General features: G+C 42.5%; 1 non-coding gene across 1 annotated transcript; it reads right to left on the reverse strand.

Moving 5' to 3' along the window:
* Positions 1–174,787: 174,787 nt before the first annotated feature.
* On the reverse strand, positions 174,788–174,862 carry Trnat-ugu (transfer RNA threonine (anticodon UGU)). Its single transcript has one exon. It is a non-coding gene; the product is annotated as a tRNA-Thr (tRNA).
* Positions 174,863–288,358: the final 113,496 nt, after the last annotated feature.

Consider the following 288,358-nt stretch of genomic DNA (forward strand, 5'->3'; position numbering starts at 1 on the left):
CAGCAAAACAATGGAAGGATGAGACCTCTCTCCAGGTCGTCGCCATCCACGCCGACGATGGTCGACCCAGGTACTGCAGAAACGCAATTCATCTCCGAACAAAATTTGACACAATTCGTCAGCAGTGAGTGCTTTCCGCTCATGGCATCGCTACAAACGCAGCCGGTTGTGTTGTGCTGGGATGATCCAAATGTTGCAAGGAGTCCATCACTTGTTTTCGGATGGTAGGCATAGAGGTAAATGGAAATGAGCGTTTGGTATCATTTAGCCCTTGAGGCCCCTTACGGGGCAGGTCCGACCGCCTTTGTGCGGGTCTTATTACATTCGGCGTCACATCGGGCGACCTGCGCGCCGTATGGGGATGGAATGATGATGAAGACAACACAACACCCAGTCCCTGAGCGGAGAAAATCCCCGACCCAGCCGGGAATGGAACCCGGGCCGGTAGGACGGCAACTCTTCACGCTGACCAGTCAGCTATCGGGGCGGACGGCATAGAGGTGAAATCCTTATAATGTGCCTCGTGGTGGTTAGACGTGCCGACCGGAACCTTCACGGTCAGTATCCACATCTACATCTACATCTATACTCAGCAAACCGCAGTGCACGGCAGAGGGTACGTTACCAGAGGTTAAGTACCAGTTATTAGGGTCTCTTCCCGTTCCATCCGCTTCTGGAGCGCGGAAAGAACGATAGTTTGAATGCTTCTGCGGGTGCAGTAATTATTCTAATCCTGTTCTCACAATCCGTATGTGATAGAGACGTAGGGAGGTGTAGTATATTCCTAGAATCATCATTTAAACCTTGTTTTTGAAACTTTACTGATAGACTTTCTCGGGATAGTTGACGTCTATCTTCAAGAGCGCTCTAGTGCAGTTCCTTCAGATCTCTGTGACGCTCTGCCACGAATGAAACAAATCTGTGATCTTTAGTGCTGCCCATCTACACTCCTGGAAATTGAAATAAGAACACCGTGAATTCATTGTCCCAGGAAGGGGAAACTTTATTGACACATTCCTGGGGTCAGATACATCACATGATCACACTGACAGAACCACAGGCACATAGACACAGGCAACAGAGCATGCACAATGTCGGCACTAGTACAGTGTATATCCACCTTTCGCAGCAATGCAGGCTGCTATTCTCCCATGGAGACGATCGTAGAGATGCTGGATGTAGTCCTGTGGAACGGCTTGCCATGCCATTTCCACCTGGCGCCTCAGTTGGACCAGCGTTCGTGCTGGACGTGCAGACCGCGTGAGACGACGCTTCATCCAGTCCCAAACATGCTCAATGGGGGACAGATCCGGAGATCTTGCTGGCCAGGGTAGTTGACTTACACCTTCTAGAGCACGTTGGGTGGCACGGGATACATGCGGACGTGCATTGTCCTGTTGGAACAGCAAGTTCCCTTGCCGGTCTAGGAATGGTAGAACGATGGGTTCGATGACGGTTTGGATGTACCGTGCACTATTCAGTGTCCCCTCGACGATCACCATGATGCCGGGTGTTGGCCCTGTGTGCCTCGGTCGTATGCAGTCCTGATTGTGGCGCTCACCTGCACGGCGCCAAACACGCATACGACCATCATTGGCACCAAGGCAGAAGCGACTCTCATCGCTGAAGACGACACGTCTCCATTCGTCCCTCCATTCACGCCTGTCGCGACACCACTGGAGGCGGGCTGCACAATGTTGGGGCGTGAGCGGAAGACGGCCTAACGGTGTGCGGGACCGTAGCCCAGCTTCATGGAGACGGTTGCGAATGGTCCTCGCCGATACCCCAGGAGCAACAGTGTCCCTAATTTGCTGGGAAGTGGCGGTGCGGTCCCCTACGGCACTGCGTAGGATCCTACGGTCTAGGCGTGCATCCGTGCGTCGCTGCGGTCCGGTCCCAGGTCGACGGGCACGTGCACCTTCCGCCGACCACTGGCGACAACATCGATGTACTGCGGAGACCTCACGCCCCACGTGTTGAGCAATTCGGCGGGACGTCCACCCGGCCTCCCGCATGCCCACTATACGCCCTCGCTCAAAGTCCGTCAACTGCACATACGGTTCACGTCCACGCTGTCGCGGCATGCTACCAGTGTTAAAGACTGCGATGGAGCTCCGTATGCCACGGCAAACTGGCTGACACTGACGGCGGCGGTGCACAAATGCTGCGCAGCTAGCGCCATTCGACGGCCAACACCGCGGTTCCTGGTGTGTCCGCTGTGCCGTGCGTGTGATCATTGCTTGTACAGCCCTCTCGCAGTGTCCGGAGCAAGTATGGTGGGTCTGACACACCGGTGTCAATGTGTTCTTTTTTCCATTTCCAGGAGTGTATGTATACGTCCAATATCCAGTGTTAGTCCTATTTGGTAGGGGTCCCAGACACTTGAGCAATAATCTAGAACCGGTTGCACGAGTGATATGTAAGCAATCTCCTTTGTAGACTGCCTGCACTTCCCCTGTATTCTACCAATAAAATGAAATCTACCACTTGCTTTAACCACGACTGAGCCAATTTGATCATTCCATTTCATATCGCTACAAAGTCTTACAACATCCAGATATCTGTATGAGTTGGCCGATTCTAACAGTGATTCATTGATATTATAGTCATAGGACATTACTTTTTCGTTTTTTGAAGTGCACGATTTTACATTTCTGAACATTTAAAGCAAGTTGCCCATCTTTGCACCACTTTGAAATCTTATCAGCATCTTATAATATTACGTAGCTTCTTTCAGAAGCTATATAAATAACTGCATCATCCGTAAAAAGTCTGAGATTACAATTGATATTGTCAGCAAGGACACTAATATACAACATGAACAGCAAGGGTCCCAACACACTTCCCTGGGGCCCACCTGAAGTTACTTCCACATCTGGCGATTGTCAGCAAGGACACTAATATACAACATGAACAGCAAGGGTCCCAACACACTTCCCTGGGGCCCACCTGAAGTTACTTCCACATCTGGCGATGACTCTCCATCCAAGATAACATACTGCGTCCTCCCTACCAAAAAGTCCTCAATCCAATCAATCACAAAATTCACTTAGACCCCATATGATCGTACTTTTGACAATAAACGTAGGTGTGGTACTGAGTCAAATGCTGTTTGGAAATCAAGAAATACTACATCCATCTGACTGCCTTCATCCAAAGCTTTCTATATTTTATATGAGAGAAGTGCGAGTTGGTTTTCACATGATCGATGTGTCCGGGATCCTTGCCGGTTGGCGTGGAGAAGGTGATTCTGTTCAAGATATCTCATTATATTTAAGCTCAAAATATGTTTTAAGATCCTAAAACTAATCTGTCAAGGATATTGGACGATAGTTTGATGATCACTTCTACTACCGTTCTTGTATACGGGTGTAACCTGTTAATTTTTCCAAGAACTGGGCACGGTATTTTGTTCGAGGGACCACTGCCACATCTGAATGTCACACAAACCTGCATATTCCACTGTTGGACCAGCTGATCGAATGGTGCCTCCTATTACGCTGCTTTCAAATTCCGTCATTTGCTGCTAACGCTAACACGAGTACGCGACGTCTGCGTGATCTCTACAGTGACCGCTCAACATCTGACTCTGTTCACCCCCCTTAAACACCCTACCAGTCCTCGTTACAACATTAAAGACGAACATCACTAATGCATTCTTGTGTCCGTACTATCTGTCGCAGACAACCGCGATTCTAATCATTTACATACTCGCAGGTAGTGTTTAAGTGCATGAAATCACACTGACAGCCTCCCACGTCATCTGGGTGCTTCACTTATTTCGTCAGGCAGCTTAGTGCTTGGTTCCTCCTGATGGAAAACCTCAGTCTCATTTCCATCAATACTGTTCCCCCGCTTCCCATGGTTGAAGCTGTGGGGGGATGAGTAGCGAGCAGATTTGCGAGAAGTCGGCCGCTGTGGCCGAGCGGTTCTAGGCACTTCAGTCTGGAACCGCGCTGCTGCTAGAGTCACAGGTTCGAATCCTGCCTCGGGCATGGCTGTGTGTGATGTCATTAGGTTAGTTAGGTTTATGTAGTTCTAAGTCTAGGGGACTGATGACCTCAGATGTTAAGTCCCACAGTGCTTAGAGTCATTTGAATCATTTGCGAGGTAATCCGATATAAGTGAGTTCGTTCCTATTTTCCTCTTGAAAGCCCTATTAAGCCTTGTCGGGATACTTAAAATTCACTCAAAACCAGATAAATACTTCACTTAACGTAGTTTGTTATGCTAGTGGGGAAACGAGCAGGCAGTATTGTAAACGGAGCTGAAATTAAAAATTCACCTTTCAGTGCGAAGAAAGCTAAGCTGGCACATCTGCACTCAACAGCTATTCCGTGGTAGTTACCCTCACTTGACAGTGAGTCGGAAGTGGTCGTTGTTGCTGTGCATTTTACTGTTTGTAAAGCATTCTTCGAAATGGATTCGTCTTGATACAGTAATGCTAATGAAGCGCCACTGTCGAAAAGAAAGTCAGAACTTGAACGTGAAAACCAAGTTTTACTATAATGGATGGTTGCGTGATGTTTATAACCAACAAAGGTGCCCCCAACCTTCATCATAATTTTGCTGAAAATACATCATGTTGCGCAGTCAAGTGTACAACAAATAACTACTGTGAACTTTAGTTATGGAATTCTTACTGTTGGTATAGAGCAGTATTAGGGTAATTTGAGCTTAACGTTTGGTTCGTTGATTTGAGGAAGGGACCAAACAGTGAGTTCATCGGTCCCATCGGGTTAGGAAAGGATGGGGAAGGAAGTCGGCGTGCCCTTTCAAAGGAACCGTTCCGGTATTTGCCTGAAGCGATTTAGGGAAATCATGGAAAACCTAAATCAGGAAGTCTAACTTAACCGCTGAGAGAGATTGAAAGTTTTTCTAACATACGGAGTATACAGAAACTTATTCAACATTACTTTAACAAGAGCAGACTGACTGTGGATATTTTAATTTTATCAGGCAATAAGAAAAGTTTTTATCTACAGTGATAATTATTGAAGGTTTTATACACCGTGTACAAACTCTAAGGATTGATTGTTGTGAGGATACGGAACAAAAAAGGTCTGATGTGCTTATGTCTGGGAATGCATGGTTTCCATGCTAGATACCATTTATCAATAATACTTTGTTACAGAGTCTGCGGTTTATACGCGCTGTACCATGCAGCCCGTTACAGTATGCAAGTTTTCCTCCTAGACTGCGGTGCTATTCCTCTTACATCATGCCCTAGGACCCTCTCCTGACATAGTAATTGGTAGTGTTGTGTCCGATTCACTTCTCTTGTTGATTCACCTTAGCGTTGTACACAGTGGTCCCGTATTCGAATCGAGACCTTGCCATTGTGATGTTAACTCACGAAAAGGCAAATAGCAACAGGCAGGCGGCAGAAAGGTTGCATCAGGAGACCTATCCCTGCCGACAACAACCATAACACTCAATGTTTGCAACAGTGTTTCGCCGTTTGTCTGAGACAGGGTCGTTTAAGGAAGCATGATATCATGAAAGACGTACCCGAAACCTTCGGACTCCAGATCAGGAGGAAAATGTGTTTAACACTGTGGGAGGCGACCACCGTGTCAATACCAGGCAGTTTTATTGCCAGCACATAGTAAGCCGGACGACAGTGTGGAACATTATCCACGACAATTGTCACTACCCTTATCACTTCCAGCGTCAGACTTTCCACACAAGGAGCAGTGTTGTCACTGGTTTCTTCACAAGGCAACCACGATTCCGGGATTTGTGTCGTTCTATCCTATTCACAGATGAGGCCACCTTTATACGGAGTGGTATCCCCAAATTTCAAAACAGTCATCTGTATGCAGATAATATGCAGAACCCCCAGGGGCGCCGACTTATAAAAAATATTGGGGGGGGTTCCATACTGGGGGTCTTGTCCCGGGAAGTTTCCTAAATTTTAGATGAAAAATAGTGAGTTTTAAAGTTTTTTAAAGCATTTTAGAGTCATATGACCAACATTAGAACCCTGAAAACTGGACTCTCGATAACTCGACACCCCGGGAAACTCGAAGAGCCTGACATATTTTTTGGCTTTGAAAAAAGAAACAAAACATAAACATGCACGGTATTTTCGTAAAAAGCTAATTTAATTTACAGTAATAATCTTGCTTATAGACTATTACACAGCAGTGAGTATATAGCTCTGAAAAGACTGAAATTATATTTAAATAAATCTTAAACCATCATTAAAAGAATAAAACATAAAATATTGCTGTCGCACAGTAGTAGCAGTTCGATTAATAAGTGAAATAGCTAAGTTAAGCTTACTTTGAATAAGGCTCAGGATTCATTAAATAAAAACAATATCTCAAAGTTAATGCTTTAATAGAGTTAATAAAATTAATACAGTATGCCTAATTACTTTCAGTCAAAAAGTATGTAAATATCGGGTTTTAATTTGGTCTTACACCCTAAAAATATTTAAGTATTTGAAAACAAATAATACAGTACTATAGTAATATAGTAATACAGTACTAAACTAGCACTGATATTTCCAAATTGAAAATTTAGCATTATGTATGTGTGTATTTAATTCTCTGTTTTATGAAGATTTTTAATATTGCTGTAAATACTATTATTAGGGCTAGAGTGTTTTTAGAAAGGTGCAAATGCCGACAGTCTGACTGGATTACTGAATATGAAGTAGTTGATGACACTTCGGATATCCAATTCATCCAAAACATCTCGACGGGCTGTTGTTCAACCGCTTCTGTCCCATTGTTGATCGGAGATACGTATGACTTCAGACGTCTAAAGGCGCTAAATGGCCGTTCTGCTGTTGCTGTCGTGATTGGAACTACTTGGAGAATCTTAATGCACTTCACTAGTTCACATTAACATTTCTCCAACTGCAGCCTCTTCTATAGTGTACTTTCTTACATCACGCATGTTTGTTTAAGACTAGTTATTTTTCATTAGCGATATCGGCTAACATATTCAAGTCTAAGCGCAGTCTCTCAATGTCTAGGTCATTTTTGAAAAACTCAGTTGATTTTTCCAAATTTTTTTCACCTCTGTTTACTAAAAGCTAGCACTCTTGTTCAGCTGCAATGGCCTGTGTGAGTCCAGCTGAAGCAAACCGCTCAGTAATGCAACATTGAACCGTTTCACAAACTTCAATGTAAACAGCTTTGTAGTATTCGTTTGGGGTTTTGAAAGTGTGCGGTGAGCTGGATTCGTTGTTTTGATACTTCTTTGGTATACTTCGATTCCGAGATAGTGATGTATCATCAACTTGTGAAGGTTTTTTCTTTTAAACACAATTCCTAAAAGTGTTAAAAACTATCACACCTTTCATTCAATATACAAATCAAGCCCTCATATATTTTTTTCTAGATCAGCAACACTTAGATGAGGGCATTGAATTTTTTCATTGACGTCCTCTACTGCGTTCATTGCATGGCAATAAAGACGTAAAAAGAAATAAGTCTTGAATTGTAACATTGACTCAAGGTAGCCTGCACATTTGTAAGCTGCCTCTGTTTTGTCTTCTGCAGAAAATGTTTCAATATTCTCAAGATACTAGAAGCTCACATAGTCCATCGAGTCGGGCAAAGGGGTCGTAGACGAGCTTGGTCGTTGGTGCTCTCATAGCGTATGCTTCTGAAAAGTCCCATCCTTTTGTTGGATTCCCTCACGGTGTTTATTAAATCCTTGGGTAAAGCCATAATATCCTTCATAGACGTAAGACGGCGGAGACTGTCTACAACTGCCAAGTCTAAATCGTGAGCAGCGCAGTGACATAACGTGCCTTTGGTTGTATATCCAAAACTAACTTTTTTAGCCCTTTGAACTTACCTCTCGTATTCGAGGCATCATCATAGCACTTTCCTCGTAAGTTATCCATTGACAAATCAAGACGAGCAAAAACGTCTTTTAAAATACTAAACAGAGTTTGTGATTCAGTGCTGGAGGTCTCGTATAAGCCAATAAAATCTTCGTTGATCATTGAGGAATTATCGACAGTACGAATATAAAATGACACTTGTACATGAATCGAAGAATCGCTTGTTTCGTCAACCATACTAGAAAAATCTTCAGTCTTCTTGATTGAAGCCAATACCTTTCTCAACACATAATTTCCTAGTAGATCAATGATCTCGTTTTGAATATCGTGGGACGTCCACTTATACCCCGAATGGGCAACCAATCTTTAAACTCAGGTATGTCATTCTTTCGGAGTTCCAACAATTGAAAAAAAATTGAGTTTACATCTTCGTACCCTCTAATCGCTAGTCGTTGTCGGCATAGAAATTGCATGGTAGTAAAAAATGTCTCAAGAGCTAAATGGCCTTCCTTCATATCACTATCTAACTGTTCATTCAATTGGGAGGCCACACTTCGGTTAGTGATAGAATTTGGTTTCGGAAGACCTTCTTTATACGCAAACATGTTTTCATGAAGACAGAATTTTTCCAAAGCCTTTTTCCAGTTAGAAAACCGTACGGAAGTAGATGTATCTTCTTTTTTTTTAAGAAAATTGTAATAGATTCTTAGCATCTGCCTCTTTGCAGGTTTGCAAAAAACTTTTACCGCAGATGCTTCATATTCTAGCCATGTATTTTTGATCAACGAAGACTTCTGAAGTGATCTTCTCTTACTGGATTGTCCAGGTTTCAGTTGTGTACGATTCTCGCCTGAAGACGACGAAGCAATTGACGACACAATAACTATTGGAGGTTGACTTGCAGTATCATCAACTTCCAAGCGCGCCTTTTTGGTAACAAATTTATGCATTGCAAACTTAATCCACAATACACTAAGAGACTAAAGTAAACGAATAAAATATAGTCATATAATATAGTCCAGTGGACACTAAAGTCGAAACACTAACCACGCCTGCAGCATGCACTGAACGAAACCATCCACACTGAATGACTGCGACAGCAGTGTGGGCTTTATGTAGCCACGGCGTCGTAATGTCTCGAAGCGTCAAGGCGACGAGAGGCGGAGGGTTCCAGGCGCTTCTGCTCCAGTCCTTTTGATGTCTCCTCTGCCGCAGCGCTGGCCCGTCGGCGCCAGAATTTACTCGAAGGTTCGCACACCAGGTGCCCGCAGCACCGTAACACTATCATGATTCACACCACTCGTTTTCAGTTAACCTGCATACTACCGTAATAATTAAATGTTTTACTCATTGCTGAATGTATTTTAAAAGGTAACTATCATCAAACAAGAAAAATAAAAAACTCAAACATATTTTTGTGATTTTACAAAGCATAATACATCTAATAACTTTCTTAAATTATTGGGGGGCTCCACCCTCCCCCCCCCCCCCCCCAACGAATTTTTTAGGGTAGTCGGGCTCCCTCAGGCTCCATGGAGTCGGCGCCTGTGAGAATCCCTGTGGTATGATGAGAGCGAATCGTCACCATCGGTGCTACCAGGCGTTTCTTGCGGGTGGCTTCGCCTCCCCTGCTCGAAGATGTCCCATTGATGATTCGAGGGTTATGTGCTGCTACATGATGGTGCTCCAGCCTACTTCGCCGTTAACGTCCGGACGCATCTCAGTCGTGTCTTCCCTGGTCGATGGATCGGACGAGAGGATCCAGCTGCATGATCTGCTCGTTCACCACATCTCAACCCGTACGGTTTCTGGTTATGGGATCATCTCAAAACTGTTGTGTATACAGCGCCCATTCCAGTATTGAAGACATTGGAGCAGCATATTCATGCTCTTTTTGACACTATTCAGATGATGCGTGGCCGATGTGAACATGGAAAACACAACATGCTAAGGAGCGTACACGCATGTGTTGAACCACATGGAAACCATTTTCAACATATATTGTAACTGTGGCTACATGGTACAGCACGTATTAGACAGTAGTCTCTGTAACAATGTGCGACTGAATAAATGGTCTCTAGCATGGAAACAATGCATTTCCGGACATAAGTTCATTAGGCCTTTTTTGTTCCATATCCTCTCATCTATCAATACCTAGAGTTTGTACACGGTGAAAAAATCACCCTGCATATATATACCGCTGGGCTGCGCCCCTTATATATGAACTCAGGCTCGTCTTCCGAATCTTGCCAGGGGCGCATTCACGCGTTTTTTCCCCCAAAGTGTCGAATGAAAAGACAACTAAGAATCGAACGCGTACCAGAGTTTTGGTAGCCGAAAACCTGAACTGTTCTTTTTTTTTTTTTTTTAGTTAAACAAACAAGACCTACAAGGCCACAAAAATGAAATGAACCGCGAAACAGTATACCCGAAAAGGGGCAATGAGTAGAAACCCACAAGGGCCGGTTGACTCAATCGATACCTTGACCACGACATACAAGATTCAACATACTGGCGGATCATTCTCTGTACCGTGTCAGGCGCACACACTTCCAGTGTGCAGTGGCGATATACTGGCGGAAGCGAGTGGGTCCCTATCTTCAGTGTAATGAGGATAGTGCCCCAGCATGCAGTTGTATTTGGACTTTGCCCTCGAAAGGTAAGAGGAGTCGGAACGCAACAGGATATCGGCCAAAAGGCAATCTCAGTCAACCGAGTCAGAAATGCTAATTGTGTTTTATGCCAGGGCCAGTTCGCCTCGTGACCATGATGGAGAAATCTATGTTGTAACCTGTCTCTGGCGGGACGCGACTGCACTGTTACGAAATAGGCGTTCGTTGGTGGATAACTGATTGTGGCCTACTTGATACCACGAGGATGCACTGGTAGGGCAGGAAGACTAAGATGAAACCACGCCGTCTTCCAATAAGTTTGCGGCGCTCTTTCTCAACAGACGCCGCGCAGTGAATTTTTCCCAATCTCATTAACAAAAAATTGGTAGGGAGATGCTGCCCACGTAGAATATTAGCCCCAAGTAACTGACAGCAATATAAAATTCACAGACATGTTCTAACTGAAAATTAAGTCGACCGACATCGACAGGCGGATCAAGACAGTGAAACAACCAATAGGTGAAAGTGCGAACTGCATGAGAAATAGTCAACACGGTAAGCCGAACAAATAACACAGACGCTTTCCTCTGAGTCCACCCCGATAGCTGAGTGGTCAGCGCGGCGGTCTGTCACTCCAAGGGGCCCGGTTTCGATTCCCGGCTAGGTCGGAGATTTTCTCCACTCAGGGACTGGGTGTTGTGTTGTCCTCATTATCATTTCGTCATGATCAGTGGAAGGCATCAGTAAACCACCACTGTAATCACTTCCCTAGACGATCGAGCGGTGGACCCCTCTGACGAGGCTTCCCCGATGACATGACCTGCCGTAACGCAGGACACAACGTTAAAGTTTTCCTATGAATATCGGAAAGCAGCGAGCCCCCGAGGGGACTCGCGCGCGCAGCCACGCCGTGTCGTGCTCGAAATATGTAATGCTTCCATAAAAAACGACTAGGCACTTATTTCAGTTTCCTAGCCATCATCGCGGGAAGGGGAAAGACTTGAGCGGTGTAGTATGTACGCTACGCAAAATACGATACGAATTTTCTGAATCAGGTTAAGCGGATGCCGTTTATGTTCCACGGTTGCACCCTGTATCTTCCCCGTAACCGACTTCCAGTTAAGTGCAGCCTATTTACTTGGAGAACGATCAATTATGACTGCCAAAGTCTTACGTCGATCGACAACCGTTGCCCGCGAAATGACAGCATTACCCCTAGACCACCAGGTGATACATGTATGTGGATAGCTCATTTATAGGTTTTGATAAACGAGTTTGTCAGCATCAAAATATGTGACATATATGGACGCATCTTTTGACTGTATTGACTCAGAAGCTTAAATTATTCACATCACTAAGGGGCCGTAGACCTTATTATTTGACAAATTTCAACTTGATACCTCTACTCATTCCTGAGGACAAGGTGCCTTAAGAGAGAAATAGACAGACGGACAACAAATGGCGAAAAAATATGTTTCATGTGGTATAGTTACAAATTAAAAATTTCGGATTTTTTCCTTTACTTGAGCTGCTAAACCTTGTTTCTTGCCAAATTCTATGATTCAAGGTCAACGGAAAGTATCCTTCAGCTTTTGATGAGTGAGCTTGCGAGTGACAAAATACGTGAGATAAAGGGCCGTATCTTTTTATGACAATGACTTTGAAGCTTGAATTTTTTACATCGCAGAGGGCCGTATACCTTAGTCAGTGACATAAATTTTTATCTTCATACACGTACCTCTTTCCGTTACTGAGAGAAAGGGGTCTTAGGAGTCAGACGGACAGACGAAGGGGCAACAAAGTGATCCTACTGGGGTTCCGGTGTTACCGATTAACTTGGAGAACACTAAAAACAGAGTAGAAATGTGATGACTAGGGCAGATGGCGGAGGAGGTGGGGTGTAGGAGCCCCAGGGATACACCACAAGCCTAAGCACCCCGCCCCCACCCGTAGGAAGCTTAGAACGTTACAACTGAGGAAAAAAAACACTTTCTCAGAGGAATAGTGCAACTACTTCAACAGACCGTACGTCATCTGCCAACATTAGAGGCAAATAATAAGTAGGGCCGTGCTTGCTGTTGAGAGCAAGGGGGAGGACATATTCTACCAGAATCTGAGATACAATATATACAGGGTGTTACAAAAAGGTACGGGCAAACTTTCAGGAAACATTCCTCACACACAAAGAAAGAAAATATGTTATGTGGACATGTGTCCGGAAACGCTTAATTTCCATGTTAGAACTCATTTTTGTTTCGTCAGTATGTACTGTACTTCCTCAATTCACCGCCAGTTAGCCCAATTGAAGGAAGGTAATGTTGACTTCGGTGCTTGTGTTGACATGCGACTCATTGCTCTACAGTAGTAGCATCAAGCACATCAGTACGTAGCATCAACAGGTTAGTGTTCATCACGAACGTGGTTTTGCAGTCAGTGCAATGTTTACAAATGCGGAGTTGCCAGATGCCTATTTGATGTATGGATTAGCGCGGGGCAATAGCCGTGACGCAGTACGTTTGTATCGAGACAGATTTCCAGAACGAAGGTGTCCCGACAGGAAGAAGTTCGAAGCAATTGATCGGCGTCTTAGGGAGCACGGAACATTCCAGCCTATGACTCGCGACTGGGGAAGACCTAGAACGACGAGGACACCAGCAATGGACGAGGCAATTCTTCGTGCAGTTGACGATAACCCTAATGTCAGCGTCAGAGAAGTTGCTGCTGTACAAGGCAACGTTGACCACGTCACTATATGGAGAGTGCTACGGGAGAACCAGTTGTTTCCGTACCATGTACAGCGTGTGCAGGCACTATCAGCAGCAGATTAGCCTCCACGGGTACACTTCTGCGAATGGTTCATCCGACAATGTGTCAATCCTCATTTCAGTGCAAATGTTCTCTTTACGGATGAGGCTTCATTCCAACGTGATCAAATTGTAAATTTTGATAATCAAATGGTGTGGGCTGACGAGAATCCGCACGCAATTGCGCAATCACGTCATCAACACAGATTTTCTGCGAACGTTTGGGCAGGCATTGTTGGTGATGTCTTGATTGGGCCCCATGTTCTTCCACCTACGTTCAATGGAGCACATTATCATTATATCATACAGGATACTCTACCTGTGCTGCTAGAACATGTGCCTTTACAAGTACGACACAACGTGTGATTCATGCACGATGGAGCTCATGCACATTTCAGTCGAAGTGTTCGTACGATTCTCAACAACAGATTCGGTGACCGATGGATTGGTAGAGGCGGACCAATTCCATGGCCTCCACGCTCTCCTGACCTCAACTCTCTTGACTTTCATTTATGGGGGCATTTTAAAGCTCTTGTATACGCAAGCCCGGTACCAAATGTAGAGACTCTTCTTGCTCGTATTGTGGACGGCTGTGATACAATACGCCATTCTCCAGGGCTGCATCAGCGCATCAGGGATTCCATGCGACGGAGGGTGGATGCATGTATCCTCGCTAACGGAGGACATTTTGAACATTTCCTGTGACAAAGTGTTTGAAGTCACGCTGGTACGTTCTGTTGCTGTGTGTTTCCATTCCATGATTAATGTGATTTGAAGAGAAGTGATAAAATGAGCTCTAACATGGAAAGTAAGCGTTTCCGGACACGTGTCCACGTAACATATTTTCTTTCTTTGTGTGTGAGGAATGTTTCCTGAAAGTTTGGCCGTACCTTTTTGTAACACCCTGTATAAGGTTCCACAGTCATAATGCTGGGGGTGGGGGGTGGCTCATTACATTAGACAAAACCAAGAATTTATCCGATGTGACCGATGTGAAGGCGACATAGGACGATATATGTCTTCCGGAAGGAGCGGAATTTGGAGTGCCGTGCATCCACAGTCTCCTTAATATCGCGGAATTCATTAGAGAAGACTGTGGCCTTCCAGATGTTGAATCATCCGTGAATAAGTACGGGCCGTACCTACACCCGCAGATATCTCCCTGGGATTGTCAAAGAGAATGTTGGTCGAGTCGTCGCTTCTGTAGCAAACGGTCATTCAGTTCATTGCCTAGTACACCTACATGGCTTGAGACTCAGAAAAAGACAGCTAAGCAGACAGTGCGACTAGGATTCCGTTAATGGTTATCAGTAAGGCTATGAAAACACTACATGTTCCCGGTAACGATTGCTGTCTCTGATCAGCGATAGATGTAAAAGCCATGTCCCGTCCTATCCATGTCTGTAGACAAGTCATTGTAAATGACGGTACTCCCTAATACTCCTGAAGATTTGAGGGGAACAGAAGCCCAGAGGACATGAAGGTGACTAAATGTTTAAGTCCTTGAAATAAATCAGCGCTGATTCGTGTTCTGGATATTAACCAAGGATGAATTCACGGCAATACGTGGGTACGGTCCCGACCGAGGCTCTGAAGATGCATTCCAGCTGGAAAACCCTTCCGAGGACGAGCGACACGGCCTGTATGAGTAAAGAATTCGATAATTCGGATGATTAGGAAATTGCATCACTTTGTAGAGGAGACTATGGGACTAGTACGGAAGGCGTCAGTGGGCAGTCTTATGCCACAATGATGTACTAGGTACAATAATCTCAAAGTCGATGGAGCCGCTTAGCCGTAAACATGACAACCATTCCAAAATCGTGACGAGACCAGGATCCAGCATATATATAGTATAGCAGCGCTATCCGCACCCCAAGAAATGTGGGCGAAGAGGCAGAGAAGCATTATGCCTTCACATGTACCTCGTCGTAAGCTGATGACTATGGGAAAGTCATAGCTTCTTACCAAAGAGGAATCCCAAAAATTGGGACTGCGTCCAAGTGGTGGATATTCAAGATATTTATGTAGCTCCTTGAAGCTGGCATTCAGCTAAGGTTATAGATTGGTAGTTACATCAAATACAGAAGTCGTCAACACACAGCTTATCGGTAACCACTGGTCCTACGAAGATCACTAGCCCATGGCAATAGGGCAGTAAAGATGATTGTAATACTCAGCACGAAGTCCTTCACGATACTGCTCTCGTGGTCCCGTGTGGAGCTGGTTAACTCAAAATGAATGGAGGGATAAAAATATGGCAGGGAGCCTCTAAAGTGATGGGAGTGAGTAAAATGTGATGGCGCCATGTCGTATGACTTATGCATGAAAAATGGTAATGAGATGCTGGTGTCTGGAAAAAGTCTGTCAGATGGCGAGGGGAACTGGCGTCTTTGTTTTGACCAGCATTGCCTTCACCTATATCTGCACCTACATGATTACTCTGCAGTTCACACTTAAGTGCCTGAGATATTTCCTTTTTCTCCTTAGTTACTTTGGACGAGGGATTATCTGCCATGAGGAACTGGAGAAGTGCGGACAACCCTTGGAACTCGCAGTCCGTGGCTACTTCATCACCTGACAGGTGTCGAGTCACTGGTATGTACATTTCCGGGGAGAGGGTTCCCTATAGCCAACCCTGTCACCCCTAGACGCCAGGAGGATGCAGCTTCTCTCATGTGAGTACGGTGAACCAACACGGTGCTTTAGGAACCACGAGAGGGGGTGGAGGGCTGTCACCCCAATGAGCGAATTTAGTTCCACGACTAACAGTGGTCAGAGTCGATGGAACAGCCGGCCGAGTGATTCTAGGCGCTTCAGTCCGGAACCGAGCGACTGCTACGGTCGCACGTTCGAATCCCGTCACGGGCATGGATGTGTGTGATGTCCTTAGATTAGTTAGGTTCAAGTAGTTCTAAGTTCTAGGGGACTGATGACCTCAGATGTTAAGTCCCATACTGCTCTGAGCCATTTTAACCACTTTTTGGAGTCGATGGAATGGAGGAAGTAAGTGCTTGAAGAACAGCCAATGACTTGGCCATGGCAGCAGCAAATACCGATACCAGTGAGACGTACTTTTTCCAGGCTTCATAATGATGATGATGATGAGGTCCCACACTCCGAGGAGCGCAGGGGACGATGCGGGAGACCCGTACTAGGCAAGCTCCTAGCGGAGGTGGTTTGCCATAGCCTTCCTCCGACCGTAATGGGGATGAATGATGGTGATGAAGACGACACCCAGTTATCTCGAGGCAGGAAAAATCCCTGACCCCACCGGGAATTGAACCTGGGACCCCGTGCGCGGGAAGCAAGAACGCTACCGCAAGACCACGAGCTGCGAACGGCTTTATGATAAGAGAGGCAATTGGAGACGTGAAGATCCTGGATTTGACGTTCCTTAATTAAGGTAGTACACTTCGGGAATTGCGGAGGAAGTGAGGCCGGCCGGAATGGCCAAGCGGTTCTAGGCGCTACAGTCTGGAACCGCGCGACCGCTACGGTCGCAGGTTCGAATACTGCCTCGGGCATGGATGTGTGTGATGTCCTTAGGTTACTTAGGTTTAAGTAGTTCTAAGTTCTAGGGGACTGATGACCTCAGAAGTTAAGTCCCATACTGCTCTGAGCCATTTGAACCATTTTTGAGGAAGTGAGCTGTGATTGCTTCCACAAGTTACACAGGGCGGTGGTTGCTCATGTAGGGTGTTTTCATGAAGCAGTCTCTATAAAATGGAATGTTCATGCTGTGGGAAGACGTATGATCGAAGTAGTGGCATTTGAAGCATTTCACTTTGGACGCGACACACAGCTTCGCACCGCAACGACAGACAATTATTTTAATTTTGTCAGGAAGCGAATGCTCTTCAAAAGCGAAATTGAATGCTACAGTGTCTATCTTGTTGCTTGGCAGGGTCTGACATACACGAAATACGAAATGGCACTGTTGCTTCTACACGTTTTGGTGTAAATCCTCACCAGTGCACAGCGTTACCTCGCTAAGCCTTCATTTATGTTCAAGCTCTCATGGGTTTCTTTCAAGTGATTAATGCTCGGCACTGAGCAGTACACTGCCGGAAAATAAAACTAGTAAACCCTTTTAGAATTTTCCAATCCACTCTAGATTTATTGTTGCAACAGTGCATATGGAGTACATGAAATAGTTACTTTTGCATATCAATAACACAAGCGATTCAGATGTGCGAGATATCGACCCATGCTGAAACACATCCAGTCGATCGTACTGTTGGTGAGTAGTGTCCAGGTGTACATTTGTAAGGTGTCAGAATAAATGAAGGTCAGATTCGCATCTTACATGAGAGCTTTATACATCGGACAGGAAAGGAAGCTTTTAAAAACTGTGTTTCGGAATTCCAAAGGGATATAAACAAAACCAGTGACACATTTTCGATCACGTGTCCAGCGAGTGCTACACACGTGAGAAAGTCAATGTACGCATTTAGGCGTCTGGAACGGGCACAAAATGTCCGATTAGCGGACACGCGCTAGGAAGGAGGAAAGAGCCAAATTTTCGACGCAATTTAATGGTAACGACCTTACGATTGGTAGACAGAGTGTCCACGAAATAAGAGGAACGCTCCTATTGGCCTAAAAAAAGTCATGACTTGAAGAACGAAAGAACCCAGGTGGGGAGACAGTTCGGCTGTGAGTAAGACAAGACGAAAATTTAGGGGGACTCTTCTCTGAATTGGTGTCAAGTGCAGAACGGAGCGCATAACGCTCCGTACGACACAGAGAGGAAATTTGGGTGAACACTGTGTTCACAGTGGCTGACATACAGCTAGAAATTAGCTGTAACATCGTTTAGCTCCAACTGAGGAGAAACGAACCAGCGAAATAGTTAATTGTTCTTGTGAGAACTGAGAGGGCATCATAATATGCATACTGCTCCAACCGTCCGCGTATATATCACCACATTCCAAGACTAGGGATGAGTACATGTTCTCTCGCATAACGAGAAACATAGACAAAGATTCTGCTGGAAAATTCAACAAAGGTGTAATTAGTTTTATAGGAATTTCAGCGGAAGAGAGCAGCCTAGCAGACGACAGCCCATCATAGCTTAAGGTAAATACTGCTTGCAAAGGCGTAAACGTGTTGGTTCACCAGCTTGCGTCCACTGTAAACTCGAGCGACCTTGACTAATCTTTTGCTCAATTTGTCACATAACTAACCATCCACCATAGCCTTGATTGTCATCCTAGAAATAGTACCGAACTTTGAACCGGAATCGGACGATTTTCGTAGTATTAACCAACATCATAATGTAAGCACAGGAACAATTTTGCAAAGAAACTTCTAGTTAAACTTTAAAATTGTTGTGTTTAGGATTATTTCACTTTTTGATGTTGACGAGATGCATTATCCTGACAACTGATTTTTGTTGTCACATTGAAAACTGTGTAAAAGAGTGTATTTTTGTGCTAATATTGCGACATTAAACATGTAATTTCAACTTACAATCGTAGAATAAGTAAACCACAAAAAATATAGCACCTTACACATTATGCAACGCCTGCTCGACCTGATCATGTAGTTCTATAAGAGTTGTTAGTTGATGAGTCACACGGGTCACTACTCGTCCCATCATGTCACACACTGTAGGGAAGCAGCCTACTCACGCTGTAGTAAATTGACATCAGTCTTTCCATTGTGTGCCAGCCAGTCTGCTGTAACTAGCTCTGACGTCATAAATGTTGCGCAATACTTTAAAAATGAAACAAATAACCTAAAACTTATCTGGCATGTCAGAAGTAATACTAAATTAATATGTGTTAAATATCAGTTCGATAACTTCAGCCATTTTTGAAATTTGGACGTTTTTCTGTAAAAATCATTGGCGCAACAGAAAAGAGCTAGAGACTTCAAAATTTATATTTAGATTCATCTTTCATAATGATTTAATAAAAACAGTACTTTGGATTTCACAAATTAAGATTTTAGTGGAAATTCATGATTTTGTGGTTTTCGTCTCAAAACTGAAGGAAGCAAGATAGATTAAGTAGGCTAATAAATAAGGCTAGGATGTTTAGATTTAAATAGGTTGGAGGTCCGCTATGACTATGAAGATGTGAAAAGTTTCTTTTGAATACCTATAAAATTATAGCGATAGCGGATCTCAAAAGGGCTAGTTCAGAGCTCATCTACTGCGTGCAGTGTAATTAAATTAATTCTCTCGCCCAAAATATTTAACCTAGCCACGTCAAAAATTTATTATCAATACTTACCTGCGTGCTGAATGCACATTTAAATTAAGAGCTTCGTCGGCCATCAGCCAGAGAAGCTATGATTTATTCGGTAACTTAATGTGGTGCATAACTAGCCCAGCAGCTAGTCGGGAGAGCCGATTTGATCAGGCGTTCCCTTAGCCGTCCGCACCGCGGCTTTATATATAAGAACGCTGCGCGAGGAAGCAAGGCCCCAGTTCTCTCCAGACGCTGAATAACACGCCATCTGTGTCGGGAGTCGCGTCGCGTCGGTATCACTGCTACGAACAGCCTCGGATGCCGTATTCAGTTACTCGAGATGCGCGTAACCAGGAAATCATTTGCGAGTGAAGTGTTAATTCTGGGTTGACTTTCACTATCTAGCTTCAGTTTGCGTATTGTCGTATTTTCACGTGCCGTCGCGGGACAGACATTCTACCAATTATTTAGCGTGGCGTTTGATGAAATATTCTCATCAAATGATGGCGAGCATTCTTTTTAACATTTAATTCGGACATTTATAGTTGTATCAGCGCATTAGACTCTGAACTGCTCTGTTAGTTAGGTTGTAGGGATACTTGTGTTTTTTATCTGTGACTTTGAGAATATACTCAACTATTTTGGAAAATCGTTTTTGATTAGAAATCCCGGACAATCTCCTAATTCCTCAGAGCTATAAGCTGCAGCTATAATTGTATTCTCAGATGAAGTGGGCACTAGGAACTCTAATTACAGGCTTCATGTTTTGTTAAATCACTTTCTGGGTGCTAAAAAGTAAATAGAGAGCCAGTGTTGAGAACGGCGAAAGACATCATTAACAACATTCTAAAAGTCAGAAACTGATTCAACATTCAAACATTTGTACAGCAATTATAATAATTCCCACCACACCGCCGCCCCACATATGGTGCATCGGCCGGGAATTATACTAAGTGAAAGTGATTTTTAACTATTCGGATTCGCGAGTGGAATGCGACACGCAGCTGAGTAATAGAACAGTGAAAGTGTTACGTGTGCATGTGGACGACGTAATTGGATTAACAACGCATCTGGATTGACGGAGCTGGCACCGAGTCTAGCGGTGCTGCCGGCATCGCGAGAAGCCAGTTTCGCCTCACCGCAGTCGTCCGCTGGAGCAGCCAGAGCCGCGCCTGCATTTGCAGGCCACGCAAACACACAACAGCCGTTGGCGTGCCGTCTGCAGTTCAACGTGCCACGTCGCATCAGTAATCCTGGTACCCCGCGCCGGCAACGCCATACGTCGTGCAGAAGGAACTAAGTTAAGTGAAAAGCTGTTAAAAATTTTACTAACCTGCACTAAAAGACTGTCGGCGATGGAACCGCCAAAAGAAACTTTTTGGCGCCCCAACAGTTTAAACTTAAATTAGAACCTATGTCTGTTGAGGGAACTGTAAATTCAGACAACGATTCAAGTGTAAATATGCAGGAAAGTAGTAATGTTAAAGTGAAATATGAAGTATTGTCTCCTGATAGTAGTGTGGGAAGGGGCAATGATTCCATAATAGAAAACCCTGCAGTAAAGCAGAAATTAGAAATTGTAAATTTATTGGATGATAGTTTCTCTGATGAATTAAAAATGAAACAGTCATCAGAGATAGTAGAGTTTAAACAGGAGAAGTTAGACATGACTAATCAATCAGAAGTTTCATTTAGTTTTGATGATTCTGGTGTTGGAGCTAGTTTTTCGTCACCTGAGTGTGATAAAAAGCCAGCTAGTGAGCAACCCAAAGATGCTGGGGCTGTTGATTTGAATGTTATATTACAAGCAATAGCTGCCAGTAATGCAAAAATAGCTGCCAGTAATGCAAAAATGACAGCTGAATTAAAGTCTGAAATAACTGAGGTCAAAAGCAGTAATGCTGAATTAAAGTATGAGATTGTGGCCTGCCAAACTAATTTTAATAAACGATTGGAGGTAATGGACGATACGTTCAAGGCTGGTTGCAATAAGTTGAAAGAGGATCTAGACAGTTTGAATTATAAAATTGATTACAATCATGAGGATATTAAGAAAAAGGTTGCTCAACAGTTTTCTGAAATGTATAAAACAGTAAAATCCGAAGTTGCTGAGGTTCGCAAAGACTTCCAAATGGAAGATGCGAAGCTGGAGCACAAGTTAACAGAAAAGATCGAGGCGGAGTCTGAACGGTGCTCAGATAGGTTTAAAAATGTTAATATAAAAGTAAATATATGTCAAGCAGAAGTAGATGCAATCAATACTGACATTACTCATATTGTGCAAAGAGTAGATAATGTTGAAATGGAAGTAGAAAATATTAGTACTAACATTGCTAACATTGAGAGTAAAGTAGCTTCAGTAACTTCTGGTAATGGTAGTATACAACAGGTTGTAGCTGCAAACGCCGCTTTTATTGGGTGTCGGCAGTTCTTGCGGTTTGATCCAGATAAAAATATCCACCCGCTAGATTTCTGGAACGATTTTGAAGATGTGATTCCACCAACTTGGTCTGAACGAGAGAAAATCTCCTTTATTAAAAGTTGACGCCATGCGTTGATCCGCTAATGTTATGTTGAAGTGTAAAACATTAGCGGAGTTTAAAACAGCTTTCATTAATGAGTATTGGTCTAGTAACAAGCAAAATGAAGTATTGAGAGAATTTTGGAGTGGAAAACGCTTCAATGCAGGCAAGGAATCAATTAAAGAGTTTTCTAGGTCATGGATTTCACTTTTGTCACATTTGGACGAAAAGCTGAAACCTGAAATGATAATACTAGGTCTTGAAGCCAAACTGCCATGGTATTGGCGAACTAGAATTATATCTGCCCCTAGAGACAATCTGGATCGTTTCATTGAATATCTGGAACGTGTAGAACGTGTTGCTGCCAATGAGGAGCAAGCTCGTAATAACAGAAATGCTAATAACAATGGTAGTAATTTTAGGAACGAGCAAAATGGCAATGTAAACATCAGAACAGTAGGTGTTCGCCATCCTAAGAGAGGTAGGAATTGGGGAAATAATTATCAGAACTAGCAATGGCATCCAAATGACAGTAATGTTGTTCCAAACAAAATTATGCAGGTAAACAACAGTGCGGAAGGCAATGCTGTGCCAGTTAATTATAATGGAAATAAAGCAAACAGTAGTAGGCCGAGGCAGGAAAACTAGTTCCCGTCTATGAGGACACTGGCGCTCACCAGGCGGTTACTTTTCCTAAGCCAGTAGTTAAGGGAATTGGTAAGACAGATCAGAATACTCAAACTGAACATGTGGATGAAGAGTCGGTAGCACCTAAGGATACAACAGAAATATTAGATCACTCACAGTATTTGATAGATACCTTGTTAGAGACGCTTTCTAAGTGGGAAGAGAAAGAGAAGGCGCAGCAGTGTAATGGTAGGGAAGAGCTACAAAATACTGAATTGTCAGGTGAAGAAGCAGAAGAAATTCATGCTTATATTTACGATGAAGATGATGTGCTCTTATCTAAAGTGCCTGTGCAGGATGTTGATAATGTACTAATAGATTTAGGACAGGAGATAAGTGAGAATGTAGAGGGTAGGCTGTTGGGGGTCGATGAACCCAGTAGCTGTAACCAGTTGTCACTTGAGAAGGAAACCGACGATAATGGTGAAAGTGGTTTAGTTGTAACTAGTGTTATGCCCGGTCTGGAGGCGCAGAATCGCTCAGACTACAGTAATTTGGGTCATGTTCAGCAAACTAAATGTAATGAAGTCGTGCGGTGTTTCGATTTAAAATTAATAGACCGACTGGAAAAGGCAGCTGAAAATGTAATTCAGGAAACCCCTACACACTGTGACCTAAATGTAATGAAGACAGATGTCGATCACTTTAGTTGGAGACAAATCCAAAAGGAACTATTAGATGAATTTGAGAAACCACCTGTACAACCTAGAATAAGCCACCCTATAATAATAGTGAATATGTTGGGTATCAATGTACGTTGTCTCTTAGACAGTGGAAGTGAGGTGAGTGCAATATCTCAGTCCTTCTTTGATGCATTACCTGGTAAAGACAAGCTTACAATAATGAGGGTATCAGGACTAAGAATAATTGGTGCTACTGGCAAGGTGTCAAAAACGGTAAAGCAAGAAGCTTTGCTGCCCTTTAACATTAATGGTAATTTAATTGATCATCCATGTTTAATTGTAAACAATCTCAGTATTGAGGTTTTAATTGGCATAGATTTCTTGTCAAAATATCAGAGTGTTGTTGACTTTGAAAGAAGCCAGTTAAAAATGGTCTTGCCAATAACTGGAGTAATTATAGTACCTTTTAGTGATAAACATGTAGTAACTAATTATGAAACTTGGGAGCTGCCTATACGAGTTCTGAAAAATAGGAGGTATTGGGACGAGGATGTTAATCTTAGTACAAGTAAGCTAAACACAGAAGAAGAAGAAGAAGCAATTATTTTGGACAAAATAGAAGCTAAATTGCAGGAAATCGATAAGATTTCAGCCAATCAGAAGGAAGAACTGAGACAGGTTCTAAAAAGGCATCATAAGGTATTTTCAGATCGACGTGGCGTGGTCAAAGGTTATGAATGAATGCTGTAGGGAGGAGGTTGTTCTGTAACCTCTACACAGTGTGGCAGCTGTGCAGTCCCAGCTGTGTGAGATCTTCTTTCCATTTCAGGTCTCACTCATTCTTCACCTTTCCTGTCCCCAAAAATTTCGACCTCTTCTTTCCAACAAATTAAATTTTCCGGTATGACTATTAAGCCAGCATTCAACTAATGAATGCTGTAGGGAGGAGGTTGTTCTGTAACCTCTACACAGTGTGGCAGCTGTGCAGTCCCAGCTGTGTGAGATCTTCTTTCCCATTTCAGATCTCACTCATTCTTCATCTTTCCTGTCCCCAAAAATTTCGACCTCTTCTTTCCAACAAATTAAATTTTCCGGTATGACTATTAAGCCAGCATTCAACTAATGAATGCTGTAGGGAGGAGGTTGTTCTGTAACCTCTACACAGTGTGGCAGCTGTGCAGTCCCAGCTGTGTGAGATCTTCTTTCCTTTTCAGGTCTCACTCATTCTTCATCTTTCCTGTCCCCAAAAATTTCGACCTCTTCTTTCAAACACAAAATTTTCCGGTATGGTTATCAAACCAACAATAAGCTAATGAATGCTGTAGGGAGGAGGTTGTTCTGTAACCTCTACACAGTGTGGCAGCTGTGCAGTCCCAGCTGTGTGAGATCCTCTTTCCCATTTCAGGTCTCACTCATTCTTCATCTTTCCTGTCCACAAAAATTTCGATCTCTTCTTTCCAACACAAAAATTTTCCGTTATGGCTATCAAGCCATTAGTTCTGGAACCATTCTATCCACCGATTAGTGAAGAAAAATACCGAATGTGACAAACCTAACAGTGACGTAAACAACAGAGAAGTATGACGTAATTTAGATACAATGTATTTGAGTAACAAGTATGTATAGTACCCTGGTAATATAGTAAGTACAAAGTGTTGTTTTATTGGAAACGGTCCCACAATAATATTTTAAAAAGATATACAAATTCATGTACAAGCAGGATCTGAAGTGGTAGTGAAACCTAGTGTATGCATTAGAGCTAACTAATTAATAGTAAGAGAGAGTGCTTAGTGTTATGAAAAATATGCAGATAATTTGTAAAAATAAACTCACCTTGTGTAGCAAAGAATAGCAGTGTAATAGAATTGAGCAGTGTTTGTGGTTGAGACGTGAAGGACACGTCCCTGAAGTATTTATAAGGTTGGAGCTGGCCGTTATTTGGTGTAGTGTGTGACAGGATACACCTACACGTATTGAGGTTATGAGTTGGAGGCGTGAATGCGACCATAGATACCCTTATGTTAGATGAGACAGAGCAGCTCATGGTGTCCTATAGGTTTAAGGAATTTAGCATTACGTTCGTCCATAATTACTTGATGCACTTTAGTGGTAGGTCGAGAGAGACTACCTGTGGTTTCAGCGTCCAATCGAGTGGAAATGGATTGCCACGTGAGCAAACTGATCAGCTGCAATACACTATGGATATGAAATAAATATGCTATCCTGTGCTTTAAATTTTAATAGAGTGAGTGTTAAATAAGTACATACACTAGCAACAGACGTGAAACATAATTTTTAGATCAGCATAAATACACTTCAATGAAAGTAAGTAAGTACATAATTGCAGATGTGGAACTGACACAACAGCAGAGGACCAATAAGTGGAGTTAGTAGACAACTGAACGTAGTGTGTTTTGAACACTCAGAACTGTACTATTACCACAAGTTACTCACATGTACAAAGAAGCTGAGAATACAACTACTAATCAAATATACTCATACTATCTCTAAAAATAAGGTAATCAAAGATGAGTCAGCGAAGTGAATGAAATACAAATGTATCAGGAATGTACCGAGCATTGGTTCAGTGTTCCGGCCCAGAAATAATAAATTCAGATTAAATAGGATTTATGATTGTATGCCTTGAGCATAAATTTTCTCTAGTACGTGACTAATGGCGTTTTGAGCCATTTGTTTACCGATTTTATGACAATTGAGTAACCACGAGAGCAAAATTAAAAAGGTTCTGTTAACTATGTTCCAGCAAAATATTGAAGGATTAAATGTATATATCCCCATTTCATTGTGACCCACCCATAGATATTAAGTGAACAGAGTCTGAGGCACTCTTTTTGTTTGTTCTACAGGACAAACCAGATAATGGCAGCCTGGTAGCTGCGTGAAAGCGTGGAGTGACTTGGACACAACTCACAGTGACCCCTCCCCTTTCCCCATGTAATTTAGAGTGAACGAGAAGGACGCACACCATAGCAACTTCCCTCCTCTACCCTTGTGACTGGAAGTGTAGGACGCCAGCCAAAGCGGCTACAACCACGTGTGTAAAAAGTATTTGTGAAAATTTTCTTTCAGGTTTAGAAAAGACTGCTAAGAGATAATCATCTGTTTATGTATCATGTTATTTTCTTTGAATTTGTGTATGTAAAAATGTATTTAATGGATTTAAGAGTTTCATAATTTTCATATTGTAAGTGTTTGTTGTCTAAGGCAATATGTATGCCAAAGTGTTTCATTGACTTTGCTTAAAAATTTTTAATAATAATGTTGCTTAAGAGGCAGTGAACATGCCTGCGATTTAAATAATTAATGTAGGTAATCAGTTTTCTTTTAGTGTTTCTACACGTTTACTTTTCAATTTTAAATTTTCATAGGAAGTTAAGCTGTACTCTTGCTTCCCTTTTTGTAATTAAATTTTTTTTCCATTCATTAACATTCAAAAACAAAAAATTTAAGTAGAGGCTGATGTAGGGAAGCAGCCTACTCATGCTGTAGTAAATTGACATCAGTCTTTCCATTGTGTGCCAGCCAGTCTGCTGTAACTAGCTCTGACGTCATAAATGTTGCGCAATACTTTAAAAATCAAACAAATAACCTAAAACTTTTCTGGCATGTCAGAAGTAATACTAAATTAATATGTGTTAAATATCAGTTCGATAACTTCAGCCATTTTTGAAATTTGGACGTTTTTCTGTAAAAATCATTGGCGCAACAGAAAAGAGCTAGAGACTTCAAAATTTATATTTAGATTCATCTTTCATAATGATTTAATAAAAACAGTACTTTGGATTTCACAAATTAAGATTTTAGTGGAAATTCATGATTTTGTGGTTTTCGTCTCAAAACTGAAGGAAGCAAGATAGATTAAGTAGGCTAATAAATAAGGCTAGGATGTTTAGATTTAAATAGGTTGGAGGTCCGCTATGACTATGAAGATGTGAAAAGTTTCTTTTGAATACCTATAAAATTATAGCGATAGCGGATCTCAAAAGGGCTAGTTCAGAGCTCATCTACTGCGTGCAGTGTAATTAAATTAATTCTCTCGCCCAAAATATTTAACTTAGCCACGTCAAAAATTTATTATCAATACTTACCTGCGTGCTGAATGCACATTTAAATTAAGAGCTTCGTCGGCCATCAGCCAGAGAAGCTGTGATTTATTCGGTAACTTAATGTGGTGCATAACTAGCCCAGCGGCTAGTCGGGAGAGCCGATTTGATCAGGCGTTCCCTTAGCCGTCCGCACCGCGGCTTTATATATAAGAACGCTGCGCGAGGAAGCAAGGCCCCAGTTCTCTCCAGACGCTGAATAACACGCCATCTGTGTCGGGAGTCGCGTCGCGTCGGTATCACTGCTACGAACAGCCTCGGATGCCGTATTCAGTTACTCGAGATGCGCGTAACCAGGAAATCATTTGCGAGTGAAGTGTTAATTCTGGGTTGACTTTCACTATCTAGCTTCAGTTTGCGTATTGTCGTATTTTCACGTGCCGTCGCGGGACAGACATTCTACCAATTATTTAGCGTGGCGTTTGATGAAATATTCTCATCAAATGATGGCGAGCATTCTTTTTAACATTTAATTCGGACATTTATAGTTGCATCAGCGCATTAGACTCTGAACTGCTCTGTTAGTTAGGTTGTAGGGATACTTGTGTTTTTTATCTGTGACTTTGAGAATATACTCAACTATTTTGGAAAATCGTTTTTGATTAGAAATCCCGGACAATCTCCTAATTCCTCAGAGCTATAAGCTGCAGCTATAATTGTATTCTCAGATGAAGTGGGCACTAGGAACTCTAATTACAGGCTTCATGTTTTGTTAAATCACTTTCTGGGTGCTAAAAAGTAAATAGAGAGCCAGTGTTGAGAACGGCGAAAGACAGCATTAACAACATTCTAAAAGTCAGAAACTGATTCAACATTCAAACATTTGTACAGCAATTATAATAATTCCCACCACACCGCCTCCCCACAACACGTGTCCGATTGGAGAGAAATCTGGAGACTTTGCTAGCCAGAGAAGTTGCTGCGTGTCTTGCAGAGCACTTTAAGTTTCACGGGCTGTGTGTGGGCGAGCATTATCCTGTTGGAACAACACATCACCTTCTTACCGCAAAATCGGCAAAAGAATGGCTCTAACAACATTCTGCACGTACCGAGCGCTGGTTAGTGATCCTTCCAGGAACACCAAAGGTGAACGAGAATTGTCGCTTATCTCATCTCACACCACACTCTATGAGACAGCACTCACTATCTCCACGTTGTCACTTGCCTGCAGGCAGAATCTGCTTTCATCGCCGAAGACCTAGGCGTGCCATTCCGTCTTCCAAGTGATTCTCTGACAGCACCTGTCGAACCTCGCACGTCAATGCTGTGGCATGAGTGGAGGACTAGTTAGTGATGTTTCACAACTAATAACCGATTCGTAACAAGCCCTCTTATCTGTACGATGTATCACTGGTGTCCTTAATACTACAATCCTGGCGAGCGTCTGTACTGCGTGCATTTCCAGAAACTCGTGCACGGATGTGAGAATGTCCACGCGACCTCTGATACCAGCGTCGTTTCACAACCGACGCAGCACGTCAGACTTACGTGGCAAATCTCCGGAAGGACCATCCCGCTACTCGGAAGGACCACAATTTGACTGCTCTCTAACTCGCCCAACTGGCGGTAGGAAGCACGAGTGCGTCTCTGTGGCATGGTTGCATGCTTGCTTCACACATTTGCAGCACACTGAGCCTTGGCTGCGAGCATTCCTTGTTGAATGGTAAACACAGATGGCACCCTGATAGCTATGCCACTAAGCTATCTGTTGCTGGACGACGTTGAAATCATTGCCAGTACATCTACTATCTCCAATGTGGCTTATACCGTGCAACCTTTCAGTAATAGAAAAATGAAATGATGGTGGTGGCCCTCAACTACCTACCCTTTGAGTTGAAATACACTACTGGCCATTAAAATTGCTACACCACGGAGATGACGTACTACAGGCGAGAAATTTAACCGACAGGAAGAAGATGCTGTGATATGCAAAACATTAGCTTTTCAGAGCATTCACACAAGGTTGGCACCGGTGGCGACACCTACAACGTGCTGACATGAGGAAAGTTCCCAACCGATTTCTCACACACAATCAGCAGTTGACCGGCGTTGCCTGGTGAAACGTTGTTGTGACGCCTCGTGTAAGGAAGAGAAATGCGTACCATCACGTTTTCGACTTTGAAAGACGTCGGATTGTTGCCTATCGCGATTGCGGTTTATCGTATCGCGACATTGCTACTCGCATTGGTCAAGATAAAATGACTGTTAGCAGAATATGGAATCGGTGGGTTCAGGAGGGTAATACGGAACGCCGTACTGGAGCCCAACGGCCTCTTATCACTAGCAGTCGAGACGACAGGCATCTTATCCGCATGGCTGTAACGGATCGTGCAGCCACGTCTCGATCCCTGGGTCAACAGATGGGGACGTTTGCAAGACAACAACCATCTTCACGAACAGTTCGACGACGTTTGCAGCAGCATGGACTATCAGCTCGGAGAGCAAGGCTGCGGTTACCCTTGACGCTGAGTCACAGGCAGGAGCGCCTGCGATGGTGTACTCAACGACGAACCTCGGTACACGAATGGCAAAACGTCATTTTTTCGGATGAATCCAGGTTCTGTTTATAGCATCATGATGGTCGCTTCCGTGTTTGGCAACATATCGGTGAACGCACATTGGAAGCGTGTATTCATCATCGCCGTACTGGCGAATCACCCAGCGTGGTGGTATGGGGTGCCATTGGTTACACGTCTCGGTCACCTCTTGTTCGGATTGACGGCACTTTAAACAGTGGACGTTACATTTCAGATGTGTTACGACCCGTAGCTCTACCCTTCATTCGATCCCTGCGAAACCCTACATTTCAGTAGTATAACGCACGACCGCATATTGCAGGTCCTGTACGGGCCTTTCTGGATACAGAAAATGTTCGACTGCTGCCCTGGCCAGCACATTCTCCAGATCTCTCACCAATTGATAACCTCTGGTCAATGATGGCCAAGCAAATTTCTCGTCACAATACGGCAGTCATTACTCTTGATTTACTGTGGTATCGTATTGAAGCTGCATGGGCAGCTGTACCTGTACACGCCATCCAAGCTCTGTTTGACTAAATGCCCAGGCGTATCAAGGCCGTTATTGCGGCCAGAGGTGGTTGTTCTGGGTACTGATTTCTCGGGATCTATGCACCCAAAATGCGTGATGTCAGGTCCAGTTCTAGTATAATATATTTGTCCAATGAATAACCGTTTATCATTTGCATTTCTTCTTGGTGTAGCGATTTTAATGGCCAGTAGTGTATTAAAAGTTTTGTCTGGTTTCGTTGTCTAGGGGCTCGGATATGTAGTTTCCGCATTACAGGCCAAATACTGCTGAGTCTGCAGTATACGATAAGAGTACACACATGCATCGAACGATCGAAGGTTTCTATCACTCGGCAATTGCGAATTATGAAAGTAACTTATAAATTTACAAATGAAAGATTGCAGTTAAATAAAATCTGCTGGTACTATCTTAACGACTTTAAATGATGAGTACGATAGTAGAAGTACTTTTGAGAATGCGGTATATTTCCGCGAAACTCTTATTGCTGTCGATGGTCCAGCAGTTAAATAAATATAAGTGGAATAACAGGGAAACAATAGATTCCTATTGCACGTAATTAGTTATGAACGACAACATAGCTCGCGAGGTATTCACTTATAAACGCACACTACGTCTTCACTGCAGAAGCCACGGAAATCTCACAAGCGCACAAGTCGGCACTCCGAAGTATTTCTATCTGTCGCGACCACGCGCAAACCGCTCCACAATCTCCAAGTCTCTCGGCGACTCTCTGTGTTCTGCACGACCGTCCCTCGCGCCACACTGTTCGAAACTCCCTCGTATCCTCTCCGGAAACGATGCTCCTCCCCAACCTCCAACCGTCTTTCTTAGTAACGAGCGCTGTGATTGGCTAGAGCGCTCCCTACATGTCTCCAAGCCAACATGCACTCACAAACATATTGAAACACATACAAAATACTGGATTTACATTTAAATAACTTGAAATTAACAAAATATTCCTACGGCAGGATCATAAACACACTCTAACACACATTATTAAATACACTCCTGGAAATTGAAATAAGAACACCGTGAATTCATTGTCCCAGGAAGGGGAAACTTTATTGACACATTCCTGGGGTCAGATACATCACATGATCACACTGACAGAACCACAGGCACATAGACACAGGCAACAGAGCATGCACAATGTCGGCACTAGTACAATGTATATTCACCATTCGCAGCAATGCAGGCTGCTATTCTCCCATGGAGACGATCGTAGAGATGCTGGATGTAGTCCTGTGGAACGGCTTGCCATGCCATTTCCACCTGGCGCCTCAGTTGGACCAGCGTTCGTGCTGGACGTGCAGACCACGTGAGACGACGCTTCATCCAGTCCCAAACATGCTCAATGGGGGACAGATCCGGAGATCTTGCTGGCCAGGGTAGTTGACTTACACCTTCTGGAGCACGTTGGGTGGCACGGGATACATGCGGACGTGCATTGTCCTGTTGGAACAGCAAGTTCCCTTGCCGGTCTAGGAATGGTAGAACGATGGGTTCGATGACGGTTTGGATGTACCGTGCACTATTCAGTGTCCCCTCGACGATCACCAGTGGTGTACGGCCAGTGTAGGAGATCGCTCCCCACACCATGATGCCGGGTGTTGGCCCTGTGTGCCTCGGTCGTATGCAGTCCTGATTGTGGCGCTCACCTGCACGGCGCCAAACACGCATACGACCATCATTGGCACCAAGGCAGAAGCGACTCTCATCGCTGAAGACGACACGTCTCCATTCGTCCCTCCATTCGCGCCTGTCGCGACACCACTGGAGGCGGGCTGCACGATGTTGAGGCGTGAGCGGAAGACGGCCTAACGGTGTGCGGGACCGTAGCCCAGCTTCATGGAGACGGTTGCGAATGGTCCTCGCCGATACCCCAGGAGCAACAGTGTCCCTAATTTGCTGGGAAGTGGCGGTGCGGTCCCCTACGGCACTGCGTAGGATCCTTCGGTCTTGGCGTTCATCCGTGCGTCGCTGCGGTCCGGTCCCAGGTCGACGGGCACGTGCACCTTCCGTCGACCACTGGCGACAACATCGATGTACTGTGGAGACCTCACGCCCCACGTGTTGAGCAATTCGGCGGTACGTCCACCCGGCCTCCCGCATGCCCACTATACGCCCTCGCTCGAAGTCCGTCAACTGCACATACGGTTCACGTCCACGCTGTCGCGGCATGCTACCAGTGTTAAAGACTGCGCTGGAGCTCCGTATGCCACAGCAAACTGGCTGACACTGACGGCGGCGGTGCACAAATGCTGCGCAGCTAGCGCCATTCGACGGCCAACACCGCGGTTCCTGGTGTGTCCGCTGTGCCGTGCGTGTGATCATTGCTTGTACAGCCCTCTCGCAGTGTCCGGAGAAGTATGGTGGGTCTGACACACCGGTGTCAATGTGTTCTCTTTTCCATTTCCAGGAGTGTACATAAACAAATTAAATAAACATATATCAAAGGAATAGCAACAAAAGGTAGGCCAGTAGCCTGTCTCTGTGCTTGTGCTGAATAATATATATCGGATATAAACGAAGACATAGATGAATAAACAAATTTATAAGCATGCTGCTACCGTTTTTTCGTGTAACTGTGGAGTACTTTCGGCCTGACGCGATCGATAGTAATCGGCGACTTTGACCTCCACTAACTCATGAACTATTTCAGTTACATGCCTGTAATTCATACCAATTCAGGTTTGCGCTAACAGCTTCCTAAAGACATGTAGATCGACGAAATCGGATGAACCGTTTAGATTTTAGAAATTCATTAATGGGTGTTACTTGTATAATTTATCGTCAGATACTAAACTTTAAACTCATAAATATATTGAAAATCTGTTTGCACCATCAGAATCGTCGTGCAAATAATGGTAATGTACATGTTTCTTTTTGAGGTATCATGGTTCATCTGACTACTATTAATTTCTATACGAACTGTGAAACGCCTGCCATTAAGGTTTCACAAAGTCCGCCATCTTTGGCATTCGCAGCGTGTCTCCTTCATCGACGCAGTGTCACAACGGAATTGGCAGCCACGCGGCTGGATCATGCTCTGGGGCCACCCCTCTCGTCCGGCTAATGTTCGCCACCACGTGTTTGCTGCCGGGCCCCGGCTGGCCGAGCAGCCCGTGCGACCATGCCAACTCCGAGCTTAGAATATTCTCAGAGCGCCACAACTCGCCCGTTACCTCACAACCACCATCGGATCAAAATCTACATTGTAATTCCAAGTGTACTAATATTCTTTTCTGCCAGTATAGTTGCTATTTTAATTAAAACAGAACCACTTCATAGCCTACTGAGACAAGATATTTCTCTGCATACATTTCCAATATTAGGCATTGTGGTGTCACCGCTAGACACCACACTTGCTAGGTGGTAACTTAAATCGGCCGCGGTCCTGTAGTACATGTCGGACCCGCGTGTCGCCACTGTGGGATCGCAAACCTAGCGCCACCACAAGGCAGGTCTCAAGAGACTGAGGAGACCTCGTCCCCAGTTGTACGGACAACATAGCTAGCGATTGGACGTGCTAAGCCTTGCTCTCATTTGCCGAGAGATAGACAGTAGAATAGCCCTCTGCTAAGTTAAATGGCGACCACCTAGAAAGGCGCCATTTGTATCAGTGCCAATAGCTTACGAGTATGCAGGAGAGATGTATTCCAACAAGAGAATAAAGTTAAGTATTAAAAAAGCTACGTATTTTTCTTTAGTGCATTTATAAGTCTCATGTTCCAGACTTCACGCCCGTCTGCGTTAGCCTTGCGTGCCCTATCGGCTACAGCATTGTGTCTGGGCTGTATGGTCTAGACACAACAGGCATAATAAGTAGAATGCATCCTTCATCAGTCCTGGGGCACACCAGGCATTGTGAGGAAGTAAGTTTCTGGACTTGGCTTGATTTTGATATCCATCTATGCTGTGGGGCCATTGGGGTCATAATTATTTCTGTTGACAGATTTAGATCTGTCTGGAGATACTTTCAGAACCTCGCGGCCACCAGCTGATAGCTTTGGTCTTTTATTAGTGCGATATGTCCTCCACGATGCTGCCTAGTTGCGTCGAGAGCCCTTCCCAGGGGCGCCTCCCAGCCAGAGCAATGACCACTTGTCCATTGCACAGGGCCCTTATGCTCCCAAAACAACAGCCACAGCATGCGCAGGATCGAGCTTTAGAGCACCTTCCCCGGACGACTACCTGACGGCACTCCACACGCAGTGGCTATCACGCTGGGTATTTGCTGACTTTCTCCACATGACCACCACTTCTGTAAAATTTTGAAACAGCAGGGACCAAATCCGATTGTGTGGACCAAACTTGAGTTGACTGAAATGAATGTTTTAAAATAAAATATTGAAAAATGTTGGAACGTCAGCAAGAGGGATGAATGTACGAAACACAATAATCTGTGTCTTGCAGATAATCTACGTTGTCATCAAGCAACCCGTCCTACAAAGTCAGCGAAAAGGTGTAGTCAGAGAGTAAGAGGGTAGCACAGGAAAGGGACAAGTATGATTACGCCTCGTGGCCTCGTTTTCGTTAGGCACGTGCTCAAAAAAAGAGTTGAGAGAACCTCTTGGGGCAGTTTAACAACGAATGGTGTAAGGTTTACTCAGGTCTTAACAAAGGTAAAGATAATTCTTTTGGTCTATAAACTGTGTGCCCATTAAATTTTAGTGACTAGTGGAAGGTATAACAGTAATGGAAATCAATATAAGAGCAAAGGCATGGATTTTTGTAGGAAAATTAACATTGTCGCTTCGAATAGTTGTTCAAAAAATGGTTCAAATGGCTCTGAGCACTATGGGACTTAACTTCTGAGGTCATCAGTCCCCTAGAACTTAGAACTACTTAAACCTAACTAACCTAAGGACACCACACACATCCACGCCCGAGGCAGGATTCGAACCTGCGACCGTAGCGGTCGCGCGATTCCAGACTGTAGCGCCTAGAAGCGCTCGGCCACCCCGGCTAGCTGGAATAGTTGTGCACAGTATATATGTAATAGTATGAAATCTAGTATACAAATGGTCTCGCATTTGATGTCAGTAGTACAATAGATAACTTCAACGTTTCAGGTGGTAGAGGGCGGAACAAGGTATAATGCCAGTCGGCTCAGTGTGTGGTTAGTGTGTTCCTACGTTACCTTTCCTGCAGATAGGAAACAGACACCGTCAGTGACAGTTCGTATTTGGTACATAAACCACGACTGTGACTTTGCCACGTGAAAATAGTTAGCTTGTGATGAAGACGCAAAAATGGTTGCGTAGAAGGAAATGATACTGAATGGTCAAATCGCCAAGAAGTTGAACCGTTCAAGAACAGCTACTCATAATTTCGTTAGATGGGCGCACGACATGGACAGAATGCAAAATATGGGCAAAATAGAAAATTGCCTGTGGCATCGACATGGTTGCTTTTGCGCAAAGCAAGGGCCATTAACCGTTATTCTTCTCAACTTGTTGCTGATTTACGGTTTCCAGCAGCTTCCAGACATGTACGACAAAATTTTGTCATATGAAAACACCTTGCATTCAAAAAACGACTGCAGAAACCTGCTCTGACACTCACACATCAACGGGCTAGACTTTAGTTTGCTGGAAAACGTATCTCGTGGACTTGAAAATAGGAAAAATTTATCTTCAATGATGAGAAGAAATTCAATTTAGATGGTCCTGATGGATTTCAACATGATTGGCATAATCTGAGAACATAGCAGCACGCAAGAACGATTAGAATTTTTGGTGATGGAAGCATTGTGAAATGCGCAGCGTTCTGATCTAGTAACAGAATGGATTAAAACGTATGAGCACCTAAGGGATGAAAGTATAAAGTTTCAACAAGATGATGCATCTGTGCATGTTTCTTCTGCAACAGAGAAATGGTTTGAAGATAAAGATATCGATGTCTTGTCCTTGTCTGTTCGTAACCTTTGGGGAATACCAGCGAGATGTGTCTGCGCAATGGAAGGCAATTTGAGACCATATCTGAGCTCAGAACAGCGATATGAGATGAGTTGTCGAGAAATTCACTGCAGAAACTTCAAACCCTAATAAGCTTAATGCCGAAGAGAACTTTTGAGGCAATTACGAAAATGGTTGGAAAAACTACTACAATGCAATAGCACAACAGGACAGTGAATGCCTATATATGGATTTCCATCCAGGAAATGCAAACGGCTCGTGTTATGAAAGAAATTATGGAATTTCGTCGTGATTGTTTATGTCTTATATGTAGCTACTACTTTCATAATAAGTTCATGTTTATTTCAGACATTGTATATTAATTTTCGTATGGACCCTGCGTTTAAACTGATTTCCACCACTGTATGATGTTAAAAATGCGCTATCATTGCAGTGTACTGAACTTAAGTTCACTAATTGGGCTCGACAATGAAAATCGAAAGTAGTTCTTATTTCATCTCGCATTGGAGTGCAGAGCAATAAAAAAATGGTAGCTGTGGAAGCTTCTTTTGTGTTTCACTCCATTCGACTTGGTTTTCTGTTTCTTTCTGTGTACTGCTGCAGAAATTTATTCTCAGAGTTGATTCCTCACTTATAAACCTCCGAAAGATGCTGAAGATAAACTACTCATTCACGTGCTTTCAGTTTCGCTGCTTTCTCGACAAGGAAGAAAGGGATGTTCAACTATGGAAGTTGAAAAGCGGTCAGAAATGTCAATAAAATAAAATAACGTGGTTCACTACTATTCATACACTGAAGAGCAAAAGAAACTGGTACAGTGCAGATCTCTTCTGAACAGCACGTTGGGAGGCATCCTAGATATGCTCAATAATGTTCATGTCTGGGAAGTTTGGTGACCAGCGGAAGTGTTTAACTCATAAGAATGTTCCTGGAGCCCCTCTGTAGCAATTCCGGACGTCTGGGGTGTCGCATTGTCCTACTGGGATCGCCCAAGTCCGTCAGAATGCACAATGGACATGAATGGATGCAGGTGATCAGACAGGATGCTTACGTAAGTGTCACCTGTCAGAGTCTTATCTAGGCGTATCACTCCAATTGCACACGCCCCACATCATCACAGAGCCTTCACCAGCTTGAACAGTCCCCTGCTGACATGCAGGGTCAATGGTTTCATGTGGTTGTCTCCATACCCGTACACATCCATCCACTCGATATAATTTGAAACGAGACTCGTCCGACCAGGCAACATTTTCCAGTCATCAACAGTCCAATGTCGGTGTTGAAGGGCCCAAGCGAGGCGTAAAGCTTTGTGTCGTGCAGTCATAAAGGGTACACGAGTAGGTTTTCGGCTCGGAACGCCCATACCGATAATGTTTCATTCAATGGCTCGCACGCTGACACTTGTTGATAGCCCAGCATTGAAATCTGCATCAATTTGCGGAAGATTTGCACTTCTGTCACGTCGAACGGACGTTCGTCCCGTTCTTGCAAGATCTTGTTCCGACCGCTACGATTCGGAGATTTGCTGTTTTGCCAGATTCCTGATATTCACGTTAAACTCGTGAAATGGTTGTTCGGGAAATTCTCCACTTCATTGCTGCCTCGGAGATGCTGTGTCTCATCGCTCGAGCGCCGACTATGACACCACGATCAAACTCACTTAAATCTTGATAGCCTGCAATTGTAGCAGTAACCGATCTAACAATCGCACCCGACATTCTGTGTATTTAAATATGTATGTATTTGAATACGCATGCCTATACTATTTCTCTGACGCTTCAGTGTACTTGTTTCTGCCGGCCGGGGTAGCCGATCGGTTCTAGGCGTTACAGTCTGGAACCGCGCGAGCGTTACGGTCGCAGGTTCGAATCCTGCCTCGGGCATGGGTGTGTGTGATGTCCTTAGGTTAGTTAGGTTTAAGTAGTTCTAAGTTTTAGGGGACTGATGACCTCAGAAGTTAAGAGCCATTTGAACCAACTTGTTTCTGTTTGTGCTCTGTGTCGTTGTAAGAATTCAAGGACAGAGAATAATAAACCAGTAATTGCAGGATGTACGTCTGAATTGTGGATCTGTATGTATTAATGGAGCGCCGTTTTAACAAAACTCAGAAAACGTCATTTTTTTCAAAATGTGTTTTTTAGCGGATTTTAGTACTTAAATACGAGCCTCACCCAATGGCTAAAAGAAAAAGAAACTACAAAACCCAATATTCGCAACTGTAAAATTAGCCTGAATACAGAAAATTTTCACAAACTAGACATTCATTTTTCAAGATTCCACAAAACTCAGCTAATACTTCTTTTATACTGCATGGTTGAAACTTAGATCACAAAATTTTAAAGTTAAATTTAATAGCCTTTACCGTCGCATGTGTTTATTGCAAGGCCGTCGCTCAACATCCTACAAGATAAACTAAATATTTGCTAAGCATTTTTTGGACTACAACGCATATTGTCCCGCTTAATGCTCTTTCATATTATGCCATTGTTTTGCTGCTAGATTAGTAGCTGTTGTAGTACGTTCTTGTTGCAACAGCATTATTCAGATCATAGAAGACTCAGAACATTCTGATACAGTTGAGCAGGTGACGAGTGCAAGATACAGCAGGAGTCGTCAACGACAAACAAGGGAGAAGGGCGCGATTCCATCCTCAAATGAAGATCTCAATTGAGATTGTAACCAAACTGAAATAACAAAGTAAACAACATGCAAAGCAGAATGTTTGTGTTTCACTGATATTATTCATTTTAGGGATAACCTGTGTAGTAGTGAAATAGAAGTTGAACAGAATAATTTCTTACTACGATTAGTGTAGCAAATTACACTTTCACTGGCCAGTAAATACGAGGGTCGTTCAATAATAATGACCCACATTTTTTTTCTCAGAACATACTTATTGTTAAGAGTGAGAATTTGGTGACAATACACATCAACATGTCTTGTTCATATCCTATTTTTCTATGTAGTCTCCTTCACGTTCTATGGCTGTACGCCAAGGTTGTAGAACAGCATGTATTCCCTGCTGGTAAAAGCTCTTGTCCTGTAGGTGTAGCCATGTTTTCACTGCATGACTGACACTCTCGTCATCTTCAAAGTGTGTTCCCCGTAGAGAATCTTGAAGCAGCCCAAAGAGATGGAAGTCCGAGGGTGCCGGGTCTGGAGTCTAGGGTGGATGAGGCAATGATGTCCAACCGAATTTGCATTATCGTGTTGGAGCACGATTTCTGCTGGACTCTTATTCGATCGGACACATCGTAAACAGTTCTTGAGTTTATTCAGCGTCTTCACGTATGCCTCCGAATTGATGGTGACCCTCTTGGCAGCACATACACGAAAATGACGCCATTACAATTCCAGAAGACTGTTTTCCGGCAGAGGGGGTTATTGTGAATTTCTTCTTTTTTGCTGAATAAGGATGATGCCACTCCATTCCCTGTCTTTTTGTTTCCGGCGCCAAGTGGTACACGCAGCTTCGTCCCCCGTAACAATCCGTGACAGATAGGCCTCTCCGTCGGTCTCAAAACGCTCAGCAGTTCAGATGAAATGGCCTTCCTTTGAATCTTGTGGTCGGCTGCGAGCATTCGTGGAACTCATCGTGAGTGCCTCTTTGAATATCCGAGAGTCTCGATCATTGAAGACGCACTTCCAATGCTGACCGAAAATTGTGGAGGCAATTGTCGAGTCGTGATGCGCCAGTCGGCAGAAATAATGGCAACCGCACGATTCAGCATGTCTGGAGCAGTGGGTGTGACAAGACGTCCCGAGCGTGGCTGATCATGGAGCTCTGTTTCTGCATTTCCTGAGGCTGTAGCTTTCTTTACCCATTGCCCAATTGTACTCCTATCAAGTGCAGCATCTCCATACACTGCACACAAATGTTTATGGATGTTCACCTCGGTTTCTTTTTCTGCACACAAGAACTCAATAACAGAACGCTGCTTGTAACGTGAGTCGCGTGTAGACGCCATTTTGACGCTGTACTATAGCTCTGCCACCTGCCAGAACGGTTCGAAACTTTACCAGCGCACAGAGTAAACATCAAATGTGAAGCACCAACGAGGACGTTTGTCTATATATTATTAATGGCTTTTTTTTAAAAAAAAAGTGGGGCATTACTTACTGAACGACCCTCGTGTGCACAAGTGGAAATAATTTTAATCGACGTTCGGCATCCCAAATAAAAAAATTTCTGGCCTGTGATACACTTTCGAGGGCTGAAAAACTAAGAAATGTTTGGACTTTTTTCAGTTTTTCGCTCACGACTCGAAAACGATACATCCTGCAGAAAGTTTCCAAAACACCAGAATGAAAGAGCATAAAATTTCGAGTAGAATGAGCCCAGTCGTTTAACCACGCTCGATTGTCGTAGATCGGCAATTTTTACCAGTTTAATGGGAAAGTGACTAATGTTCATTTTCCAACACCTGTAACTCAAAAGCGCTTATTCCAAACAAAAAGTCCTAGGCATGAAAGTTGTGGAGCATTAATTTCTGCGTTAAAAGAGCTCCTAAATTTTAAAAGTCACTCTCTCCTTTGCAAAGATACAAATAAAAATGAGAAAGTATTCGTAGTGCCAAAGAAGAAACACACGTGAAAACTGCTCGAATAGTTATTTCGACCAGTCTGATTTTCCATTGCTCGGTGATTTCAAACTGTGAAAGATGCAGAACGTAATATGAAGCCGTATGCAGTTCAGTGCCGCCTCTTTTAAAAGCTTTACGGAGGCGACAAGGTTCCACACGTTTATTGTGTGTGTGTGTTTGAGGTTTACGGGCGCTAAACAGCGAGGTCATCAGCGCCCAAACGCATAAAAACAGGAACACATGCAGTGAAGGGACTAAGACGGACAGCGAACAAGGAGAACGGCTAAAAGACACAGATCTGACGCAGTTTCAAATCCTCACATACAGAGGCAAAACAAGAGGAGAAGCAACACACTAAAAAGGAAGGGAAACAAGGAAAAGAGAACAGAAACCGAAGGGAAACAATGAGGTAATCGTGACTGGCTGACCTCTTACCTAAAACCTGTGTGAGCCAGTCACCTAGCAGCACATTAAAACCCTCTCCCTAAAATCCGAGGCAACAAATTGGACAGGACACAAAACCGTAAGACCTTAACTACAGTCGTTGCGTCATCTTGTAAAATAGAGGGCAAATCCGGTGGCAAAGAAACCGCCGCCCTCTGGTCAGACAATAAAAGATAGTCAAGTAAAATGTGGCGGACAGTAATCTGGACGCCACAAGCGCTGCAGATTGGGGGGTCCTCCCGCCGGAGTAAAAAACCATGCGTGAAGGGACTGTGCCCGATGCGGAGGCGAGTGAGGAGAACCTCATCCCGCCTGCATGACTGGTAGGACGTACGCCATGGTCGCGTGGTGGCCTTGACCAGACGCAGCTTATTTTCACCGACTGCCAGCCACTCCTCTTCCCACTGACGCAGAACGCGAAAACGCAGGAGGGAGGTAACAGCATGGAGGGGGACGGCACATGCAACAACGTGAGGGAGGGAACACGCATCTTTGGCAGCCACATCCGCCAGTTCGTTTCCCCTAATACCCACGTGCTCCGGCACCCAGCAGAAAGAAACCTCCTTCCCCTGCCGTTGCAGGTGGAGTAGGGCATCATGGCTGTTCTGGACGACCGTATTCGCTGGGTACAAGTGTTGCATGGTCTGAAGGGCACTCAGGGAGTCAGAACAGATGAGGAACTTAAGACTGGGAACACATCTCATCTGCTCCAATGCCCGCAAGATCGCAAACAATTCGGCATCAAAGATGGTAAACGCCGCAGGAAGCCGTAACTTGACGACTCGATCAGGGAAAACAACAGCACAACCAACAGAGTCCCCCTGTTTAGAGCCATCCGTAAATACTGGTACATGATCGGGATGCTGGGTTAAAATATCGTAAAATAAGGAGGTAAAAACAAACGCAGGAGTGCAGCTCCTCCGGTACTCCGACAAGTCTAAAAGGACGCTGGGCCTCTGGAGCAACCAGGGAGGCAGGCGAGTAAAACCTTGTCGTTGGGGGGCCACACGCTCTACACCAAGGGACTCAAGCAAATGCTTGGCACGAATCCCAAATGGTCTCGTTGCCCTGGGACGACTGGAAAAGAGACGTTCCATAGGCGGTCGGGCAACGGTAGGGTACGCAGGGGAGGTAGGACAGGCAAGGAAGTGACACACCCGTCGCACCATGAGGAGTTTCCGCCGGATGGCGAGCGGCGGTTCCCCTGCCTCAGCACACAGGCTGGGGATGGGACTGGTACGGAAGGCACCAGTGGCCAGCCTGATACCCTCATGGTGTACTGCGTCAAGAATCTTCAGATACGAAGGCCTTGCTGACCCATACACGGTGCAACCATAGTCAAGACGCGATCGGACGAAAGCCCTATAAAACTGCAGCAGACGCGCCCGATCTGCTCCCCAGGAACGATGGCTCAGACACTTCAGAATATTCAGTGCCTTCAGGGCCCGCACCTTGAGGTCTTTAAGGTGAGGGCCAGACGGCCGTCCCCAAGTCGCCTGCTTTGCTCCTCGGCTTTCCAAGTATCGTTTATGACAGATGGCGAAACTTCCATGGGTCTCCCCCAATCGCTTACGACTTTTTGTGCGGACAGCGCATTGGAAAAACACTTGCATTCTATCTTCTGGAAGAAGAATGCATAAGGGAGAGAGATAACCTTCCCGAAACAGACATGACGTCTGCGGTTTTTTCTGTTTCAGTAAGAAAGTTATTGTGGTAGTTCTCGGTAGAGGTGGTCTATGTTTCGACTATACTTGATGTTGTACACCTTTTCTTTCTTCACTCAACTGCTAGTAATTCATTTAGAATGACTTGACGATGTTATTGTCTGTACATTAAGTAAGTTGTGAAGGAAACAACGTAGATTTTTGGCAAGAAAATTAAAGTACAGAGAGATGAAGTAAAAACTTTGAGGTCTGCCGATGACGTAATTCAGTCAGTGACTTCGTAGAGCAGTTGAACGGAATGGATCGTGTCTTAAAATAGATTATAAAATGAAAGCAACAGAAGTGGCAGTGAGAAGTTATCGAATTAAATCAGGCGATGCTGAGTTTAGGAAATGAGACACTAAATGTAGCAGTCAAGGTTTGCTATTTAGGCAGCTAAATTACTGATGATGGCCGAACTAGGAAGGTTTTGAAATGCAGACTAGCAGTAGCGAGAGAAAAATTTCTAGAAAAGCGAAGTTTCTTAACACTGAAGATAAATTTAAATGTAGGACATTTTCTCTGAAGGTATTTGTCTGATGAGTAACCTTGTAGGGATGCAAAACTTGGAGATAAATAGTCCAGACAAGAACAGAATAAGAACTGCAGAAGAATGGTGAAGATTAGCTAGGTACGTTGAATGAGTAACGAGGAGGCATTTAATCTAATTGAAGGAAAAAGAAATTTATATCACAATCTCATTAAAACAAGGGATTGGTTGACATATAGGACAAATCCTGAAACGTCAAGGAATCGTCAATTTGGTGATGGAGGAGAGTTACAATTGCAGAGGAAGAAGAAGGCTCCAACACGGTAACGAGGTTCAGATGGATGTAGGTTACAATAATGGAGAGATGAAGAAGCTTTCACAGATAAATTAGCGTGGAAAGCTCATCAAACCAATCTTCAGACTGGAGACGAGAAGAACATCATCAACAACAAAGATTTTACGCACGAGGATGGAGAAAATATTATAAATGCTGTGCCAAAAACTCTTTGTTTACGATCCATGTTTCTAAAAACTAAACTCCGCCCGAACAGGCAGTGAAGGACAAACGGCACCGACCGGCCGTCGTGTCATCCTTAGCCCACAGACGTCACTGGATGCGAATACGGAGGCGCATGTGGTCAACACACCGGTCTCCAGGCCGTATGCCAGTTTACGAGACCGGAGCCGCTACTTCTCAATCAAGTAGTTCCTCAGTTTGCCTCACAATTGCTGAGTGCACCTCGCTCGCCAACAGCGTTCGGAAGACCGGATGGTCACCCATCCAGGTGCTAGCCCAGCCCGACAGCGCTTAACTTCGGTTATCTGACGGGAGCCGTTGTTACCACTACGGCAAGGCCGTTGGCCTATCCACGATTCGTCGCCTACCTATATAGTGACGGTCTCGTTTTCCTGTTATATAGTGCATGGCAGTGTACAGTACTAAAAAAAACGCGTGCGAAATGCGATTTTTCCAAGGGTCATTTCTCGAGTTCTGTTTCTTACAAACACAATTGTTTTGGATAGCCCTTGCCCTAACGACCATTTGTTCGCCCTTCGGAAGAACTGGCATACTGTAGTTATCCTACACCACAGGGTAAAAATTTAAACATTACACAATTTCCAGAATGAGATTTTCACTCTGCAGCGGAGTGTGCGCTGATATGAAACTTCCTGGCAGATTAAAACTGTGTGCCCGACCGAGACTCGAACTCGGGACCTTTGCCTTTCGCGGGCAAGTGCTCTACCGTCTGAGCTACCGAAGCACGACTCACGGCCGGTACTCAACGCTTTACTTCTGCCAGTATCTCGTCTCCTACCTTCCAAACTTTACAGAAGCTCTCCTGCGAACCTTGCAGAACTAGCACTCCTGAAAGAAAGGATATAGCGGAGACATGGCTTAGCCACAGCCTGGGGGATGTTTCCAGAATGAGATTTTCACTCTGCAGCGGAGTGTGCGCTGATATGAAACTTCCTGGCAGATTAAAACTGTGTGCCCGACCGAGACTCGAACTCGGGACCTTTGCCTTTCGCGGGCAAGTGCTGAACTTCCCCGCGAAAGGCAAAGGTCCCGAGTTCGAGTCTCGGTCGGGCACACAGTTTTAATCTGCCAGGAAGTTTCATTACACACTTTCTCCAGTCCAGAAAAATTGAACAGATCAGTTGGTTCCAGAATGAAGTTTCACTATACAGCGGAGTGTGCACTGATATGAAACTTCCTATCAGATTAAAACTGTGTGCCAGACCGAGATTCGAACTCGGGACCTTTGCCTTTCTGGGCAAGTTCAAAAATGGTTCAAATGGCTCTGAGCACTATGGGACTTAACATCTGAGGTCATCAGTCCCCTAGAACTTAGAACTACTTAAACCTAACTAACCTAAGGACATCACACACATCCATGCCCGAGGCAGGATTCGAACCTGCGACCATAGCGGTCGCGCTGTTCCAGACTGAAGCGCCTAGAACGGCTCGGCCAAACCAGCCGGCTTTCTGGGCAAGTGCTCTACCATCTGAATTCCCCAAGTACTATTCACGACCAGTCCTCACAGCTTTAATTCCGTCAGTAACTCGTCTCCTACCTTCCAAACTTCACAGAAGCTCTCCTGTAGATCTTGCAGAACTAGGACTCCTGGAAGAAAGGATACGGCGGAGACATGGCTTAGCCACAGGCTGGGGGATGTTTCCAGAATAATGTTTTCACTCTGCAGCGGAGTTTGCGCTGATATGAAACTTCCTGGCAGATTAAAACTGTGTGCCGGACCGAGACTCGAACTTTCGCGGGCAAGTGCTCCACCTTGAAACGTCCCCTTTGAACAATTATACATGACTGTCCTTAAACTGACACACAATATTTTTAGCGCAACGCAATCTGACTTTCAATAATCCCTACAAAAGAATGGCCCTGACTAACATTAACCTATACCTTTCACAAATCACTTACCTCACAAAAATCTTCGTTACTCGAACTACTGCAATACAGCGAGCGCCACTACTGCCAGCTAAATAAAAGATTCAAACTACGGAAGGCACTAACTACTGATAGGCATAGTTCGCAAATGAAAGATTTTAATAGAGAACAAACAATGTATTTACCTTAATAGTGTTGAAAAATCATAATATACATAGCAGTTCATGACATCCAGTCTTACAAATTTCAAAACTCCGCCATTTCTCTCCCCACATCCACAACTGCTGGCGGCTCACCTCCAACTGCGCAACGCTACGCGCTGTTCACATCCAGCTACCCAACACTACAATAGCAGACAACAATGCAAACTAGTCACAGACCGCACACAGCACAGCCAGTGATTTTCATACAGAGCGCTACGTAACGTTGCCAATAAGAAAACATAAACATCCTACTTACATAGCCCCCTTGCTCCCCACAAAAAATTTTACAAATTGTTTTGTGCACTGGCCAATACATATTTGTTAAAAATTTTTAACAATTACAATAACAAAGAAATCAAAGGTACACACTTATCGATACAATGTTGGTCAAAAGCTAAAATTTTCTCACAGTCCATAAAGACAGTCCTGATCATTCATCACAGTAAAACTGCAGTGTTCTTTTTTTCTCAAAGTCTGAGCAGTAAAAGAAAATGCACACGGAAGTATTGGATTTCCATGCAGTCTTGAAGAAGTAGTGTTGTCCTTCCAACGGAAAGACAGTGGTGACTCTCGACATGCAGACAGGTAATGGGCCACAACAGAGGAAATCCACAGCAGAGTCATTCGACGTTTTGAAGAATATTGGTAGGTAGGTCATCACAGAGCAGACCCACTATAGTCTTGGTAGAGATTATGGTATTGGTTGGCCACCAGAGGTGCAGACTCACTGCAGTCCTTCTAGAAATAAGGGTATTGATGGATCATCAAAGGTGTAGACCCACTGTAGTCCTTGTAGAGATGGCCAGCAGCCATCTGCTGCGACTGTGCAGGTGCACAATCACCATTGAAGAGTCTTGCGGACAATATAGCAAGTCCATAACCACCACTTGTGCACTCACAAAGTTTTTGGAATTGTCCTTAGAACCAGCAATGTTGTTATCCAGTCCCTTGCTGAATTATTAACACACGTGCAAACACTAACAGTCCCTACTTCTCACATATTGTCCATATACTATGACCAACAGAAACGTGTGCAGTGAAATGGAACTTACAAGTTAATAATATGATGAACTGGTGTCAATTACCATTTTATAACATAAGAATACAATTACAAAGGTACAAAATACATCATTAATGAACATAACAATACAGATAACATTTGTAGTACAGGCTTTACAAAAGAATCAAAATCACATATACATCAGTGTTACAAGAATTATGACATGAGTACATACATAAAAGATCAGAATAACTTTCGAAACATCAACTTCGCACATGAGCATTAAAACAGAACAGAATAAATAATGTCTAAACATATTTACAAAGAAAATAACATATTATCAGAAAAATTCTACAACATAACTCTTATTAGCCAAACACATTAAAACAGGAAAAACACAAATTCACATAGTGTAATAACACAAAAATACAGGACAGGGTTTGTTTTCAGTGTGACATTTGGTACTGCAGTCCACCCCAAAACTTCATTCCATATATCTTTCCTCTTATTTCAACATTTGTTTCCACCAAAAAAATTCTATCCAAGCATGCTTTCTGTATTCATATGTTCACACATTTCTTACCTCATTATTTATTTACCATTATCTTACCTCATCATTTATTTCCAAGAAAATCCTACATAAACCTGTTGACCCTAAACCCTACTTTTTTTGTTCATATCCTCTTTCAAAATACTTTTTTGGCCAAGCCATTTTCTTATAGCTTCTCAATTCATTTCTTCCAATTCATCACAACTTGTTCTCTTATATGGCCTACCCCATCTTAAGCTAACTTAAATCTACTGAGCTCAGATGCTAAACTAAGGGACAAGGCAATGGAGCAGCACAAAACAATTAACACAAACAGCAATGACAAAAAATGGAAGTTGGCAAAGCAATCTACAGCAAATCTAAATTACCAAGCAAATGCAACATTACAACTAATATGAGCCAATGTGCAGCAACAAGAAAAATAAATCAGTAGTAAAACTAGCTTAACAGAGTAATACAAAGTGAAATTTAGTAGCACTATGCCTGGCAAACAGCAGCAGCAAATGCAATAACTTATATCTAAACATGACATAGCTCAAGCAGAAAAAAATATTACAGTAAAAATGGCCATGTTTAATACTTATGTCACATCTTAACACTAGAGTGATGCATCACAAAAACTTACTCTGCAAGAAAATTACCAAGTCATTAAAAAATTATTTATGCAGTTCCTGTGAAGGGAAATGTCTATTTGTGCTCTCTTTTCTAAGAAAGTACATCATAAACGTATTCTTTACTGGGTCTGTAGACAGAAAATAGTGATATTAGTACATCTATTACATTTTATAATAACTAATGCTGCAGTGCAGCTAGAAATTAGATATTAAAGAAAATGAGCAAATATGTACAAAGGAAGGCATGAAACATTATTCATTAGCCCTATGGCATCTCATAAGGTAGCAAAAAAAGTCCCTCAACCAGAAAGACAGTAGCCATAATCAGGTGTATAGACATAAAAATATTTCTCGTCATTTCATTAGGCATTTCAGTAAATATCATAAATTAAGAGCTCCACAGTGTTATCATATGTTTTCAAGTTTGACCGTGTCGTATTTGCAATGCTTTCTACTAAGGAATGTCAATAGTGAGGATAATGGCCTCTTTTTTTTCCACTTGTGCCTCTGAAAGGCACACACTAATGGCTTTTTTCCAGGCAACTGTCGCGCAGCTGGGTGCCCACAACTCATTACGTGAAGGTGGTCACTTAACTTTCTTACTGAAATATTTACGACACCAGTTTGCATTACAGTGACAGTCTAATGTAAAAAATTTCACAGGTCGAGAATTTGCATTGCAAATGTGTAGAAACAAAATCCTATGAATATAAGTGTGTCCAAAATATTTTCGTCGGCATTGTGATACATTCACGCATTTACACACATTTCATAACTGTTAAAGTACGATTCTTGGTTTCCAACATCCTTTTCCACAAATCAGAGTCCCTAACCACTACTCATTATTCATATACATATTCGTTGACACTTCTTCAATATTTCATCATAATAAATACGTAGCATAATCAAATTCCTCCTATACGGTAGCATCATCTTATTGATCATAAACATACCTCATCAGCATAATACACATAGTCGTCGTAAAAATAACATCATAACACCTCAGTCAAATCTCAAAATCGTCGTAGCTTCCTCCAATAATATCAAAACCTAAAAAAATTCTCTGCGCATTTCAATAGTGTCATTTACCTCAAACGTACTTTAAAAATCATGATCCCATACCAAATAAATCATTCAAAACTCTCATAGTATCACAATGGTTCCGAAAAAATATGAACAGTTCACTAAGTACAGACAAAAATACAATTCCATAAGTATGAAGTTATCCAACTGTGTAATTGCATAAACATTTGTCACTGACGTAGCAAAAAAAAATGTTTATCTCTCAGTTAAATGATCAGATAGCTGTGTAATTTGTGTGTTAGAGAAATTTGGTACCGATGTGTAAAGTTGTATAAGCAAATACCATATTAGCTAGGGCTCCTTGTGCTTGCCAAACACATGGTACACAAAGTAAGCGTGTACCCCCCTGAGGATTAATGTAATTATACCCTCAGGTGTTACAGATTACAGCAATGGAATGAAATGTATCACGGAAAACTTTCGTTGTAATTCAAAAATCTTGAAAAATAAATGGTTCAAGTACAAAATTAATCACTCAAATGCGTGTCCTGTAGCGCTAAATGTGTGTCTTGCTGTAAGATAATCTCTATGGAAGTGTCGTAGTTATTGTCCTCCGATTACCTCATGATAAACAAAAGTGAAAAGCTTTGCGTATAGATATCTTAGTTATTACACTTATTGCCGTGATGAAGAAAGTACTGTGCTGTAACGTATTGTTGTGCTACAGAAAAGGCAGTCTCATTGTAGCTATACCACAAAAGTTACTACTAAAACATGTTTTACTTTCCAGAATAATACAGAAAAAACTGTGCAGATATAAAACAGAACCAATGCAAAAGCAACATTGTAAATTGTCACTCATTAGTAGTGTCGTGATAAAATCGTGTAGCTGTCAAAGAAACCAAATGCTAAGTCATTTTTAATCCCACAGAAAGTACTTCAAATAAAGAATGTATTTTCAAGTAAACCAAAATGTTGCATTAAAATCTCATTAGCAGTACCTGTATATGTTCTAAGTATGTAAGCCTCATAGTCGTCACGTAATCGTGCAACTAACAAGCAAGAATGTACACATAACAACACTGTGTCGTCTGTTCACTATAACAATGCATTCGTAATTTCTGTTTAAGTAAGTTCTCTTGGTTCTTGACTGGATATTTAACTTCAAACATTGTTGCATGTTAACAGTTTCTAAGTCTGACATAGCATACTAGTAACGTGAAGTGAAAATTTTTGTGACAAAGGCAAAGTTAAAAAGCAGATTATCTTTCAATAAACGATTTTACATGTGAAATGTGGTGCAATCCATTACTCTTTCTACTATGCAGAGCTCCAGCTTCAACGGAATTATCATGTGGTATATGGTACATTGGCAAAGAATGCTCAAATTTTTCTCAATGTTAGTGTCTATGTTATTTTTCTCTGACCCAGCCGGCGCACATGACTGCCTGCGGTGTGAGTCATTGTCTGCTATCCCTCTGTTGGCATGTGTCGTTATTGGGATTAAGAGACCTAACTTCTACAAATTAACCTTGTCAAGAGGGCCCTGCTCTGTTTGAATCCCGCCAGTTCTGATGAAATTCAGCTCTGTCGTTACGATCATATCGTCTGTCGTCATGGGCCGGCCACAGTGGCTGTGCGGTTCTAGGCGCTACAGTCTGGAAGCGCGAGACCGCTACGGTCGCAGGTTCGAATCCTGCCTCGGGCATGGATGTGTGTGATGTCCTTAGGTTAGTTAGGTTTAAGTAGTTCTAAGTTCTAGGGGACTGATGACCTCAGAAGTTGAGTCCCATAGTGCTCAGAGCCATTTGAACCATTTTCTGTCGTCATGTCGGTAGATTCCATAGTTTCTTTCTTGTCGGTCACGTGGTGGAGAATTCTCCCTGAATCGTAACTGCGCGATGGACCGTTGTGTCTACAGTTATTCTGTCTCCCTTGATAATAATTATTTTGGTTCCCAAATTGCCTGTTTCTCTGATTGCCTCTGTGATAGTCACTACCGCGGAGAGGTGATCTTTCCCTGTAATTATTACTACTCTGCCAACGGTTTTTATGCGAGGTGCCGGGGCTAGCAGTGTATTTAACTCTAAATTCTTCTAGAATCTACATATGTAAATGATGCTCTAAGTCCCCCTATTCTAACTCGGACTTTTGCTGCTGCACATGGATTAAAAAGATATGCAAACTGACTGTAATCAACCCTGCAAGTGGAGTAGAAAAGAGTTTGGCACCTGCAATAATTTAATTTGATAAATAAGTTAAATAAGGGAAGGTTTCATTAACGTAATGAGAAATGATAGGGTTGCTCTACCGATTAACAGAATGAAAGTTCTGTCCAAAATAACAATATGATTTATTAAGACTAAACACAAAATAATAAACAAAAACACATGAAACATTTACCATACATCAAATTGGCTCAAATTGGATACTCAAACAAACGCTGTGAAGGTGAAGTTGTCCCTAAACTAGATTGTGACTTTTATGACGAAGTGGTATGTGGAGCCAATTCCTTGCCACTCAAATCCTAAGAGAGACACACCGCTAACCCAACATTAATTGCTGCTACATTAGTGAGAACTCAGACAATGAACACCAAAGATAGAACAAGGTTAGAAAAGACGAACAGGCGCGCTCTGCTGAGCTCTGATTATCTCCTAGCAAAAATGCCTGCTTTGCCGATACTGCGGACGTACATTACCAAGCTGTCTTCTTAGCTGCAAGGACACGATCTGGCGTACCGGAAGCGATGGCTGGTTGCTTCGACATCCCATTGTGGTGGTGACAATGTCGCGAGTATAGCCCGAAACAAATTATCCTGGCCTGGTTGTTCCAGACTAAAGACTTCCTAGCAATACAAATGCGCCTCTGAGGGAGATGAAGAAGGCTCGCCACACAATCACTGACGGTACAGTGATTGATTTTAACAAGCGAAGTCACCCAGTAGCTCCGATACAGTCAACATTAGCCAAAACTGTTCAAGACAGACAACATAGGCCTCTTGTACACAGAACGCTCAATTGCCAACTGTACTCGGAAAGTTACGTTGAAGTCAAAACTTCAGCAACTTCGTCAAACAGTTACAATTAAATAAAAGTATATTAGACAGCCAACGTAAGGCAGGCAGACCTGCGCAGCGAGAGCTCAGTCTTGTAACCTACTTCGACCAAAAGGCTCTAGAGCACCCGTACAGGCCACCCCCACGACAGTGGCCGTGGTTAAACGTTCCAATCAGCAACTCGAAAACCAGCGGAAAATTCCACTCTATTGCCGGAGCACTACCATTCCACCAATGGAGCCAATTTCTGGCGCCAATTTCTGCGCCGATTTTTGCTACGTCACGGAGTTATGCCCTGAGCAAGGCAATCACAGTTACTATACGGCAGAAAACGCGGGAATTTGCGCGCCAAGGCTGCTTGGGAACACAAGTCATTCCCACGCCTCGCTGGTAGCCCGCCAGAAAGTGTTTTCGCTAAGTTTCTTCGAAGTAACGGAACCTCTAGCCCAGCCGCTACTTCAGGCCCCTCCGGGCGTGTCTTTTGACAATGTCGGCGTCTGGAAAGCATTCACTCTACTCCCTCACACTCGTCGGCTTACCCTTTCAAGATCGGCAGGGCCCGCCTGTCACCGGACCACCTGGATGACGAGAGACGCTGCGTGGGAAGTCCGCGTGTGAAGGAATAGCAACTTTTCATCGCATGCAATTAGAGACTAAAATCGTAAGATAGAAATATGAGAGGGGCCTCATGCCACCTCTCAGTCATACGGGTGGTGTCTGTTTTGGTCACGATTTGTGCTGCGAGAATAGTCTTGTCGTGTCCAGTTATTATTTCTTTCATCGCGGGATTGCGACGGATGTGACCGGTAATTGTTGTGTTCCTGTTTTCGCGTTCCGCGATTATCAGTGTCATTTCCAATTCTTGTAACAGTACCTGAAAAGCTTCTATGTCGTCTTTGCAACGTCCTGCCAAAATAATATGTCGTAAATGTTCAGGTAATTTGATTAAGCAAATGCGGATGAGTTCTGAGGGGCTGTATGGGTTTGACAGGTACTGATTCTTGTGCAACATGTCTTCAAAATATTTAACAAGACTGGAAAATTCAGATTGTTCGAAATGTTTCATCATTATGATGCTATGTTTTACTCGGTCTTGTGTAGCTTGAGACCAATATGCCGAGAGGAAGGCATGATAAAATTCTCCTTCACTGTGGCAATCGTGAATGACCGATCGCATTCTTACAGCTGGTTCATTCTCTAAATAGTCACACATAAATTCTAATCTGTGCTCTAATGACCAGTTGGGAGGAAAACAATGAGAGAATTGATGAAGCCACGCTTGTGGATGAATGTCGTTGCCGGAATCCTTAAATGTTTTGAATTTACGTGTAATAATGAACAGCTTATAGTCAAAATCATCACATCAGCGAGTCGCATGTCGGTCATTGTTACGTCGTTTCGGCGATTCCATCTCAAAATTCGGTGTACTTTGCCAATTCCTTTCATAATTTCTGAAGTGCCCTGTGTTATTATTTTGTGGCTGTTCCGTATTTCTATGTCCCTCTTCCAGTGTTGGAGCGCGAGTGTCAGCTGATCTTGTACTTCCCGGATTTCTCTTTGGTGTTGCGTATTAATTTGATTCTGATTTTGTTTGAATTTCCTAATTTGTTCACACTCTTCTGTGTCATTAATGACTACCGGCTTTGTGTCATTCAGATTATCATCTACCTTCGTAGATAAATTATTTAGCTGATCCGAAAGTTCAACTACTTTCTCTGATAATGAACTAATTTCCTCCATGTGTCTTTCTGAACCGATTTTCAGAGTATCTACTGTGTCCTTTAAGTTTTCCTGAGTTTTTGCAAGTTGCGTAACCGAATCGGTAGATGCTACTGAGTCAATTTTAGCTTGCAAGGTCTCATTATTTTCATGAACAATAGCTTGCAGTTCTTTTATGGCTGCTTCGTGATTCTGTAATGCATTTTCATGCCGCGAAAAAATAGGTTGAAAATGCTCACAAATTTGTGTTTTTACGTCATTACAGACGTTTTGACATTTCGATTCAATGTTATGTAACTCAGTAGTTAAATCTTCACGTGTTTGTTCAAGCGTGGTGTCTAACTTCCGAAGATTTTCTTCTATTGTGTCTAACTTTTGAAGCTTTTGCTGTGTTTGTCCCATTTGTTGTATTAATTGTAATAACAATGCACTGGTGTCTGAAACATGTTCCTTAGTGCTTTTCGGCAGTGAATTTGCACCGGCAACATTCACATTTTGACAAGCAGAAAATGTGTCTTGACCTATTTGAGAAAACGGTGAGGACCCAAAACCTGAATCTACAGTATTTGCGAGATTGTGTCCTGTCATTTCGGATTCCTGAGGCGAGCTATTGCCGACCGATCGATCGATAATGCTTCCCTGTTCACTAATTGTTTCACTGTCTACGCCATTATTTTCCGCCCGCTACATTTCCCTATGCATAATTACCAAATCACTAGTTTGAACATTAGTTAATTCATTACACGGTGGCGCTAACACACTGCTTTCGTCTTCACTGTCATTTCTCAGTTTACTTTGGAGCCTAGTATCACGTTTTTCACACGCCATTATTGTCACAATATTTCACACGACACACAGAAAAGCACAATTTGAAGAGCAAAATAAGAAAACACATTAACATAGCACTGAAAATAATATCTAGTTAATTGCAAGCGCAGCTGCGAAATACTTGGTGCAAATCTACATGCATGCCACAACAACAATGAAAGACTGCAACTACAAAGGAGATTCTCTCTACAATTACGCGCTAGCAATAAACAATAGCTACACTAATTACACAAACTACAAGAAAAAAATCACAAGATTCCAGTGAGGTATCCTCGGCTAAGGGTCGACATATGAAACGTCCCCTTAGAAAAATTATTGAATTACTGTGCTGATAAATCTCTTACATTATTTGATTTTCAAACAGCTGAGCAAACCTGAACGTACTGAGACATTTCGCTCTTTACCTATTCTGATCAACACTACACTGACACACAATATATTTTAGCGCAACGCAATCTGACTTTCAATAATCCCTACAAAAGAATGGCCCTGACTAACATTAACCTGTACCTTTCACAAATCACTTACCTCACAAAAATCTTCGTTACTCGAACTACTGCAATACAGCGAGCGCCACTACTGCCAGCTAAATAAAAGATTCAAACTACGGAAGGCATTAACTACTGATAGGCCTAGTTAGCAAATGAAAGATTTTAATGGAGAACAAACAATGTATTTACCTTAATAGTGTTGAAAAATCATAATATACATAGCAGTTCATGACATCCAGTCTTACAAATTTCAAAACTCCGCCATTTCTCTCCCCACATCCACAACTGCTGGCGGCTCACCTCCAACTGCGCATCGCTACGCGCTGTTCACATCCAGCCACCCAACATTACAATAGCAGACAACAATGCAAACTAGTCACAGACCGCACACAGCACAGCCAGTGATTTTCATACAGAGCGCTACGTAACGTTGCCAATAAGAAAACATAAACGGCCTACTTACAACCTGCACTAGAGCACTTGCTCGCGAAAGGCAAAGGTCCCGAGTTCGAGTCTTGGTTCGGGACACATTTTTAATCTTCCAGCAACTTTCAAATCGATTGGTTCTATTTTATTACGTGTAATATAGTGTGGACCTTGAGCGGCTTATACCAGTTGTACCGGTATGAAATGAGCGTTAAGATACAAATGTGTCGATAGGGAACATTTGTTGGGAACGAGCCTTAATTTTTTGTTTTGTTTGGTTGGTATGACATCTGTCAAAGATATTTAGTATACATGAAGTCATGGAACAAACAACATCATATGTTTTCATCGTGTTAACAATGTCGAATTTTGTACCAGAAAGTGAGGATTTGCGGAAAGCATTAATTTTTTGTTTTCATTAAAAAAAATGCTGCAGAGTCGTATCGAATGCTTGTCGAGGCATACGGTGATCATGCCCTATCAGAAGCAACACGCAAAAGATGGCTTCAACGGTTCAGAAATAACGATTTTGATGTAATAAATGAAGAATGTGGAAGACCACCAAAAAAGTTCGAAGACGCCGAATTGCAAGCAATATTGGATGAAGATGATACTTTGAGTCAGAAGCAAATGGCAGCAATGCTAAATGTTGCACAACAAACAATTTCTGATCGTTTGAAAGCTATGTGAAACCTCCATAAGTGTGTAAAATGGGTGCCACATGAATTGAATGAAAGACAGATGGAAAACCAAAAAACCATTTGTCAAATTTTGTTTCAAAGACATGAAAGAAAATCAATTTTGCATCGAATTGTTACTGGCGATGAAAAATGGATTTATTTTAAGAATCCTAAACGGGAAAAATCATGGGTTAATCCTGGACAACCATCAACATCGACTGCAAAACCAGATCGATTCGGCAAGAAGACAACGTTCTGTGTTTGGTGGGATCAGGAAGGTGTGGTGTATCATGAGCTTCTAAAACCTGGTGAAACTATAAATACTAATTGCAACAGACAACAAATGATCAATTTGAACTATGCATTGATCGAAAAAAGACCAGAATGGGCCGGAAGACATGGCAAAGTAATTTTTTTACACGACAATGCACCTGCACACAAAGCAAAACTGGTTCAGGATACAATCAAAACACTTGGCTGGGAGCTACTACCCCACCCGGCGTATTCGCCAGACTTGCCCCCTTCCGACTACCATTTGTTTTCATCAATGGGACACGCATTGGCTGAGGAACACTTCGATTCCTACGAAGAAGTCGAAAATTAGGTGTCTGATTGGTTTGCTTCAAAAGACGAACATTTCTATTGGCGTGGTGTCCACAAATTGCCAGAAAGGTGGTCAAAATGTGTAGAAAGCAATGGTCAGTACTTTGAATAAATTTTTTTACTTTTCAATTCAAAATTAGTGTTTCATTTTCACAAAAAAAACGCTCATTTCATATCGGTACACCTGGTAAAAGCGTCTTTTCTTGATGGACAGTTCCTGAGAAACCCGAAGCACCATGATTTTTGTGTACCATAAATAACAATTGTGAGGATGGTCATTCTATAATTTCTATTCACGGAAAATGGTCGAAACGTTTACCATACGTTCTTTAGAGGACCTTCTCGTGGAACCTTGCAGCTTTTTTCAATATCATAATCCGTTACCAAAACCCAGTAGTTCAAGATTACCGTACTCATGCACGCAATATCAGGTCTAAGACGTAAATTTAGTGTTAAGTGACGTAGTGAACTCATGACAAGGGTTCTGGGCTCAACGAAAGGGATCTGACGTTACCAAAACATGTTTTTAGTCAGCATTTTTTCACAAATAAAAAAGAACTTAAAATTATAGTAAAAAGTAATTTGAAACTGGAAAGGCTGCAAATTTAGTGTAATACTATTTTAAATAACATCTTTACTCGTTTTAAGAAAGAGATCGTTTCCGATAAGTCGCTACCGATGAGCAAACTATCCAGAAAAAAATGAAAAACAGACGGTTTTGTGTTAACCTTATATTATATGTAATTATTTATTATTTATATGTGCCAAAGTATGTAAATAAACTGTCAAAACTTTACTGACCTTTAGAGTTCGTTCCATAAAGCAGCACATCCGGTGTAGTAGAGAAAGGAACTGAACCAGCCGGAAAATCCTACTGCTCAGCACAAACAGGGCGAATATGTTTCCTTTTAAAAGACTTTGACAGAAGAGTGGGGCACCAGCTGCCATTATCTTCATTCCGCCTTCGTCACCAACAATTTTGGAATGTGAACATAATCGTGCTTTATTGTGCTGAAAGAGAGTAGCAGAGAAACAGTGACGATGGATGAGAGAATAGACAGTGCCAGTAGGAGAGAAAGAGAGAGGGGACAGTAACGGTGGGAGTGAAGAAGAGGCAGTAAAAGAAAAAGAGGTGGATGAACAGAATAGCAGTGGGATCTAAAGAGAGAGGAGATGTTGATGGTCAGTGAGAGACAATGGCCAGAAAAGAGAGAGAAAGAGAGAGAGAGAGAGAGAGAGAGAGAGGGAGAGAGAGATGGGTAGAAATAGAAGAAGTGAGAACAAAGAGATAGGAGGCACTGGAAATTGAAAGCACGTGTGAGTGGGGACCATACATCGGCTTGGGTGGGGGACGTGGGGGGGTCATACCGGTGAACTTTAACATATAAGTATAGGGGTGGGAGGATTTTGGACCGAAATTTTAAACACTTGGGTGAAGGGGAAAACATAAGTTAGATCCCCTAGAATATCTGAGCTGCCGAGGTATGGTTGAGACAGTGGAAGTGGGAAGAAAGATGAAAGGAGACAATTTAATTGAGAGAGCTGAGTCGAATACTTTGAGACGTGGTAGTACTCATCGAAACAAGAAAAATAAACCCAACAAACCTGTATCTGGAAACGCATACTTTCCGACACAAACGGTGGTCTGCAGTAAGTTGTGTGGTTCTAGCCGTGTTGTACGCTACGTCAATTTCCGACGTGTTTGTGTGCCTTATTGTACAGTACTGTCGATCTTGTATACATATCATGGTGTTTTACTTTCTTCCAAACGAGGACTCACATATGTGTATACTGTTATTGCTCTGCTTGCACTTACAGATGGTGTATTACATTTACATTTTCTCTCTTCCACCACTTGTTGGCAATGGAAGCCTAGTACTCGACAAGTGAAATGGCGGCTGTGGTATTCTGCCATGGTTCAGCAAATGGATGTAGCCTGCCAGACCGTGCCCTCTACGCTGAATAATATCGAGAGCATCAAGTGCCCTGTGATAAGCTTCTGAGGGACACAGGTACCCTTGCAACTCGGTGGAAGTCCCCCTTCCCCGCACAGTCCACACTTCTGACATGGACGAGTGTGTGCTAAGTTCGGTGGAAGAAACCCCGGGAGCCAGTGTGCGACGATCAGCAGCAGAAGGTGTGTCAAACTCTCTTACCTCCCAGGCATTTCATAAACAATTGTTGTACACATATCATTTACAGTGCGTTTGGGCAATATGGGCACAGGATCATCATGGCAGATGGAGTTCTGTCTATAGCTGTTGCAGAAGTGTGCAACAGATCCACTGTCACCACCCAAGATTTTATTTTACGATAAGGCAGGGCACACAAGAGATGGTGTTGTGAATCTGCATAACCGGCATGTATGGGCAGATGTAAATCCCCAAGCAATTCAAGGAAGAGGGCACCAACACCGATTCCCAAACATCGTATGGGCGTGAGTACTTGGCGATAATTGAATAAGGCTGTAGGTGCTACCAAAAAAGGTTAACTGTGGCGCCACATCTGGACTTTCTCATTATTCTATTGCCTACCTTTCCGGAGACTGTGCCATTCCAGCAACGAATGCAGATGTGGTTCATGCATGTGGCGCATCAGCACAGTTTCGTCACAACGTGCGCGAACATCTGAAGCAGACATTTCAGGCCCATTGGATTGGTCGATGGAGAGGGGAGAGAGAGAGAGAGGGGGGGGGGGGAGTAGCACACCTTGGCTTGCTCGTCCCCTAGACCTCACAGACCTCAATCCCCTAGACTTTTGGATATGACGACACTTGAAGGAATTAGTCTACGCCACTCCAATCAACGATGTGTGTCGCGTCTTCAATGCATGTCAGCAGGCACAACAACAACAACCGGGTATACCCTAAAGGGTGCGTCATTCCTTACGCCGAAGGGCAGAGAGGTGCATTGTCATGAATGGACGCCGCAATGAACACTTCCTGTAAACACATGTTTATCACAGAAGGTATGCATTACCGGGCCCATATTTATTGGACTTACCTCACAAAGTACGCATTTCCGGACCTATGTTTGCTGGACTTATTTTTCTTGTTTCTACGAGTACTACCACCTCTCAAACTATTCGACACTTTTTTTTGGACACCCTGTACAGACAGTTGCAGTGAGAGGGAGATGCTGAGTATGAAGGCTCAGCTGCAGGAGAGACTGGATAAAAGGATGTTCTGTTTAAAGGAGTGCGAAATGTTCTCATGTCAAAATTTTTGGTGAGTAAGGAGGAATGAGGATTGAGGCAGCTGGTTCTCCACTTGTATGTCAGTCTTGTAAAAAGAAAGAACATATTCACCTTCTTTTGTGCCCCAATAGATATTTCCGCTTGTTAACCTTTGCCCCATCTCGATTAGTAGCAGCGGAGAAACAAGAGGTAGAGGTACGTCATTAATATGGAAGTGGTACTAAAATATGTCGTATGCTTTAACGTCCCCTTGACAGCGATGTTGTTAGAGATGTAGCAATAAGACACGAAGCTGCAAATGAGAGGAGAGTCGGCCTTGGTTTCATTAAGGGAACTTATCACCTGCAGGTGGCTAGTTTCAAATCCTTGGCCATCTGATAGACACTCTTCAGCAGGACTTCATAATGTGTTGATTATCTATGAGACGACCAAGAAGTTAAAGCTAACGCAGATCATCATAAATTTTCTCCTAAACCATAACTTCCATGTAAAATTTCAAGGAAAACGTTGTAGGTGGTGGAAATAGAAAGATATGGTATGTCACAACCAAGAAAGCAGAATAACGTATGATGAGGTACGATACTAGTGCACAGTGCTAAATACATGGGAGCTGCCCTGGATTAAGTTCTGTCTTTCGAAAAGCATTGTTCCAACACTAATTTGAAGATAAATGATAGCAATAACATACTTCGGAAATTAGCCAGTATAGCTTTGGGAGCCGAAGAAGCAGTTGCGAAGACTACCGTTTTAGTGGTTTCCTTCTACGAGGCTTAGCGAATTTACTGGGTGTATCGTCCTTTATAGCATGAGATCCAGTATTGTTAAACACGTTTAACTAAGTTGCATGTCAGCTGGCAAATCTGAAATATGATAAAAATCCGGATATGTCCGAGCAGGACTCACGTACGGAGGGTCCAGTACAAATTTAATTATGTGTATAAATAGCTCATCCATCCCGGGTACCGAGAATTTCGACGATTTTTGCCTGCTATCGATATCGATGCTGACGAGATATGGGTGCAGGGAATTCCAAGACCTTTTCTTATGCAAATTAACAATTTCTAGATAACAGGCAGACGATGAAATAAAAAATTAGAAAAAAATATTTTTGTAGTGTGTTACTTAGATATTGATTGCATGTACTCTATGAGACGGATTACCTCAGGGCTCTGTTCTTGCTCCAGTGTTATTCAACCTCTACACAGCTGACCTGCCGAATTTGACCTGCCGAAAATTTCCATATGCAGATGACCTGGCAATTTAATATCAGAGTGAAGACCTTTCTGAATGTGAAGAATACCTAACGAACAGCCTTAGTAAACTTTATGAGTATTTTGAGACATGGCGACTGGGACCAAATGTTTCTAAAACCGAGGTAAGCCTGTTCCACCTCTCTAATTGCCTTTCATCAGCAAAGGTCAGTCCACAGTTCGACCCTCTTGGCACAGTCAAATACAACGAAAGCCCAAAACACCTGGGAGTCACTCTGGACAGAACTTTAACGAACAAAAAACACCTTTTCAACTTGGTCAAGAAGATACGAACACGAGTGAACCTTGTGAGAAAGCTGGCAGGCAGTACATGGGGAGCAAACACATCAGTCCTCTGAGGAGCATCCCTTGCACTGGTATACTCTGCAGCAGAATACTGTGCACCAGTTTGGCTCTGAAGCGCCCATGTAGTGAAAGCAGAAGTCCAACTGAACTCAGTTATGAGAGTAATTAGTGGTACAGTCCGGTCTACACCTACTTGCTGGCAACCAGTGCTTTCAAACACCTGTCCACCAGACCTCCGTCGAAAGGCTGCTCTTTACAACCTCTGTCAGCAAGTTTCTGAAAACAACTCGATCCTTGTTCATGAAGATTTGCTATCACCGCCCAGGAAACGCCTCAAATCTAGAAGATCAGCATATGAAATGGGAGTCCAAATGCTATCCTCAGGATTCGACCAGGACGCAGAGTGGAAACGTCAATGGCTAACTACAAGAACCCGAAACCACAAATTTGTAGACAATCCAACAGTTCCAGTTCCAGGCTACCACCAACCAAGGGAGGTGTGGGTGCAGTTAAACAGATATCGGACTGAAGAGGGTAGGTACAAATACAACATGCACAAGTGGGGCTTTTCAAGTGATAGTGTGTGTGACTGTTGTGACACCCAAACAATGAGCCACATTGTGAATGAATGTCCAATCAGACCCTTCCCTGGTGGCATTGAGAAGTTCTATCAAGCATCCCACGAGGCACTCCGATGGATCGAGTCCATCAACATCCGAGTGTAGTCTGGGCCATTATAAAACTTGTGTACTGTATATAATTTCACATGTTTATTTTTATACATATTTCTTTGTTTTGCTAAAAGTGTATTACTGTAATTGATGCATACGATAATCATAATAACAATTGATAACTTCAGGATTTTTTCCTTATTGTGCTGTGTAACGATGCTTCTTGAGAAATTTCGTGATTCTAGGTCAGCGGGAAGTAACCTATAAGTTGTGTGAGTTTGCGAGTATCAAAATATGTGACATAAATGACCCTGTCTCTTGATGGCATTGACTTAGGTGCTTAAATTTTTTTACACTGCCAAAGGACAATAGACCTTAGTATGGGATATAAATTTTAACTTGATACGTTTACCCGTTCCTGCGAAAAAGGGGTCTTAACAGATGGACAGATAGACAGTTGGGCAACAAATGATAAAATTTTTTTTCTTATGATATAATTAGAAATTTACACTTTTCACATTTTTATCTTTACTTTTACTGTAAAACTTGCTTCTTACCAGATTTCATGACTGTAAACCAGCAGGAAGTACCCCATAGGTTTTGATGAGTGAGTGTGCAAGTATCAAAATTATATGATATAAATGGCCGTATCTTTCACTTGCTCTGACTTAAAAGTTTCAATTTCTTACATCGCCAAGGCGCCGTAGATGTGGGTTTTTAACACTCGGAAATGGGACAGACAAGCTTACACAAAGTAATCCTATAACAGTTTCGTTTTTATCTATTGGCGTATGGAACCCAAAAAATTAATTAAGTGTAGGGAAACAGGCTTCAATACAGACAAAGAAACAAGTAATTTCTGCTGCTCTTCATGTCTACATTACAGCAGTCGAGTTTCCGAACTATATACTATGGACTGACGTAACTTACATGTTAGGATGACACTTCCATATCAAGAGGCGCAGTAAACATTTATTGATATTTAATTTAAATATATTTGTTGCAGTATACCGACAAAGAAGAAATATCTTACAAATAATACAAAAGGTAAATAAATAAACAGCAAACTGTCAACTCAGCTAATCCTAGAAGGAAGGAATGTACTATGTACAGGATGATTCTCAGAGACAAGATTACAGCCACTTTTCATAAAAACAGCGCCGTTACCGGTTTAGAACCAATAGATTCATCATCAACCGACTTGTACAAGTTAAGATATATTTTTTTTGCAGTTTGAATTAGTTTTCAGTTTTTAATCCCCCATACACCGAAAATTCCTTGAGCTGTCGTGTTCTACAACCAAAACATGACGTGAGAAACTGTCCATTTAACTATAGTTGTGCTTCATAACGATTTCAAATAATGTAAAAAATTATTAAAGTGAAAAAGTTTTAGTTTGTTACGTTGAAAATTTCGCGCAATTACATAGCATTACACTTTTCTGATTTATATGTTCACACATAACGTAAAGCACCACTCAACACACACCAGAACGTTTTGGCATGGGGAAGGAGGTATACAAAGATGGCGATACCATGACCATAACAATGCCACAGAATTTCTCTTTCAGAGATATTTCGATATGTACATTGATATGAAGGTAGAAGTGTACAAACTACAAAGGTTCCATTACTTACAATTTATATTAAATGAGAACTGATTACAATTAAGGTAAACAAATAAAGAAACCAATTTAAGAGTGTTGCTGTGATGATATTGTGTAAATATTATGGTATGCACTGGAAGCAAAGTAAATAATGAGGATGGATATACATAAATAAATATTACAACAGCGGACATTATATTAAAATATGATAGCTAGCCGACTAAGCAAGTTGTTATATTTTATGCCCCATTTAATGTTGGTTCAGTGTCTGTATGTTGTTATTGTCAAAGGGAATTGTGCTTATTTTAAAGTGTAAAGTAGGTGAATGAAGCTGAAGAAAGGCTGAATTGGTTAACTCGGTCTCTTCATTGAAGACATTGTGAAACGTCCCCTTTTAACAATTTTTTACAACTGTGCTTAACCTGACACACAATATTTTTTAGCGTAACGCAATCTGACTTTCCACACACAATATTTTGTTAACGCAACGCAATCTGACTTTCAAAATTCTCTACAAGAGAATGGCCCTGACTAACATTAACCTGTACTTTTCAGAAATCACTTACCTCACAAAAATCTTGGTTACTCCCACTACTGCAATACAGCAAGCGCCACTACTGCCAGCTAAATAAAAGATTCAAACTATGGAAGGCACTAACTACTGATAGGGATAGTTAGCAAATGAAAGATATTAATAGAGAACAAACAATGTATTTACCTTGATATCATGACAAATTACAAAACTCCGCCATCTCTCTCCCCACATCCACCACTGCTGGCGGCTCACCTCCAACTGCCCAACGCTACGCGCTGTTCACAGCCAGCTGCCTAACACTACAATGGTTGAGTATTACAACAATGCAAAGCAGCCACAGACTGCACACGGCACAGCTGGTGATTTTCATACAGAGGTGGCGTTACTAATAAAAAAACCTAAACAGCCTACTTACATAGCCCCCATGCTCCCCACAAAAAATTTTACAAAATTTTTTTGGGCACTGGCCAATACATATTTGTTAAAATTTTTTTCAGAATTACAATAACAAAGAAATCAAATGCACACACTTATTGATACAATGTTGGTCAAAAGCTCAAATTTTCTCACAGTCCATAAAGACAGTCCTGATCGTTCATGACGGTAAAATAGCAGTGTTTTTCTCAAAGTCTGAGCAGTAAAAGAAAATGCACACGGAAGTAGTGGATTTCCATGCAGTCTTGAAGAAGTATCGTTGTCCTTCCAGCGGAAAGACAGTGCTGACTCTCGACATGCTGACAGGTAATGGGCCACAAGAGAGCAAACCCACAGCGGAGTCAGTCGAAGTTTTGAAGAGTATTGGTGGGTAGGTCATCACAGAGCAGACCCACTGTAGTCCTGGTAGAGATTACGGTATTGGTGGGCCACCAGAGGTGCAGACCCACTGCAGTCCTTGTAGAAATAATGGTATTGGTGAGTCATCAAAGGTGCAGACCCACTGCAGTCCTTGTAGAGATAATGGTACTGGTGAGTCAGCAAAGACGCAGACCCACTGTAGTCCTTGTAGAGACGGCCAGCAGCCATCTGTTGCGACTGTGCAGGTGCACAATCACCATCGAAGAGTCTTGCGGATAATGTAGCAAGTCCATAACCACCACTTGTGCACTCACAAAGTTTTTGGAATTGTCCTCAGAACCAGCAATGCTGTTATCCAGTCCCTTGCTGAATTATTAACACACGTGCAAACACTAACAGTCCCTACTTCTCACATATTGTCCATATACTATGACCAATAGAAACGAGTGCAGTCAAAATATACTTAATTTGACGACCTGGTGTCAATTACAATATTATAACATGAGAATACAATTACAAAGGTACAAAATACATTAGTAAAGAACATAACAATAGAGATAACATTTGTAGTAAAACAGGCTTTACAAAAGAATAGAAATAAACATATACATTAGTGTTACAAAAATAATGACATAAGTATATACATAAAAGATCAGAATAGCTTTTGAAACATCAACTTTACACATGAGCATTAAAATAGAACAGAATTACTAATGTCTAACATCTTTACAAAGTAAATAACATATTATCAATGCAAATTATATTTGAGGATCACAGTATTCCTCATCATAGTGAACGTAGCTTAGTATTAGAAGAAGAAGAAATTCTATGAAACTACACAAAGACAGGAAGAAAACAAATACACAAGGGTACACAAACACATAGTGGGATAACACAATGGAAAGGACAGGGTTCGTTTTCAGTGTAACTTTTGGTACTGCAGTATTTTGTGAACAAAACCTTTTTTGTTCTTGGAGATCTCCCTTCGTTCATCATTATTCCCAAATGGTCCTATCTGTACCTCTTTTCTGTATTCTAACCATCTTTCTTTCAAAATAATTATTTCTCATTGTACAATACTCATTTTGGCCCTATCTGTTTCTTGTGGCTTCTCAATGCATTTCTTCCAATTCATCATAGTTAGTTTCTTATATAGTCTACCCCCTCTTAAGCTAACTTAAATCTACTGAGCTCAGATGCTAAACTAAGGGACGAGGCAATGCAGCAGCACATAACAAATTAACACAAACAGCAATGACAAAAAAAACGCAGATTTGCGAAGCAAGCAGCATTAAGAAATTAGCAAAGCAATTGTAATATTACAACTAATCTAAGGCAATGTGCAACAAATAATAACAAGAAATCATTAGTAAAACTGGCTTAACAGAATAATACAAAGTCAAATTCAATAACACTATGCCTGGCAAACAGCAGCAACTTATACCTAAACATGACATAGCTCAAGCAGAAAAATATTACAGTAAAGACAACAATACAGATAAGGGAAATGTATATTCACATCTTAATGTCTAAGTAATTAAAGTGGTGCACCACAACAACTTATTGTAAAAAAAATATTACCATTCACTCCCTTTTTTCCTTTTTTTTTTTGACAAAAATTATTATTAACTCGATCTGTAGACAGAAAATATTTATATTAGTACATCTATAAAATTATATTTGAACCAATGCAGCAGTGCAGCTAGAAACTAGATATCAAATGAAATAAGCAACTATGTACAAAGCAAAGCATAAGAACATCGTTCAATAGTCATGTGGCATTTCATAAGTTAGTAGAAAAATCTCTCAACTAGAGAGACAGTAGTCATAATCAGGTGTATAGACATGAAAATATTTCTCGTCATTTCATTAGGCATCCAGTGTAATCATATGTTTTCAAGTTCGACCGTGTCGTTTTTTGCGATGCTTTCTACAAAAGAATGTCAGAAGCGAGGTTAATGGCCTCCCTTTTTTTTTCTACCTGTGCCGCTGGAAAAGGGCTCGCTCGCAATAATGGCTTTTTTTTTTTTTTTCTTTCCAGGCGTCTGACACAGCTGTGTGCCCGCGACGCATTACGTGCAGGTGGTCACTTAACTTTCGTATGGAAATATTTACGACAACAGTTTTCGCTACAATGGCAGTCTCACATAAAAATATTTCACAGGTAAAGAATTAGCGTTGCAAATCTGTAGAAACAAAATCTTATTGATATAACAGTGTCCAAAAAAATTTTCGTTGGCATTGTGATACATTCACGCATATACACACATTTCATAACTCTTAAAGTACTATTCTTGGTTTCCAACATCCTTTTTCATTAACCAGAGTCCCTAACATCTATTCATTACTCCTTACCTTATTACACATATACATATCGTCGACACATAATCAAACTCCTCATATAGCATCAGCTTATTGATCATAAATATACTGCAACAGCATAATACACATAGTCATCGTAATAATAACATCATAACACCTCAGTCAACTCTCAAAATCGTCGTAGCTTTCTAATTTCAAAACCTAAAAAAATTCTCTGCTCATGTCAAAAGTGTCATCTGCCTCAAACGTACTTCAAAAATCATGATCCCATATCAAACACATCATTCAAAGCTCACATAGTATCACAATGGTTCCAAAAAATATGAACAATTTACAAAGTACAGACAAAATACAATTTCATAAGTGTGAAGGTATCCAACTGTGTAATTGCGTAAACATGTGTCACTGATGTATTAAAAAAAACTTATCTCTCAGTTAAATGATCAGATAGCTGTGTAATACTGTGTTGGAGAAATATGGTACCGATGTGTAAAGTTGTATAAGCAAATACCATATTAGCTAGGGCTCCTTGTGCTTGCCAAACACATGGTACACAAAGTAAGTGTGTACCCCCCTGAGGATTAATGTAATTATACCCTCAGGTGTTACAGATTACAGCAATGGAATGAAATGTATCACGGAAAACCTTCTTTGTAATTAAAAAATCTTTAAAAGTAAGTGTTTTAAGTATAAGATTAATCACTCAAATGCGTGTACTGTAGCGCTAAACTGTGCGTCTTGTCGCAACATAATCTCTGTGGAAGTGTCGTAGTTATCGTCCTCCGAAAGCTAAGTTCTGCAGAAGTCAATGTACTTACCTCATGCTAAACAAAAGTGAAATGCTTTGCGTATAGATATCTTAGTTATTACGCTTATTGTTGTGATGAAGAAAGTACTGTACTGTAACGTATTGTTGTGCCACGAAAAAGGCTGTCTCATTGTTGCCATACCACAAAAGTTACTACTAAAACATGTTTTTCTTTCCTGAAGAATTCAGAAAACTGTGCAGATATAAAACAGATACACCGCAAAAGCAACAAGATGAATTGTGTCACACATTAGTAGCGTCGTGATAAAATCGTGTAGCTGTCACATAAACTAACCACTGTGTCATCTGGTATCTCACAGAAAGTACTTTAAACCCAGAATGTATTTTCAAGTAAACCAAAATGTTGCATTAAAAAAAAAAGCAGATTATCTTTCAATAAACGGTTTTACGTGTGAAATGTGGTGTAAACCTTTACTCTTCCTAGTACGCAGAGTTTCAACTTCAACGCAATTATCATGTGGTATACGTCGGATTCTGTAAGGTCCATTGTAAACTAGAAAGAATTTGTGACTCAAGTGTTTCTTCTTATGTGACAATGAATGAGCTTTAATGAGAACTTTCTGACCAATATACAATTTCTTTGCATTTGCTTCACCGTGTAGTTTTCTCCTTTTATCTGCTGCAGATTTTATATTTTTAAGAGCCAAATCAATTATGTCTTTGTGTCGAAGTTTACGTGTATTCGGGAAAGGTACAAGCTCTCTGATTCTGTTCGGTGGTTTTTCATTCTTCAGTACAAGAGTAGGTGGTAAAGCAGTGGAGTCATGAGGCATTTCATTCAGCACGTTTTGAAATAAGTGTAAATATCTGTCCCAATGCTGATGCTTTCTGTGACAATAAAGTCTGCAAAGCTTATTGATTTCTTTCATAATCCGTTCGGAGGGGTTACAATGTGGTGAGTACAATGAAATAAAAACAGGTTTGATTTTGATTTTGTTTGAATTTTCTAATTTGTTCATACTCTTCTGTGTCAGTGAAGGCTACAGGTCTTGTGCCATTCAGATCATCATCTACCTTTGTAGATAAGTTAGTGACCTGATCCGAAAGTTCGCCTACTTTCTCCGATAGTGAACACATTTCCTCAGTGTGTTTTTCTGAACCAAGTTTCAGAGTGTCCATTTGTGTTGAAATCGAATCTACTGTGTCCTTCAAGTTTTCCTGAGTTTTTGCAAGTTGCATAACCGAATCGGTAGATGCAACTGAGTCAAATTTAGCTTGCAAGGTCTCATGATTTTCATGAACAGTAGTTTGCAGTTCTTTTATGGCTGCTTCGTGATTCTGTAGTGCATTTTCATGACGCGAAAAAATAGGTTGGAAATGCTCACAAATTTGTGTTTTTACGTCATTACAGACTTTTTGACATTTCGATTCAATGTGATGTAACTCATTAGTTAAATCCTCACGTGTTTGTTCAAGTGTGGTGTCTAACTTCTTGAGATTTTGTTCCACTGTGTCTAACTTTCGAAGATTTTGTTCCATTGTGTCTAACTTTTGAAGCTTTTGTTGTGTTTGTCCCATTTGTTGTATTAATTGTAATAACAATGCACTGGTGTCTGGAACATGTTCCTCAGTGCTTTTCGGCAGTGAATTTGCACCGGAAACATTCACATTTTGACAAGCAGAAAATGTGTCTTGACTTATTTGAGAAAACGGTGAGGATCCAAAACCTGAATCTACAGTATTTGCGAGATCGTGTCGCGTCATTTCGGATTCCTGAGCCGAGCTATTGCCGACCGATCGATCGATAATGCTTCCCTCTTCACTAATTGTTTCACTGTCCACGCCATTGTTTGAAACCCGCTCCATTTCCCTATGCGCAATTACCAAATTACTACTATTAACATTAGTTAATTCATTATTCTGCGGCGCTAACATATTGCTTTCGTCTTCACTGTCATTTCTCAATTTACTTTGGAGCCTAGTGTTACGTTTTTCACACGCCATTATTGTCACAGTATTTCACACGACAACACAGAAAAACTCAATTTGAAGAGCAAAAATAAGAGAACACATTAACATAACACTGAAAATAATATCTAGTTAATTGCAGCTGCGAAATACTTGGTGCAAATCTACATGCATACCACAACTGTTTTACTGTACAACAATGAAAAACTACAACTACAATGGAAATTCTCTCTACAATTACGCGCTAGCAATAAACAAAAGCTACACTAATTACACAAACTATAAGAAAAAATCAGAAGATTCCAGTGAGGTATCCTCGGCTAAGGGTCGACATATGAAACGTCCCCTTTTAACAATTTTTTACAACTGTGCTTAACCTGACACACAATATTTTTTAGCGTAACGCAATCTGACTTTCCACACACAATATTTTGTTAACGCAACGCAATCTGACTTTCAAAATTCTCTACAAGAGAATGGCCCTGACTAACATTAACCTGTACTTTTCAGAAATCACTTACCTCACAAAAATCTTGGTTACTCCCACTACTGCAATACAGCAAGCGCCACTACTGCCAGCTAAATAAAAGATTCAAACTATGGAAGGCACTAACTACTGATAGGGATAGTTAGCAAATGAAAGATATTAATAGAGAACAAACAATGTATTTACCTTGATATCATGACAAATTACAAAACTCCGCCATCTCTCTCCCCACATCCACCACTGCTGGCGGCTCACCTCCAACTGCCCAACGCTACGCGCTGTTCACAGCCAGCTGCCTAACACTACAATGGTTGAGTATTACAACAATGCAAAGCAGCCACAGACTGCACACGGCACAGCCGGTGATTTTCATACAGAGGTGGCGTTACTAATAAAAAAACCTAAACAGCCTACTTACAATTGTGTGGAGATTACCTTTTATGTTCATTTATTTCAATATCTTCAAATAAATTCATAAAGCTACCTCTCTCAGCGTGATGCAGTACCTGGATGTGGGCCCCAATACCTTTTATTCCACGACTGTTGGTAGTTGTGTGCACTGCAAATGTGGATTTCGATACGTTGTTCAAACCTGTGGCATCTATATTCTCTTTGAAACGAATCTCAAAACTTCCACAGTTCGTCCTGTGTAGTAGGAGCGGCAACTTTGGCAGCTGAGTATGTTTATGTCTGATTTTTTATGGTGGGAGGAGGAGTTATTGGTCTTTGTGAATTACTATCTTCTGAAGTTTGTTGTTTCCATGGCTGCTTCCTACTGCATCTTGTGTTAACTGCATGGTTGTGTGGCGCGAAGCTTTGTTGTCTGACACTTTTTTTTCGATAGTTTGTCTATCGTGAGCGGGCTGTATCCATCATATCCATTGTTTGAGGATATGGTTTTAATGATATTGATTTCTTTTTCTTGTTTGAACTGCTTCTAGTGGAATTTTATGTAGGCAATTCAATGTGCACCTAAGGAATTTTATGTAGGCAATTCAATGTGGACCTAAAATGTGCCATCTTATGCTGGTTTCGATGACGAGATGAACTGTTAATACGCACATCAGTGGATGGTAGATTTCCATAAATCTCAAAATGACGTTTCCAGTTCTTGTTTGTGTTTTTTAAGTCTAAGAAATTCATGTTATGTGTTGATCTCATGCTCAACGCTGTATTCCTGCATGCTGCTGAGACTCGTTGCTTTTGTGTCATTTTCCTCCTTTCAGCAATAATAACTGTATCATCAACATACCTTTTGTAGAAGACGATTGATGAATGTTTCATGGGTAGAAAGAAAAGCGGCTGTATCCTTTCAGTGGAAGCATCTCGGCATTTACTTGGAGTGATTTAGGGAAATGACGGAAGGCCTCAACCTGGATGGCCGGATGCGGGTTTGAGCCATCGTCCTCCCCAAAACACGACTCGAAAGTGCTAGACACTGCGCCAACTCACCCAGTCTTAATCCTCGAGTCTCATCCGCAAGTATTGCCACACTTCCATAAAACCCAGCCAGTCGCATGAAACATCTTTCCTCCGTCAGGTGGTCTGCCAAAGGGGAGCTCGTGCACAGCCACTTTAGTTGAAATGAGGCAATCGATGTTCGCCAGATTCCCCATCACAAGTCGGGCCTTATCCCCTTGTTGCAAATACTGATTTATTCTGTAAAGTTTGTGTATATAGCTGTCCCTTCAATAGGAGTCTTTCTATTTTAGAAACTTTTAGTTACTTCACCTCACTCACTGTTGATTCGTTACTTCGCATAGCCCCTCCAATAGGAGGAAAGAGGCAAACAACAAGGAGAAAACCAAACTGTCTCCTTCCACACCGCATACCGTTCCACGACTGAGGTCCAGTCATAATTTTATCAGACCTACTGCAGAGGTCAAGGAACAAGCTACTCCCTAAACAGAGGTGCATAAAATGTAAGGAATTTTCACAGTAAATGATAACAGCCAAACAGTTGCAGGATAAAGATTTATTGAAATCCTTGACCATGGTTGCGGTGTATATAAATATACCTCCACCAGACGCAAAAATACACCTGTTGAGGGAGACACCTTCATTAACAAAAAAAATTTCGCACCATAAATGAGAAAAAAACTCTTATAGCTTTAAGTAACCGTGAAAATTACCAAAGTATTACAAGCACAAAAACTTTTACTGACTTACTAAGCCGGTCGTTATGGCAGAGCGGTTCTAGACGCTTCAGTCCGGAACCGTGCTGCTGCTACGGTCGCAGGTTCGAGTCCTGTCTCGGGCATGGATGTGTATGATGTCCTTAGGTTACTTAGGTTTAAATAGTTCTAAGTCTAGGGGACTCATGACCTCAGATGTTAAGTTCCATAGTGCTTAGAGCCACTTGTACTTGACTTACTAAAAATCACATCCTGCAGTGGAGATACATAAAACAATCGTGCCAAAGGCGTCGTCAGTAGTTAAAATATCACCTCCATCTGTACTGTATGATTATTAAGAGAAGGTCGATGCGAACACGGCATATTATCAGCACTTAGCCTGTGAACTAGCGTGAAGAGGGTGTGGAAGCCCTAGGGCAGATAGTTTCACCGAGAGAGGGCACTTGTACACGCAAGACACTCGCGCACATTAAAACGCAGAGATGCATACTCATGCGTGTCAAAATTTGTCTGTTGATGCTGGTGAGATGCTCCTTTCCTATCTTGTTGGGATTCTACGTATTTTTTATGTTTGTTGTTCGCAGTTTTCGATGAGTATGTTTGGTTTAAATGATTCTGTTATGTTTTTTATTCACGACAACAGATGGTTTCGATTTACTACAACATTTTGTTCGTTTTCGCTGGTATGTATCGTAGTCTTTAATTTGCGCGTGATTCTCGTGCATAACACTAGTGCCCTCTCTCGTTAGATGTGTTCCTTAGCGCTAGTTGTTGGTTGCTTGACACTAGGAGACAGGCAAATTGGCTTCATATTTTTAATTGTATGCAGGTGTTGAACCGTCCGCTTAGAAAAATTATAGATGACTGTGGTTAAACTGACACACAATATTATTTAGCGCAACGCAGCCTGACTTTCTATAATCCCTACAAGAGAATGGCCCTGACTAAATTAACCTATACGTTTCACAAATCACTTACCTCACAAAAATCTTCGTTACTCGAACTACTCAATACAGCGAGCGCCACTACTGCCAGCTAAATAAAAGATTCAAACTACTGAAAGCACTAACAACTGATAGACATAGTTAGCAAAAGAAAGATTTTGATAGAGATATCAGTCCATGATATCCAATATTAGAAATTTACTATTTCTGATGGACACACGTCCAGATCGTCCTCTCTCAAAATTCCGCCATCTCTCTCCCCACATCCACCACTGCTGGCGGCTCACCTCCAACCGCGCAACGCTACGCGCTGTTAACAGCCAACTGCCCAACACTACAATAGCAAATTCCAACAATCCCACCCAGCCACAGACTGCACACAGCACAGCCAGTGATTTTCATACAGAGCGCTACGTGGCGGTGGCGTTACCAATATAAGAACCTAAACAGCCTACTTACAGTGTTTTAAATGGTTCTGATATGTTTTATTTCATTGAATTAGCACAACCTTTAAAGTTTTGATGCTCATCAGTATGTATCCCGGGGTTTTGATGGGCGCGAGTGTCTTGCGCATACCACAAGTGCCCTCTCTCGGTGAAACTATCTGCCCTAGGGCTTCCACACCCTCTTCACGCTAGTTCACAGGCTAAGTACTGATAATATGCCGTGTTCGCATCGACCTTCTCTTCATAATTATACAGTACAGATGAAGGTGATATTTTAACTACTGACGACGCCTTTGGCACGATTGTTTTATGTATCTCCACTGCAGGATGTGATTTTTAGTAAGTCACTAAAAGTTTTTGTCCTTGTAATACTTTGGTAATTTTCACGGTTACTTAAAGCTATAAGAGTTTTTTTTCTGCATTGATGGTGCTAAGTTTTTTTTTTGTTAATGAAGATGTCTTCCTGTTCAAGTGTATTTATATATATCGAAACTGTGGTCAAGGACTTCAATAAATCTTTATCCTGCAACTGTTTGGCTGTTTATCACTTACCGTGAAGATTTTCAACAGTTGGTGCTTCAGCTATATTTAAAATTTTGAAATGTAAGGAACACCACTGGATTCCAGCACGAGCAGAGCTCGCAGCTGGATACGAGGAGAGTAGGGCGATGTGCGAATCTCGGAATCGACTTCCGACTCATGTCGCTAGATGCGTGGTAACCCTGTATAGCTGTAATTACCTTTAAGTTTCAAGAACCAGTGACTGCAGTGCAAAACAGACGGTTTATATGTACAGTAAGTGATCAAAAATATCCCGGCACCAATTAGTGGACATTAATATGGAGCGTATCCACCCGTCGCCTTTATGCTGCGTTGAAATCTGCTGGCGACGTTTTCAGTGAGGTGTATGAATTGTCTGTGGAGGAATGGCAGCCCATTCTTCGTCAAGAGCCGAAACTACAGCAGACAGTGCTGTTAGACGCTGGGGTGTGGAGGGAAGTCGACGTTCTAACTCATCCCAAAGCTGTTCAGTTGGGTTCAGGTCGGGACTTTGGGCAGGACAGTACATTTCAGGAATATTATTGTCCGTAAACCGTTCCTTCACAGACGCTGCTTTATGACATGTGGCACTGTCATGCTGAAACAAACGATCGTCTCCAACCTGTTCCAGTACTCCACGCAACGCACAGTGCCATAAAATGTATTCATAAAGATCTGCATTTAGCAGTTTCTTAAGCGCGATAAGGGACCAGACCATAAATACGAAAAACGCCTCACTACTGTAGCACCAGCAACTGCATACTTCACTGTTGGCCCTACATACAGGGTGTTTCAAAAATGACCGGTATATTTGAAACGGCAATAAAAACTAAACGAGCAGCGATAGAAATACACCGTTTGTTGCAATATGCTTGGGACAACAGTACATTTTCAGGCGGACAAACATTCGAAATTACAGTAGTTACAATTTTCAACAACAGATGGCGCTGCAAGTGATGTGAAAGATATAGAAGACAACGCAGTCTGTGGGTGCGCCATTCTGTACGTCGTCTTTCTGCTGTAAGCGTGTGCTGTTCACAACGTGCAAGTGTGCTGTAGACAACATGGTTTATTCCTTAGAACAGAGGATTTTTCTGGTGTTGGAATTCCACCGCATAGAACACAGTGTTGTTGCAACAAGACGAAGTTTTCAACGGAGGTTTAATGTAACCAAAGGACCGAAAAGCGATACAATAAAGGATCTGTTTGAAAAATTTCAACGGACTGGGAACGTGACGGATGAACGTGCTGGAAAGGTAGGGCGACCGCGTACGGCAACCACAGAGGGCAACGCGCAGCTAGTGCAGTAGGTGATCCAACAGCGGCCTCGGGTTTCCGTTCGCCGTGTTGCAGCTGCGGTCCAAATGACGCCAACGTCCACGTATCGTCTCATGCGCCAGAGTTTACACCTCTATCCATACAAAATTCAAACGCGGCAACCCCTCAGCGCCGCTACCATAGCTGCACGAGAGACATTCGCTAACGATATAGTGCACAGGATTGATGACGGCGATATGCATGTGAGCAGCATTTGGTTTACTGACGAAGCTTATTTTTACCTGGACGGCTTCGTCAATAAACAGAACTGGCGCATATGGGGAACCGAAAAGCCCCATGTTGCAGTCCCATCGTCCCTGCATCCTCAAAAAGTACTGGTCTGGGCCGCCATGTCTTCCAAAGGAATCATTGGCCCATTTTTCCGATCCGAAACGATTACTGCATCACGCTATCTGGATATTCTTCGTGAATTTGTGGCGGTACAAACTGCCTTAGACGACACTGCGAACACCTCGTGGTTTATGCAAAATGGTGCCCGGCCACATCGCACGGCCGACGTCTTTAATTTCCTGAATGAATATTTCGATGATCGTGTGATTGCTTTGGGCTATCCGAAACATACAGGAGGCGGCGTGGATTGGCCTCCCTATTCGCCAGACATGAACCCCTGTGACTTCTTTCTGTGGGGACACTTGAAAGACCAGGTGTACCGCCAGAATCCAGAAACAATTGAACAGCTGAAGCAGTACATCTCATCTGCATGTGAAGCCATTCCGCCAGACACGTTGTCAAAGGTTTCGGGTAATTTCATTCAGAGACTACGCCATATTATTGCTACGCATGGTGGATATGTGGAAAATATCGTACTATATAGTTTCCCAGACCGCAGCGCCATCTGTTGTTGAAAATTGTAACTACTGTAATTTCGAAAGTTTGTCTGCCTGAAAATGCACTGTTGTCCCAAGCATATTGCAACAAACGGTGTATTTCTATCGCTGCTCGTTTAGTTTTTATTGCCGTTTCAAATATACCGGTCATTTTTGAAACACCCTGTATGATGGCAAGTAACGTTCTTTAACCAAACCCCTCCGTAGGGTTGAAGCAGGGTACAGAGCGATTCATCACTCCAAACTATCGCGTTTGCAGTCATTTGCTGTCTAATGACGTCTGTCTTTAGACCGCGTCAGACCTAAAAATCGTTCAAATGGCTCTGAGCACTATGTGACTTAACATCTGAGGTCACCAGTCCCCTAGAACGTAGAACTACTTAAACCTAACTAACCTAAGGACATCACACACATCCATGCCCGAGGCAGGATTCGAACCTGCGACCGTAGCGGTCGCGCGGTTAAAGACTGAAGCGCCTAGAACCGCTCGGCCAGACCGGCCGGCCGTCAGACCCCGCTTAGCACTGACTGCAGAAATGTACGGCTTTCGAGGAGGTGCTCCAACATCGTATTCGGCCCTTTTCAATTCCTTACGCAATGTGAGTCAGATGGACTGCTGGTAGTACTGTGGAACTTCCGAGGTATTCCTTCCGCTTTTTTCATGCGATTTGTTACTGTCACTTTCCGTAATTGTCGACGGTCCCTGTCCATCGGAACATGAGATCTGCCAGGTCTTGTTTCAGCTGTGGTTAGTCCTTCACGTTTACACTCCACAGTCACTTCAAGGACAGTCGATCTGGGTGGATTTACACTCATACTCATAAATTAAGGATAATGCTGATACACGGTGAAGCAATGCTCTGGTGGGCAGTTTGCGGGTTTAAATCACCTCGGGGTATGACCGTGCGGTGCATTTGACCTGCGGTCGTCGCACGGTGGCGCTGGCAGCAGTCCACACACGCAGAGGTGTGTTGGTGCATGTCAGATTACGGTGTAGCGAGTAAGTCTGTAGACGTTTTCAGACGTGCTACTGGTGGCTGTGTGTTGAAAATGGGCCAAAGAACACATATTGATGCCGTTATGAGGGGTAGAATACTAGGGCGACTGGAGGCTGGTCAAACACAGCCGGTCGTAGCAAGGCCCCTCCGTGTGCCACAAACTGTGACCTCAACATTATGGCAACGATTCCAGCAAACAGGACACGTATCCAGGCGCTACAGTGCACAACACCACAAGAAGAACCATATCTTACCATCAGTACCCGCAGATGGCCACGAAGTACTGCAGGTAGCCTTCCTCTGGACCTTACTGCAGCCACTGGAACAGTTGTCTTCAGACACACAGTCTACAGACGACTGAACAGACACGGATTATTCGCCTGGAGATCTGCAAGGTGCATTGCACTGTCCCCTGGTCCCAGGAGAGCCCGTAAAGTTTGGTGTCGAGAACACAGTACATGGTCACTGGAACAGTGTTCCCAGGTTATGTTACGGACGAGTCCTGGTATAGTCTGAACAGTGATTCTCGCCGGGTTTTCATCTGTCGTGAACCAGGAACAGATACCAACCCCTTAAAGTCCTTGAAAGGGACCTGTATGGAGGTCGCGGGTTGATGGTGTGGGGTCGGATTATGATTGGTGCATGTACACCCCTGCATGTCTTTTACAGAGAAACTGTAACAGGTCGTGTGTATTGGGACGTCATTTTGCAAAAGTATGTTCGCCTTCTCAGGGGTGTAGTGGGTCCCACCTTCCTCCTGGTGGACGATAATACACGGCCCCACCGAGCTGCCATCGTGGAGGAGTACCTTGAAACAGAAGATATCAGGCGATTGCAGTGGCCTGCCTGTCCTCCAGACCTAAACCCCATTGAGCACGTCTGGGATGCTCTCGGTTCTAGGCGCTCAGTCCGGAACCGCGCGACTGCTACGGTCGCAGGTTCGAATCCTGCCTCGGGCATGGATGTGTGTGATGTCCTTAGGTTAGTTAGGTTTAAGTAGTTCTAAGTTCTAGGGGACTGATGACCACAGATGTTAAGTCCCACAGTGCTCAGAGCCTTTTGAACCATTTTTTTGATGCTCTCGGTCGACGTATCGCTGCACGTCTTCAAACCCCTATGACACTTCAGGAGCTCCGACAGGCAACGGTGCAAGAATGGGAGGCTATGCCGGCCATTGTGGCCGAACGTCTCTAGGCGCTTCAGTCCGGAACCGCGCTGCTGCTACGGTCACAGGTTCGAATGCTGCCTCGGGCATGGATGTGTGTGATGTCCTTAGGTTAGTTAGGTTTAAGGAATTCTAAGTCTACGGGACCGATGACCTCAGATGTTAAGTCCCATGCTGCTTAGAGCCCATTTGGGAGGCTATCCGCAGCAGCTGCTCGACCACCTGATCCAGAGTATGCTAACCCGTTGTGCGGCCTGTGTAAGTGTGCATGGTGATCATATCCCATATCGATGTCGGAGTACATGCGGAAACAGTGGTGTTTTGTAGCACATGTGTTTCGGGACGGTTTTCTCAACTTATAACCAATACCGTGGACTTACAGATCTGTGTCGTGTGTGTTCCCTATGTGCCTATGCTATTAGCGCCAGTCTTGCGTAGTGCCACGTTGTGTGGCACCACACTCTGCAATTATCCTTAATTTATGAGCATGAGTGTACAATGGCTGAAACACCTCTGACGGATTTTTTACTCATACGACACCTAATGACTAGTGCTCGTTCGAAGTCACTGATCTGTTGCTGTCAACACAGTATTCCTCGCCTCATTTTAGTCTCGTGGGTCCGCTTATCGTCTCATATAGTGGCTCATTCCGCATTACGCAGTGGTGTCGGGATCCTTTTAATCAGCTGACGTTGTTCTTAAAACAGTTGCATGACGCGAGCACTTCTCAAAATTCTGTGGGAGTGGTTTTCAGATGTTGTATTTGTCTGAATTGTAATTTTTAGATGTTATGCGAAGTGATGCAGTAAATGGCTCTGAGCACTATGGGACTTAACATCTGTGGTCATCAGTCCCCTAGAACTTAGAACTACTTAAACCTAACTAACCTAAGGACATCACACACATGCATGCCCGAGGCAGGATTCGAACCTGCGACCGTAGCAGTCGCGCAGTTCCGGACTGAGCGCCTAGAACCGCTAGACCACCGCGGCCGGCCAGTAAACGGTACGGAATACAAATTATGTAGCATTATTTAAATATAATAACAATAACATATTGTCCGTAGTTTTAAAAAGTTAGGCACTCACAGAGTAAAAGTGAAGATGACGGCAAGTTCTATTGGTGGTTTGCGGACGGGTGGCGGGGGGGGGGGGGGGGGGGGGCAGGAAGTGTTGGGAGGGGGGAGGGGAGCAGTAACAAACTGTGAAACCCGTAGAACCGTCCCTAATATTCGCGTCTGATAAGAAAGAAAGTTTTAAAATTCTGTGTCTGTGTCTATACTTACTTAATTCCTTAAACTGAGATATTTAGTAGAGAATAAATGTTGCCAAACATTGGGTAAATAAAATGTAGTTGAAGTCACTGACTCTGTCATTCTGTTATCCTCGCAAAGCCCGTCGAAGAGCTTCTTTATCCTTTCTATTAGTTTGTAAGTGGATTTAAACTTTGTGTCCTTCATTTACAAATGCAAGCAATTTGCTAAATGATCCTTGGTGGCAGCGGCATTTCTAAATAGACATACGCAGCTGTAACAGCCAAACCCATTGATTTCAATGCGTTAGGTACTAAGCTGGTTTCTTCTAATACTCTACATCCAAAAACAAAGCTGTAGGACTCAATATTGCTAAACATCGAAAGTTACATTTATTACTCGTAAGAATTAGTTTTGTCAGAGCCTTAAAAACGGCGGTCTCTATGCGCATAGATGGCGACGTACCTTCCGTCCTAACACGTTGGGTTTAAGCACCTTTAACTTTATCTTGAATGTGCTAACGGAACAAGTTTTTAAATGCTATCACCGTATCTGCAGTGGCCCAAAAATGTGTAGATGTTGTTGACTGTTCCGAAATACAAGACTGTTGCGTGATTAGACACAAAAATTGGAAAAAATTTAAATTTGAACTAGATTCCTTTTTGCACACTCATAACGGATGCTCGGCCATAGCCTCCGGCATAGCATTTACTTGGCGTTTTCGTTCTATAAGTTGAATTAACTAATTTTCATGTCCTAATACAGCCAAATACAAAACAAGTAAATAATTGATTCATCTACTTTTACTCCCGGAGAAATACTATAACCATCTCTGATCATATTAACATAGCGAAAGACTACACATGACTGATCGCTTTTAAAGGTTTTACAATTTTCCTTGCCATTTAAACTTTTGTTGTTCGTTTCTCCTTTCTCTTCTTCGAGCTCCGTGACTCCCTTGTCCTCGGAGATTTTAGGGTAAAGCGTCGATGGTCTCAGACTCACTACGCCCTTCTACGGCTGGATGGTTTCCTTAATTACGCGGAGATTATTTTCGGCGTGTCGTCCAAGAGGAAACGCCAAACGGCTACGTGACGGAGTTCTCAACAATACAAGTGCCCTGCAGCAGACTAAGCCGTTGCTGAGAAACAGTCTGAGACGAAGCGACTGGCGAGAACATGAACGTGTCCGTCCCCAGCCGGCAACAACGCAAGAATACGGTGAAACACATTGACGGCACGGAGCAACGATAGCTACTAGAAGGTAAGACATCAACAAATTTCTGATTTCCATGAATGCCCTGCGGATGGGCATGAAATCGACTGTCTTTCTGCGGACGCACGACCTAAATACTCACAGCAAACCAGTCAGCCAGATTGTTTACCACGGTTTGTCTGGAGGAGCCTGTGTTGGAGAAGCCTGAACTTTATAAATCTTCTAATTACAATAAAACCAGAATATTATAGATTATAATTCTCTTATGAAGTTACCGTGTCTAGCGCTCTTCCGAATTCGAACGTTTAGATAATGCACGATAAGTCGAATGTATTACCATAGTGTTTTGAAACACACGTTTTCTATGCACGTATCAAAAGAAATAACATATATGTAATAGGATTTGTTACGCAGTAAACGACTTTTGTACGTTACGCTGTTTGCCTTCTCGGTAATTTCCAAGAATGATTGCCTATCGAAGTCGCGGGGTCCAAACGATACATACCGAGTGGGCGATCCTAAATCAGTCATGCGACTCTGGTGGCGGGCGTTATGATCAGTTATTTGTGGTCGTCATTTTTATCTGTTTTCTGTCGTTACCTTAGTTGCTCTAAATGACATACCTCCGCGAATTATTTGTGACTTGGTAGGGAAACGCAGACGATTTATGTCGGTAGTGAGTGGGATATCCGGTGTTCCTGACGTATCTTCGGCGGATTCTCTCACATGGAAAAATATAATTCCATGCTTATCCAGCGTAGAAAATTGATTTTTTGTCGCAAATATGGAGTACTACCGGACGAGGAAAGTAGGGACTGTGTAGACTGTGGTGGTGCGAAGTGTGCAAAACTTCGTAAGAAGGGTTTCAATGCTGAAATAACGTTACAATTTCATTGCGGACAGTGCTGAAAACGAACGAGCATCAGGAAGAATAAATGTTTCGACTCTTCCAAATTATCTATCCAGACCAGCGTAACTCTTCTATCTTGCTGGATTCGAAACCACACCCTGCAACCAACAGCATCGGAAACTGACTTATCTGCTTATACCGTGTGCGACTCTTTCTGGTTTTGCAGAGAAGTGTGTTATGTGGTAGTGCCGAACGACGGTGTACCGATTGGTGGACCGAGTAAAGTTGTGGAAGTGGACGAATCTCACATAGCAAGAAGGAAGAGCCAGAGAGGACGACCTTCAAAGAGTGAAATCGATCACATTTGGGTATTCGGTGGAATAGAACGAGAGTCCCGGAAGTGTTTCATTGTCAGAGTATTGTCCAGAGACAAGGTCACTTTAGTGCGTCTACCCATATTCTTGTATGATATTCGCAGAGTTTAGTCAGGCTATGACAAAGAGGGAGTTGTTCCTCGTAGTGTACACATCACGTGGACTTTCACATGACGACAACACCTTCGATGAGTAAGGTTAAGTCATCTCCTTTGTAATAACAAGTAATTTTGTAATGCTCTTCTTTGGTCATTGCTGTAGTGGCCACCGTAAACATACTCATAACGCCCACCACCTAAGTCGCATGACCGATTTAGGATCGCACGTCGATATGTATCGTTTGGACCCCGCGACTTCGATAGGCCATCATCCTTGGTCATTACCGCCTTCTCAACCAGAGCCGGTTTTAAATGTTTGGAAATTAACGGAATTAAATGTGATTCGAAATTTTTTTCTTCTGACTTGTAATCCGATTCTTCGTCTTTGTACTAGTCCATTTCGTACCGTTAATCTCAGAGCAGTGCGGCCATATTCTTTCGACTTCTTGTCTCATTATAATTGGCGTCACAGACGAAGGCGATCGAGTTTAGGCTTCTTCTGCCCACCTACGTCACGCATTTTCCGGCAGTCATTGAGCATTCGGTAGTATTCTGTGCAACCTGCTCTCAATGTGGTAGCAAATCCGAGCATTAAACGTGATCGTAGCGTGATATTTGGTCTCAATTTATTCCATACTTTGCAAGTTGTCATGGGTGATGGTAGTGGTAAGCTAAAAATTCTTAACAAGCGAGTGAGAGACATAGTTTGCACGATACATGCTTTCACCAAGCGCTACGCATGCGTATGTGCGTAGCGCGACTGTCGCTTGGAACCGGCAACAATGCAGACTCCGTCTGTTTCCCGACCTGCGTGCACCACCATCGTGGTTCAGACTATAGAACCAAATCGGCAGAGGAAGCTGGAATTCCGGCTGCTAACATGCTGAGTCCTCTCATTGCTAACTTTGGTGATCAGTCAGTAGGGTGCGCAACAGACGTGGCAGTATACTTGTAACTTTTATTTTTTTCTTAATGATCACACGACCATTTGACAGTATTGTTGTTTATTTAATTACGCCCCCGGTTTCGTCCTTTTATGCCATTTTCAAGTGACTGAGTTTATGTCATTAACATATAATGCAGCTCAAAACTGGCCATAAATTAGCAAAAATATTCGCTCCCCACGAAATGCCAAATATAAAATCGTCATCTTGTTAAAAGATCAGTAAATAATTGTGGGAGCACGTGATATTTACGAGTGTAATCCCAAAAGTATGGTCTTCTATTTTTTATAAGTACATAGACCTGTTTATTTCTACAATGGTTTACATCAGTTTACAGCTTGAACATTTAGCTATTTTTCGACATAATCACCATTTCTGTCGATGCATTTTTGTAGACGCTGTGGCCGGCCGGTGTGGTCGAGCAGTTCTAGGCGCTACAGTCTGGAACCGCGCGACCACTACGGTCGCAGGTTCGAATCCTGCCTCGGGCATGGATGTGTGTGATGTCCTTAGATTAGTTAGGTTTAAGTAGTTCTAAGTTCTAGGGGACTGATGACCTCAGAAATGAAGTCCCACAGTGCTCAGAGCCATTTGAACCATTTGTAGACGCTGTGGCAGTTTTTGTATGCCCGTTTCATACCAGGTCGCCGCCATGCTGTTCAGAAAGTTATGAACCTCTTCTTTCACCTCGTCGTCGGAGCTGAATCGCTTTCCGACCAATGTTCTTGTAACCTAGGGAACAGGTGACAGTCACTGGGCACCAATTCAGGATTATAGGGTGGGTGGGTGATTATGTTCCACTGAAACTGTTGCAGGAGAGCAGCGGTTTGCCGAGCGATGTGTGGGCGAGCGTTGTCATGAAGAATGTGTACGCCCTTGCTCAACATTCCTCTTCTCCGGTTCTGAATTGCCCGTTTGAGTTTTTTTCAGTCTCACAGTATCCGTCAGCGTTAATTGTGGTCCCAGCCATTCAGCTCCGACGACGAAGTGAAAGAAGAGGTTCATAATTTTCTGAACAGCTTGGCGGCGAGCTGGTATTACACGGGCATACAAAATCTGCCACAGCGCCTACAAAAATGCATCGACAGAAATGGTGACTATGTCGAAAAATAGCTAAATGTTCAAGCTATAAACTGATGTAAGCCATTGTAGAAATAAACGAGTCTACATACTTATAAAAAAAAGGAGACCTTACTTTTGGGATTACCCTTGTTAAAAAAATAGGTTTACTTTTTTATATTGTTGTCTACTTATTGGTGTGTTTCGTATCAGTGATAAATAGTTTATAGTTGTATCATTCTTACACGCCCTCTTACGTCATTCCCTTACTCTGTGGTGTGACACAAGTAGGCACAGCCGCTAGGAGTTCACTTAAGGACACACAAGCGATATATCGCTGGAAAGCTCGGCTGCGATATCGTCTGCAGTCTGTGGCTGTCATCGACCCTGCCACTCCAAACATGTACCTGCAAACAAGCAAGAACTCAATTATCTAGCGTCACTTTTTGAGGTGATAATTAAAACTTGATGACTACCTATCGCACTCTTAAACGTCCCTTAAGGTCAATACTCAGAAAGCTGTAGCTGGGTTTGCTGGAAGAATGAAACAGTTTCGGATGTCCGCAAACTGGTTGGTGATGGCTCCTTTTTAAGCTAAAGGCAAGCATGTCTTCCTTTCGTCGAACAATCTCTTGCAACATGACCACGATTAAGGCTGAGGGAACACAGACAGCTCCATTGTAATGTCTTGAAGTGCTCCGGAACTTCCTTAACTAGCGTGGGGCTTTACTGTTTATTTAATGAAAAACGCGGCTACTAGTTGTAAGGTTGCAAGACAATAAAATTAAATCACTGCATGAGTCCACGATCATTATCACTAGTCAATATAATTACCCTCTTGATCGTTATTTGGCCGGCCGCTTTGGCCGAGAGGTTCTAGGCGCTTCAGTCCGGAACCGCTCTGCTGCTATGGTCGCAGGTTCGAATTCTGCCTTGGGCATGGATGTTAGTTAGGTTTAAGTAGTTCTAAGTCTAGAAGACTGATGACCTCAGATGTTAAGTCCCATAGTGCTTAGAGCCATTTTTTATCGTTATTTACATTTATATCTTTTTTATAGATGCGCCTAAACGTGGATCGACACTGGTATCATTAGAATCAGTTAGATAAACAGATGAAATGAGAAGTAATATTTCTTTCAGATATACAGTAGTACATTGTATAGAACAAAACGAAGACATACCACATTTATAACCTCGATACACTGTACCTCATCAATTCACCTGTACGCTTCTACCATGACTGTGCACGGTGAACATTAATAAAACCAACAAATTGCATCGACGGATTCCTGATTGGAAATGGAGGAAGAAAGGTCCTACGAACATGTGTGCGGAAATGCCTCCTTGCCGTGGTAGATGGCACTGACAAAATGGAAGTTCCTCTGACCACGTTCCGTGGGCTCCTAGTGTGTTGCAGCCTGCGCGATTGACGGAACGTATGTAAGCAGGAGAATGGTCCTGTATTCATGTCACGAGCAAGCCAAGATGGTGTTGGTGTCCGGCCAAGCACATGTAAACGGTCGACTCGCAACACGGCTATATCAAAACAAGTACCCTCACAGACACCAACAACATGACACAACATTTCAAGCCCTTTTTGGGCGTTTGTGTGATCATGGGTCCTTTCAGACAGACGAACGTGCAGGGAGACAGCGGACTGTGCGTACGCCAAATTTGGAGGACTGGGATCTACAGGATATTGAGAAAGACCCAGTTCAAGCTCCAAGCAAGTGGCCTGCCAACATGGTGTAAGCCAAAGTATCTACATCCATACTCCGCAAGCCACCTGACGGGGTGTGGCGGAGGGTACCGTGAGCACCTCTATCGGTTCTCCCTTCTATTCCAGTCTCGTAATGTTCGTGGAAAGAAAGATTGTCGGCATGCCTCTGTGTGGGCTCTAATCTCTCTGATTTTATCCTCATGGTCTCTTCGCGAGATATACGTAGGAGGGAGCAATATACTGCATGACTCCTCGGTGAAGTTATGTTCTCTAAACTTCAACAAAAGCCCGTACCGAGCTACTGAGCGTCTCTCTTGCAGAGTCTTCCACTGGAGTTTATCATCTCCGTAACGCTTTCGCGATTACTGAATGATTCTGTAACGAAGCGGTATGATTATGTGTATCTTGCATGAGAACCGCTACGAACCATATCACCTGCAAGGAGTGCAATGATAATCACCAGCAGATTTCCCTCTGCAGGAAGGACTGTGTCGATGGTTTTTGCACCAGACCATCACAATTGTCGTATTTTCTGTCATCAGTCCCCTTTACTGACGAAGCAACCTTTACGAGAACTGGCATCATCAGTCTGCATAATCGTCACCTGAGGGCTGTAGACAATCCGCAGGGAATTGTTGAGGCATTTCATCAGCATCAGTTCAGCATCAATGTGTGGGCAGGGATTCTTGGCGACCACATCCTTGGATTGGATATTATTCCACAACTCCTCGACAGAGGAATGTACCTGGACTTCCCGTGGAGCCGGCCGGGGTGGCCGAGCGGTTCTAGGCGCTTCAGTCTGGAACCGCGCGACCGCTACGGTCGCAGGTTCGAATCCTGCCTTGGGCATGGATGTGTGTGATGTCCTTAGGTTAGTTAGGTTTAAGTAGTTCTAAGTACTAGGGGGCTGATGACCTTAGTTGTTAAGTCCCATAGTGCTCAGAGCCATTTGAACTTCCCGTGGAATACTGTGCCTGGTCTGCTTGAGAATGTGCCTTTGAGAATACGACAGTTTATGTAGTTTCTGCATGATGGAGCACCAACCCCTTCTGCATCACAGTTCACCGACACCTCAAAAACATCTTGCTTGGGCGGTGGATGGGACAAGGAGGCTCTATAGCATGGCCTGCTAGATCGCTTGACTTAAACCCCTGGATTTTTATCTCTGGGGGCATTTGAAATACAATGTGTTCGCTGAACCAGTTCCTGATGTGCAGACTCTTCAACAAGCGAGTTCACGACATCTCTGACGCTATTCGGAGAGAAGCCGGAACGTGCGAAAGAGTGCGACGACTGAACGATTACGTTGCATCCCATGGAGGCCACCTTTAACTTCTGTTGTGACGTGGATGGGATGCAGTTCCTTACTGTGTTCTGGAAGATTTGTTTTCGTTGCACGTACACCGTCCATTTCCGAACACTAGTTCATAGGACGTTTTTCCTTTCATTTCCAGTCAGGAATCCGTTCCTGCAGTTTGTCGTTTTTAGTAATGTTAGCCCCGTATAGTGATGTTTATTAACAATCTGTGGCCATTACGTTGCGTTTCATGCTACTAGACTTGTCAACTAAAACTAAGCATTTTGTCATTTCAAATTGATCTATGAAAATAGTGAACTGGATGGGTCACATTAAAATGCTAAGTACCGTCTGCAAATTGATTGTTTGCAGTTGCAACACGACAAGTAAACACAACAGCAACGAGATGACGATGATCCTAAAGTCGACAGTACTTTGTATGATAATATTTTAAAACCTATGCCATGCCTTTTAATAATAAAGATATTATGATTTTACATCCCCAACAGAGGTAGCAGAATAACTTTACATAACTTACAGTATAGATAAAGTTATGTTAAACTCTGCCTCGTATAATTTTAAAGCCATGTGTTAACAGGATTGCCACAAGTTTCACCAAATAAAATTCCCTGATATTTCCCTGATTTCCAGACAAGTTGTAGCATTTTTCCCTGACAAATTTTGAGATCCCAAGGGCAAGTAAAGAGATTAGTTGACAAAAAAAAAATGCCGGCCAGTGTGGCCGAGCGGTTCTAGGCGCTTCAGTCTGTAACCGCGAGACCGCTACAGTCGCAAGTTCGAATCCTGCCTCGGGGCCGGCCGCGGTGGTCTCGCGGTTCTAGGCGCGCAGTCAGGAACCGTGCGACTGCTACGGCCGCAGGTTCGAATCCTGCCTCGGGCATGGATGTGTGTGATGTCCTTAGGTTAGGTAGGTTTCAGTAGTTCTAAGTTCTAGGGGACTGATGACCACAGCAGTTGAGTCCCATAGTGGTCAGAGCCATTTGAACCAACCTGCCTCGGGCATGGATGTGCGTGATGTCCTTAGGTTAGTTAGACTTAAGTAGTTCTAAGTTCTAGGGGACTGATGACCTCAGATGTTAAGTTCCATAGTGCTCAGAGCCATTTGAACGATTTTGACAAAAAAAAAATGTAAGGACTTCCGTATTTCTAAACGTGTGAGCAAAAATCTTAAGTTCTAACATCAACATGTTTTGTAATGAACTGGTTTTAGATGGAGAAAGCAAGCAAATATGCATTTTTTTGGAGTCGCAAGACAGATTTAACATACCTTCACAGCTTTCAGAAATAACCTCAGAAAGAAGCAGGCCTCTTGAAAGAATGTGTAAGTTGGGGAAGAGTTGTGTAACTGTAGGTGACCGCCAGTAAAATGTTGGTTCTACTACGTTCGTTATTGTCAGGCATTGTGTCATTTTTCTTTCAAGAAATACCTGAGTACATAGCGTACAAACAGCCAGCGACAGCCACAATTTTCTTCTTCTTATCGTCCATACTTCCTAATATATAAACTGTGGTGTCACCGCTAGACACCACACTTGCTAGGTGGTAACTTAAATCGGCCGCGGTCCTGTAGTACATGTCGGACCCGCGTGTCGCCACTGTGTAATCGCAACCTAGCGCCACCACATGGCAGGTCACAAGACACGGACTAGACCTCGCCCCAGTTGTACGGACGACATTGCTTGCGACTAGACCTACCAAGTCTTCCTCTCATTTGCCGAGAGACAGATAGAATAGCCTTCAGTATAGTCCATAGCTACTACCTAGCAAGGCGCCAATTGTATCAGTGCTAATAGCGTACTAATATTCAAGAGAGATGTATTCCAACAAGAGAATAAAGATAAGTATTAAACGCATCTACGTACTTTTCCTCTTATTCATTAATAAGTCTCATGTTCCAGAACTTCAAGCCCGTCTGCGTTAGTTTAGCGTGCACCTAGCTACCTCATTGTGTCTATGCTGTATGAAATAGACACAACATAAACCACTTTCGAAGTGCCAAAATGCACTAGAATAAATAAAATATCTATAAACCACCACACTGTACAATGTACTTGCTGTGAGACAGTCATAATTGCTGATATCCTTCGCCTGTGGCCTCTAGCCTGCTGAGGAGCACCACTGTCTTGGGTCCACGGATAAACCATGAAAATCCGCCGAATTACGCCACACACGGACAGGCCTGGCCTGCGGGCGGATCGGTGAGACTAGATCCGACAGGCAGGGCCCACACATTATTAAGAAACTATAGGCTTCAGACCGGCAGGCCCGATCCGATCCGTTAGAGATACCCACAGAAATGGCCTGCGGTTTTGACCCATCACGGAAGTCCACTCGTGTGGCCAGCTATTCACGTGCCACAGACACCATTTTGATGAAATGAGACCGCGGTGGTCACCCACGCAACAGATAACTTGCACAACTGCTCCGAGAATCAATGAGGATAGGTAGCAGTTCACCGTAAAGATGATCGCTGAGCTACAGACAGGCGTAATCACACTCTCACAACTAGATTTTTGGCCATAGCCTTTATCAGAAAACGAGAACGCTCACACTCTCACACAATCACTCAGACACAACTCATGCACACATGACCGTTGTCTCTGGCTGCTGCGCTAACTATCTCTGAGAATCAGATCCCAGTGTTGCTAACTGTAAAAAACCCGAGTCGCTAGATTCAATATCAAAAGTCGCTAGAAAGTCGCTAAAACTGATTTTACTAGGGGTGTACTGAAAATTTCATGCTGTGAATGGTGCAATAAGCCAGTGGGGGGTAGGGGGGGGGGGGGGGGCAATAAAATATTAATAAAAATTGTCTCATATGTAATTGCTATATTTTCTTAATTAAATGACGCTTGCAACAACATACATATAAAATACGCTAACGTTTAACTAAACATGTTACCATAATTGACACAACACATAAATTGTTGTTTCAATCACAGTAGTCAAATATACTAGAAATATACAACTATATTCGTAACAAAAGAAAGCAAGAACTCAAATTAGGTTACAAAATATATACATACCGGTATGTGAGCTATTCATCGTCGTCACTCAGAAGATCGAATAACTCTTCTGTTTTATGCTCTGACAGAACTGTAGTAGATGTAGAGGATTGAACGTCGCTCAAAAGATGATGTTGCAGTTCGACTGGTTTTGTCGCAAAAGAGTAACTTTTGTTCGTTCCAATAAGCTCCAATACGTCTGACGGTACATCAAAAGATGCACAATCTTTACTTTTGTTTCTTCAGCTGGTCTCTCAATATGGTCAAAGCATTCACTGTCTTTAACGATAACCTGTTACGTTGTTTAGTTTTTATAATGTTCATAGAACTGAATATCCTTTCCACTTCTGCATTTGAATGCGGTAGGCATAGAACAGTCATTGTTAGCTGTGAAATCAAAGAAAAAGGATTCTCCCCTGCGGCATTTTTATACTGCAAAACCTCACTCCAAAATCGAACGGTGTTAGTAGTGTTATTCCACCTAATGGTGTTGATATTATGCCATTCTTGCAGCATACCGTCTATGAAATCGACACTAAAACCCAGTTCTTTGGCTACATCCGCTACAGCATTATTTTTATTCAATTTTAGCGTTTCTTCAACATTCAGCATTGACGTTACTTGGCAGTCTTGGTTGAATTTCTTTTAGGATTGTCAGACTAAACTGAATGCATCTCTTCTTCAAATAAACTTTATTTTCTTCAGACAAACTTGACTCAGACAATTTCTGTTCGAACAAAAGCCAAGGTTCGGATTTGCGTACATACATTCGCTTGGAACTGGTGTTGTCAACAAATCAACAGTTGGAAAAACTATGTTTTGTCCGAGTGACTGCATGAGAGATACAACTGTATCTAGTAATTTAGTGGGGTCATTGTCGTCTCCTTCAAAACTTTTATTGCTATTTGTACGTCTTTTAAAGCATGTTTAAGGTAAAACATGTAAAGATGATTTGAGTCGTCACAATACATCTTGTACAGAAGATCGGCATTGTAACAATTGTCTTGTAACATGGCAAGTGAAAAATGTAGCTTTAGTTCTTCCCACTGCTCCAGAACTCTTCGTATTGCTGTTTCAATTGAAATCCAACGTGTTGCACAGACCTTCAAAATTTTTACTGGCTGTTTTTCACAATTTATGGTCTCATAAACCTTGTTATATTCCTCTTGTCTTTTGGGTGAAATGGAGAACCAATTGAAGGTTTCCCGTACAAATGCTCTATGTTTCTAGGTATGGTATTCACTGAGGCGTGCGAAACTGCAAGCTCAAGAGTGTGACAAATGAAACGGATCAATACCAAATGCTTCAAACCATATTCTCTCTTGAGCTGTTCGAAAAGCCCTTTGTTTATTCCAACCATTGCAGAAGCATTATCTGTGTCAATTCCTACCATATTAGCGATTGGAAGGTTGAGATCTTTCAAAGAATTCACAAGAACAGCAGCCAGATTTCTTGCCTCTGCAGTTTCTACTACAGCGAGTTTGAGAAATGCTGATCTAATGGTTTGGTTGTTTACATTATAGTACCGTATAACGATACCTAGCATTTTAGATATTGATACATCTGTGGATTCATCTATTAGTACACTGTATTTTTGGTTACCTATATCTTCAACCAATGATTGTGTAAAATATGGAACCAAAACTTCAGTTATAATGTTAGTGCACTTTGTACGATGTAATTGCATGTTTTTAGCGCCCTCGTCACCGGAAAACATCTTCTTGCACAGTATTCCTAAATTATCTACAGCTAAAATAGAACAATGTTCAGCGATAAATAAAGAAAGGGCGCCTTCCGCTCTGCTTGCTATTCTAACTGTAGTTTTCGGAGCAATTTTCACAGGTAAGGTGGTTGTGGTTTTTTTTAAATCATTTTTTTGTTTATGCTTAGTAGTTTTCAAATGCTTTCTAGTATCACACAATTTAGCATAAAACTCTATTGCACATACTTGACGTCTTGCCTTGGATAAGTCTCCAACGACTGGTTTCAGCCACCCATTGAATTCAGGTTCTGCTTCCCATGCATCCCGATATTTTTGAGCGTACTGCTTCTTCTTCTGCGGTAAATCCATTATGTAAGCCACCACAACATAAGTTTCACCAATTTATAATCACTGAAAATACATTAAAACTCAAGCGAACTAGAGGTCATGAAACAATCTACTCACTCGGTAATTCGATATTCGTCCTATTGTTCATTGATTAAAACATAATAATGTCTGAGATACCCCCACCGAATTGTTCTTGCGTTACCACTGTGCATGTGGTAATAATTTGACTGCGAGTTAACATTTCGAAAAATTAGAGGTTGCTGGACAGAAATGTATTTTATTATACTTAATATTACATATGTTTTTTGTCAATTCGAAAAATAAAGGGAGTTCAAAAGTTGAAGAATTATAGATCGATACGCTATCGATGATAACAGGCTAGTGGGTAATGAATAATGAATTGTTCTTTAGTCAAGGTTTTCTCACTATGTAGGCAATTCCCACACTCAGGTTTACTAAATGCTGAACAATGCTACATGATCTGCTAAGAACTTAATTTAACTTAGTAAATCTAGAACAAAGTCAGTGTAGTACCCATTCTATAGTTAAAATCTTAGTTTTGTTAATGAAAATACTGGCCCAAAATAGTTTTGATTTTTACTTAAAAAGTCGTCAGTACTCCAAAAGTCGCCAGATAAGTCGCTAAATAATTTTTCTCACTAAAAAGTTTTTTTTTTTTTTTTTTTTTTTTTTTGTCGCTAAGACGAAGGCAAAAGTCGCCATTTCTAGCGACAAAGTCGCTTAATTGGCAACACTGTCAGATCCGAACAAACCAGTTCTCACACCTCCCTGCCCCTCGTCAGCAGCTGCCAGGCTAGCAGCAAGTAGTGGTGGCAGCACTGGCTGCTAGCTGCCGGGAGAGGTGGGAACGGGGAGGGGGAGGGGGATGGGTGGGTAGGAGAGAAGCAGTAAGAATAAGAGAGTAGGGAAGCGACGCAGTTACACAGCTGCGCCCAGCCAGCGACGAATCGTCACATCTCAGTAAACAAACAATTCCACGCTACTGAGAAAAAACGAGATTTTCCAGTGTTTTCTTTTTTTTCAAATTTCCCTGATACGTTTGAAATTCCCTGATACTGCCTAATTTCCTTGATTTCCAGAACTGGTGGCAACCCTGGTGTAACTGTTTAACAGTATAATGTAGTCGGCCAGCCTATTTTTATAGTTTACTAGTACGAAATTACAATGCCTTTTTTTACGAAATGCCTGCATGCTGTTTTGTATGAATTGAGTGTATATTCAATATGTAGACGTTACTTTGAATTTTAGTGTGAAAATTCCAATCTTTTTTTTTATAGATTATTTTTGAAACGATTTTAGGAAGCTATATGCCATTTATGTAATTTCAAAATTTTTTGTCAAAACAGATTTACTCTTCACTTCTCTTCTTGGAAATCATCCTTAGCTCTACACACCAGTGTGGTAAACATAATTGCTTATCGTTGATTTCAATCAGAATTCCGTACCGCGCAGTTTTACAAAACTTGTACATGCTGTTTCATGGACAACAGTAAAGTTTGAGACGATAGCAGAGCGGAGAATTTCAAGTAAAAAATCGTCTTCAGTGAAATATATTTCGCTCTCTTGGGTCGTGAAAATTTACAGATCATGAAAGCAGAAGTTTGTTTCCTCCGTCCTAGGCATCCGGATAGCACTCCACGCCACCATTGGTAAAACAGGAACTTTCATGTTTTTCTACATATGTGACTGACTAGCAGAATTTTCGACTGGCGGGCCCCCACGAGAAATCCTGAACACCGACTTTTAATTTAAGAACAGTATATTCCAAGACAGATGGGCTCGTTCATATTTTTGCTATACAAGGGAGACAGCAGCGTTCTCTAAATATTCGCCAGTTATACTGTTGCCAGCAAGAGTATTTCATAGCTGAATTATTGCGGGGGTACTTAGTTAAAATCGTGGGTAGCTGTTTCCTTAAGGGGTAGCTCTATTTAAACACATGAAAAATAGACGATTTACGTGATTTTTTTCAAGCAAAATAAAAAGTAATGTTAAACCTGATGATGTAGTTTTATTACTTTTACTTCTGTCTTGAAGAAATCCCCATTTTTCCACATTGGACACTCCGTGTTACCGCTGCACCAAGTAGAATGACTCCTTGCAGCCGGAATTTCGGTCATCGGCAGGAGTTTCCGAAGCCGTCCTATTGGACGTGTAACAAATCAGTTTTGTAGAAGTCATTTTTAATATATTTTTCATCAGTAGACGTATGATAAAAGAGTATTTCATAGCTGAATTATTGCGGGGGTACTTAGTTAAAATCGTGGGTAGCTGTTTCCTTAAGGGGTAGCTCTATTTAAACACATGAAAAATAGACGATTTACGTGATTTTTTTCAAGCAAAATAAAAAGTAATGTTAAACCTGATGATGTAGTTTTATTCCTTTTACTTCTGTCTTGAAGAAATCCCCATTTTTCCACATTGGACACTCCGTGTTACCGCTGCACCAAGTAGAATGACTCCTTGCAGCCGGAATTTCGGTCATCGGCAGGAGTTTCCGAAGCCGTCCTATTGGACGTGTAACAAATCAGTTTTGTAGAAGTCATTTTTAATATATTTTTCATCAGTAGACGTATGATAAAAGAGAACTATTAAGTTCTGACAAAATGGTGACGTGTTGAAACAAATATCGTTTTCTTCGCCCGTAAAATGGAGACAAAAGCGTGCACCGAAAGTAGACTTTTGAAGAAATCGCGGTAGAGAATTCGATTTCGAATGCCGGCGTCAAATTCCGATCAAAATCGTATGTATCGTTCTGAAACTATGTTTCCAACCAAAATTACGGATTTGAGAAATTACGCTTTTGAGAAAAATGCGTTTAAAATTTTGGGTTACATCTTTTGTAGTCAAGTTAAACACACCTCTAGTCAGCGATCACTTGACCTTACAGCAATCCTTCCACAGCGAAAAGGTCATCCTCCACTTTCTCAGTGGCCATGGTGTTCCTGCGGGCCTCTTTTGTCATCCGCTGCTCAGCTCGCTCGATAAGCTTTTCGTCCGCTTTCGTGCTGCAGCTGGTTCAGCCTCAAGTTCTAACACGTTCATAATTTCACAATGCACGTTGCGCCATAGTTGAAATTACATATCGTCTATTTTGTTCTCGCTGTGGATGGTTTCCGGAGACAATTTCTCACAAATGGCCTTGTGACTCGATAACGGAGTATCTTGCGAACTTGGATGAACACTACACTAAAGTAGACATCTCAAGGAACGTTTTAAGCCAAGAAAATCGAATGTTTGAATTGTTCAAATAGGATTATCCCTGAAGTGTGCTTACATGGAAGACAGCTCACGTGAAATGGAGAAAAACATTGTAGAATCATATTACAACATAGCTGATCAAATTAAGGGGTTTTTAGAGCTCATGAATAAAGAGTAACGGTAATATAAAATGGAACTATCATACAACATCAGTTGGGGTAGAGGTGAATGCAGAACTTACATTTGTTAGGAGAATTCTACGGACGCGATGTGTCAATAAAGAAGATAGCATACAAAATTCAAGCGTGAAGTATTCTTAAACAATGCCTACGTGTTCGTGGTCTTCACTGAGTCACCCTGAAGATGGAAGAAGATAGAATAGTAGCGGTTTCTAGGTTTGCGATCAGCCGGTCAAGATCATATAACAACATTTCAAATCTTCCTAGAAAACTTGAAATTGGATCGGAATAAGAAGGCGTGTTTCTTCACGCTAAATATACACTACTGCGCATTAAAATTGCTACAACACGAAGATGACGTGCTACAGACACGAAACTTAGCCGACAGGAAGAAGATGCTGTGATATGCAAATGATTAGGTTTTCAGGTTGGCGCCGGTGGCGACACCTACAACGTGCTAACATGAGGAAAGTTTCAAACCGATTTCTCATACACAAACAGCAGTTGACCGGCGTTTCCTGGTGAAACGTTGTTGTGATGCCTCGTGTAAAGAGGAAAAATGCGTACCATTACGTTTCCGACTTTCATAAAGGTCGAATTGTAGCCTATCGCGATTGCGGTTTATCGTATCGCGACATTGATGCTCGCATTAGTCGAGATCCAATGACTGTTAGCAGAATATGGAATCGGTGGATTCAGGAGGGTAATACGGAACGCCGTGCTGCATCCCAACGGCCTCGTATCACTAGCAGTTGAGATGACAGGCATCTTATCCGCATGGCTGTAACGGATCGTACAGCCACGTCTCGATCCCTGAATCAACAGATGGGGACGTTTGCAAGACAACAACCATTTGCGCGAACAGTTCGACGACGTTTGCAGCAGCATGGACTATCATCTCGGAGACCACGGCTGCGGTTACCCTTGACGCTGCATCACAGACAGGAGCGCCTGCGATGCTGTACTCAACGACGAACCTGGGAGCACGAATGGCAAAATGTCATTTTTTCGGATGAATCCAGGTTCTGTTTACAGCATCATGATGGTCGCATCCGTATTTGGCGACATCGCGGTGAACGCACATTGGAAGCGTGTATTCGTCATCGCCATACTGGCGTATCACCCAGCGTGATGTTATGGGGTGCCATTGGTTACACGTCCCGGTCACATTTTTTTCGCATTGACGCCACTTTGAACAGTAGACTTTACATTTCAGATGTGTTACGACCCGTGGCTCCATCCTTCATTCGATCCCTGCGAAACCCTACATTTCAGCAGGATAATGCACGACCGCATGTTGCAGGTCCTGTACGGGCCTTTCTGGATACAGAAAATGTTCGACTGCTGCCATGGCCAGCACATCCTCCAGATTTCTCATCAACTGAAAACGTCTAGTCAATGGTGGCCGAGCAACTGGCTCGTCACAATACGCCAGTCACTACTCTTGATGAACTGTGGTATAGTGTTGAAGCTGCATGGGCAGCTGTACCTGTAAGCGCCATCCAAGCTTTGTTTGACTCAATGCCCAGGAGTATCAAGGCCGTTATTACGGTCAGAGGTGGTTGTTCTGGGTACTCATTTCTCATGATCTATGCACCCAAATGGCGTGAAAATGTAATCACATGTCAGTTCTAGTATATTTGTCCAATGAATACCCGTTTATCATCTGCATTTCTTCTTGGTGTAGCAATTTTAATGGCCAGTAGTGTACTTGGCAAAATTCCAGTCTAGTATCTTGTGATCCGCTTTAAGGTGGTGAATGCAAGGTACGTGAGACCAAATTACGAAGGGAACAGGTAGTACTTTTCTGTAAGCTCTGCAGAGCGGGGTAGCGCAATGGTTAGCACAGTCGACTCGCATTCGGGAGGATGACGGTTCAAATCCGCGTCCGGACATCCAAATTCAGGTCTTCTGTGATTTTCCTAAACCGCTTAACGCAAATGCCGGGATGGCTCTCGGAAAGGGCGCGGCCGCTTTCCTTTTCTATTCTTCCCTAATCCGAGCTTGCGCTCCGTCTATAATGACCTTGTTGTCGATGGGACGTTAAACACTAACCTTGTGCTCCCGAAGCTTTTTTCTCGACTTCAATAGAAGCCAAAGAATAAAGCAAATCGTTTCCGCCGTGCATAGACTAGAGCTAGACTCTAAAGACTTCAGAGGCTCAATGTTCCAGTGCGGATGTGCTGAAATACAGGCTGCAAGTGGTCGGCACAGGTCGATGAACGCACAGGTGTAGCGCGGATTACCGACACACACGGCGCTCTTACGTATTCCTGATTGCAATTTAAACCTGCTGCTTGCTGGTAACATGAATATTTATAACAGTCTCGCGCAGCTTGATACGCGTCAGTATCATGTTCGTTTATTCGCTTTGAGGTGGTAGCGCCGTAGTAGCTCGTGAAAAATAGCGCGGGTCGTTTCGCATCTGCAGAGTACGGGATTTTAAAGTTTACTGTTTCGTTTTTGGGTAACAGAGATGGGATTTGCGGAAGACAGATTTTTTTTTCTGATTCCACCAGTGTCTGCATGCTAATGAAGTTGTGGACATGTTCCAGAGAGAACATTCACGTACAGAATTTCTGAATGCACTGGCGTGCAATATGCAAAAATGCTGGGAAAACAGCAACAGCATATCTTTTATCTTTTACGTAGGAGAGCGGCTTTCAGAGTGGTAGTGTAGATGCTATAAATTCTACGTGTATCAAAATTTGCTGCTCTGTGCCTTCTAAAACACAATGCCTGACAAAGACATGTTCGGATGTCAAAGTAACTGGGTACATACACCATCGGCGAGTGTGTAAATTACGAAAGTTTCAGAACTGCAATGCTCTCTCTGACACGTAGAAGGGCAATCAGAGTGCATTATAGTTGTTCATGTTTACCGTTGTGATCGGGGTTGGTAGGCTATATGAGAGTTTCCGCCCATTCGACTGCGAGGGCGTTCTCAGAACCTGACATACAGGGTGTTTATAAGTTAGTTATACAAATCTGAACTTTAATTTACAGAAACGTTTGATAAAGCACTGTGAAACGTGGAACATAGGGAAGACAGGATTCGCTGTGGACAGGGCCTTATTCAGTTACCGTTGGTTGCTCAGTGTTCTTTTTTTTTTTATCACGTACACTTTATTTGGAACCAGTTGCAAATGAGGTTGACAATAAGGAACAATTATCAAATTTGACTGTTAAGACACAATGTTAATAAAAAAAATTCTTAAGCAAGTTGCACTCAAGGCTGAAGACCTTATTGACCAGAAATTCAAATTATTTGTCATCTGAAGGCCAAAAACAATTTGGCGACTGAAGGCCTGGATAGCAAATTCTTGAAAACAGTTAAACCTCTGCAAGAGATAGTAAAATATTTTAAAAAATTCGTTATTAAGATACAATATCTAATTAAAAATTCTTAAGACAAATTGCATTCACGGCTGAAGGCCTTATTGACAAGAAATTCAAACTACTTGTCGTGTGAAGGGCCCAATAGTAATACCTCAAAATTAAAATTTAAAAAAAAAGTCATCACAATCTGATCAAACCAAGAGAGAAGTGGGCCTCAGACAGTGCTCCAAGGATCGCCCTTTGAAAGTTGCTCAGCTTCATAACCATTGAGACAGGCAGTCAAGAGTTGTATTCACTTTACCGGATGTCAACTCAAACTAGTGACAGCTTAAACGCAGACCAACACTACTGCAAAATCTACCTAACGTCTGGTCACCAACACAACAATGGAATGACCCAGGCAAGGTGAACCGGCGGACAGTAGTGCATCTTCAGAATCCGGTGTTTAGAACATCCAGAAGCAGAAGGAACCACTACGACCGAGGTAGCCCAAAAGAGTAAAATATCCGAACCACAATCAAGGAGGCTGTCGAACTACATGCCTTACCGGACAGCAGTGGCAAGGTGAGGAAAAGTACACTGCCGCGAAAATACGCTAACCTCCAGGGCAGGTAACTGGGGCGTCAGTGGCCATCAGGCAGAAAAGTACCGCTGGTTGAACTTCATCAGTAAACACAAGGAATTCAATGATTAATAACAAAAGGTGGAGAACGGCAAATTAATTTTGCCAACTCCAAACAGTCCACAAGTTGCCCTTCAGCTCAGCGACCCTGCAAGTAGCAACGAGCGAACGAACTGCGTGATCTCAAAATTGTGGAGGTTTCACTGCTGGGTTAACGTGCACTCAACTCAAACGTCGTGGGTCCGGTGGACAACGAGGTTGTGGCCCTCGCGACTGCGGGCCCTCGATCTGGCCGTGCCCGTGTGCTGCCAGCCGTCCCGGTGTGTCGTGTCCTCGCGCTGCCCAACCTCACTGCTGCTCCGCCCCAGCCGACCTCCACACACCTGACCCAGAAAAAAACTTGACGTCCTTCCAGAGATAGTACCACGGTACTAAATATCGATAAACGCTGCTGCTGCCACTCGCGGACAGACAACACTAGCAAACGTAGTGCTGCCAGTAAACACAAGAAGAAAACGAGATGCCACTATCCCTACTACACGATGCCAACGACACCAACGCGAGCCGCAACACGGCTCACACTGAATGAATTACACCTGTAAGTAGGCTGTTTAGGTTTTTATATTGGTAACGCCATGTAACGCTCTATATGAAAATCACTGGCTGTGCTGTGTGCAGTCTGTGGCTGGTGGGCATTGTTGAAATAGTCGCTATTGTAGTGTTGGGCAGTTGGCTGTTAACAGCTCGTAGCATTGCGCAGTTGGAGGTGAGCCGCCAGCAGTGGTGGATGTGGGGAGAGAGATGGCGGAGTTTTGGGAACGGATCATCTGGACGTGTGTCCAGCAAAGAGAGTAAATTTGTAAGACTGGATGTCATGAACTGATATATATATATATATATCGACTTTTGCACACTATTAAGGTAAATACATTGCTTGTTCTCTATCAAAATCTTTCATTTGCTAACTATGCCTATCAGTAGTTAGTGCCTTCAGTAGTTAGAATCTTTTATTTAGCTGGCTGTATTGGCGCTCGCTGTATTGCAGTATTCGAGCAATGAAGATTTTTGTTAGGTGATTCATGAAAGGTATAGGTTATTGTTACTCAGGGCCATTCTTCTGTTCAAATGGTTCAAATGGCTCTGAGCGCTATGGGACTCAACTGCTGAGGTCATTAGTCCCCTAGAACTTAGAACTAGTTAAACCTAACTAACCTAAGGACATCACAAACATCCATGCCCGAGGCAGGATTCGAACCTGCGACCATAGCGGTCTTGCGGTTCCAGGCTGCAGCGCCTTTAACCGCACGGCCACTTCGGCCGACCCATTCTTCTGTAGGGATTATTAAAAGTCAGATTGCGTTGCGCTAAAAATATTGTGTGTCAGTTTAGTGATGATAAGAATAAGTAAAGAGAGAAATGTCGGAGTACGTCCAGTTTTGCTCAGCTGTTTGAAACTCAAATAACGTAAGGGGTTTACCAGCACATTAATTCACTAATTTTTCTAAGGGGACCTTTCACACCCTCAAGTTTTATTCCCCCTAACACTTAGTTTGCGATGTTCTTACTAGGTGGCAAGCAAAAAAGAGTTTCTGTATTCCAGCAGTCTTCATGGAGTCGTATAACGGTGCAGAGATTGCGAAATGTTGTTTATGGTTTCATGAATCCAAATCCGGTACTGCAGTTCAGAGACCACTTTCAAAGACGAACTGACAATGAGGGCTCATAAGTATACATACCGGGTGTCACAGATTTTTAAATTCAGGTAAATACCAGAGTGTGAAATTAATAGCATCCGCTGTGTAGCAGTTATGCTTATCAATACATTTATACAACTTCAGCTGCACAACATTAAGTCTGCAAATTTGCTTCCGCCGTTTTGCAATAGACGGCAGTAGCGGTTGGTCATAGGTGTAATACAATCAGCTTAGGCATCCGTAAACATAATGCCATAAAAATATTAGTCGGCTTGTGATTTCATCAAAAGGTTATTCTCGATTAAGTACGTCAACTTACGTACCCATTTCTCACCATTTGCGGGAAGTTTTAATTTTCTGCTTTAACATGAAGAAATCTGCGGCTGTGGCTCTTAAAATGCTGGGTAAGACCAAAAGTAAGGGAACTGTTAGTGGAAGAACATGCAGAGAATGTTTTCAGTGCCTGAAGAACGGAGAGTTTGATGTTGAAGACCGGCATGGCAGGGGAAGACAGAACGTTTTCGTAGCTACTGAAATAGACGAAGACAGTCACAGGATATCATTATCGAAAGCAGGTGATGCGTTCGAGCCCAGCACTGAAACAGAAACGGCCACAATACAGCTATAGACACGGAAAGAAGTCCTAGCCCTCCCGCCGTATTCTCCATACGTTGCTCTCCTTGGCTACCACTTTATTCGATCAGTGGCATACAGTCTGGCTGACCAGCACTTCCGATCATATGGACAAGTGAAAAACTGAATCGATTCATTGATCCCCACAAAAGACGCCCAGTTCTTCCGCCACGGGATTCTTATGCTATCCGAAAGATGGGAGAATGTAGTGGCCAGCGATGGGCAATACTATGAAACATAATTTTTTGTAAGTTTTTCATAATAAAGCCACGAACTTCGAGAAAAACGGCGAAAGCAAAGTTTTGGGTCTAGTAATAATAATAATAGTAGTAATAATAATAATATGGATAATTTGTCTCAAAAATGCAAGAACTGTTTTTGTCGAATTTCGTTGTTTTGTACATAATTAAGTACAGTTCATGGCAAGAACAATATAATATTCGAGCGTTCACAAGTCTCCGTTTCGTATTTTTTTTAGTGGGAGTTTCTGTGCTTTTTTGTTTTTTCGGACATATGTACAACATCACTAATAAACGTATTAGTTAAAGAATTACCTTCCAAGTTGAAAATCAGACATTCTTACGTTGCACCCACACAACAACTTACCGCTTATTATATACTTATTTGTTAAATGTTCGCTTCTATCGCGCTTATTTGATTTCGTCCTTTTCTCAGACAACAGATCTGGTCTGGTAGGCCCTAGCACATTTGCGGCTAACTTTTGCTGGTACTCGAAATTTTCTTTTATGTTAGCCCTTAAAACAGGTTCAACAGAGTTCACGTTCTCAATGCACAGGAAAGCTGATTCCTGCACAGTAAATAACCAACTCCCGATACAAACTGCAGTTTGTGGAAATGATCTAATTTAAGCAGTACTACCTACCAACAAGGCCACTAGACTAGAATACAAATGAGGCGTTGAAAACTACAAGGGCTAAACACACACCGTCTTCGACCCCGCTTTTAAGTGAATATCAGAGAAACCAGTGGGACACCCTTTCGTGAATGTTCATATACAGCGTGGTCCATTGATAGTGACGGGGCCAAATATCTCACGAAATAAGCATCAAACGAAAAAAACTACAAAGAACGAAACTCGTCTAGCTTGAAGGGGATACCAGATGGCGCTATGGCTGGCCCGCTAGATGGCGCTCCCATAGGTCAAACGGATATCAACTGCGTTTTTTTAATAGGGACCCCCTTTTTTATTACATATTCATGTAGTACGTAAAGAAATATGGATGTTTTAGTTGGACCACTTTTTTCGCTTTGTGATGGCGCTGTAATGGTTACAAACGTATAAGTACGTGGTATCACGTAACATTCCGCCAGTGCGGACGGTGTTTGCTTCGTGATACATTATCCGTGTTAAAATGGACCGTTTACCAATTGCGGAAAAGGTCGATATAGTGTTGATGTATGGCTATTGTGATCAAAATGCCCAACGGGCGTGTGCTATGTATGCTGCTCGGTATCCTGGTTGACATCATCCAAGTGTCCGGACCGTTCGCCGGATAGTTACGTTATTTAAGGAAACTGGAAGTGTTCAGCAACATGTGAAACGTCAACCATGACCTGCAACAGATGATGATGCCCTAATAGGTGTTTTAGCTGCTGTCGCGACTAATCCGCACATCAGCAGCAGACAAATTGCGCGAGAATAGGGAATCTCAAAAACGTCGGTGTTGAGAATTCTACATCAACATCGATTGCACCCGTACCATATTTCTATGCACCAGGAATTAAATGGCGACGACTTTGAACGTCGTGTACAGTTCTGCCGCTGGGCACAAGAGAAATTACGGGACGATGACAGATTTTTTGCACGCGTTCTATTTAGCGACTAAGTGTCATTCACCAACAGCGGTAACGTAAACCGGCATAATATGCACTATTGGGCAACGGAAAATCCACGATGGCTGCGACAAGTGGAACATCAGCGACCTTGGCGGGTTAATGTATGGTGCGGCATTATGCGAGGAAGGATAATTGGCCCCAATTTTATCGATGGCAATCGAAATGGTGCAATGTATGCTGATTTACTACGTAATATTCTACCGATGTTACTACAAGATGTTTCACTGCATGACAAAATGGTGATGTATTCCCAACATGACGGATGTCCGGCACATAGCTCGCGTGCGGTTGAAGCGGTATTGAATAGCATATTTCATGACAGGTGTATTGGTCGTCGAAGCACAATACCATGGCCCGTATGTTCACCGGATCTGACGACCCCGGATTTCTTTCTGTGGGGAAAGTTGAAGGATATTTGCTATCGTGATCCACCGACAACGCCTGACAACACGCGTCAGCGCATTGTCAATGCATGTGCGAACATTACGGAAGGCGAACTACTCGCTGTTGAGAGGAATGTCGTTACACGTATTGCCAAATGCTTTGATGTTGACGGACATAATTTTGAGCATTTATTGCATTAATGTGGTATTTACAGGTAATCACGCTGTAACAGCATGCGTTCTCAGAAATGATAAGTTCACAAAGGTACATGTATCACATTGGAACAACAGAAATAAAATATTCAAACGTACCTACGTTCTGTATTTTAATTTAAACAACCTACCTGTTACCAACTGTTCGTCTAAAATTGTGAGCAATATGTTTGTGACTATTACAGTGCCATCTATCACAAAGCGAAAAAAGTGGTGCAACAAAATATTCAGTTTCTTTACGTACTACACGAATATGTAATAAAAAAATGGGGGTTCCTATGTTAAAAAACGCAATTGATATCCGTTTGAGCCATGGCAGCGCCATCTAGTGGGCCAACCATAGCGCCATCTGGTTTCTCCCTTCAAGGTAGACAAGTTTCGTCCTTTGTAGTTTTTTCGTTTGACGTTTATTTCGTGAGATATTTGGCCTGGTTACGATCAGTGGACCACCCTATATATGTACAATGTGGGCCTATGGTAGAGAGAAACCTGACCCAGCGTACGATCAACAGATGTCAGAAGCATGAATAAATGCTACAGTCTCAGAATCGAGAATGATGTGCTTTATGGTCCTTGGCACCTAAAATGGATTAGTGTATTATAAGATTCAAAACATGATATACTGCATCCCTCAAAATATAAACATATACTGATGTCCGATCTAAATTTACTATACAGTAAGTGAATCAGCATACTTGACTGTGCTACCATCTAGCGGGATTTATGCTAAGTGAAGTCTACTGCAGAGTGCTACCACCTGGTGGCATTGGCGTAACCTTGTAGTAGAGCAGTAAGGGCTAGCTGTGCACAGCGTGAACCGTCCATGTTGTGTATCAAATCCGTATGAACTTGTATTCAAAGAAAAATAACCAATAAACTTACAACGTGTCAAAAGTTACGGTGTTCACGTGCTCTTGTCGTCACACCACAGCCGCCACTGTTATTAATTAATATACCTGTTTCACTAAAAATGGCTGTGTATCACATAGCCTACATCGGCATGTCAGGGTTGGCCAGCAGTCTCTGATGCAACAATTGAACAAGTTCGGCAGCCTTACATTCGTAGTCGGAGTAAATCAACGAGATGTGCCACATCAGAATTTAAGATTCCTAGTGTTACAGTATGGAAGGTATTATGGAAACGCTTGTCAGTGGAATGCTACAAACTGGAACTATTGGAAGCTTTAAGAGAAAGTGATAAAGAAAAACGAGCTGTGTTTTGTGTAGAAATGTTTAACAAAACGCAGACTGGAAACTATTTCCTTCATAAAATTGTGTTCAGTATCGAAGCCACCTTCCATATCAGTGGTAAAATGGATCGGCATAGTGTTCGGAGATGGGATGAGCAGAAACCACATCACATAATTGAACAGGTATGGGACTCACCTAAGGTAAATGTTTTTTGCCGTTTAATCTGTAACAGGATTTGTGCTCCTTTCTTTCTTGCCGAGCCAATGTAATTGGACATCAAACCTGGGCATACTTGAACATTATCTAATGCCTCAATTACAACAGGAACGGGCACAGAATTTATTTTCCAGCAAGATGGCGTGCCATCATATTATCATAGTGAAGTTTTCGTCTATCTCTGTAGGAATGTGCTAACTTGGATTGGACATGGTGGAGCTTCTGTGTCTTCTGCTTCTGGTAAACGTCGATGAGCTGCGACAATGAATAACAAAAACAGTTGCCACCATACGTTAAGATTTGCTCTGTACCATTTGGGAGGAAATTGATTACAGATGGGACATTTGTTGTGTTGCTAAAGATAGACATATGAAACATTTGTAAATACAACTTTAAGATGTACTGCATTCAGTGCTGTATCAATGTATTCTGCAAGTTATTTATCTTTTTTTTACAATTGGGGAGTGTTATGGACTATGGGCATAACTGGATTTACGCCCTTTTTCCGTCGAAGTGCTAAATCGATACCTCCATATTTGAATTAACCACCCTGAAAATTTCAGCTCGATGTCTTTGGTGGAGACTAAGCAATCATCTTAAGAAGGCAGTGAATGACCGGCAGTTGTCATCTTGTTTACTGCATATAGGTTATTGTATCGACTCTGAGCTGCGTTGTGTGTTAACTTGTGTGATATAATGAGTGAAGTGAGTGGTAATGAGTCAGAAAATGACTTTACAGACAAAACGAAGTCAGTGTGACCGGAATTTTGGCATTTATGGAAGAACGTTGAAGAAGATGGAAACTTTATATTCAAAAGAAGAGTATGTCACAAACCTTAAATAATGCAGGGAGAAACCAGAGCCATTTAAAGTCATTGTCGTAAGTAAGATTGGAAGGAAAGTTTAATGGGCCTCTTCTCATCAAAGCCACAGGGGAAATTTCCTTTCCAGACCCCAGACGTCGCTACTAATATAGTGTGGCGCGCGAAAACCCGGCCCCGAATACAGATTCCTCGCCAGTTACACACAAATTGTTGCCCGCCACGAGCAGATACGACAGCAATTAGATAAGCATGTAATAATAAGATAATAAAGAAATAACGGATAAACTAATGCGAAAGTCTATATTTACTGGAGTAAATGGTTCAAATGGCTCTGAGCACTATGGGACTTAACATCTGAGGTCATCAGTCACCTAGAACTTAGAACTACTTAAACCTAACTAACCTAAGGACAGCAGACACAGCCATGCCCGAGGCAGGATTCGAACCTTAGACTGTAGCGGTCGTGCGGTTCCAGACTGAAGCGCCTATAACCGCTCGGCCACAGCGGCCGGCTTTACTGGACTGACGTTGTCTTTTACATTACATTACATTAGATGGTGAAAATTATCTACCACATCAGTTCTCAGAATCTCATTGCGAATATTGTCCTCCAAGCCTTCTAACCTTATTTTGGGCATTTGCGTACACTTTTCCGTTGAGACCGCCCCGCAGATATAAGACACGAGTGGGTAGGGTTGGCGAACGCGGCAGCCACAATCCTTTGCTGACAGTCCCTTCTTCTATGAATCTTTCATGAATTCGTGAGATTGAATCGCGTGAACGTTCATGGAGGCAGACGGGCGGGTGTGGGGGGAGGGGAAATGGGGGAAGAAGATTGGCATTTGCAGAGCAGTGTTTACTCTTGTTTCAAGAAGTATGGGACCTTCAATCCGACTTGACGACACGCCACATCACTCCCATTTTTTTCACCGTGGAGAGATTTCTCATTAATCGCATAGGGATTGTTTTCGACCGGTATCTGGTGTCCTGGGAGTTCATATGTCCTTTCAGATGGACCCCTACTTCATCACTCACGAAACACAGCAGCAGATCCAACACTGCATTCGCGACTGTTTGACATAGCCACGTACAGTAATTCACACGCTTTGTCTTATCTTCCTTCTTCAGTTCTTGACACATGCCATTTTGTAGGGCTTCATCCCCACACGGCATTAAACGTTCACTTGTTGCGACAACTTCTTTGGACTCTGGATCAGTCGTGCTTGAATATCTGCAATCACAATAGGTGTAGGAGGCTCGATTCTTTTTTTGCGTTTGCAATTGACCCTTTAGCACGCCACTTTGCCTCAAATTCCTGTGTAGCGCTCTTTACTGGCCTGGAAACGCCAGGAAACTTCTTTGCAGAAAAGCCGCACGTTTCCTTAGATGAGCCGCTGGAAACGTACACCTCCGTTACTGCGACTATTTTTTGAAGACGATACATCGCGCTGAGATATTTACTTCTCGTATGTCAACCAAGTCGCAACGGCTTCCGTACTGACAATACAAAACGTAGCCCCAAGCTTTTCGAACTAATGGATGACAACTGGAGGCGACATCGACAGCGAACAGTCTAGTACTCTTGGCCTGTTTTTCGTGTGCCACGCTACACTTCGTATATAGATATCTAGATATCTTACAGTTGTGTGCCCTCTGGCGCCCTTCCCAGCTTGTCGTCCCAAGAGACGGTCTGTGTCGCTTGTGTCTTAAGCCGGCCCCTGGTTGTCGGCGAGCAACTGCTTTTTGACTCGTGCATCTACAGCTTCATCTACATAGATCAGTGGTTCCCAACCTTTCTTAGACCACTACCCCTGAGTGCAATTGGTTGGTTGGTTGGTTGGTTTGGGGAACGAGACCAGACAGCGAGGTCATCGGTCTCATCGGATTAGGGAAGGACGGGGAGGGAAGTCGGTCGTGCCCTTTGAAAGGAACCATCCCGGCATTTGCCTGGAGCGATTTAGGGAAATCACGGAAAACTTAAATCAGGATGGCCGGACGCGGGATTGATCCGTCGTCCTCCCGAATGCGAGTCCAGTGTCTAACCACTGCGCCACCTCGCTCGGTTTTGAGTGCAATTGGATGTTAGCTAGTGCCCCAGGCCTCCCCCCACCTGTTGCCCACCTCCTCCCCCTCCCTCACCCCGCCCACTATCACCAACTTTATCACCTAACTACACTACTGGCCACTAAAATTCCTACACCACAAAGATGACGTGCTACAGACGCGAAATTTAATCGACAGGAAGAAGATGCTGTGATATGCAAATGATTAGCTTTTCAGAGCATTCACACAAGGTTGGCACCGGTGGCGACACCTACAACGTTCTGACACGAGGAAAGTTACCAACCGATTTCTCATACACAAACAGCACTTGACCGGCGTTGCCTGGTGAAACGTTGTTTTGATGCCTCGTGTAAGGAAGAGAAATGCGTACCATCACGTTTCCGACTTTGATAAAGGTCGGATTGTAGCCTATTGCGATTGCGGTTTATCGTATCGCGACTTTGCTGCTCGCGTTGGTCGAGATCCAATGACTGTTAGCAGAATATGGAATCGGTGGGTTCAGGACGGTAACACGGAACGCCGTGCTGGATCCCAACGGCCTCGTATCACTAGCAGTCGACATGACAGGCATCCTATCCGCATGGATGTAACGGATCGTGCAGCCACGTCTCGATCCCTGAGTCAACAGATGGGGACGTTTGCAAGACGACAACCATCTGCACGAACAGTTCGACGACGTTTGCAGCATCATGGACTATCAGCTCGGAGACCATAGCTGCGGTTACCCTTGTTGCTGCATCACAGACAGGAGTGCCTGCGATGGTGTACTCAACGACGAACCTGGGTGCACGAATGGCAAAATGGCATTGTTTCGGATGAATCCAGGTTCTGTTTACTGCATCATGATGGTCGCATCCGTGTTTGGCGACATCGCGGTGAACGCACATTGGAAGCGTGTATTCGTCATCGCCATACTGGCGTATCACCCGGCGAGATGGTATGGGGTGCCATTGGTTACACGTCTCGGTCACCTCTTGTTCCGATTGACGGCACTTTAAACAGTGGACGTTACATTTAAGATGTGTTACGACCCGTGGCTCTACCCTTCATTCGATCCCCGCGAAACCCTACATTTCAGCAGGATAATGGACGACCGCATGTTGCAGGGCCTGTACGGGCCTTTCTGGATACAGAAAATGTTCGACTGCTGCCCTGGACAGGACATTCTCCAGATCTCTCACCAGTTGAAAACGTCTGGTCAATGGTGGCCGAGCAACTGGCTCGTCACAATACGCCAGTCACTACTCTTGATGAATTGTGGTATCGTGTTGAAGTTGCATGGACAGCTGTACCTGTACACGGCATCCAAGCTCTGTTTGATTCAATGCCCAGGAGTATCAAGGCCGTTATTACGGCCAGAGGTGGTTGTTCTGGGTACTGATTTCTCAGGATCTATGCACCCTATGTAATCACATGTCAGTTCTAGTATAATATATTTGTCCAATGAATACCCGTTTATAATCTGCATTTCATCTTGGTGAAGCAATTTTAATGGCCAGTAGTGTAACTATACTGTAGAATCAAAGACTTTTCTTGGAACACTTTCATTTTTAGAATGATAGGTGAATTATATTTAGTTTGTGTGTGTGTGTGTGTGTGTATGTGTGTGTGTGTTCGAGTTTGTGTTTATGTGTTACAATGAATGAGGAAGGAGTTCGTGGTGCATCGCAAGTGCTACTCACAACTCCTTCTCAGAAAAGAAAGCTAATTATCCATTGTGGGGTAGATACTTGTTACAAAACATACTTCGCCTGCATTTCTCTTCTCCATTGTGGCACTTGCTTCGTCACGCACTATAGCCTTATTTAAAATCAACCAAATTAAAATTTGTGCACAATACTTACAGTTCGTAAATCACTTGATTGCTGCGCTCATTACTTCTGAACTGGCAGACATTGGAGGACTTGAGGCTGTTGATGCTTTGTGTGTGTTCACAGCCACTAATAGTAATAGTAATACTGTGTACAGCACTATAGTAGCCCTTATATAGTTATTGTTGTGTCGTGCTGTCAATTAATTCATTTACCTGTTTCGAAGCAGGTAGTGAAGCAATTTCTGGACTACTGTAGGTCCTATCTACAATTTCGAGAAGACATTTCCTTGAGATATTTAGCATTTGTTACTTACATGTCTCACTTTTATCATCAGCGATGTACGGGACGAAGCAAAACACATGTGATAGTGGGTGGACTGTGTGAGGAACCTGTAATCTCGATCGAATTAATGCTAATAATTAAGAACAAATCAATATTAGAGTCTAATACAATTGTGATAGAAATTATCTTTCGACAATAATTTAGTTTCGTGACTGAAAAAGAATCGAATCTTTTAGTTTTTACCCCTCAGAAAATTTCATTTTACCCCTCAGGGGGTAATTACTTCCAAGTTGCGAACCACTGACATACACTCATGCTCATAAATTAAGGATAATGCTGATACATGGTGAAACAACGCTCTGGTGGGCGATTTGTGGGTTTAAATCACCTCGGGTTATGACTATACGGTGGCGCCGGCAGCAGTCCACATACGCAGAGGTGTGTTGGTGCATGTCAGAGTACGGTGCTGCGAGTAAGCTTGCAGACGTTTTCAGACGTGCTAATGGTGACTGTGTGTTGAAAATGGCTCAAAGAACACATATTGATGACGTTATGAGGGGTAGAATACTAGGGCGACTGGAGGCTGGACAAACATAGCAGGTCGTAGGACGGGCCCTCTGTGTGCCACCAAGTGTGATCTCAAGATTATGGTAAAGATTCCAGCAGACAGGAAACGTGTCCAGGCGCTACAATACAGGACGTCCACAGTGTACAACACCACTAAAAGACCTGTATGCCACCATCAGTGCCCGCACACGGCCACGGAGTACTGCAGGTAGCCTTGCTCGGGACCTTACCGCAGTCACTGGAACAGTTGTCTCCAGACACACAGTCTACAGACGACTGAACAGACATGGTTTATTCGCCCGGAGACCTGCAAGGTGCATTCCATTGACCCCTGGTCACAGGAGATCCCATAAAGCCTGGTGTCAAGAACACAGTACATGGTCATTGGAACAGTGGTCCCAGGTTATGTTCACGGACGAGTCCAGGCATAGTCTCAACAGTGATTCTCGCCGTGTTTTCATCTGGCGTGAACCAGAAACCAGATACCAACCCCTTGATGTTCTTGAAAGGGACCTGTGTGGAGGTCGCGGTTTGATGGTGTGGGGTGGGATTATGATTGGTGCACGTACACCCCTGGATGTCTTTGACAGAGGAACTGTGACAGGTCAGGTGTACCGGGACGTCATTTTGCATCCGCCTTTTCAGGGGTGCAGTGGGTCCCACCTCCCTCCTGATGGATGATAACGCACGGCCCCACCGAGCTGCCATCGTGGAGGAGTACCTTGAAACAAAGGATACAGGCGAATGGAGTGGCCTGCCTGTTCTCCAGACCTAAACCCCATCCAGCACGTCTTTGATGCTCTCGGTCGACGTATCGGTGCTCGCCTCACACCACTAGGACACTTCAGGAGCTCCGACAGCCACTGGTGCAAGAATTGGAGGCTACACCCCAGCAGCTGCTCGACCACCTGACCCAGAGTATGACAACCCGTTGTGTGGCCTGTGTACGTAGGCATGGTAAGCATATTCGATATTGATGTCGGGGTACATGCACAGGATACAGGTGTTTCGGGAAGGATTTCTCAACTTATCGTCAATACCGTGGACATACAGATCCGTGTCGTGTGTATTCCCTATGTGCCTATGCCAGTAACGCCAGTTTTGTGTAGTGCCACGTTGTGTGGCACCACATTCTGCAATTATCAGCATGAGTGTAAATACTCCGCAACTCATCCTACGGGTGTGGGGTGAAGAGTACCCTGTACCACTACCAGTAACTTCCCTTCCAGTTCCTCCCGCAAATAGAACGAGGCAAAAACGACTCTCCATATGCCTTCGTATGAGCCCTAATTTCTCGTATCTTATCTTCGTGGTCCTTACGTGTAACGTATGTCGGCGGCAGTACAATCGTTCGGCAGTCAGCCTCAAATGCCGGCTCTGTAAATTTTCTCAATAGTGTTTCTCGAAAAAAACTTGCGTTCCTTCCAGGGATTCCATTTTAAGTTTCCGAGGAATCTCCGTAAAACTTACGTGTTGTTCGAACATATCGGTAACAAATCTAGTAACCCGTCTGTATTACTTCCCTTTCCAAACGAATCAGTATATGCATCCAGGCAGAGGCGACAACGTCGTAATGATATGTGAGCACATACTGTCACGTGCTTTGTGATTTTGACTCGGTTTAGTAATGACTGCAATAACATCACATACCGTCTCAACGTGTGGAGTTTCATTTCGTTTCTTCCTTCCCTTCTGAGTGCTTCAGTTTTTTGGTCACGTTGTGTATTTTCATGACGATAAAGAAAGTGGAAGTAAGAAAAGAATAAAAAAGCAAATTCATGTTGGAAAGGGTGTAAGGCACGGTAGGACCAACGTCCATTGTTATTTAGTGTGTAAATCATCTAATCAGCAAAGGAAATTGAACTTTTACTTAACAGGAATGAAAGTGCTCTGGGGGAAAACGCGCATGGTACGGTTTGTGGACGACGCAGTTTCTCCTGACTAAAAGCGATCAAGAGTTAAAAACAATGTTAAAGGGGATAAGCTGGGTGCATAGCATTGAATTTGTGTTAAGAATTACGATGAAAAGAAAAAAAAGCTGAAAATCCGAAAATGATGAGGTGAAGTGGAGACAGAGAGTAGTTAGTCGCTAAACATCGAAAGGGTGGAAGATATCTCAGAAGTGACAAAAAATAAAAACACCTACAGCCGTTCTTATGATTTTATTTTGTCGCTACCAGTTTCAACGCTTCAATCTGTTTTGATGCCGTACAGGTTGATATGATCCCCATCCATAACCCATCAGTTGCCAGCATTACTGGATACGCAGATAATGTTTCAGCGCTCCGACCATCCAACCATGGTTGGGTTATGCATGGGTATCATATCAACCTGTACCGCATCAAAACAGCCTGAAGATGTAATGAAGCGTTGAAACTGGTAGCGACAAAATAAAATAAAATCATAAGGACGGCTGTAGGAGTTTCTATTTTTTGTCACGATAGTAAACGGCCGTCGTACCAGAGACCTCCTTCTAAAAGGATGGACATACAAAAGTATCTCTGAAGTGTTTCAAGAATCCGATTGTACAGCCCTACACAGTGTAGATGAACTTAGGAAATTCGTAGAAAGATAGCTGTCACTCAACAAAAAAGGTCTGCCTGTACGAATTGCTGGCACAGAACTGAAGGATGCAGTTTTAATGTACGGTAATGTAAGGATATAAAATTCGAGCGATCTGAAATGTTTTTCTGAGTTTCAATTTAGAAATTACGTATTAAATAAAAATATTAGTTAAAACAAGAATAGTTTATGGAAAAGCCTCTCCTGAAGAGATGACAAATTCGGTGGGCGTGTTATACGGCAGTCGAAGTTCCAGATGAAAGAAACATGTGTGATTAAAAAAAATGGACCAGACGCTACTAGGTTCCACCCATATGAAATCTTGAGTGTAATACCGACACCTAATATTGGCTTCCAGGTGAGCAAAATCATCCGATACGGATGTATTGAACGCTGACCTCGGCTTTCCTCGGGAACTGAGAGAGGAAAAGCCAGAATTACTTGCCTTCAGCTATCTCTCTGTCCTTGTTGTTTTGCTTCTTCAAAAAATGGTGCAAATCGCTCTAAGCACTATGGGACTTAACAACTGAGGTCATCAGACCCCTAGACTTGGAACTACTTAAACCTAAGGACATCTCACACATCCGTATCCGAGGCAGGATTCGAACCTGCGACCGTAGCAGCAGCGCGGTTCCGTACTGAAGCTTCTAGAACCGCTAGGCCACAGTGGCTGGCTTGCTTCTTCCGTTCCACCACAATGAATATTGCCGCACTGCCGTTAACGTTTCTTTGAAGACCACGCGGAGACGCTACAACACAAGGATATTCGCCAGCTGATAAGCGCCTAGTCGATGGCTGTGCCGTAAAGCTGCATATGCGAAGAAGTGTGGTTGATGACGTCAAGGAAGGCAGTTGGCCTGTCACTGCAAGTCGTATGCTATCTTTCGCTAACGTTTGAAACATTTAGCAACGAACTAGAATAAGTGCATGCTTTGGCTGAACGTCTAGCTTCCATTCATTCACGGACTGGAGATACACGGTCCAGTCACATTAATGTGGCCATCTGTCAGAAGCCTGAATAACCACCTTTTGCAGCGTGGACGTGCTGGAAGAGACTCAGGTTCTGGATGGTACTGACTGGAATATAGAGCCATGCTGCGCTAGTTTTCTCGGTTGAGAATCCATGGTGCGAGCAGCCCGATCGAAGTGGTCCAACGGATACCCGATTTAGTTTAAATGTGAAGAGTTTCGTGGCTATGGGAATACTGAAAATTCATGCTGGTGCTCTTACAACTACGCAGGTACACTGTGAGCTGTGTGACACATTGCATTGTCCTCCTGGTAGATCCTATTGTCCTGAGGAGAAACAAACTGCGTCTAGGGGTGGACGTGGTGCCCAAGGTTAGATGCGAGGGTAATCCCAAAAGTAAGATGTCCTATTTTTTTATAAGTAGAGAACTCTGTTTGTGTGGCAGTTGGTCACACTGTTATGAAGAGTGCTTCACGCGCTGTGTGTAAACATGCGCACGCCGCGCTGAGGCGCTTATTCTTGGCTTGGCAGCCGTTGAGAATGGAACTTCCGTTGGATGTTACCGCCAAGTGCGAACTGCAAACAGTTATTCGGTTTTGAACGCAAAGGGCACTGCGCTGATTGAAATCCATCGCCAATTGGCGGAAGTCGTGCATGGATGTCAAAAATATTCAGAAGTGGTGTCGAGAGTTTGCAGCTGGTCGGACCGAAATTCACGACGAACAAAGGAGCGGGAGACCGTCAATTTCTGAGGAGACAGTGTTGAAGGCTGAGCAAAGCATGCGTGAAGATCGGCGGATCACCCTGGATGGTCTCTGCACGCTGCTTCCTGAGATTTGCCGAAGCACCGCTCACAGAATTTTAACAGAAACACTGAACTACCGGAAGGTGTGCGCATGCACTGAGGACCACATGTGGCAAGGGGTTGACGCTTTCCGCGCATTTCTTCACCGCCTTGCAGTCGAACAGGACAACTTTCTGGACTCAATTGTCACGGGTGACAAAACCTGGGCATACCACTTTACACCTGAGACCAAGCAACAATCACGCCAGTGGCGGTATCCTTCTTCGCCAAAGCCGCGGAAATTCAAACAAACACAGTCTGCCGATAAAGTCATGACAACCTTTCTTGGGATCGGAAAAGCGTATTGTTAGTCGACTTTATGCCCACTGGGACCACAATTAACGCTGACAAGTACTGTGAGACTCTCAAAAAACACAAACAGGCAATTGAGAACCGGAGAAGAGGAATGTCGAGCAAGGGCGTACACATTCTCCATGACAACGCTCGCCCGCGCATCGCTCGGCAAACCGTTGCTCTCCTGCAACAGTTTCAGTGGAATATAATCTCCCACCTGCCCTATAGTCCTGACTTGGCGCCCAGTGACTAAACGAGGTGAAAGAAGAGGTTCGTAACTTTCTGAACAGCATGGCGGCGAGCTGGTATGACATGGGCACACAAAACCTGTCACAGCGTCTACAAAGATGCATCGACAGAAATGGTGATTATGTCGAAAAATAGCTAAATGTTCAAGCTGTAAACTGATGCAAACCATTGTAGAAATAAACAGGTCTATGTAGTTATAAAAAATAGGTGACCTTACTGTCGGGATTACCCTCGTACATACTTGTGTTGACCCGCTGTGCCTTCCAGAATGACGAGGTCACCCAGGGAACGCCACGAAGACATTACCCAGATCATAACGCTCCCTCCTGCGGCCTGTACCCTTTGCTTTCAGACGTTTCATGCTGCACACTCCAACGGCCATCTTTCCGATGGAACGTAAAACATGATTCATCTCAAAAGGCCACCATGTGGCCGAGCGGTTCTAGGCGCTTCAATCGGGAACCACGCTGCTGCTACGGTCGCAGGTTCGAATCATGCCTCGGGCATTGTGTGTGTGATGTCCTTAGGTTGGTTAGGTTTAAGTAGTTCTAAGTTCTAGGGGACTGATGACCTTCGAAGTTAAGTCCCATAGTGCTCGGAGCCATTTGACCCTTTTTGAACCATTTTTTGAAAAGGCCATCAGTCACCACTCAGTGGACGTCCTGTTGGCATGTGTGCATGGACCAGACGCTTGCTATGGAGACCCATACTATACTTCGTTCATCATAAGAATAAACCTGATGTAAACAAACAAACGCGATGATTGGTCAGCAGCCGTAGCTCTCGTACACTGGTGTTGCTCTGCTGTCACTGTGAATGAAACTTTAAAGACATTCTGATGTATTAACAGCCATCAACGTTTTTCTTAATCATACTTTAGCTACGTTAATTTATTTCAAAAACTGTGTACAGTCACAGTCTCTGTAAGCACCACTTGTGCTCTGAGTGTCTCACTGTTCATACGTACCGCGAAAATGGATGACAGGGCTTCCTGTTTGCTAGTGAAACACGCGAGCGGAACACCATTAATGTCTAGAAACAAGTTGTTCTTAATGTTTTCACAACGTTACAGAGAAAACTGATCTTTGCCGTTTGTTGAGAAACACTATATAGTAAACATAAACATCACGATTGCGAACTGTGATAGGCAGCGTCGTTGTTAGATACTCAATTGGCCAAGTGGGCGGTCGTTTGAAACTCCTTGTAACCAACAATTTTTTTCTGTTCGTTTCAATACCCTAATCATTTAAATACGAATTTTATCAATGTTGTAACCTCCCCACAAAAATATTCGAAATTTATATTTATTAGAAATGGCGCCACAGCTAAGTGTAAGCTCCCCAGAGAAATTTAATGACAAAGACAATTAATAAAAATTTAGCAATCTGACTCAAGTATAAGTTCCCATAAAATAATGAAGGATAATCCCATGACAATCAAACTACAGTGATAATCAAAAATCAATTTAACCGAAATGTCGGTCTTTGGCCCTGTGCAAAAATCAGAATTAATTTCTTACCTTAGTATAACTGCATGTGAAATATCTGCTCTTAATCTGCGCGACAGCTTGCAGCAGATGCATCGCAATAACTAATTTTTTTTGAAGTTAATTGAAATTTTTTGTTTAAAGGAAATGGAAGGAAATCGAATGATTCTTTGTTAAAAAATTGCTTTGAAATCAGATTATTATTGGGGCGATTTGAAAATTAATTACAACGAATATAGATTAGATTATGTGATGAGCGCAAAGCTACATGAATACTTATTTAATAAAATTATACCTCATCCTGAATCTCGACCATTGCTGTGCCGACGCCCGCCGACTGCTCTGGGCTACCACTACTCACAGACTCCTAGCACTACTGAGGACTGACTACTGCACACTGACTGACTGCTCGCTACTGCGAGTCGAGCGCAACTGCTCTGGTCAGAGATTCTACAATGTCTCAGCATCGCTGCCGCACAACATACGTGTTTCATAACCCTCCACTGGGGGGGCAAAAATTTGGCAGCGATGGTGAGTCATTTGGACTTGCCATCGTAACAAATTTTTCCTTTAATTAATTAACATTTACAAAATATTTGGATGTAATACATGAATTAAATGTTGTGCGCATGCACCAATTACAAAACATTACAGACAAGACAAAATATAAGTACAAAACAAATCAGGAAAAATGTATATACAAATTATTTAACAGATAATAAAATGCACACACACTGAAAAATTCTTTAGCAGTTTCATAACAGGCAAAAAAAAATCATGTTGACAAGTGTCATGAGTGCACATGCACTGAAAATTTTTGAACATTTTCATAAGAAATAAACGCAAGTGTACAAAAAAATCATCAAATCACAAAAGTATATACAATATAAATGACAAGAGTGCACACATACTGCACTTCAGAACAAATCAAAAAATGTCTTTAGTATTTTCACAATAAATAAACATAATAGCAAAAAATCGTGTCGACAGGTGACATAAGTGTACTCGCACTGGAGTTCAACAAATCGAGAAAAAATGTATAGGCCATGAACATAAATGATGTTAGCTAAAAATGTTTTTCACTATTAGGATAGGAAAGGAAAGGATTGCATCATGGTTGTAGCACTTTAGTTTGCACATAGCTGCACTGAAAGTCCATCTCTTTCCACAGAATCACAACTAAGTGATACAATCTGCAGTTCCGTTCCCAGAAGTATTTATCAGCGTATCAAGACAGTGAAACGTCGTAGTATTATTCCATGCTATCATTTGGCAGTACATCAGGTACACCAAACAGTGGGACCATAATAACGTCTTCTTCGCTTACGGTGGTGGACAGCATGTCGTGTCAACACCACGCTCTTAAGAGGCACACCAACGTAGAATTAGTGCAAAACCAAATATAGTGCTCCATGATTAGGAGGATGTATAGGACAAATGGATATTACAGTAATTCAGGGTAGTTAGCTCAGAAGTTGAAGGACATTAACTAACAGACAAGCCTTAATAGGTGATTACATAAGTAGTATGCGGCACACATAGCTCAGTTATTGAACATTTCTGTACCATGAATGTAATATTACAGAAAAATGTTCATTAATTAATTTACAGACAAGAGTGGCAATCAATGGCCATCAAGTATTGAGTATTACAAAACATTTTTCCTCATTCAAATGACATATTTACAAATAATTATTGGCACTCAGTGGCTAGCAATTATTGATTAGTACAAAACATTTATCATCATTCAGTATTATCGTGCGAAGTCATCATTGAAAAATAGGAGCTCATTAATGGCATAATTACTAACAAAACATTTAGTTACATTAATTATTGGCACTCAGTGGCCTAGCAACTTTTATCATCATTCAGTATTAATAGGAGAAGTCATCATTGAAAACAGTAGTTAATTAATGGCATAATTACTAACAAAACATTTAGTTACATTAATTATTGGCACTCAGTGGCCTAGCAACTTTTATCATCATTCAGTATTAATAGGAGAAGTCATCATTGAAAACAGTAGTTAATTAATGGCATAATTACTAACAAAACATTTAGTTACATTAATTATTGGCACTCAGTGGCCTAGCAACTTTTATCATCATTCAGTATTAATAGGAGAAGTCATCATTGAAAACAGTAGTTAATTAATGGCATAATTACTAACAAAACATTTAGTTACATTAATTATTGGCACTCAGTGGCCTATTATTAAAAACATGAAGTCAGAATTGAATACAGTAGCTAATTAATGACAATTAATACATAATTCATTAAGTGACACTAATTATTGGCACTCAGTGGCCATCAATTATCGAATTAACAAGTCATTATTAAAAATCAGTTAATTACAATCATAGCATTAAGAATCATGGGCATAATAAGTAGTCTCATTACAATAAGAAGTCATTATTCAAGTGACATACTATTCAGAGCTAATTAGTATTATGCAGAATTATCATAAACTAGTGACATTATATGGGACTGGTAATACATTTTGTTTTTTTGTGCTAGCAATGCATTGCTTGCGTAATTATAAGGGAAAACAAAAAAAAAGAGAAAAAATTGCTTCTAGGTTGTTCCTATAAATGAAAAATGTGTAACGTCATTCGTCATGAGTCAGCTGTAGCAAGGTTGTGACACAAGGTATTATATGTGATCACGTTTGTAAATTATATACAAATGGGTAAAAAAAATAAATTGCAAGTACTAGAACAGGTATAATAAGTAACAAGTTTAGTAAGTATCATAAAAAGCTTCTCCTCGAAAAAATACAAAATGGATTATTGAGCTGAAAGAAGAAACGCAGACTATGCTGAAAAGTAGTGAACTTCGAATTAACAGGTAGTGAAATGTGTATAAAAAATATGTGTTCCATGGCTGTCCTTTCCAAAACCTTCAGTCATCCTACTACGCAATATAACACCTGCTGTCAAAGTAAACTGCAACAAATACTTAAATAACTACATAGCATAAATACATAACTTCAACATTATCCTCATCTGTAAAGAAAAAACTTCATTATTCATATCATCATAACTTCATCATTATCATCACCTGTAAACAAAAACTTCATTATTCATTGTACCATATTCTTCATCATTATTCATTATCAGCATTCATTATCATCTGCAAAAATCATTTCATTATTCATCACACAACTATTCCTAATCCCTAGCATATTTCATCACTTAAAACTAAAATGTGTAGTTCTGTCTGACAGCTTGCATCAATCGCCTTGTATTCTGAAAGAAAAAATTAGTTAAGACTGCTATTCTGCGATGTGTATAATATATTCTGGTTAATGCTTGTTAATTCTGATCCATTTACTCGTCCTCATTAGCTTATTGCATCTTCTTTCGTTTATTCCGTAGGTGAAATTCCCACTTCTGTTTAATTCATTTCCTTTACGCATCATTTATTTCTGAAATTGATGAACAAAGATTAATGTCTTGCATTTAAATCATATACCCATTAAATAATGACTGGTTAATGGTGACACAATTAAGCATACAGCATAACATGACAGAAAAACGTAATATGTCAAAAGCATAGACAGTGTTCAAAGGCAAAAAATGTACAGAGAATATCACAATGCAGCAGCAAAAAAAAAAAAATGTAAAACAGTCACGATGTTGAGATATCATAGGGCAAAAAGTCAAAGTCAAATGGTGTGTGTTATACCTTAACTAGTTCACAGTGCATACAAACAAAACATGAAAACAATCGTACATACATAAGAAAGACAAAATGTGATATTCGTTGTGCTCAGCTTGTTAATTAAAGACTTCAATGGAGAGAGAATTTGATAAAATTAATGCGTCATTACAGAGGATTACATAATTATTCATAAAATGCGTAAGTTCATCTGAAAAAATGCACGGTCTAGTGTGTAACGACAAGAAGAGCGACCTGCTAACCTTACCTTGCCGGGCACTTGCCAAGAAAAAATACGATAATCATCAATAGGTAGTCACATAAATGTAATTGCATAAGTGGTCACAAAATGTGTAAGTTCATCTGGAAAATATGCACGGTCTGATGTATAACGACAAGAAGAGCGACCTGCTAACCTTACCTTGCCGGGCACTTGCCAAGAAAAAAAATACGATATCATCAATAGGTAGTCACATAAATGTAATTGCATAAGTGGTCACAAAATGTGTAAGTTCATCTGGAAAATATGCACGGTCTGATGTGTAACGACAAGAAGAGCGACCTGGTAACCTTACCTTGCCGGGCACTTGCCAAGAAAAAATACGATAATCATCAGTAATTAGTCATGTGAATATAATTGCATAAGTGGTCATAAAATGTGTAAACGGCCTTATAGCATGTTACATCGTAAAGTGGTTTCATTCGATAAAGGGTTTAATGTTCGACACATGATGGTTCCCCTTACTTTTCCTGGTTCTCAAAGTTTCGACGTGTACAACATTAGGGTGAGGAATGCTGCGAATCCGATATGGACCTGCGTATAGAAGTTCAAATTTACTGCACTTACCTTTTAATTTGCTGGATAAATAGTGTGTACGTACTAATATCTTCTGTCCAACGTGAAAGTCTCGGCGTCTACAAACCTGTTTTTGCTGTCTTCTCCGGCGCTCTGCGGCACGTTTGATGTTGTTCAGCGCAATGTCAATTATTTCGTGGTGTCGTAATCGACGAGATGTAGGAAATGTTACTAATTCTTTGATTTTGTTTGGTGGTTCAACATTTTTCAGTATAACAGACGGAGATAGCATAGTGGATTCATTTGGAATGGAATTAATTACATCTTGGAATGAGAATATGTGTATGTCCCAATTAACATGTCTTTTGTGGCAGTATATTCTACACAGTTTACCAATTTCTTTCATTAGTCGTTCACAAGGGTTCGAAGAAGCGTGGTACCTGGATATATAGATCGGAGAAATGTTTCTAGCTCGTAACATGCGTGTCCATATAGCAGAACGAAATTGTGATCCATTGTCAGAAATTACTTTCATCACATGCCCTACATGAAATAGAAAATGCTTTACAAATGCTTTCGAAACAGTTTTAGCAGTAGCTTTGCGTAACGGAGTGAAGGTAACAAATTTTGAAGTGAGTTCAACAGCGATAAAGATGTAGCAAAAACCTCTATTAGTTCTCGGAATTGGACCAAAAATGTCTACTGCAGCCATATGTCTTAATTTAACAGGTATAATGGGATATAATGGAGGAATGTGTGAAGTGGTGTCTGATTTAGCTTTCTGGCAAATTTTACATGACGCTAAAACTCGTCGTATACGTTTTTCCATGTTTGTAAAATAACAGTTCTGTCTCAATATAAGAAAACATTTTCTTGCTCCGTAATGTGCGTAACTTAAATGAGTATACCAGATTAATTTGTTAACAAGTTCGTCAGGAATGCATAATAACCAATTGTTGCTGTCAGGATGAGAGCGGCGAAACAGAATGTCATTGCGTACAGTGTAGTGGTTCCTAATCGTAACATTTTTCTTATCTTGCCAAAGGTGTTTAATTTGTTTCCACACATTGTCTTTATTCTGCTCTCGTGCTATGTCTTGTAATGACGATGAAATAAAATTTTCAAATGCAACTTGTTGAATGTACATAACGCTGAAATTTGCTTTGCAGAAGTTGGTTGCTACGTCTTGCTGATTGTTGTTGAGAGAACGAGAAAGTGCGTCTGCTATAACATTTTGTGTGCCGGGAATGTGAACAATCGTAAAATTAAATTCCTGTAAATACAGTTTCCATCTGCTTAATCTATCATGAGTAAATTTAGCCGAAAGTAAGAATTGTATAGCTCTGTGATCTGTGTATACAGTGGTATGTCTGCCATAAAGAAAGTGCCGAAATCTCGTAAAAGCCCATACAACACATAATGTTTCTAGTTCAGTAACGGAATAATTTCGTTCAGCAGGTGACAAAATGCGGCTTGCAAATGCGATGTTTTTAATTACTGTAAAACCATTTTCTTCAATTTCCTGAAAAATGTGTACGCCTAATGCTGTGTTGGAACTGTCGGTAGCAATGGAAAAATTTCTAGTAAGATCTGGGTGCGATAAAAGTGGAGCATTCAACAAAGCATGTTTCAGGTTCATAAATTCAGAATGTGCTTGCTTATCCCATGACCAAATAGTATTTTTACCTGTTAATTGGCATAATCTAGGCGTGTCTAAAGCAGAGTGATGAATAAATTTACGAAAAAAGTTAATTAACCCCAAACAACTGCGTAATTGTTTCTTTGTCGTAGGAACAGTAATGTCACGTAGAGCTTGTAGTTTTTCCGGATCAGGCGCAATGCCTTCTGCTGAAATTACGTGTCCAAGAAATTTTATAGAAGTTTTACCAAAATGCGATTTACTGAGGTTAACTGTGAGTCCTTGTGCATGGAAAGTTTGCAATAGTCGTTCTAAAATCAGATTATGTTCAGACCAGTTAGCTTCTGCAATAAGAATGTCGTCTACGTACGTCGTAATTCTGTCTTTAAGTTCTGTCGGAAGTATTGTGTTCAAACCGCGAATAAAAGCTGCAGAGGAAATAGTTAAGCCGAACGGTAATTTGCAAAATTGATAACAGTCGCCAAAACAGAGAAAAGCTGTATATTTTCTGCAATTTGGATGAAGTTGAATTTGCCAAAATCCCGATTTTAAATCTAGTGTAGAATAAATAGCTGTACCGTGAAATTTCTGTAGAAGTTCCTCTAATGTCTGTGGTCGATCGGTTTCATTAATAATTATGTCATTAATGTGACGTGAATCAAGTACGAGGCGAAGTGAGCCATCTTTTTTCTTAACAATATGTAGCGGGTTTATGTACGGACTAACTGCCGGTTCTATAATTCCTTGGTCGAGCATATCCTGCAATTCTTTTTTAACTTGTTCTCTGTGGATATATGGAATGGGATAATGCTTTGCTTTAAATGTATCGTGCTGTTTGACTTGAAATTCGTACATAAAGCCGGACATAGTACCAGGAATGTTATCGAAAACTGGAGCTTGCTGTAAAAGAATTTTGTGTAATTGCGTTCGTTCGTCGTCTGTATTTGCACTGCTCTGTTTAACTTTGTCAGTAATCATCTGCATTACGTCGTAGTCAGTTTCGTCTGGAGTATTATAGTTGTGTACGTACGTATCCGTGAACAATGTGGGATTACAGTCTATGTTACGTGTTGCGGAAATGACCTCTGTGCGGTTAATTGTTTGTTCTTCCGCAGATAAAGAATGCTGAAACTCTAAAGCTAATTGTACATTTTCGTCCTTCAACATTAAATAAGAATTTTGAAAATCAACCACTGCGTCGTGTTGTACGAGAAAATTAGTACCTAAAATTACATCTGTTGTCAACAAGGGAACAATCCAAAAATTTGAGTGAAAAGTATGACCTCCAATACAAAATGATAAATGCGTCTGTAATTTCACATCCACTCCTTTACTCGATACCGCTCCTTTCACTTTCGTTTTGCCTAAAGGTAATGTGGGATAGGTGTTCTCTTTGTTACACTCGTTAAAAGTTTCCTCATTTATAACTGACATAGGTGATCCGGAATCAATTACTGCTGAAAATTTCGATGAACCAATTTTAATTTCGATGACAGGATGTGAAATAGTTTTCTGAACAACTGGTCTTTCCTGTAAAAGAGTGTCTCGGATGTCGTCGAAAGTAATAACATTTTCGTGAACAACATTTTGCGTGTCTAAAGTAGTGCTTGTGTTATTGGAAGATGCGTCCTGTACAGTATCTAGTCAGATTCTATCTGACGTGTTATTATTATCAGGAGAATGTTGTGGCATTTCTACAATTTGAACAGTTCTATTACTTCTTCCAGACGTATTACGCTCTGGATGATACCTACTGTCGGGTTCATTCATGAGAATAGGTTCTTGTGGATAATTTTGCTGTTGGTATGACCGACTGTTGTTATACGTACGCTGATAATTGTGTTCATTGTTTTTACGTCTGTCGTGATAGTCATTCCTATACGGTGCATTGCGATAGGAATTGAAATACTGTCTTCTCTGTACGTAGTTATTTTCTTGCTCCCGTGCGTTACTATTTGTTGTATCTGGGACTATACGTTCACGCGGCGAAACATTAAAGTTTGGTTGACCTTGTGCATTACATTGTTGGTTAGGTATTCTAACCGCTTGACTTTCATGCTGTTGTGGTGGAAAACGTCTATTGTTAATAAAAGGTGGTTCCTGTTGCTGAAAATTTTGACGATATTGATAATCAGAATTTTGTCTGTTACCAAAGTTCTGGTAATTGTCGTTCCTAAAGCGTCTGTTACTTTTCCTATTGAAATTACGTGGCTGATCATAATTGCTGTAAGTTTGTTGGCTTTGGTTATTATACGAAAAATTTTTGTTTACAAAAGAATAATCAGATTGTTGTACTTCCAAGAGCTGTAACAGATCCCTGAATGCCGAAATGTTTTCTTTTTGTTGACCCGTTAGAAGTGACACTCTTAATGACCGCGGTAATTTAGAGATACATAATTGTATAAGTGCAGATTCACTGTACGGTTCACTTAAATACTGATTTTGCTGTACCATATGCTCAAAAAATTGCGTCACACTGGGAAAATTGGAGTTTTCATAATTTGGTAAGCTAATTAACTGATCTTTAATTCCGCGCTGTGTCGTCTTCGACCAGTACGCTGACAGAAAAGCATTCTGAAATTCCTCTACTGAATAACATTGTCTCGCGATCGGCCTCATACGAGTTGCCGGTTCGCCTTCCAAAAAGCTGCAAATAAATTCCAGTTTGTGCGTAACGGGCCAAGTCGGTGGAAAAGCAAAGCTAAACTGTTGTATCCAATCTAGTGGGTGAATCTGTGTTCTGTCGTTTTTAAACACTTTAAACTTTCTCACTGACAGAAAATGTTTGTAATCGAAATTATCGTCTCTGTGTGATGGAACAGGTTCATGGTTGTAAGAGAATCTGTTGAACTGTGATTGTTCGGAATCAAAGTCGTGTGCTCTTTGTAGATTACCCAAATTACACGCGTTGCGCGAATCTGACAAATGTTCGCAAAGTGGCGTCTGCTGTGATGCGTTATTAACCGAAATACTTTTCATCTCTGTGACTTCCTGTTGTAAACTAGACAATTTTCTACGTAAAGTGTTATTAGATGAATCAATCTCATTAATTGTCTGCTGTAAATTTTGAAATTCAGGTGTTTGGTTAAATGAGACCGGTGAAATGTCGTCTGATTTGCTGTCATTAGTACTTTCAATAGCATCAATACGACTGGCCAATTCGTCATATTTTTCAGTCAGTATTTTTGCCTGATCATCGTTTTTAGAATCGGACGCGTTAATCTGTTTTTGCAACTTACGTGTAATTTCGTTCAGATTTTTAACGTCAGCTTTGACGACATCGGAATCCTGTGTTATTTCTAATTCTTCAAATCTGTCTGTCACTGTCTGAATATCTGCTGTGTGTGTATCCGTTTTTGATTTAAGATCAGAAATTTCATCACGTAATTCCGCGTTCAACCGTTCGATGGTATTAATTTTGTCGGACATTGTAACAATATTGTTGTCTACGTATGTTTTTGCTTTCGCAAACATCTTACGTTTGTCTTCTTGCCTCTGAGCAGTGATTGTTTCCATTACTTGACGTTTTACTTTATTTTGATCATCAATAAATTTGCGGAAACGCGTATCACTGTTTTGTATGTGAAGACTAAGACGTTCGTTAATCTGTGTATTCTGTTGTTCGAATTTCGCATCAATCTTTTCATCCATTGTGCGCGAAAGTTCTACCGTCATAACTTTAAACTCGTCGCGTAATTGTGTAGCTTTTTCAGAGCATTGTTTAGCGACTCCGCTAATTTCGTCTCTGAGTGTTTCTGTTGCAGCTGTTTGCAATTCCCTTAATTCCTGAGCAACAGACTTAATTTCTTCGCTACTTTTTCGCGAACAAGCCTCGATTTCCTCGCGTAACTGTTCCTTAGTGTCATGGCACTGCGCGGCAACGGCACTAATTTGTTCACTTAACTGTCTATTCTGTTCACTAAGTTGTTGTTTGAGATCTTCTTTAAGATTGTCTTGTTTTTCGCTCTGTTGTTTGACCTGTTCACTAAGCTGTTTGAGATTTTCACTACTGTTGTCTAATTTTTCATTTAAGTGTTGTTTGAGATTTTCACTCTGTTGTTTGGACTCTTCTTTATTTTGTTTGGAATCGTTATCTAGTTTTTCTATACGTTCATTAATTCGTAGCAACAATGCCATGATTGGATCCTCAGTAACATTACCTACTCTATTATCTGTACTGTTTGATGGTGGATCTGGAATTGTCGCGCTTTGTGTGACCATTTGGCCATTCTGCAATTTACAAAAAGAATTATCAGTCGGACGTACACTGTCACTCACTATTTCGGAATTAAATAAATCCGTCGAACTTTGTGTATCCTGTTCATTTTCATTAGACAAATTTGTCTGTACGTTACTTGAATTTTCCAAACCGGGTGTGTTAAGCTGGGCAGCGCTCATTCCAACAGAACGCCCCGCGTCATCAATTGTCGTCAAATTAACAGAGGAGACAATTGAGTTCTCTTGTTCATCATTAGGGTAAAAGTCGTCATTCGCGATTGGAACGCACTGACTGTTAGTGAACACAGCATTGTCATCATTACACTGCGTGTCACTAGTACTATTGGTCACGTTGTTTAAGTCGGTAATTTCGTTCATAATGCCTCGCGATACACTATTCACTGTCTTTCGCGGCATTTTCACAATAGACACAAATATTCATAAAAGAAATAAGCACAATACAAAAGCAACACACAAATACAACAGAGCAACGAATTGCCGATGATCTGAGGAAAGAAAGTCACAAGATTAGTAAAAGCGTTGCGCCAAATTATAATTATATTTAAGCAAATAAGAGCAGATATCTGACTGTTTTACAAAAGATTCTCACGAAATACGATCCTGGACTGGGTGTCGCCAAGTGTAACCTCCCCACAAAAATATTCGAAATTTATATTTATTAGAAATGGCGCCACAGCTAAGTGTAAGCTCCCCAGAGAAATTTAATGACAAAGACAATTAATAAAAATTTAGCAATCTGACTCAAGTATAAGTTCCCATAAAATAATGAAGGATAATCCCATGACAATCAAACTACAGTGATAATCAAAAATCAATTTAACCGAAATGTCGGTCTTTGGCCCTGTGCAAAAATCAGAATTAATTTCTTACCTTAGTATAACTGCATGTGAAATATCTGCTCTTAATCTGCGCGACAGCTTGCAGCAGATGCATCGCAATAACTAATTTTTTTTGAAGTTAATTGAAATTTTTTGTTTAAAGGAAATGGAAGGAAATCGAATGATTCTTTGTTAAAAAATTGCTTTGAAATCAGATTATTATTGGGGCGATTTGAAAATTAATTACAACGAATATAGATTAGATTATGTGATGAGCGCAAAGCTACATGAATACTTATTTAATAAAATTATACCTCATCCTGAATCTCGACCATTGCTGTGCCGACGCCCGCCGACTGCTCTGGGCTACCACTACTCACAGACTCCTAGCACTACTGAGGACTGACTACTGCACACTGACTGACTGCTCGCTACTGCGAGTCGAGCGCAACTGCTCTGGTCAGAGATTCTACAATGTCTCAGCATCGCTGCCGCACAACATACGTGTTTCAATGTGTGGTAATTAACTCATACTTAACCATCATTTTTTTCAAGAAGAATGCATATCTTCTGGTTTCTAATTAGATATCACACGCAGGATTCTGGTTTTCTTTCCAAATACACATTCTGAATTATCGTATATTGTAAAAGGTTGTTACAGATTTTGAAGTTAACAAAACGATGCACATTTAAATTTTTTGGAGAAAAACGAAAGGTCAAATAGTCTTTGTTTGAAAGTGCCCACTGTTTTGTAGGACAGACGTGGTCTCACACGAGCCAGGGTGATAAGCGTCGTAGAAACACGGAAAACAGTTTTCCCGGCGTTGAGCACGTCGTACAAATGCTGCATTTTACAGTTGTCGCCGTACACTGCTACCTGAACCCAATAGAATTGATCTGGAGCCAAGTTAAGGGATTTGTCGCGAGAAGTAACATGATATTTTAAACTGCCAAACTTACTGGAACTGGTGAACGAAACTTCGTGAAGCGCCACTGCCGAACGATGGCGAAATGCAGAACAGCACGTCAAAAATGAGGAGGAGGAAATGAGGACTTTTTTGTGGCTTGGGATTCTGTGTTCGATCGCCTCGTTCTGAGCGTAGCTGTACTGAAATGTACCGCTTTACTTGGAGTCCGATGTGGAATCTTTATTACCACGACGTCTTTAGATTACGTCCCCTCAGCCCCCCCCCCCCCCCCCCCCCCCCCCCCCACCCCCCCCCCCCCCAGGCTAACTACTGGCTTTAGGTATAATTTTTAAGAGTTCCTCCTGTTGTCATAGGTAGTTTCGTATATAAGTTTCTTTACTAGCATAAGCAACCGTGTGCGGTTATTTTTAGGTTTCATCTCCTATTTAGCTCGTCTCTTGTTCTATCCATTCATTTTTTGATATACGTTGATCCACGGTTGGGAATATATGGACTATTTAGCCCCGACCCATGTATAAACTTTCTCGTATTCGTATGCGCATGTGTATTCAAGTAACTTCCCTTGTCTTGCGCATGTGCATGCATAGCGGGTCAGGCTTGTAAGTGAGCGACCGTTTGTAGCTGCAGTTTATGGCGGGTCATGGCCCATCGAATATGGGCCGTGTGAGGTGGAGCGTACACCATTAAGTCAAGTCGTGGTTTTGACTTTGTACATATGTACTGTTTGTGTTTTCCTTTCCTTTTTCGTTTATAAATGTATAGCTGTGGTGTTCTTTTCATCATTGACAAAGGTCTTCTTAGGCACTTGTGGGTTTTATTGTTGTTCTGAAGAAGGTGTAGTTATCTACGCCGAAACCTGGGTTAACACTTAACACTAGGTGCTTTTTTCGCAATCGAGGTGGGTTTTTAGTTTTTTAATATATTAACCAACGATTGCTGATGCGCTGCGATGTTGAAGGTTCATATATTTAAGTATTGATTTATTATTATATATTCTGTTCATCTACAAGCTAGCAGCCTGCCTATCCTCGTTAGAGCAAGAATTCAAAGAAAAACACTTAATTTGAAAATTTGTAGGTTAACAGTGGGACTTCCTGCATATGAAAAGCTTGTATTACAATACTTTTTTGGTCGACTGTTGTGTTGTTAACCAACAACTGTGTTCATGGTACATTGTCATACAATATTTCACTCCAGATAACCTCTCATACCTTATTTTCTTAATTTGTCATACGTTACATGTAGAAAGAAACCTTTTTCACGTTGATGTAGGAAAATTGCATGGTGAAGCTAAACGTTGCAGTTTCCGTTGGTAGCGCCGACGGCCGATTACGTCATGATTTCCCCTCACACGTCTCTAAAAATGGTTCAAATGGCTCTGAGCACTATGGGACTTAACTTCTGAGGTCATCAGTCCCCTAGAACTTAGAACTACTTAAACCTAACTAACCTAAGGACATCACACACATCCATGCCCGAGGCAGGATTCGAACCTGCGACTGTAGCGGTCGCGCGGTTCCAGACTGTAGCGCCTAGAACCGCTCGGCCACCCCGGCCGGCACACGTCTCCACCCGCCACAAAGACCAGTCTTGTCATTTAGATTTTTGTTCATAATTTTCAGCACTTGTTTTAGAAGAACACCGATGTGAAGACATAGCGCACTAGTTGCGTCAAAAACTGTTTTTTAATGCAGCTGCTGCGTTACTTCCTCACATCGACAATCTTGTTATTCCATTCACACCACCATCCCGCAGTACAATGTTTTTTTTTGTTTTGTGCCATGTACACTGCTTCACACAGTCAAAGAGAAACATTGGACGTGATGAAAGCTCAAAAACCGGTAAGACTTCTTCACAGGGAAAGTAAAATTATGTTCTGCCACAATTTCAAAAGAAAATTTCATATATTTACCGATAACTGCGAAAAAAATATAGTATAAAATAAAAATATTATTACTGGATACTACCATTTTAGCCGGCCGAGGTAGCCGTGCGGTTCTAGGCACTGCAGTCTGGAACCGCGAGACCGCTACGGTCGCAGGTTCGAATCCCGCTTCGGGCATGGATGTGTGTGATGTCCTTAGGTTAGTTAGGTTTAACTAGTTCTAAGTTCTAGGGGACTAATGACCTCAGAAGTCGAGTCCCATAGTGCTCAGAGCCATTTGAACCACTACCATTTTAACATCGATATATCGGGGAAGAACATTTTATTCTTCTGGGGAACTAGTTTTTCTAGCGGGAAATACTGATATTTTATCAACAGCCCTCGCCCACACACACGAACGTTCTCTGAACGGTCGTTGAGGAGACACTGTTGTTCGCCCCTTGGTTCACCTGGGCGCTCACTTACTCAACAGTTGCACTTCTTTTCGCCCGTACACTTCGTGCAGGTCAGTCGTCGATCACCCCTGCCATCCATGGCCTGTAGTGCAAGACAATTGCCTTGGCGCCGGTTTTGAATAGCGCCTACCCACGATAAACTTTAACCACGGCTGCGCGCGAAAATTTTCCAGACTTGGCCGTTTCGGAAATGCTTCCATCTTCGGTCCGAAAGCCAGTGATCATGCCCTTCGGGCGTAATATAAATAGCTACGCTTCCGGATTTGCGATAACGACTGCATTGTTGCCCTCATCGCCTCGACACACTTTATGTACCCTAACGTCTGTAAGTGGTTGTTGGACGCTGACGCCGAATATAGGCGGTGCTCACATTAATATGATTCGACGCGTACAAATGTAATGTTGAACGACTGTTTTAAAAAGACGTATTTCTGTTAACACTTCACAATGTACACGTCAGACCGCGTTAATTGTTTACGTGTATGACTCCAAAGTCAGATCCAGGTTTCAAACTGCTATCTACCTGTAATTTACGCTAATTTCGGCTAACGATGGAAAGGAGGATCGGTTTTACTATGACAGTGCAGATAGTATTCTTCGCCTGTGGAAAGAGTGCAACAGTAGTCAACAACAGATCGCTCAGTGCTTACTAGTAAAAGCCATTAGTATTAATGTTAAGGCTCTACAGATTGTGTGCTACAGAGAGATTTAACTGGGAAGATCAAGAAGTACAGTGAACCCAAATTTGAAATAATACTAGTGAAAGATTGGTGTGCGACAGCACATCCTCTCTGTCTGCGGCTTACATACACTTTTCATTAAACTTCGGCTGTTGTTCAGTATTAGACCTATTCGGCTACTTTTATCGTATTCGGCCAAATACCGAACGTCTAGGTACTATTCGGCCAAATACAGAATACTTAAGAAATATCGTTGTTGTCAAATAATTGATAAAATGAAAATATTGATTTATTTTATAATAATAATTTACTTTTCTCGTAACCATTAGTCTCAGGTACATAATCAATATCTGTATTATATAAATTAACAAAAAACTAGGTATCAAATAAAATAAATTTACATACTCTGCGGGCACATTTTTTGAAAAAATAAATGGCTATACACTTGAATGCTCTATGATTGCAATTTAGAAGTCGAAGATTACGTTGCAAAAAGACTAATTCTTCTGCATTTTTAGGCAGTAGTTAATTCCGTTTCTTCTCGTGTGCATTCCCAGCTTCAGAGAAAATACGCTCTGAATAAATACTACTTCCTGGCGCCGACAGACACGCAAATTTATGTTTTCTTGCTTTCCACCATGTACATGCATTTTCGTGATGTAATACGTTTTTCATACTTAAATAAAGGTCTATTTCAGTTACATCTGTATTTCTTTTTTTCGATTCCCGGTATAAGCGTGATTTTTTTCTGCAACCAACTCTTCGAAGAAATCCGTAAAAGATGAGTCAATAGTCTGGCTTAGACTTTGCTCTTCGGTTCCCATGCTCTTGGCCCGAATTGTGGACGAATTCGCGGTATCGTCGATGCTCGTTTCATTGTTCATCTTTAGGCTATCGATCTAAAAATACTGTCTTACTTTTACTCTTTGCAGATGACTCGTCAAAACATTCATTTTAAAGCGTGGATCTAAAGCGGTAGCCAGCAAATAATATTTACTTGTTGTGATGCATTTAAATCGTTCTTGCAGCCCTTGTTGTACGACAAGCCTCACTTGCCTTAATTTGTGTGTTAGCTCTGATGTGCTCGTTTTATCGCAATAATGTAACAACATATTTAATAATTTCAGAAATGCAAACGTATCCAGAACTTGTAATTTTTATTATTTCCTCAAGTGGTTATAACAATTTCAAAAGTTGCTGTAGAAGCTCCCATCGTGCAGCATTCAGGCTGGCAATATCACAGAGTGATTCAAATGGTTCTGAGCACTATGGGACTTAGCACCTGAGGTCATCAGTCCCCTAGAACTTAGAACTACTTAAACCTAACTAACCTAAGGACATCACACACAATCATACCCGAGGCAGGATTCAAACCTGCGACCGTAGCGGTCGCGCGATTCCAGACTGAAGAGCCTAGAACAGCTCGGTCACAGCGGCCGGCTCACAGAGTGAAATAGCCCGTTTATGTTCATTAGCCTTGCAAGCATATAGTGGTGGAATTCCATCGCTTACTGACATTTTGCGCAAATTCCAATTTTTTTGGATAGAATGCAGTTTCTCCTGTGCAGTGTCGGAATGATTAAAATGAGTTACGATTCCCGTGCCCGTTGCTATCATTTGAGGCTAAGATATATTTCTGGGACTATTTTATCTAAAATGTAAGGTTGGCTTGGTATTTTATAGCGCAGCAAAGCGTTATTAATCAGTCTTGTAAAACCAGCCATTATAGGTATATTAACTTCCTTATTGTCAAGTGTAATCATTTGAGACGGTATTTTTCAGCCTTATGATCTTTAGTATCCCATAGTTTACCTATTTGAGCACATTCTTCAAGACTCAGTTGCTTTTTTGATGTCGAAGGTTTACTTAAATCTGTATCTTGATCCTTACTTTCTTGCCCTTAGGCGTAGGCTGCAACTTACGATGTTCGTCGTTGTGTTTATTTTTCAAATGATTTATCATTTCTGATGTAGTCGCCTTCTTTCCAGCGCCACCACGAGAAATTTTTGTGTAGCACAATTTGCACACGGATTATTTTCATCGACCTCGAAGTATGTCCATGCGACTTTTTTAGAAGCCATAATCGATTATTGTTAGTTAGACTTTTAAACCAGTTGAAAAGTAGGGAGTACGATAAACTGTGCTTACGTATTGACGATGTGTATCAAACTAACAACTTATCAACAAAACACACAGCGCAGTAACAACCGAGCGCTTGGGACGGCGCGCCGTCGGGGGAAGGTAAGTATATCCGTTCAGTTTGCAATTGCCGTTTTAGCTGGGCGCGTTTCGAACTGTTGACGTGTGCCGCTACTGGTTGTTTGCGACGACGCACGCACGGTATAACTGCGCTCAATGAAACTGTTACACGGTTCGTACACTGTGCTTGGTATACGTGCAGCAGATACAGTAAATATACCTCCTATTAGCACATTCTTGTACAGAAAAGCAATTGAAATGAACAATAATAATACAAAATTTTTGTTTTATGGTCGAGCAATCTAGCTGTGCGTGCGTTTAGGAGATACTGATACATTCGCTTTTAATATTTTCTTCTACAGGAAAGCGTAGGAAATGAAAAAAGACTGTTATTTTACGATCTAACACCTGAAGCAAACGCTTAATACATTTGCTATTAACATATTCTTCTACAGAGCATCATGCGAAATTAAAATAAAACTGTTGATTTTGGATCTAATAACTTGAGTTGGGCGTGCAGCAGCTAAATGTATATATTCGTTGTTTGTATCTTATTCTACAATAAAGCATAAGAAATGAGAATGAAATAGAAATTTTGGTGTACAAACCAATAACTGACAAAGAGAGGTCCCCACTGGGAGGGATCGAGTTTTGACACCTTATATACCGTGGTGCAGGTTTGGGTCCCAGGTATCACATCCTAGAGCGATCCACCCTGGTAGGCCCTCGTTTGCAAGTAATGGACGAAAAAAAAAAAAAAAAATCGGAATTTCGCACGAGAATCTATATCATCAAAATAGGGACGACATTCTGTCAGCTGAAGTAGTGCAGAGGACAACACGTCTGCTTACTATGCAAGAGATTGTGTGTTCAACTATTATCAGGTGCTGTAACTTTTTTGCATTTTCAAATACGAGGGTGACTCCAAAAGAAATGCACACTATTTTTTTAAAATCCATCTTTTATTCTACATGTTTCAAAGTTTTACAGTGTGTAGATACATCCTTTAGGAATAATATTTTCATTTCTCCACATAATTTCCATCCCTCTCAACTGCCTTACACAATCTTGGAACCAGCGCCTGTATACCCGCACGGTAAATTTCTGGACCAACCTGTTGGAGCCACTGTTTGGCAGCGTACACAAGGGAGTCATCATCTTCAAACCTTGTTCCACGAAGAGAGTCTTTCAGTTTCCCAAAGAGATGATAGTCACATGGAGCCAGGTCAGGAATGTAAGGCGGGTGTTTCAGTGTTGTCCATCCGAGTTCTGTGATCGCTTCCATGGTTTTTTGACTGACATGTGGCCGTGCATTGTCGTGCAACAGCAAAACATCCCGCTTTTGCCGATGTGGTCGAACACGACTCAGTCGAGCTTGAAGTTTCTTCAGTGTAGTCGCATCTGCATCAGAATTTATGGTGGTTCCACTTAGCATGATGTCCACAAGCAAGAGTCCTTTGGAATCGAAAAACACCGTAGCCATAACTTTTCCAGCAGAAGGTGCGGTTTTGAATTTTTTTCTAGGGTGAATTTGCATGATGCCACTCTATTGATTGCCTCTTCGTCTCTGGTGAAAAATGATGGAGCCATGTTTCATCACCTGTCACAGTTCTTCCAAGAAATTCATCTCCACCATTCTCGTACTGTTCCAAAAGTTCGCTGCATACCGTTTTTCTTGTTTCTTTGTGAGCCACTGTTAACATCCTGGGAACCCACCTGGCACAAAGCTTTTTCAACACCAACACTTTTAGTTTTCTGCAAACACTTCCTTCTCATATCCCAACGTAGCGTGACAATTCGTTCACTGTGATGCGTCTGTCAGCAGTCACCAGTGCGTTAACTCTCTGCACATTGTCTGGAGTGTGTGCAGTACGAGACCTGCCGCTGCGAGGACAATCCTTAATATTGCTATGCCCGCTTTCATCACGTAACCCGCTTGCTTACCGACTAACTGAACTGCGATCTACAACAGCATCTCCATACACCTGTTTCAACCTCTTGTGGATGTTTCCCATTGTCTCGTTTTCACAGCACAGGAATTCTATGACAGCACGTTGCATCTGACAAACGTCAAGTGTAGCAGGTATCTTGAAGACATGTTGTGATGGCGCCACTCACGGGAACAGGTTGAACTAAGTTTAAAAATAAAGGTGAAGGATGTATATACACATTGTAAGACATTCACACATGCAGAATGAAAACTGTATTTTTACATAAATAGTGTGCATTTCTTTTGTAGTGACCCTCGTATTTATCGAAATGACTTTGATCGCTATATTATTAAATCTTAAAGCAAAAAATACATTTTTTACCGCATTGCACAACCAATAGAAACAGATTACTCTACTTTTATTTTTAATCGGTACATCAGCATTATCAAACTTTTAAATATTATAATGGGTAAATATACATAATGAAAATCACATACACAAGGATTCCAAATGAAAGACGAAAGACAGGTACAAAAAATGTGACCTAGTGAGAAAGTTAATACAATGTTTTCAATCCATATGTAAGAGCTGAACACACAGCTCTTATGCACATAGTTCTGCCTCGTCTGCTGACTCGGTAGAGCTGTTGCTGAAGTCCGCAGCAGCTGTATTCTGTCGAGTCTGAATCTGCCTCGTCCGATATACAGGCTGGTTCATTGATACTGACCGGGCCAAATATCTCACGAAATAAGCATCAAACGAAGAAAACTACAAAGAACGAAACTCGTCTAACTTGAAGGGGGAAACTAGATGGCGCTGCCATAGGTCAAACGGATATCAACTGCGTTTTTTTTTAAATAGGAACCCCCCTTTTAATTATATATTCGTGTAGTAAGTAAAGAAATATGAATGTTTTAGTTGGACAACTTTTTTCGCTTTGTGATAGATGGCGCTGTAATAGTCACAAACGTATAAGTACGTGGTATCACGTAACATTCCGCCAGTGCAGACGGTATTTGCTTCGTGATACATTACCCGTGTTAAAATGGACCGTTTACCAATTTCGGAAAAGGTCGATATCGTGTTGATGTATGGCTATTGTGGTCAAAATGCCCAACGGGCGTGTGCTGTGTATGCTGCTCGGTATCCTGGATGACATCATCCAAGTGTCCGGATCGTTCGCCGGATAGTTACGTTATTTAAGGAAACAGGAAGTGTTCAGCTACATGTGAAACGTCAACCACGACCTGCAACAAATGATGATGCCTAAGTAGGTGTTTTAGCTGCTGTCGCGGCTAATGAGCACATCAGTAGCAGACAAATTGCGCAAGAATCGGGAACCTCAAAAACGTCGGTGCTGAGAATGCTACATCAACATCGATTGGACCCGTACCATATTTCTATGCGCCAGGAATTGCATGTTGACGACTTTGAACGTCGTGCACAGTTCTGCCACTGGGCACAAGAGAAATTGGGGCGACGACAGATTTTTTGCACGCCTTCTATTTAGCGACGAAGCGTCATTCACCAACAGCGGTAACGTAAACCGGCGTAATATGCACTATTGGGCAACGGGAAGTCCACGATGGCTGCGACAAGTGGAACATCGGCGACCTTGGCGGGGTAATTTATGGTGCGGCATTATGCAAGGAAGGATAATTGGCCCCGCCGGCCGCGGTATTCTCGCGGTTCTAGGCGCGCAGTCCGGAACCGCGCGACTGCTACGGTCGCAGGTTCGAATCCTGCCTCGGGCATGGATGTGTGTGATGTCCTTAGGTTAGTTAGGTTTAAGTAGTTCTAAGTTCTAGGGGACTGATGACCACAGCTGTTAAGTCCCATAGTGCTCAGAGCCATTTGAACCATAATTGGCCCCAATTTTATCGATGGCAATCGAAATGGTGCAATGTATGCTGATTTCCTACGTAATGCCCTACCGATGTTACTATAAGATGTTTCACTGCATGACAGAATGGCGATGTACTTCGACATGATGGATGTCCATCACATAGGTCGCGTGCGGTTGAAACGGTATTGAATAGCATATTTCATGACAGGTGGATTGGTCGTCGAAGCACCATACCATGGCCCGCACGTTCACCGGATCTGACGTCCCCGGATTTCTTTCTGTGGGGGAAGTTGAAGGATATTTGCTATCGTGATCCACCGACAACGCCTGACAACATGCGTCAGAGCACTGTCAATGCATATGCGAACATTACGGAAGGCGAACTACTCACTGTTGAGAGGAATGTCGTTATACGTATTGCCAAATGCGTTGAGGTTGACGGACATCATTTTGAGCATTTATTGCATTTATGTGGTATTTACAGGTAATCACGCTGTAACAGCATGAGTTCTCAGAAATGATTAGTTCACAAAGGTATATGTATCACAGTGGAACAACCGAAATAAAATGTTCAAACGTACCTACGTTCTGTATTTTAATTTTAAAAAAAACCTACCTGTTACCAACTGTTCGTCTAAAATTGTGAGCCATATGTTTGTGACTATTACCGCGCCATCTATCACAAAGCGAAAAAACTGGTCCAACTAAACCATTGATATTTCCTTACGAACTACACGAATATAGAATAAAAATAAGTATTCCTTTTTTTTAAAAAAAACGCAGTTGATATCCGTTTGACCTATGGCAGCGCTATCTAGCGGGCGAACCATAGCGCCATCTGGTTTCCCCCTTCAAGCTAGACAAGTTTCGTTCTTTGTAGTTTTTCCGTTTGACGCTTATTTCGTGAGATGTTTGGCCCGGTCACGATCAATGGACCACCCCGTATTCTCAGAACCGCGCGACGTAACTTCATTGTTGGTGCCTGGTTGAAACTGAATAATTACGCTCTCAATAGCTTCGTCCATCAGTGCATCTCTGAGCTAGTATTTGTCCGTAATGGTTTTCACTTTATCACTCGCATCCCTCCAGTACATTCGTAATGCTCTATATTTCAGCTGTAGTCAGTTGTTTAAGTTGGGAAAGGGTAACGCTGCTGACGTTCGATGGAACTTGCTGTTTCATTAAACTCCAGATAAATTCGATGGGGCTCAGTTCACAGTTGTAGGATGGAAGGCGTAAAACTGTAACTCCTTTCTTGGATACCCTTAGTACTCTATCTGTTGCATATTCTGGCACGGGTTTGTAACGTTTCACAATTTCCAAGTGCTCGTTGCGTGTTAAATCCGCACCGAACGGAATTTTATGCTGTCAGCCATGATTGTATATCTGCTTTACGAGAAGATGTGTTAAGCACTTTATTTTTGTGAACACAATGGTACGGTGCATTGTCTAATACTGCAATACTTCCACCTGGCATTTTTGGTATTAGGTGCTCTTGCAACCAATTTATATAACTTTGACTGTTTATTTCGTTGCGATAAGCTTCCGATGTTGATCTCGAATCACAGATGAGCTCTGCAACCATAATGACCCCATGTCTCTTTACGCATGAAACACTATTTCTCTTTGTCTAGAACTTTCATTTTTCCGCAGTCCTGATGCGTCACTATGCTGCCAACATTTACTGACAGTATTGTGTGTGTGCACTCATGTTTCATCAGTATACACTGCGGGTTTCTTCGCATCTTCCTCGTTTTGTCTCAAAGTTCTAAGAAAGCCTGCTCGTCATGCTAGAATGTTCTCCCTCTCAACCATAAATATTCGTCTATTTTTATATTTTTTTAAAACGAAATCCCATATCTTTCATAATTTTCTATAAAGTGTTTCGTTTCCCCGTGAAATTAATGTCTGTATTCTCCTTCACCCAAACTTAAAGCCTTCGCAGAGTGGATATTTCTCTTTAACGTCGTAATATTGGAAGAACTTTCTTTTCAGTAAATTCTTATCAGAGTCGCAAGGACATTTCTTCGTTTTCTTCCTCAGTCTCTTCTTCCTTGGTGTCAAATTTTCTGACCACTCCGTCTGACTCTCTTAACATCGTTCGCAACATTACGCACTGTCCTTACACTCTTTCCTACTGCGGCTGCTCTGACAGAATTAGCAAACCTTGACGTTTTTCTTCTCGACCGAACTGAACTACGTTTTTTAATCAAGACTTTTCCGTCTGAGCGTACTCTCCGATAACGTATATTCGCACAATCACTGTCCATTTGAGCAGCCGCTATTGATACACAGCAGTAGTGACGCAGTATGACAATAACGTGACTGTACAACGCCGAACCACGTGCGTCATTCGTGCACTGTCGAGTAGTGTCGGAGGCCTTCGGCCTCGTCAGTATGTAAACAAAGCTTAGTTCCGTGTTCTGCCGTCGGCAGTTGTAAAATGAACAGGCAATACATTTGATCAAACGAGCAAGAAACACACGCATCGACTCTGGCTTTCCTGCAACACGCTGGAGGATAGTTTTGCTAGAAAGCCAGCAGAATAATCGGTATTCACTGCAAGTCTGCTTTATATATCGGTACCATTGACAGACAGTGCAAATTCGATAACTCTCTCACACACAGCGATACGAAACATATAGAGTAGCGAGGCTGCTGTGAAATTTGCTACCGTCTGACGAAGAGATATTAGAGCCCTTAACGGCAAGGAAACCATTCGGCTCGCGAGGTCACATGTGTCATTAAATTAATGTTTGTTTCTTTCTTTTTCCACTTCTTTTATGAAATAGTTATTATATTCTTGCGTCTCAAGCATTCGTAAAATATCAAGAGTCCTGAATAATCGTAAAATAAACAGACCCAAAATCCATTAATGAAATAACGTAAGCTGCACTACTGGCCATCAAAATTGCTACACCACGAAGATGACGTGCTACAGACGCGAAATTTAACCGACAGGAAAAAGATGCTGTGATATGCAAATGATTAGCTTTTCACAACATTCACACAAGGTTGACGCCCGTGGCGACACCTACAACGTGCTGACATGAGGAAAGTTTCCAACCGATTTCTCATACACAAACAGCAGTTGACCGGCGTTGCCTGGTGAAACGTTGTTGTGATGCCTCGTGTAAGGAGGAGAAATTCGTACCACCACGTTTCCGACTTTGATAAAGGTCGGATTGTAGCCTACCGCGAATGCGGTTTATCGAATCGCGACATTGCTGCTCGCGTTGGTCGAGATCCAATGACTGATAGCAGAATATGGAATCGGTGGGTTCAGGAGGGTAATACGGAACGCCGTGCTGGATCCCAACGGCCTCGTATCACTAGCAGTCGAGATGACAGGCATCTTATCCGCATGGCTGTTACGGATCGTGCAGCTACGTCTCGATCTCTGAGTTAACAGATGGGTCCTTTTGCAAGACAACAACCATCTGCACGAACAGTTCGACGTTTGCAGCAGCATGGATTACCAGCTCGGAGACCGTGGCTGTGGTTACCCTTGACTGGGCATCACAGACAGGTGCGCCTGCGATGGTGTATTCAACGACGAACCTGGGTGCACGATGGCAAAACGTCATTTTTTCGGATAAATCCAGGTTCTGTTTACTGCATCATGGTGGTCGCATCCGTGTTTGGCGACATCGCGGTGAACGCACATTGGAAGTGTGTATTCGTCATCGTCATACTGGCGTATCACCCGGCGTCATGGTATGGGGTTCCATTTGTTACACGTCTCGGTCACCTCTTGTTCGCATTGACGGCACTTTCAACAGTGGATGTTACATTTCAGATGTGTTACGACCCGTGGCTCCACCCTTCATTCGATCCCTGCGAAACCCTACATTTCAGCAGGATAATGCACGACCGCATGTTTCAGGTCCTTTACCGGCCTTTCTGGATACAGAAAATGTTCGACTGCTGCCCTGGGCAGCACATTCTCCATATCCTTCACCAATTGAAAACGTCTGGTCAATGGTGGCCGAGCAACTGGCTCGTCACAATACGCCAGTCACTACTCTTGATGAACTGTGGTATCGTGTTGAAGTTGCATGGGCAGCTGTACTTGTACACGCCATCCAAGCTGTGTTTGAATCTATGCCCAGGCGTATCGAGGCCGTTATTACGGCCAGAGGTGGTTGTTCTGGGTAGTGATTTCTCATGATCTATGCACCCAAATTGCGTGAAAATTTAATCACATGTTAGTTCTAGTATAATATATTTTCCCAATGAATATCCGTTTATCATCTGCATTTTTTCTTGGTGTAGCAATTTTAATGGCCAGTCGTGTACTATGCCTTCATGAAGAAATATAACTGTAGCTTATCCTGCTAAAACAAGAGAATAAAAAGACAGTATTTCATCCATAAGAAAAATTGCTGACTCTTATGATTGGAACTGTCTTTGACACGCAACAGTTCTGCACAAAGTCTAAAGTTGTGCTCATTGTTGCACTTCTCTCGACTTTCCAACTCACGAAATATTTTTTTAATATATTGAATTCTTCCTCAAAAGATGAGCCTGGTGAAAATTTCTAACGTGATGTAGCAACGGTTGCGGAACGGGTTTCCTTTGAGTCGTGAAACGGTCCTGTTGTTTTTCCGTTTTATTCTCTAGCTCGGGTGAAGTTTTCTTTTCAGTTACTGTGTTGGTGGCGTATTTTGATCTTTATATAACGTAGGTAATTTCGAAGTCTAGTGGAAAAAACGTTACGTTATTGTGTCGTCTTTCTGCAAGTTATTTTGTCTTGTTCAAAAAATGGTTCAAATGGCTCTGAGCACTATGCGACTTAACATCTGAGGTCATCAGTCCCCTAGAACTTAGAACTACTTAAACCTAACTAACCTAAGGACATCACACACATCCATGCCCGAGGCAGGACTCGAACCTGCGAGCGTAGCGGTCGCGCAGTTCCAGACTGAAGTGCCTAGAACCGCTCGGACTCTCAGGCCGGCTATTTTGTATTTATTTCTTCCCCTGAAAAATAAATTTAATTTTTCGGTAAATGTCTGTAGGTTACAAATACATTGAAACTAACGTCGTCTGATGTGCTGTTCTGTATCTCTTGTGGTCCTTAGGAAAACTAAAGAATGACAACTATTGTGCCTTCTTTTTCTTATTGCTACAATTTATACGTACTCTCCCTTTACTACAAATCATATTACAAATTAATATCAACGATACGATCCACGTTGATGGATATCACATCCAACAATCAACAGAGCTATCCGCTTGGCGCGCTGCTGTCGTAATGTACGACAAAAATAAGCAGGAGTGTCATGTCTGCGAGTTGTGATCCTAGTGTCTGCTGCTGAGAAGGTGGCGCGTGACAGGAATGACGCTGCGAGTCCGCTACGCAGTGTCACATTCTCTGAAGCAAACAGAACACGTCACGCCGTTCTAAGAACTTTTTTAATGAATGCAGTTATGCGCCGGCGCCTGACTTGACGTTCGACCGACGAAAATCTATTAATACTTCAGCGTACTGATTCTTCCCGGATAATATCGCTCAAATCCATTCATTTGTGTTTATAATGCTGTAGGCTGCTGCTGCATAAGTAGCGTATTAATCTGGTTCCGCGTTTGCAGCTACTGAAAAGAGTTTTTTCGTCGCGATACACGTTTAATTTTATTCTGTTAAAACATAGGTGTTGGGTTGGCAGAAGAGCCAACACCGTGTTACTAGATGAGGCCGAAATGCACGCGTTTTAGCTTATGCAGGCTGGTGTGAGGAGGGAAGAACTATACTGACCTGAGGTCTGGAACATGACAAGGAATTAGAATTCAGAAAGCGAACGTAATTAGTTTGATACTTAACTTTAATCCATTAATGATGAACGTCGCTCTTGACGGTACATGATTCACAATATTATCTGTTCAGAATAGTAACTGAATATGGCACCTTGCTAGGTCGTAGCAAATGCCGTAGCTGAAGGCTATGCCAAACTGTCTTCTCGGCAAATGAGAGCGTATGTAGTCAGTGAACCATCGCTAGCAAAGTCGGCTGTACAACTGGGGCGAGTGCTAGGGAGTCTCTCTATACTAGACCTGCCGTGTGGCGGCGCTCGGTCTGCAATCACTGATAGTGGCGACACGCTGGTCCGACGTATACTAACGGACCGCGGCCGATTTAAAGGCTACCACCTAGCAAGTGTGGTGTCTGGCGGTGACACCACAATAGGCAATACTATAGTTTTTTTCATCTATTACTTGTTTAAAAACGGAATTTGATGCCTGCATGCACGTTCGACTAGAAATTACCCCTTCGACTCTGGTGCTGTACACAAAAATAAAATAATATGGAAGATCATAGGCCGGCCGGTGTGGCTGAGCGGTTCTAGGCGCTTCAGTCTGGAACCGCGCGACCGCTACGTTCGCAGATTCGAATCCTGCCTCGGGCATGGATGTGTGTGATGTCCTTAGGTTAGTTAGGTTTAAGTAGTTCTAAGTTCTAGGGGACTGATGACCTCAGATGTTATGTCCCATAGTGCTCAGAGCCATCTGAACCATTTTTTGGAAGTTCATAAACGTGAACAATAAGACGCAACGTGGGTGACAATGAAGTCTGATAGTCACGTGCCGTCACAGTGGCACCGACAACGATCACCAGACGCTGTCGCCAGAAGTCGCCCGATAAATCGGTCAACAGCTTGGTCGCATTGCTTCCGATCTCCTTCGTCAGTTTTTGGTGGGATCAAGGTGGCTGTAATCTACTTTAACGTGGCGATTACTGTACAATCTTTCCTCTGTTATTGTTTACGAATATATTACATCAAGAGAGAAATGTCCTATTATACAGGGTTTAACAGGTATAAGTACAGATATTTCTGTTGGTGACAGAGTACGATGTACTGAACAACATTACATCAAAACTTACGTTGAAACTTCCTGGCAGATTAAAACTGTGTGCCCGACCGAGACTCGAACTCGGGACCTTTGCCTTTCGCGGGCAAGTGCTCTACCAACTGAGCTACCGAAGCACGACTCACGCCCGGTACTCACAGCTTTACTTCTGCCAGTATCTCGTCTCCTACCTTCCAAACTTTACAGAAGCTCTCCTGCGAACCTTGCAGAACTAAGGTTCGCAGGAGAGCTTCTGTAAAGTTTGGAAGGTAGGAGACGAGATACTGGCAGAAGTAAAGCTGTGAGGACCGGGCGTGAGTCGTGCTTCGGTAGCTCAGTTGGTAGAGCACTTGCCCGCGAAAGGCAAAGGTCCCGAGTTCGAGTCTCGGTCGGGCACACAGTTTTAATCTGCCAGGAAGTTTCATATCAGCGCGCACTCCGCTGTAGAGTGAAAATCTCATTCTGAAAACTTACGTTATCTGCAGACTAATAATTACAGCCATTACAAGTCGTATGTTTTTAGGTTGGTTAGCAGCTACAAGTACAGGCGACAAGAGCAAGCCATTAATGCTTATTTTCTCTTCGGCCACATGTCAGGTGTTGAAATGTGGATGCATGGATGCAGAATGGGTAGTCTATACTGACAGACGTAGTCCGCTTAGTGGTGTAATATGACTGTGTAAAACACGCCAGGTCGTAAAAAATGGTTCAAATGGCCCTAAGCACTTTGGGACTTAACATCTGAGGTCATTAGTCCCATCACTTAGAACTACCTAAACCTAACTAACATAAGGACATCACACACATCCACGTCCGAGACAGGATTCGAACCTGCGACCGTAGCAGCAACGCAGTTCCGGACTGAAGTGCCTACAATTGCTCCGCTACAGCGGCCGGCTCAGTTCGTAAAGATCATGACATGTTTGTGGGAAGATGGTTCTAGGCATTTTTTTTTTTTTTTACCATGACCTGTGAAATTTGGAAGGTTTACGAGCGACATCCTTATCCGGCTGCTGCAGAGTGCGATTCGTTCCTGATGAGCAGCTATCCTTAGCCAAACCGCCAGCACTGGACTTGGTTATTGTCTGCTGGCCAGGCATTACCAGACTTCGCCGTTAACTTCTCGCTCTGCTGGATCTCCATCTAGACTTTTATTTGATCAGCAGTGCTCGTCGCCAGTTGACAGACTTCGAACACTCCCTAGGACTGTTAAGAAGCGTCCCTTGCCTGATAGACTATGAACATTAGCCACATTAAGCAATCCATTCATTTATTGCTATAGTGCAACGATTCGGGTGTTCAGCCGAATTGTTGTTTCCATTTTAAGCACAACATTTTATCGATCGTCCGAATCATCTTACTAAGGGGCTACGAAGTGTGGAATTTTGTGTACTCGTTGCCTGGACTCCAGTCTGTGAACTATCGTTGGTACAGCGCCACTATTTACAGCTGTGTTCGACGCCCCTACACCCTTTGATGCACTTTGGTTTTTTAGAGCTCGCACTGATACACCGTGAAAGTACACTACCGGCCATTAAAATTGCTACAACACGGAGATGACGTGCTACAGACGCGGAATTAACCGACAGGTAAAAGATGCTGTGATATGCAAATGATTTGCTTTTCAGAGCATTCACACAAGGTTGGCGCCGGTAGCGACACCAACAACTTGCTGTCATGAGGAAAGATTCCAACCGATTTCTCATGCACAAACAGCAGTTGACCGGCGTTGCCTGGTGAAACGTTGTTATGATGCCTCGTGTAAGGAGGAGAAATGCGTACTATGACGTTTCCGACTTTAATAAAGGTCGGATTGTAGCCTATCGCGATTGCGGTTTATTGTATCGCGACATTGCTGCTCGCGTTGGTCGAGATCCAATGACTGTTAGCAGAATATGGAAACGGTGGGTTCAGGAGGGTAATACGGAACGCCGTGCTGGATCCCAACGACCTCATATCACTAGCAGTCGAGATGGCAGGCATCTTATCCGCATGGCTGTTACGGATCGTGCAGCAACGTCTCGATCGCTGAGTCATCACATGGGGACGTTCGCAAGACAACAACCATCTGCACGAACAGTTCGACGACGTTTGCAGCAGCATGGACTACCAGCTCGGAGACCATGGCTGCGATTACCCTTGACGCTGCATCACAGACAGGAGCGCCTGCGATGGTGTACTCAACGACGAACCTCGGTGCAAGAATGGCAAAACGTCAGTTATTCGGATGAATCCAGTTTCTGTTTACTGCATCATGATGGCCGCATCCGTGTTTGGCGACATCGCGGTGGACGCACATTGGAAGCGTGTATTCGTCATCGCCATACTGGCGTATCTCCCGGCGTGATGGTATGGGGTGCCATTGGTTACACGTCTCGGTCACCTCTTGTTCGCATTGACGGCACTTTGAACAGTGGACGTTATATTTCAGATGTGTTACGACCCGTGGCTCTACCCTTCATTCGATCCCTGCGAAAACCTACATTTCAGCAGTATAATGCACGACCGCACGTTGCAGGTCCTGTACGGGCCTTTCTGGATACAAAAAATGTTCGACTGCTGCCCTAGCCAGCACATTCTCCAGATCTCTCACCAATTGAAAACGTCTGCTCAATGGTGGCCGAGTAACTGGCTCGTCACAATACGCCAATCACTACTCTTTATGAACTGTGGTATCGTGTTGGAGCTGCATGGGCGGCTGTACCTGTACACGCCATCGAAGCTCTATTTGACTCGACGCCCAGGCGTATCGAGGCCATTATTACGGCCAGAGGTGGTTGTTCTGGGTAGTTATTTCTCAGGATCTATGCACCCAAATTGCGTGAAAGTGTAATCACATGTCAGTTCTAGTATAATACACTCCTGGAAATTGAAATAAGAACACCGTGAATTCATTGTCCCAGGAAGGGGAAACTTTATTGACACATTCCTGGGGTCAGATACATCACATGATCACACTGACAGAACCACAGGCACATAGACACAGGCAACAGAGCATGCACAATGTCGGCACTAGTACAGTGTATATCCACCTTTCGCAGCAATGCAGGCTGCTATTCTCCCATGGAGACGATCGTAGAGATGCTGGATGTAGTCCTGTGGAACGGCTTGCCATGCCATTTCCACCTGGCGCCTCAGTTGGACCAGCATTCGTGCTGGACGTGCAGACCGCGTGAGACGACGCTTCATCCAGTCCCAAACATGCTCAATGGGGGACACATCCGGAGATCTTGCTGGCCACGGTAGTTGACTTACACCTTCTAGAGCACGTTGGGTGGCACGGGATACATGCGGACGTGCATTGTCCTGTTGGAACAGCAAGTTCCCTTGCCGGTCTAGGAATGGTAGAGCGATGGGTTCGATGACGGGTTGGATGTACCGTGCACTATTCAGTGTCCCCTCGACGATCACCAGTGGTGTACGGCCAGTGTAGGAGATCGCTCCCCACACCATGATGCCGGGTGTTGGCCCTGTGTGCCTCGGTCGTATGCAGTCCTGATTGTGGCGCTCACCTGCACGGCGCCAAACACGCATACGACTATCAATGGCACCAAGGCAGAAGCGACTCCCATCGCTGAAGACGACACGTCTCCATTCGTCCCTCCATTCACGCCTGTCGCGACACCACTGGAGGCGGGCTGCACGATGTTGGGGCGTGAGCGGAAGACGGCCTAACGGTCTGCGGGACCGTAGCCCAGCTTCATGGAGACGGTTGCGAATGGTCCTCGCCGATACCCCAGGAGCAACAGTGTCCCTAATTTGCTGGGAAGTGGCGGTGCGGTCCCCTACGGCACTGCGTAGGATCCTACGGTCTTGGCGTGCATCCGTGCGTCGCTGCGGTCCGGTCCCAGGTCGACGGGCACGTGCACCTTCCGCCGACCACTGGCGACAACATCGATGTACTGTGGAGACCTCACGCCCCACGTGTTGAGCAATTCGGCGGTACGTCCACCCGGCCTCCTGCATGCCCACTATACGCCCTCGCTCAAAGTCCGTCAACTGCACATACTGTGGTGTCACCGCCAGACACCACACTTGCTAGGTGGTAGCTTAAATCGGCCGCGGTCCATTAGTACATGTCGGACCCGCGTGTCGCCACTGTCAGGATCGCAGACCGAGCGCCACCACAAGGCAGGTCTCGAGAGACGTACTAGCACTCGCCGCAGTTGTACGACGACGTTGCTAGCGACTACACTGACGAAGCCTTTCTCTCATTTGCCGAGAGACAGTTAGAATAGCCTTCAGCTAAGCTAATGGCTACGACCTAGCAAGGCGCCATTTGTACCATTGCATGTACCTCAAGATAGAGTCTCACTTGTATCATCCAGAATGTTGTATACCAAAGGACAATATAAAAGTTAAGTGTTCTAGTAGCTACGTTCTTTTCTTTATCACATTCATTACGAATCCTGTTCCAGACTTAACGCCAGACGGCGTGAGTTGACGCGTGCCCTTTCGGCTACTTCACTGTGGACTGGCTGCCTTAACAGTCCACTACACATACGGTTCACGTCCACGCTGTCGCGGCATGCTACCAGTGTTAAAGACAGCGATGGAGCTCCGTATGCCACGGCAAACTGGCTGACACTGACGGCGGCGGTGCACAAATGCTGCGCAGCTAGCGCCATTCGACGGCCAACACCGCGGTTGCTGGTGTGTCCGCTGTGCCGTGCGTGTGATCATTGCTTGTACAGCCCTCTCACAGTGTCCGGAGCAAGTATGGTGGGTCTGACACACCGGTGTCAATGTGTTCTTTTTTCCATTTCCAGGAGTGTATATTTGTCCAATGAATACCCGTTTATCATCTGTATTTCTTCTTGGCGTAGCAATTTTAATGACCAGTAGTGTATATTCTCTGAGGGTTTCGCAGCTCGATCGGATGTGGTAACTGACGAGTTTTTTTAAAAAAAAAAACTGTGTGCCGTATCCCAAACCGTTTTTAAATATAAATCTTCACCCTACTGATTAGATTTTCTGGCATCTACAGTGTCCCTAATTATGCTGTTCCAGAAAATTGGTTTTGCAGCGTGATTCTTTCGTATTTTAATCCACGATTTTTTTCGAGGAGGTGCTCGGCAGCAGCTGATTTGCTCAGTTGTTTTAATCGAGTGCATTGGTGGTGATAGTTACGTATCTGCTCGACTGTTCTAGTAGCCTGCCTCACGCAGTATATCCGACATTCCCATGAAATGCGGCAAACGACTGGCTTTCTGAGGTCTAGTTCGTCTTTAACAGTAGTCTCCGTCCGAAGAGGGTTTGTAGGCCCGACGGTACCAATCGACCAACGTGTCTCCCTCAGACCATACAATGCACATTCAGATGCAGATATGGAAAGGTTTGTGATTAACACATTGCTATCCTGGCCGTTGTCAGCTTTCGTGAGCGGAGGCGATACTTCTGCGTCAAGTAGCTCCTCGATTGGCCGCACGAGGGCTGAGTGCACCCCTCTTGTCAACAATGCTCGACAGCCTCGGACTGTCACCCGTCCAAGAGCTGGTCGTTCCCAACAATGCTGAACTTCAGCATCTGATGGGAACTGGCAAGGCTGTTCATCTTTAGCAATACTGAGGTAAACTTCCTTGCAGATGAAAATTGTATGCCGGGCCGTGACTCGAAATCGGAACCTTAACCGACTGAGCTATCCAAGCACGACTCACGACCCGACCTTACATTTTTACTTCTGCCGGTACCTCATCTCCTACTTTCATTCTGAAGTACTGAGATTGTTTAATTAAAGAGTCCATCGAAATAAAAATGTTTGGAAATCTAAGAAACCGTTAAATTTCAGCTTAAATCCGACCCAGTTTATTAAGATCTGGCTGGCTATCATATGCACCAGAGCTGGAAAACGCGGAGAGAACGTGCATTTCACAGAATATCAGAGCACAATACTCTACAGTCAACGCCCGCACGTCACCTTGGGCATGTGCAAAGCCTGTTCATCCTTTTTCTCAAACAACTAAATATTCATGACATCGAAACATATACAGGGCTATTACAAAAGATTGAAGCGATTTCATAAATTCACTGTAGCTCCATTCATTGACATATGGTCACGACACACTACAGATACGTAGAAAAACTCATAAAGTTTTGTTCGGCTGAAGCCGCACTTCAGGTTTCTGCCGCCAGACCGCTCGAGAGCGCAGTGAGACAAAATGGCGACAGGAGCCGAGAAAGCGTATGTCGTGCTTGAAATGCACTCACATCAGTCAGTCACAACAGTGCAACGACACTTCAGGACGAAGTTGAACAAAGATCCACCAACTGCTAACTCCATTCGGCGATGGTATGCGCAGTTTAAACCTTCTGGATGCCTCTGTAAGGGGAAATCAACGGGTCGGCCTGCAGTGAGCGAAGAAACTGTTGAACGCGTGCGTGCAAGTTTCACGCGTAGCCCGCGGACATGCTGGAAAATTGGCTCATGCCACAACTGGAGACCGACAGCGCCGACTTCATCTTTCAACAGGATGGTGCTCCACCGTACTTCCATCATGATGTTCGGCATTTCTTAAACAGGAGATTGGAAAACCGATGGATCGGTCGTGGTGGAGATCATGATCAGCAATTCGTGTCATGGCCTCCACGCTCTCCCGACTTAACCCCATGCGATTTCTTTCTGTGGGGTTATGTGAAAGATTCAGTGTTTAAACCTCCTCTACCAAGAAACGTGCCAGAACTGCGAGCTCGCATCAACGATGCTTTCGAACTCATTGATGGGGACATGCTGCGCCGAGTGTGGGAGGAACTTGATTATCGGCTTGATGTCTGCCGAATCACTAAAGGGGCACATATCGAACATTTGTGAATGCCTAAAAAAACTTTTTGAGTTTTTGTATGTGTGTGCAAAGCATTGTGAAAATATCTCAAATATAAAAGTTATTGTAGAGCTGTGAAATCGCTTCAATCATTTGTAATAACCCTGTACATGTCACTGCTGCCCGTTTCGCTCGCAGCAGTTTGAGCTGCACCCTTAGGTTCCTGTCTATCCATACTATCGGAAATCGTGACAAAAAATGGTTCAAATGGCTCTGAGCACCATGGGACTTAACATCTGAGATCATCAATCCCCTAGAACTTAGAACTACTTAAACCTAACTAACCTAAAGACATCACACAGATCCATGCCCGAGGCATGATTCGAACCTGCGACTGTAGCGGTCGCGCGTTTCCAGACAAGCGCCTAGAACCGACATGCCACTCCGGCCGGCAAAATCGTGACATATTCTGAAAAAATAGCCCTTGTCCCAGGATTTGTTACAAAAAGGAAAAAAGTAGCATACAGCAGGATACGAATCCACCTCCATCTGCTCCATGACAGAACGTCTTAACGGCGTGACCACAATGAACATAGACAGTTTCCAATTATGAAGGCTTTTACCGGTAATGCGTCATTAACTGACGTTTAATTATAAGAAATCCTACGAAAGGTGACATGTTTGTGATAAACCTTCGATTCGTTAAAAACAACGGTGAGGTGAGCGTGCTGGCTACGTAGAGGCTTTGTGCATGTGCAAGGCGGAGTGCGCTTGCTGCTTACAGAGTCTTGTACGGGAGTTGGAACTTAAATAATAGCAACTATTTATTAGCAACCGATACAAAAGAGATACATGTTTGCACCTGTTACTATATTCAAAGTAGTCACCAGCGTTGTGTAGAACCCGTTGCCAGCGATGTGGAAGGCGTAGTATACCGTTAGCGGAGCCTGTTCTGTTGACGGTGTGATGGAGCGGTATAAGGTTATGGAGATGCTCGTGTACGACTGTGTTGGTGTTATCCTAACGCATTACGTTCCTCCACGGCAGACCGTCAATGCACAGTATTACTCTTCGTTTTTGGAGCATCACCTGCGACCAGCTTTGCGAAAGAAGCGGCGACACTTCCGGCGCGGCGCAATCTCCCCCCCCCCCCCCTCCCTCCCATCATTTTGCACGACAATGCGCGGGCGCATACAGCGCAAGCTGTGGCTGCTCTGTTCGGTCGATGGGTCTGGGAAGTACTGTACCATCCACCATACTCCCAGCACTTGAGTCCTTGTGACTTTGATTTGATTCCGAAGATGGAGGAACCACTTCGTGGCATTCGCTTCAGAACTGTTCCAGAGATTCGACAGGCAGTAGACCGCTCCATTCGCACCATCAACAGAAAGGCTCTGCTAACTGTATACTAAGCCTTCCACATCGCTGGCAACGGGTTCTACACAACGCTGGTGACTACTTTGAAGGACAGTAACAGGTGCAAACATGTAACTCTTTTGTATCGGTTGTGAAAAAATAGTTGCCACTATTTAAGTTCCAACCCTCGTATACCAGTGCGCGCTCTGAGAAACAAACTGGCATCAAAGGTCGTAGTGGACGCCGGGAGTTGAGTTCGGCTATGGATAGCGGCGCGGTATCAACGATGATTCACAGTCTGGTTGGAGTAAGGGCATGGAATACATACCATAAGAGCACAATTAACAGCAGCCGAAGAAGACGACTAGGTAGGTCGTCGAAAAATTGTTCTTCAAACGGCAACAACGCTCAGATGACCACTCGGAAGAATGTCAGTAACCAATCACCCCAAGAAAGCCTCAGAGATCATATGAAGCGTTGCTATTTGTTTCAGTAATAGACTTGAACATTTGTCAGAAACGTTGTGGAGGGTCTTTGCTTGTCTTGTAATACATAAACGCTGAATTTCCTCTGCAAATTGCGAAGTTCATTATCTGGATAGTGGGATCCAATCGGTCTGAGTTGGAATTATGGAATTACGTATGGAAAATAAGAAAGAAAGAAAGAAATAGTCATATAGCATTGTTGACTGAGAGAGACGGAACAGTAGTTTCAACTTGGCTAATAGAAAAGGATTGTCTTCTTCGCGGTGTGCGACAGCTGAGTCTTAAGCGCGTCTACTTAATTACGTAATAATTTGTGTAGTGTAGTGTCGTTTTTGTTGTGTTTGATGATGAGAGAAGGAAAAGGGTAAAACCCAGTGTTGACATATGACATACTTGTCTCCAATAGGACCAAGGAAACCAAAGAGCTTAACGTTAACATCCTGCGGACGGATCATTATAAGGTATCATGTGTCCTCATTCCATCAGAGACTGTGGAGAGATTTGAAATTTAATCGAGTAAACTGGCACAAAGACTGATGATTAGGAACTTTATACCACCAGCTCTCTTCATACGTTTTACATCAACTGGAATTAGAAATAGTAAACGTTTCTAATGGTTAATTAGGCTTTTTCTCCTTTTCCTATTGTAGATTATGATAAAGGCCAATGTATACCTGTAAATTGTAGTGGTGGTGATCGTGTCCTGAGATTGTGACCAAAAGAAATTAGGAAGAAAGTATTTGAAATTCACTAATTCTGAGACAGTGATTTAGACAGAAGAGCAGTAGAACGTCAGGGTGCTGAACGCTAAATATAGAGCGATGCGACTAGCTGATTTGTTTCTTCAACTGGCTGTCAACAAAATACATCATTCGTCGCCATAATTCGATGTGTTACTGGTAGGTTTATCTCGTAATTTGGTAATTATAACAGCAATAGAGAGACGGTAGCATTTTAAAAGTCAAAGCAAAACAAAAAAAGGTTATGTGTGTAAATATGACAGGGTGTCATGCCTTCTTTGTTTGTTGTTTCACAACGTTGGACGGAAGAGGACGAACGGGTTTTCCTTGCTTAAATATTATAAACAGATTCCTCCACTTTCAAATTTTCCACTAAGTTTGAGTTAACCTCGTGTACTATTTATTCAGTGTTGAAAAACATTGAATAGTACACCATTATAACTGAAAATCGGAATATTCACATATTTTATCCTCTATGGAAAGTGAAACAAATAAGGGTAGCAACAGTAAACACCAAGGAAAATTGTGATTTGCCATGCAGAGCAATAAACATGGCAGCACAGGGTAAAAATAATGTTTTAAGCTAAGCATATTTGTGCATACAAATGGATATTCTTATTCATTTGAGAAGCAAAGCGTCTATAAAAAACATTAAATTTAATGAACTGACAAGAACACTGTTCGTTGAGTGTGACACATAAAGATCGGTGAAGCTGAAACTTATGAAGATCATATTTTATGTATATACTAGATGTGAGAATAAAGTAATGAGACTGATTTTCTTTGCAAGATGTGGCAACCTTGCAGGCTTGCGTAGGCACAATATCTTTGACCTTGTTCTATAAACTGCTTCTAGTCCAAGCAGCACATCGATGCAACTGCTCAGTTGTGAGTTGTGCTGTAATAAGTTAACACGTGTTTGTGTCTCTCGTCACGGAAATGCAACCGCATAATATAGCGCAACGGTATGCCATTTCTTTTTGCGTTAAATTGGGTGAAAACTCGACAACTTACGGTAAGCTTCAGAAGGCTTTTGGAGAGGAGGTTATGTCAAGAGCTCAAGTTTATCGTTGGCATAAAATGTTTAGTGAAGGCAGAACGAATGTTGAAGATGAAGACTGCACTGGACGACCATCAACCTCACGGACAGATGTCAACTTGGCCAGGGTTCGTGAACTCGTATGATCTGATCAAAGATTATCCGTGAAAATGATTGCACAGGAACTGACTATCAATCGAAAAACGGTTCGTCTAATAATAACTGATGATCTTGATATGAGAAAGATTGGATTCTGCATCCCGATAATGCGCCATCCCATACTGCTCTGTCAGTACAGCAATTTTTAACCACAAAACAAATTTTAGTACTATCACAGCCACTTTATTCACCAAATATCGCTCGATGAGACTTTTTTCTATTTCCAAGAGTCAAAACGGCAGTCAAGGGACACCATTTTCAAACGACGCAAGACGTCTAAAAAGCTGTGACGAGGGTCTTGGAGGATATTACAGAAGACGAGTTCCAGAAATGTTACCATCAATTGCAAAAACACTGGAAAAAGTGTGTGCAATCAGAAGGGAACTACACTCCTGAAAATGGAAAAAAGAACACATTGACACCGGTGTGTCAGACCCACCATACTTGCTCCGGACACTGCGAGAGGGCTGTACAAGCAATGATCACACGCACGGCACAGCGGACACACCAGGAACCGCGGTGTTGGCCGTCGAATGGCGCTAGCTGCGCAGCATTTGTGCACCGCCGCCGTCAGTGTCAGCCAGTTTGCCGTGGCATACGGAGCTCCATCGCAGTCTTTAACACTGGTAGCATGCCGCGACAGCGTGGACGTGAACCGTATGTGCAGTTGACGGACTTTGAGCGAGGGCGTATAGTGGGCATGCGGGAGGCCGGGTGGACGTACCGCCGAATTGCTCAACACGTGGGGCGTGAGGTCTCCACAGTACATCGATGTTGTCGCCAGTGGTCGGCGGAAGGTGCACGTGCCCGTCGACCTGGGACCGGACCGCAGCGACGCACGGATGCACGCCAAGACCGTAGGAACCTACGCAGTGCCGTAGGGGACCGCACCGCCTCTTCCCAGCAAATTAGGGACACTGTTGCTCCTGGGGTATCGGCGAGGACCATTCGCAACCGTCTCCATGAAGCTGGGCTACGGTCCCGCACACCGTTAGGCCGTCTTCCGCTCACGCCGCAACATCGTGCAGCCCGCCTCCAGTGGTGTCGCGACAGGCGTGAATGGAGGGACGAATGGAGACGTGTCGTCTTCAGCGATGAGAGTCGCTTCTGCCTTGGTGCCAATGATGGTCGTATGCGTGTTTGGCGCCGTGCAGGTGAGCGCCACAATCAGGACTGCATACGACCGAGGCACACAGGGCCAACACCCGGCATCATGGTGTGGGGAACGATCTCCTACACTGGCCGTACACCACTGGTGATCGTCGAGGGGACACTGAATAGTGCACGGTACATCCAAACCGTCATCGAACCCATCGTTCTACCATTCCTAGACCGGCAAGGGAACTTGCTGTTCCAACAGGACAATGCACGTCCGCATGTATCCCGTGCCACCCAACGTGCTGTAGAAGGTGTAAGTCAACTACAATGGCCAGCAAGATCTCCGGATCTGTCCCCCATTGAGCATGTTTGGGACTGGATGAAGCGTCGTCTCACGCGGTCTGCACGTCCAGCACGAACGCTGGTCCAACTGAGGCGCCATGTGGAAATGGCATGGCAAGCCGTTCCACAGGACTACATCCAGCATCTCTACGATCGTCTCCATGGGAGAATAGCAGCCTGCATTGCTGCGAAAGGTGGATATACACTGTACTAGTGCCGACATTGTGCATGCTCTGTTGCCTGTGTCTATGTGCCTGTGGTTCTGTCAGTGTGATCATGTGATGTATCTGACCCCAGGAATGTGTCAATAAAGTTTCCCCTTCCTGGGACAATGAATTCACGGTGTTCTTATTTCAATTTCCAGGAGTGTACTTTAAAGGAGACAACACTAAACTTGACTAAAACGGTAAGCAACTTTTTTTTCACACCAGTCTCATTACTTTATTGTCCCACCCCGTAGACTGAAGCGGCGACGGAAAATTTGTACCATGGCCGGGAACCGAACCTGAGCCTCCTGCTTACTAGGCATGTGCGTTAAACACTAAGCAACCTTGGCACAGAGATTTACCCTGGCTTAAAAAAGCTCTTCAGTTGATATAATGAGACTGAGAGCACCCCTTCTGCAGACATCCCACCAACCAAACGTTCTTGACCACTTAGCTGACCATCTTCCTCACGAGCATGGGATCCTTACCACGAAGGATTAATACAGGAGATAAAGAAAAATTCGGAGTACGAATTAAAATCCATGGAGAAGAAATAAAAACTTTTGAGGTTTGCCGATGGTGTTGTAATTCTGTCAGAGACGGCAAAGGACCTGGAAGAGCAGCTGAACGGAATGGACAGTGTCTTGCATGGAGGGTATAAGATGAACATCACCAAAAGAAAACGAGGATAATGGAATGTAGTCGAATTAAGTCGGGTGATGCTGAGGGTATTAGATTAGGAAATGAGACGGTTAAAGCAGTAAATGAGTTTTGCTATTTGGGGAGCAAAATAACTGATAACGTTCAAATTAGAGATGATATAAAATGTAGACTGGCAATGGAAAGGAAAACGTTTCTGAAGAAGAGAAATTTGTTAACATCGAGTATAGATTTAAGTGTCAAATGGTTCAAATGGCTCTGAGCACTATGGGACTCAACTGCTGTGGTCATAAGTCCCCTAGAACTTAGAACTACTTAAACCTAACTAACCTAAGGACAGCACACACATCCATGCCCGAGGCAGGATCGAACCTGCGACCGTAGTGGTCGTGCGGTTCCAGACTGTAGCGCCTTTAACCGCTCGGCCACTCCGGCCGGCATTTAAGTGTCAGGAAGTCGTTTCTGAAAGTATTTGTATGGAGTGTAGCTATGTATGGAAGTGAAACATGGACGATAAATAGTTTAGACAGGAAGAGAATAGAAGCTTTCGAAATGTGGTGAAGATTAGATGGGTAGATCACATAACTAACGAGGAGGTATTGAATAGCATTGGGGAGAAGAGGAGTTTGTGGCACAACTTGACAAGAAGAAGGGATCGGTTGGTAGGACATGTTCTGAGGCATCAAGGGACCACCAATTTAGTATTGGATGGCAGCGTGGAGGGTAAAAATCGTTGAGGGAGACCAAGAGATGAATACACTAAGCAGATTCAGAAGGATGTAGGTTGCAGTAGATACTGTGAGATGAAGAAGCTTGCACAGGATAGAGTAGCATAGAGAGTTGCATCAAACCATTCTCAGGAATGAAGACCACAACAACAACAACAGCAAGGTGAAGAAGTGTTGTATTTGGCTCAAATGTGCCTACAACTTGCCTCTGTAATTGTGCAAAGGCATGGCGCCTTGCGATGTCCCTGCTCGACGAGCAATGTGTTGACATATACGAAAACAGGCCAGAACTCAGAAATCCATTTGAGGTGTGCGGTGAGTTAATGATGTCATACTGACATTACATTTCACTACAGTTCTACCTAGTTCCATTGTGGACGTGTCACACTCTGGGTAAGTCGTCAGCGCCCTCTTATTCACATTTCACCCTTTCTCTTGGTGCCTCTGCGATGGAGGTTAGAACCGCGACACTCAGCGTTGAAACCCACGGTTCTCTTATGGATGGTTGAAAACATTTCAGACACACCGCCGCTCAGAATGGACACTAAATGGTTCAAATGGCTCTGAGCACTATGGGACTCAACTGCTGTGGTCATTAGTCCCCTAGAACTTAGAACTACTTAAACCTAACTAGCCCAAGGACATCACACACATCCATGCCCGAGGCACGATTCGAACCTGCGACCGTAGCAGTCGCACGGTTCCGGACTGCGCGCCTAGAACCGCGAGACCACCGCGGCCGGCAGAATGGACACTAAAAGGCCTAAGTATGCGGCACAAACGGCATCAATGAAATCACCCCTTCTCTTTGGCAATCGTTTACACACAGTTCGCCATCGAAAACGACAGTTTTGCTGTGTGATGTCCAACAGACGCTCTTGACAGCCTTTGAAGCTGACAGCGTTTTCTCCCCTCTCCCTCCCTAGACGATTCACCACTTCTCTAAGGACATCATGGGGATTCAACCCCAATGAACGGGATCTGAGCACTTTGGAGTGTAGCACGACCGCGATTTTTGCTCCGATATACAAGGTGGAACCATTAGGGACCGTTCAAAACCATTCGACGAAATTTGAACATGATTCGAAGCAGAAAAGAGCGTTTATGCTTTTTCAGCCCTCCTGTTTCGAACCTACTGTGGCTTGAACATCGGGGTGTGTGACATTACACGTGCGTGAATAAAATGTCAAAGAGTCCGTCGAAGACCTCTAGTTCAGCAACACACTCGGAGCCAACTGCACACTTTTGTTGAAAACTTTAAACACGAACCAGTACAGAGACAACCCTTGACCGACTCCTGGGCACCTGTGGGCAGGAAAACCCTTCAACACCCTTAGGTTCTGCATGTCCACGAGCAGGTGCTACACCCATAGGGTGTCGGCGGAGTTGCCTGCCCACAGGCTTCTATTTATCAGTCAAGGGTTTTCTCTATACAGCTACATTTTCAAAGTGCTCAGTGATGGTGCACGGGTGCCACCGAATATGTTACCAAACTGGGGGATCTTAGAGGGACTCTTTGCCATTTTATTCATGCACGTGTAATGTCGTACTCCCCCATGATCAGACCACAAGAGGACGCAAAACAGGGGGACTGAAGGATCATGAACACCCTTTCCTGCTTCGGATCACGTTCAGATTTCGTTGAATAGTTTTCAATGGTCCCTAATGGTTCCACGTTGTATACGAGGGTCACTCCAAAAGAAATGCACACTATTTTGTTTAAATCCATCTTTTTTCTACATGTTTGAAAGTTTTACAGTGTAGATACATCCTTTAGGAACACTATTTTCATCTCGCCACATAATTTCCAGCCCCCTCAACTGCCTTACGCCATCTTGGAACCAGCGCCTGTATACCCTCACGGTAAAATTCTTGACCAACCTGTTGGAGGCACTGTTTGGCAGCGTGCACAAGGGAGTCATCATCTTCAAACCTTGTTCCACGAAGAGAGAGTTTCAGTTTCCCAAAGAGATTATAGTCACATGCAGCCAGTCAGGACTGTATGGCGGGTGTTTCAGTGTTGTCCATCCAAGTTTTGTGATCGCTTCCATCGTTTTTTGACTGACATGTGGCCGTGCATTGTCGTGCAACAGCAAAACATCCTGCTTTTGCCGATGTGGTCGAACACGACTCAGTCGAGCTGGAATTTTCTTCAGTGTCGTCACATATGCATCAGAATTTATGGTGAGACCACTTGGCATGATGTCCACAAACAAGAGTTCTTCGGAATCGAAAAACACCAGCCATAACTTTTCCAGCAGAAGGTGTGGTTTTGAATTTGTTTCCTTGGGGAGTTTGCATGATGCCACTCCATTGATTGCCTCTTCGTCTCTGGTGAAAAATGATGGAGCCATGTTTCATCACCTGTCACAATTCTTCCAAGAAATTCATCTCCACCATTCTCATACTGTTCCAAAAGTTCGCTGCATACCATTTTTCTTGTTTCTTTGTGAGCCACTGTCAACATCCTGGGAACCCACCTGGCACAAACCTTTTTTAACGCCAAGTTTCAGTATTCTGCAAACACTTCCTTCCCCTATCCCAACGTAGAGTGACAATTCGTTCACTGTGATGCGTCTGTCAGCAGTCACCAATTCGTTAACTCCCTGCAGAATGTCTGGAGTGTGTGCAGTACGAGGCCTGCCGCTACGAGGACAATCCTCAATATTGCCGTGTCCTCTTTCATCATGTAACCTGCTTGCCCACCGACTAACTGTACTGCGATCGACAGCAGCATCTCCATACACCTTTTTCAACCTCTTGTGGATGTTTCCCACTGTCTAGTTTTCACAGCACAGGAATTCTATGACAGCACGTTGCTTCTGACGAACGTCAAGTATAGCAGCCATCTTGAAGACATGCAGAATGAAAACCGTATTTTTACAAAGTTAGTGTGCATTTATTTTGGAGCGACCCTCGTGTCAGAGCAAAAACCGCAGTCATCTACCCTCCAAAGGAGTCAGTTCACATTCAATGGTTTTGAATATCAACGATGTCCTTAGAGAAGCGATCCTCCTGGTGGTATCAGCGGTGTCAAATGTTATCAAGAACGACGTTCTGTTGGAAATCGCACTGCAAACTGTCGTTTTCGGTGGTGAAATGTGTGTGACTGAACAACACAAGGGAAGGAGTGGTTGAATCGACACCCTTTATGCCACGCCCTTAGGTATTTTCATGTCCATTCTAGGCGACGCTGCGTCTAAAATGTTTTCCTCAGTCGGCCATAATAAAGCAGCGTGATTTCAACGCTGAGCTTTGCGGCTCTGACGTCCACCAATATCAAATGGCTCTGAGCACTATGGGACTTAACTTCTGAGGTCATCAGTCCCCTAGAACTTAGAACTACTTAAACCTAACTAACCTAAGGACATCACATACATCCATGCCCGAGGCAGGATTCGAACCTGACACCGTAGCAGCAGCGCGGTCCCGGACTGATGCGCCTACAACCGCTCGGCCACAGCGGCCGGCTGACCTCCACCGTAGAGGCTCCAACAGAAGGGTGAGATGTGAGTAAGAGTGGGGGAGGGACGAACTTCCCATCATATGACTTGTCCACGGTGGCGGTGGGCACAGTCGTGGTGAAAGTTGGTGCCAATGTGACATTAACCCACGTTATATCCCACATGAACTTCTGAGGTCTGGCCTTCTTTTGCATGTCTTGAGACCTCGGTATTTGAAACGTTTTTGAGCCAGAGGGTTACGTCGCAGATCGACAAACATTTACACCGTTACAGAGGAAAATTGTACGCACCTTTGAGCCAAATTTCAAACATGTACGTTTGAATGGGGGATAATGAATGGTTTCGAACAAGTGAGCCGTTAATTCTTTTCTGCAACGTAATTTTGTAACGGAAGTAACCCCGCTGTGCAACATAATGTGGCTTGAGCAATATAGATGTAAAGGTAGATTTCATCCTGAATTACTTATGTATTTATCTTTTCTCTGTTTTGAATGAGCGATAAATTATACGCCCAATGTATTTTGTAAGTAATAAGGTAGACTACGTCTCTTATAATTTGCATTTTTGGTGCAACTAATAGCATATTTAATTCCATAGGTCACAGCGCGGCATAGAAGTCGTCGTTCTCTGTGCACACATCTGACGATCATCACTCCAGTCATTGATTGACAACTGGTTGGATGGGCTCTCTTTAGCAGTTGCTGACCAATATCGGTAAGATTCATTATGTTTGTGTTGGTCTAGTATACACTGTCGCCGGCCGCTGTGGCCGAGCGTTCTAGGCGCTTCAGTCTGGAACCACGCGACCGCTACGGTCGCAGATTCGAATCCTGCCTTGGGCATGGATTTGTGTGATGTCCTTAGGTTAGTTAGGTTTAAGTAGTTCTAAGTTTTAGGGGACTGATGACCTCAGCTGTTGAGTCCCATAGTGCTCAGAGCCATTTTAACCCTTTTTTTTAGATTTTATTTTACTTTATTTTGACTACCAGTTTCGGCATTCCACTATGTCATCTTCAGGCTCGATATGCGTATCTCAAAAACAAGCGATATTGTCATACAGTGCCATATATTCCTGGACGTCGTGAATTCAACACCGTATCTCAAGTGTTCGACTGCTATCAGGTCTTCAAATGAAGCACTTCAGATACTGTGTGGAATTCACGACGTCCAGGAATATATGGCACTGTATGACAATATCGCTTGTTTTTGGGAGTTGCGTATGAGGTCTCAAGATAGCATAGTGGAATGCCGAAACTGGTAGTCAAAATAAAGGAAAATAACATCTCAATTACACAGCTGTCGGTGAATTTCATTCATAATTACAAGTAGGGAAAATACAATATTTTTAACGCTATAAAAAATTAATGTTTCTCGCTTCACAAGTTCAACGAGCGCTAACGGTTAAGGAATATGGCAAGCCGGAGCTACATTCGCTGTAAAGGACGTGAAAAAACCGCAATGTGTTCCCTAATTGTTGCTCATACATTTGTGAACCATTACGAAGGCAAGAACTATTTCGTTTCGGTAGAACTGTGCCGGGAAGTCCAGCTACAGCTGTAGTTTCTAATTATTAAAAAAATACTCTAGTTCTGCAATAAAGTAGCCTAGTGAGAGTGTAAATTATTGTGGACAGATCATTTCCTTTAACCCTCAGTATTTGCTATAGTTAAATGTTGCCTAGAAACCACTACAATATGAATTGCTTATTTCAATAGTTGTAAAGTCCCTTTTTGTTCATTCTGAGATACAGTGTTCTAAAGTTAAATGCGCGCTGAAAAATCTGCAGTTGAGATACCAGAAATATTCAAGTATATATACTTGAGTATTTCTAGTATCTCCAGAAATATTCAAGTACACTCCTGGAAATGGAAAAAAGAACACATTGACACCGGTGTGTCAGACCCACCATACTTGCTCCGGACACTGCGAGAGGGCTGTACAAGCAATGATCACACGCACGGCACAGCGGACACACCAGGAACCGCGGTGTTGGCCGTCGAATGGCGCTAGCTGCGCAGCATTTGTGCACCGCCGCCGTCAGTGTCAGCCAGTTTGCCGTGGCATACGGAGCTCCATCGCAGTCTTTAACACTGGTAGCATGCCGCGACAGCGTGGACGTGAACCGTATGTGCAGTTGACGGACTTTGAGCGAGGGCGTATAGTGGGCATGCGGGAGGCCGGGTGGACGTACCGCCGAATTGCTCAACACGTGGGGCGTGAGGTCTCCACAGTACATCGATGTTGTCGCCAGTGGTCGGCGGAAGGTGCACGTGCACGTCGACCTGGGACCGGACCGCAGCGACGCACGGATGCACGCCACGACCGTAGGATCCTACGCAGTGCCGTAGGGGACCGCACCGCCACTTCCCAGCAAATTAGGGACACTGTTGCTCCTGGGGTATCGGCGAGGACCATTCGCAACCGTCTCCATGAAGCTGGGCTACGGTCCCGCACACCGTTAAGCCGTTTTCCGCTCACGCCCCAACATCGTACAGCCCGCCTCCAGTGGTGTCGCGACAGGCGTGAATGGAGGGACGAATGGAGACGTGTCGTCTTCAGCGATGAGAGTCGCTTCTGCCTTGGTGCCAATGATGGTCGTATGCGTGTTTGGCGCCGTGCAGGTGAGCGCCACAATCAGGACTGCATACGACCGAGGCACACAGGGCCAACACCCGGCATCATGGTGTGGGGAGCGATCTCCTACACTGGCCGTACACCACTGGTGATCGTCGAGGGGACACTGAATAGTGCACGGTACATCCAAACCGTCATCGAACCCATCGTTCTACCATTCCTAGACCGGCAAGGGAACTTGCTGTTCCAACAGGACAATGCACGTCCGCATGTATCCCGTGCCACCCAACGTGCTCTAGAAGGTGTAAGTCAACTACCCTGGCCAGCAAGATCTCCGGATCTGTCCCCCATTGAGCATGTTTGGGACTGGATGAAGCGTCGTCTCACGCGGTCTGCACGTCCAGCACGAACGCTGGTCCAACTGAGGCGCCAGGTGGAAATGGCATGGCAAGCCGTTCCACAGGACTACATCCAGCATCTCTACGATCGTCTCCATGGGAGAATAGCAGCCTGCATTGCTGCGAAAGGTGGATATACACTGTACGAGTGCCGACATTGTGCATGCTCTGTTGCCTGTGTCTATGTGCCTGTGGTTCTGTCAGTGTGATCATGTGATGTATCTGACCCCAGGAATGTGTCAATAAAGTTTCCCCTTCCTGGGACAATGAATTCACGGTGTTCTTATTTCAATTTCCAGGAGTGTATATATACTTCAGTATTTCTGGTATCTCAACTGCTGATTTTTCAGCGCTCATTTAACTTTAGGACACTGTATCTCAGAATGAACAAAAATGGACTTGTACCACTATTGAAATAAGCCCTTTACATGAGGTAGTCAAATAAAAAGGAAACATGGAAAAAGTATGTAACCCGTTTATTATTTAAAAAGTAATCGCCACAACTGTCAATAAATTTTTGCCACTTTGAGACAAGACGGTTAATGCCTCCATGCAAAAATGCTTGGGGTTGCCTACGGAAACACGATTTTACACAGCCGTGCAATTCTTCACGCGGAACAAATCGGCGGAAACGAATGTCTTTCTCCGGGGCCGCCCACATGTTGTCAGAGCTGTTTCGACTACGCGGCAGAAGTTTGGCTGGGAAGCCCTTTACACATCCTCCACGCAGTCCCGATCGCTCTCCATGCAATTTCCTGTAATCCTGAAGAAAGAATTCGTTTCTGCCGATTTGCTTCGGACAAAGAGGTGCGCGCTTGGGTACAATCGTGTACAGTAGCAATCGCGACCATTTTTCCGTGAAGGCATTCATCGTCTTGTCTCACACTGCGATAAACGTATTGACAATTATGGAGAGTACTCTTGAAATAACAATTTACTTATTTTTTTTCCATCCGTCTCTTTTTCATTTGAGTGTCTCTTACATGTTTTTCTAGGGGAGGTAACCAAAAACGTAAGCATTTATTTAAAAAATCAGTACAGCCATAGTTATTAATGAACAGATCTAAAATTATGCATGTATTATGAAAAAGAGGTGTATTTTAACAGAAGAATACAGTTAAAGACGCAGGATTAGTATTTTGCCAGAAATTTGAATTATTAATTTTTTTATTGTCCTTTTTATAAAAAGCCATAACTCAAATTCTAATCATGCAATGAAATTGAAAATTTTACTGTAGTACCCTAAGAACAGTATAAGATCACTGAACTGCAATCATTACTTTATGGTACAAATTAAATTATTAACAGAGCTTTGAATTTTGCACATTCAAAATTATTTTTTTCTACATATAATCCTATGTGGTTCATGGTGTGGGTTCCTGTAGTCATGTCCTAGTTCATGAACCACGGGCAACGTATGAGTGGCCAAGTGAGTGGTCCCGACAGTCGGTATACCAGGTACTTTGGGATAAGGCTGGGCATCTCGGACATATTCTGAGTCATGGTCACCTTTGTGCTCATACGGCAAAGACTACCAAATCCACCGGTTAGTCCCTCAGCCGTTAGGGGTAAAACCCAATGGGACTCGGGGCAAGTAAGGCTAGCAACCTGCTTCCCTGGTACTTTAAATATGATGCTGGCAACAATCAGAGCAAAATGCCTCGGACCTTTGGAGGTGACGGAGTCCCACCTCTAACTGACAAACCAGGGACTCCTAAGATACGACTTGGCAAACAAATGGTAATGAGATGGGGAGCTATTAATATCAATGGGGGCTACTCTGGGAAGAAGGTAGAGCTGGCAGAGGCTGCAAGTAAGATGGGGCTGGACGTTTTAGCTGTTAGTGACATTCGGGTAAGGGGTGAGAAAGAAGAGGAAGTGGGAGAATACAAGGTCTACCTGTCAGGAGTCAAAGCAGGAATAGCACAATGGGGTGTAGGGCTTTACATCAGGAAAGTAATGGAACCCAGCGTAGTTGCAATAAGGTATGTAAACGAACGACTGATGTGGATAGATTTGACAGTGTCGAGCAAGAAAATTAGGATTGTGTCAGTATATTCGCATTGTGAAGGGACAGATCAACATAAGATGGATAGTTTTTATGAGGCACTCAGTGATGTACTTGTTAGAGTAAAGGACAAGAACAGTGTTCTGCTCATGGGTGATTTTAACGCCAGGATTGGAAATCGAACAGAAGGGTATGAAAAGGTTATGGGTAAATTTGGAGAGGATATGGAGGCCAACAGGAACGGGAAACAACTCTTGGATTTCTGTGCCAGTATGGGCTTAGTAATCACAAACTCCTTTTTTAAACATAAGAACATTCACCGGTATACTTGGGAAGGCAGGGGAACCAGATCTGTCATTGACTATATAATAACAGATCAGGAATTCAGGAAGGCTGTGAGGGACACACGTGTATTCAGGGGATTCTTTGATGACACTGATCATTATTTAATCTGCAGTGAAATTGGAATTGTGAGGCCGAAAGTGCAGGAGGTCAGGTCCGTATGTAGGAGGATAAGAGTGGAGAAACTTCAGGATAAGGAAATCAGGCACAAGTACATAACAGCGATCTCAGAAAGGTACCAGTTAGTTGAATGTAGTCAATTACAGTCATTGGAAAAGGACTGAACAAGGTACAGGGACACAGTACTAGAAGTGGCTAAAGAATGTCTTGGAACAGTAGTGTGTAAAGGGAGGATGAAGCAAACAGCTTGGTGGAATGATACAGTCAAGGCAGCCTGTAAAAGGAAAAAGAAGGCCTATCAAAAATGGCTACATACCAGAACCCAGGTAGACAGAGAAAGTTATGTTGAAGAAAGAAACAAAGCCAAACAGATAATTGCAGCATCCAAGAAGAAATCGTGGGAAGACTTTGGAAACAGGTTGGAGACTATGGGTCAAGCTGCTGGAAAACCATTCTGGAGTGTAATTAGCAGTCTTCGAAAGGGAGGTAAGAAGGAAATGACAAGTATCTTGGACAGGTCAGGAAAACTGCTGGTGAATCCTGTGGATGCCTTGGGCAGATGGAGGGAATATTTTGAAGAGTTGCTCAATGTAGGTGAAAATGCGATCAGTAATGTTTCAGATTTCGAGGTAGAATGGGATAGGAATGATGATGGAAATAGGATCACATTTGAGGAAGTGGAAAAAATGGTCAATAGACTGCAGTGCAATAAAGCGGCTGGGGTGGATGAAATTAACTCGGAACTCATCAAATACAGTGGAATGTCAGGTCTTAAATGGCTACACAGGATAATTGAAATGGCCTGGGAGTCGGGACAGGTTCCATCAGACTGGACAAAAGCAGTAATCACACCAATCTTTAAACATGGAAACAGAAAAGATTGTAACAACTACAGAGGTATCTCTTTAATCAGCGTTGTGGGTAAAATCTTCTCAGGTATTGTTGAAAGGAAAGTGCGAGTATTAGTTGAGGACCAATTGGATGAAAATCAGTGTGGGTTTAGGCCTCTTAGAGGTTGTCAGGACCAGATCTTTAGCTTACGGCAAATAATGGAAAAGTGTTATGAGTGGAACAGGGAATTGTATCTATGCTTTATAGATCTAGAAAAGGCATATGACCGGGTTCCTAGGAGGAAGTTATCGTCTGTTCTACAAGATTATGGAATAGGAGGCAAACTTTTGCAAGCAATTAAAGGTCTTTACATGGATAGTCAGGCAGCAGTTAGAGTTGACGGTAAATTGAGTTCATGGTTCAGAGTAGTTTCAGGGGTAAGACAAGGCTGCAACCTGTCTCCACTGTTGTTCATATTATTTATGGATCATATGTTGAAAACAATAGACTGGCTGGGTGAGATTAAGATATGTGAACACAAAATAAGCAGTCTCGCATATGCGGATGACTTAGTTGTGATGGCAGATTCGATTGAAAATTTGCAAAGTAATATTTCAGAGCTAGATCAGAAATGTAAGGACTATGGTATGAAGATTAGCATCTCCAAAACGAAAGTAATGTCAGTGGGAAAGAAATATAAATGGATTGAGTGCCAAATAGGAGGAACAAAGTTAGAACAGGTGGACGATTTCAAGTACTTAGGATGCATATTCTCACAGGATGGCAACATAGTGAAAGAACTGGAAGCGAGGTGTAGCAAAGCTAATGCAGTGAGCGCTCAGCTACGATCTACTCTCTTCTGCAAGAAGGAAGTCAGTACCAAGACTAAGTTATCTGTGCACCGCTCAATCTTTCGACCAACTTTGTTGTATGGGAGCGAAAGCTGGGTGGATTCAGGTTACCTTATCAATAAGGTTGTGGTTACTGATATGAAAGTAGCTAGGATGATTGCAGGTACTAGTAGATGGGAACAATGGCAGGAGGGTGTCCACAATGAGGAAATCAAAGAAAAACTGGGAATTAACTCTATAGATGTAGCAGTCAGGGCGAACAGGCTTAGATGGTGGGGTCATGTTACGCGCATGGGAGAAGCAAGGTTACCCAAGAGACTCATGGATTCAGCAGTAGAGGGTAGTAGGAGTCGGGGCAGACCGAGGAGAAGGTACCTGGATTCGGTTAAGAATGATTTTGAAGTAATAGGTTTAACATCAGAAGAGGCACCAATGTTAGCATTGAATAGGGGATCATGGAGGAATTGTATAAGGGGGGCTATGCTCCAGACTGAACGCTGAAAGGCATAATCAGTCTTAAATGATGATGATGATGATGATCCTATAAAAATCAGAATTTAATCACAGCATCACGTATTTTTTATTTAACAATGAGGCAGAAACATGTTTCGAAAAGCTCCTAAAAATTTCGTACTATAAGCGCGTATAATTTTTGAGGAAAGGCTTCTATTAATGCAAAAAACGTAAAAGCAAGAAAATGGGGTCAAAGATTTTTTTTTCATACCTCTATATGTAATGACTTATCTCGATTTTAAAATACTCCATACTGGTACTCCTCATCTTGCCGGTTTCCCTTCTTTGCCTTAGAATCTACCTGCTCTGTATCCATAGATAAGAAAGTGATTTGTCAGCTTCCTTACCCTGGACTCATCGATGTTGTAAAATGCTTTTGTTGTAAACACTCCTGGATCTATACCACCTCTCTTCAGCACTTCAATTCTGTCATTATTTCCGTCATTAAAACGTAAAACTGCACCTTTTTGAGTATCTAATCCAAATGAAAGTCTGAGGCGTTCATTTGCATTCTGTATCTTCCTATGAAAACACTTGCTCAGTAAATCGGGGTTTGCAAGAACCCTGAATATATGCTTAATTGCATTTATAACGGGTTCTGGTAATGAATGTTTATGTGAATACGTCTCATTTCTTCCGTTTTACTTATCCCAGTCGTCTTTCGGACACAGATTACGCATTGGTGTTTGGTCAGTCGATAGTTTGTGGAAAAATGCTACCGACATAATATGCCTCACTGCCTCTCGTGTTTTTCCTTATAGTTCTCCCATAAAATAACTGAAGAAAATCAGTTTCGTTCAGAGATAGCCTTCCTTTTCCTGCTAGTGGTTTTCCGTCCTCAAGCACTTCAAACCGTAAATAAACCACATGCATGAACCTTTCAGTCAAAGATCTAGATGTCAGCCAGAGATACAGATTCAGCCGGAGACATCGAAAGAAAACAGCCTTTACACTCACAAAGAGTCCGCTGAAGCAAGCAGTTTGTCAGATGTCAGAAATGGTGGAACTAGCTGTCGGTGGAAAGTTAAATACATCAATATTTTAAAGCGATTTCTAATGCTTCTATCACGATCAAGTTCACACAAAACATAGATTAAACTCTGTAGATTAAGAAAATAAAATTTTTGAAAAATCGAGTTTTTGAATCCAAATCCATTAATCCCCCCTTGATATTCGAAAAGTGAAGTATTTTTTGTGCAACACAAATTTCAAGTGAGTGCACTTTTCCTATAGTAAATGTGGTATTCTGATTTCTGTTGCGTATTAATCTTGTATTGGTGAAACCACTGAAAAAGCCACAGCTGAAAGGACAATTGTTAGATACGCTTACTAGAATGGAAGCAATCTTAATGTTTTCACTGTTATTGGCCTTTACTGCCTTGGAACAGTAAGTTGAAACGGTTAAGAAAAGATTCAGAAATTCTAACTGCAGAAACAGGTGACACTACGTTTGTTCGAGTGATCTTGGTTTTCACTGAAGTAAACGTGTAAAGCCTCGTGCTATGTTCAGCCAATGATTTTTTAGTCGAGATCCAAAAATATTTTTCATTTCTCCTTTCAGGACTGGCGACCGTTTATTTCATCATTTAATGTTCTTAGACCGCAATTTCCGTAGGGTAACGTCGCATTGGTTCCTACCCCAGTTGGGAATACTGGCACTGTTGTTTAACGCGCAGTACAAAGTTATCTAAAAGATCAATAAGATAAGCGTTGAAGTGTTACTAAGACGCTTCTGAAAGTCACAGCAACATCTGGGCTGCCTTTTGGCAGGTGTTAGAACAAGGATAACTTTTTCAAGATTACTATCATTAAAGTAGGCATCAAACTGGTAATACTTTCATTAAAAGTAATCAACACCAGTGCTAAAGTGTCTCTTTGCTAGATTTGTCATGTGCTTACTTTACGCTTCTGTACCAACTCAAGGCTGTAACAAGATCACGAAAGCTAGAAGACGAAACTTGACACTGGGAGCGTAACAGAAGAAACAAATAATAACAAAAAATTGAGCTGAAGTGGTCGTTACAATCTCTGGCAGCGATTCGGAAGCTAACGGCACAACGGTACGCTAGAGACCTCCGTTGTGTTACCTCTCACGAGACAGTATCCTGGAACTGTGTTTCATAAGGAGAACGCTCGTTCTCACATGATACGAGGCCTGTTCAGAAAGTAAGCTCCGATTGATTGCCAAATTGAAACCACAGTGAACATCAGAAATGTTTTACTTGTAACAATTAGCTACACCTTTCAGCTACTTCTCTACGTAGTCGCCGTTCTGACTTAGACTTTTGTCATAGCGTTGTACCAACTTTTCAATAGCCTCATCATAGAAGGCAGCCGCCAGTGCTTTCCGCCAATTCTCCGCGCTGGCCTACACCTCGTTGTCTGTGTCAAAATGTTGTCTTCAAAGACAGCGGTTCATGTGACCAGAGATGAAATTCAGGGGGAGACAATCGCGGACTGTATTGTGGGTAATCTCACATTTCCATTTGAAAACGATGCAGGAGCATCTTCATTGCCCCTGCAGAATGCGGCTGAGAATTGTCTTGAAGAAGAAACAGCACGACAGTTATGTAATGTTAGCTGCATAGCTCCAGGCGAAATTTCTCACCAGGCCCTCGTACTTGGCGGCAGACACTATTTTCTAGACATCTTTACGCACTCACTGCGAGCTCAGAAATGAGAAGAGCGACGTGATGCTAACTGGGGTTATACTAGAGACACTACCCAACACATCTGTGCAAAGCTTTATCGGATTTTCATAGTCGTTTCCATTTCGCGACCGATCGGAGCTTACTTTCTGAACGCCCCTCGTATATCCCTACGAACTACTTGCGTGTTGATTTACTCGCTTGGTCAGCAAAACCCTCTGATCTTTCTCCGTCAGAAGATGCGTTCATACGTCAACTCAAGTCCAACGGCAGTTTCAAGCATATCGAGCGTCAGTTACAACAGTCGGGGCCCAGCTTACCAGAGGAGAGGATACACCGTCTGCACGAAAAAAGTTGTGCGACCAGGGGGCTTCCTAATTAGTAATGCGTTTGTGACTGGTACCGTGTTAAGCAACCGGATTTGCTACGAATGTTAGGTACGGTTATCGTTCGCGAAGCAATAGCGGACACCGGTATCACACATACAAATTACACTGAAGAGCCAAAGAAACTGGTACACCTGCCTAATACTGTGTAAGGCTATATATGACGGTAGTATCTGTTCCCGAAAGAGCAGTTACCGTCGATGACCATGCAGCTTTGCTAGAAATGAAATGATAATTAAATAGACACCCTAGCTGCAAGCAAGCGTTGATACACTTCATTGGGGACATGTTGAAAGTGTGTGCCCCGACCGGGACTCGAACCCGGGATCTCCTGCTTACATGGCAGACGCTCTATCCATCTGAGCCACCGCGGGCACAGAGGATAGTGCGTCTGCAGGGACTTATCCCTTGCACGCTCCCCGTGAGATCCACATTCCCAACATGTCCACAACACTACATTCGTAGTGCGGCTAATAGAAGTTTGCCCATCATACTCATTACTCTTGGCAGATTAATCTACCAAGTCCCGTACGAGTTCGGGCATAGCGTGTGCGTTCGCACAAGAAGGTCAAAGGCTGGGAACCCATATTTTTAACTATATATGACGGTAGTATCTGTTCCCGAAACAACAGTTACCGTCGATGACCATGCATCTTTGCTAGAAATGAAATGATAATTAAATAGACACCCTAGCTGCAAGCAGGCGTTGATACACTTCATTGGGGACATGTTGAAAATGTGTGCCCCGACCGGGACTCGAACCTGGGATCTCCTGCTTACATGGCAGACGCTCTATCCATCTGAGCCACCGCGGGCACAGAGGATAGTGCGTCTGCAGGGACTTATCCCTTGCACGCTCCCCGTGAGATCCACATTCCCAACATGTCCACCGCAGTGGCTCAGATGGATAGAGCGTCTGCCATGTAAGCAGGAGATCCCGGGTTCGAGTCCCGGTCGGGGCACACATTTTCAACATGTCCCCAATGAAGTGTATCAACGCCTGCTTGCAGCTAGGGTGTCTATTTAATTATCATTTCACTGTGTAAGGCCCCCGCAAAGAAGCAGAACTGCCGCAACATGACGTGACATGGCTTCGACTAATGTCTGAAGTTGTGCTGGAGGGAACTGACACCATGAAACCTGCAGGGCTGTCCACAAATTCGTAAGAGTACAAGGCGTTGGAGCTCTCTTCTGAACAGCACGTTGCAAGGCATCCCAGATATGCTCAATAATATTCATGTCTGGGGAGTTTGGTGGCCAACAGAAGTGTTTAAACTCAGAAGAGTGCTCCTGGAGCCACTCTGTAGCAGTTCTGGACGTGTGGTGTGTTGCCTTATGCTGCTTGATTCGCCCACGTCCGTGGAATGCACAATGGACGTGAATGGATGCAGGTGATCAGATAGGATGCTTATGTACGTGTCACCTATCAGAGTCATATATAGACGTATCAGGAGTCCCTTGTCGCTCCAGGTGCACACGGCCCAAACCATTACAGAGCCTCCACCAGCTTGGACAGTCCCCTGCTGACATGCAGGGTCAATGGATTCATGGGGTTATCTCCATACCGGTACACATCCATCCGCTCGATACAATTTGAAACGAGACTCGTCCGACCAGGCAACATTTCCCAGTCATCATCAGACTAATGTCTGTGTTGACAGGCCCAGGCGTGGCATAAAGCTTTGTGTCTTGCAGTCATCAAGGGTACACGAGTGGGCCTTCGGTTCCGAAAGCCCGTATCGATGATGTGTCGTTGATTCGTTCTCACACTCACATCTGTTGGTGGCCCAGCGTAAAAATCTGCAGCAATTTGCAGAATGTCGCAGTTCTGTCACGTTGAAAGATTCTCTTGAGTCGTCGTTGGTCTCGTTCTTGCAGGATCTTTTTCTGGCCTCAGCGATGTCGGAGATTTGATGTTTTACCGGATTCTTGAGGTTCACGGTACACATGTGAAATGGTCGTACTGGAAAATCCCCACTTTATCACTACCTCAGAGATGCTGTGTCCCATCGATCGTGCGCCGACTATAACACCACGTTCAAACTCACTTAAATCTTGATAACCTGCCATTGTAGTAGAAAAAAACCATCCAACAACTGCGCCAGACGCTTGTTGTCTTATATCGGCGTTGCCGACCGCAGCATCGTATTCTGCCTGTTTACATATCTCTGTATTTGAATACGCGTGCCTGTACCAGTTTCTTTAGCGCTTCAGTGTATAAACAGATAAGACAACCAGCGAATTATTATCATATTGTCATACGATAAGCTGCTGATAACGGAGGAGCCTGAGACATAAGAAGTGGATGACATAGATTGATCTGAATTACAATGATAAAATTTTGGAAGTTATTCAGGGATATTTCGTGATTATTTTGCTACAGTGGATCTGTGATCTTTGTTGGAGCGTTACATACTATTACATAGTTATGATTTATTCGGTTTGGTTATGAAAAATACGTCCATAACAGGAACCTATCCGTATTGCTGTGTATCGTTATCAAAGTACCACAGATCAACTCCGTCCTTCTAACATCTGGTAGGCACCAAGGACAGCCCTTTTTGCGACTGTCCAATAGTAACGTGTGTATCTGAAAATTTGTGTTCTACCACTCTAATCTTCAGGTTTATGCTTCACAGTCTCTGTCGAGTTCTCTTTTCTGTAATTTATTTTGCCTATATTTGGTACTTCTAGATTTAGTTCTAGAACGTATTCAGCCTACGTGTAAACTGTAAAATAATTTAAAAACATTGTTCAAATTATTTATATAGTGATTTCTTTGTATACATGATTTTACATTTCTAGAAAGCTAGTGCCACTGTGATTCAATAAACCCAAGTAAATTAATAAAAAAAAAGTGAAACTATCACAATCGGGAAAAACTGTGGAAGAACAGATTAGTACTCAGTGCAAGTTAGACGGTGAAGAATAAAGTGAGTTTCACTGTTGTGAACAGCAAGTGTTATCAGTGAATGTCACAAGTTTATCCTAAACCAAATACTTTTGACATCTGAAATGCTGTGCAGTTTCTGTGGAATATACGTGCAAAGGTAAATGGGATGAGAAAGCAGATGAAATTCAATTACTCTGTAATGAGCTACCGAAAGCCACAGGTCTCACACACCAAAAGACTCATAAAATATTCCTGATCAGTCTCCAAAGTTTTGTAGATGCAGTTCAGATTCACCTGTTACATATAATATCGTGTAACGTGAGAGCCAGATTGCATCCAATCCCGCCAAAGTGGACACATACGCACACACAATACATACAGCATAAAACAGGAAAAAATAAGCAGCACTACCAATTACCACCCCAATTAATTGAGTAGGTAAGTTTGTCTGGTAGTTTTCAGTTGGCATTGCTGCGCAGTAGATCGCAAGAATTTGTGCCAAATAAATCTTTCCATTAGTTCTCATATACTGTAATAATTGTCAATAAATAATACATAAAGGATTTACACAGTGATAATATATGTACAAATGGCATTATCGGACATGTTAGCATTTTCACCGAAACGTTCTAGCTCTGACATACAGAGTGGGACTGTGATTTTATAATCAATGGATCACCACTCATGCGATCAATAAAAAGTAACCTATTCAATAAATCTACTGCATTCGCTTTGATTAATGTTATGGCATGGTCAATCCAGCGGCGACGTCATTGCCAAATCGTACTTAAGGGTTTCACACACTAAAGTGGCCGTTGGAAATGTCACACCCGCTCCCTGCAGTGCGCCGGCTCTAAGGACTGTGATTCGCTCTCCTCATAGCTCTGTTGCCACATATTCACTGTTAACAGTGGGTCGGCGTCAGCTGCATGTTCAGTAGAGTTTGGCAACAGGATTCTTTTTCCCGATTCGATTCCTACGAATCAATCTCACATTGCAAATCGATTCCTACGATTCGTTCACGATTTTTTCACGATTCATTCTAGTCTGCGATGGCACGATTCTTACGGAATGCAAAAAGTTCTACATCTTACTCACAGATGGCAGGACATGTCTGAAATTGTCAATGGGGTAGAATCCACCTGTGTCATGATAAGATATGTCAGAAATAGTTTATTTATGAGTAAACATGCATATGACGTTACAAGTGTAATTACCGAAGGGGTGGCGCAGTGGTTAGCACACTGGACTCGCAGTCGGAAGGACGACGGTTCAATCGCGCGTCCGGGCATCCTGATTTAGGTTTTCCGTGATTTCCCTAAATCGCTCCAGGCAAATGCCGGGATGGTTCCTTTGAAAGGGCACGGCCGACTTCTTTCCCCATCCTTACCTAATCCTATGAGACCGATAACCTCGCTGTTTGGTCTCTTACCCGAAACAACCAACCAACTACAAGTGTAATTCTCGATTTATACGTGTAATGCCTTAATTGATGAAAGGTCACGTTTGATTTGATTGCATCTATTGTTTTATTTCAGTATGCCAGGAAAGAGGAGTCGATTTGTGCGAAAGGTGATGCAAAATTAATTGGTATGCCAGTTTCGTTGTGTGGCTTGAACCTATCGAACTACATTTGCATCCCAACCCCAATAAAACGACCAGTACCATAATGCACCTTAATAACAGAGCTTCAAGGAGGAAACTACAGCTTTCCCTGAATGACCGGCACATCAGACATGAAGATAATCCCAAATATCTGGGAGTAAAATTAGACCGCACACTAACGTTTAGCTCCCATCTGGAAGACACCAAACAGAAATTAAAATCTCGAAATGCCATTATGTCTAAACTGGCCGGAACATCATGGGGGTGCAGAGCTAATACACTAAGGACGTCAGCATTAGCCCTCGTGTACAGCGTGGCTGAATATTGTTCACCAGTCTGGGCGAAAAGTGCGCATGTAAATAAAGTAGACACCCAATTGAAAGAGACGATGAGAGTTATCTCAGGTACACTTAGGGCTACCCCATGTGACTGGCTCCCAGTCCTTGCCAACATAGAACCCCATGATATGAGGCGCTCCATGGCGACCTCAAGAATATATAGGAAGATCGTACACAATCCAGAACTCCCTATACACCAAGACTTATCACCCATCAACAGGCTAAAATCTAGGTCCCCCTTTTGGAAGACTGACAGGGAATTACAGGACTTCGACCCAAAGCTAGCCCGGGGGGAATCATGGCGCAAAGGGACACACAAGAACCAAAAGCGTATCGATGCCCCAGCAAGAAGATAAATGGTTTTGATCTCCCTCGGAAACTCTGGGTTGCCTTAAATCGCCTTAGAACAAGCGTGGGAAGATGCAAACATCTAATGAATAAGTGGGGACTTGCGGAGAGTCCCGTGTGTGAATGTGGTGAAATCCAGACAATGGACCACCTACTGGTGTGTGAAGTGGTAGGATATAGTGGTGAACTGAAGGGCATACATTACCTGCCTGACCTAGCCATAGATTGGCTCAAAACTATAAGTAGCATTGTGTAGTGTTGTAATTTCCTGGTGGATTGTAATGACACTGTAATATTTGCCTTGTATATGCCGAACGAATAAATTAAAATCGAACTACAGACGAATGGAACTATGTAGGATACATATATTGTAAAATTGACTTTTTACGAAAGAATGGAACTTTGTAGGTGAACTCAAAAAGCAAAAACCAGTCTAACTACAAAATTTCATCCAAATCGTTAGGGCCGTTTTCGAGATACGCGAAATGTAATACATAATCCAAGTGCTACTGCTCGTGTGTAAAGAAGGTGTGTGTGTTTTGCATTGCATCTGCAACAAATAAGAGGTACATATTTATTCATCATACTTGGATTTCTTGATTTTAATCGTGTGTATTGGGAGCTGTGTACTCGCTGTATATCGTTTCTGCCATCACTAGTTCGTGTATTACTCGCGCAAACTAAGCTGACGTCGGCGCGGTGGCTGATGGTAGCGATAGTAAATGGGAAATACCTTTACGCTCTTTCCCGTCAGCCACCGCCAAGTGTCAGCAGTAATATTACGGCCCACGAACTTCGTTTGTTCGTTCCGAGCTTCCCTTGTTCACACGTATCCTCCACTTGCCTGCCCTCTGGCGGGCGTAATCATTCGGCATGATTCGGAAGTTGCCTTCGAAGAATAGCGTACTAAGAATCGATGAATCGTTGGAACTTGGAATCGTCACGACTCGGAAACACGCAATCGTTCTTACGACTCTTTTGAAACACGATTCGTCCGTATCACGATTCGATTCTTACGATTCTTTATTTAGAGTCGTTCAAATGAACGAATCATTCACGAATCGCCACAACTCTAATGTTCAGTGTTACTGTGCGATATCATGTGTTCATGTGTGGTTTCAGTCTTCTGTCGAACGCTGCATTCACGTGTGTTCGGTAGTGAGCGTAATGTAGGAACAGCCAGCACCAATCGATGTGCGTAAAGGGCGAAAAGATGTTCGAAAAGAACTAAGACTCTCATATCGAACGTGCTGAAGATTTTTCTGTTTACTGATCTGGCCAACATGAAGAAGCCAGCAATAACATAAATGTTGCGCAAGTTCGTAAGATGACAACAGAACCTTGTGGTATTTCCGAGTCGACTGTATTCCGTATTAACGCTCCAATAATGTTGGCAAAATCTCTAGATCTGAAAACATGTTTTGATTCTCCAAGAAGGGATGTGAATGAAAGCTGAAATTGTGGAATTCGACGAGTTCCTAAATAACGGAAAGAAGCATGTCATTCTCAATGGAAAGAAGTCTTCCGAAGTATGAATGATTTCAGGTGTGCCGCAGGGGAGTGTCGTAGGACCGTTGCTATTCACAATACACATAAATGACCTTGTGGATAACATCGGACGTTCACTGAGGCTTTTTGCGGACGATGCTGTGGTATATCGAGAGGTTGTAACAACGGAAACTTGTACTGAAATTGCAGGAGGATCTGCAGCGAATTGACGCATGGTGCAGGGAATGGCAATTGAATCTCAATGTAGACAAGTGTAATGTGCTGCGAATACATAGAAAGAAAGATCCCTTATTATTCAGCTACAATATAGCAGGTCAGCAACTGGTAGCAGTTAATTCCATAAATTATCTGGGAGCACGCATTAGGAGTGATTTAAAATGGAATGGTCACATAAAGTTGATCGTCGGTAAAGCAGATGCCAGACTGAGATTCATTGGAAGAATCCTAAGGAAATGCAATCCGAAAACAAAGGAAGTGGGTTACAGTACGCTTGTTCGCCCACTGCTTGAATAGTGCTCAGCAGTGTGAGATCCGTACCAGATAGAGTTTGATAGAAGAGATAGAGAAGATCCAACGGAGAGCAGCGCGCTTCGTTACAGGATCATTTAGTAATCGGGAAAGCGTTACGGAGATGATAGATAAACTCCAGTGGAAGACTCTGCAGGAGAGACGCTCAGTAGCTAGGTACGGGCTTTTGTTGAAGTTGAGAGAACACACCTTCACCGAGGAATCAAGCAGTATATTGCTCCCTCCTACGTATATCTCGCGAAGAGACCATGAGGATAAAATCAGAGATTAGAGCCCACACAGAGGCATACCGACATTCCTTCTTTCCACAAACAATACGAGACTGGAATAGAAAGGAGAACCGATAGAGGCACTCAAGGTACCCTCCGCCACACACCGTCAGGTGGCTTGCGCAGTATGGATTGAGATGTAGATGTAGATTTTGACAATATGATAGTGTGTATAACTGTACTTCGATACTATGACAGAGGAGAGTATCCGACAGCTGGAAAAACACAAAGTGATCTCGGTGAAAAAAATTACGTATTTCCTTGCCTTCTTTGTCTTATCCGCTCATTTGGTTTTTGATTCAGAAAGTACAATGATGGATAAAAGTTTCAACGGAATTCAGAGACATTCCAGCAGGAATAACAAAGTTTTGTGTAAAATGCACTTGACTACGTGCTGAGTACAATTGTCTTGTAGTACACTTTGATGAAATTTGGGTTTCGCAAAACTATATGCAAAAATATATTAAGCTCGACTTCAAGCGACGGAAATATTGGACTGAAAGTACCTACAGTTACTTTTGTATGGCATACATCGGCGATCTGGATGATGGATGTGAAGACGAAGGATCGTTAAGAGCTACAAATAAATTTTCTGGAGGTGTGGAATATTCTCAGTCGTATTAAGGCGATCTATCGGAACTGAAATTCTGATGGCGGCATACAAGTAGCTGTGGGCTGTCGCGCACGGCGTCTCTCGTAAATAAAGAATATACGTGACATTATACAACAATAACGTTTCAGATGCTAACAATATTAATTTGTTTTCTTGACAACTTTCTCTCTGGAAATTTCTACAAGGCTCAATATAACGCTAATTCATCAGCGAAGACGTTTCTCTTTACGCATCTGAACTGTTTCACATCTCTTATATGGTATTTTATTTTTTATCTAGGAATACTTTTATTTTACACGACAAAATAAATATTACATGCATCTATAAACCTTGAGAAAGTGAATCGTCCCCTTTGAAAAATTAAGCATGACCGTGCTCGTAAACGTCTACGTTATTCACAGAAACAGCTGAGTAAAACTCAACGTACTCAGACAGTTCTCTCTTTACTTATTCTGATCATCACTAAACCGACACACAATATTTTTAGCCCAACGCAATCTGACTTTTAATAATCCCTACAAAAGAATGGCCCTGACTAACAATAACCTATACCTTTCATGAATCACTTACCTCATAAAAATCTTCGTTACTCGAACTACTGCAATATAGCGAGCGCCAATGCTGCCAGCTAAATATAAGATTCTAACTACTGAAGGCACTAACTACTGATAGGCATAGTTAGCAAATGAAAGATTTTGATAGAGAACAAACAATGTATTTACCTTCATAGTGTTCAAAAGTCATAATATACAGGGTGAGTCACCTAACGTTACCGCTGGATATATTTCGTAAACCACATCAAATACTGACGAATCGATTCCACAGACCGAACGTGAGGAGAGGGGCTAGTGTAATTGGTTAATACAAACCATAAAAAAATGCACGGAAGTATGTTTTTTAACACAAACCTACGTTTTTTAATGGAACCCCGTTGGTTTTGTTAGCACATCTGAACATATAAACAAATACGTAATCAGTGCCGTTTGTTGCATTGTAAAATGTTAATTACATCCGGAGATATTGTAACCTAAAGTTGACGCTTGAGTACCACTCCTCCGCTGTTCGATCGTGTGTATCGGAGAGCACCGAATTACGTAGGGATCCAAAGGGAACGGTGATGGACCTTAGGTACAGAAGAGACTGGAACAGCACATTACGTCCACATGCTAACACCTTTTTATTGATCTTTTTCACTGACGCACATGTACATTACCATGAGGGGTGAGGTACACGTACACACGTGGTTTCCGTTTTCAATTACGGAGTGGAATAGTGTGTCCCGACATGTGAGGCCAATAGATGTTCAATGTGGTGGACGTCATTTGCTGCACACAATTGCAATCTCTGGCGTAATGAATGTCGTACACGCCACAGTACATCTGGTGTAACGTCGCCGCAGGCTGCCACAATACGTTGTTTCATATCCTCTGGGGTTGTAGGCACATCACGGTACACATTCTCCTTTAACGTACCCCACAGAAAGAAGTCCAGAGGTGTAAGATCAGGAGAACGGACTGGCCAATTTATCGTCCTCCACGTCCTATGAAACGGCCATCGAACGTGTACCTCACCCCTCATGGTAATGTACATGTGCGTCAGTGAAAAAGACCAATAAAAAGGTGTTAGCATGTGGACGCAAGGTGCTGTTCCAGTCTCTTCCGTACCTAAGGTCCATCACCGTTCCCTTTGGATCCCTACGTAATTCAGTGCTCTCCGATACACACGATCGAACAGCGGAGGAGTGGTACTCAAGCGTCAACTTTAGGTTACAATATCTCCGGATGTAATTAACGTTTTACAATGCAACAAACGGCACTGATTACGTATTTGTTTATTTGTTCAAATGTGCTAACAAAAGTAACGGGGTTGCATTTAAAAAAACGTAGGTTTGTGTTAAAAAACATACTTCCGTGCATTTTTTATTGTTTGTATTAAACAATTAGACTAGCCCCTCTCCTCACGTTCGGTCTGTGGAATCGATTCGTCAGTATTTGATGTGGTTTACGAAATATATCCAGCGGTAATGTTAGATGACTCACCCTGTATATATAATTTTGTGACATCCAATTAAACAAATTTCCTTTTTCTGACGGACATACGTCCAAATCGTCCGCTCAGAACTCGCATCTCTCCCTCCACATCCACCGCTGTTGGCGGCTCACCTGAAACTGCACAAACTGCTGTTCACACCCAACTGCCCAACACTACACAAGCGAATATTCCAACAATGTGTCCAACCAGCCACAGACTGCAGACAGCACAGCCAGTGATTTTCATACAGAGCGCTACGTGGCGTTACCAACATAAAAACCTAAACAGCCTACTTGCAAAAGTTCACATATTATTTTCAGTCCAAATATCTCAAAGTTTCTGTCTTTCGCATAGATTGTGGTAAAAGAATATTTTCCTTCCAAATTTCTTGTAATTTTTGTTATTTTTTAATAGCAGGTGGCAAGAATTTTCTTTTGGAAAGTACTCCATCATATTCTAAAGTAAAAATGGAGGTGTCTAATAGTTTTTTTTCGGAATTTGTACTAATATTTAAAATTATCACTAACTGGCAATGCTGTAGGACAGTGCGATGACTGTGAGGTGAAAATTCTTGTGACGGCCGCCATAGCGACAGATGGAAACTGGCTATCCCTAGACTGCATGTGTGTGATGCAAACCAGCCATCCTAAACAAGCAACTGATACACAAGGAAATCATCGCCCATGTATGGCAGTGCAGCCTGCTGGCTGTGGCCCATTTGTCTACATATGAAGGTTGGATGTGAAGTTTGTTTAGTTTCATGTTAGTATTATGCCTCGATTAATTTCGCTGTAACATTTACAAGACGCTATACTGCGCTATCCAAAGAGACACGTCTGTAGACATACTGGTATCGACGTGTTCAATCTTGCATAGCTCTTTGGCCTTGGCTGGGTGTGTGATGTCTTGTGGGAGGCTCTTTGGTCTGTGACTGCCAATCAGGTGGCTTGCCACGATAACTCTTTCTGAGGCCTGGTAGGATCGGCCCCAGTTTCTTGGGAACTGTACGTTTTTGTTCTGGTTCTCATTGTTCTCCACATTGTCACAGTTGTCCATATCATGCTGCTGCAAATCTGTTGTTGATATCACTACTTTTTATTGGCTTAATCAAAGTATTTCAGATGTAAGTGGAGAAATGCATTTGCAATTGCGAACACAATTAGGCAGTAGCTCTTATGATTAAAAAAAAAAAACTAAAATGAAATATAACGCCACGACCAGTCTCTGAAGAGCATGCGACGTCAACCAGCCGCCTTGTGGCGTCTTGGAGATGCAGTATGGAGAGATATGGGATCAGTACACCTCCCTTCCAGCCGTTCTTAGCATCCCAGACCCTGGAGCCGCTACATCTCACTCATGTTAGTATTATGAGACTGAGTGCACACCATTCCAGCCCTCCCACAAAGATAAAATTCCTGACAGTGCAGGAAATTGAATTTGGACTAAGTTTGATTCCCTCAGATCAGTTGTGCACAGCGAATGTAATTTATTAAAAAAAGGAAAGCAATCAACATTCATTTGCGAAACAAATCAGTATTTTTACTGCACATACAGATTTCAGCTATTGAATAACTATCTTCAGAGCTAAAAAGTACAAGAAAGTATACAATAATCAGTACATAAAAGATGTCGATTAAAACGACATTATGCAATAATAGTGACAAAATTAGGAAATCATTCAAATAGAGTCATATAGACTCATGAAGCTTCCAATGACATGTGGCTTTAAGACATACATGGCCAGATTCTAACTGGGAATGTCTACAGAGCAGAACAAGCAACCATAGCTTACGGCATAGTGGCAGAGCGAGGCTTTGTGTATCACTAAGATCAACCACAAATTCCTAGACTGCATGTGTATGTGTGTGCAAATCAGACATCCTAAGCAAACAAGTGAATCACAAGGAAATTAACACCCACATATGGAAATACAGCATGCTGACTGCGACCCATTTGTCTACATATGAAGGTCGGGTGAGAAGTTTGTTTAGTTTCATTTGAAAGACGTCAATCTTTTTGCCTTGATTAATTTCACTCAAACATTAATAAGACACTCTACTGCGCTATCCAAAGAGACACGTCTGTAGACATGCTGGTATCGACGCATGCAGTCTTGCATAGCTCTTTGGCCTTGTCTGGGTGCGTGACGGATCTTGTGGGAGGGTCTTCGGTCTGCAGCGGCCAGTGAGGTGGCTTGCCATGAGAAATCGTTCTCAGCTCTGGTAGCATGGGCCCCAGTTGCTTGGGACTTTTGTGTTTTTGTTCTGGTCCTCTTTGTTCTCCACACGGTCGCAAGTTGTTGCTTCATATCATGCTGCTGCCAATCTGTTGGTGAGATCGATACTTTTATTGGCTTCATCAGAGTATCCCAATTGAAAATGAAGAAATGTATTTGCAATTGCGAACACAATTAGGCGGTCGCTCTTACACTTGGGGAAAAACTAAAAAGAAATATAACACCGCGATCAGGGTCTGAAGACAACACATCATCAACCAGCCATCTTGTAGCATCTTGCGGATGCGGTATGGAGGGACATGGGGCGAGTACACCGCCCTCCGAGCCGCTCTTAGCATCCCAGACCGTGGAGCCGTTAAATCACACTCAAGTTAGTGTTATGAGGTTGAGTGCACACCATTCCAGTCTTCCCACGAAGATACAATTTCTGGCAGTACTGGAAATTGAATCTGGACCAAGTTTGATTCCCTCAGATCAATTGTGCACGATGACTGTAGTCCATAAAGAAAGAGAAAAGGAATCAGCGTTCAGTTGTAAAACCAATCAGTATTTTTACTGCACATCTAGATTTCAGCTAATGGATAGCACCTTAAGTTATAAAAAATAGAAGAAAATATATATGAATCAATACATAAAAGATGTAAATTAAAACCACAACATACAATAATAGTGACAAACTTAGGAAACACATAATTCAGATCGAGTCGTATAGTTTAGTCAAGATTACAGTGACACATGTTACTATATGGCTTTAAGATATACATGACCAGACTCCTAGAGGGACTGTTTACAGAGCAGTACAAGCAGCTGCAGCTTCCATCGTATTGGTAGAGTGAGCCTTCCTATACCACTAACATCAACCACAGAGTGACAAGTATAGTTTTTTTTATATAAAAGTTATATTGAAGTTAAGAGACTGAAACAACTTGGCCTTGGTTAAAGTTCATGATTTTGACGTAAAGCAAATTACATTTAAAAAATCATACAATACGCCGTTTATGGAGAATGTGTAATTATACATATATAATGTATGTATATAAAATCCCCCCCCCCATGAACCATCGACCTTGCCGTTGGTAGGAAGGCTTGCGTGCCTCAGCAATACAGATAGCCGTACCGTAGGTGCAACCACAACAGAGGGGTATCAGTTGAGAGGCCAGACAAACGTGTGGTTCCTGAAGAGGGGCAGCAGCCTTTTCAGAAGTTGCAGGGGCAACAGTCTGGATGATTGACTGATCTGGCCTTGTAACACTAACCAAAACGGCCTTGCTGTGCTGGAACTGCGAAAGGCTGAAAGCAAGGGGAAACTACAGCCGTAATTTTTCCAGAGGGCATGCAGCTTTACTGTATAGTTAAATGATGATGGCGTCCTCTTAGGTAAAATATTCCGGATGTAAAATAGTCCCCCATTCGGATCTCCAGGCGGGGACTACTCAGGAGGACGTCGTTTTCAGGAGAAAGAAAATCGGCGTTCTACGGATCGGAGCGTGGAATGTCAGATCCCTTAATCGGGCAGGTAGGTTAGAAAATTTAAAAAGGGAAATGGATAGGTTAAAGTTAGATATAGTGGGAATTAGTGAAGTTCGGTGGCAGGAGGAACAAGACTTCTGGTCAGGTGAATACAGGGTTATAAATACAAAATCAAATAGGGGTAATGCAGGAGTAGGTTTAACAATGAATAGGAAAATAGGAATGCGGGTAAGCTAACTACAAACAGCATAGTCAACACATTATTGTGGCCAAGATAGATACGAAGCCCACGCCTACCACAGTATGCCAACTAGCTCCGCAGATGACGAAGAGATTGATGAAATGTATGATGAGATAAAAGAAATTATTCAGATAGTGAAGGGAGACGAAAATTTAATAGTGATGGGTGACTGCAACTCGATAGTACGAAAAGGAAGAGAAGGAAACGTAGTAGGTGAATATGGAATGGGAGTAAGGAATGAAAGAGTAAGCCGCCTGGTAGAATTTTGCACAGAGCATAACTTAATCATAGCTAACACTTGGTTCAAGAATCATGAAAGAAGGTTGTATACATGGAAGGACCCTGGAGATATTGACAGGTTTCAGATAGATTATATAATGGTAAGAGAGAGTTTCAGGAACCTGGTTTTAAATTGTAAGACATTTCCAGAGGCAGATGTGGACTCTGTCCACAATCTACTAGTTATGAACAGTAGATTAGAACTGAAGAAACTGCAAAAAGGTGGGAATTTGAGGATAAGGGTCCTGGATAAGCTGAACTAACCAGAGGTTGCAGAGAGTTTTAGGGAGAGCATTAGGGAACGACTGACAAGAATGGGGAAAGAAATACAGTAGAAGAAGAATGGGTAGCTTTGAGAGATGAAATAGCGAAGGCAGCAGAGGATCAAGTAGGTAAAAAGACGAGGTCTAATAGAAATCCTTGGGTAACAGAAGAGATACTGAATGTAACTGATGAAAGGAGAAAATACAAAACCGCAGTAAATGAAGCAAGCAAAAAGGAATACAAAAGTCTCAAAAATGAGATCGACAGGAAGTGCAAAATGGCTAAGCAAGCATGGCTAGAGGACAAATGTAAGGAGGTAGAGGCGCATATCACTAGGGGTAATATAAATACTGCCTACAGGAAAATTAAAGAGACCTTTGGAGAAAAGTGAACCACTTGCATGAATATCAAGAGCTCAGATGGAAACCCAGTTCTAAGCAAAGAAGGGAAAGCAGAAAGGTGGAAGGAGTATATAGAGGGTCTATACAAGGGCGATGTTCTTGAGGACAATATTATGGAAATGGAAGAGAATGTAGGTGAAGATGAAATAGGAGGTATTATACTGCGTGAAGAGTTTGACGGTGCACTGAAACACCTAAGTCGAAATAAGGCTCCGGGAGTAGACAACATTCCATTAGAACTTCTTACAGCCTTGGGAGAGCCAGGCCTAACAAAACTCTACCATCTAGTGAGCAAGATGTATGAGACAGGCGAAATACCCTCAGACTTCAAGAAGAATATAATAATTCCAATCCCAAAGAAAGCAGGTGTTGACAGATGTGAAAATTACCGAACTATCAGTTTAATAAGCCACGGCTGCAAAATACTAACACGAATTCTTTACAGGCGAACGGAAAAACTGGTAGAATCCGACCTCGGGGAAGATCATTTTGGATTCCGTAGAAATGCTGGAACACGTGAGGCAATTCTGACTCTACGACTTACCTTAGAAAATAGATTAAGGAAAGGCAAATCTACGTTTCTAGCATTTGTAGACTTAGAGAAAGCTTTTGACAATGTTGACTGGAATTCTCTCTTTCAAATTCTGAATGTGGCAGGCGTAAAATATAGGGAACGAAAGGCTATTTACAATTAGTACAGAAACCAGATGGCAGTTATAAGAGTCGAGGGTTATGAAAGGGAAGCAGTGGTTGGGAAGGGAGTGAGACAGGGTTGTAGACTATCCCCGATGTTATTTAATCTGTATATTGAGCAAGCAGTAAAGGAAACAAAAGAAAAGTTCGGAGTAGGTATTAAAATCCATGGAGAAGGAATAAAAACTTTGAGGTTCGCCGATGGCATTGTAATTCTGTCAGAGACAGCAAAGGACCTGGAAGAGCAGCTGAACGGAATGGACAGTGTCTTGAAAGGAGGATGTAAGATGAACACTAACAAAAGCAAAACGAGGATAATGGAATGTAGTCGAGTTAACTCGGGTGATGAGGGAATTAGATTAGGAAATGAGACAAAGTAGTAAATGAGTTTTGCCATTTGTGGAGCAAAATAACTGATGATGGTCATGATGGTCGAAGTAGAGAGGATATAAAATGTAGACTGGCAATGGCAAGGAAAGCGTTTCTGAAGAAGGGAAATTTCTTAACATCGAGTATAGATTGAAGTGTCAGGAATTCGTTTCTGAAAGTATTTGTATGGAGTGTGGTCATGTATGGAAGTGAAACGTGGACGATAAATAGTTTAGACAAGAAGAGAATAGAAGCTTTCGAAATGCGGTGCTACAGAAGAATGCTGAAGATTAGATGAGTATATCACATAACTAATGAAGAGGTATTGAATAGAATTGGAGAGAAGAGGAGTTTGTGGCACAACTTGACTAGAAGAAGGGATCGGTTGGTAGGGCATATTCTGAGGCATTAAGGGACCACCAATTTAGCATTAGATGGCAGCATGGAGGGTAAAAATCGTAGAGGGAAACCAAGAGATTAATACACTAAACAGATTCAGATTGATGTAGGTTGCAGTAGGTACTGAGAGATGAAGAAGCTAGCACAGGATGGAGTAGCATGGAGAGCTGCATCAAATCAGTCTCATGACTGAAGACCACAACAACACATATATAATCTTTATAAAATGTTTTACGGTTATAATAAAAGTACTTATTAATTGATTATTAAATTGTATCCATAAATAACATATCTAATTTTTACAAAAATGATTTTTGAGTTGATGATGGTGGTATAGAGGGTATTGCTGTACCTATAAGAGGTAGTAGTGTTTGTGCTGTTCTCTAAACAACAGCCTCAGTTAGAATCTGGCCTTGTATGTCTTACAGTCATATAGTAACAAGCTTGACGAGCTTATATGACTCGATTTAAACGGTGATTACATAACTTTGTCACTATTACTGTACAATGTAGTTTTAATTTACGTCTTTTAACAGTGAAACTTTTAAATTTTTTGTGTCTTTTAACATTGAAGATGGCCATTCAGTAGATGAAATCTAGATCTGCAGTAAAGATACAGATTTGCGACAGATTGCTGAATTCCTTTTAATTTATTGCCTCTCCATTGCTAATTCTATTCTTAACACATTTTACAGACAGCATCCACATATATCTGCAAATTTATGCTATTGTGCGATACATATCTCAGGAGATACAAAGTCGACAATATTGAGACGCATGAAGAACTACCTTTTATTAAATGGAGCGCAAATTATCCAGACTATACTCAGGCGTTTGAAGCTGTTTTGTTCGTGGGATCTGGAATTATCAAATAATCTGGGTCATGGTTGTTGATAGAGCAGAGAAGAGAAGAGAAGTGAAATACCAATTTTCACAAATACAGTACTATATCACACTCTCTCATATTTATCGGAACCCCCACTGTCGGTAGTGCACAGTGCATTGAAACATAGCCGTAATTAACAACGTGACACACCACGGCTTGCAGTGACGCGCTTAACATCCGTAAAATCCTTACCTGGCGAAGCGACGCTGCTAATTCCCACTGAACACAGTCGGAACAAGCTACACGGAATTGTATTACAGATGATTAATATCACCAAATTTAGTCAGTATGGGTAAACGTCAACATGAAGTGAATTTTATTTTGCAAGATGAACTGCTAGTTTGCAAGGTATTCAGATTCGCATCATTGATAATTGTAACACAGGCTTCTTCCTCTCATTAGGTTAACATCAGGTCGAACGACTACGAGTGAGAATCTTAACAGAAATGCTATCTTAAAGATTATTTCGCATTCACTAAATTTGTCCTGTATAAGGCAGCCTGTTGCGTAAAATAAACTTCCCAACAACACGGCTTTATTGATGTAAGCTGTAAGCTATTTTAGACCTATTTCAAAACTGTATTTGATTCCAGTCAAAAGTTACGACGCGAAGTGTGTTTCAATGTACAGAGACGTTTCTCTGTAGACTCTTGCTACATATTGCTGACTAGCTTAGCGTCCGCTGCTTCGCTCGTGCAGACTGTATTGTCTTTCATTTGTTTACATTTAATTGAATTTTTATGTTGTTTAGAAACTGCAACACCTTCTAAGCTTTTTACGCTAAATAAGGCTATATAAGCATGGTCTTTTCCGAATGTACTTCTGACGAAACAGAGAATCTGGTAGATGGAATCGAAAGTTTTTGTTAATCATGCCTTTTGCGTCCTTGTGTAGATACTTCCGTAGCAACTTTCATACGCTAAAAATATTTCTTTATATCTGTATGTATAGAGATGCGAAATATCAATTTTCATAAATTTACCTCTAGAATTTTTTCTAATGCAACAAATATTTTTTTTTTAATTTTCATCCCCTACTGCACTCCCTTAGGCGTTGAATTTCCGGAAACACGTCTTTCTTAATTTCTTACTGAGAAGTCAAATACCAACTGTCACAGATTTAGCCTTAAAAATCCTTTACTAGTTTTTTAATAATTTTTCATTTTTAAAAACCTTTCAAACACCACCCTACTCTCTTAGCGGCTGAAGTCCCAAAAATGCTGAAATCCGTATTTTTCATTTTCTAACTGGTAAACCATATACCAGTTTTGATAGTTCTAGCTTCAAAATTCCGTTAATGGTGACATACTTTCAAAAACCCTTTCATCCCATATTTCATCCCTTAGGAGTTACATTTCGGATAATCCTTTTTAAGCGATGCCTACAGTATAAGATCCACACCCTCTCCAAACTTCCAAGTTTCTATCCTTAGCGGTTTGGGGTGGGTGACGAGAGTCAGTGAATCAGTCTGACCCGATTTCACACCCTTAGGCGTTGAATTTTCCAAAAAACAGTGAAACGCGTATTTTTTCATCATCAACCGAGAAGCCAAACACCAATTTTCAAAGATTTAGCTTTAAAAAATGCTTTCTCAATGAAATATTTTAACATTTCACCCCCTTAGGGGTTCAATTCCCAAAAGCAGTGAGTGGCAGTGACATTCTTATGTTTTATTTCTAATAGAGAAGCCAAATTCAAATGTATATAGATTTAGCTTCAAAAATGCTTGCACAGTGAAATGTTTCGATACAAATTTGCATCCCCCGTTTCACCCCCATAGGTGTTGAATTTCCAAAAACAGTGAAACACGTATTTTTTTTATTTTTAACTGAGAAGTCAAATTTAAATATCAGAAGTTCAGCTTTAAAATTCTCTCATAATAAAATATTTTCATAAAAAAATCTCATCTCTTAATTCACGCCGCTAGGGCATCAGTTTCCAAAAACACTGAAACACGTATTTTTTATTTATAACGGAGAAGTCAAATACTAATGTTCATAGATGTATCTTTAAAAATATTTTAGTATTTCATTAATAGTGATAGATTATAAAAAAAGGTTTCATCCACTATTTCACCCCCCAGGGTTAAATTTCCAAAAATGCTGAAACACGTATTTCCTTATTTCTGACCGAGAAAACAAGTACCAATTTTCGTAGGTCTATCTCCAAAATTGCCTTAATAGCGACATTTTTTCAAAAAAACTCTTCATCCCCTATTTCATTCCCTTAGGTTTGCAATTTCGAAAAATCCATTCTTCAACGACGCCTACAGATTAAGATCCACACCCTCTCCATATTTCAAGTTTCTATCCTTAGCGGTTGGGATGAGCGATAATGAGTGAGTCAGTCAGCATATTGCCTTTATACGTAGGTTGGAACTTAGATAGTGGCAACACTACCGTGGAGGCACTTTGCAGTGGAATCTACTATCGTCGCTGATAGCACACGTTATTGACATACCTACCTTACCTCCGAGCAAGTGGACTCGCCCGTCCCACGTCATCGGCGTGCGCACAATAGAGGGAAGCAGTCACTTGTGAGCGATCGGAGTCACTGTGTTTTCGAAACAGGAACAACGGAGGTGGATCAAGGTTGAATGTGCAAGAGATCGTACAGCACGACAGTGTCAACAAGGTCTTCAAGAGGCGTGCGGGGAATCGGCATTGCCGTACAGAACAGTGGCACGTTGGGTAAAAGCCTTCAACGAAGGTCGGCAAACTGTGGCATACATCCATCGGGCAGGTTGTCCTAGCGCCTCTGAAGAAGAAATGTATGCTGTTGCCGCGTTAGTGGACAGTGATCGACGCCGTACGATTCGTGAGCTCGCCCACGAAACCGGATTAGCGCATACGACTGTGCTTTGCATCCTGAAGGAACGCCAGGGCATGCGAAAATTTGCATCACGATGGGTTCCGCATGACTTGACGGAAATGCAGAAATGGATGCATTACGACGCTGCTCAGACGCACTTGGAGCGGTATGAGCGCGAAGGAGAGGCTTTTTTCTTACGCCGTATCGTAACACTGGATGAGACATGGGCCACATCGCACGAGCCAAAACTTAAACGCCAATCCAACGAATGGCGTCATTATGGGTCGTCGCGAAAGTCGAAAGTGCGTCAGAGCCGCAGTATGATGAAAGTTATGGTGATTCTCGAGTACGACAGTGATGGTGTTATCCTAACGAATTACGTTCCTCCACGACAGACCGTCAATGCACACTATTACTGTTCGTTTTTGGAGCATCACCTGCGACCAGCTTTGCGAAAGAAGCGGCGACACTGCTGCGCAAACCACCCATCATTTTGCACGACAACGCGCGGGCGCATACAGCGCAAGCTGTGGCTGCTCTGTTCAGTCGATGGGACTGAGACGTACTGTACCATCGACCATACTCCACAGACTTAATTCCTTGTGACTTTGATTTGATGCCGAAGATAAAGGAATCACTACGTGCCGTTCGCTTCAGAACTGTTCCAGAGATTCAACAGGCATTAGACCGCTCCATTCGCACCATCAACAGAACAGGCTCTGCTAACGCCTTCCACATCGCTGGCAACTGGTTTTACGAAACTCTGATTACTACTATGAAGGACAGTAAAAAAATGGTTCAAATGGCTCTGAGCACTATGGGACTTAACATCTATGGTCATCAGTCCCCTAGAACTTAGAACTACTTAAACCTAACTAACCTAAGGACAGCACACAACACCCAGCCATCACGAGGCAGAGAAAATCCCTGACCCCGCCGGGAATCGAACCCGGGAACCCGGGCGTGGGAAACGAGAACGCTACCACACGACCACGAGATGCGGGCGAAGGACAGTACCAGGTGCAAAAATGTAACTCGTCTGTACCGGTTATGAATAAATATTTGCCACTATTTAAGTTCCAACCCTCGTACAGGGTTATTACAAATGATTGAAGCGATTTCATAAATTCACTGTAGCTCCATTCATTGACATATGGTCACGACACACTACAGATACGTAGAAAAACTCATAAAGTTTTGTTCGGTTGAAGCCACACTTCAGGTTTCTGCTGCCAGAGCGCTCAAGAGCGCAGTGAGACAAAATGGCGACAGGAGCCGAGAAAGCGTATGTCGTGCTTGAAATGCACTCACATCCGTCAGTCATAACAGTGCAACGACACTTGAGGACGAAGTTCAACAAAGATCCACCAACTGCTAACTCCATTTGGCGATGGTATGCGCAGTTTAAAGCTTCTAGATGCCTCTGTAAGGGGAAATCAATGGGTCGGCCTGCAGTGAGCGAAGAAACGGTTGAACGCGTGCGGACAAGTTTCACGCGTAGCCCGCGGAAGTCGACGAATAAAGCAAGCAGGGAGCTAAACGTACCACAGCCGACGGTTTGGAAAATCTTACGGAAAAGGCTAAAGCAGAAGCCTTACTGTTTACAATTGCTACAAGCCCTGACACCCGATGACAAAGTCAAACGCTTTGAATTTTCGGCGCGGTTGCAACAGCTAATGGAAGAGGATGCGTTCAGTGCGAAACTTGTTTTCAGTGATGAAGCAACATTTTTTCTTAATGGTGAAGTGAACAGACACAATGTGCCAGAACTGCGAGCTCGCATCAAGGATGCTTTCGAACCCATTGATGGGGACATGCTGCGCCGAGTGTGGGAGGAACTTGATTATCAGCTTGATGTCTGCCGAATCACTAAAGGGGCACATATCGAACATTTGTGAATGCCTAAAAAAACTTTTTGAGTTTTTGTATGTGTGTGCAAAGCATTGTGAAAATATCTCAAGTAATAAAGTTATTGTAGAGCTGTGAAATCGCTTCAATCATTTGTAATAACCCTGTATATACAAATTACGATAATGAACGTTCAAAATATTCGAATGCCACTAGAATTTTATTATGTTTTGTCTCAAAATCAGGAACCGAGATGTATCTGCTATTTCACCGCATTAGGGGTGAAATTTCGAAAAATTCCTTCTTAAACGATGCCTGCAGTATAAGACCTACAACCTGTGCAAAGTTCAAGTTTCTATCCTTAGCGGTTTGGGTTGGGCGATGATGACTCGGACGGTCAGTTAATCGGTCAGGACATTGCCTTTTATACATAGAGATTCTCACAACGTTTTTACTGCATATAAGTTCATATTGCGATCGCAAGACGGAGATTGGCATGTTTCTGCTTTTTTTAATAAATTAATTTGGCAGTACTGCATTTCTAAACGTACTCTCGAGGTGACTGCTATTCAAGCGGCGCCCTAGACATATTAGCGTTAGTAGTTCTCATAGTGTAGATGGTAGTGCACGAGACTGCTCAGCCTTTGGCTCGGGTTCGATCCTAACTACCGTCCCACGTCCAATTTTTGTATGCGCAACAGCATGACTGGCTAACTACAATATTAATTAACTCGGAAAGGGCGCAATGTATCGACTTTTTTCTTAACAATTATTTCTCAGCGTAAATTACCCTGCAACAGCCTTACAAGCTTTTCAGACTCTTTCTGACTACCCTATACATACAGCGTGAATCCCCTAAAACTGGAATGTGCAGCTGATCTGTGGTTTTCACAGAATAAAATGAAACGTCCCCTTAGAAAAATTAATGAATTACTGTGCTGATAAACCTCTTACATTATTTGATTTTCAAACAGCTGAGCAAAACTGAATGTACTGAGACATTACTCTCTTTACTTATTCTAATCAACACTAAAGTGACACACAATATTTTTTAGCGCAACGCAATCTGACTTTCAATAATCCCTACAAAAGAATGGCCCTGACTAAATTAACCTATACGTTTCACAAATCACTTACCTCTCAAAAATCTTCGTTACTCAAACTACTGCAATACAGCGAGCACCAATACTGCTAGCTACATAAATGATTCTAACTACTGAAAGCACTAACTACTGATAGGCATAGTTAGCAAATGAAAGATTTTGGTAGAGAATAAACAATGTATTTACCTTAAAAGTGTTCAACAGTCATAATATATATAGCAGTTCATGACATCCATTCTTACAAATGTACTGTTTCTGATAGACACACGTCCAGATCATCCGCTCTCGAAATTCCGCCATTTCTCTCCCCACATCTACCACTGCTGGCGACTCACCTCCTTGCGCTGTTAACAGCCAAGTGCCCAACACTACAATGGCAGACAACAATGCAAACTAGCCACAGACTGCACACAGCACAGCCAGTGATTTTCATACAGAGCGCTAGGTGGCGGTGGCGTTACCAATATAAGAACCTAAACAGACTACTTACATAGTCCCCATGCTCCCCACAAAAAATTTTACAAATTGTTTTGGGCACTGGCTAACACATATTTGTCAAAATTTTTTCACAATTACAATAACAAGTAAAACAAATGCACACACTTATCGATACAATGTTGGTCAAAAGCTAAAATTTTCTCACAGTCCATAAAGACAGTCCTGATCATTCATCATGGTATTAATTACAGTGTTTTTTTTCTCAAAGTCTGAGCAGTAAAAGAAAATGCACACGGAAGTAGTGGATTTCCATGCAATCTTGAAGAAGTATTGTTGTCCTTCCAACGGAAAGACAGTGCTGACTCTTGACATGCCTACAGGTAATGGGCCACAACAGAGCAAACTCACAGCAGAGTCAGTCGAAGTTTTGAAGAATACTGGTAGGTAGGTCATCACAGAGCAGACCCACTGTAGTCCTGGTAGAGATTATGGTATTAGTGGGCCACCAGAGGTGCAGACCCACTGCAGTCCTTGTAGAAATAATGGTATTGGTGGGCCATTGAACGTGCAGACCCACTTCAGTCCTTGTAGAGACGGCCAGCAGCCATCTGTTGCGGCTGTGCAGATGCACAATCACCATCGAAGAGTCTTGTGGACAATATAGCAAGTCCATAAACCACCACTTGTGCACTCACAAAGTTTTTGGAATTGTTCTTAGAACCAGCAATTCTGTGCAAACACTAACACTCCTTTTCTTCACATATTGTGCATTACTATGACCAACAGAAACATGAGCACTGAAATGAATGCTTAAAAGTTACTTAATTTGCTGAACTGGTGTCCATTACAATTTTATAACATGAGAATACAATTACAAAGATACAGAAATCATCATTAAAAACATAACAATAGAGATAACATTTGTAGTAATACAGGCTTTACAAAAGAATAGAAATAAACATATACATCAGTGTTACAGGAATTATGACGTAAGTAAATATATAAAATAATGAGAATAGTTTTCGAAACATTAATTTCACATATGAGCATTGAAACAGAACAGAATAAATAATGTCTAAACATCTCTACAAATTAAATAACATATTATTAGAAAAATTCTACAACATAACTCTCATTAGCTAAACACATAAAGACAGGAAAAACACAAATTCACATAGCATAATAACACAGAAGTACAGGACAGGGTTTGTTTTCAGTGTGACATTTAGTACTGCAGTCCAACCCAAAACTTCATTCTGTAGATCTTTCCTCTTATTTCAACATTTGTTTCCACTAAAAAAATCCCATCCAAGCACGCTTTCTGTATTCTGTTCACATCCTCTTTCAAAAATAGTTTTTCTCCACTGTACACTACTTCTTTGGCCATACCAGTTTCTTATAGCTTCTCAATGCATTCTTTCCCTATTCTCCATAGTTAGTTTCTTATATAGTCTACCCCCTCTTAAGCTAACTTAAATCTACTGATCTCAGATGCATAAACTAAGGGACGAGGCAATGCAGCAACACATAACAAATTAACACAAACAGCAATGACAACAAAATGGAAATTGGCAAAGCAAGCAGCAATAAATGTAATAACTTATATCTAAACATGACAAACCCACAAGCAGAAAAAATAGTACACTAAAGCCAACAATGCAGATAAGGGAAATGTATAATCACATCTAAATGTCTATGTAATTAAAGTGGAGCACCACTAAAACTAATTCTACAAAAAATTACCAAGTACTCGAAAAGAAAATGATATATGCAGTTACTGTTATTAGTCACTTCTTATTGTTCTTTCCATTCCAAGAGCTCCTTTTTCGAAGAATGTGGATCATAAAATAATTATTTAATAGATCTGTTGACAGAAAGTGTTCACAATAGCAAATGCATTTAAGTTTATTTTATAAAACCAATGCTGCAACACAGCTGGAAAACAGATATCAACTGAAATACGCAATTATGCAAACCAAAGCATAAAAACATCATTCAACAGCTATGTGGCATTTCATAAGTCATTAGCTCTCAACTCTCGTAGAAAGACACTTGTCATAATCAGGTTCGCAGATGTAAGAATATTTCCCATCAATTCATAAGCCTTTCAGTAAGTAGCACAAAGTACAATATGTTTCCAAGTAATGAGCGTGTTGTATTTGCGATGCTTTCTACAATGGAATGTCAATATCTAGGTTAATGGTCTCTTTTTTTTCCACCTAATGGCTTTTTCTCCAGGCGACTCGCACAGCTGGTCGCCCATAACGCATTACGTCAAGGTCAATTAGCTTTCTTACCGAAATATTTACGACACCAGTTTGCACTACAGTGACAGTCTCATATAAAAAATTTCACAGGTCGAGAATCTGCGTTGCAAATGTGTAGAAACAAAATCCTATAAACATAACAGTGTCCAAAAAACATTCGTCGGCGTTGTGTTACATTTACGCATATACATACATTTCATAACTCTTAAAGTACGATTCTTGGTTTCCAACATCCCTTTTCACAAATCAGAGTCGCAGACCACTACTCATTATTCCTTACCTTATTACTCGTGTACATATTCATATTCATCAACGTGTCTTCAATATTTCATCATAATAAATACATAGCATCATCAGATTCCTCATATAGCATCATCTCATTGATCATAAACATACCTCAAAAGCATAATACAAATTGTCGTAATAATAACACCATAACACCTCAGCCAAAACTCAAAAACGTCGTATTTTTCTGCAGTAATTTCAAAACCTAAAAAAATTCTCTGCTCATTGCAATAGTGTCATCTACCTCAAACGTACTTTAAAAATCATGATCCCATACCAAATACATCATTCAAAGCTCTCATAGTATCACAATGGTTCCGAAAAAATATGAACAGTTCACACAGTGCTGACAAAATACAATTTCATAAGTGTGAGGTTATCCAACTGTGTAATTGCGTAAACATGTCACTGACGTAGTAAAAAAAAAATGTTTTTTTCTCTGTTAAATAATCAGATAGCTGTGTAATTCTGTGTTAGAGAAATATGGTACCGATGTGTAAAGTTATATAAGCAAATACCATATTAGCTAGGGCTCCTTGTGCTTGACAAACACATGGTACACAAAGTAAGCGTGTACCCTCCTGAGGATTAATGTAATTTTACCCTGAAGTGTTACAAATTACAGCAATGGAATGAAATGTGTCACGGAAAATCTTTGTATCATTGTAATTCAAAAATCTTTAAAAATAAATGTTTTAAGTACAAATTTAATCACTCACATACGTGTACTATAGCGCTGGTAGAAAATGTGTCGTTATCCTCGTCCGTAAGCATAGTTCTGTGGAAGTCAATGCACTTACCTCGTAATAAACAAAAGCGAAATGCTATGCGTATAGATATCGTAGTTATTACGTACAGTACCGTGATCAAGAAAGTACTACAAAAAAGGCTGTCTCATTGTAGCTATACCACAAAAGTTACTACTAAAACATGTTTTACTTTCCAGAATTATACAGAAAAACTGTGCAGATATAAAACAGATACACCGCAAAAGCAACAATGTAAATTGTGTCACACATTAGTAGCATCGTGATATAGTCGTGTAGCTGTCAAATAAACTAACCACTGTGTCATCTAGTATCTCTCAGAAAGCACTTTAAATACATAATGTATTTTAAAGTAAACCCAAATGTTGCAGTAAAATCTCATTAGCAGTACTGTTATATGTTCTAAGTATGTAAGCCTGATAGTTGTTATGTAATCGTGCAACTAACAAGCAAGAATGTACACACACAATAACACTGTGTCGTCTGTTCACTATAACAATTCACTCGTAAATACTGTCTAAATATGTTCCCTAGGTTCTAGACTGGATATTTAACTTCAAACATTGTTGCATGTTAACAGTTTCTCAGTGTGACAAATTGTACTAGTAGCGTGAAGTGAAAAATTTTATGAAAAGACTAAGTAAAAAGCAGATTATCTTTCAATAAACGGTTTTACATGTCAAATATGGTGTAACCCTTTACCTTTCCTAGTGCGCAGAGTTGCAACTTCAAAGTAACTATCATGTTGTATACGTCGGTAAGGAATTGTAAAATTTTTCTCAAGGTTAGAGTCTACGTTATTTTTCGCTGAGCCAGCCGGCGCACGTGGCTGCCTGCGGTGCGAGTCATTGCCTGCTATCTCTTTGTTGGCGTGTGTCGTTATTGGGATTAGGAGACCTAACTTCCACAAATTCACCTTGCCGAGAGGGACCTGCCCTGTTTGAATCCCGCCAGTTCTGATGCAATTCAGGTCTGTCGTTACGATCATATCGTCTGTCGTTATGTCGGTAGATTCCATAGTTTCTTTCTTGTCGGTCACGTGGTGGAGAATTTCTCCCTGAATCGTAACTGCGCGCTGGACCGTTGCGTCTGAAGTTATTCTGTCTCCCTTGATAATAATTATTTTGGTTCCCATATTGTCTGTTTCTCTGATTGTCTCTGTGATAGTCACTACCGCAGAGAGGTGATCTTTCCCTGTAATTATTACCACTCTGCCAACGGTTGTCATATGGGTGGTGTCTGTTTTGGTCACGATTTGTGTTGTGAGAATAGCCTTGTCGTGTCCAGTTATTATTTCTTTCATCGCAGAATTGTGACGGATGTGACCTGTAATTGTTGTGTTCATGTTTTCGCGTTCCGCGATTGTCAGTGTCAGTTTCTAATTCTTGTAAGAGTCCCTGAAAAGCTTCAATGTCGTCTTTGCAACGTCCTGCCAAAATAATATGTCGTAAATGTTCAGGTAATTTGATTAAGCAAATGCGGATGAGTTCTGAGGGGCTGTATGGGTTTGACAGGTACTGATTCTTGTGCAACATGTCTTCAAAATATTTCACAAGACTGGAAAATTCAGATTGTTCGAAATGTTTCATCATTATGATGCTATGTTTTACTCGGTCTTGTGTAGCTTGAGACCAATATGCTGAGAGGAAGGCATGATAAAATTCTCCTTCACTGTGGCAATCGTGAATGACCGATCGCATTCTTACAGCTGGTTCATTCTCTAAATAGCCACACACAAATTCTAATCTGTGTTCTAATGACCAGTTGGGAGGAAAACAATGACAGAATTGATGAAGCCACGCTTGTGGATGAATGTCGTTGCCGGAATCCTTAAATGTTTTGAATTTACGTGTAGTAATGAACAGCTTATGGTCAAAATCATCACGTCAGCGAGTCGCATGTCGGTCATTGTTACGTCGTTTCGGCGGTTCCATCTCAAAATTCGGTGTACCTTGCCAATTTCTTTCATAATTTCCGAAGTGCCCTGTGTTATTATTTTGTGGCTGTTCCGTATTTCTATGTCCCTCATCTCGTATTGGAGAGCGAGTGTCCTCTGAAATACGTAATTCTTGCATTACCTGTGTCAGCTGATCTTGTACTTCCCGGATTTCTCTTTGGAGTTGCGTATTAATTTGCTTCTGATTTTGTTTGAATTTCCTAATTTGTTCACACGCTTCTGTGTCATTAAAGGCTACCGGTTTTGTGTCATTCAGATTATCATCTACCTTCGTAGATAAATTATTTAGCTGATCCGAAAGTTCAACTACTAACTCTGATAATGAACTAATTTCCTCCACGTGTCTTTCTGAACCAATTTTCAGAGTATCGACTGTGTCCTTCAAGTTTTCCTGAGCTTTTGCAAGTTGCGTAACCGAATCGGTAGATGCGACTGAGTCAATTTTAGCTAGCAAGGTCTCATGATTTTCATGAATAATAGTTTGCAGTTTTTTTATGGCTACTTCGTGATTCTGTAATGCATTTTTATGTCGCGAAAAAATAGGTTGAAAATGTTCACAAATTTGTGTTTTTACGTCATTACAGACTTTTTGACGTTTCGATTCAATGTTATGTAACTCAGTAGTTAAATCTCCACGTGTTTGTTCAAGCGTGGTGTCTAACTTTCGATGATTTTGTTCCATTGTGTCTAACTTTTGAAGCTTTTGCTGTGTTTGTCTCTGATTACGTTCCATTTGTTGCATTAATTGCAATAGTAATGTATTAGTGTCTGGAATCTGTTTCTCTATGTTTTTTGGCAGTGCATTTTCACCGGCAACATTCACATTTTGACAAGCAGAAAATGTGTCTTGACTCATTTGAGAAAACGGTGAGGACCCAAAACCTGTGTCTACAGTATTTGCAATATTGTGTTCTGTCATATCAGATTCCTGAGGCGAGCTGTTGCCGACCGATCGATCGATAATGCTTCCCTGTTCACTACTTGTTTCACTGTCTACACCATTATTTGCAACCCGCTCCATTTCCCTATGCACAATTACCAAATTACTACTTCGAATGTCTGTTAATTCATTACACAATGGTGCTGATAAGCTACGCTCGTCGTCACTATTATTTCTCAGTTTACTTTGGAGCCTAGTGCTACGTTTTTCACACGCCATTATTGTCACAATATTTCACACGATAACAAAGAAAAGCACAATTTGAAGAGCAAAAATAAGAGAACACATTAACATAGAACTGAAAATAATATCTAGTTAATTGCAAGCGCAGCTGCGAAATACTTGATGCAAATCTACATGCATGCCACAACTGTTTTACTGTACAGCAATGAAAGACCGCAACTACAAAGGAGATTCTCTCTACAATTACGCGCTAGCAATAAACAAAAGCTACACTAATTACGCAAACTACAAGAAAAAATCAGAAGATTCCAGTGAGGTATCCTCAGCTAAGGGTCGACATATGAAACATCCCCATAGAAAACTTAATGAATTACTGTGCTGATAAACCTCTTACATTATTTGATTTACAAACAGCTGAGCAAAACTGAACGTACTCAGACGTTACTCTCTTTACGTATACTGATCAACACTGAACTGACACACAATATTTTTTTAGCGCAACGCAATCTGACTTCCAAAAATCCCTACAAAAGAATGGCCCTGACTAAATTAACCTATACGTTTCACAAATCACTTACCTCACAAAAATCTTCGTTTCTCTACTGCAATACAGCGAGCGCCACTAATGCCAGCTAAATAAAAGATTCAAACTACTGAAGGCACTAACTACTGATAGACATAGTTAGCAAATGAAATATTTTGATAGAGAACAAACAATGTATTTACCTTAATAGTGTTCAAAAGTGATAATATATATATATATATATATATATATATATATATATATATATATATATATATATATATAAGTTCATGACATCCAGTCTTACAAATTTACTGTCTCTGTCCAGATCATCCGCTCTCAAAATTCCCCCATCTCTCTCCCCACATCCACCACTGCTGGCGGCTCACCTTCAACTGCACAACGCTACGTGCTGTTCACATCCAATTGCCCAACACTACAATGGCGACTATTCAAACAATGCCAACCAGCCACAGACTGCACACAGCACAGCTAGTGATTTTCATATAGAGCGCTACATGGCGTTACGAACATAAAAACCTAAACTTACATTGTCTATACCAGTTTTTCGGCGCTTCATTGTATATTGCAACATCTCGTGTAAGATTGTTCCAGTATTGGTCATATTCTTGCTGACTGGTGCGATGACCACCGATGTGTAGCCATGGATAACAACAAACCAGCATCCAATAACGAAGCCACTATTGGCGGGTAGTCCATGAGTCTAGTAACACCATTCCAGTTCAGGGCACTAACTATTCTGAAACTGCAGCATCGTTCGGGTCAGACGGCCTACCGAACCAGCAGGTCAGGATCAGAAATCAGCACAACATCCGACATCGCAGTCTGATTGGTGGGACAACATGGGCAGTGACCAGCGAGAGACTGACGTGTGAGGGCTGCCACAGCCTCGTCCGCGGCAGACCGGCCGGCGGGAGGCGCCTACCGAAGGCACGGGCGGGCAACACGCCACACTCCGAGTCACAGGGCTACACTTGGAACTGTTGCAGCCATCCCTGGCAGCACTGAGTGTGCCTCTCGATTCAGCAGATTCCACTCCGGCTTAAGAAGCTACCACCGCCATAGAAGATACAGCGACAACATGTGTTCTGAGGGATAAAGAAAGTAATGTACAGGGTGATTCAAAAAGAATACCACAACTTTAAAAATGTGTATTTAATGAAAGAAACATAATATAACCTTCCGTTATACATCATTACAAAGAGTATTTAAAAAGGTTTTTTTTCACTCAAAAACAAGTTCAGAGATGTTCAATATGGCCCCCTCCAGACACACGAGCAATATCAACCCGATACTCCAACTCGTTCCACACTCTCTGTAGCATATCAGGCGTAACAGTTTGGATAGCTGCTGTTATTTCTCGTTTCAAATCATCAATGGTGGCTGGGAGATGTGGCCGAAACACCATATCCTTAACATACCCCCATAAGAAAAAATCGCAGGGGGTAAGATCAGGGCTTCTTGGAGGCCAGTGATGAAGTGCTCTGTCACGGGCTGCCTGGCGGCCGATCCATCGCCTCGGGTAGTTGACGTTCAGGTTTCATAACTAACCTTTTCGTAGGACTCTCCATACAGTTGATTGTGGAATTTGCAGCTCTCTGCTAGCTCTTCGAGTCGATTTTCCTGGGCTGCGAACAAATGCTTGCTGGATGCGTGCTACATTTTCATCACTCGTTCTCGGCCGTCCAGAACTTTTCCCTTGGCACAAACACCCATTCTCTGTAAACTGTTTATACCAACGTTTAATACACCACCTATCAGGAGGTTTAACACCATACTTCGTTCGAAATGCACGCTGAACAACTGTCGTCGATTCACTTCTGCCGTACTCAATAACACAAAAAGCTTTCTGTTGAGCGATCGCCATCTTAGCATCAACTGACGCTGACGCCTAGTCAACAGCGCCTCAAGCGAACAAATGTACAACTAAATGAAACTTTACAGCTCCCTTAATTCGCCGACAGATAGTGCTTAGCTCTGCCTTTTGTCGTTGCAGAGTTTTAAATTCCTAAAGTTGTGGTATTCTTTTTGAATCACCCTGTATAATCTTGTAGTATTGCATCTGACAGTGCCACATAGGTTTCTCGGCCTCCATCCTGACGAAACAGTAAGTGTTTCCAGTCCAGGACTGAGGAGCCCCTACAAATATCTCACTACAAGAAACAAAAAGATATTTATTCTGTTTTATAATTACTTTTATTTCCAATCTGCTGTACCAGTGTACTACTACTACTACTACTACTACTACGTGATCAGGCCCAGTGGACTGCACGCATCTACAAGTTTCCTCCACCACTGTATTCTGTCCATTGCTGCTATCCGCCATCCGTTCACATCTATTGACACTTGGTTTAAATCTTCATGGAGTCCATCCCTCCAACGCTTCTTGGGTCTCCCTGGGGGTTTCCTTGCTGTAGGTGTGAAACCCAGGAGCTTCCGAGGCCATCTGTTATCCTCCATCCGGGCCACATGGCCAGTCCACTGCATTCGTTTGGCTTTGACAGTTCCTGCTATGTTGGGCTGCTGGTATAGTTCCTCAAGCTCTCGGTTGTATCTGATTCTCCATTCCCCTGTATCTGCATCCAGAACCGTACCGAAGATTTTCCGAAGCACTTTTCTCTCAATGTACTCCATGTCTCACAGCCATATAGAACAACAGGCTGGATCAGGGTTTTGTACAGTCGAATCTTGAGCTGTCTGGGGAGATATCTGGACCGAAGCAGTTGTGCTAGGCTGTGGTAAGATCGGTTTCCTGCTTGTATTCTGGCATTGATCTCTGCTTCACATGACGAGTTCTCAGTGAAAAGTGCCCCTAGGGATTTGAATTCTTGCACTCTCTTGTTGGACTGGTCCCCAACCTGCAGTGATTGTAGATGATCAGCAGTCTGACAATGACCACGCGACATAACTAGGTACTCTGTCTTGGCTTTGTTTATGTTTAGCCCAAATTTGGTGGCAGATTCCTTTAGTGCTTTGGTCATTTCCTCCAACTCCTCTTCCGACCTAGAGAGTAAACAGATGTCGTCTGCACAGGCTAAATATGGCAGTCTCTTTCCTTCGATTTTAATTCCTTCGTTCTCTTGGAAGGTCTCGCGTACGATCTTCTCCAGGGCAAAGTTCAAATGGCTCTGAGCACTATGGAACTTAACATCGTAGGTCATCAGTCCCCTAGAACTTAGAACTACTTAAACCTAACTAACGTAAGGACATCACACACATCCGTGCCCGAGGCAGGATTCGAACCTGCGACCGTAGCAGTCCCACGGTTCCGGACTGTAGCGCCTAGAACCGCACGGCCACCGCGGCCGGCCCCAGGGCAAAGTTGAACAGGATAGAGTAGTGTAGAGTGATCTAAAATGGTGCAAATTTTAATGCACATTAAGTAGGATCATTGAAAGAGGAAAATAATCCAACATGTTCACAAGAATAAGACGGCAGGTGCCAGAATAAAAGACGGTGATGCAAACTTTGCAAGAGTAACAAATTGTTACATTGTCAGAAGCTGACATTTTGAAAACCGAGGCTTTGGTATAATTTTAACGATTATACTTTAAACTGCAGCCAGCCACAAGTATGGTTAAAAAGTTTGTTTAAAACAAGTCTTTACAGTTTTCGGTCTTATTAAAAATATATCTTCAGATGGCTCTTACAGATTTTCTTGCCTTGCTACTGGAGCACCGTTTTCTACTAGTTACTGGTTTGGTATTCTGAGAGATAAATATTGTTTATTTTCTCTAAGTGCCTGGATAGCAGAATAACAAACGATGGTAGGTTACACTACGAGGTTAAATGTGAAGTTGCACAAGCTAAAACAATATTTAACAATAAGAAAAAGCTACTAAATCTTACTTTGAGCATAATAAAATAATATATAAATACTTTTGTTTGAGGCATGCCATATATGACTCTGAGACATGGATAGCTCGAAAAAGATTATAAGCTTTCGAGACATAGAGTTTGAGAAGAGTCCTAAAGATTACAGAGACAAGGAGAATGACAAATGAATGTCTCAAGAACAAAGGAGGCAAAAGATCACTGTGGAGGACTATCAAGGAACGTAGGGACCGTTGGGCTAGATACCTATAAAGACATTGTCTACATTTATATCTACATACGTATTCCGCAAACCACCATATGGTGCACGGCTGCAAAATGGTCATTGGCACTGCAACTCACGTAATGGCAGCGCGTGACTCGACTGCTGCGTCTTCTGTAGAAGCTGGACGATTCGTCTGTGCATGTGCACTGGCGTGACTAATTTTTTGTCTGCTGAATTTATGACCAGTGGATATAATATTTTTCCATTAAAAGTCATTTGGTGAGTTAAAAGTGCATTGAAGAACGCTTATATATGTATTCACGAGTTTGTGACTTCGGGTATTAAAGACATGTGAGAATAATTATATGAACTTGCAATGGTGCTCGGTAGGTTATGTTCAAACATTACCGTTAGACTGGTTCTAAATACTGTTTTTTTATTAACAAACAAGGTGGCTTGCTGTTATTTCGAGACTTTCATTAAAATAGCGTTCAAATTTTCACATCTGCCACACGATCAGTCACAGTCGATTATATGCTCATTTGGAACCACAACATGCGGAGAAAAAGACCATTTGGGACTTCGGGAGGCCGGTCGCTGTGGCCTAGCTCTTCTAGACGCTTCAGTCCGGAATCGTGCTGCTGCTATGGTCGCAGGTTCGAATCCTGCCTCGGGCATGGATGTGTGTGAAGTCCTTAGCTTAGTTAGGTTTAAGTAGTTCTAAGTCTAGGGGACTGATGACCTCAGATGTTAAGTTCTATAGTGCTTAGAGCCATTTGAGCCATTTTTTGAGGACATCAGGACCACTTTACAAGTCACGACGTAAGCAAACTGGTGGGTTAAGTAACTTGTAGGTGAATGGGACTTATCGGTAAGAGTCGGTCAACCTAGCCCTCCACACACAACAGTTCGCGAGGGACGACTTTGCGCTGTTAGCATTTCCGACGCAGTAACGTGCCACAGCAGCAACACTCCTTATCTCGCCCTAATTAATTAATTAGTTAGGCAGTGCGATAGAATTAAGAGGAGTTGCTTCAATCTGAGAAAATCGTGAACTGCGTTTCGTATGTACGATGTTTCCGGAATACATCTTTCTCTTACCCTTGAAGACATAGGAAACACTCACTGTGCAGAAGAGCGCTCTCGTGTAGAGATGGGGGATCCGCTCTTGAACTAATTCATAGAGTTCAATCTTTCAAAGGAGTGAACAATCAGTGATTCAGAAAAAAAGAACGGTAGCTCCAAACGTTTCCCAGGCAGAGAGAGAGAGAGAGAGAGAGACGGAGCATATCAGCAGCGCCTCTGCTGGTCAGAGCACAGTGCACGCCACACAACACAGCCAGCGCCGGCCTCTGCCCTGCTTCTACCTTGGCTGCCTGCATTGTGCAGTGCCCCATTGGATTTTGTGTTTCACATATGCCGGGCCGTCTCTGTGCGTCGTCTGCCGTGTGCACTGTGCAGTGTCTGGCGCAGCTTAACTCCGCATCGCACTCTGTCGGCGATCGTTTCAGTCGCACATCCTGCCCTCTGGGCAGTTGATGCCAGCAACAGGACAGAGAGCCACCTAGCGGATAACATAGGAACTACTTGCAAAAACCTGCTCGCAAGGGAGCGGACGATTAATTTTTGTCTCGGAGCGGGTGAGCTCCCCCCACCCTCGGAACTCGCCCGCTCAACGCTCACCCCACCGTCTCGACTCTAGCCAGAGCGTCGAGCAAAGCGACTCTGGTGTCACTCTGGTCTCTGCGGTCTCAGCTCACGCAGTAATACAGCTCGCGGCTCGACCTGCTCGACTCAGCGCCTCTGCATCGGAGTTTGTCCCCACTGGATATTGTTCTTCATAGTAATACCGCTATGTATATTACATTATTATGTTATGTATACATCAATTGTTTTTATTTTATTTTTATTTGTTTAAACTGATTAGATTAGGTTCCTGATGACTACTCTTACTATAGGATTTTTATTATGGACACTCGAATTTACGCTTTAATTACGAGCGAACCGATAAACGTATCGCAAAATGTGATACACCAATATTTTCCTTGTTTTATTCTGCGTAAGGCTATATGCAGCACTTTCGTTTTACAGTCAAATTTATATTTTTTTTTCTTATTCTGGTACAGATTTTGCGATTTTAGGCGTCTTCGAAAGGAAAAATATATGGCTTGCGATGTATTTGTATGAGGTTAATGAAATTTTAATACATTATAGCCAAATATATTGTTAATGTAAATCTCAAGTTACAACATTTTCCGATCACCCAAAAAACCACGCTAGTGCAAAATAAATCGATAATCAAAAACTTTGTCATATCGTGGAAATTTCAATAAACAATACAAAATTCTTACTCATTATCTATGTTACTTCAAAATAGGATCAAATAAGATCAAAATACAGGTATAGTACTGGAATAAACCAAGTTTAAAGGGCAATGTGCCTTTCATTTATTTTCTTTTGTAAATGAGTGGTGAGTCATGAAAAACAGCTAATTCATTTCAGGGAGTGAACAGTTCTGATCCAATCTCTGAAAAGAACAGTTTTGCCCATCTCTACTCTCGTGCCAAATCGTTATGATTTTGCATCATAAGATTCGCACATGTTATTTACAGAGTATGTGAGAAACAGAGGCCCATAAAGATGCTTTAATTCTATCCATGCACTGCAATCGGTCAGTTAAGCACGTCAGCATCTCAGTTTTACTATGAACAGCTTTATCTATCTGCAAATCTACACAGATGCGTCCTTGAAAGATAAGTGTACATTCGTCAGATGTCACACGCTGATTCACAGAGTGAAGTGGATACGCAACAACAGACGGCTGTTTCATTGTTCTAGAGTCCGCTGTAGGTGATCTGTTGTTTCTGACATCAACTCGCTTTATCAAGAGAACCGTTTTGTCCTCTGCACAAGGCTCCGATACCCTATCTTGAACTGATACGCCCCGTACTAACGATCCTTTGCATCTGGACGTGCGGTTAGGTACTGCTTCAGTGCTCTACGGCTCCAAACACTGGCGTAATATAATATATGGAGGTATTATCTCGCTCTGAGCGTCGCGTTTCCTGCAAACCAGCGGGGAGCATTTCTGCTAGTCATCTTGCAGCAATACGGCTAAAGCCACTGTGCCAGAAGCGTCAGAGTAGAAACTACGCATCTGCAACCGCCTTGTTACAATACTGCGTTTTTTCCTTCGGGCCCACGGCTTATTTGTGTACCTTCGCGTGCTGTCTACTGTTCTGAATCCACAATTTCGCCGCAGCGTGCCAAGTATATATGAAATTGAACAAAAACCAATCTACAAACCATCATTCGCAAGCAGTGTGCGCCGTATTACACACGGTTTCTGATTTGAAATCTAAATTTCAAAAACAAATTTCACGGAGCGATGAATAAGCAACAATAATTTTAACATACTACAACTAATCACGTTATAATCGCGATGTAAGTATCCAGAGTCTCACTGCGGTAATATTGAATAAAAAGTTATCGGGTTTCCAACGGCGTCAAGTCATTAAAAATACACGAACTTTTGGCCAAGTACTCCTTGGCCATTATTAAGTGGTATGACTGCCAGTGGACTGCTGGTACGCCCCTTATATAACCTAGCTGCCGGCTCTGACGTCAGTGATGCCTGTGGAATCGCCTTATACGGGAACATGTTGACTCGGCGTTTAATGCGCCCGCTTTAACTGCGCCCTCGCTGGGGCCCTATTCTGTATCGTTCATACCGATCGGTGCAGTAGGTTAGTCTCGGTAGTGACGTCATTTTCGGTCCTTTATCCGAATTTCCTATTCAGTAAGGTTCTGAGACCTGTTACCGAACGGTCCTACCTCCGATTTTTCGGCAACTGTACCGAGAGGTTTTGGATTTCGGTATGGCCCCATCGTTTGGTTAGCTGTGGTTTATTTGCACCTATAATTTGTTATTTTAAACATATTGAGCGGTTTTAGCTTTGGATTTAGTGATTGTGTTACTAAAGAATCACCACAGGACGTGTCTGGTTGGAAAGTGAGTTCATAATAGACAATTTTCCTTAGTTAGAAATATGGTGAGGTTAGGTTGTTACTATGAATGATTGCAACATCCCCAAAAAAAAGTCTTTGGTCAGTATTCTCTCAAATACCTGTTATTTTTATGCAATTAAGTGTTAAAGATCGCTGGCTGCGGTGGCTGAGCGGTTCTGGCGCTTCAGTCTGGAACTGTGCGACTGCTATGGTCGCAGGTTCGAATCCTGCCTTGGACATGGATGTCTGTGATGTCCTTAGGTTAGCTACGTTTAAGTAGTTCTAAGTTCTAAGGGACTGATGACCTCAGATGCTAAGTCCCATAGTGCTCAGAACCATTTTCGTTTAAAGATCATTGAATATCAAGACATCGGCTCTGCTTACGTATATCACATAAGTGTTAGCTGAAATTACTAGTGACTTCGCGTACTCTTTTCTGCAAACGGTTTACTTATTAACTATCGAAAAGCGTTTAAAACTTTTAAGTAATAATGCAAAGGTATTTTGTGAAGTCTGATAGAGGAAACGTTCCAAAATTTCATGCATCTAAGTCTTACGCCCGCATCATTCGGCAACGAAGTCAGCCTATGTCTCTCTCGAATGGAATTATATAAAATAAAGCGCCAACAGCATGCGAGTTGTAGTAGCGAAGTTGGTAACGCGACGAACTGCCGTAGCAAAGGGTGAAGGTTTAAATATCGCTGGAGGCAAAAATAGTTTTCCTCTTCGTGTTTGCAGCACATTCTAAGATTTCGTTAGTCGTCAAAGTTAAGCATTTTTCTGAAATATTTGTTGTAATTTACACGCAAGAGCGCGCTTTCTCAGTAACGAGTATCTCCGATTTCGTGACTTCAATATGTTTCAGAATTGAAAGATGAAATTACTGTGTGTGAAACAATTGACAGTGACATTTACACTACTTCTTGTCAGAAATAATTCACCATTTTTTTTTCGGAGTACGTAGCGATTTCAGAGAGTGTGGGCAGAATGGAATCTAAGAGCACGACGTAAATTACTGCGAATGAAACTAGCTGCAATCGTCTTTATACTCCAGTTTGTCACAAGTATTTATCTGCGATCGAATCCTTAATAACAGTAGACAGAGATGAAAGGTTCCCGCCACAATATCTTCAGACTATACCACCATATATGAAACATTTTGAATCATCGGATGCATGTTATAAACTACAACGAACTTCTATAGCTGCGCTCGCCACACGCTCTCGAGAAGGCGATTTTTTAGATTTTGTTTTTGTGAACCAAATAGTTGATGTATCATATAGGGAAATAGGCTACTTCATCATTTGGATCTCTAGGAGCGAGCTACAACCACATTCTATGCATCTTCTTATTCTTTGACACTCTGTTAAACAATTTTTCGGGTTCGTGGAGATGTGTTCCGTCTATGCAACTACTTGAAGGCAGTTTATTCCCATACATGTTTCCCTTCTTTTATTTGTGAAGCATCATCACAAATAAAGGAAGCGATATGCGTATGGCAATAAACAAACTGCTTTCGACTAGTTGCATAGACGGAACGTACCTCTATGAATTTTGAAGCAACTAAGGGACAACGGAAAACAGAAAAAATGACGCATTTTTCGGGTGTTTCTATAGATGTATTTGAACAATATGGTACTACACTACATTCCCCACTCATATTCTGAAACGTAAAATTCAAAACACGAATGAGAATAAAATGACATAATGTGACATTTATGACAGTTTCCAGAACATAGTCAATATTCTATCGTTATCATGCATTCATGGAAGCCCATGGTCAGTGAAATTTGAACAGTATTACGTGTTCTAACTATACTTTTCGGTACTGTGAAAATAGCATGCCTGTGTCGGCTGCTAGCCGCTTCGAGTTCGTGCCGCTGTGAGCTGCAGTGCGTATGCGCGGATCTGAGGCAGATTGCTTTTCTATAGATATACTAAGATGGTATCTGTTCTTTCGGACATGTCCGAAAGAACAGATACCATCTTAGTATATATATAGTTAAGGCTCACCGGCCACTTGACCATCTTCTTCTTCTGTGCGAATGCACAAACAGTGCCAGAACTCTTACGGGGATCGGCAACGCACCGCGAGTAATGAGTATAATGGGCGGGGGCACTACGAATGTAGTGCGGGACAATACGTTGAGAATGTGGGTTTCGCGGGAGGCGTGCCGGAGATAAATTCCTGCAGTCGCGCTATCCTCTGTGTCCTCGGTGGCTCAGATGGATAGAGCGTCTGCGATGTAAGCAGGAGAGCCCGGGTTCGAGTCCCGGTCGGAGCACACATTTTCATCTGTCCCCGTTGACGTATGTCAACGCCTGTAAGCAGCTAAGGGTGTTCATTTCATTGAGATTGCTTTTCATTGGCTGGCACGAGGAGAACTGACAACAGCGTTTCAGTCAGCTAGGACCTTTTGGCATCGCTTTCGAAATGCTTACCGAATAATGTTGGGGCTGTGTTTGGAAAACAAGACTGTTCGGTGCGCTCGGGTACAGAACCGATCGGCAAAATGCCAGAAGGATACAGAATAGGGCCCCTGTCGCTGTGCTGTGCTGCAAGTCACCGTCTCTATTTAGGGTGTTACTGGTGACTTTTATTTCAATAGCTTATTTGATTACACAATCCGAGAAGCCATTTGCGAGAGCCACGACGAATGTTTCGTCAAATTTTATCCAGTGTTCATTTTCTAAGGCATACTCAGCTAAAGCTGGTTGCGATAAAACCTCTCGTACTCCCCTCCTGCGTTGTACCACAGTGCGTACTGTTTTTCTGACATAAGACTGGCGTCACTTGAAAGGTATATTGTAGACCCCAGGTGTTCTCAGACCTTCTACGTCTTTAACTGGGCTCAGTAACTGGCGGATTTTCGTCAGAGGCCTTAAGATAGATCTGATGTTTTATCGTTTCAGCAGGCAGTTTCTCTTGCCCGACACAGAGCCACAGAACAGCAAGAGAGCAAGTTTCTTTTCCTGCTCCTCGTCGGTGGTCTTGTTTTGAGTCTTGCAAGAAATCGCTTTAATTTTCACTTTGTTCCTGAAGACCTTGCATAGGTGGCTCAGCTCACGGGGCAGGTTATCAACGTCTGATATGATTCTTGCATGACACACCATTGTTTGTAAAACAGTGCTCTTCTCTGCTGGGTTATGATGGTTGATGCCGTGCAAGTACAGATGAGTTTTCTATAGACGCTGTGGGCGAGGCATACGTTTCGTTTGTGGCGGATGAGAACGTCCAGGAAGGGCACTGCATCGTCTTCTTCTACCTCCACATAAACTGGATGTTACTCTTACTGGCATTGAGGTGTTACAAGAACTCGTCAAGTTTCTCGCGCCCGTGGGGGCATATGAAGAACATGTCGTCAACATATATAAAGAACTGGGCTTTAATGGTGCCGTTTCTAAGGCAGTACGCTCAAAATTCTCCATGGAAAGGTTTGCAACACCTGGAGCTAACGGGCTGCCCGTTGCAACGCTGTCCGTCTGATCGTCGTACTGACGTTATACAGAAAATAAGAAGACATAAGAGTGTGAGTAAATAGCCCGACCACTTCAGTTACAAAAAACTGGGACACTAGGTTCAAACAGTACTTGATAGGTGCATTCGTAAACAGCGTCACCACATCGAAACTGACCAAAATGTCGCCCTCATTAAGCCGAAAACAGTTAATTCAGCTGATACATCTGCTGAATTTTTAATGTGATGCTCGCAGTGTCCCACACGTGGAGCGATGAGACTGGCCAAGTACTTCGCCAATTTGTATGTTGGTGAACCGGTGGTGGAAACGATGAGCCGGAATGGCGTCCCTTCGTTGGGGGTCTTCGCAGGAGCAGTAGGTGATCTAGTTGTCTGTGGGAGAAGATCCTCGCCACAGTCTCTTCCATCTAAGAGCGCTTGAGAAGTTCAGATGTTTTTCTTATTGTTCTCGATGTTGGGTCACGTGGGAGTTTACTATCCGTATCTTCATCCAGTAGCGCGCAGATCTTCGTTTCATAGTCTGCGTATTCCATAATTACGGCGGCATTTCTCTTGTCAGCAGGATGGACCACAATCCTCCCATCATTGGTAGTGTTCACAGGACATTGCGCTCAGCCCTGGTCATGTTGGGATCTGGTAACTTTGCTTCTGTGAGAATACGACTCTTTTCACGTCGTATTTCATCCGCTGTTTCATTTGGGAGCTTGCGGAGTGCCTGTTCGACGCCACTTATTATATCACAGATAGGAATGTCCTGCGGCAAAGGTGCGAAATTAAGTCCTTTCTTAAGTGCCGACATTGCATCCGTTTCTGTATCTCTTGCCGTCATGTTGACGGTGCGTTGTGAAGGTCTGTGGCACGCACCGTATTGTTGTAGCGCCTGAACTTTCCATTCTGCCTCTGTGTTATCCGTTTCTGTGTGACGTTTGTTGGCAAACCGTAGCTGTTCGACGCATTCCCAGTCCAAGGCTGTGAGTGTCCTCGATGGTTCCAAATCCAAGGCCATAAGAGCACGTCCATTCGAATCCAGTTGTTGCCTGGTGTCGTGTATCCTTTCTCGTAGTAGTGCGAGGCTGGCACGACGAAATATCCTGTTGAGGTTAAAAACGCATCAGGGCCCAGACCACTTGAGGTCTACCACATACCTTGCGAGTGTGACCAGTGTTATGTCGGACAAACAGTACGCACTGTAGAATAACGCATGAAGGAGCACTAGACGTTTTATCGCCTACGTTACACCGAGAAATTTACTTTAGCTGAGCACGCATTAGAAAACGGACACCGAATAAAATTTGACGAAACATCCATCGTGGCTCGCGCAAACGGCTTCTGGGATTGTGCAATTAAAGAAATCACTGAAATAAAAAAAAAACACCAATAACGCCCTAAGTAGAGACGGCTTGGGCTCTAGTGATCGTGTGGTTGAACCGGGTGCATCGAAAGCCGAATCAGCAAACGCCCGTATATGGCGATGCCGGTAGATTAGATTATATTTACTTTCATTCAAAAATGGTTCAAATGGCTCTGAGCACTATGGGATTCAACTGCTGTGGTCATAAGTCCCCTAGAACTTAGAACTACTTAAACCTAACCAACCTAAGGACAACAGACACATCCATGCCCGAGGCAGGATTCGAACCTGCGACCGTAGCGGTCGTGCGGTTCCAGATTGTAGCGCCTTTAACAGCTCGGCCACTCCGGCCGGCTACTTTCATTCCAATTGATCCGTGGTGAGGAGGTCCTCCAGGATGTAGAACATGTCAGAAAAACAATACATGACAAATATTTACAACTCAAACAAATAAGCTAATGTACCATTCCACAGATCCCAAGTGGAATGATCGTCATTTTTTAATGAACACTATATGGAAGGATTATTTTACAAATACTAATGCACTGAAATTAAAATAATTTTCTTTTAGATTTATTTATAAGGTAATAAACGTGTAATACAACTAGTATAATACTTATTTACAATGAACACATTACTGCACTGAAATGGTGCAGAAGTTAGATTGTACTTACACACACACACACACACACACACACACACACACACTTATTTACAATGAACACATTACTGCACTGAAATTGTGCAGAAGTTATATTGTACTTATATATATACACACAAATCAATTGGTGCTATTGACAGATTTATCAATGGAGTAGAAGGAGTCGGCCACCAATAAATCCTTTAGGCTTTTCTTAAACTGAATTTCATTGCTTGTTAAGCTTTTTATGGCGCCTGCCGCACATCTTTTTGTACAATACTAAGTGACTTCAAATCCTTGTGAAGATTATTCTTATTTCTAGTATTGATTCCACGAAAAAGTGATATATTTTCAATGACAAATTTTATTAAGGAATAAATATATTGGGAAGCAGTAGTTAGTATCCCTGGTTCCCTAAACAAGCTTCTGCAGGATGTTCTTGAGTTCACACTACATATAACTCTTACTGCACGTTTCTGTGCCCGGAAAACTTTAGCTTGGCTTGATGAATTACCCCAAAAAATAATCCCATATGACATTTTGGAATAAAAGTAAGCATAGTATGCCAGCTTTATCATTTTTACATCCCCGGTGTCCGACACAATTCGCTTGCAAATAGAGATTTGTTAAGACGCTTCAGCAGTCCTGTGGAGTGCTTTTCCCAGTTGAATTCATTATCAAACTGTAATCCAAGAATTTAACACTGTCCACTTCTTCTATCTGCTTGTCACCGTATGTTAGGCATATACTCGTGGGACACCCCTTACAAGTTCTGAACTGCATGTAGTGTGCTTTTTCAAAGTTTAGTGAGAAAGAATTGGCTAGGAATCAGTGATTAATGTCCACAAATATTTTATTAGCTGGTCTTCCTAAGACTACACTTGATTTGCTATTTATTGCAATGTTTGTATCATCTGTTTTGTGCATACGCGTATAAGGGGCGTACGGCAGCCCACTAGCAGACATACAGCTCGACAATGGCTAACGAATGCTTGGCCTAAATCTCGTGCAATTTTAATTACTTGTCGAGGTTGTAAACGCGAGAACTTTTCATTCAACGCTATAATCGCGTTTATGTATACTGAAGCGCCCAAGAAACTGGTATAGGCATGCGTATTCAAATACAGAGATATGTAAACAGACAGAATACGGCGATGCGGTCGGCAGCGTCTATATAAGGCAACAATTGTCTGGACCAGTTGTTACATCGGTTACTGCCGCTACACTCCCAGGTTATCAAGATTTAACTGAGTTTGAACGTGGTTTTATAGTCGGTGCACGAGCGACGGGACACAGCGTCTCCGAGCTAACGATGAAGCGGGGATTTTCCCATACGACCATTTCACGAGTGTACCGTAAATATCAGGAATCCGGTAAAACATCAAATCGCAGACGTCGTTGTGCCCGGAAAAAGATCCTGCAAGAACGGGACCAACGCCGACTGAAGATATTCGTTCAGCGTGACAGAAGTGCAATCCTTCCGCCACTTTCTGCAGATTTCAGTGATGGGTTATCAACAAGTGTCCGCGTGCGAACCATTCAACGAATAGAAACTTGTGTACCCATCATGACTGCACGACACAAAGCTTTACCCCTTGCCTGGGCCGGTCAACACCTACATTGGGCTATTAATGACTGGAAATATGTTACCTGGTCGGACGAGTCTCGTATCAAATTGTATCGAGCAGATGGACGTGTACAGGTGTGGAGACAGCCTCATGAATCTATGGATCCTGCATGGTAGCAGGGGACTGTTCAAGCTGGTGGAGGCTCTGTAATTGTGTGAGGCGCGCGCAGTTGGAGTGATGTGGAACCCCTGATACGTCTAGACGCGACTCTGACAGGTGACACGTACATAAGCATCCTGTCTGACCACCTGCATCCATTCACGTCCATTGTGCATTCAGACGGACTTGGGAAATTCCAGCAGGATAATGCGACACCCCAGACGTCCAGAATTGCTACAGACTGGCTCCAGGAACACTCTTCTGAGTTTGAACACTTCCGCTGGTCACGAACATTATTGAGCATATCTGCGATGCCTTTGCAACGTGCTCTTCAGAAGAGATCTCCAACCTCTCGCGGGGGACCTACACGACATCAGGCAGGTGTACCAGTTTCTTTGCCCCTTCAGCGTACGGCAATTCAGAGTGAATATAGTGATTACAGACAGCTATTATTGTTCAATAAATAGCGATATATCAAAGTAACATAAAAGAAAAACAAAAAAGATATGTACTTTATACGAGGCCTTTCCGAAAAGTAAGTTCTGTTTTGGAAAAAAAAACTCACAAAATCATTTTTTTTCAAGCCAAAATTCATTTTTACAAGAAACTTAGTTCCTTAAAGTAGGTTTCTACATATTTGTCACCATTGTTCAGACATTTATCATAGCGGGAAATCAACTTTCCTATGCGCTCTTCATAGAAAGATGTCTCCAGTGAAGACGGAACGTACCTCCATGAATTTTGAAGCAGCTAAGTAACGATGGAAAACAGAAAAAAATGACAAATTTTTCAAGTGTTTCTATAGATGTATTTGTACAATATGGTACTACACTACATTCCTACTCTAAAACCACGCTTCATGTTAAAGAACAAGTGGTAATCAGAAGGTGCGAGATGGGGCCTGATCGGTGGATGCGAGATGGAGCCTGTATGGTGGGTTTGAGAGCTTCTCCGAACCAAATTGTTGAATGAGGTTCTGAATGGCACCACCAGAATACGGACGTTGACATGAAGCAACACAGTGCCTTGAAGAGCATTCCACGTCTTTTGTTTTGAACTGATCTGATGTCGCACCTTCTGACTACCACTTGTTCTTGAACTTGAAGCGTGATTTTAAAGGAAGGTGCTTTGACATCGATGACGACGTTGAAAACAGTGTTCAGAATGGTTGTCGGCGGCGTCATTGAACGCTACTGGCCATCAAAATTGCTACACCAAGAAGAAATGCAGGTGATAAAAGGGTATTTATTGGACAAATATATTATACTAGAACTGACATGTGATTACATTTTCACGCAATTTGGGTGCATAGATCCTGATAAATCAGAACCCAGGACAACAACATCTCGCCACTGTTCAAAGTGCCGTCAGTGCGAACAAGAGGTGAGCGAGACGTGTAACCAATGGCACGCCATACCATCACGCCGGGTGATACGCCAGTATGGCGATGACGAATACACGCTTCCAATGTGCGTTCACCGCGATGTCGCCAAACACGGATGCGACCATCATGATGCTGTAAACAGAACCTGGATTCCTACGAAAAAATGACGTTTTGCCATTCGTGCACCCAGGTTCGTCGTTGAGTACACCATCGCAGGCGCTCCTGTCTGTGATGCAGCGTCAAGGGTAACCGCAGCCATGGTCTCCGAGCTGATAGTCCATACTGCTGCAAACGTCGTCGAACTGTTCGTGCAGATGGTTGTTGTCTTTCAAACGTCCGCATCTGTTGACTCAGGGATCGAGACGTGGCTACACGATCCGTTACAGCCATACGGATAAGATGCCTGTTATCTGGACTGCTAGTGATACGAGGCCGCCACCGGCGCCAACCTTGTGTGAATGCTCTGAAATGCTAATCATTTGCATATCACAGCATCTTCTTCCTGTCGGTTAAATTTCGCGTCTGTAGCTCGTCATTTTCGTGGTGTAGCAATTTTAATGGCCAGTAGTGTATGAAGAGTGCATATAAAAGTTCGTTTATCGCTATGACAAATTTCTGAACAATGGTGGGAACTATGTAGAAGATTCTTTAAGGAATATTCTTTCTTGTAAAAATAAATTTTGGTTTGATAAAAGGTTTTTATGAGTTTTTTGCCAAAACTGTACTCACTTTCTGGACACACCTCGAAAGTGTTATGCATGGCTCCTCACAGTTACCTGTGTAACATATAAGCGATAATCTAGTTCATGCCATACATTCTGAAGCTTATTTGTACTCAACGACGGGAGCACATTAGAAATGCGCATGTTGAGTTCTGCGTTGTTTTCGGCATAGGATGCATATACGCAAAGTCTTCTGCTTAAATTTATAAAAAGAAATCCATGGATATCAGATCCAAAGATTTAGGTGGTCGATAGCAGAACACAGTGTCGTCATGTGCAGTATGACCGATTCAATGATTTGGAAGAACTTGATTTAAAAAATGTACGAATCTCTATAGTCTGACGTGGGGCTGCTCCATGACGCTGAAAGATGTAATCTGGCGAATCAGTATTAAGCTGTGGCAGCAGCCATTGATCAAATACGTTTAGCTAAGCGTTCGTCGAAACACTTAACTCAGAGAAGAAAAATTGACCGTAAAATTTTTGTGTTGACATCGCACAGAACACATTTATTTTTGGTGAGTCAGGCAACGATTGAAATTTTGTTCCTTTACATTCCATGTAATTATTATTGATGTATCGTTATGCATCAAATGTTAATAGCTGTTTGTAATCACTTTTTTCGTTCTGCAAACCATATTTTTTGTCCTCATGTGCCGTGACTTGGTTCCGGTCTTTTATAACTCATTATCAGGCAATATGCATTCGGATTATTACTCCTGGGAATTCTTTTGCTGCAGCAGATGGTCTCAACAGGCCGCAGTTGTGAGCGGTTGTCTTTCAGCTTGTTTACGCACTTCACATTACACCTATGCATTATACAAACAAAAGTAACATTGCGACTAAAATGCATAGTTCCGCTTCTGGACTGTGGCAGTGTTTACAGAACCGTATAGAATTACTTTTTATTTCGACAAATAGATGTTGTACCGAGTTCTCACAAACGAATTGGGTTCTAAACAGGTGATAAACTACATGTTGAATGCACACATAAAATGTAAGAATTGGAATACATTTAGTCAAAATGAAAACTTTATCTTTCCTTATACAGCGTCTTCTTTGCTGTCACTGTGGGTTACAGCGGAAGTACTTTTACGTATATTGATAGAATCAGTCTAACACTTGTGATGAAACAGAGTGTCGTTGGTGACTTAAATCGAAGCACTGTTCAATAGAAACTTTTTCTCATAGCACTGTTGAAAAACTTATGCAAGGACGTGCAGATTTCCAGGATCCAACTGGTTGTCTCTAACTCTGTCGTCGACAGACATGGTACTCCTCTCGTTGCTTGCTGTGGACCAGGTGTTGACTGGAACGTAAACTGGCGTAGAACTAACCTCGTGTCCAAGTGTCAGTCTATTTCAAGATAGGCCGCCGACAGTGGCGCTGAGAACTTCTGTGGGTGTGTCTTGCTACTTCCATCTCATTGGTGTGGCCAACCATGCTCCAATGGAAAGTACGAAACGTCCCCCTTGAACAATTATACAAGACTATGCTTAAACTTACACACAATATTTTTAGCGCAACGCAATCTGACTTTCAAAAATCCCTACAAAAGAATGGCCCTGACTAACATTAACCTATACCTTTCACAAATCACTTACCTCACAAAAATCTTCGTTACTCGAACTACTGCCATACAGCGAGCGCCACTACTGCCAGCTAAATAAAAGATTCAAACTACGGAAGGCACTAACTACTGATAGGCATAGTTAGCAAATGAAAGATTTTAATAGAGAACAAACAATGTATTTACCTTAATACTGTTGAAAAATCATAATATACATAGCAGTTCATGACATCCAGTCTTACAAACTTCAAAACTCCGCCATCTCTCTCCCCGCATCCACCACTGCTGGCGGCTCACCTCCAACTGCGCAACGCTACGCGCTGTTCACATCCAGCTGCCGCTGCCCAACACTACAATGGCAGACAACAATGCGAACTAGCCACAGATTGCGCACAGCACAGCCAGTGATTTTCATACAGAACGCTACATGGCGTTACCAATAAAAAAACCTAAACAGCCTACTTACATAGCCCCCATGCTCCCCACAAAAAATTTTACAAATTGTTTTGGGCAGTGGCCAGTAATGATTCGATAAAATTTTTCATAATTACAATAACAAAGATATCAAATGCACACACTTATTGATACAATGTTGGTAAGAAGCTAAAATTTTCTCACCGTCCATAAAGACAGTCCTGATCGTTCATCACAGTAAAACAGCAGTGTTTTTCTCAAAGTCTCAGCAGTAAAAGAAAATGCACACGGAAGTAGTGGATTTCCATGCAGTCTTGAAGAAGTAGTGTTGTCCTTCCAACGGATAGACAGTGCTGACTCTTGACATGCAGACAGCTAATGGGCCACAACAGAGCAAACCCACAGCAGAGTTGGTCGAAGTTTTGAAGAATATTGGTAGGTAGGTCATCACAGAGCAGACCCACTGTAGTCCTGGTAGAGAGTATGGTATTGGTGGGCCACCAGAGGTGCAGACCCACTGCAGTCCTCGTAGAAATAATGGTATTGGTGGGCCATCAAAGATGCAGACCCACTGTAGTCCATGTAGAGACGGCCAGCAGCCATCTGTTGCGACTGTGCAGGTGCACAATCACCATTGAAGAGTCTTGCGGAGAGCATAGCAAGTCCATAAACCACCACTTGTGCACTCACAAAGTTTTTGGAATTGTCCTTAGAACCAGCAATGCTGTTAACCAGTCCCTTGCTGAATTATTAACACACGTGCAAACACTATCAGTCCCTACTTCTCACATATTGTCCATATACTATGACGAACAGGAATGTGTGCAGTGAAATGTAACTTACAAGTTACTTAATCTGATGAACTGGTGTCCATTACAATTTTATAACATAAGAATACAATTACAAAGATACAGAATACATCATTAAAAAACATAACATTTGTAGTAATAGGGGCTTTACAAAAGAATAGAAATAAACATATACATCAGTGTTACAGGAATTATGACATAAGTAAATACATAAAAGATCAGAATAATTTTTGAAACATCAACTTCACACATGAGCATTAAAACAAAACAGGATGAATAATGTCTAAACATCTTTACAAAGAAAATAACATATTATCAGAAAAATTCTACAACATAACTCTTATTAGCTAAAAACATTAAGACAGGAAAAACACAAATTCACATAGTGTAATAACACAAAAATACAGGACAGGGTTTGTTTTCAGTGTGACATTTGGTACTGCAGTCCAACCCAAAACTTCATTCCATAGATCTTTCGTCTTATTTCAACATTTGTGTCCACCAAAAAAATCCTATCCAAGCATGCTTTCTGTATTTATATGTTCACACATTTCGTACCTCATTATTTATTTTCCATTATCTTACCTCATCATTTATTTCCAAGAAAATCCTACCTAAACCTGTTGTCCCTAAACCCTACTTTTTTTGGTTCATATCCTCTTTTAAATACTTTTTTGGCCAAACCATTTTCTTATAGCTTCTCAATGCATTTCTTCCAATTCATCACAACTTGTTCTCTTATATGGCCTACCCCATCTTAAGCTAACTTAAATCTACTGAGCTCAGATGCTAAACTAAGGAACGAGGCAATGCAGCAGCACAAAACAATTAACACAAACAGCAATGATAAAAAACACAAATGGCAAAGCAAGCAGCATAAATTAGTAAAGCAAATGCAATATTACAACTAATATAAGGCAATGCGCAGCAAACAAGAAAAATAAATTCGTAGTGAAACTGGCTTAACAGAGTAATGTAAAATGAAATTTAGTAACACTATGCCTGGCAAACAGCAGCAGCAAATGCAATAACTTACATCTAAGCATGACAAAGCTCAAGCAGAAAAAATAGTACACTAAAGACAACAATGCAGATAAGGGAAATGTCTGTTCACATCTTAATATCTATGTCATTAAAGTGGTGCACCACAAAAACTATTTCTACAAAAAATTACCAAGTACTTGAAAAGAAACTTATATGCAGTTACTGTTATTAGTCCCTTCTTATTGTTCTTTCCATTCCAAGAGCCCCTTTTTCGAAGAATGTGGATCATAAAGTAATTATTTAATAGATCTGTTGACAGAAAGTGTTCACATTAGCAAATGCATTTAATTTTATTTTATAAAACCAATCCTGCAACACAGCTGGAAAACAGATATCAAATGAGATAAGCAATTACGCAAACCAAAGCATAATAACATCATTCAACAGCTATGTGGCATTTCATAAGTCAGTAGAAATTCTCTTCAATTCTCGTAGAAAGACACTTGTCATAATCAGGTGTGCAGATGTAAGTGTGTTTCCAAGTAATGAGCGTGTCGTATTTGCGATGCTTTATACAAAGGAATGTCAATAGCGAGGATAATGGCCTCCTTTTTTATTTTTTTTTCTCCACCTAATGGCTTTCTTTTGTCAGACAACTACCTCTCAGTTGGTCACTTACCTTTCGCACTGAAATATTTACGACAGCAGTTTCCGCTACAGTGGCAGTCTCATATAAAAAAAATTCACAGGTTGAGAATTTGCATTACAAATGTGTAAAAACAAAATCCTATTGATATAACAGTGTCCAAAAAATTTTCAGCGGCATTGTAATACACTCACGCATTTACATACATTTCATAATTCTTAAAGTACGATTCTTGGTTTCCACCAACCTTTTCCACAAATCAGAGTCCCTAATCACTGTTCATTATTCCTTACCTTATTATACATATACATATTCGTCGACACTTCTTCAATATTTCATCATAACAGATACGTAGCATAATCAAATTCCTCATATAGCATCAGCTTATAGATCATAAATATACATCAACAGCATAATACACATCGTCGTCGTAATAATATCATAACATGTCAGTCAATTCTCAAAATCGTCGTAGCTTCCTCCAATAATTTCAAAACCTAAAAAAAATACTCTCTGCTCATTTCAATAGTGTCATCTACCTCAAACGTACTTTAAAAATCATGATCCCATACCAAATACATCATTCAAAGCTCTCATAGCATCACAATGGTTCTGAAAAAATATGAACAGTTCACAAAGTACAGACAAAATACAATTTCATAAGTGTGAAGTTACCCAACTGTGTAATTGCGTAAACATGTGTCACTGATGTAGTAAAAAAAATGTTTATCTCTCAGTTAAATGATCAGATAGCTGTGTAATTTGTGTGTTAGAGAAATATGGTACCGATGTGTAAAGTTGTATAAGCAAATACCATATTAGCTAGGGCTCCTTGTGCTTGCCAAACACATGGTACACAAAGTAAGCGTGTACCCCCTGAGGATTAATGTAATTATACCATCAGGTGTTACAGATTACAGCAATGGAATGAAATGTATCACGGAAAACCTTTGTATCATTGTACTTCAAATATCTTCTAAAATAAATGATTTAAGTACAAAATTAATCACTCAAATAAGTGTCCTGTAGCGCTAAATGTGTGTCTTGCTGTAAGATAATCTCTGTGGAAGTGTCGTAGTTATTGTCTGCTGTAAGCAAAGTTCTGCTGAAATCAATGTACTTACCTCATCATAAACGAAAGTGAAATGCTTTGCGTATATATATCGTAGTTATTATGTACCTTACCGTGATCAAGAAAGTACTATAAAGTGACGTATTGTTGTGCTACGAAGAAGTCTGTCTCATTGTAGCTATACCACAAAAGTTACTACTAAAACACGTTTTACTTTCCAGAATAATGCAGAAAAACTGTGCAGATAGAAAACAGATACAGCGCAAAAGCAACAATGTAAATTGTGTCACATATTAGTAGCGTCATGATATAATCGTGTAGCTGTCAAAGAAACCAAATACTAAGTCATCTTTAATCTCACAGAAAGTACTTCAAATAAAGAATGTATTTTCAAGTAAACCAAAATGTTGCATTAAAATCTCATTAGCGGTATATGTTCTAAGTATGTGCGCCTTATAGTCGTTACATAATCGTGCAACTAACAATCAAGAATGTACACACACAATAACACTGTGTCGTCTGTTCACAATAACAATGCATTCGTAATTACTGTCTAAATATGTTCCCTAGGTTCTAGACTGGATAGTTAACTTTAAAACGTAGTTGCATGTTATTAGTTTCTACGTGTGACAAATTGTACTAGTAATGTGAAGTGAAAAATTTTATGGCAAAAATTAAGTTAAAATAAACGGGTTTATAGGTGGAATGTGGTGCAATCCTTTACCCTTTCTAGTACGCAGAGTTCCAGCTTCAACGAAATTATCACATGGTATATGGTACATCGGTAAAGAATGCTCAAATTTTTCTCAAGGTTAGCGTCTATGTTATTTTTCTCTGAGCCAGCCGGCGCACGTGGCTGCCTGCGGTGCGAGTCATTGTCTCTTTGTTGGCGCGCGCCGTTATTGGGATTAGGAGACCGAACTTCTACAAATTCACCTTGTTGAGAGTGCCCTGCTCTGTTTGAATCTCGCCAGTTCTGATGCAATTCAGGTCTGTCGTTACGATCATATCGTCTGTCGTCATGTCGGTAGATTCCATAGTTTCTTTCTTGTCGGTCACATGGTGGAGAATTTCTCCCTGAATAGTAACTGCGCGCTGGACCGTTGCGTCTAAAGTTATTCTGTCTCCCTTGATAATAATTGTTTTTGTTCCCATATTGTCTGTTTCTATGGTTGTCTCTGTGATAGTCACTACCATGGAGAGGTGATCTTTCCCTGTAATTATTACTACTCTGCCAAAGGTTGTCATACGGGTGGTGTCTGTTTTGGTCACGATTTACGTTGTGAGAATAGCCTTGTCGTGTCCAGTTATTATTTCTTTCATCGCGGAATTGCGACGGATGTGACCTGTAATTGTTGTGTTCCTGTTTTCGCATTCCGCGTTTATCAGTGTCAATTTCTAATTCTTGTAAGAGTCCCTGAAAAGCTTCAATGTCGTCTTTGCAACGTCCTGCTAAAATAATATGTCGTAAATGTTCAGGCAATTTGATTAAGCAAATGCGGATGAGTTCTGAGGGGCTGTATTGGTTTGACAGGTACTGATTCTTGTGCAACATGTCATCAAAATATTTCACAAGACTGGAGAATTCAGATCGTTCGAAATGTTTCATCATTATGATGCTATGTTTTACTCGGTCTTGTGTAGCTTGAGACCAATATGCTGAGAGGAAGGCATGATAAAATTCTCCTTCACTGTGACAATCGTGAATGACCGATCGCATTCTTACAGCTGGTTCATTCTCTAAATAGCCACACATAAATTCTAATCTGTGTTCTAATGACCAGTTGGGAGGAAAACAATGAGAGAATTAATGAAGCCACACTTGTGGATGAATGTCGTTGCCAGAATTCTTAAATGTTTTGAATTTACGTGTAGTAATCAACAGCTTATAGTGAAAATCATCATGTCGGCGAGTCGCATGTCGGTCCTTGTTACGTCGTTTCGGCGGTTCCATCTCAAAATTCGGTGTACCTTGCCAATTTCTTTCATAATTTCCGAAGCGCCCTGAGTTATTATTTTGTGGCTGTTCCGTATTTCTATGTCCCTCTTCGCGTATTGGAGCACGAGTCGCCTCTAAAATATGTAATTCCTGTATTACCTGTGTCAACTGATCTCGTACTTCCCGGATTTCTCTTTGGTGTTGCGTATTAATTTGATTCTGATTTTGTTTGAATTTCCTAATTTGTTCGCACTCTTCTGTGTCATTAAAGACTACCAGTTTTGTGTCATTCAGATTATCATCTACCTTCGTAGATAAATTATTTAGCTGATCCGAAAGTTCAACTACTTTCTCTGATAATGAACTAATTTCCTCCATGTGTCTTTCTGAACCAATTTTCAGAGTATCTACTGTGTCCTATAAGTTTTCCTGAGTTTTTGTAAGTTGCGTAACCTAATCGGTAGATGCAACTGAGTCAATTTTAGCTTGCAAGGTGTCGTGATTTTCATGAACTATAGTTTGCAGTTCCTTTATGGCTGCTTCGTGATTCTGTAATGCATTTTCATGACGCGAAAAAATAGGTTGGAAATGCTTTTTGTGTTTTTACGTCATTACAGACTTTTTGACATTTCGATTCGATTTTATGAAACTCAGTAGTTAAATCTTCACGTGTTTGTTCAAGTGTGGTGTCTAACTTTTGAAGATTTTGTTCCACTGTGTCTAACTTTTGAAGATTTTGTTCCATTGTGTCTAACTGTTGCTGTGTTTGTCTCTGGTGTTGTTCCATTGTGTCTAACTTTTGAAGCCTTTGTCCCATTTGTTGCATTAACTGTAATAACAGTGCACTGGTGTCTGAAACATGTTCCTCAGTGCTATTCGACAATGCATTTGAACCGGCAATATTCGCATTTTGAAAAGCAGGAAATGCGTCTTGACTTATTTGAGAAAACGGCGAGGACGCAAAACCTGAATCTACAGTATTTGCAGGATTGTGTCCTGTCATTTCGGATTCCTGAGGCGAGCTGTTGCCGACCGATCGATCGATAATGCTTCCCTGTTCACTACCTGATTCACTGTCTACACCATTATTTGCAGCCCACTCCATTTCCCTGTGCACTATTACCAAATTACTAATTTGAAAATTATTTAATTCATTACTCGGCGGCGCTAACACACTGCTTTCGTCTTCACTGTCATTTCTCAGTTTACTTTGGAGCCAAGTATTACGTTTTTCACACGCCATTATTGTCACAATATTTCACACGATAACACAGAAAAGCACAATTTGAAGAGCAAAAATAAGAGAACACATTAACATAGCACTGAAAATAATATGTAGTTAATTGCAAGCGCAGCTGCGAAATACTTGGTGCAAATCTACATGCGTGCCACACCTGTTTTACTGTACAACAATGAAAGACTGCAACTACAAAGGAAATTCTCTCTATAATTACGCGCTAGCAATAAACAATAGCTACACTAACTACAAGAAAAAATCAGAAGATTCCAGTGAGGTATCCTAGGCTAAGGTTCGACACATGAAACGTCCCCTTTTAAACAATTATATAAGACTGTGCTTAAACTTACACACAATATTTTTAGCGCAACGCAATCTGACTTTCAAAAATCCCTACAAAAGAATGGCCCTGACTAACATTAACCTATACCTTTCACAAATCACTTACCTCACAAAAATCTTCGTTACTCGAACTACTGCAATACAGCGAGCGCCACTACTGCCAGCTAAATAAAAGATTCAAACTACGGAAGGCACTAACTACTGATAGACATAGTTAGCAAATGAAAGATTTTAATAGAGAACAAACAATGTATTTACCTTAATACTGTTGAAAAATCATAATATACATAGCAGTTCATGACATCCAGTCTTACAAATTTCAAAACTCCGCCATCTCTCTCCTCGCATCCACCACTGCTGGCGGCTCACCTCCAACTGCGCAACGCTACGCGCTGTTCACATCCAGCTGCTGCTGCCGAACACTACAATGGCAGACAACAATGCGAACTAGCCACAGACTGCACACAGCAAAGCCAGTGATTTTCATACAGAACGCTACGTGGCGTTACCAATAAAAAAACCTAAACAGCCTACTTACAAAAGGAGCATTCGTGTGGTGCCTACAGCAGGCGCCATAGGTACACCTATAGACTACACCAAAACAGACATCAAAACCACAACAGACATACACGCTCATAAGCGAAAACAAATAAGTCGACGACTGAGAGTAACGTCAAAGCCAATCCTGGTATCAAAGGTAACACTCAGCTGGATCGCGTATTCCCACACAGCCACACGATGGCTTTACTCACTTAATAGAGATCTTCGTGGTTTTGTCGGTTTGCATTACTTTTATTGTGTGGTCTCCTCGTCGCAGGACCGTAAAGGGACTGATGAACTATAGAAATTTGATAAGATATTGTAAGAGGCCCATGACTGGGGAATTTATTGTTAGCGCACTCAAGCAAATGTAATTTCGATGGATTGCTCACGTGCTGCCTGCGATATGTGAGCTATAATAGAATCGCAGACCAGAGAGCAGTGTCGGCTGCAGTAGGAGCAGTGTCGGCAGTAGTGGTGGTAGCTCGCAGTCGGCCGGTTGGGCCGGTTGTGCGTGAGCGATGTAGTAGGGCCTATAAGGCAAAAACAGCCGCGCGCATATCTAATTTATTACAACTAAATTTGTACTATTGTTATATCAAGTCCAATGTGAATGTTTTAAAAAATCTTTTAATAATAATCTGTTTTATAAAATTAACTTTTGACAATCATTCATCTGAATTTAAAGGATTTACTTATTTCTGCAATTCATGGCTATCCCGATTATCTTAAAGAAAAATCAGTTGTAGCTTTTTATACATGACAAATCTAGCGGCCAGCATTGCACTGGGCTGTGCCAGAAAAATTTCTTATAGGAGCAGATATATAGGCATTATCCGGCGACTTAATTGAGATAAGAATTTTCAATTTATTCAGAATGATCTTTCAGGACAATGACACAGCACTGTTGACGTCCAAATTTACCAGTTTACATTCAAGTCAGTTAATTATTGAAAGGTTATATATGGGTCACATTTTTTATTGGGAGGTTAGTCACATTATTATTGCAAGGTTACAGAATAGTATTCTGTTGGGAGGTTACACTAAACGTGAATTTTATCTAATTATATATATTTTTTTCTGTTGGGAGGTTACACTTGACGACCCTGCCAGGATACGAACCTGGAATCTTAGTCATGGACTTCTCACAATATGTGAGGTGCATGAAGTGAGAACAGTTGTCCAAAACGAAAACGAGGGTGTTGGTGCAGGTGTGAGAAAATCTGCCGGAAGGCGTGTAACGTCTCCCTGTTCACCATCTCTGCTATCGATGCTCTGATGTCAGCTATGTATGCTGTTCAAAGGTGTAAAACGATCAAAGGAAGGCTTTCTGGCCATTTCTATCAGTGGCGCATCAAAACTGTCTTCAGTGTCTAAAGCCATCTTTCCTCTATCCTACTGCAGAAGGGATGATAGCTTGTCATATGACCATTCTGAATGCTATACAAGTTAGAAAATTTCTTGGAACCAAACAAGTTCGAAATGCTGGCTGCGATCTGTAATTACATGGAGGAGGCAACTGTACCTTGCTATCCAGATGGTGACGGAAGTCTTGGACGTTGTCTCGGCAGAGATGTCCGTGACGGGAGTATCTTCTGCCCATCGAGTAGATCTCTCCACCACCATACAATGGTATCTGTAGCCGTCTGCAGGAGGTAGGTGGCCTACGAGATCACTATTGATGTGGGTAAATCTCGCTGGAGAGCCTTGAAGCTGCCCAATGCCAGTGTGTAAATGTTGGCCCACTATGCATTGCTGGTGTTGAATACATGAACGTTCCCGTGTACAACATCTATTTTGGTCCGTGGCCGCACAAAATGGTCGGTGGGTGGTTATGTTTTCTCCTGGGTGTGACCGAATGTGAACGCTGTCGAAATCAGCTTTGTGGAGTTCTGACGTAACGTAGAGCCTTGCGTTCTGCCAGTAGGCTTCTGCTAGTATAATCCGTTCATCATAAGAATAAACCTGATGTAAAGGAACACAAACGCGATGACTGGTCAGAAGCCGTAGATCACGTACACTGGCCTTGTTACGCTCTTGGAAGTAGGTCCTACTTATATATTAGATATCCTATGACTAAGTTAAGTTAAATCAAACTTTAAGATATTCAAATGTATTAACACTCATCAACGTTATTCTTAATCAGGCTTTCGCCGCGTAGTTTTTATTTCAATAATTGTGTACAGTCACAGCCTCTGCAGCGTTGTGCTCTGATTGTCGCGCTGTTAATGCGCAGTATGAAAATGGCTGAGGCTGCTTCCTGTTCCGTAATGAAACATGCGCGTGTAACACGATTAAAAAGTGCCGAGATATCGGCTGTTCTTAACTTTTTCATAAATTTACGGAGATAATCGACTTTGAAGTTTTCTATATAATGCAATTAATAAACGTACCTACGTTGAACGCAGCCGGTAGCGTAATGGAATGTGAACCAAATACGGTTGTTCGTGCGTTTATTCAAATATCCCCAGTATCATTTTTTTCTCGTTCAATTTGAAATACCTACAAATAGTAATTATAAAACTCATCATCATTTTTTATGAGTAATGCACGTCTTCTTGTTTCTAATTACATATTGGCGCGAAATTCCTGTTTCCATTTGAAATAGAAATTCTTAATTATCGATGATTTATGAAAGACTGTTTATAAAAGTTGTTTAAATTAAGAAAATATAACAATTTAATTTTTTAAGGCAAAACAGAAAAACCATATCCACTTTATTTGGACTGCGTCCATCGTTTTATACCACAGAGTATCGTAGAATCATGAAAAACAATCATTTTCACAGCATTGAGCACATCATATAAGTGCTGCATTTTTACATTTGCTACTGTACCAATACAATGTGAACCCTACAGAACTGATCGGGAGTACAAAAACAGTGCAGTAAAGGTCGCAATGACGACACAACACATACACTTCAATAGGAATTGTCTCAAGAAGAACGTCATTCCAAATTATGTAAAGATTGATATCAAAACAAACACAAGACTGGAAAACACAAGAAAACTCTGGGTGAAAAATGAACTGAGAGAACTTTATATTAAAAAACAAATGTTCAACACACAGCTTTATAATGCGGAATTACAGTTGGGGAAAGTTGCTTCATAGATTAGAATATGATTATATAACCAAAAAAGTCAAAGAATACGCCGATTTCATCGTACAGAAAACGAAAGCTACACAGAAGAAAAAACTAGCCAATCTTATAAAGCAACAATTACCTCTCAAACCGAACCAAAACAGCCAAAAGATCACACATTCTACACACCTTTCCTCAACAACACGAACATAATATTCACTGCAGAAGAAGAGGCACTACTCTGCAAAGGCTTAAAACACAATGCTCAAGCTCCGCAGGATCAAAAGAACCAAGAAAAGCTCATCACTTGTGCAATAAAGATCTCGACCATCGCCTTTAAGAAGCAAACTGACAGAATATCAGCCTGCCACCAAATTAACGAAATCATTGAAAAGGAAATTGCAAAACCATTCCCAGCATACAAGAAAAGAGAGGAAGCCCTTACACGTACCATTAAGAGTAAATTAAACATGAATAATGCAATAATTGTAACAGCTGACAATGGCAACACAATTGTTGTAATGGACAGAACAACATGCATAGAAAAAACTTTAGACTTCTTCCAAACCAGCAACATAACTGAAATACATAAAGATCCAACAGCCAGAATACAAAAGGAGATTAAACACATTTCAAACAACATTAACTTTCTACTCACCATCCAAGAAGCTAGAAACATTGTAACAATGAGCCCACAAGCACCTTGCCTTAGATCACAACCGAAGATCCACAAAAATGGGACCCCCATCAGGCCCATAGTGTACTGTAGGAACAGCTCAACATTCAAGCTCAATAAAATACTCTTCAGAATTCTCAAACAAGCGTACACATTCAATAATGAGAGAACACTTAAAACACAACAGAATTCACACAATATGTCAAAAACATACAAGTACCTGATCGAGCCACACTTGCCTCATTTGACATACAAAACCTTTATTCCTCTGTGCCAATAGATCCCACACTACAGATAATCAATGCCAACCTACATAAACATAAAAAAAATCTCTTCAACTCACATTAATGAACTAATGGACCTGCTTGAATTCACACTTTCACACAACTATTTTAAATTTAACAATAAACTCTACAAACAAACAGATGGTCTGGCAACGTCCTCAAACCTTTCGGGATTGCTAGCACAAATATTTATAAGTAACCTAGAAGACAAAATCCTGAATTCCAATCACCACCTCCTCAAAAATATCATCTACTACTACAGATATGTAGATGATACCATCATTTTAATCAAAGGCACTAAAGATGATATCAGTGAGTTGAATCAGTTTTCAACAACTCCCATGAAAACATAAAATCCACAGTTTGAAATTTTCGGAAGCCTACCACAACACATACCACAATCCACAACTCCTCTTGCCACCCCACAGCACACAAAATGGCAGCATTCCGGTACATGATTAATAGAGCTATCCAACTACCACTCTCTGAAGATAAATGTGATCAAGAAATTGAAATAATAAAACAAACAGCTATTGAAAATGGTTATAACAGCTCCATAGTAGACACCCTAAAACACTCAATAATGCCAAAGCAATCACAACACGAAAAACAAAAAGAAAATTATATCTTCCATACAATCCCCTTTCTAGGTAACATTTCATACCAGATTGCCAATGTCTTCAAACGAAAAGGCCTAAGCATATTCTTTACAACAGACAAGATTGGACAGAAGTTACCCCACAACATCGGCACATGAAACCCACTTCATCACACAGGTGTGTACAAAATTGAATGCTTGGACTGTGACTGCTTCTACATAGACCAGACAGGCAGATAATTTAAGATTAGATTCAAGGAACACATGGCAGCACTAAAAAACAAAAAATACCACACATCAGCAATAGCTACCCACCTGCGTGAAACAAAACACCATGTTAACAACATAAGTATTAGCATCCTACACATCCAACCAAAAGGCAGAAAACTAGATATCCTTGAAACACTCCAAATATACAAACACCAAGTGAAACAGCCAGAATCCATCTTAAATGACATAAATGACAATATTTACAATAGTATCATCTCTGTTTTCAGTAACTGCCTACATTCTTAAAAATGCACACACATACACACACACACACACTCACACATCCTAATATTTACCATAAATATTAACAGCCGCCAAGAGTACAAGAGAGTGACCTCATTCACAGATAATTCATCACATCAACAGCTAGTACCCCTTGTCAGCTTAAAACTGTATGTACATCAACTACTGGCACAAATTGTATATCTATCTGCATATTTTACAGCATTAACCAATGTATTACCCCCAACCTTTAGGCAGCTAATATATGTAACGTGTCACCATAAGACTCCTTGCCCTGTAAATGTTTGCTCTCATATAATCACTCTTTCCTCTCTCTCTCTCTCTCTCTCTCTCTCTCTCTTTCACTCACTCACACACACACACACACACACTTTTTCTCTCTCTCTTCCTCTCCTTCTGCCTCCAGCCCCTCACCTCACATCTGTTTATTAATCCCAATCAAAGAGTGTCATCTACGTATGATTTTACTGCTGTAGCCAATATGATCATTGTAATTCAAGTCTGTAACATTTCACCTAATTGTTATTAACAAGTATGAAGTTTAAGCCATTTTAACATTCCACCTGATTGTATAAACGAGTACGAATGTTCAGCTGTTTTAACTTGTCAAAACTGGATTTATATAGCACCTGAAGTACACACACATATATTCGACACCTCAAAACAAACACCTCCAAATGCTTTAAACAATTATTCTGTAATAATGTTGTACCTTGCGATTATGTCTTCTCTTCTGCTATACGAACCTTGCACCCAGATGATTCCAGACGCCATATTTGTTTACAAATGTGGCAGTATACATGTGATGTGTTACGACAGCAAAAGGAACCTGCGACCACTGAAGGTGCTCTAGTTTACTTATTTAATGTTTACCATTAGATATCAGTTAAATTATTTATCAAAAGTAATCCTCAACCATCTTCTGAAATAGTGTCTTGTTTCTCCACTAGGCAGTGCCACAAGTTCCTCCAAAAAATCGTAACACAACACACACACAAATGCCATACTAACTAATGTAAATCCATCCGATGATGGAGGTTTAAACCTTCGAAACGCGTCGTGGAAATAAATAAAACGGTGACTGGTAACAGTAAACTTGTTGTTTCATTTAACGTCAGTAACAGTCACGGTAAAGCCTAACCTAAAAGTGTTGGCATATAAAGTTTCTCCACACTGGTGGACAGTTTTTTCCCTACTCGGGTCATTATATGGAATTTATGACCAATTGTTCTAAGGCTCACATAAGTCACAATTTTCCATTCGGTATTCGTGATCGCCATCCTTTTCTGATGATTGTAGTAAAAGTTTTCTATCTTTAGGATCGACAGTCAGTCTTCAAGGGATTCGGGGCTCAACCACCTGCTTAGCAGCTTCAATGCCCTTGAGATCAGTTCCGTTTGGACTATGGCTCCCTGATTCGGTAATTTTATTTTATTTTATTTTATTTTTTTTTTTTTTTTTGTGTTGATGCTAGTGTCTCCTCTCAGTTTTTCTTGTCGTTTATAAGAAAGCTTCAACCAGTATGCACGTACCTTTATCTGCTTATTTGTAGACAACGTAATTGTTATATTGGGTAGGTCTTCTGCAATCACTTCATTTGGTCCTCGGGATTGTGCATTTAGTTTCTTAGAAGAATCGCTCCTTGTGATCTCATCATACTAAAGAATCTTACCTCCTGCTCTAAATGTTCTTTGATTCTCCGTCTTGTCATAGTGTAACACCAAGATCGATTATAAATAATTTATACTGTGTAATTTTATGCATGTAACTATGAAATGTTTGGACTTTACTGATTAATGTCTTTGAACTGCCAGAAGGAAGTGGAAGTTTGTGATGGGTATTTTTAAAAAAATTTAACAGTGTGTTTAAATAATGAAATTGTACAAAATATGCCTGTTTATAAAAGAGAAATTGTATGTAGAAAACTGGTTCATACTTAGGGAAGTTATATTATAAGGAAGGAAAAGGTGCAGGGAACCCCCTCCACTAGGGAAGGGGCTTGGCGCGTGGGAAAAGGTGGATCTGCCGGTCAATCTGGGCGGCAAGAGAGAGAGCACATTACGCAGTCACTGGCCAGCAGTTGCACAGTCAACACTGCAGACGCCAAGTGAGGCATTCAGAAACCGACTTATGATGGAATGGCCTCGGGTGCGGTTTCGGCTGTAAAATGGTGCTCTCGCATTTTGGAATGGCCCAAAAATGATTACTACGTCGCGAAGAAGATTTGAATAGAGCATTAAACCGCCAGAGGTGAGACCATATAGCCGCCACGTGCTTGCCACCACTATTGCGCCACTGTTCACCAACTTTGGAAATCAGATATGTATACCAGTATGAACCAGTATGCTTGTGCGTGACTGTGTTTCAATAATAATTTCAATGATAAAAATTCGTGTTTTAACTTTGAAACTATCCTGTTCATGAAACCAAGCAGGGTCCTATCCTAAACGTGCTATCCTTTTTATGAAGAACTACTAACTCGTTTCTATTTGAATGTGCCTAAGTTTCAGTGTTAAAGTATACAAATGTTGTTAGTTAAAATCACTTGTTTCACAAGTAATGAAAGAGGCACACAATTTTGAACCTACTTGAAATTTATTTTTACCTTGAACTTATTTCTGGAGTTAATTAAAAGTATTGTTAGTGTAAATTGCTATAAAGCATTGAAAGATAAATAATCTCAAGTGGGGTGGGAAATCAGTTTTAGTGTGATGCAAATTGTTTATGAAATGTGTGCATAGTTTGCTTGTAAAGGAAGTGACTGTTTATGGGTCCCCACTTTAATCTTTTCTGGTATGAGAAAGTTAATCTAAATAGTAGTTTTGCTAATGAAATATGAAACATTTCCACAGTAGAGTGAACATAAAAAGTGTATGTACAGTGTCATTTAATCGCATTTAAATCATGACTCTGTTCATGCTCAAATTTGGTCTTGTGATGCCATTGATAACATTTGGTACTGAATCGGTTAATGGCTGAGATGATAATTATTATTAATAGATGCATAGGGCCATTTGTCTTTCTGTGATTGCTAATTAGGCGAATGATAACTACTGCTATCTACTGTTCAGTTCGTTTGGTAGTTGTGTGTGTTCATTGCACTTTACAAAGGAAGAAGTAACGAAAGTTTCGTAAAATTATAGTTAAATCCTTTGAACAGCCTAATTAGGCTGGCGACCGTACATTCATTCTTTTACGTGAATTTAATTACTTTCTTAACTTCCAAAAATAAAGTCTTTTCAGTTTTTCTACTAATTGCAATTTGTACGAAATCATAGTTAGATACCCTCTTCTCACTAGGTCAGCATGGTCAAACTATGCAAAATTCCTCCGAGAGGGTAACGCTAGTTGCAATGAAGTGTTATACTTAAGGTTATATACAACATGCATTTTCGTTATAATAGGAAACTTTAATAATATATTCTGCTTCCTTTATCCTTTTTCGTTCTACTCGATGTGCTTCTTGCAGTTTTCTCTGTGAGTGATATACATAATCAAAGTAATTATAACCAACAGTTCTTTCCTCTACCTGTAAGACTCCTAGAATGTTTACTTTTGTCCCAGACATTAACTCAAATGGTGTGCACCCTGTCCTACTATGAGGTTTTGTATTAAACACAAAAAAAGTACATGGTACCTATAGATCTTCTTCAATGAAGAGTCTTAAATATTCCACCAGCGTCCTTTACGTTCTCTCGAGTGCCACCAGCGTCCTTTACGTTATCTCGAGTGCCACGTTTGTCTTTTGGTACAACGCTGTGGTCTGAATCTTCCTGATCCTTACTAATTTACATACCCTCTTGAACAATTCGCTTAAAAAATTCATTCTCAGGTCTGTCAACAACACCGACAGAGTTCCGTACCTCAATACAATTTGTTCTACAAATTTGTGCACCACTGGCTCGGCGTGTAGCCACCCGCTTGGCACTCCTGCTTTGAACTTGCTCCGGTCATCTTGGAATTTCAAGATGTATCGATTGCCAGTAGTATCTAACGGAACCATAACTTCCTTGTTACATTATTTTCTTGAATACTGTCGTCACTGCGTCTTAAATTACTAGGGCCTTGTCTTGCACCGCGTGCACTTATTCCTTTAGCGTTTATCGCACTTCCTAATGTTTCCTACAGTGTATGTTTTCATGCCTTTCTTTTCTTTATTCGGTCTCAGGTTCCGTGCATGCCTTGATGTCCGCCTAACGGATTATCGTGCATTCCCTTCACGATTTCGGTCTTTCCCTTTGCGCTAAGTTCCTCGTTTTCTTCTTCCTGTTTTTCATTTTCCCTAACCCCTCTTTATGTGTCCCGTACTTACTTTTACTTCTTCTACATCATCATACCACATTCGATTTAAGGCATCAGCATTTGCTAAGCTTTCAGGAGTTATACACAACGTCTATTTTCAACCTCTATTTTAGTAACCCTGACAATGGACCTTTGACTATGAAATTGCACATCAGTGACTTGTAATCCGTTACTACGGTAAAACATCTCCCATAGCCTAAAGTGCTTTATGACCAATACTATTGTTAAGCACTCTAACTCATTTTCAGAACCTTTCAGCCTTATTCAATGATCCTGAAGCGGAGGTGATCGAAAACTCTGAGCCTGTCCTCCCGTGTCACAGCTCTGCTCCCAAAGCATATCAGCTGGTGTCAGTAGTCACTATAAATTTGGGAAGTTCAATATGGGATGATTTACTAGTCTCTCATTCAGTTCCTCAAATGCTGCTTCTTAATCATCCCCCCATTCATATGACACTTAGTTCTTCAGCAATTTATGTAATTGATTCGGAATCTTATTGAACTTCGGCATAAAATGACAGTAGTATCCAGCAAACCCTAAAATAGCTTTCTAATTCGGCCGTGGATTTCTGAATTGGAAAGTTCTTCACCTTCTCTACATTAAGCTCATCTGTCTCTACACCTTTATTACTTTTTGCTCCAAAAATATTACCTCCTTCCTCAGTAATTCGCATTTATCTGGTGTAGCTATGCGTCCTTAATCTGTTTTGCTGTTACTTATGTTTCTTTAATGTACTGTTGTGGAAAATTATATGATCCAGTTACACTAAACACTTGCTCCCTTACAATCCAGCCAGAGCAACATTCATTAGTTCCTGTAATACACTTGCTGCATTATTTAGCCCAGTCGGCATTCTTCTGTAGTCACAGTGTTAATAATTCGCACTAAAGGCTGTCTTTACTCCATCTGGTGGTTCTGTTCAAATCTTATGATATCCACTGGCCAAACCTAAAGCAGAGAAATACTTGCCTTTCTCTAATTGGTCCATTAGCTCACTTACACTAGGGATGACAAAGGCTCTCCCCCCACCCCCTGAAATTTCGTTCAATATTTTATAGTCTGTTACGAATCCATATTTCATTATTCCACAGTCGTCTTTTTCTTCCCGGTCCTAATAATACAGGTGCTTTCATTGACTGTGCCTTTCAACGACTATAGCCTCATTAGCCATTTTCCCAATTTGCTGTTGTAACATTGCCTTTTGTGCTTCTATATGGACGTCATTCACTATCTTTTACATTCACAGTCTTTTGTTTGCGTTCTAGTATCTACATCTACATACATACTCCGCAATCCACCATACGGTGCGTGGCGGAAAGTACCTCGTACTACAACTAGCATCTTCTCTCCCTGTTCCACTCCCAAACAGAACGAGGGGAAAAAGACTCCCTATATGTCTCTGTATGAGCCCTAATCTCTCTTATCTTATCTTTGTGGTCTTTCCGCGAAATGTAAGTTGGTGGCAGTAAAATTGTACTGCAGTCAGCCTCAAATGCTGGTTCTCTAAATTTCCTCATTAGCGATTCACGAAAAGAACGCCTCCTTTCCTCTAGAGACTCCCACACGAGTTCCTGAAGCATTTCCGCAACACTCGCATGATGATCAAACCTACCAATAACAAATCTAGCAGCCTGCCTCTGAAATGCTTCTATGTCCTCCCTCAATCCGACCTGATAGGGATCCCAAACGCTCGAGCAGTACTCAAGAACAGGTCGTATTAGTGTTTTATAAGCGGTCTCCTTTACAGATGAACAACATCTTCCCAAAATTCTACCAATGGACCGAAGACGACTATCCGCCTTCCCCACAACTGCCATTACATGCTTGTCCCACTTCATATCGCTCTGCAATGTTACGCCCAAATATTTAATCGACGTGACTGTGTCAAGCGCTACACTACTAATGGAGTATTCAAACATTACGGGATTCTTTTTCCTATTCATCTGCATTAATTTACATTTATCTATACTCTGAGTTAGCTGCCGGCCGGTGTGGCCGTGCGGTTCTAGGCGCATCAGTCTGGAGCCGCGTGACCGCTTCGGTCGCAGGTTCGAATCCAGCCTCGGGCATGGATGTGTGTGATGTCCTTAGGTTAGTTAGGTTTAAGTAGTTCTGAGTTCTAGGGGACTAATGACCTCTGATGTTAAGTCCCATAGTGCTCAGAGCCATTTTAACCACTTTTTAGAGTTAGCTGCCATTCTTTACACCAATCACAAATCCCATCCAAGTCATCTTGTATCCTCCTACAGTCACTCAACGACGACACCTTCCCATACACCACAGCATCATCAGCAAAAACAGCCGCACATTGCTATCCACCCTATCCAAAAGATCATTTATGTAGATAGAAAATAACAGCGGACCTACCACACTTCGCTGGGGCACTCCAGATGATACCCTCACCTCCGATGTACACTCACCATCGAGGACTATAGCAAAACTGGTAGTGTGTGCCTTACTGTTTCTGTGCATGACAGTTTGTCTCTTTTAGATAAAATACATCGCAATAGGCACTACAGTTCATCCTGAATCTTTCAAAAGGTTCTCGAATATTCTGTCTGCCAGAGTCTGCTAGTTGCCTTGGTGTCCCAGGGTGTCGTCCTCATGCAGCCACTACAGCACTGTCGCTTCCGCAGCTTTTGTCAACAAGTCTGACTTCATACGGAGCAGCTGGAACAGTTTCTAAAGTGCGCTCGATACCAAGGCTTGTGCGTTGTCTTAAATATTGCGCTCAATAAAGATTTGTTCCTTTACTGCCAGGCATGGCACTACTTACATTCAATAGGGCCATGACATGCCATGTCACAATAATACTACCAATTTAATTAGTGTGTATACATAGAAAAATGTTAAACAACAACGCCCTGAGGATCGCGGGACGACGACTGATTGCCACCCTCTGCCGGAGTCCACGGGAAATGCGGGTCTCGCAACGAACTTATGACATCACAATAGTTGCCTTGCCCGACATGCCTGACGAGCGCTCGGCTACATCCGAACCAGCGGGACATCTGTATCTTAATGGAGAGGTACCCACGAAGGTATTTAACTTTGACATGCATTATACACAGTGTGGCTGTATTTAAACGCACACCTACAATGTATTTAGCTGGTCTAAAATAATAACTCGCTTTCTCTTGGAGATGGTCGCGGCAGCTCATAAGACTTACAGTGTCTCATGCTGTGACGTATGCCACAGGGCCCATATACGAGGGATGGAACTTTAATAGTGGCAACTACACTCCTGGAAATGGAAAAAAGAACACATTGACACCGGTGTGTCAGACCCACCATACTTGCTCCGGACACTGCGAGAGGCCTGTACAAGCAATGATCACACGCACGGCACAGCGGACACACCAGGAACCGCGGTGTTGGCCGTCGAATGGCGCTAGCTGCGCAGCATTTGTGCACCGCCGCCGTCAGTGTCAGCCAATTTGCCGTGGCATACGGAGCTCCATCGCAGTCTTTAACACTGGTGGCATGCCGCGACAGCGTGGACGTGAACCGTATGTGCAGTTGACGGACTTTGAGCGAGGGCGTATAGTGGGCATGCGGGAGGCCGGGTGGACGTACCGCCGAATTGCTCAACACGTGGGGCGTGAGGTCTCCACAGTACATCGATGTTGTCGCCAGTGGTCGGCGGAAGGTGCACGTGCCCGTCGACCTGGGACCGGACCGCAGCGACGCACGGATGCACGCCAAGACCGTAGGATCCTACGCAGTGCCGTAGGGGACCGCACCGCCACTTCCCAGCAAATTAGGGACACTGTTGCTCCTGGGGTATCGGCGAGGACCATTCGCAACCGTCTCCATGAAGCTGGGCTACGGTCCCGCACACCGTTAGGCCGTCTTCCGCTCACGCCCCAACATCGTGCAGCCCGCCTCCAGTAGTGTCGCGACAGGCGTGAATGGAGTGACGAATGGAGACGTGTCGTCTTCAGCGATGAGAGTCGCTTCTGCCTTGGTGCCAATGATGGTCGAATGCGTGTTTGGCGCCATGCAGGTGAGCGCCACAATCAGGACTGCATACGACCGAGGCACACAGGGCCAACACCCGGCATCATGGTGTGGGGAGCGATCTCCTACACTGGCCGGGCACCACTGGTGATCGTCGAGGGGACACTGAATAGTGCACGGTACATCCAAACCGTCATCGAACCCATCGTTCTACCATTCCTAGACCGGCAAGGGAACTTGCTGTTCCAACAGGACAATGCACGTCCGCATGTATCCCGTGCCACCCAACGTGCTCTAGAAGGTGTAAGTCAACTACCCTGGCCAGCAAGATCTCCGGATCTGTCCCCCATTGAGCATGTTTGGGACTGGATGAAGCGTCGTCTCACGCGGTCTGCACGTCCAGCACGAACGCTGGTCCAATTGAGGCGCCAGGTGGAAATGGCATGGCAAGCCGTTCCACAGGACTACATCCAGCATCTCTACGATCGTCTCCATGGGAGAATAGCAGCCTGCATTGCTGCGAAAGGTGGATATACACTGTACTAGTGCCGACATTGTGCATGCTCTGTTGCCTGTGTCTATGTGCCTGTGGTTCTGTCAGTGTGATCATGTGATGTATCTGACCCCAGGAATGTGTCAATAAAGTTTCCCCTTCCTGGGACAATGAATTCACGGTGTTCTTATTTCAATTTCCAGGAGTGTATTTATTTACAGCTCGTACAAAATAGATACGTGTTTCAAAGTTTTACTGCCCTGCAAAGTAGTCACCAACATTGTGTATATCCAGTTGCCAGCGATGTGGAAGTCGTAGGATACTCTTAGCAGTGCCAGTTGTGTTGACAGTTCGAGCGGCGCTGTCTATTGCCCGACGAATTTGTAGCAGTTCTGAAGCGAATGCCGTGAAGTGTTTCCTTCTGTTATATCTTTACATTTACTACATTCACCCATGTTTACGGAAAGAGCCCACTTGAAACACGAATGTCTCACTGACCGCTACTGCCTTTTATGCTCACCTAGAGGCCGTGCGCATGCGGCTCAGCACGTGACTCGATCGCTGCGCCCTCTGTAAAGGTTTAACGATACATCTGCGCGTCCGCACTGTGGTCCGGTGGGCTTAGAATATTTGCGATGCAGCATCACTAATTATTAGTCATTGGTAAGACATCTGCTTCGAGCGGTAAACGCGTCGGATTGCGCGCAGCTGACATTGTGTCTTCTTGTATACTTGCGTTTGGAAGAGTCGTTACGAAATATTTCACAAAGAGCGCGGCAGTTTACAGAGCTTAGGTCTTGATGCCGCTGACAACACAAGCTGCGGGCGTCTCTGTTCATACATTACCGCGAGAGATTTCATTGTAAATTACCAGTAAGACAGATGACTAAGCAGATCGAACAAAAACGGAGACATCAAGCTAATACCGCGTAAACTCGCCTCTAGCCATGGCGTGGCGTTCAATAACCCGTGCAACACATTTTCCTTCTCGGCCAGTTTCGGTTGAGAAAATGCGGAATTTGTTGCGGAACATCATGGAATGTTCCCGCTTCAGCCTACACAGTTTCATGAAATTCCAATAGGTAGCTGCGCTATACATGGTCTTCAAAATGAAGTCTGCAACGCAGGTGTGTTCCAAGCAGAAAGCTGTCATTGAGTTTGTTTTGGCGGGAAACCAGAGCATCGCAGATATTCATAGGCGCTTGCAGAACATCTGAAACCTGTCACTGAATAAAAGCACGGTGAAACGTTGGCCGAGGCGTCTGTCATCATCACAACAAGGTCGCGCAAACATGAGTCGTCAGCACCCAGTTTACATGTTAGACCCTCGGAAATTTGGAACGTGCGGCCACTCTCATTCGAGGTGATAGGCGGATCACAATCAAACACTTCGCTGTTCAGCTGTTCGATTGGTAGTGCTGACACACTCCTCCAACAGTTGGGGTACTCAAAGGTGTGCCCGTTGCTTTCCTTGCCGCCAAACAGAGGAGCACCAAAGAGCAACGAAGCGCCATTTTTGCGAAATAGCGTGCCGGTTACGAGGCTGATCGTGATAATGTTTTGTCGAACATCGTGACAGATGCCGAAACATGGGTTCATCACTTCGAACCGGAAATAAAAGAGCAATCCATGGATTGGCGCCACACTACCTCTCCTCCCAAAAACAAAAGTTCTAACAAGGGAACCTCCCCATCGCACCCGCCTCAGATTTAGTTATAAGTTGGCACAGCGGATAGGCCTTGAAAAACTGAACACAGATCAATCGAGAAAACAGGAAGAAGTTGTGTGGAACTATGAAAAAATAAGCAAAATATACAAACTGAGTAGCCCATGTGCAAGATAGGAAACAACAAGGTAAGAGCAAGCTGAGGGGTGCCGTGGTCCTGTGGTTAGCGTGAGCAGCTGCGGAACGAGAGGTCCTTGGTTAAAACCTTCCCTCAGGCGAAATGTTTAACTTTTTATTTTCAGTTTATGTGACAAACGCTAATGTTTTCATCACTTTTTTGGGAGTGATTATCACATCTACAAGAAAACCTAAATCGGGCAAGGTAGAAGAATCTTTTTACCCATTCGCCAAGTGTACAAGTTAGGTGGGTCGACAACATACTCCTGTCATGTGACGCACATGCCGTCACCAGTGTCGTATAGAATATATCAGACGTGTTTTCCTGTGGAGGAATCGGTTGACCTATGATCTTGCGATCAAATGTTTTCGGTTCCCATTGGAGAGGCACGTCCTTTCGTCTACTAATCGCACGGTTTTGCGGTGCGGTCGCAAAACACAGACACAAAACTTATTACAGTGAACAGAGACGTCAGTGAATGAACGGACAGATCATAACTTTGCGAAAATAAAGAAAGTAAACTTTTCACCCGAGGGAAGACTGGAACCAAGGACCTCTCATTCCGCAGCTGCTCACGCTAACCACGAGACCACGGCGATCGTGAGCTCAGATTGTCCTTGATGTTGCCTATCTTGCACATGGACTACTCAGTTTGTATATTTTGCTTATTTTTTTCACAGTTCCACACAACTTCTTCCTGTTTTCTCGATTGATCTGTGTTCAGTTTTTCAAGGCCTGTCGAATGTGCCAACTTATAACTAAATCTGAGGGGGGTGCGATGGGGAGCTTCCCTTGTAAGCCACGCCCTCAGTCCATAAAGTCATAGTGATACTCTTCTGGGACTCTGAAGCTTACCGTTGCCACATGATTTCCTAAAAAAAACTGACGAATCTTGCGAGAGTTTCTGAAAGCCTACGATGTGGACATCATTGTTGCCATGGGCCTCTTTCGACGTGAAACAATCACATTGACTACATACTGTACATGTACTAAGTAGCAGTTTCAATGTAAAAGTTCATCTTGTACAAGGGGCAGTCAAATGAAAACAACACTGATGGAAAAGTGCCTAAACTGTTTATTATCACAAATCTAATCACCGTAACTATTAGTACATTTATCCCGCTGTGAGACAAGAGGGTCAATGGGTTCATGGAAAAATGTTCGCATTTGCCTACTGTAATAAACCAGGATCTGACTGATGTTTCGCTTACTTAACGAACTGTACTATTATGGCCACATTTGGATTCGCTTTCATTCGTAAATTATACACTTCATAACTGTGGATATTCAGAGTTTTCCATTCGTCGCGTGCAATTTTTCCTTAAAAATAATTTTTCATTTATGTATCAGTATATTCTAATACATCGATCTTACACAACGAAAATTAGTTGGAAATAATTAACAGCAAATGCTCTAAAAGGAAAACTAGATTATTTATGCCATTCAGTTATAAATTCAGACAAAACGTATGTTTCTATTTCTATTTATGTTTTTTTACTAACGATATATAATCGATATTGTAACATATCAGGAAGTCTACGATTTTTACATCTGCAAGTATTATAACGTTTGTAATGAGCCATTATTACTAAAAATCTTCATGTAAATACATATCCTCAAGAGATGCTCAAAAAACTACATCTGATATATAACATAAAAAAGGAAGACACCTTAATATTATTTTGACTTATCGAACGTTATGGAAGGGTCGAGAAACATTTTCGCCTCTTACATTATGTTTGTTAGCATCCTTCTTCTGGCGTCACACTGTTTCCAGTTCAGGTCAGTGCAGTTTCAGTCTGTTTTTGGTGTATGTTAAGATCTTTGCAATGTGTGCAGCTGATAGGTAATGAAAAGAGCTGTATGTTTTATGTCTTGAAATGTTTATTTGGAGTAATGTGAAAATGCATGTGAAATTTTATGTGGAATGAAAAATAAACCACATTTTCTGACAAAATAACTGTTTCTTCCATGCCGTGTTATTTAACACCCTGGACCTTGAATATGATATTACACATTACACTGCCTGTAGATACTGAGGCCATGTTACTCGCAAAACGCTATGTGAACTTTTCAATCTGTTTGATGTCACCTTTCCTGCACTTGAACATACGTTACCTGCTAAATATTAAGTGTTTTAGCAATGTCAGCTCCGATTATAAACATTAATTTTTAAATGCTACAGGAAGGGGCGTCATACTACGGAACGACGATTAAAGCCAGGCATGCTCCCATAGTCCGGAGTAAATCAACGGCCACGAATAGTTCTTCAGGGCTCCAAACATACGAAAATCGCATGGACAGAAATCGTGACTTTGTGGAGGATGTGTTAGGGCCTCTCAGCGAAACTTCTGCAGCGTAATCGAAACAAACTTGACAACATGTGGGTGGGGATTTCGTTGGCAGATTGCTTCGGCTAAGTTACAGAACTTTCGCTCGGAATTGACCGTCTTGTCTCACAGTGGGATAAATGTGGGACACGTAAAGTCGATTACTTTTGAAATAGTAAACAGTTTACTTACTGTTTTCCATCTGTTTCATTTTCATTTCACTGCCCCTTGTAGCTAAAGCGAGCGTTGCGTAATATTTTACTACATTGGAGATTTTGCTTATTGTGAGAGGGACGTTCCGAAAGTAACCTTCCAGATTGTTTTTGAAATGGAAAGGTGACGCAAACAAACGCCATTACGAATTCACAACCGCTGCTGGTTCAACGACGGAAGGGGCGTCAGTGGAGGAGGAATAAAAAAATCAATATCGACTCTCCTTTATGTCGAAACGTATTACTCATATATCGATACATCGACGGAGAAATATAGTCGTCCTGGCCTGTAAAAATATTGGCTGAACATTGTAAATATACTACCAGTTTTAGAGCTATATACAGGGTTTTACAAAAAGGTACGGCCAAACTTTCAGGAAACATTCCCCACACACAAAGAAAGAAAATATGTTATGTGGACATGTGTCCGGAAACGCTTACTTTCCATGTTAGAGCTCATTTTATTACTTCTCTTCAAATCACATTAATCATGGAATGGAAACACACAGCAACAGAACGTACCAGAGTGACTTCAAACATTTTGTTACAGGAAATGTTCAAAATGTCCTCCGTTAGCGAGGATACATGCATCCACCCTCCGTCGCATGGAATCGCTGATGCGCTGATGCAGCCCTGGAGAATGGCGTATTGTATCACAGCCGCCCACAATACGAGCACGAAGAGTCTCTACATTTGGTACCGGGGTTGCGTAGACAAGAGCTTTCAAATGCCCCCATAAATGAAAGTCAAGAGGGTTGAGGTCAGGAGAGCGTGGAGCCCACGGAATTGGTCCGCCTCTACCAATCCATCGGTCACCGAATCTGTTGTTGAGAAGCGTACGAACACTTCGACTGAAATGTGCAGGAGCTCCATCGTGCATGAACCACATGTTGTGTCGTAATTGTAAAGGCACATGTTCTAGCAGCACAGGTAGAATATCCCGTATGAAATCATGATAACGTGCTCCATTGAGCGTAGGTGGAAGAACATGGGGCCCAATCAAGACATCACCAACAATGCCTGCCCAAACGTTCACAGAAAATCTGTGTTGATGACGTGATTGCACAACTGCGTGCGGATTCTCATCAGCCCACACATGTTGATTGTGAAAATTTACAATTTGATCACGTTGGAATGAAGCCTCATCCGTAAAGAGAGCATTTGCACTGAAATGAGGATTGACACATTGTTGGATGAGCCATTCGCAGAAGTGTACCCGTGGAGGCCAATCAGCTGCTGATAGTGCCTGCACACGCTGTACATGGTACGGAAACAACTAGTTCTCCCGTAGCACTCTCCATACAGTGACGTGGTCAGCGTTACCTTGTACAGCAGCAACTTCTCTGACGCTGACATTAGGGTTATCGTTAACTGCACGAAGAATTACCTCGTCCATTGCAGGTGTCCTCGTCGTTCTAGGTCTTCCCCAGTCGCGAGTCAGAGGCTGGAATGTTCCGTGCTCCCTAAGACGCCGATCAATTGCTTCGAACGTCTTCCTGTCGGGACACCTTCGTTCTGGAAATCTGTCTCGATACAAACGTACCGCGTCACGGCTATTGCCCCTTTCTAATCCATACATCAAACGGGCTTCTGCCAACTCCGCATTTGTAAACATTGCACTGACTGCAAAACCATGTTCGTCATGAACACTAACCTGTTGATGCTACGTGCTGATGTGCTTGATGCTAGTACTGTAGAGCAATGAGTCGCATGTCAACACAAGCACCGAAGTCAACATTACCTTCCTTCAATTGGGCCAACTGGCGGTGAATCGAGGAAGTACAGTACATACTGACGAAACTAAAATGAGCTCTAACATGGAAATTAAGCGTTTCCGGACACATGTCCACATAACATCTTTTCTTTATTTGTGTGTGAGGAATGTTTCCTGAAAGTTTGGCCGTACCTTTTTGTAACACCCTGTATTTAAGGACTGATTTATTACTAGATATTCTGTACATCAAAAAGCTAGCAGCCTGCCTATCCCTCTTAGAGGAAGAACTGAAAGGAAAACGACGCACATACGCGCTTGGCGATAACCACTTTGCTGACAATGGTAACTGCATGAAAGTGGCACAATGAAAAGTGTCCGATGGGTCCATCATTACACATCGAATTTGTCTGTGACGCTTCATGTTCACTTTTGCAAACGCCAGCGACCTAGCAGTTGTGTGAAAATTGTGTGGTGAAGCTAAACGTTGCAGTTTCTGTTGGTAGCCCCGCGCGCCGATTACGTCAGCGGTTCCCCTCACACGTCACCGCCCACCGCAAAGACCAGTCTTTTCAATTAGCTTTTTGTTCGTCATTTTCAGCAACTGTTATTAAAGAATGTCGATGTGAAGAAATATGATACTGGTGTGCTGTTTCTTCACATCCGAAATGTTGTTATTCCATTCGCACCGCCACCCTCAGTGCAATCGGACTTCTTCATTGTGCTATGGCTAGAGGACAAATGTAAGGATGTAGACGCTTATCTCACTAGGGGTAAGATAGATACTGCCTACAGGAAAATTAAAGAGACCTTTGGAGAAAAAAGAACCACTTGTATGAATATCAAGATCTCAGATGGAAACCCAGTTCTAAACAAAGAAGGGAAAGCAGAAATGTGGAAGGAGTATACAGAGGGTCTATACAAGGGCAATGTACTTGAGGACAATATTATGGGAATGGAAGAGGAGGTAGATGAAGATGAAATGGGAGATATGATACTGCGTGAAGAGTTTGACAGAGCACTGAAAGACCTGAGTCGAAACAAGGCCCCAGGAGTAGACAACATTCCATTAGGACTACTGACGGCCGCGGGAGAGCCAGTCCTGACAAAACTCTACCATCTGGTGAGCAAGATGTATGAGACAGGCGAAATACCCTCAGACTTCAAGAAGAATATAATAATTCCAATCCCAAAGAAAGCAGGTGTTGACAGATGAGAAAATTAACGAACTGTCAGTTTAATAACTGACCTTACGACTTATCTTAGAAGAAAGATTAAGGAAAGGCAAACCTACTTTTCAAGCATTTGTAGACTTAGAGAAGGCTTTTGACAATGTTGACTGGAATACTCTCTTTCAAATTCTAAAGGTGGCAGGGGTAAAATACAGGGAGCGAAAGGCTATTTACAATTTGTACAGAAACCAGATGGCAGTTATAAGAGTCGAGAGACATGAATGGGAAGCAGTGGTTGGGAAGGGAGTGAGACAGGGCTGTAGTCTGTCCCCGATGTTATTCAATCTGTATATTGAGCAAGCAGTAGAGGAAACAAAAGAAAAGTTCGGAGTAAGAATTAAAATGCATGGAGAAGAAATAAAAACTTTGAGGTTCGCCGATGTCATTGTAATTTTGTCAGAGACAGCAAAGGACTTGGGAGAGCACCTGAACGGAATGGACAGTGTCCTGAAAGGAGGATATAAGATGAACATCAACAGAAGCAAAACGAGGATCATGGAATGTAGTCGAATTAAGTCGGGTGATGCTGAGGGAATTAGATTAGGAAATGAGACGCTTAAAGTAGTAAAGGAGTTTTGCTATTTGGGGAGCAAAATAACTGATGAAGGTCGAAGTAGAGAGGATATAAAATGTAGACTGGCAATGGCAAGGAAAGCGTTTCTGAAGAAGATGAATTTGTTAACATCGAGTATAGATTTAAAGTTCCGGAAGTCGTTTCTGAAAGTATTTGTATGGAGTGTAGCCATGTATGGAAGTGAAACATGGACGATAACCAGTTTGGACAAGAAGAGAATAGAAGCTTTCGAAATGTGGTGCTACAGAAGAATGCTGAAGATTAGATGGGTAGATCACGTAACTAATGAAAAGATATTGAATAGGATTGGGGAGAAGAGGAGTTTGTGGCACAACTTGACAAGAAGAAGGGACCGGTTTGTAGGGCATGTTCTGAGGCTTCAAGGGATCACAAATTTAGCATTGGAGGGCAGCGTGGAGGGTAAAAATCGTATAGGGAGACCAGGTGATGAATACACTAAGCAGATTCAGAACGATGTAGGTTGCAGTAAGTACTGGGAGATGAAGAAGCTTGCACAGGATAGAGTAGCATTGAGAACTGCATCAAACTAGTCTCAGGACTGAAGACCACAACAACAACAACATTGTGCCATCTATACTTGCTTCAAAGAGAAAGGCTGGACGTTATGTAAGCTCAAAAAGTAGTAACACTCCTTCACACAGTGAAAGTAAAATTATCTTCTACTACAATTTCAAAAGAACAACTTAAAACATTATCAAAAAATTTAGATAAAATATAATATAAAATAAAGATATCACCAATCGATATTGCTACTTCGATATTGGTATGTCGGTCAAGGAAATGTAGATATCTATAGATGTTTTTTCAAAACTATTTTGATATATCGATATTTCATCAGCAGCCCTACTACGGACCACATACGATGCAGACATCATATCTCGTGAAACGGATGGTCGCTGGTTTTGAATGTTCAGAGAAGGAAGGCATTTTGTGATCGAAGTGGATTTCCGTCGGGACAGTCGCACACGATTCCACGCATGATGAACATATTGCTTGTTGGCAGTGCTCAGGTACCCTTACGGATCCGACCCTGCCCCATCGGACTTACAGCTGCTCCCTGCATTGAAAGTCACACTATCGGGACGTCATTTCCAAACCAATGTTGAGCTGGAGCAGAGTGTGCGACAAGTTCTCGCAACGCAGGACACCGAGTTTTGCCAGGGTGGTGATGATGATGATGATTTATGGCGGAGGGCGCTACACAGCTACGTCATCAGCGCCAGAGTGGTTTCTTCATACTGATTGCATGCTACGACGAAGGTCTCAGTGTCGATGGCGACCATGTCGAAAAATAGTGCAAGGTGTACATTTCATGATGCCATGGTGCATCTGATTTTGGAAATAAAGTTTCCTTGTGAAAAATAATCACGAAATTTACTTTTGGGAAGTCCCTCTTTATTTATTCCAGTGAAGCCATGTGTGAATGACACACAGCCATGGGAAACGTCTTTAAACATGCAAAATTTTTAAAAGGAAATCAGCATCTGCGTCGACTGGGATATTTAAGTAATTCAGTGCAGAGAGTGAAAGATAGTTCACTAATACTAGAGTCGAATTCATGCAGCCCTGCAGACAAGGACTTTTCGTGGTTTACTTGAACCAGTTACTCTAATTTTCTTCCTTCCTTCCTGCCTACAGTCCATTAAAAAGACATTCACATTTACGTTTCACAGTCTATATTATGACCTTCTTTTGCAGGAAAGAGATAAAGTGATCCATTTATACGTAGGAAATTCTTATATTTTTATGCGAAAATGGCAAGTCTGACTAGAATCACACACATGTACCCCTGTAGCTAACTGGTCATCACGTCAGTTTGCTATGTTGAGTAATCGGGTTCAGTTCTCGGTACTGTCAGGGGTTTTCCGTTGGTGGGAGGACTGAAACTGGTTCCAGTCAGCCTCGTGATGCCAGTAGAGGAGGTAGTGGTGTTTCGAGCAGCAGCCCCAAGGTCTGGGCAAGTAACAATGGCCAGGAGAGTGCTGCGTTGACACCATTTCCCTCCGTGCCGCATTCAGATCGCGTCCATGCAGATGACAACACTGAGGTATTCGCTACTGCATGGTCCGTCAGCTCCAGTGGCAACATGCAAATCAGATGAAGGATACTACTTGCAGTACGCACAAATAAAATGCGACACTAACAATACCAACATATTTTCCATAATGCGTACTACCAAAGGGATGCGGGAGTAGTTTATGCACACTATAAAAAAATTTTTAAAAAACTAATTTAGATTACTGTTGTTAACCTCTTATTAACAGCACCATTTCTAATTATGTATTGACGTATAAGAAGGGTACAGAACCTGAAAATATCTGTTAGCACAATTGTAAGATGGCAAGAACTATGCCCTTAATGAAGTCATTAAAGATCACTGAACTCACGTTGAGCGAACCGTAGGGCTGAACAAAAGTGACTGACAAGGCACAATGCATCTTGTAGAGGATATAGTATGGACGTATTGGAATAATTAATGTTGGGTGATGGTTTTAAAATAATTCACATGACGTGAAAACTTTGTGGAAACGTGTCGATTTACTGGAGGCTAGTTTATCCCAGGGAAGTATTCAGAGTTGACCGCGGCTGGGTGGCGGCACGTGAAGGGAAGTGACAATAGGCAGCTTAGGGAGGCTCAAGCTCTGAGAGAAGCGGTAATGGAGCGCGGCCTCCCGCTGCCTTAAGATGAGTGACAGTGAGTGGGTGGTTGACCCCATGCTAGTGTACCGGGAAGCAGACGGAAAACGGTCCACCTGTTGATAAATGTCCGTCGTCCTGTTTTCAGTGAAACATGTGCGAAAGCCACGCAAAGCTACAGTGGAGCGGTCAGCAGAGTCCAAAATATGCGTGTTCGTGACTATAGAAACTTCACGCTGAATTCACGGTCCGCAGAGTCTGAAGTAAATCAGATGAAGAGCGACAGAATGAAATACACCGGCCTCCGATGGGAACGTAGGACCAAGGAATTTGAAGTACTCTCCTGGGAATCAGAATTTCGTAAAAATTGGTGTTTTATGCAGACGCTAACCTAGATGGGTGGCCTGGGAGTAGCTAAATAGCAGAATTTGAGAGGAAGGGAAATTTTGTGGGAATTTGTTCACTTCCCAGAGTAGGCATTGATCGGCGCTGGGAAGCGATGCGTAATTAACGCGACTGGCGCTGCAATTGGCGTAAGTGATTTTGCTAGAGAGGAAACCGAGGCAAAGAGCGGACTGGCAGAAGTCTCCGTAGAGGTTTTCCGTTCCCAGCTTGGCTAGAGTGCGGACGTGGCGTTCTTTACTCAGCTTGCCTGAGAGAGAGTGAGCATCTCTGCAGTTTATGACTTAGTAAAATGAACGATTGAGCTTGGAGATAGACAGTTTTCGTTCAGCTATGTACTGAGCAAGATAGCTAGGAGTTAATCGATGAGCGCAGCCTTGCAGCACCACGAGCCCGGACGATGTCCGCACAACGAAGACGCCCCGCCACGCTGAATTCGGTGATATTTCGCCCGCTCTGGCTTGAGTTCGGTCACTGATTAATTTGTTGGATCACACCGGCAAAGTTTCCATGAGGGTTTCATGGGCCGTGTATTGTAGAATTCTCGCAATTCGCATTACGCCTGGGTCAGTTGATAGGAATTAATTTTGATTTATCGCGGTTTACTCCACATAAACGCAATTTATTCCCACTGCCTGTTAGGAGAGTCATGTAATGTGATGATTGAAGGTTGTGAGTTAAAATAAATTTGTGCTAATCGACTGCATCCGTTTTCAGTCAAGTAGTGGAAATCCCAAATCACTTTCTTAATTAATTTTATGTTCAATATTTGCATCTGGTGTTCAATAGCTGAATATAACATCAATGTGCACCCCTTTTTAATTAAAAAGGGATCAATTCTGAATCAATTAATTTCAACACTGGCACCGCAGGTTAATCAGGAGTCACAGAGCCTTATTACTTTCTTTGTGTTATCCGATATTGCGGCAGCTTTGCACTCTCTCTTGATCTGTTAGTCAATTAGCTGGGGTGAGCACACGCCAAAACCAGATAAGTGACGGGTGGGGTGTTACACAATCATAGCACTACCAACGCATTTTCAATAATGTGTCCGCAGAGAGGAGGGATACTTTGTGAGCACCACAAAATTTTTTTAAAAACACAGCTTTCGTTATTTATTGTTAGGTTTTATTCACAACACACTTTTTAAAGATGCGAGAACGGTAGTGAACTTGAAAATATGAATACGAAATTTGCTGAGAAAAGTCAGGTGTGCTACTAAGACTTACATTTTTGGGCAACGTTTAACTGATAAGTTCAAAGCAATTACGGAGTCTGGTATAAGAGATCATTAAAAATAGTAATCATTTTTTTCCAAAATTTTAAAGTATAAAGTACATGACTAGATTACAATATTTTCAAAAGGTGGGCATAAAGTAACCCCCTCCCCCCCACCCCCTCGGTATTGCCCTTGAAATTTGTAATGATTTAACTATAAACAATACTTAAAAGTGACTGGTGGTTGGATTTTACTCTAGAAACCCCTCCTTCTGTACTTGACAAACTTGCTCTGTGCTTGCTGGGTCAGGAAAATTTCTAGTTGTTGATTTGGTGACAATGTGATGAAGTTTGTATTTTTAAACTAAAAAGGTCTTTCTTTCAATTTTTATACGAATTTTACTGTCCCTCATTGTCCAATACTTCGTGAATTCGGCGAGGTATTGATAGAGCGCTTCTGACAAAACTTGCAGAATATCGTTAGTCACTTTCCTGAATATGCCGTTGTAATAGGCGGTGACTTCAACTTGCCACGTATACATTAAGAGTGTCACGCTATCAAAACTGGTGCTAAAGACAGGGATTCGTGTGACATTGTTCTGGAAATCTTGTCCTAAATTACTTTGAGCAGATAGTTAAAGAATCAACTCGTGAGGGTAACGACTTAAACCTCCTGGCAACAAACAGACCTGGATTTACCGAATCAGTTAACACAGAGGAATGTATCAGTGATCATAAAACTGTGATGGCGTCTATGACGGCACGTCTGACATAGAATGTTAAGAAAGACAGCAAGATATTTTTGCTTAGCAAGTGTGACAGGATAAAATTTCAGAGTATCTGAGCAGTCAGCAGCAAATATTCGGTGATGAGGACGAAGATATCGAAAACAAATCGAAAAAATTCAAAGGAATCAGCAACATGACCTAGAAAAGTATGTTCCGAGTAAGGCCTTAAAGGATGGGAAAGACCCACGATGTTTTAATAGCCATCTTAGAATACTGCTACGTAAACAAAGAGATCTTCATCTCAGATTCAAAGATTTAGAAACAAAACTGAAAAACAAGCTGAACGAAGCGAGAATGAGTGTAAGGAGAGCAATGAGAGAAGCGTTCAGTGACTTTGAAAGTAAAACTTTGTCAACCGATCTGAATAAAAACCCTAAGTGGTTTTGGTCTTACGTAAAATCAGTAAGTTGGACAAAATCATCTATTCATTCGGTCAGTGACCATACTGGCACCAAAACGGAAGATAACAAGAGAGAGAACGGAAATACTGAATTCGGTCTTCCGAAATTGGTTCACATTGGAAGTTCGTAACACAGTCCCTCCTTTCAATCGTCATACGAAACTCGAAATGGCAGATGTTGAGATAACCGATCGCGGAATAGAAAAACAACTACAGTCGCTTAGTAGTGGAAAAAGTCAGGATCAAATAAGAAACCTATAAGATTCTACAAGGATTATGCGATAGAACTTGCCCCCCCCCCCCCCTTCTAGCAGTAATTTATCATAAATCGCTTGAGCAACGAAGGATACCTAACGACTGGGAGGGAGCGCAGATCATTTCCGTTTCTAAGAAAGGCCGCCGGACGGATGCAAAAAATTATAGACCTATATCGTTCACATCAATATGTAGAATTATGAAACATGTTTCATGCAGGAATATCTCCTCCAAAAAAATCGACATTCATTCCGCAAACAGAGATCCTGCGAAACTCAGGTCGCTCTGTTGCTTCGTGATATCCACAGCGCCGTAGAAAACGGAGCTCAGGTTGATGTGTTCTTCGACTTCAGAAAGGCATTTGACACCGTCCCGCACAGCCGTATAGTGAAAAAAAAAATCAAGCTTATAGAGTGTAGGAGCAGATTTGCGACTGGATTCAAGACTTCCTTCCTTGCAGACAGAACTCAGCATGACGCTCTTAACGGAACAACATTGACAGATGTAAAGGTAATTTCCGGAGTACTCCAAGAAAGTCTGATACGACCGTTACTGTTTACAATATACAAAAATGATCTAGTAGAATGCGTCGGATGCCCTCTAAGACTGTTCGCTAATGGTGCTGTTGTCTATAACAGAATATTCACTCTGCAGCGGAGTGTGCTTTGATATAAAACTTCTTGGCAGATTAAAACTGTGTGCCGGACCGAGACTGGAACTCGGGACATTTGCCTTTCGCGGGCAAGTGCTCTACCAAGGCAGGAGACGAGGTACTGGCAGAAGTAAAGTTGTGAGGACGGGGCGTGAATCGTGCTTGGGTAGCTCAGATGGTAGAGCACTTGCCCGCGAAAGGAGCAGGTCCCGAGTTCTTGTTTTAATCTGCCAGGAAGTTTCAAATGTAACATATTTCGCTTACGTAGGAAAAGAAATATACTACTGTGCAGTTACAGTATTGATGACAAACCGCTGGAAACAGTATCTGCCGTACAATATCTGGGAGTAACTATCCAGATCGGCCGTAAGTGCAATGACCACATAAAACAAATAGTGGGAAAAGCAAATGTCAGACTCAGTTCATAGAAAGAATTATAAGGAAACGTAAGTCTTCGACGAAGGAAGTGGCTTATAAGGTGCTTACTCGACCGATTCTTGAGTACTGTTCATGTGTCTGGGACAGCTACCAGCTAGGACTGATAGATGAGATAGAGAAGATCCGGTGCATTTCGTCACAGAATCGTTATTCGGCACGAGAGCGTTACGAAGATGCTCAAAAAACTCCATTGGTAGACGTTACAAGAGAGGCGTTATGCAATACGCAGAGATTTACTATTGGAATTTCGAGAGAGCACACACTGGGAAGAGTCGGGTAACATATTACTTCCCCCCTCCCCCCCCCCATATACGTTCCGCATAATGACCATGGGGAGAAAATTCGAGAAATTAGGAGCCAATACGGAGGCATAGCGACAATCGTTTTGCCCACGCACTGTTGGCCAGTGGAACGGGGTTGGAGGACTAAGTTAGTGACACAAATAGTACCCATCGCCTCACACCATTAGCTGGCTTGCGGAGTATGGTGTAGATGTAGATGTGCTAATTGTGGGCAGTAATTGGCTTCTGGGAAGCATTGGAGACGATGTCATACGGAAAAGGATGTGGGATTACTATGCATGAAGTCCTTCCCGTTACGCATTTCCTCGTCTTTAGATAGCTTGTGACGCAGTACACACGTAATGCTTGAGGAAATGTCTCGCTCCATGCTGGAAGTACAGAGCGCCAGGACATCACGTTCGCTGATAAATACGGCCAGGAAGAACGGCTGTTCATAGTTGCGATTCCAGACAAATGTCACCGAAATTTAGTTGCTGAGTGAACGTACTTACACTTTTGTTAGGAAACTTTCCGAATACTGAATGATGTCCTCTGAAAGGAGGTGACGAAGCGTATGGTGGGTCGAGGGTTTCGTTAAGACTAGATCCTGTGGTCTTGTGTACTGCTGTTTTGTAGACCGTTAATACTTGAGCGGATGTGTGGGTTAAATGGATTCTGGTACTAGGGCAATACTACTAAAGTTATCGGGAACATCCATGTGACTCTGGAGTATGAAACTAAACGTGAATGTGGAAAAGGGTATTCCAAGGCAATCGAGAAGAAAACTATTGATCCTCTTGTAACCTGCCAACATATAAATTACGTAACCTCCCACCAGTAAAAATAATATATCATTCACATTCAGCATAACCTCCCAACAGATAAATTCCGTAACCTACCAATAATACAACGTGACTAATCTTTCAATAAAATAATGTGACTCATATGTAAAATTTCAATAATTAACTGACTGTGAATCTAAACTGGTAAATTTGGACATCAGCAGTGCTGCGTCATGGCCCTGAAAGATCATACTGAATAAATTGAAAATTCTTACGTCAATAATGTCGCCGGATTACGCGTATATATCTGCTCCAATAATAAATTTTTTCTGGCACAGCCCAGTGCAATGCTGGCCGATAGATTTGTCATGTATAAAAAGAAACAACTGATTTTTCTTTACAATAATCGGGATGACCATGGATTGGAGAAATTAGTAAATTCTTTAAATTGAGATGAATGATTGTCAAAAGTTGATTTTTATAAGAAAGATTATTATTAAGAGATTTTTAAAAAGCATTTACATGGGACTTGATATAACAATAGTACATATGCGCGAGGCTGCTTTTACCTTATACCACATCGCTCAGGCACCGCCATCGTTCCCCACGACCGGCCCAGCCAACTCGATACACACGACTGCTAGCTACCACTTACTCCTACTGCCACACAGTTCCCACTGCATACAATACTGCTCTCTGGTCTGAGATTCTCTTATAGCTTGCATATCGCAGGCAGCGCGTGAGCAGTCCATCGAAATTACATCTGCTCGAGCAGTAAATTCCTTAATCATGGACCTCTTACACCCTTAACCCAAAAAATATAGTAAAAGATGAAATGAGAACATAAATGGACGTAAAAGGTCTATTCAGTTTCGCAGAAACCATTCTTGAAGCCACTTCCTATCATCCCTCTTGTTTTTCCTTATTTTTACGCGAGTCACTATAAGATCCCTTCAGTGAATTAGAATACGTAGAGAACAATTATAGAAATTACACTTATCAACTTTGAAGTAGCCGTATTTTTATCAAAACGTGGAATCTGTCGCCAATTGAAATATGGGGCTGAGTCTTATGCTTGTCCCATATCCCTGAATAACGCTCACTTGTTATAACGAAACGAAAAGATTGCTTCTACACTGCTTAAATACATTTTATTTTCTAAGTTGTTGTCGACCTACATACAGACGCCGTCCACCTCTTTAACTATATGGTCAGTGCGTTTGACTGCCATCAAGACGATCCGGGTTGAATCCCCAGTACTGACTGATTTTCCGTTGTTCTTGGACTGGAGTACGGTCAATTTTGCCTCATGATGCCGACTGACGTGCGGTCTGAAGAAGAATTTGCGAGCTGTAAGGCCTGGAAAGACGAGAACGTAGGGGAGAGTGAAACGTCCCCTTAGAAAAATTTATGAATTACTGTGCTGATAAACCCCTTACGTTATTTGATTTTCAAACAGCTGAGCAAAACTGAACGTACTCAGAGATTTCTCTCTTTACTTATTCTGATCAACACTAAACTGACAAACAATATTTTTAGCGAAACGCAGTCTGACTTTCAAAAATCCGTACAAAAGAATGGCCCTGACTAACAATAACCTATACCTTTCATAAATCACTTACCTCACAAAAATCTTCGTTACTCGAACAACTGCAGTACAGCGAGGGCAACTACTGCCAGCTAAATAAAAGATTCTAACTACTGAAGGGACTAACTACTGATAGGAATACTTAGCAAATGAAAGATTTTGATAGAGAACAAGCAATTTATTTACCTTAATAGTGTTCAAAAGTCATAATACACTCCTGGAAATTGAAATAAGAACACCGTGAATTCATTGTCCCAGGAAGGGGAAACTTTATTGACACATTCCTGGGGTCAGATACATCACATGATCACACTGACAGAACCACAGGCACATAGACACAGGCAACAGAGCATGCACAATGTCGGCACTAGTACAGTGTATATCCACCTTTCGCAGCAATGCAGGCTGCTATTCTCCCATGGAGACGATCGTAGAGATGCTGGATGTAGTCCTGTGGAACGGCTTGCCATGCCATTTCCACCTGGCGCCTCAGTTGGACCAGCGTTCGTGCTGGACGTGCAGACCGCGTGAGACGATGCTTCATCCAGTCCCAAACATGCTCAATGGGGGACAGATCCGGAGATCTTGCTGGCCAGGGTAGTTGACTTACAACTTCTAGAGCACGTTGGGTGGCACGGGATACATGCGGACGTGCATTGTCCTGTTGGAACAGCAAGTTCCCTTGCCGGTCTAGGAATGGTAGAACGATGGGTTCGATGACGGTTTGGATGTACCGTGCACTATTCAGTGTCCCCTCGACGATTACCAGTGGTGTACGGCCAGTGTAGGAGATCGCTCCCCACACCATGATGCCGGGTGTTGGCCCTGTGTGCCTCGGTCGTATGCAGTCCTGATTGTGGCGCTCACCTGCACGGCGCCAAACACGCATACGACCATCATTGGCACCAAGGCAGAAGCGACTCTCATCGCTGAAGACGACACGTCTCCATTCGTCCCTCCATTCACGCCTGTCGCGACACCACTGGAGGCGGGCTGCACGATGTTGGGGCGTGAGCGGAAGACGGCCTAACGGTGTGCGGGACCGTAGCCCAGCTTCATGGAGACGGTTGCGAATGGTCCTCGCCGATACCCCAGGAGCAACAGTGTCCCTAATTTGCTGGGAAGTGGCGGTGCGGTCCCCTACGGCACTGCGTAGGATCCTACGGTCTTGACGTGCATCCGTGCGTCGCTGCGGTCCGGTCCCAGGTCGACGGGCACGTGCACCTTCCGCCGACCACTGGCGACAACATCGATGTACTGTGGAGACCTCACGCCCCACGTGTTGAGCAATTCGGCGGTACGTCCACCCGGCCTCCCGCATGCCCACTATACGCCCTCGCTCAAAGTCCGTCAACTGCACATACGGTTCACGTCCACGCTGTCGCGGCATGCTACCAGTGTTAAAGACTGCGATGGAGCTCCGTATGCCACGGCAAACTGGCTGACACTGACGGCGGCGGTGCACAAATGCTGCGCAGCTAGCGCCATTCGACGGCCAACACCGCGGTTCCTGGTGTGTCCGCTGTGCCGTGCGTGTGATCATTGCTTGTACAGCCCTCTCGCAGTGTCCGGAGCAAGTATGGTGGGTCTGACACACCGGTGTCAATGTGTTCTTTTTTCCATTTCCAGGAGTGTATATATATCAGTTCGTGACATCCAGTCTTACAAATTTACTGTCTCTGATGGACACACGTCCAGATCATCCGCTCTCAAAACTCCGCCATCTCTCTCCCCACATCCACCACTGCTGGCGGCTCACCTCCAACTGCGCAACGCTACGCGCTGTTACCAGCCAACTGCCCAACACTACAGTAGCAAATTGCAACAACGCAAACCAGCCACAGACTGCACACAGCAGTCATTGATTTTCATATAGAGCGCTACGTGGCGTTATCAACATAAAAACCTAAACAGCCTACTTACAAGAGCAGTGTTCTGACCACGAGCCCCTCCATACCGCAAAATAACGACATACAGAAGAGGAAGGGTTGGAACTTTAATTTGTTGGTTTCGCGGCGGAATGTTTAAGGTGGCCACAAGCAGTGGTGTAACTTACCTGGTCTCGAAACACGAAGTCAGAATTGTGGTCGGAAAAAGATCCTGACTGAGAGGCACCGGCAACTGGTTACACGGTCTGTGAATCAAAATCGCTTCCAAATACGGCAGGAATTGCTGCAGGCAGTGAATCATGGTCCATCCCAATCAGTTAGCGAGAGAACGATGCGACGAAAACTGCATGCAATGAACATCTGGAGTCGGTCACCTCGCCAGAGGCCATTGCTCACACAAGTGCATAAATACGACAACTCCAAGCTGGTTATAGCTTGTGTTCCAAAAATGTACAGTACAAGCTGTCACTGATTTGTTTGACTGATGGGGCTGCTAAGTGCTATACCACCTACTGCACTCCCCTGACTTAAGCCCTCGTGAGTTCAATTCGATTTCTAAACTGTAGGTAACTGTGGCGTCACCGCCAGACACCACACTTGCTAGGTGGTAGCCTTTAAATCGGCCGCGGTCCGTTAGTATACGTCGGACCCGCGTGTCGCCACTATCAGTGATTGCAGACCGAGCGCCGCCACACGGCAGGTCTAGGCTAGAGAGACTCCATAGCACTCGCCCCAGTTGTACAGCCGACTTAGCTAGCAATGGTTCACTATCTACATACGCTCTCATTTGCAGAGATGACAGTTTAGCATAGCCTTCAGCTACGTCATTTGCTACGACCTAGCAAGGCGCCATATTCAGTTACTATGATTACTATCTTCAAGAATGTATTCTGAACAGATAAATATTGTGAATCATGTACCGGCAAGAGCGACGTTCATCATTAATGGATTAAAGTTAAGTATCAAACTAATTACGTCCGCTTTCTGAATTCTCATTCCTTGTCGTGTTCCAGACCTCATGTCAGTATAGTTCTTCCCTCCTCACGCCAGCCTGCATGAGCTAAAACGCGTGCATTTCGGCCTCCACTCGTAACACGGTGTTGGCTCTTCTGCTAACACAAAAGAAACACTTCACGGCACTCACTTCAGAACTGCTACAAATTCGTCGGGCAATAGACAGCGCCGCTCGAACTGTCAACACAACTGGCACTGCTAACAAGGGAACCTCCCCATCGCACCCCCCTCAGATTTAGTTATAAGTTGGCACAGTGGATAGGCCTTGAAAAACTGAACACAGATCAATCGAGAAAACAGGAAGAAGTTGTGTGGAACTATGAAAAAAATAAACAAAATATACAAACTGAGCAGTCATTGGGCAAGATAGGCCACATCAATGAAAGTGTGAGCTCAGGAGCACCGTGGTCCCGTGATAAGCGTGAGAAGCTGCGGAACGAAAGGTCATTGGTTCAAGTCTTCCCTTGAGTGAAAAGTTTACTTTCTTTATTTTCGCAAAGTTATGATCTGTCCGTTCGTTCATTGACGTTTCTGTTCACTGTAATAAGTTTAGTGTCTGTGTTTTGCGACCGCACCGCAAAACCGTGCGATTAGTAGACGAAAGGACGTGCCTCTCCAATGGTAACCGAAAAAATTTGATTGCAAGGTCATAGGTCAATCGATTCCTCCACAGGAAAACACGTCTGATACATTCTATACGACACTGGTGACGGCATGTGCGTCACATGACAGGAATATGTTGTCGACCCACCTAACTTGTACACTTGGCGAATGGGTAAAAAGATTCTTCTACCCTGCCCGATTTAGGTTTTCTTGTGGATGTGATAATCACTCCCAAAAAAGTGATGAAAACATAAGAGTTTATCACATAAACTGCAACAAATGAATGCAACAGTTTCACAGTTGCACAGTTTTCCCTGTGCTCTATCAAAACATATGTTTTTAACGTTTTCAAATTTTTCCGTGTGTAGACCGTTAAATCCTGCATATGTCCAAGCAAATCTGAACATGTCCTGGAATTTTGGAGAGCGAAGTTGATTATGTGTGTGTGCCTGAACTTTGATAATTGACACACGATCACGTAAACAATACTGCTCTGTGTACTTGTGCAGCTTCGCAAAATCATAGAATCTTTTGGCAAAGTATTTCACTTGCCGAAAACCAAACACTTCTAACTGTTGCACAAGAGGTGTACAACCTGGAGGAATGGTAATCACGTCTACTCCCACACTAAAATTGTCTGAAAATAAAGAGTTAAACTTTTCACTCGAGGGAAGACTTGAACCAAGGACCTCTCATTCCCGAGCTGCTCACGCTGACCACGGGACCACGGTGCTCCTGAGCTCACACATTCATTGATGTTGCCTATCTTGCACATGGACTACTCAGTTTGTATATTTTGCTTATTTTTTTCATAGTTCCACACAACTTCTTCCTGTTTTCTCGATTGATCTGTGTTCAGTTTTTCAAGGCCTATCCACTGTGCCAACTTATAACTAAATCTGAGGGGGGTGCGATGGGGAGGTTCCCTTGTAAGGGAACGGGTTATGCACAATGCTGGTGACTACACTGAAGGTCAGTAAAACTTCGAAACACGTATCTATTTTGTACGCGCTATAAATAAATCGGTGCCACTATTAAAGTTCCAACACTCATAGCTGTGATGCCCATTTCAAATGTTGCTCTGATAACTGTTCTACTTTTTTCTGTTGTTCCCTTAATGCCGTATTGCTTGTCTTTAAATGCTAATAGCAACCACACTTCTTGTGTCACGCCAATTGGACCTGCGGATGTCTCCTCCGGTGCTGCGCTATCGTTCTGTATCTCTTCATCAATAATCTTTGTATTTTCTGTATCTAAATCATCTTGTTGTTCTATATGATCTCCAACTCAACCTACCCCACCTTCTGCCATTTTCATGCATCTTTCCATCCCTTCCATCTTTTACTACTCTTCCATCTGTTTCTTCGGTATCGCATCAACTTTCTGATTGATTATATGAATTTGCACCAACAGCTGTCCCCGATCTACTCCTCCAATTTCTTCACTCTCGCTCCCCCCCCCCCCCACCCTCCCCCATCTTCCTCTTTTCTCCTCTTCTCATTCCTTGTCCTACTCAGTTGCTTTTTCCCCTCTTTTCTTCCTAGAATATTCCCTTCATATTTTCTTATTCACAGTACACATCTATTAATACATCCATGTAAAATATCACAACGCCGGTCGACGCCGTATTTTAATTGACAGATGATGTTGCCACCACAACCAACATAAACGTATACATACACTGAAATATAACTGAAAAGAAAAGTGTATGCACAATTATTCTCGCGCTTGCTGTCTTATTGTAAGTGGAAAAAATATATTCCCTTCTTCTTATTCTGCGCCGCCCAAAATTATCGCACAGCCTATCCATGCAAATCTAGCCATATTACTTTTAAAATTTTCTGACTCTGATCAGAAAATACCACATGGTATCGTATCCTAAGCAGGATACACTAAATGCGAGATTCCCGAGGTAAGGCTGCTGTGCCGGCACCTATCTGGTCTAACCAGTCTAATTCCGGAAACAGATCTCTCCTCAGGAACCAGTATGACTTAACAAAGTATGACTTAAAAAAGTTGTGTGACAGACGTGTTTTCCTCACCCACCCACAAGAAAAGTGCGTGGTTTCAACACTGGCCGTCGCAGTCCTGACCTTAAAAAAAAAAAAAAAAAAAGAAAGAAAGGAGTTAAGTTCAAATGTGTGTGAAATCTTATGGGACTTAACTGCTAAGGTCATCAGTCCCTAAGCTTACACACTAGTCAACCTAAATTATCCTAAGGACAACCACACACCCATGCCCGAGGGAGGCCTCGAACCTCCGCCGGGACAAGGAGTTAAGTGTGGGAAAGGTGGGAAAGAGCGGATGAGACGACCTTCCCATCGTCTTACACTTCTAAAAGTGCCGTCGAGCAGAACTGAGGTTAAATTTGGTGTCAATGTTACATCATTAGCCCCCGTCACATGAACGTCACGTGAACCTTTGAGGTCGAGGTCTGGCCTTTTTTCGCATACGTCCACACCATGCTGTTTAAAGCGGCGTAGAGCCCAAGGGTGACGTCGCAGGGTGCCATGCTTTTGCACGATTACAGAGAGACGCTTTAAGCACTTTGGAGCCAAATTTCGAAGTTCTGCGTCGCAGTGGGAGACGATTACGGTGTTTCGAAAAAATGATTCTTTAATTGCGTTGCACAGAGTATATACAGAATGTTGCTATGAAATACGAAACCAAGATGCATCCAAGACGTTCAGCCGTCCTTTCGCGATTGCATTGACTTCTAAATGAGGCGTGTTCGCTGTTCCCCCCTTCCCGCCTCTTCCCACTCAGACCGTATGTCCTGATGGTGGGGGAAGTGGGCAGCTAGGCGACAGAAGTCTGCACGCGAGCGGCAACATCGTACATGTGCAGATTTCTTGGCCACCTCTGTAGTAGATTATTATGATTCACGCAATCAGATCTCTTTGATAAGAAATAGAAAATCGCAGTAGTCAGAAAAAAATGGTTCAAATAGCTCTGAGCACTATGGGACTTAACTGCTGTGGTCATCATTCCCGTAGAACTTAGAACTACTTAAACCTAACTAACCTAAGGACATCAGACACATCCATGCCCGAGCCAGGATTCGAACCTGCGACCGTAGCGGTCGCGCGGTTCCAGACTGTAGCACCTAGAACCGCTCGGCCACTCCGGCCGGCGCAGTAGTCAGAGATTTATCATTTAATGAAAGAAGGATATTCTCATAGTACGTCATCAGATCCCTTCAGAAATCCAGATTGTGACTCTGACACTTAAGAACCATATACTGTTTTCTGTTACTTCTTAAGCGAGGAAGAAGTAAAGAACATTAAGTTTAAAAGTCTCACTGATGACGAGGCCATTACAGAAGGCGTACAAGCATGAGACAGGGAACTGCTGTGAACCTTTGAATAGAAACGTCCCAGTAATCACCATTTTCGATATAGGGAAACCACTATATCATAATAATTAGTAGCGAAATGTGACACAGGTAAAAATCATGTAACATCAGAACCATTCCAGTAAGATGGATCTGTCGTACTTATTATAAACGTATTTCAAATATAAACAACTAAGTCGCAATCTAATTGCGCTCAAATTTCACTCATGGCCTACTTTAGTAAGAAATTTAGCATGGGAGAGTGTTGTATCTTGATACATTTTTCTGACTTTCGCCTCTAGCTAGACCTGTAGCAGAAATTTAATACATTTTCTTCCTCCATTTTTAAAGGAACACATCCACTTTTCATGTGCTGCGATAGTTATCTCAAATTACAAAAATACTGCAGAAAATTAAGGTTTTTGCAAATGTGAAAAAATGCTACAAGGTACAACATGGTTATCTACCTAGGAACAAATATTCGATTCAAATTTAAAATCACTGCAATCTAGAGAATCTTGTCAGTACTTTATGTAACAGTGTATTATTACTTTCCTACACACCAGTAATAAATAACACATGAAATTAAGCAGAAGTATTACCAAAAAACAATTACAAGATAAATACATTTTGAAATTGAAGCTACCGGAAACTAACGCAAATTTCCATTTTCAGTACAGGTAAAACTGTTAAGACATTAAAGGAACTTAGTTCATTCGCAAGTGCCAGACGCTCCATGGTAAAAGATCTCGTGTTGCAAGGTACAATATAGTGCTAGACTGTCGAAATATGCCTTAATCATCCACAGGTCGTATAAATGATTCTAAAAATATAATATAGCATTTTGCTCACCATAAAATTCTGTACCCGAAGAATTAAACATATATTTCAAAACGATTTATTATATTATGCAGCACATAAATACGTAGAACGCAATGTGTAGTGCAAAACAGTTCATATCTAACAACACAACAACAAAAACTGTAGAATATGATGGAAACTCTAAAGCGCACTCCTTCACGTTATTCTAAAATCTGTCACTTGACTGAAGTACTGACCAAAAAAACATCGTTTATTCCAGTGTACACTATTCTCTACGAATAACACTCTCCCTTTCTACTCCAGGATGTTACACGTAACAATTTATTATCCACTGGTACTTGTTTATGGAGGTGTACCAAGTGGCCTTCGCACATTTGGACGCAATATGCTCTTTTTTTCTACCGTGAATTGCGAATTCTTTCAGTCAATTCCGGATTTTCGTGTCAATCTTGACAAAAGCGTACAAGTTGTTGGTCCATATTATGCAGATTATGCAGAATAAACTGGAAGTCGCACAAGACCCTTCGATCGTCCCACTTCCGCTATGCTGTTAATAAGTATAAAAATGTAGCGATATGCCTGTCTCGAGCGTAATTATCTGCGCAGTCAGTGAATGTGTGGGTCATTTTTGGTCCTTATGAAGTGTATGGAGGGGGTTTCGTGTCCTAATTATTGGATAAGTTGATGAGGAGAGGGATTACTTTTTGATAGAATTTGTTGGACTTCTGGTTCATGATATAAATGGTGGCTGGTCGCCGTAAGTGTCGTTTAATGTCGGTTCTGCGACAGTGTTGAGGAGAGTTCGTGATAACTCTGAAAACCTCATTCTGTAGCACCTGACCTGCAACCGTCTCATCTGCCCGTCGGCTTTGCGAGCTGTATAGAAGTTCAAGAAGTTTCAAAAATGGTTCAAATGGCTCTAAGCACTATGGGACTTAACATCTGAGGTCATCAGTCCCCTAGAACTTAGAACTACTTAAACCTAACTAACCTAAGGACGTCACACACATCCATGCCCGAGGCGGGATTCGAACCTGCGACTGTAGCAGCGCCGGCCGAAGTGGCCGTGCGGTTAAAGGCGCTGTAGTCTGGAACCGCAAGACCGCTACGGTCGCAGGTTCGAATCCTGCCTCGGGCATGGATGTTTGTGATGTCCTTCGGTTAGTTAGGTTTAACTAGTTCTAAGTTCTATGGGACTAATGACCTCAGCAGTTGAGTCCCATAGTGCTCAGAGCCATTTGACTGTAGCAGCAGCGCGGTTCCGGACTGAAGCGCCTAGAACCGCTCGTCCACAACGGCCGGCTCAAGAAGTTTAAAAGGGCATCAGAGAGTCAGTTTTGCTTCGATAGAAAGTGTGTAACTTTTAAGAAGCGGTTGTAATTTGATACAATAACTCGCAGCCTTTAATGATCAAATGTTAACTTGTGACCTCCAAGTCAACCGCTTATCGACAGTAAGGCCAAGGTAGTTGACTGACCACACCAAGTCAGCTCCACGCCTCCCACTGTTAACTGGTTGTAAGGGATTTTGCGCTGGATAGCTCTTCCACGGTATCACCGGTAGTGTTGCCCAATTCCGTTCCGGGATGAGCGCAGACATAAAACCTATAGGAATTAGGTCAGTTGACCTGGGAGGCGAAGGTACTGCCCCTATCAGAGGTATCGTTTTGTACCACATTGGCGCGGGAATTTTCGTTTTTCATAAACAGCAAATTGCACAGGTAGCCCATCACCCGCGTACCACTTTCTCCAACCATTGGCTCTGTGTGAGTTGAAGCCCAGTTATTTGAAGACTTCATCAAAAAGGTTGCATTTCAAAGACATTTGTACTAGGTAGGTCAATAGGTCTTACTCAAGCCAACTGCGTCTCGTAACCAAACAAAAAGATTGAATAACCAAAGAAAGGATAACGTTCTATGAGGCACGGCGTGGAAAGTCAGAAGTCTGAACGTCGTAGGGAAGCCGGAAAATTTGAAAAGGGAAATGCAGAGGTTCACTTTACATATAGTGGAGGTCAGTAAAGTGAAATGGAAAGACGACAAAGTTTTCTGCTCAGATGAGTATACGGAAATATCAACAGTAGCAGAAAATGGTATAACGGGAGTGTGAAGGTAAAGAAAGAGTGAGTTACTGCGAACCGTTCAGTTATAGTGTTGTTATCATCAGAATCGACAGCAAACCTAGCGTTAACGATATTTCAGGTATACATACCGACATCGCAGGCCGGAGATGTAGAGACAAAAAAAGTAAGTGAGGATACTGAACGAATAAAAAGTACGTAAAGAGAAATGAAATCTAATATTCATGAGGAACTGGATGTGGGTGTAGGGGAAAGAGTAGAAGAAATGGTTACGGGAGAATACGGGCTTGGTACTACGAACTAGATTGCAGAAAGACTAATTGAGCTCTGCAATAAATTTCACCTGGAAATAGCGAATACTCTGTTGTAGAATTACAAGACGAGGAGGTATACTTGGAAAAGGCCGGGGGCTACTGGAAGACTTCCGTTAGATTACATCAAGGTCAGCCAGAGATTCAGAAATCAGATATTGGATTGTAAGACGTGCCGAGTGACAGATGCAGACTCAGATCTCAATTTAGTAATGATGAAAAGTAGGATGAGGAATAAAAGACTAGTCAGGAAGACTCATTGCGCAAAGAAATGGGATACGGAAGTCTAATGCTTGAAGTTCTCTGAGGCTAAAAATATTATAATAAGGGATATCCCAGTAGGCAGTTAAGTTAGAGAGAAATGAACATCTGTGAAAAGGGCAATCACAGAAGTTGGAAAGAAAAACGTAAGTACAAATAAGGTAACTGCTAAGAAACCACCAGTACTAAAAGAAATACTTCAGCTGATCACTGAAAAAACGAATTACGAAAATGTTCAGGGGGATTCAGGAGTACAGAAATACAAGTCATTTAGGAATGAAATAAATAGGAAGTGCAGGGAAGCTAAGATGAAATGCCTGCATGAAAAATGTGAAGAAACCGAAAAAGAAATGATTTTCCGAAGGACTGACTCAGCGTATAGAAACGTCAAGCAACCATCGGTGGTAACATTAAGAGTGCAAATGGGAATTTCACTATTGAATGCTTAGGAGAGAGCGGATAGGTGGAAAGAGTATATTGAAGGCCTCCATGAGAGGGAAGACTTATCTGATGATGTGGTAGAAAAAGAACCAGGAGTTAATACAGAAGAGAGAAGGGATCCCATATTAGAGTCACAATTTAAAAGAGCTTTGGGAGACTTAACATCGAATTAGCGGAAAGAATACATAACATTAAAAAAATGGTTCAAATGGTTCTGAGCACTATGGGTCTTAACATCTGAGGTCATCAGTCCCCTAGAACTTAGAACTACTTAAACACACAAAGGACATCACACACATCCATACCCGAGGCAGGATTCGAACCTGCGATTGTAGCAGTCGCGCGGTTCCAGACTGAAGCGCCTAGAACCGCTCGACCACAACGGCCGGCACATAACATTCCATCAAAATTTTAAAATCATTGGGGAAATCAGCAACAAAACGACTATTCATGCTGGTGTGTAGAATGTACCGATATGCGTCTGGCGACATACCATCTGACTTTCTGAAAGACATTAACCACACAATTCTGAAGTCTGCAAGAGCCTACGAGTGCGAGAATTGTCGCGCAATCAGCTTGACAAATAAAGCATCCAAGTTGCTGGCAAGAATAATATACAGAAGACTGGAAAAGAAAATTGAAGATCTGCTAATGAAGATCATTTTTGCTTTAGTTAAGTTAAGGGTATCAAATGTTCAAATGTGTGTTAATTCCTAAGGGATCAAACTGCTGAGGTCATCGGTCTCTAGTCTTACACAGTACTTAAACTAACCTAAACTAACTTATGCTGAGAACAACACAGACACCCATGCCCGAGGGAGGACTCGAACCTCCGGCGGGAGGGGCCGCGCAGTCCGTGACATGGCGCCTCAACCGCGCGGCCACTCCGCGCGGCTTAAAGGCATCAGAGAGGAAATTCTGAGGTTGAGTTTATCATGAAAGCGTTCATAGGATCTGCCGACCTGAAAAAAGCGTTCGACAATGTAAAATGGTGGAAGTTTTTCGAAATTCTGAGAAAAATTGTGGTGAGCAGTAGATAAAGATGGGTAATATGCATTATGTTCAAGAGTCAAGAGGGAACAATAAGAGTAGATGACCAAGAAGGAAGTGCTCGGATTAAAAAGGGTGTAAGACAGAGATGTAGTCTTTTGCCCCTGTTGTTCAATCTATACATCGAAGAAGCAATGACGGACATAAAGGGAAGGTTCAAGAATGGAACTAAAATTCAAGGTGAAAGGATATGAATGATAAGATTCGCTGATGACATAGCTATTTTCAATTAAAGTAAAGAAGAATTACAGGATCTGCTGAATGGAATGAACAGTATAAAATGGAATGAACATATAATAATGACCTGGCGGCTGATCCTTTCACATCAGAGGCATCGAATCAACGGTCCTTTTTAGGACCAGTGTTGACTATAATATTATGTCAACACTTATATTTATCTGTATTTTTGACATGATAAATAATAATAACATATTATGAGTACAAAAAATGGATTTAGAATAAATGGAAGAAAGACAACAGAAATGAGAAGCAGCAGAAATGAGTAGAGAGAGAAATTTGACGTCAGGATTGGTGATCATGAATTAGGTGAAATTAAGGAATTCTGCTACCTTGGCAGCAAAATAGCCCAGCGGAGGGAGCAAAGAGGACACGAAAAGTAAACTAACACTGGCAGAAAGGCTGTTCCTGGGTAAGAGAAGTCTACTAGTATCAAACATAAGCCTTAATTTAAGGAAGAAATTTCTGAGAACGCACGTTTGGAGCACAGCATTGTATTGTAGAGAAACATGGATCGCAGGAAAAACAGAACGGAGGAAAATAAAATGTTCAAATGTGTGTGAAATCTTGTGGGACTTAACTGCTAAGGTCATCAATCCCTAAGCTTACACACTACTTAACCTAACTTATCCTAAGGACAAACACACACACACACACGCCCGAGGGAGGCCTCAAACCTCCGCCGGGATCAGCCGCACAGAGAACGGAGGAGAATCGAAGAATTTCAGATGTGGTGCCTCGGAAAAATGTTGAAAATTAGGTGGACCGATAAGGTAAGGAATAAGGAGGTTCTCCGGCGAAACTTTAAGGAAAGGAATATACGGGGAACACTGACAAGAAGAAGGGACAGGATCGTAGCCCATCTGTTAATACATCAAGGAATAACTTCCATGCTAGTAGAGAGCTGTGGAGGGTAAAAACTGTAGATGGACAGACAGATTGGAACACATCAAGCAAATAATTGAGGACGTAGGTTGCAAGTGCTTCCAGTCAGAAGACTGACGACTGAAAAAAAATCGTAATTATTTTGCAAATAGCCCGTTTGCAGGCGCACATTTAATGGGATTTTTTTATTTTTTTTATATTTTTGTTTACTTTCACCCGTGTCAGCTTTCGCTGTTACCGAGGCGGTTAAAAGCAGTGAGGTGTAAGAGACAAAATCTTGATTCTGAGAAAATGAGCTTCATCTTTGGCGTTTCTGGAGAGGACCTAAGCAGCACTCGTTACGTGAAGAATAGTGTTACATCCCTTCTTTTCCCTTTCTTGCAACAGGAAGGTGACGTGTTGTTCCAACAGCCGGCCGGAGGGGCCGAGCGGGTTCTAGGCGCTTCAGTTTGGAACCGCGCGACCCCTACGGTCGCAGGTTCGAGTCCTGCCTCGGGCATGGATGTGTCTGATGTCCTTAGGTTACTTAGGTTTAAGTAGTTCTAAGTTCTAGGGGACTGATGACCTCAGATGTTAAGTCCCATAGTGCTCAGAGCCATTTGAACCATTTTGTTGTTCCAACAGCAGATTGCCCGCCTACACACTGCCTGTGTGAGTCAGCGTCCTCCTCAAGACGTGCAGCAACTTACCTCCCAGCGTCATCACTGGATATGTCTCCAGAGTACGTGCGGAGTATGATAGGACGAGAAGTGACTCTTGTGACTCGTCAACCAACAACTCTTATAGAAACTTCCAGTACCTCGTCTCCAACCTTCCAAACTTGGTAGAGCACTTGCCCGCGAAAGGTAAAGGTCCCGAGTTCGAGTCTGGATCCGGCACACAGTTTTAATCTGCCAGGAAGCTTCATATCAGCGCACACTCCGATGCAGAGTGAAAATCTCATTCAGGAAACTCTTATAGAACTACGTGAACAGGACGAGCAGACGTAGGATAACGTATCCCAGGACGATATTCACCATCTGTACGATCGACCGGATGCCCGAGTCAGCGCCTCCATTGCTGCCCACAGATGCTGCACCCATAGAGTAAATATCTCTGGAGTGAGCATTGCGTTCTGCGCATGTTGTCAACATTAAACCAGGATTGTCACGTGTTTTCGGGACTTCGCAGTGAGTGTGTGCTTTCTACAGCGTTTGAAGTTTATAATATTAGGAGTTTTTTTGTGTTTCACCGTTTGTTGATAGTGTAATAGCGATGGTCAATTACTGTTGTTGCTACGGATGCAAAGAAAAATATGTGAAAGGAGGGATAGTAACTTTTCATGGGTGCATTATAATTAAGGCTTGATTCTGTAGACCTATTTTTCTACGATTTTATGACTATATAATAGGTATTACGGCTCGTACAAAAGCTTACAAACAATCGCCTCCTCTCGTAAATTTGCTAGTGGAAAAGGAAAGGGAATGGTTAGTTTTTTCAGCAAATACTATCCTCCATGCATATATCAGTGACTTGTCGATTATGTATATAGATTACTCAGTCTACTATTTGTTTAATAAACTGGGAGCAAGTACGTAAAATGAGTTAAATAAATACTTCAAAGTGTCACCAGTAAGAAAAATTGTGCTTTAGGTCGCAAAAACGAGAAAATAAATACGCAGAAATAGCAGAAAAAAGGACGAATTAGCAGGGATATAATCGCTAATGTGTGGCAAATTCGGTGTTTTTCGGACACTTGCAGAAGTACTAGCGTACTGCCAAGTCGGTTTGCAAGACTATCACTGCAAAAATGTGCGTCAGGCTCTGTAATACTATAAAATGCCGTATCATACCGAAAACTACAAAAAATCGAGTGCATCTGGACTGTGACACCTATCGCAAAGAAGCAGGATGTAATATCACTTGCCCTTAAAAGTTACGTAGCTGGTTTATTCCCGGTATCAAATGGATACTGTTAAAATGTCTGCGCAACATATATAAATAATCCACGACACGTTCGAAAAGAATCCGTCTGTACTAGGGATGTAGTGGCATTTTAACTATATACGGCGCTATACGGACAAACACACGACATCCCGAGAACACGTGACCAGGCTGGCAATGTATGTTAACAACACAAAATCTGTTCTGCGCATGTGAATGCTCACTCCAGAGATATTTACTCTATGGCTACACCACGTATTAATGTGTTTCAGCATGGGTCGATACCTGGTACCCCACAACCGCTTGTGTTATCAATCTGTAAATGTAATCATTTCGTGTACTACATATGCGCTGTTGCAACAATAAATCTTGAGCGAATTTGAAACCTCTAAAAGGGCGCACAATTTTTTTTATTTTTTTTTAATTTTTTTTTTTTTGCGGCTGTGTATTTTCTGGCGCGATTGAATTTTTCCTTGAATTAGGAAATTATTCTGTACTGATGGAAGACATGCCGAAGTATCAGACTAGCTCACGTGGATAATCGTGATGTTATATTGTTTGTGTTTTAGTTGAAAGATTTTCGGAATGAGGAATGAACCTCATCTTTTTCAGCATCCTCATTCTTGCGATTAAATAAATAAATGACCCGTTGTTAGCATTTTCTATTGAGAGTTTTACAACTTTTGTTGGCCGCCACAGTGGCACAGTGCTCTAAGCGACTAGCTCCTGATCATTTGTTCGAGGTACGTCCGGTTTCGAATACCTGTGAGGCATAGATGTTGTGTTTGTCTGAAAGCCCTAGCTCTTTCCGTTCTCTGGAGTCAGCGAGCCTAAATTAGGGACGAGCAACTGCTTGTAGTCCATTGAGTTGCTCACGGTGGTCGTTAAACCATGAGTGAAAAGTGTTAGTAGGGGATGCTTTTGTTTTGGGGTTGATGGAGGCAGTGTGTTTACTTTCGTCAAAATAAGTAAAGACTTATTGAAAAACTGTTCCGCATGCGTTTGAAAAAAGGCCAGTGTTTTAATTATTCTTCTTGTAAGTAGGCTGTTTAGGTTTTCATGTTGGTAACGCCACATAGAGATCTGTATGAAAATCACTGACTGCTGTGTGGAGTCTGTGGCTGGTTGGACTCATTGTTGGAATATTCGCTAGTGTAGTGTTGGGCTGTTTTTGTGAGGTAAGTGATTCATGAAAGGTATAGGTTATTATTAGTCAGGGCCATTCTTTTGTAGGGATTATTGAAAGTCAGATTGCGTTGCGCTAAAAATATTGTGTGTCAGTTTAGTGATGATCAGAATAAGTAAAGAGAAGACTGATTGAGTACGTTGAGTTTTCTCAGCTGTTTGAAAATCAAATAACGTAGAAGTTTACCAGTACAGTCATTCATAATTGTTCAAAGGTAACGTTTCACTCTTTTCCATTTTGCACCTAATTTCATCAGTTTTTCACTGTTTGATTTAAAATTATTTTTTTCCACCTTTTGCCGCCCCTAAAATTTTGCCGCCCCAGTTGGCCGCCTACTCTTGCCTAATGGTAGGATCGACCCTGCTGTCCGAACACCAAAACTCATCAGTTATTGCTTTACTGTCTCATTTACTAATCTAATTCCCCCAGTGTCACTTGATTTAATTCTACTACTTTCCATCACCTTTGTTTTACTTTTGTTGGTGTTCATCTCCTAACCTCTTTTCAAGACGCTGCCCTTTCCGTTTAACTGCTCTTCCAAATCAGTGGCCGGCTGATGTGGCCGAGCGGTTCTAGGCGCATCAGTCTGAGACCGCTACGGTCGCAGGTTCGAATCCTGCCTCGGGCATGGATGTGTGTGATGTCCTTAGGTTGGTTATGTTTACGTAGTTCTAAGTTCTAGAGGACCGATGACCTCAGATGTTAAGTCCCATAGTGCTCAGAGCCATTTGAACCAAATCAGTGAAGTTACACTACTGGCCATTAAAATTGCTACACCACGAAGATGACGTGCTACAGACGCGAAATTTAACCAACAGGAAGAAGATGCTGTGATATGCAAATGATTAGCTTTTCAGAGCATTCACACAAGGTTGGCGCCGGTGGCGACACCTACAACGTGCTGGCATGAGGAAAGTTTCCAACCAATTTCTCATACACAAACAGCAGTTGACCGGCGTTGCCTGGTGAAACATTGTTGTGATGCCTCGTGTAAGGAGTAGAAATGCGTACCATAACGTTTCCGACTTTGATAAAGGTCGGATTGTACCCTATCGCGATTGCGGTTTATCGTATCGCGACATTGCTGCTCGCGTTGGTCGAGATCCAATGACTGTTAGCAGAATATGGAATCGGTGGGTTCAAGAGTGTAATACGGAACGCCGTGCTGGATCCCAACAGCCTCGAATCACTAGCAGTCGAGATGACAGGCATCTTATCCGCATGGCTGTAACGGATCGTGCACCCACGTCTCGATCGCTGAGACAACAGATGTGGACGTTTGCACCAACAGTTCGACGACGTTTGCAGCAGCATGGACTATCAGCCCGGAGACCATGGCTGCGGTTACCCTTGACGCTGCATCACAGACAGGGGCGCCTGCGATGGTGTACTCAACGACGAACCTGGGTGCACGAATTGCAAAACGTCATTTTTTCGGATGAATCCAGGTTCTGTTTACAGCATCATGATGGTCGCATCCGTGTTTGGCGACATCGTGGTGAACGCACTTTGGAAGCGTGTATTCGTCATTGCCATACTGGCGTATCATCCGCCGTGATGGTATTGGGTGCCATTGGTTACACGGCCCGTTCATCTCTTGTTCGCATTGACGTCACTTTGAACAGTGGACGCTACATTTCAGATGTGTTACGACCCGTGGCTCTACCCTTAATTCGAGTCCTGCGAAACCCTACGTTTCAGCAGGATAATGCACGACCGCATGTTGCAGGTCCCGTACGGGCCTTTCTGGATACAGAATATTTTCGACTCACTAATTGAAAACGTCTGGTCAATGGTGGCCGAGCAACTGGCTCGTGGCAATACGCCAGTCGCTACTCTTGATGAACTGTGGTATCGTGTTGAAGCTGGATGGGCAGCTGTACCTGTACACGCCGTCCAAGCTGTGTTTGACTCAATGCCGAGGCGTATTAAGCCCGTTATTAAGGCCAGAGGTGGTTGTTCTGGTTACTGATTTCTCAGGATCTATGCACCCAAACTGCGTGAAAATGTAATTACATGTCAGTTCTAGTATAATATATTTGTACAATGAATACCCGTTTATCATCTGCATTTCTTCTTGGTGTAACAATTTTAATGGTCAGTAGCGTCGTTACGAAATGGTTTTATTGTGTACATGGGCGGCGTGTGATTATTGACTGAAATGCAGCAGAAGCTTTAAAGAAGGTGGTAGACAGAAGCGGCAGCATTGCCACGCTCTAGAGTCACGGACGGACCTAACCAAGCGGTCACGGCCGGCTGCTTCGGTGACAGCCCAGTTCATTCTCACCGCAGCCACCGCTTCTCTTCCAGAGATAACATCTTCCCAGCAGCACACTCAGCGGTGGCAGGAACTTTCGTTGAGAAGTCACCACAGCACGGAGAGGACAGAAGCATGCGCCATATCTTACTCCCTCTTTGCATTTTATTTGTGTTGGACGACTTAAGTGCGGGACAGATTTTTAAAGTTTCTTGGCGTTGTAGAAGTCTAGGGGACAGCCACACAACTGTCACATTATTCCGTTATTGTTCCGTTAGCTTTTCATAATCTGACTGAATTGCAGGCAGCGTTATGTTTGGCGAAATGAATAAATAACCTTAAGACAAGCGGAGTAATGTGCAGCAGTAGAAATGTTTATTGAAGCCTTGCTTAACACTGTGAGTGCGGCGATACATTGGTTCATTAGCTCGATCAGTAATGCACTCTTAGTCACACTATAAACCGGTTGCGGATAATTTTTGAAATCCACGAACCGCTGTGGAAAATTTTTCAAGTCTTTAAAAATCACGCTATTGTTCAGACTTAGAGTCCACAAACGCGACTGATAGAAACAACTGCAAGTGCGTGAACGTATGCTGAAATTCTAAAAGTCCCTAGCCTTGTCACCTGAATAAAGCAGACACTTTAATCGTGACTGGGACACCGCTCGTCAGCGTACGCCTTGGCTCACCGATTTTGCACGGCCAACTGACGTAATCCAAAATAGCCACCCTCATACAACCTTAATCTATCATTGCTAAGACGCACACAATGTACATATTAATACACACTGAAGCCGAAAGAAACTGGTATAGGCAAGCGTATTCAAACACAGAGATATGTAAACAGGGAGAATACGGCGCAGGTCGGCAACGCCTATGTAAGGCAACATGTGTCTGGCGCAGTTGTTTGATCGATTACTGCTGCTGCAATGACAGGTTATCAAGATCTAAGTGAGGTTGAACGTGGTGTTATAGTCGCTGCAAGAAGTGGGGATTTTCCCGTGCGACCATTTCACGAGTGTACCGTGAATATCAGGAATCCGGTAATTTCAATGCTTGGCCATCAACAAGTGTCAGCTTGCGAACCATTCAACGAAACATCATAGATATGGGCTTCCGGAGCCGAAAGCCCAGTCGTGTATCCTTGATTACTGCACGACACAAAGCTTTACGCCTCGCTTGGGCCTGTCAACACCGACATTGGACTGTCGACGACAGGGAAGATTTTGCCTGGTCGGACGAATCTCGTTTCAGGTTCTATCGAACGGATGGATGTGTACGAGTATGGACATAACGCCATGAATCCATAGATCCGGCATGTCAGCACGGCACTGTTCAAGCTGGTGGAGATTCTGTAATGGTGTGGGGCGTGTGCAGTTGTACTAGTATGGGACCCCTGATACGTCTAGATACGACTCTGACAGATGACACGTACGTAAGCATCCTGTCTGATCACCTGCATCCATTGATGTACATTATGCATTCCGACGGACTTGGGCAATTCCAGCAGGACAATGCGACACCCCACACGTGCAGAATAGCTACAAAGTGGCTCCAGGGACACTCTTATGAATTTAAACACTTCCGCTGACCACCAAACTCCCCAGACATGAACATTACTGAGCATATCTGGGATGCCTTGTTACGTGCTGTTCAGAAGAGATCTCCACCACTTGTACTCACGGATTTATCGACAGCCCTGCAGATTTCATGTGTCAATTGCCTCCAGCACTACTTCAGTCATTAATCGAGTCCATGCCACGTCGTGTTGCGGCACTTCTGCGTGCTCGCAGATGTTCTGGCCGTGTGCCAGTTTCTTTGGCACTTCAGTGTAAACTACATGTGTAAACAACTGTCTTGATTCACTCTTCTGCGCTCATTCCTTTCAAATATTAAAAATTCCAGTTCGGTCGCCTTTTCATCATTAAATTTTACATAATGTCTCTCGTTTGTTGGACGTGAAAGAGAAGAGAAAGTAGATCAAGATGAGATGGAAGACACGACGCTGCGATAAGGTTTCCACAGAGCACTGAAAGACCTACTGACTTCAAAAGATGGCTCATTTAGCAGGCGAAATTTTCTCAGAATTAATTAAATTCCGGTTCTAGGCACTACAGTCTGGAACCGCGAGACCGCTACGGTCGCAGGTTCGAATCCTGCCTCGGGCATGGATATGTGTGATGTCCTTAGGTTAGTTAGGTTTAAGTAGTTCTAAGTTCTAGGGGACTGATGACCTCAGAAGTTGAGTCCCATAGTGCTCAGAGCCATTTGAACCATTAATTAAATTCTTGGGAAAACAAGCGATGACAAAATTGTTCCACCTAGAACGTAGTGTGTATGAGTCAGGCTAAATAATCTCAGACTTCAAGAGGAATGTGATAACTGCAAATTCAAAGAAGGCACGTGCTGACAGGTGTGAATATTACTGAAACATTAGTTCAGTACATACTGCTGCAGTTGATTTTAATTTATTTTACTCTGCAAAACGAATACTTTTTTCTGTGTACACCTTTTGGTACGGGAGTGACACGAGCGAGCGGTCTGTTTAATTAAGGCATTACAAAAACATGAGCAGTGTACTGATTTTCTCTCTTTTGTTGATGTTTTCCTTCGTGAGCAAAGTGCACCACCATCTTCTTTGGTCACGAGCCGCCACTGGATGGAGCCATCAGGTGGTGTCATCCGTTTGCCTGGCTTCTGAAGAGTTTTAGGGTGGAGCACATTTATGGTGGCTCTGAAATGGTCATGTTGTGACAAAAAAGCACTTAGTTTAGTCAAGGCCTCTGGTCGGACATGCTGTTATGTTCGGCCCATAAAGATAATGATCTCTGTGATAAATGTGTTGTTCCCTTTAGGCCTAAACGAAAACTGTCAAAACACACAGCTTAAAGTGATCGTGGGAAACACAGATCGGGAGCATAATGTCTTCACCTTGCTGCATGGAAATTTACGAGTCAGGGATTGGTCGCTTCTCCAGTAGGGAGAAGGATAGTGTTAACTCTGGTTAGGACTGGTTTGGAGGTTGAGCAGACGAGTTAGAGGAGAGAAGTGTCGCTCGTGGAGTCTCTTTGATTGGCACAAAACCTGTGTGGGTGCAGTTTAGTTGGTGCACTTTTCGAGTTATTGGTTTTTGATGGAAAGGTGACGGGGGGGGGGGGGGGATGGGTGCTTCTGATGACTCGGTCTTGAGAGGAAATTATGGTCTTGTTATGAGTGGGTTGCACTTGTGACACTCGTCCTGAGCGCGGCTTCGCTCTGGCATTGCTCTTCACTGGTGGCCTGTGGTGAAGTCTTAGCTGTACCTGCAGTTTGGACCTCAGTCATCTCGGGCAACTCGATGTGTCGAGGGCAGCCTTAATTCTGTTGGTTCTGCCGCCTTGATGCTTGATCTGGTGTGCACTGCCGAATAGATGACTCAAATTGGTCCATGGTATGACCACCAAACAGGAGTGTGACCTGGAATCTGCCGAGATTTCAGTGCTCTGTTGGAGAGTAGTTGCGATTGATCTAACAACTTGCTTGCTCGCGACTTTGTATATTTCGTGCCTGTGATAACGAATTACAGACGCCGCACATCGCTACTCTGCCAACGGTTGCACCATGGCTGTCACCTGAGACAGCGCTGCGCATCGAGAAAGGAATATAGCATTGTTGTTATGAAGTGTGAGGGCAAGCAGAATCACAGTCTCGTCACTTGTACTCAGCTGCACAATGCAGTGTAACTTCAGTGTAAAATAAATCCATCAAAATCTATTCAGCTTCAGATTGCATTATCCATGTTTTGAGCCGGGGTAAATAGAATAAACAGATAAACCTTAGTCTTTGCCAACCAAATACCATCCCGTGGAGTGGTAATTATTTGCTACTTCTGTTTGTGTTGCCAACAGTTCATCATCTATTTGTCATCTCGCTTAACTAGTTATGATTAATGAACTCTTGCTACTTTTATAAAAAGCAATAGCGACTACTGTCAGAGGCAGATCTGATTTAGCAGATCCATGGCCAGGAAGGCAAATGGAAGACTTACAAGTTAAAGCGATTGCTGACAGGGAATATACTTGTAGTCGTCTGTAGTTTTTCAAATCAAACTGCAAGGCCAGCGTAGTCATGTTCACATATACACTATCTTTTTTACATCGTCGTTACCCAAGAAATAATAATGTTAATATGACAAGTAGTATTAAAGTGATTTGAATGTCTGAAGTGACAAATTCAGTAAATATTACTGGCTGTGAACTAATAAAGTTAGTAATGACATTACTTCCACTGCTGCAGCTCCTCCCACTCATAATGATAACAGCAATAATAATTGTAATAATAATGACAATAATGATAGTGGCAGATATAAAAAGAATTTATAGGTTTAAAAACAACCGTTTTCTGATATAGCGAATACTGGGGAAAGGAAACTTGAGGACACTGCACCAGTTAAGAATATGGGGAATAAGTAAAAATTTGTTGGAAAGAAGGATGTAGAGGGGTAATGAGTGCATACAGGGACAATGATAATCATTATTGTTGTTTCAGTAGAGATATCATTTAAGCTGGAGGTGTTATTCAGTTCTCTAATGTATGCAGGAGGTTCTTCCAAAATCAGCTTTCTGCGGATGGAAGGACTCTTAGAAAGTGGCTCAACAATTGAGTGGGGCAGGATGTTGCACTGATGGGAATGGATGTTTCTGCCCTTTTCTTTTAGGCAAGGTCGAGGAGAGAGATGAGGGATTGTGTACGTTGATAAGGCATCAGAGAGAGAAGGTATGGAAATCTCTGCATTTGTCTCCACACAGGCAGGATAGCTGTGTCAACGATGGCGAAATATGATCAAAGAGGTGAACATCTCAGGCATAACGAATACAGGCATTCATAACCAGTTCCGAGTGCCCTGAGCTTTCCTGAGAAAGACCTTGCAGGATAACATCACTGTACTCAGTAACTAGAAGTATAAATGTTTCTACAAGTTTTTTTCAGGTCAAGAGGGAAGAACAATTTATATTTGTGTAACGCATGGAGAGATGCGGATGCCTTCTTGCACACTGCAATTAGATGCTCAGTCAAATTTAGTTTTTCATCTATTATTACTCCTAGACTCTTTGTTAAGGGAGGGAAAGTGATATTTGTCCTATTTAGGTTTGAAGATGGTAGGGATTCCCGATACTACCAGTACTGCGTGGATTTTGGGTGGGCTGAGTTTTAACCCCATATCCTGCGCCCATTTTGACAGCACACACAGGTCGGCATTGAGATTCTCGATATTTGCAATACGACAAAACTGATGAGACATGATTGACGTACAATGAAAAGAATATAGGACCTAGTGCAGAGTCCTGGGGGGACACCTGATATTACCAGTCTTCATTACGACTTTATGGTGCCTGACTAGACGCTTCGCTGGCAAGACGTCAGGTATGTGCAAAACCATTTACCGCACTGGGCGAGAAATTTAAGCTGCTAAGTTCGGCAAGTAAAATGTCGAAATCGACTGGCTGAAATCTAAGAAGCACATGATAGACGCCTCTTGTGCTTCCATAGCGAGCTTCACGTCATCCGTTACCTTTATTGAAGGAGAAGTTGTACTGCAATGTACCTGATTAGTATTTGTCTGGTAGGTTTCAGTAGTTTGTCAGCAGGTCGTGGACTATATATTCTAAAGTTCTCGTAACGTCCTTTTAAGTAGTTACTTAACTAGGCCCTGTTTCCAGACCTCAGAGAAAGCGCTAGTGGTTAAAGAGTGGTTGAAGATATCTGTTACAGTGGGCAATAGTGAGTCAGTAAAATGCTTCATTTGGACTGAAGACATCGTGCCCAGCAGATGATAATCTGATACACTTTTTTTTACATTATTTCATGTACATGATTCAGATTTTTCGTGGTTACAGTCGTTTACGCCGATCAAGTACTCAGTAAGTCTCTGTTTCGATTATGGTTCAGCTGTGATTCCAGGTAACGTGAAGTACGGAAGTTCTTTGGCATGCACAACGGTATCAGCTGCAGATATAAAAGTATGTCTTACCCGTTTACAATAACTAATTCAAAACTATACATCGTATAGGCATCAAGAATAACCCTCCTGCGAGTGTCAGAAGAAAGAATAAGGAAAAGTAACCACTTCCTGTTTTCCTGCAGTTTCGTCGAAGAACAGCAAAAGCGCTTATAGCAACAGCTTGTTCAAAATGGTTCAAATGGCTCTGAGCACTATGCGACTTAACTTCTGAGGTCATCAGTCCCCTAGAACTTAGAACTACTGAAACCTAACTAACCTAACGACATCACACACATCCATGCCCGAGGCAGGGTTCGAACCTGCGACCGTAGCGGTCGCGCGGCTCCAGACTGTAGCGCCTAGAATCGCTCGGCCACCCCGGCCAGCAACAACGGCTTGTGTAAGCGAAGATGCGCCACCCAATAAGTACTGCGGTTTTTCGATCTTAAGGAGACACTCAAGTATACGGAGTCCTTTATGATTTTATGCGAGACAGTAAAGTACATTTATGAAATTTGATGTATTGTCAGTGGTTACTGTAACCCACGGTGGCTCGCGCTTATTGTTGTCACACAATAACTTCGCTGTTAGATTTTATCTAACAAAGAAAACTTCTACGTTTTTTAGCTGCAAGGTACAAAGCTACATGTATCAAATAAGTTTCTTCTTCGTTATTACCAAGGCATTATAAATAGTGTGATATTTTAAGGAAGGGGGTTTATTCTTGCAAAATTTTCATTTTCCATTCCTTCCTTGATACGTATCACGATTTACAGAAGTTGGGACCAGTGAAGACGCAATTTCAGAATCGCTGTCAGAGTGCTCTGTTGCTGTGTCTCGAAGACAGTCCCTCTATTTGGACAAATCAATAGCAATTCATCTGACAATGACTACTTTCACGTAAAATT

The sequence above is a fragment of the Schistocerca nitens genome, chromosome 8, assembly GCF_023898315.1.
Source record: "Schistocerca nitens isolate TAMUIC-IGC-003100 chromosome 8, iqSchNite1.1, whole genome shotgun sequence".
NCBI classification, from domain to species: domain Eukaryota; kingdom Metazoa; phylum Arthropoda; class Insecta; order Orthoptera; family Acrididae; genus Schistocerca; species Schistocerca nitens.